Source organism: Bombyx mori, chromosome 27, assembly GCF_030269925.1.
Source record: "Bombyx mori chromosome 27, ASM3026992v2".
Taxonomy (NCBI): Eukaryota; Metazoa; Arthropoda; class Insecta; order Lepidoptera; family Bombycidae; genus Bombyx; species Bombyx mori.
The window spans coordinates 856,289-1,144,646 of record NC_085133.1 but is presented as its reverse complement, the minus strand read 5'-3'; the positions used below and the strand labels follow the sequence as shown (position 1 = coordinate 1,144,646).

General features: G+C 40.2%; 5 protein-coding genes and 3 long non-coding RNA genes across 9 annotated transcripts; 3 read left to right on the top strand and 5 right to left on the bottom strand.

The window, feature by feature from the left end:
• Positions 1-69,802: 69,802 nt before the first annotated feature.
• Positions 69,803-79,539, bottom strand: LOC119630666 (trypsin 3A1-like). The gene is made up of 6 exons (XM_038020760.2): positions 79,506-79,539; positions 76,778-76,914; positions 74,435-74,562; positions 73,839-74,097; positions 71,358-71,507; positions 69,803-70,009 (listed from the first exon to the last, which is right to left on the bottom strand). Exons 1-6 carry the CDS (start codon positions 79,537-79,539, stop codon positions 69,857-69,859), a joined length of 861 nt encoding a protein of 286 aa, XP_037876688.1. The 3' UTR covers positions 69,803-69,856.
• Positions 79,540-79,839: 300 nt separating this feature from the next.
• LOC101737614 (trypsin 3A1) lies at positions 79,840-88,542 on the bottom strand. The gene is made up of 6 exons (XM_038021374.2): positions 88,473-88,542; positions 86,878-87,014; positions 84,540-84,667; positions 83,944-84,202; positions 81,483-81,632; positions 79,840-80,012 (listed from the first exon to the last, which is right to left on the bottom strand). Exons 1-6 carry the CDS (start codon positions 88,540-88,542, stop codon positions 79,860-79,862), a joined length of 897 nt encoding a protein of 298 aa, XP_037877302.2. The 3' UTR covers positions 79,840-79,859.
• Positions 88,543-99,326: 10,784 nt separating this feature from the next.
• LOC101739629 (dual serine/threonine and tyrosine protein kinase) lies at positions 99,327-141,028 on the bottom strand. Its single transcript, XM_038021351.2, has 21 exons — positions 140,769-141,028; positions 127,921-128,076; positions 126,759-126,919; positions 121,407-121,523; positions 120,348-120,767; positions 119,080-119,288; positions 118,517-118,620; positions 117,263-117,459; positions 116,455-116,571; positions 116,051-116,165; positions 115,307-115,515; positions 112,483-112,663; positions 109,995-110,082; positions 109,050-109,217; positions 107,556-107,685; positions 107,089-107,299; positions 106,627-106,759; positions 105,565-105,740; positions 105,236-105,461; positions 103,858-103,943; positions 99,327-103,527 (listed from the first exon to the last, which is right to left on the bottom strand). The coding sequence occupies exons 2-21, from the start codon at positions 128,033-128,035 to the stop codon at positions 103,328-103,330; spliced, it is 3,363 nt and encodes a 1,120-aa protein (XP_037877279.1). The 5' UTR covers positions 128,036-128,076; positions 140,769-141,028; the 3' UTR covers positions 99,327-103,327.
• A 2,431-nt stretch (positions 141,029-143,459) lies between these two features.
• Positions 143,460-144,337, bottom strand: LOC134201519 (uncharacterized). The gene is made up of 2 exons (XR_009976861.1): positions 143,741-144,337; positions 143,460-143,666 (listed from the first exon to the last, which is right to left on the bottom strand). It is a non-coding gene; the product is annotated as an uncharacterized LOC134201519 (long non-coding RNA).
• On the top strand, positions 143,635-186,031 carry Boule (boule protein). Of its 2 annotated transcripts, XM_038021350.2 has the most exons (4): positions 143,635-145,420; positions 172,896-172,958; positions 174,104-174,257; positions 175,539-186,031. In XM_038021350.2, the coding sequence occupies exons 1-4, from the start codon at positions 145,049-145,051 to the stop codon at positions 175,682-175,684; spliced, it is 735 nt and encodes a 244-aa protein (XP_037877278.1). In that variant the 5' UTR covers positions 143,635-145,048; the 3' UTR covers positions 175,685-186,031.
• A 6,223-nt stretch (positions 186,032-192,254) lies between these two features.
• On the top strand, positions 192,255-249,360 carry LOC105841688 (uncharacterized). The gene is made up of 6 exons (XR_009976859.1): positions 192,255-192,441; positions 232,424-232,611; positions 233,247-233,391; positions 237,421-237,459; positions 237,534-237,605; positions 249,100-249,360. It is a non-coding gene; the product is annotated as an uncharacterized LOC105841688 (long non-coding RNA).
• LOC134201518 (uncharacterized) lies at positions 235,744-246,619 on the bottom strand. Its single transcript, XR_009976860.1, has 2 exons — positions 246,384-246,619; positions 235,744-237,587 (listed from the first exon to the last, which is right to left on the bottom strand). It is a non-coding gene; the product is annotated as an uncharacterized LOC134201518 (long non-coding RNA).
• A 10,194-nt stretch (positions 249,361-259,554) lies between the features above and the next one.
• On the top strand, positions 259,555-267,971 carry LOC119630665 (uncharacterized). Its single transcript, XM_038020758.2, has 5 exons — positions 259,555-259,570; positions 260,514-260,618; positions 261,169-263,143; positions 263,467-265,174; positions 267,885-267,971. The coding sequence occupies exons 1-5, from the start codon at positions 259,555-259,557 to the stop codon at positions 267,969-267,971; spliced, it is 3,891 nt and encodes a 1,296-aa protein (XP_037876686.2).
• Positions 267,972-288,358: the final 20,387 nt, after the last annotated feature.

The following is a 288,358-nucleotide window of genomic DNA, read 5'->3' as shown; positions in this document are numbered from 1 at the left end:
TTTAAGTTTTTTTATTTATCGATTGAGATACTACGAAGTCTCCTTGTTCAGCTAGTTATAAATTCAGTAACAGCAAATGTTTGCTCTTACGCCCGTCTCACACTGCGAATTTCATCGAACGAAAATATATTGAAATGAATATATTACGTGAATTTCTTACCAACTTTTCATTGGAAACTTCGTATTGACAGTTCAATTAAAGTGAGACTGGATCTTGAAGGGTTCTAGGATGTGTGATGCGTAATATATGGTTATATAACAAGAATAACCACCTAGCCTCTCCACTCCAATCTCCACTCCCACCTACTCGCGGTGAACCCTGTTACGTCGAGTAACCTATCGTTGAGATTGCGGTATCCAATCCCTTTGGAAACGTAGGTCGACAAGCAGACGGGAGGAGAGGGGGACTCCGGTCATTTATAGATACTTTACACCGGAGGTCAGTCGTTGGCAGCAGGGCGTACTGACTACCACAACCAACATCACTGCGGCGCAGAAGGCAAGGGGAAACCACTGCGCTAGTTTTCCCAAGTAATCCTATGAAAGTGGACCAAGTACAGAATGAGATTGTATGCGATCCGGCTACCACCCGGCGCCGTGTCGAGTCCAGGTCACACGGTGTGAAATATGTTACTGGCCACCCTGCTGCGGCTCACCAGGCACAGTGCGGACAGAATGTTACTGGTGACAGAACAGCGGATCAACGAGCACAACTTCGCAAGAAGATGAAAATTGGAACCTGGAATGTCCGAGGCATGCTCCAACCCGGAAAACGAGAGATCTTAGACAAAGAGCAAGCACACTACAACTTGAAAATATTGGGTATTACGGAAACACATATGAGAGGATCGGGCTTTTATACTACCCCAAAAGGCCATACTGTGTACTTCTCAGGCCCAGAAAATGAAAGTAAGCATGGTGTAGCGTTGTCTGTAGTGGCCGATATCAACAAATCGGTGCTAGGATATAACCCAGTAAGTGATCGCATACTGACAGTGAGGATCAATACAAAACCGTGTCGTCTTAATGTGGTTGTAGTGTATGCGCCCACCTCAACGTCATCCGATGCCGACATTGATGAGTTTTATAACCAACTGGACGACACTTTAAGAAATCTGGCTAGAAGAGACATCACTTTGGTAATGGGTGATCTTAATGCTAAGGTTGGTGATACGTCCAGAGAACATCACCTTAAAGATATAGTCGGCACATACGGGCTTGGCATCAGGAACAACAGAGGTGAAAGATGGCTGCATTTCTGTGCTGAAAACTCCCTAACAATAATGAACACATGTTTCAAAAACCACCCGAGGCGACTTTATACGTGGATAATGCCAGGCGATCGAGCGCGCAATCAAATCGATTATATTGCTATCGATAAGAGATGGAGATCGTGCATTAGCAGTGCCAAGACCTATCCTGGCGCTGACTGTGGAAGTGACCACAAACTTCTGGTAGCAGACATTAGTCTCAAACTAAAGAGGTGTAAACGAACATCTCTTTCGACGCAGAGGAGGCTCGACCGCGGTGAACTGGCAATTTTCAGGGAACGTTTCGACATCAAATCGGCCAACACTATTATGGACCATAATGACATTGACGAAAACTGGAACAGATTAAAGGCCCTAATCCTATCGTCGCGTAATGATTCCCAGAAGAAATCGGCAGATGCTCCGAGGAAAGAGTGGATAACAGAGGAGACGTGGAAGGCTATCAGAGAGCGAAAGGAACTACTCATAGGCAATGTCGAATCTGCTATTACAGATTACCGCGAAGCCTCGGCAAGAGTTCAACTGCTCTGCCGTAGGGACTATAATGATTACCTTAACTCAATCTGTCAGGATATTGAAGATCATGCGCAGAAGTTTCAAACCCGAGACATATTTTTGAAAATCAAAAACATCACGAGAGAGTTTAAGGCAAAAACATGGGCTATAGAGACTGAGGAGGGCAAGCTATTGAGTGAGATAGATGAGGTAACGGAGAGGTGGCGATCGTATTGCGAAAAATTGTATGCCGTTCCTGCAGGACAGGATGGAGAATCCCGAGTGCTAGAAATAAACTACCGGGAACCGGAGATTATAGAATCCGAAATCAGAGGTGCCCTGCATAAACTTAAAACGAATAAGGCAGCTGGTAGAGACGATATTTTCGCTGAGGAATTAAAACATTTAGGAGATCGAGGAATTAAGCTGCTGCTTGATCTGTGTAACCAAGTATGGAGGACAGGCAAATGGGTCAAAGACTGGAAAGAATCTCTGCTTATTCCACTACACAAGAAAGGATCAACGCGAACATGTAGTAATTACCGAACAGTGGCATTAATATCACACGCTAGTAAAGTAATGCTTTATGTAATTAACGGAAGACTACAATCCTATATTCAGTGGCAGATCCCTAGTGAACAGGCGGGTTTTGTGAAGGGTCGAGGAACACGAGAACAAATTGTAAATGTAAGGCAAATAATTGAAAAAAGTCGGGAGTTTAACATGCCAATACTCTTGTGTTTCATAGATTACACAAAAGCTTTTGATTGTGTTCGGTGGGACTGTTTGTGGAGAATTCTGCGGGAAATGGGCGTACCTCAACATCTAGTATCATTGATCGCTAGCCTTTACCGGGATGGTGTGTCTATGGTTAGAGTGAATGACGTCATCTCGGGACCTTTTAAGCCAGAAAAAGGTGTGCGACAGGGGTGCATACTTTCTCCTATTCTTTTCAATGTGTATGGAGAATATGTAATGAGGAAAGCCTTAGAGGAGTGGGAGGGGGGCATCTCAGTCGGTGGCATAAAAATTAGCAATCTGAGATATGCGGACGATACCACGCTTTTCGCGTCATCTGAGAAGGAACTTGCTGACCTATTCCGTAGAGTGGAGTATGAGAGTAGTTTAGTGGGGCTCTCCGTTAATAAGTCCAAAACAAAGGTCATGATAGTGGACAGAACCAGTCAACTCTCTAGAACTGGAGAGCTATCAGATCTAGAATTTGTCAGCGAGTTCATATACCTCGGGTCCTTACTGACCGACCGCGGAGGCAGTGAGGGAGAGATAAGGAGGAGGACGCAGATGGCCAAAACAGCGATGACCAAGCTCAAACGAATATGGCAAAATCGCAAAGTCTCCAACGTCACGAAAATGAGACTCGTCCGAACCTTAGTTTTCTCCATCTTTCTCTACGGGGCAGAGTCCTGGACAATTAAGGCATCCGAGCGCAAGAAAATAAACGCATTTGAAATGTGGTGCTGGAGACGAATGCTCCGAATTCCGTGGACGGCCAAGAGGACAAATAAATCTATCCTGGATCAGCTTCGCATCCGAGTCAGGCTCTCAACAATCTGTTACCAGAGGATCCTCAGCTACTTCGGTCATATTGCCCGCCGACAGTCAGATAACTTGGACAAAGTGATTGTGACGGGCAAAGTAGAAGGAAAGAGACCCCGCGGCCGATTACCTAGCCGTTGGTGTGATCAAGTAACCGCTCTAACTGGGTTGCCAGTCGCAACCGCCATTCGAGCAGCTGAGGACCGGACGAGATGGAAACAGCTCACGAGACAGGCAACGGTCGAGTTTCAGGGACACGACCTTCAGTAATGAAGAAAGCGACGAAGAAGAAGAAGGATCTTGAAGAACTTAAATTTGTCTTTCTAAGTTATATTCAGTAAATTAAAGGCGAATAGTGCTGATGTGTTTGCACTTATGTCACTGCTCTTTCAAGATGAGTGGGTCAAGAATAAATTTAATTCTCTCGCTTGAGACTTAGCATAAGGAGATAGAGACTTTAAATACACCATATTATTATAATAAATGTCTTCAATAAAGATTTTGTACTACATTCGGAAATAAATTTCTCACTACTTTTTACCTATTACTGCCGCAAAGAAATGCTACTCTGCAGTTTGAAGGGTGGGGCAGCTTCTATTCATCTGAGTTCTCACGTCTTTTTTTATTACCCTTGTAAGCAGACGAGTATACCGCCCACCTGATTGTGAGTGATTACCGTCGCCCATGGACGTCAGCAATGACAGGGGCAGAGACAAACCGCTGCCTACCGTTAAGTACTCTCGTCTCAGGGTGAATGTACACATTCGCGTTGTGTCTATGGGATCCGATAGTCGCTTATTATCATGAGCCTTTTCAACTATCATCTTCTTCTTCTTCTTAGCGTATTCCCGGTCTAGGACCACAGTCCGCTTTCCTACTTAAACTGCTCCAATTTTACCGGCCTTCGGCATCTTTTTCGGCAGCGCTATCACCTACCTACGCAATAAAACTTCCAAAAAAAAATACAAAAATGCAAACACATTAAAAGTTCTAAGGACAAGTCTACACTCGCCTACTATACACTAGGAGTTATCGTAATATAATACCCAAGAACGCGTCCCACTTCCATCTCCTAGATCCACGAGGATTAGAAAGACGATATTTGCGAGCTGAAGGATTTCAGTACACCGAGATAGATTTGTTTGACGTGGCTCTGAAAATTCATTTCTTTGGAAACCAGACTGAAATAGAGTTGCGTTTTATTGGATTCTTATGTCCTCTTCCGTTGCAAAGTTGGGTAGATGGCATAAAGGATATGCAGGCTCTATGTGGAAGAGAAAATGCCACGACCAGGACTTTAGAGGCAGGATTTAGGGGAGGCCTATACGAAAGCAAAACAATCTTTGCCGATGTCAAATGTTTAAAAAAATTACATTAATAGTATGTACCTAAATATGAATTAAGGTTGTTATTAAAGGCTTCTTTATCTTTATCTTATGTCTTCTTCTTTTTTTTGTTTGTCTTGTATTTTTTTATTTTTTATTTCTTTGATGGGTGGATTAGATCACAGCCCACCTGGTGTTAAGTGGTTACTGGAGCCCATAGACATCTACAACGTAAATGCGCCACCCGCCTTGAGATATAAGTTATAAGGTCTCAGTATAGTTACAACGGCTGCCCCACCCTTCAAACTGAAACGCATTACTGCTTCACGGCAGAAAATTGGCAGGGTGGGGTACCTACTACTACTCACAAAAGATCCTACCACCAGTAAATTCTTCTTGTGCTCTGATTTAAAGAGACAGGATGGTTGGAATTTCCCTTTTATTATCGCCCCACTTTTAAGATTGGAAACATTCATGTTGTGATATCCCCGAGCTAACACCAGATGTAAAGCTGCTGTAACAATGCACATTACTATAAACGCGTCACTTCCAATATTAACACGAAGTATTGGCGGAAAAAAAAAACTGGGTTTATAAAAACCGCCTTAATACATTTGGTTTTAATTCCAGCGGCTTTTTATGGCATCGATATTTGAACGATATCGTAATTGGTCGTAAGCAGGTACTGTGGTCCATAGAAAGTACAACGGTAATGCCGCTGTAAGCCCTGAGACACGAAATCGATTGTAATTTAAAACTGTACCGACCTTATAAGCGTCTTTTGCGGTAGAGACAGACTGGACAACTACTTAATCGGGTGGACCAAACAAATGCTTAGTTGCCCCATACAACAAGGAACTAAGGCAAACATATTTTTTGTTGTTAATTTTTTCTATTTATTCCATTCGTTCCATTCCGTTAAAACCTGTTTTTCATTTGTTTTTGCTATATAAAATAATCAACAACGCTCTATATTTTCGGCATTCGCACACAAATTCCAAGAAGCCAAATTTTCCCTCCAAAAAAAAATAAGCTAAAGCTGTCTTCCAACTAGAGTAAGTACGTAATCCGCTTGAGAATCACTTAATACCCTCACCATAGTTCCCAATATGCTGCAGCAGTAAATGAAAAAACTTTTACCCAAGTTCTCTGAATATATGTATATTATCTGTGTAGATATATGATGCAGAGGCTGGTTCCATGGTGTTTTTAAAATTATGACATCAGCGTTCGGCTGCCCGAATCGGTATGTTTTTGCGACAATGGTCACTCGTATTTATAGTAAAAAGTGAGGGTAGTTTAGTCATGAATTCTCTTGAATACCGTCTTAAGCAGTTGTTGACATGCGTGACATTAAGGAAACAGTTAACTTTAACTATTTTAAGTTAACTTTTTTTTATTGCCTAGATGTGTGGACGAACTCACAGCCCACCTGGTAATAAGTGGTTACTGGAACCCATAGACATCTACAACGTAAATGCGCCACCCACCTTGAGACACAAGTTCTAAGGTCTCAGTATAGTTACAACGGCTGCCCCATCCTTCAAACCGAAACGCATTACTGCTTCACGGCAGAAATAGGTAGGGCGGTGGTACCTACCCGTGCGGACTCACAACAAGTCCTACCACCAGTAATTACGCAAATTATAATTTTGCGGTTTTGATTTTTTTTATTACCCGATGTTATTCCTTCACCGTGGAAATCAATCGTGAACAGTTGCTAAGTACGTATTTCATTAGAAAAATTGGTACCCGCCTGCGGGATTCGAACACCGTTGCATCGCTATGTACGAATGCACCGGACGTCTTATCCTTTAGGCCACGACGACTTAGATACGTTGACTAAATAGTTACGTTGCGTCGCCATATGTACATATTATACCTATATTAGAAAATATCTTAAATTAAAATGTAATTTTCCTTAGAAAACCCAGAAAAGGCGAGGCAGTAAAATGTAATTTTCCTTAGAAAACCCAGAAAAGGCGAGGCAGTTGGTATTTGTCAGCCCTGTATAATTTCATTATAAAAAAATCAAATTCAAAATTAAATATCTTGAAATGAAATGGATGGAAAGTGGATTTCATATTATACCTCGTATGTATTGTAGATATATATTTTTTGTTGTCTATAGACCACAAAAATATTGTTAATAATGGTTGATCGGATTATACCTGCTGTATATTTTCAGTATTTCTTTAGATAAAGAGGGTTTTCAGAAAGAGAGCGCTTTTAGATAAAGCCAGCTATTGTACAATTATAGCTGTTTGTTGACTGTTTATCAATGTTAATTGTATTTTGACATGCAATAAAGTATATTCACTCTCTCTCCGTCTCACGTGGGTAGGTACCACGACCCTTCCTATACTAGTCGCGGAACAATGAGCAACCCAATTGAGTGTTCAATTTTGACCCCATTTTTATGGGCCCCTGTTAGCATATTTGGCTGTGCCCCTGGGGAATTGCTGACGTCCACGAGCGGCGGTAACCATTCACCATCGGATGAGCCGTATTCTTTTATTTTATTCCATAGATGCGTGGGCGAGCTCACAGCCCACCTGGTGTTAAGTGGTTACCGGAGCCCATAGACATCTACAACGTAAATGCCTCCATCCACCTTGAGATATAAGTTCTAAGGACTCAGTTTTTACAGTACAACGGCTGCCCCACCCTTCAAGCTGAAACGCATTACTGCTTCACAGCAAAAATAGACACGGTGGTAGTACCTACCCGTGCTGACTCACAAGAGGTCCTACCACCAGTAATTACGCAAATTATAATTTGTGTTAAATATGTTATACCTCCACCGTGGAAGTCAATCGTGAACAGATGAGATACTCGTCTGTCTACAAGTTCAATTTAAATAAATATATATATTAGTTTATTTGTGCCATAAGCAATCAACGGTCCGGGGACACTCGTTATCTAAATATATTTTTATTAACATTTCTAATCTTATAGACATTATAACGTCAATGGCTCTATGATGTCTATATGAGATAGATTTTCAGTCATCATCACGTAAGTACGTCTAATCCAGTGATTCTCAACCTTTTTTTTTTGTTGCGGTACATATTTAACGATTTCAAAATTTGGCGGCACCCAAAAAAAAATTGATAAAAATTATTTACTTAGGTACTACAACACACTGCATAAATAGCTTATCAAAAAATTTTAATATACGAAATAAACTAAAATATACTATAAATTTGTTTAAGTGGATTTAAATATATATTCATGTTTAAAATATTTTTCTTTTAAAATGATATAATTTAATAATATTAACATTATTATATATTCGCAAAATTTGGCGGCACACTTTTGAAATTTGGCGGCACACAAAAGTGCCGTGGAACAGTGGTTGAGAACCACTGGTCTAATCTATTGAACTGCATATGACGGGATTATGTTTCCTAATATAGCGAATCTAACTTCAAACAATTCCAGGAACAGAATCTAAAATTCACTTATAACGAAGCGTAGTCTGAAACTAGTACAGCAAAATACATAATAATATAACATTATTTACGTAGTATGGGCTAATGTAGTTATTCGTAGACGCTCCTACGTCGTAGCGCCGTAGCGCCGTAGTGTTCTACGTGTTCTCTACGAAAGCAAGGAATTAACTTGGGCTCCTGCGCCTTATATGTATGTAGCATATTTGAACAGTAGCTAGAGCTATAGCTTGACAGATGAATTTTGTTAAAACTGGATGAAATTGACAAAAGCTTATTAATCAGACCTTCATACAGAGCTTCCTGGAAGAGTTTTAAGTGATAAGGTCTCCTGTTGTAACACTTTTAATTACTAGTTCAAGTGTTACTGCTGATTTGAATTAAGAGTTATCTATCAATCACTGCTAATCTTAACTGTGGGTAGTATGAGAAAAGTGTATTAATCTGTTGTGAGGCTAAGTGAAATCATGCAGTGCGGGGGAGTTGGGTTGTAGTAGGTACATCAGATTTACGCAGATGAGATCACGAATCTGGTGTTGAGACATAACATAAGGTGGAATTTTTATTTTAATATATATTGTGCCAACTTTCAAATCACAATGCACAGCTGCTTTAAGGCAGAACTAGAATTTTTTTTCCTACCTAAGCTGATGGTCTTAAGAGACCATATCAGCGAAACCGGGCGAGTAGGTGAGCTCACGGGGCTCAAACCTAACGTTGTTGCTAACACGAACCCTAGCAAGAACCGTGCTTCACAGAATCTACCACTGGATCGGAAACGCGACCCACTGAGAAGTCCCGGCGAGAAACTCAGTGGGCTGTGTCTGTGGGTTAATTTACTCGCCGAGCCCTTCGTCGCAAGCGACGGGTTCGACGAGAACGATGACCGGTGCTTAAGGTACCTAAAAGCACCGCTAGTGTATCAGGAGGATCCGAGATGACGTGTTTTGGGCGACGTCGACTGTTTACCATTCGGTTCGCAGGATAGAGACAGAACTAGACAGGATGGTGATACCCATGCGGGCTTAGAATATCTTGTATCACCAGATTATGTCTGATATCCAGAGATCACTGCTACTTCTCTGGTGTAACCCTTGGCGTCCTTTTGGGTGTTCCTTTGAGAGTAATAGGGTGGAGCTATACTACGTCGACTTAGATCGAACCAACCTTTTCAATAAATTATCCCTATTTAATCTAGTAGTCCGCTTCAGTGATTTGCGTGTACTATTGCCTGTGTGCCTCTATCAAGTCTCACTCTCAGCTTCCTATTTAAAAAAAAACAACATTTGTGTAATCCACACGTGGTTGAAGTGAAACCATCAAAACTTTGGCTTCAACTTAATGAGACGAACGTAAAACTTCGGGAAGAGGATAATTGTAGGTTTTAGTAATGATCATAGCGATACAAAGTTTGATAATTATTTTATATTTTCTTCGTATATATTACATAGATTAGAATGTATTAAGTACGAATATTAAGTAGGAAGTAGAGCACAAAGAGAACCACGAATATAAGGAACACTATATAATGCTTCCTATCTCATTTCCACTCACGTTAAATCTTATTAATTTATGTTGCTGTCTCTTTTCACTGTCGAGTTTTCGTTTCATTGACTTTCGAATCACAACTATGTTAAAAAAGTTTTCACTTCAAATATTTATTTATTTATTCAACTTCATGCACAAAATTACAATGGCGGACTTAATGCCTGAGGCATTCTCTACTAGTCAACCAAGGACGGTGTAGAGTCCTGTGTTAGGTGCATTACTTATTGCGAAAATAACAAAATTATTAAAATACCTGAGACTTTTGAAGATAGCGGCAAGTGGTGACCACATAATTAACTTTTAAATCAAATACCACTGGTTGTAGGACCTCTTGTGAGTCCGCACGGGTAGGTACCACCACCCCGTCTATTTCTGCCGTGAAGCAGTTATGCGTTTGGGTTTGAAGAGTGGGGTAGCCGTTGTAACTATACTGAGACATTAGAACTTATATCTCAAGGTGGGTGGCGCATTTACGTTGTAGATGTCTATGGGCTCCAGTAACCACTTAACATCAGGTGGGCTGTGAGCTCGTCCACCCATGTAAGCAATAAAAAAAAAACTATTTTAAAGGTTCATAGCACCGCTCCGCTTATTCTAACAAAAATATTTTAACTTCAGTTATATAAAACTGGTTGAAATTGAATTAATAGTGGATTTTTCTCTCATATTTAGGTCAACATGGATCGTCAATAATTATCGGTCCATAAAATATTAATTGGTTTGTCTAGACGCTGTGAATTGCAACTGATGTTCTCGTGACACACTGCGCCTAACTACAGCCAGCATTACTTGCGGGTACGAAGTTTTGTAATAAAATATGTACTTAGCACATGTTTACGACATGAACGAATAAATAACATTGTGAATTTTTTTTTATTGCTCAGATGGGTGGACGAGCTCACAGCTAACCTGGTGTTAAGTGGTTACTGGAGCCCATGGACATCTACAACGTAAATGCGCCACCCACCTTGAGATATAAGTTCTAAGATCTCAGTATAGTTACAACGGCTGCCCCACCCTTCAAACCGAAACGCATTACTGCTTCACGGCAGAAATAGGCAGGGCGGTAGTACCTACCCATGTGGACTGACAAGAGGTCCTACTAAAACTCTTTTAAAAAAATATATGCGTACCTAATCAAATTGAAACACAGATTTCAGTTCTCAAGTGGGCTGTGGAATGAGTCTACGGACTCCGGTAACCACTTAATATCGGGCGAACCGTAAGCTCGTTCACCCGCCTATGTAATAAATGAACGGCTTTTAGGTTTGCTTTACGAAGTATTAGGAGATAGGAAGTAAGGGGATGGCGATATTTATTGATAGATAGATTTTTATTACGTCTCGATTGCTGGTGGTAGGTGGCAAATCAAAAGCCTGCAGTGAGTACATATCGCAAATAAATAAATAAATATAAATAAATATTTTACTAACAATCACGCCACGTTAACTGGTCCCGTGATAAGTTCGTAAAGAACTTGTGTTACAGGTACCAAATATCGGAAATAAGTGTAAGATTTTTATTATACACATACATATATTTAATATACATCCATAACCCTGGAAAAGACATTTATATTTATCATACAAATATCTTCCCTTGGCGGGGCTCGAACCCGCGACCCCCTAGTGTAGTGACCATGTCACTTACCACTACACCAGACGGACGTTCAAATGTCCTTTGTTCAAACGCAACTCTAATAACTCAACCACAATAGCTTGAAATCCCAACCCAAATTACAAATACATGTCGGATAAGCCACAATTATTAACACCATCCTCAGACATTGAAGGGACGAATAGGGTGATCGAGCTAAGAGGAACATTGAGTACACCAATCACGTTTGTGGTCTTAGAACAATTTAGAAATACTAGAGGTCCCGCAGTAGTCGAAATTCGACTATAATTAATTGGAATTGTAGGTTTGTACACTATTCTGATTGTATTTTATACTTCTATAATCACAAATTTCGCCAAGACTATACTATAAAAAATATTAACAAAGACAAACAATATTTAATCTCAATTTGACAACAGACGTCAAGAACAAAAGTTTGACAATAAATAGTATGCATGCGTGTGTGCGTCAAATACATGGTATGTAGTGTGTGTGTGTAATGTTTTCTTTATTGATTTAATGTATCTTTAATGCATTATTTTAAAAAAATATTGGCATTGTGCACTTCTTTTCTATACTCTCTATAATGCGGAGTTTACATTACGAAATTAGTGTCATGCATGTTGAGCTCAGTTTCACGAAAGTAGTTTCGATATATGCGAAAGTAATTTCGTTAAAAAAATAGTGCCGCGAAATCCACAGTATCGCAGTAACCATGGCGCCTTAAGCATCAAAGCTATAATTTGCTATATTCAATGTAGCTAAAGAAATATAATTAAAAAAAGACTATCAAGAAAAAAAAGACATTGGTAGATTCGAGGATGGTCAACAAGAAGGAATTTAGGTGCAATGAAGTTAGTCTCTGAATTAGCAGATGAAGATCCTGAGAGTTATAAAAACTTCGAATGTGTGAAGATAATTTTGATTTTTTTTAATGTAGGTGTTTCGGGTCCCAGAGACGCCCTTGTCGCTGATATTCATTAATAAGATCTATTTTATTTTTCTGTACTCCATCGTTGGTTTGCCATTTTCAACGCTTGAAGCGCGTCCGAACTAACAATAAACACGTCCGCACAACGCAGGCCCTTTCGCGACATTAGTTTCACGTCGCGTCTACACTATGAAATTAGTTGCATGACACTAATTTCACCAAAAAATCGCGCAGGGCACGAAACTAATTTGCATGCATGAAATTAATGCATGCATTACGAAAGTATTAAATTACACGTGAAACTGTTGGTAAAACTAATGTCACGAAATTAATTTCATGCCACTAATTTCGTAATGTAAATTCGCCTTAAGTGTGGAAAATTTTCATACTCCTCCGTCCGCGCAATTTTCGTAAAAAGGGATACAAAGTTTTTGCTTCACGTATTAATATATAGATTCTCTTGACGTTAGCAAACGAAAACGAATGACAGTTCTTAGGACGGAAGCACCGCTCTTCAAGAAGGCTGGTTGGTAAATGTGAGGGCGTCTATGCGCCTCCATCGGCTAGGCTCTGTCGTAGCACGAAGTTAGCCGAGTTGCGACGATACCGCAATCGTGCTGCCATCTCTCGGGAATCGTGCTCCGTTTCGTTTAGCAACCAAACTAATGACCGCGTCCGACATATGTTTTTAATTTAAATGCTCCACACTCACACAGGCCGTGTGTATCAAACTAAAAACTCCTTTCATGAAGTGAGCGTTCTCAATGGCCAGTGAACGTCCAACGTGGTTATTAAGACCAGTAAACAGCGTAAGCTACTCAGTGCTAGATAGAGCGGCGAGCTATTATGATACAGCTGGGGCTTAGTGAATTCTAGACAAGAACTATATGGGCACTACGGTACATATGTCTCTACATAAATTTCCTTAGTGTAGCGAAATAGTGTTCATTTGGAAAAGCCAATATCCTTCCAGATAATAATTCTTCAAGAGGAAATACAGGTTGAGTATAATGGTAGTATATTTTGAGCCTGAATGGCCTTCTGCTAATTTTTATTGTTAGGTTGGTCATGAACTCGTACCTGAAGGTGGGTGACGTCACGTTTTGACATCTGACATCGTCACTACTTTAAGTATGTAAATATTTAATGTGTATTCTGCTATGGACACTTTTAATTGAATAGTCTTAAGAGCCTATCGGTAGGTAGCTACTTGGCTGTGCCCCTGTCATTGCTGATGTCCATGAGCTACAGTAACCACTCACCATCAGATACGCCGTACGTAAAGCCAAAAAAGCCTATCAGCCAAAGATCCTTTACGCCCTTTACACCCCCGATTAAGACCACGAAGATATATCCAAGGAAATACAGTTGAATTACAAAAATAATCTGTGTATGTACAAGAGCATTCCAGACAACGCGGTACATATTTTGATGTCTCCGTATGATTTTCTCGGTCTTATGTACGAAGACGTGACTTCATTAACTGTAATAACCGAGTGTGATATATCCACAGTGGACCTAGGGACAGTGATACAACCTGCAGTTTCGTTGAAGCATCTCATTAAGGCGCCGGGTGAATCTAAGTTTCTATATGCATCAGATGTGATAGCGTAGCATTACGTGTCCGGTGCATTCGTGTTGAGCGATGCACCGCTGTTCGAATCTCAGGCGGGTACCAATTTTTCTAATGAAATACGTACTCAACAAATGTTTTTTTTTTTTTTTTTTTTTTTTTTTATTGCCTTTGTAGGCAGACGGGCATACGGCCCACCTGATGGTGAGTGGTTACCGTCGCCCATGGACTTCAGCAATGCCAGGGGCAGAGCCAAGCCGCTGCCTACCGCTTAATACTCTCCACAAGCCTCGTTTGAAGAAGGACATGTCATAGCGCTCGGGAAACACCGAGGAGGGGAGCTCATTCCATAGCCGGATGGTACGTGGCAAAAAAAATCTCTGGAAACGCACTGTGGATGACCGCAGTGGCTCCAGGTAGTATGGATGAACTCTACTCCGGTGGCGGGCGGTGCGATGGTAAAAACGAGATGTTGGTATCATCTCGAACAATTCCTCAGAGCACTCCCCATGGAACATACGGTATAAAATACAAAGGGAACCGAAGTCCCTCCGCAAACCCAGAGGCTCCAAACGATCCGAGAGAATGGGATTATCGACAATCCGAACGGCCCTCCTCTGTATGGAGTCAAATGGAAGAAGCTGGTATTTGGGAGCCCCGGCCCAGAGATGGGAGCAGTACTCCATGCGAGGCCGGACTTGTGCTTTATAAAGCAAAAGTCTTTGTCCAGGCGTGAAGTACCGCTTCGCTCTGTTGAGGACTCCCAGCATTTTGGACGCCAACTTGGCTTTGCCTTCCAAATGACTCCGAAACTGGACATCGCTCGAAACGTCGACCCCAAGTATCCCGATACTCTCGGAAGGTTGCAGGGATACTCCTTGGAATTGCGGCGCCATGACAAAGGGGTCCTTCTTCGCAGTGAACGCGCAAACTTGTGTCTTTATCGGGTTGAATTGAACCAAGTTCAATTCACCCCATTCGGAGACTCGCCCCAGAGAGTTCTCCACTTCAGACACAAGTTTTGATCGTCTCTCTTGCACCACGCTCCGAGAGAGACTCTGATGGCCGATATATCGCGCATCCCCCGTGCTATCATCTGCATAGCAATGCATGCCATCAATAGACAGCATGTCATTGATATACAGGATGAAAAGCGTGGGGGAGAGTACCGAACCTTGTGGAACGCCAGCGTTAATGGTCATGGTATCAGAACAGTCACCGTCTACAACGACCGTGATGCTCCGCCCATCCAAAAAGCTAGCGATCCACTTGCAGAGACCCTCGGGGATTCCGTAAGATGGTAACTTCGATAGAAGTGCCCTATGCCAGACCCTGTCAAAGGCCTTCGCGATATCAAGGCTCACAGCAAGAGCCTCGCCCTTGCTCTCCAAGGCTTCAGCCCACCTGTGAGTAAGGTATACAAGAAGATCGCCAGCTGAGCGACCGTGACGGAAACCGTACTGTCGGTCACTGATCAGCTGGCGATCCTCAAGATACTTCAGGAGTTGTGTGTTTATAATTCGCTCCATCACCTTGGAAAGCACGGAAGTTATCGCGATAGGCCTGTAGCTCGATGGGTCCGACCGGTCACCCTTCTTGGGGATAGGGTGGACGTGGGCGGTCTTCCATGAAGACGGAACCCTGTTAGTGCAATAAGAGAGGCGATACAAACGCGTTAGCGCAGGTGTCAGCTCAGGGGCGCACGTTTTCAAAACCACTGCGGGGATGCCATCTGGCCCACTCGACTTATGGACGTCCAGGAGTCGGAGCTCCCGCCTGACTGCACACTGTGTGAAGCAGATATCCGGCAAGGAGCTATCACACCGGGGGATGTTCGGTGGTGTGGCACCCCCGTCGTCCACAGTCGAGTTCGAGGCGAAGAGTTTGACCAGAAGGTCAGCCTTCTCTTTCGCGCTGTGGGCCAGACTGTCATCGGACTTGCGCAGTGGTGGGAGACTAGACCTGCAAAAGTTTCCTTCTGCAGCTTTGGCGAGCGACCAAAAAGCACGGCTCCCGGAGGGATAGCTCTTCAATCGCTCGCCAACTCTAGCAACGTGCTCCGACTTCGCCTTGGCAATTACCTTCTTGTAGGACCTGGAAGCGGCGTTATATTTCCGCCTTTCCCCTGAGATGTTAGGATCCCGACGTCTCCTGGCATTATTCCATGCCACGTATGCGGACCGCTTGAGGCGTGCAGCATCCCTGCTGGCATTGTTATACCAGGGTCTGCTGCGACCCCCAACGGGCACTTCAGAGGAGGGAATAAACAATTCCATCCCCTGGAGCACCACGTCTTTAAGACGGTCCGCACAGACGTCAGGATCAGCAGAGGAAAAGCAGAACCGCCCCCATGGGTAGGATGCGTAAAATTCACGCAATCCATCCCAATCTGCTGACATATACCGCCAAACTCTTCGATACCCGGTCGTCGTTCGACGATCAGGACGAGAGAGTGGTACGGCAGCACGAATAAGGCAGTGATCAGACGATCCAAGCGGAGCGTCGACCACCACACTGTATCCGGCCGGATCTGTGGTCAGCAGAAGGTCCAACAAAGAAGGCTCATGTCCCTCGATATCTGGGACACGGGTGGGCTGTGTCACCAGCTGGGAGAAGCCGTAGGCCAAGGCGAAATCGTAGGCAGTCCGACCCGGGAGGTCAGTGGTTCTGGACCCCAACCACTCTTGGTGGTGAGCGTTAAAGTCTCCAAGAACCACCACCTCCGCAGATGGGTACTGCTCAAGCACGCGGTTAGTCCCCTCTTGCACATGCTCAAACAGAGCTGAACCTGCATCACTGCTGTGGGACCTGTACAGGCACGCGTAGATTCGGCTACGGCCCCCGTGATCTACGCGGGGGCCGTTCACGATTGACTTCCACGGTGAAGGAATAACATCGTGTAATAAAAATCAAACCCGCAAAATTATAATTTGCGTAATTACTGGTGGTAGGATGTCTTGTGAGTCCGCACTGGTAGGTACCACCACCCTGCCTATTTCTGTCGTGAAGATGCCGGTTTGAAGGTTGGGGCAGCCGTTGTAACTATACTTGATACCTTAGAACTTATATCTCAAGGTAGGTGGCACATTTACGTTGTAGATGTCTATGGGCTTTAGTAACCACTTAACATAAAAAACATTAGGTGGGCCGTGAGCTCATCAACCCATCTAAGCAATCAAAAATAATAATAACGTATTTCGTATAAGTCACCAATTTCAGTCACACCGCATTAATTAACATGCAACAAGCAACATTCTCTGATTCGTTGTGGTCGGGTAAACACAGCAACTGCGACGACTGTTTCGATCTGCACTGTGCGTGTTTGTCGTCACTTACAATTAGGTGAGCTCGCTCTCGCAAATGAGCGCGACAGTCTCGGTAACAACGCCAGAAACAGCGCGTTACGAAGCTCGCGGATATTTTAAATGCAAAGTCGGTGGGTTAATACTGAAATTATACGGTATTATTTTTTGTTTAATCAAATAACAAACAAGCTACTGGTGGTGGGACCTCTTGTGAGTCCGCGCGGGTAGGTACCACCGCCCTGCCTATTTCTGCCGTGAAGCAGTAATGCGTTTCGGTTTGAACGGTGGGGCAGCCGTTGTAACTATACTGAGGTCTTAGAACTTATATCTCAAGGTGGGTGGCGCATTTACGTTGTAGATGTCCATGGGCTCCAGTAACCACTTAACACCAGGTGGGCTGTGAGCTCGTCCACCCATCTAAGCAATAAAAAAGAGAAGAAGCTTACTATGTTAAAATAGAGACAGTAACCTAGTTACGTCGAACACGTTTTTCTTTTGTAGCTTAGGTTAGACGTAAGCAGGGTGGTGGTACGTACCCGTGCGGACTTACAAGAGGTCCTACCATCAGTGATTACGCAAATTAAAATTTTGCGGGTTTCATTTTTACTAAACAATGTTATTCTTTCACCGTGGAAGTCGATCGTGAACATTTGTTAAGTACGTATTTCATTAGAAAAATTGATACCCGCCTGCGGGATTCGAATACCGGTACACACGAATGCACCGAACGTCTTATTCTTTAAGCCACGACAACCGCTGCTGACGTAAGTATGCAAAGGTAGATCTTCGGCGAACTCAACTCCTGATTTGTGGGAATCGCAGACGACGGCATCCGCTGGACCGTTGGTCCGACGCCGTTTCCGTCACGGCCCAAACCAGGTGGTAAATGCTTACCGGAGCCCATAGACATCTACAACGTAAATGCCACCACCTACCTTGAGATATGAGTTCTAAGGTCCCCGTTTTTTACAGTACAACTGCTAACCTACCCTTCAAACCGAAACGCATTACTGCTTCACGGCAGAAATAAGCAGGGTGGTGGTGCCTACCCCTGTAGACTCAAAAGACGTCCTACCACCAATTGGCCGTTGTCTACAAGCTCTCGTCTTACGTTAAGCTTAGTGCAAGCATCAGCCCATCTTAGTTATTTAAGGAGCACACAACTCACTCGACAAACATAGAGCTTCGTACGTGACCGTTAGCGTCCTAAGAGACTTACATGATGAGTTCCGGCCATATTTAGATCTCTATAACTTTATTTGTGCGTTCCTGTCTGAGCTGTAAAGTTTCATATCGTTACGCGCTGGGGTTCAGGATAAATAAAATTCTACCGAAGTACAAATTTAAAATTTCTCAATTCACTTCTTCCGCTTCGCTTCGCTTCAGGTGCGTGGCATCTCTACAACGCTTTTATAGTCGATACGACATCCCTAGCATCGTCGAAAACATTCCTCAGAAGTCGAGTACCTTCGATATGTATTTCCGCTATCTGACAATAGATGGCGTTGTCCTTCTTGAGCGTTCTAGATGTTACTAGATCCTTCGATATTCATTCGGATATTCGGCGATATATGGCGTTACTCTTGTCGGCGTAACAATATTGTTTATTTGTTTAATTTTATGCATCAAAGTACAACACCAGACTTAACGGCTAAGGCATTTTCTATCCAAAGGTGGTGTAGAGTCCCGTGATAGGTGCTTTCGTTCAAAAAAGTTGTCGAACCTTTATTTTTAAGCTAAGCAATCTTGTCATTAAGATTACTGTATTACTGAGGTTGGTCGAATTCGTTAGTGATGACTGTTGAGTTCGCTAACTTATTACTGAGCATCAGAGAAACCGCGAACTAGTTAGTCTGTTTAGTATTTAGTTTTCGTCCAATCATCGAACTCTTATTTATAATATTCCCTGGTTTTTTTGTCGATTTGATTCATTCATTTGGATCGGGTAGCCATCTTAGAATACAAGTTAGTTGACAGACGCCTGTATCTCGGAAACAAGTTCCGATAAAAACATACAGATCGTCAGTCTACCGAGAAATTTCATTAGTTCGATGGAAGATCTTCTCCGATATTCAACGCGTGTTACTTTTTTCCTAAAATTTGGTTCTTAGCCTTTTAGTCCGATGAAAGTGACAAAAAAGCTTATGAGAATATATTGTATGTGGGATTGTAGAGCGAAATCAAATGGATTATACTTTAACACTAAAATCTTTGTTAAAAAAAACCCTCCTAACATCGTAATCCCAACCAATGATTGACATTGAAATTGATCTTCTTTTAGAAAAATCTAGTGTAGTAACTAAAAAATACCGATCTTCCCACAGGTACCTTCATTTATATATATTTTTTTTTATTCCTTAGATGTCTGGGCGAGATCACAGCCCACCTGGTGTTAAGTGGTTACTGGAGCCCATAGACATCTACAACGTAAATGCGCCACACACCTTGAGATATAGTTCTAAGGTCTCAGTGTAGTCACAACGGCTGCCCCACCCTTCAAACCGAAACGCATTACTGCTTCACGGCAGAAATAGGCGGGGCGGTGGTACCTACCCGTGCGGACTCACAAGAGGTCCTACCACCTAGAGGTAATTACGCAAATCATAATTTTGCAGGTTTGATTTTTATTGCACGATGTTATTCCTTCACCGTGGAAGTCAATCGTGAACATTTGTTGAGTACGTATTTCATTACAAAAATTGGTACCCGCCAGCGAGATTCGAACACCAGTGCATCGCTCGATACGAATGCACCGGACGTATTATCCTTTAGGCCACGACGACTTCAACTTATATGTGTAAATTGTGTGTTATTAATATAGTATATGGTGTGTGTGTTTATACATACAAACATATTATATTTGATTGTTATTATTTTTCTTTTTCTCACAGAAAAGGAATGCTCCTACCACAGGACTCCATATTCTTATTTGACTGGTTGAAATGCCTTAGATATTAAGTCCGCCATCCTACTTTTGTGCATAAAATTAAATAAAAAAACTAATTCCATAAACAAAATAATAACAAAATTTTAATTGATTATTTTGTAGTTTTGAAAAAAAAATACATATACCTATATAATTATCGATAGCAGCAAAGCTCGTCAATAGGTACTAAATTAATAAATAAAAAGTCAGTTGACAAACACAGGAGAAAATGGTACTCAAAGTTTTTGTCTTTGTCGTATTTTAATTTTAATAAGATAACTTCCGCCCACAGCTTCGCCCACCCGTACATTACCCTTATTATCGCGTGGGCGGAGGGAGACTTGTACTCGGCAGCGAGATGAACAGAAGCCGGATCTTTCGCAGGGCTTCAAACTTTTTCTACGTTCACCAATTTTTTCGAAATCAATTTAATGATGTGCTTTTGTAATAGGTATGAAGGCTAATTCCACAATTATTCATTAGACAGTTTTTTTGGCAAAATCAGATTTTTAATGAACCAGCCCCTATATTTTGCTCCAAATTTATTTCTCAATATGCAACACTAAATGTTGAACTCTAAATAAGAACACGAACAAACAAACACACTTATGCTAATTTTGATTTAAATTATATTCTGTTCTTCTTTTATAGTCGCTCACATTTTTTTTTTTTTATTGCTTAGATCAGTAGCCGAGCTCACAGCCCACCAGGTGTTCAGTGGTTACTGGAATCCATACACATCTGTCGGCCCCAACGCCATTTACCCAACTTGTCGATCTAGAAAATAGCATTGGCCCCAACGTTGGAGCGATCGTTGGTGGTTGGCCATCAAGTGTCGGTTTTATCAAAGGAATCTCTGCCAACGTTCGCGATCCGTCCACATGTTGGCCTGTTGCAACACGCAACGAGTGTGCACATCGCGATGTCTTCATCAACAAACTGTTTTATGATGCGTCGTCATCCACCATCTCCTTTGACGTGGCTTTTTCTTTTTTTCCTATAACAAATGTATTTTTTTTTATTAATTAGATGGGTGGACGAGCTCACAGCTCACCTGGTGTTCAGTGGTTACTGGAGCCCATAGACATCTACAACGTAAATGCGCCACCCACCTTGAGGTTCTCAGGTCTCAGTATAGTTACAACGGCTGCCCCACCCTTCAACCGAAACGCATTAGTGCTTCACGGCAGAAATAGGCAGGGTGGTGGTACCTACCCGTGCGGACTCACAAGAGGTCCTGCCACCAGTAAGACGTACTCAGTACTGTTAAAGCGCTTAGAACAATTTCAATTTCGTATCGCACATCTTCAGGTTAGCTCTGACGGAAAGGAACTAGTATAGCAGCTAACGTGTGGACACTTCACCAATTTAACCGCTCAACGTTGGTAGCAACGTTGGGGCCAACGTATGGAGCCGGTGTAAAGAGTTTTAAATAATAATAAAGGTATAAAGGTTTTTCTTTACATCTATCTTTATATAAAAAAATGAATTGCTGTTCGTTAGTCTCGCTAAAACTCGAGAACGGCTGGACCGACTTGGCTAATTTTGGTCTTGAATTATTTGTGGAAGTCCAGAGAAGGTTTAAAAGGAAATTATGTAAATATAAAAATGCTCGGAATTAAATAAAAATAACAATTTTATTTTTCCTTTAATGCCTCTCCCGTCGGACGGATTCCTTTTGTTTGTTTTGAGTTTATTTTATACAAAATTTTAGGTCTTTTATTTATCGACTGAGGCACTACGAAGTCTACTGGGTCAGCTAGTTATCTATAAATATTATCATTAAATAAAAATGCGTTTGCATTTCGTTCAGCGCAAAACCCAAATATTAATCGATTTAATATTTTAAAATCGTTATTTTACGGACGATTTCCGAGCGAATTTCAATAGTGGCGATGTCAAATTTGCCAAATTAATGCAACGTAGTTGATGTCTAGTATCTTGTACCCAGCAATTATTAGTTCTAGACTGTGTAGGCAATTTGTAGTAGAGTCTAGACGTTAATTAGAAATCTCTACAAACTCTAATTATAGAGTCAACAAATATTGTAGCGTACACTCTAGAATGAATAGTGATAGGAGAGATTATACGAAAAGCATTATAATATTAATGAACTGGTTTGTAATAATATTTAGGTACTAGTTATTTATTTAATTAGTCAAAATGTAGAATCTCTTTACAAATTTGTAGAGTCAAGTTTTTATTTTTATTATTGCCGAGATGGGAGGACGAGCTCACGGTCCACCTGGTACTAAGTCGTTACCGAAGCCCATAGACTTCTACAATGTAAATGCCAGCACCCACTTTGAGATGTGAGTTTTAATGTCTCCGTTTTTAAAGTAAAACGGTCGCCCCATCCTTCGCACCGAAACGCATTACTGCTTCACGGCAGAATTAGGTAGGATGGCGGTACCTACCCTTGCGCACTCACAATACGTCCCGCCATGTAACAAATGAACCATTTTGCGAATTACCCGATCGGTATATACTATGCTACATCGTATCTTAGTTTGGAACGACTTAACACCGCTACCGAAATCTAAACGGATCCTTCCAGATATTAATTAGTTAATGTTAAGCCTAACGCTCTGAACTACTCCACGGTAAGAGTCATCGTATAAATGTTGAACATTTATCGCGCAAGTTCCGCTATTAAAAGCTAAACGAGCTCATCAAAAAGCTCGAGTACATTACTGGCCGCAGCTGCGCTTCGGACGACAGCTATCAGCTATTTGGTAGGCAGCGGCTTGGCTCTGCCCCTGGCATTGCTGAAGTCCATGGGCGACGGTAACCACTCACCATCAGGTGGGCCGTATGCTCGTCTGTCTACAAGGGCAATAAAAAAAAAAAAAAAAAAAAAAAAAATATCATTAATAACTGTCGATGTATGGCGAGTTTTGTTGTGTAAAGTCTGTGTACTGGCAAATGGAATGTTTTCTGTTTAAAAATCTTGTTTTGTATTTATTTATTACACTTACATGGATGCATGTGTAGAGGAAGAAGTAGACCTAAGAATAAATGGATGGATTGCGTGAAAGACGATATGTGTAAGAGGAGAGTGAGTGATATGGTATATGATAGAAGAGTATGAAGGAGAAAACGTGTTGCGCCGATCCCAGGTGACTGGAAGAAGGGCAGGAGAATGATGATGATGAATTCATGTGCACAGTCCCCGGCAATAATTACTGCACATCGAGCCTTGAAAAGAGACAATCGCCTCAACATAGTAGAGGGTTATGTCTTTCTCACATTCTACTACAAAATGGACTTCCCTCTACGGTGTTTCCAGAGCGCTATGAAACATCAAATTTAGAGTTCGGCCTCAATTTTCGGATTGGGTAGTGAATTTCAAGTTGGAATTACTAGAGGCTTCGGTGCTCTACATGAGTGCTTCCAAACAACTCTACGAATTAATCTTTGAACACTTTTACGTTTTGCTCTACATAAACGAGATTCCAGAACTGTATTAAAAGTAGTATATTATAAAATATATTGAAGATCAGCGCAGCATTTGAATAGCTTCTGGATCGGTTGCAGCAGAAATTTAATCTAGAATCGCTACCGACCTAGTAGAAAAATCGTGTTACAGACCTAACAACAATTAGAGGTGTTTTTCGTGGAATATCCACCTTATTAGTTTCACGTATCACGGGATCACTGACTTCAAGATATATAGATTGTATTGAATAGTGGCACACGTCGTGCAGACTGTATTGGAACGCTATTTCATGACCTCAATGCGACACAATGACCCATTATAATATAGTCGTGACTGACTACTAACTTGACCCACCACATAATAGTTAACAATCGTCACACATTCAAGTGACTCTTAGCCCATAGAATCTGCCCGTTGAGTTTCTCATAGATCTCAACGGGTCGCGAATCCCATCCGCTTGCGAAACAACTGTTTCAGCCAATAAGTATCCTTTGAAGACACACGGGCGGTTATTATTAAATCTACTCGCTTCGAGCCAAATTTCAAAACTTCAAAAATATATTATCTTTTATACGTTTTTTAGACTGGCTTCGCCCCGCGGCGTCGCTCGCGGTACGACAATAACCGCGGGTAATGTCGCGAGACTCAGCTACCTATTAATAATAAAATTTAATGTTTCCGAAGCGAAGCGAGGGCGATTCGCTAGTTTCAATATATAATTGGTATGTATGCAAGAATTTATTATAAAAAAAATCATAAAAATAACAAGCTACTAAACTCTTCCTAGAATTATAATAAAACTTTAGTGATTCACGTTCTAACCCATACGTCGGGTTGCTCGGAATATATTCCAAACATCAAAGGACGTAGTTCTGAAATCATCCCACCCAGACAGAGCCAAAAGCAACTAACTAAGCAACTAAGAGAGCTTGTGGCAAAATGTATTGAGAGTCAATACATTGTGTACATAGTCACGGGAAGTTACGAATTCACTGACTTGAACACGGAACATTGGATTCCGAGTAACTGAACATACAAGAATAATATATGTGCGTATATATCGGTATTAGAAACTTATCTTCAATTGTTTTTATCATTGCATGTGGGTGGACGAGCTCACAGCCCACCTGGTGTTAAGTGGTTACGGAGCCCATCTTGAGATATGAGTTCTAAGATCTCAGTATAGTTACAACGGTTGCCCCACCCTTCACACCGACACGCATTACTGCTTCGTAACAGAAAGAGGCAGGTTGGTGGTACCTACCCGTGCGGAGTCACAAGAGATCCTACCACCAGTAAGAAGTCTGTGAGTTGTTCCCAGTTATAATTATAATAAAATCAAAAGTGTATGGCGTCTATGTCCATAGCCTTCTAGAGCGTTTTTTTCTTCTTCTTTTTTATTGCTTAGATGGGTGGACGAGCTCACAGCCCACCTGGTGTTAAGTGGTTACCGGAGCCCATAGACATCCACAATGTAAATGCGCCACCCACCTTGAGATATAAGTTCTAAGGTCTCAAGTATAGTTACAACGGCTGCCCCACCCTTCACACCGAAACGCATTACTGCTTCGCGACAGAAACAGGCGGGGTGGTGGTACCTACCAGCGCGAACTCACAAGAGGTCCTACCACCAGTAAGAAATCTGTGAGTTGTTCCCAGTTATTATTATAAAATCAAAAGTGTATGGCGTCTCTATCCATAGCCTTCTAGAGCGTATCATAACTTAATATCTTTAAGATAATTTTACCTGCATCTCACCCTTGAGACTACAACAGAGTATTGCGACTAAAATAGGCATGATGATATCAGTATTTACTTACGCTCACAATAGACGATACTTTCAATAATTAGTAAGTGTAATTACTCATCACTCTACTCTTGTATTTAATGAGAAAGATTACATGTAACGTCCGTCTGGTGTAGTGGTAAGTGACATGGTCACTACACTAGGGGGTCGCGGGTTCGAATCCCGCCAAGGGAAGATATTTGTATGATAAATATAAATGTCTTTTCCAGGGTTATGGATGTATAATAAATATATGTATGTGTATAATAAAAATTTTACATTTATTTCCGATATCTGGTACCTGTAACACAAGTTCTTTACGAACTTATCACAGGACCAGTTAACGTGGCGTGATTGTTAGTAAAATATTTATATATTTATTCATTCAATTTACGTAAAGGTTACATAAAAAAAAACTTGTTTGTTAATTCCGTTAACATATTTTTTAATTAATGCTCGTACTACTTTTAGGGGTTAGTTTCACTTTAAAACAATACCAGATTTAACTGTAAAAGAAGTTTTAATTATTTCCACGACTCGCGGAATCAGTAATTACTATTCTCGGTTATTATGGAAGGTAAAATAATTACTGAATTACTGAGTAATTAAACATGCAAACTAAATATTGATTACAAATGTCCATGGACGATAGTGCCCTTTGTATTTCGTTGTATTGACTGAATGGTAGGCAATAAATTATAATAGGTATCATATATCTTTTTTCGATATAGATCTATACTTATACTTATAATATTATAAAGAGGAAAGATTTGTTTGTTTGTATTGAATAGGCTCCGAAACTACTGAACCGATTTCAAAAATTCTTTCACTGTTTGGAAGCTACACTATTCCCGAGTGACATAGGCTATAATCTTTTTTTTTTTTAAATTAGGGGTCTTTATTAAAACCCCAATAATGTAACCCAAGGTGTAAAAAAATTACCTAAAATTTTCATTACATCGCGTGCCCTGCGAAAACTATTGATGATAGAATAAAATAATGTACTACGACTTTGTAGAACACATTATTATTAATTACAAAAAGTGTCGAGACAGCATATGTCTAACTATTGTAGTTTTTTTTTTTTTATTGCCTATATGTGTGGACGAGCTCACAGCCCACCTGGTGTTAAGTGGTTACTGGAACCCATAGACATCTACAACGTAAATGCGCCACACACCTTGAGATATAAGTTCTAAGATCTCAGTATAGTCACAACGGCTGCCCCACCCTTCAAACCGAAACGCATTACTGATTCACGGCAGAAATAGATGGGGCGGTGGTACCTACCCGTGCGGACTCACAAGAGGTCCTACCACCAGTATTGTAGTTATGCCGCAATAAGTGTTCTTTTATTTAAAAAAATAAAACAACGTCAAATATCCTTGAAATTTTTGTTAAAGATCCGAGCGGAGCCAGAGGGGACCGCTAGTATTATATAACCATACTAACTTACGTCAACCGCACAATGTTTTAGTGAATAGTTCACCCCGTAGATATCAGTGTGCTTAGTGCGAGTTTTTTAACGCTCTCGATAGCGTAAAAGTTAACTCATATTTGTATGCAGTTGGAACAGCGCCCCTAGCGGCCAACGTAGTCAAACGTTCCACCTCCATACAAATTTGAGTTAACTTTTACGCGATCGAGAACGTTAAAGAACTCGCACTAAGCAAATTGAACGTAATTACTGTTGGCCATCTTGAAATCCATTAATACTATTATTACCTTTTTTATTGCTAGATGAGTAGACCGGCTCACAGCCCACCTGGTGTTAAGTGGTTACTGGAGCCCATAGACATCTACGACGTAAATGCGCCACCCACCTTGAGATATAAGTTCTAAGGTCTCAAGTATAGTTACAACGGCTGCCCCGCCCTTCAAAACGAAACTGCTTCACGGCAGAAATAGGCAGAGTGGTGGTACCCGCGTGGACTCACAAGAGGTCCTACCACCAGTAAAAACCTATTTAAATATATTGAGAGAAACATATATCCAGCAGTGGTCAACTGTGGGCTGATGATGATGACTTGGGTAGATGAACACGCAATGAACCAGTACGTTTTTTTTTTTTTTTTTTTTTTTTTTATTGCCTTTGTAGGCAGACGGGCATACGGCCCACCTGATGGTGAGTGGTTACCGTCGCCCATGGACTTCAGCAATGCCAGGGGCAGAGCCAAGCCGCTGCCTACCGCTTAATACTCTCCATAAGCCTCGTTTGAAGAAGGACATGTCATAGCGCTCGGGAAACACCGTGGAGGGGAGCTCATTCCATAGCCGGATGGTACGTGGCAAAAAAGATCTCTGGAAACGCACTGTGGATGACCGCAGTGGCTCCAGGTAGTATGGATGAACTCTACTCCGGTGGCGGGCGGTGCGATGATAAAAACGAGATGCTGGTATCATCTCGAACAATTCCTCAGAGCACTCCCCATGGAACATACGGTACAAAATACAGAGGGAACCGAAGTCCCTCCGCAGACCCAGAGGCTCCAAACGATCCGAGAGAATGGGATTATCGACAATCCGTACGGCCCTCCTCTGTATGGAGTCAAATGGAAGAAGCTGGTATTTGGGAGCCCCGGCCCAGAGATGGGAGCAGTACTCCATGCGAGGCCGGACTTGTGCTTTATAAAGCAAAAGTCTTTGTCCAGGCGTGAAGTACCGCTTCGCTCTGTTGAGGACTCCCAGCATTTTGGACGCCAACTTGGCTTTGCCTTCCAAATGACTCCGAAACTGGACATCGCTCGAAATGTCGACCCCAAGTATCCCGATACTCTCGGAAGGTTGCAGGGATACTCCTTGGAATTGCGGCGCCATGACAAAGGGGTCCTTCTTCGCAGTGAACGCGCAAACCTGTGTCTTCAACGGGTTGAATTGAACTAAGTTCGATTCCCCCCATTTGGAGACTCGCCCCAGAGAGTTCTCCACTTCAGACACAAGTTTTGATCGTCTCTCTTGCACCACGCTCCGAGAGAGACTCTGATGGCCGATATATCGCGCATCCCCCGTGCTATCATCTGCATAGCAATGCATGCCATCAATAGACAGCATGTCATTGATATACAGGATGAAAAGCGTGGGGGAGAGCACCGAACCTTGTGGAACGCCAGCGTTAATGGTCATGGTATCAGAACAGTCACCGTCTACAACGACCGTGATGCTCCGCCCATCCAAAAAGCTAGCGATCCACTTGCAGAGACCCTCGGGGATTCCGTAAGATGGTAACTTCGATAGAAGTGCCCTATGCCAGACCCTGTCGAAGGCCTTCGCGATATCAAGGCTCACAGCAAGAGCCTCGCCCTTGCTTTCCAAGGCTTCAGCCCACCTGTGAGTAAGGTATACAAGAAGATCGCCAGCTGAGCGACCGTGACGGAAACCGTACTGTCGGTCACTGATCAGCTGGCGATCTTCAAGATACTTCAGGAGTTGTGTATTTATAATTCGCTCCATCACCTTGGAAAGCAAGGAAGTTATCGCGATAGGCCTGTAGCTCGATGGGTCCGACCGGTCACCCTTCTTGGGGATAGGGTGGACGTGGGCGGTCTTCCATGAAGACGGAACCCTGTTAGTGCAATAAGAGAGGCGATACAAACGCGTTAGCGCAGGTGTCAGCTCAGGGGCGCACGTTTTCAAAACCACTGCGGGGATGCCGTCTGGCCCACTCGACTTATGGACGTCCAGGAGTCTGAGCTCCCGCCTGACTGCACACTGTGTGAAGCAGATTTCCGGCAGGGAGCTATCACACCGGGGGATGTTCGGTGGTGTGGCACCCCCGTCGTCCACAGTCGAGTTCGAGGCGAAGAGTTTGACCAGAAGGTCAGCCTTCTCTTTCGCGCTGTGGGCCAGATTGTCATCGGACTTGCGCAGTGGTGGGAGACTAGACCTGCAGAAGTTTCCTTCTGCAGCTTTGGCGAGCGACCAAAAAGCACGGCTCCCGGAGGGATAGCTCTTCAATCGCTCGCCAACTCTAGCGACGTGCTCCGACTTCGCCTTGGCAATTACCTTCTTGTAGGACCTGGAAGCGGCGTTATATTTCCGCCTTTCCCCTGAGATGTTAGGATCCCGACGTCTCCTGGCATTATCCCATGCCACGTATGCGGACCGCTTGAGGTGTGCAGCATCCCTGCTGGCATTGTTATACCAGGGTCTGCTGCGACCCCCAACGGGCACTTCAGAGGAGGGAATAAACAATTCCATCCCCTGGAGCACCACGTCTTTAAGACGGTCCGCACAGACGTCAGGATCAGCAGAGGAAAAGCAGAACCGCCCCCATGGGTAGGATGCGTAAAATTCACGCAATCCATCCCAGTCTGCTGACATATACCGCCAAACTCTTCGATACCTGGTCGTCGTTCGACGATCAGGACGAGAGAGTGGTACGGCAGCACGAATAAGGCAGTGATCAGACGATCCAAGCGGAGCGTCGACCACCACACTGTATCCGGCCGGATCTGTGGTCAGCAGAAGGTCCAACAAAGAAGGCTCGTGCCCCTCGATATCTGGGACACGGGTGGGCTGTGTCACCAGCTGGGAGAAGCCGTAGGCCAAGGCGAAATCGTAGGCAGTCCGACCCGGGAGGTCGGTGGTTCTGGATCCCAACCACTCTTGGTGGTGAGCGTTAAAGTCTCCAAGAACCACCACCTCCGCAGATGGGTACTGCTCAAGCACGCGGTTAGTCCCCTCTTGCACATGCTCAAACAGAGCTGAACCTGCATCACTGCTGTGGGACCTGTACAGGCACGCGTAGATTCGGCTACGGCCCCCGTGATCTACGCGCAGCCACAAGAGGGACAGGTCCCGTTGTTCGAGGCCCCGAAGACGGCGACAACAGACATCAGCCCGGACGAATACGCACACCCCGGCTTTACGCAGGAAGTTGTGCTCCAATACGTAGCCGGGGTATTCAAGGTATGAGGTATCATCCGGAGCAGATATCTGCGTCTCCGTTAAAAAAAGCAGGGCAGGCTGCGCCGTCTCAAGGTGGTGGTGTACGGCGTCAAGGTTGCTATGTAGGCCCCTGACATTGCTGAAATCCACATTAAATGTGGAATGGGGGACCGCCTGTGAAACCCTTTTCTTTTTTTTTTTTGTCGTCTTCATGATGTTTAAGTTTTCGGAGAGTAGGATTAGGAGAGGTAGGATGTTGGAGGTGAGATCGAGGCAACACCTGAATGAAGCGCGGAACATAGTACGTGCTCGACCACGGGTTGCGTGAGAGACCGACGCAGGGCATGGAAGGGCCCCCAGTCCACTCTGCGTGCGATCGCCGGGATCCACTCCGGTCTCCGACTCCGGCACGACGACCGCACGGCAGGATTTTACACCGGTTGGCGGGACAGCTTCCCGGGGCGGAGTTTAGTAGAGACACCCGGGTTCAGGTCCCCTACTGACCGGCGGGCGGCAGCGGGTACCGTTTCACTGGGTCTCCCTATACCCCCGTCAAACAATCACGCCCCGTGAGTTCGCACGCACGTCTGCTCCGCAAGTTCCAGGCGTCACCAAGACTCAACCCCAACAAGGAAGGGGAAAGGGAAGGGATAGAACTGGCTCTCCAACCCACACGCCGGAACACAGCTAGGCTATTTGGCGGCGGACTCTAGTTGGAGGGTGGTCGCCAGCCAGTCGGACTAGGTCCTACCACCGATTATGTTTTCGGCTCCCGTTTAGCACCACCCAGGGGTCACTTGTAGGGAATCGCGGGTTAAACCTACGGAAGCGGGAAGCACCAACCCCCAACAAGTTCAGATCACAATAATTGATGTGACTTTCGGAAATCTAAAAACGCATTAAAATCTTTTTAGTTTAAGAGCTATCTACCACATCTTAGGCACACGTGTTGGTGACTTTTTTATTGCTTACATGGGTGAACGAGTTAACAGCCCACCTGGTGTTAAGTGGTTACTGGAGCCCATGGACATCTGCAACGTAAATGCGCCACCCACCTTGAGATATAAGTTCTATGGTCTCATTATACCTATAGTTACAACGGCTACCCCACCCTTCAAACCAAAACGCATTATTGCTTCACGGCAGAAACAGTCAGGGTGGTGGTGCTTACCCATGCGGACTCACAAGAGGTCCTACTACCAGTTATTTTTTTAAAACACGTGATCACTTCTGTCCAGTTTTACACTCTACGCGCTTATCGACAATGTATCGTGTTCGACATTTGCATAAGTATGCGTCGTTGAATCGCCGAGATGCTAAATGCACATAATACACCCCTCGGGAGGCGTGTCGCTAAAATTTTGTATCATTTCCTTCGAATGGAAAATTCTTCGGCTTACATTATCGGTCATGTTTGACGTCACTGTCTTGGACAGATTTGAGGGGAAAATATCGGAATGCGGTGACACGAAACTCTAAAAATACGATGTGGAGAAGTAGCTGTTTATGCAATGGAGACTTTTATAGTTTTCGCGTGCCGTAGAAATCATTGAAACATCATTGGAGGCTTGGTGTGGCGTTTTTTATTTGTTAAGAACTTTCACTTTTGAAGTGAAAACTTCTTTAGAATCGTTGTGATTTCAAACCGGATGCAACGGAAAAAACGACAGGTAAGAGACACAAATACAAAAATGTGTAGGATGAAGCCAGCAAAGAATGAGACAGAAATATACATACTATTTAATACAGCACCATCTGTGAGATTTTTTAATACTAACGTGTGTATGAAAGCTCTTGTAGTGAATTTTAATTTAGGATTATACGTGAAATTAAAATATCAATCCACAGAGGGCGCTACCTTACAATTATTTACTAATGACAAAATTTTACATATACTTAAGACGTTTAGGATAATTGTATTTTAATTTTGGAAGGTTTCACTTCTACCACGTGTGAATTGCACACATCTTTTTTTTTTTATTGCCCTTTAAGGCAGACGAGCTTACGGCCCACCTGATGGTGAGTGGTTACCGTTGCCCACGGACTTCAGCAATGCCAGGGGTAGAGCCAAGCCGCTGCCTACCGCTCAATATTCTCCACAAGCCTCGTTTGAAGAAGGACATGTCATAGCGCTCGGGAAACACCTTTTATAACTTACAGTGAAATTCTACGCGATAAGAATGTCACTGGTCTATACTAATATTATAAAGAGGAAAGATTTGTTTGTTTCTTTGTTTCGAATAGGCTCCGAAACTACTGGACCGATTTGAAAAATTATTTTTCCATTAGAAGCCGACATTTTCCCTGATGAACATAGGCTACTTTTTTTTTATCTTTTTTTTATTTAATTTTTTTTGGTTTCATGTGTGTTTTAATGTTTCCGAAGCGAAGCGAGGGCAGGTCGCTAGTGTAATATAAGCGTCAAGCGTATTTGCTAGTGAATTCAGATTTTTTTTTCAATGGCCCCTCGTGTTGTGGAATTAGTTTAATCTTTTCTTTTTTCACCGAATTTTCATGCTTTGTTAAATCATATGAATCATTAGAAAACCAGTATAAAGATGAACACAAATATATCGACGCTTGAAAGGCAAACGTGACTAAGCGACAATACGTGAACTTTACAGTAGACTAATTTAATGTTGAAATACCTGAATTTTTATTTTATTTTAACGAATCTAGCTGTAGTAGAATCTAGCTAGTAGCTGTAGGATTGAAATGACTTTAATATACCTAGAAATATATATTTTTTGCGCATCGAATATGGTTATTGCCTATCATTTATGTACAAAGCAGTTATTGTCGCTTAGTCACGTTTGCCTTTCAAGCGTTGATATGTTATGTAAACTAACTTCATATGTATACATATAAATACATATTCTAAACGAAAATGTATAAGAAATGAATTTTTTTTTTTTTTTTTTTTTTTTTATTGCCTTTGTAGGCAGACGGGCATACGGCCCACCTGATGGTGAGTGGTTACCGTCGCCCATGGACTTCAGCAATGCCAGGGGCAGAGCCAAGCCGCTGCCTACCGCTTAATACTCTCCATAAGCCTCGTTTGAAGAAGGACATGTCATAGCGCTCGGGAAACACCGTGGAGGGGAGCTCATTCCATAGCCGGATGGTACGTGGCAAAAAAGATCTCTGGAAACGCACTGTGGATGACCGCAGTGGCTCCAGGTAGTATGGATGAACTCTACTCCGGTGGCGGGCGGTGCGATGGTAAAAACGAGATGTTGGTATCATCTCGAACAATTCCTCAGAGCACTCCCCATGGAACATACGGTACAAAATACAGAGGGAACCGAAGTCCCTCCGCAGACCCAGAGGCTCCAAACGATCCGAGAGAATGGGATTATCGACAATCCGAACGGCCCTCCTCTGTATGGAGTCAAATGGAAGAAGCTGGTATTTGGGAGCCCCGGCCCAGAGATGGGAGCAGTACTCCACGCGAGGCCGGACTTGTGCTTTATAAAGTAAAAGTCTTTGTCCAGGCGTGAAGCACCGCTTCGCTCTGTTGAGGACTCCCAGCATTTTGGACGCCAACTTGGCTTTGCCTTCCAAATGACTCCGAAACTGGACATCGCTCGAAATGTCGACCCCAAGTATCCCGATACTCTCGGAAGGTTGCAGGGATACTCCTTGGAATTGCGGCGCCATGACAAAGGGGTCCTTCTTCGCAGTGAACGCGCAAACTTGTGTCTTTATCGGGTTGAATTGAACCAAGTTCAATTCACCCCATTCGGAGACTCGCCCCAGAGAGTTCTCCACTTCAGACACAAGTTTTGATCGTCTCTCTTGCACCACGCTCCGAGAGAGACTCTGATGGCCGATATATCGCGCATCCCCCGTGCTATCATCTGCATAGCAATGCATGCCATCAATAGACAGCATGTCATTGATATACAGGATGAAAAGCGTGGGGGAGAGCACCGAACCTTGTGGAACGCCAGCGTTAATGGTCATGGTATCAGAGCAGTCACCGTCTACAACGACTGTGATGCTCCGCCCATCCAAAAAGCTAGCGATCCACTTGCAGAGACCCTCGGGGATTCCGTAAGATGGTAACTTCGATAGAAGTGCCCTATGCCAGACCCTGTCGAAGGCCTTCGCGATATCAAGGCTCACAGCAAGAGCCTCGCCCTTGCTCTCCAAGGCTTCAGCCCACCTGTGAGTAAGGTATACAAGAAGATCGCCAGCTGAGCGACCGTGACGGAAACCGTACTGTCGGTCACTGATCAGCTGGCGATCTTCAAGATACTTCAGGAGTTGTGTATTTATAATTCGCTCCATCACCTTGGAAAGCAAGGAAGTTATCGCGATAGGCCTGTAGCTCGATGGGTCCGACCGGTCACCCTTCTTGGGGATAGGGTGGACGTGGGCGGTCTTCCATGAAGACGGAACCCTGTTAGTGCAATAAGAGAGGCGATACAAACGCGTTAGCGCAGGTGTCAGCTCAGGGGCGCACGTTTTCAAAACCACTGCGGGGATGCCGTCTGGCCCACTCGACTTATGGACGTCCAGGAGTCGGAGCTCCCGCCTGACTGCACACTGTGTGAAGCAGATATCCGGCAGGGAGCTATCACACCGGGGGATGTTCGGTGGTGTGGCACCCCCGTCGTCCACAGTCGAGTTCGAGGCGAAGAGTTTGACCAGAAGGTCAGCCTTCTCTTTCGCGCTGTGGGCCAGATTGTCATCGGACTTGCGCAGTGGTGGGAGACTAGACCTGCAGAAGTTTCCTTCTGCAGCTTTGGCGAGCGACCAAAAAGCACGGCTCCCGGAGGGATAGCTCTTCAATCGCTCGCCAATTCTAGCGACGTGCTCCGACTTCGCCTTGGCAATTACCTTCTTGTAGGACCTGGAAGCGGCGTTATATTTCCGCCTTTCCCCTGAGATGTTAGGGTCCCGACGTCTCCTGGCATTATCCCATGCCACGTATGCGGACCGCTTGAGGTGTGCAGCATCCCTGCTGGCATTGTTATACCAGGGTCTGCTGCGACCCCCAACGGGCACTTCAGAGGAGAGAATAAACAATTCCATCCCCTGGAGCACCACGTCTTTAAGACGGTCCGCACAGACGTCAGGATCAGCAGAGGAAAAGCAGAACCGCCCCCATGGGTAGGATGCGTAAAATTCACGCAATCCATCCCAATCTGCTGACATATACCGCCAAACTCTTCGATACCTGGTCGTCGTTCGACGATCAGGACGAGAGAGTGGTACGGCAGCACGAATAAGGCAGTGATCAGACGATCCAAGCGGAGCGTCGACCACCACACTGTATCCGGCCGGATCTGTGGTCAGCAGAAGGTCCAACAAAGAAGGCTCGTGCCCCTCGATATCTGGGACACGGGTGGACTGTGTCACCAGCTGGGAGAAGCCGTAGGCCAAGGCGAAATCGTAGGCAGTCCGACCCGGGAGGTCAGTGGTTCTGGATCCCAACCACTCTTGGTGGTGAGCGTTAAAGTCTCCAAGAACCACCACCTCCGCAGATGGGTACTGCTCAAGCACGCGGTTAGTCCCCTCTTGCACATGCTCAAACAGAGCTGAACCTGCATCACTGCTGTGGGACCTGTACAGGCACGCGTAGATTCGGCTACGGCCCCCGTGATCTACGCGCAGCCACAAGAGGGACAGGTCCCGTTGTTCGAGGCCCCGAAGACGGCGACAACAGACATCAGCCCGGACGAATACGCACACCCCGGCTTTACGTAGGAAGTTGTGCTCCAATACGTAGCCGGGGTATTCAAGGTAAGAGGTATCATCCGGAGCAGATATCTGCGTCTCCGTTACTGTCGTCGTCTTGTAAGCCCGTATAGGTATCAACGCGTTATCTGTTGCCACTGCGAATCAGTAATCCATTCCGATTTGAAGGATGGGATTAATTCCGAGGACTATTGGGTCGACTATTGACTACAAGTACTACTAAGACTTCAGGCTTTGGTCTCAGCACCAGCTGGGCCATATTATTATTTTCGATTACCCTCGAAGAGTACAAAAATAGTTACAAAAACATCGTGTAATAAAACTCAAACCCGTAAAATTATAATTTGCGTAATCACTGGTGGTAGGACCTCGTGTGAGTCCGCACGGCTTGAAGGGTAGGGCAGCCGTTGTAAATACAGTTGAGACCTTAGAACTTATATCTCAAGGTGGGTGGCGCATTTACGTTCTAGATATCTATGGGCCCCAGTAACCACTCAACACCAGGTGGGTTGTGAGCTCGTCCACCAATCTAAGCAATAAAAAAAAAATTAACGCAATTCACCAGCATCCATACTTTTTAAATTAAAACATGATTTTTCAATTCACTAATTGCCATGAAAAGACCATTCGCATTTATATAATCTGCATTCATCAGTCATTGCTCGTAGCCCGGACGTTTCATTCACTCCAACTCTTTGACGCAGCGGTGCTGGCGTCAATGGCATTTTTATTACGCTAAGTGGCTTCATAATAAATGCCGGAGTTTTAATGCCGCGGAATGTTTGTACAAATTACTCGGCTGCTAAAAACGTTACTCATCAGAAAGCGTTCGTGGAAGATGTATTTTTTTATTGGAACGAAGTTCCTTACGGCAGGCTTGGAGGGGATAGGGATTTTGCTGCGCGACCGAACTGAAAAAAATGTGATAGTAAAACCGTAAGAAAAAATCCGTGGAAAAAAGTGCGTGGAATAAAACCGTTAAATGAGACGTGCGCAGGCGCGACAGTCGCATACACAAGCGAGTAGTGTATAATACCTTTCTCTTTCTCCCTCTTTCTTTTCGTTCTCTCATCCATTCTCTTTCTATTATTATTTCTATTTTTCTATTTCTATGTAATTTTATGTTGTCAAACAAAAATAAAGAGACATATTTTGTTATTTTAGTTGATAATTTGAATTACGATGTTTTTTTATTTTAAGTAATTTATTATTTCCTAAAATACTGAATTTCCTAAATACTTTCTTGTACTTAAATAAAAACTAATCAGCAAAATTTAAGAGAAAAATCAAGAAAACCAACATAAAATTGAGTACGATTTTTTTTGCAATTTGTGTCGATTCTACATTAGCCGAAGGAACTTCGTTCCTACCTGGTGTCCCACGATACCACATATTTTTTTTATTGCTTAGATGTGTGGACGAGCTCACAGGCTACCTGGTGTGAAGTGGTTACTGGAGCCCATATACATCAACAACGTAAATTCCGCCACCAACCTTGAGATATAAGTTCTAAGATCTCAGTATAGTTACAACGGCTGTCTCACCCTTCAAACTGAAACGCATTACTGCTTCACGACAGAAATAGGCAGGGTGGTGGTACCCAACCGCGCGGACTCACAAGAGGTCCTACCACCAGTAAAATCTGCCGACAAAGGCAATAAAAAAAGCCAGACTAGGATAGGTTTTTATCTCGTTGGCCCCCCGGTTCTCCATTGAACGTAAATCCTTTAAAATAAACACATCAAAACCGCATCAGTACTTTCTTGTGTGCTTAACAAATCGCACGTCTGACACGTCGGCCGACTAACGACCACAAAAACGGGCGACGCACAGACAGACATTAACAAACTACCCGCAATTATGTAAACGCCTCCGAAATGTTCTAGTGTAGTTTTTGTACGACCTGTGTTTTGCTATTGTTTATTTCGATAAACTATTTAGTTTGTACTAAAAATAATCTATAAATTAATACGCGAAGGAAAAACTTTGTATGCCTTTTTACGAAAATTGCGTGGACGGAGAAGTATGAAATTTTCCACACTTATAGAGAATGTAGAGAAGGAGTGCAGAATGTTAATATTTTTAAAATTATGCCTAAAAAATACATTAAATCAATAAAAAAAACATTACACACACTACCATGTATTTGACGCACACACGCATGCATACTATTTATTTATTGTCAAACTTTTATTCTTGACGTCTGTGGTCAAATTGAGATTATATTATTAAATACTAGCGAACCCGGCGAACTTTGTTCCGCCTTAGAGGCAAGGACAATTTTTTTTTTTGGATAATGAATGTAAATTAAAAAAGCAAGTATTATAATGATTCTTTATTGGCCATGTATTTTAGTTATTATTATTATATTTCCTTGTTCTTCTTCAGTCTTTTCACTCGCAAAGTTTCAAATCCTAGTTGCATTACGGTTTCGTCGGGAAAGATTTGATCGTGTTGGTCGCGGCATGGCTTTCTTAATGATTACCTATCTCGGCACATTAAGCTAATCGAAACTCGAAATAAACACATCAACCGGTCAACTTCAAAATTCTACTATAATTAACCATAAACTACATTACGTTTAGCTGTCAGTTGCGTTTTGTTATTCCATATCTGTTGCGTTTTGTTATACCACATTTTATGTCACATCCCACAGAAACGTGATAAAAGTATCCTATGTCCTTTTCCTGATCCTAAGCTACCTCCCCACCAATTTTCAGCCAAATCGGTTCAGCCGTTCTTGAGTTATAAATAGTGTAACTAACACGACTTTCTTTTATATATATATATATATATATATATATAGATTGTTTTTCTTTAATAATATTTTTTTATAGTGTAGTCTTGGCGAAATTTGTGGTTATAGAAATATAATAGTCTTTGAAAATAGAATCATAATAGTGTACAAACTTAAACTTTAGATGAATTATTGTCGAATTTCGACTATTGCGGGACCACTAATAAAATAATAAGGTAGACTGCGTTACGTGATTGTAATGCCTGGTTTTTCTTGCATTAGACCGCCAAGCAATAACTCGGTCTACCTTTTTTTTTATTGCCCTTGTAGGCAGACGAACATACGGCCCACCTGGTGGTGAGTGGTTACCGTCGCCCATGGACTTCAGCAATGCCAGGGGCAGAGCCAAGCCGCTGCCTACCTTATTTTAAGTGGTCACCGGACATAGGCAACACAACGTGGACACTGTCATCGTGAGGCACAAAACTTATCTGCGCTGTGTTATAACGTTTGACCCACCCTTAAAATAGAAACGCGCACAGAAATAGGCCGGTTCATATAATATCAGGCGGAAGCATGTCCCCCAGTAAAGAATACTCCAACGATCGTTCTTAACACGATATATTCAGTCGAGTTCTGTAACAAGTCATTTGAAAGCCGTAAAGTCGACGTGTTGCTTATTATGTAAGCAGCGATTGTTGTCTTGATATATTGAGTTTTTATAATTACGCCTACGGTACTGGCATTATTTTGATGTTAGAGGACCACAGTTTGTGATTACAAGGAGCATGGGTGATTGGGAAACAAAGTTGAAAAAATATTATTGTGGAAATCAACTGGATGCAAGCAACGCAGGACCGGTCGTTGTGGTAAGGCTTGGAGGAGACCTACGTCCGACAGTGGAGGTCTGCGGGTTGAAAGATTGGGGTATAATCTTCTTGGCTACTTTTTCCGCGAAGCCATTTTCCAATTTGATGAGTGGGACAGCCGTATGCAACTGAGACTTCGAAGTCATGTCTCATGTCTCAAGCTAGGTGGCAGCGTTCACTGTCCATGGGCTCTTGTACTTTACACTAGGTGGGCCGTAAGCCTTTACAGCTCTTAGGGCGACCAATTGTGGCAATGTACTTATTAAACCAATTAAAAGATGGTTATGAATGCAACAATAAAATCTATTATGTCTGTTATCTTACAACTTTCTCGAGCTGAAACCTGGTATATTATATATCAATGTTGCATCTATTACTTAGAGGTATCTTGAGATAGCCAAGAAAATGAATAATTGCGTTTAACTTCTTCAAATACTCATTATATTATTTTTAATTATTTTACAAAATAGGTTTTTTTTTTATTGCTTAGATGGATGGACGAACTCACAGCCCACCTGATGTTAAGTGGTTACTGGAGCCCATAGACATCTACAACGTAAACGCGCCACCCAACTTGAGATATAAGTTACAACGGCTACCCCACCCTTCGAACCGAAACGCATTACTGCTTCACGGCGCAAATAGGCGGAGTGGTGGTACCTACCCGTGCGGACTCTCAAGAGGTCCAGTAATTACGCAAATTATAATTTTGCGGGTTTGATTTTTATTACACGATGTTATTCCTTCACCGTGGAAGTCAATCGTGAACATTTGTTGAGTACGTATTTCATTAGAAAAATTTGTACCCGCCTGCGGGATTCGAACACCGGTGCATCGTTACATACGAATGCACCGGACGTTTTATCCTTTAGGCCACGACGACTTTAGATGCGACTTGACATGCGCGTCCATCTTTTTTCTTCGTGCAATTTTAAAAAAAATTGACAATTGGTGCCACTATTGCGTTTCCTGATTTGTGATTGGTTCGTGCGATATGACGTCATCGTTGGCCAATCACAGCCGTCAATATATGACGCGACGTTGATTCTTTAACAATCATGTACCTAGCTGTTGGGGTAATAATACTATAATAAGGTATATTTAATTGAGTTAGACTTCATTGATGACGTTCGCATTTTAATTTGCTCAAGTCGATTTTCTTTTTTATTAAATTTATTTATTGCTAACCTAATCAAGAGATACAAATAATCTAAATGGATACTTCAAGATACGAACTCTTCAAATGTGTTCAAATACTCTAGTAGGTAACATATTTAAAGGAAATACGTATCCAATAAGTGGGATTGAGTTCCACTGTGACGAGATTTTATCGTCTAAATAATATTTTGTGTAATTATTAGGCGTATTGTGTGCATGCTCTAATATGACTTGAAGCCTAGGATTATCTTCAAACACTTGGAGTGAGACATTGGGTCATATATCGTCCATATGATCATCACTTTGCAATCAAAAAGCAACAGATCCCTCACACGGTCACGACACACGAACAACGAACAACCAATCTCTCTACGCTTAATAGCCGACCCGCAATCACGGTTTCAGTATGAAACATTAATACCGTATTCGCCGGCCGACTACCTAATAATTGATGTGAGGCACTACAGAACAAAGAATCGCCCTTGAATCTTTGATAGGCCGTTTTGTGGAGCCTTTAAAACTTGGCGTCCGTCAAGGCTTATGTGGGGCCGCCGCGTTTTAGTTGGATTTAGGGGCGTTTGAGGATTTGCAAGCGCTGATTCTTTTTTGTTTCTAAATCTCGAAGATAACGTTTCTTTGTCTTATCAAGAATGAGCGTAAGTTTGTTTATTTTGATTTAGCGAAATCCAGTTCTTTGTCGGAATAGTTTAGTTTATCTGTGTACTTATAATGTCAATGTCAGGTTGTTGTCAAAAGTGAGAGATTAGGCGTTCCGTAATAAAGACGAGAAGTAGTTAAAATTATTTGTGAAACCCTCGGCAGGAAATATTGTTTAATTCTAGTACGCCATCCCACATATATGAGGACCAATGGATTTCTATTTGTCAGGTTTAGCTCCCTGCGATCATCATTTTATTTGTCCTCGTATCAATCATTTTGTAAGTTAAGCTCGAAATAAGCTCGCAATTAAATAATTGTGATTTTGGAGATGCGAGCGAACGCAATGGTGCCTCAAAAAAAAATGACTTCTCTCTGCAATGACAGTCTAGACATCTCCCTGTCGTAACTTGTCAAATATCACACGTCATCCACAAATTAACTGACACTTGCCATACGTTAGTGTCTAATGAATAACAAGTCTACCAATATAATTATTGTTACGCGCTGGGGCACGGGATAAATAAAACTTTCATCTAAGTACAAATTAAAGCTCTATTAAACACTTAAAACACTTAAGGAACACTTTAGAACTCTGAAATTACTTCTTCCGCTTCGCTTCAGGTGCTCCGTTTGCGGTTTCGCTTCGAGTAAATCCGATTACTAACTGCATTCATGTCATCTCTACAGCGCTTGTATAGTCGATACAACATCTCTTTAATTATCGAGAACATTCCCGGCAAGACCAGTCGTTTCAATGTGTTTTCGCTATTTGATAATAGATGGCGTTGCGCTTCTTAAGCGTTTTCGATTTTACTAGTTCTTTTTATATTCGTTTCTGCTATTTGACGACAGATGGCGTGACTATTACAGACGTTACATTATCAATTGCCATCGCAGCTCCATCTCTGATTTGACCCAAGGTAATTAGCCTGACGTTTCCAATCTAATAAATCAACGTTATTTCCACTGATATAAATTGCTTCGTTGTCATAGCCGCGACTTTGATCTAGGTACTGTATAGAACAAGATTTTTTGGCGAGATATAACTTTGTCACGACCTTAATTATTTTTACAAAACAAAAGCTCCTAATTAAAGCTTATAACGAATCATTAAAACTATCTCAGTTTAAGGTGTATAGTTTTTAATGATATCGATGTAAGGTATAGTTCGGTGGTGCTATATCGACTGTAGGACTGACTCCTTTTTCGAAGCTTCGTGGTCGGCCGGCGGCGTCTCTGCCTCTCCGCCCGCATGCACGCCCCTCCAAGACCCACGAAGAGAACAAATAGGGGTGTACGCGGTATAAGCTACTTTTACGATTTAATCTCGCCTTTACTATTTCTATTTTACTACAAGTACGCGTCCTCGAAAACGTCACAAGTAATAAAGTAATCTAGAATGCGAAATTAAATCGTAAAAGTTGTTAGAATGATGCCCACGGCTCCCGGAAACCAAAGAAAATGCTGAAAGTAAACTAATTTAATGCTCAACATAATAGCTATCGGTATAGACAGACAATGAGTTCACAATACGTCCTATCATCACTAAATTATTACAGACTAGCGGCCCGCTCCGGCTCCACTCGGGTCTTTAACAAAAATTTCAACGATATTAAAATTTGACGTTGTTATATTTTTTTAAATCAAAAAACGATTATTGCGGCATAACTATAATAGTTAAACAAATGCTGTTGCGGCACCTTTTGTAAATAATAATGTGTTCTACAAAGTCGTAGTACATTATTTTATTCTACCATCAATAGATTTCGCAGGGCATGCTATGTAAAGAAAATTTTAGGTAATCTTTTTACGCTTTGGGTTACATGATTGGAGTTTTAGTAAGGAACCCTAACTTTTTCAAAGAAGATTATAGCCTATGTCACTCAGAAATAATGTAGCTTCCAAGCAGTGAAAGAATTTTTAAAATCGGTTCAGTAGTTTCGGAGCCTATTCAATACAAACAAACAAACAAATCTTTCCTCTTTATAATATTACTAGCGACCCGCCCTCGCTTCGCTTCGGAAACATTAAAACACACATGAAACCAAAAAAATTAAATAAAAAAGTAGGCTATGTTCATCAGGGACAATGTCGGCTTCTAATGGAAAAAGAATTTTTCAAATCGGTCCAGTAGTTTCGGAGCCTATTCGAAACAAACAAACAAACAAATCTTTCCTCTTTATAATATTAGTATAGATATTAAGAATACTTATAGATTAGTATAGAATATAGATAATGATAAACGTTACGTCATTATTAAGTCACTGGATTGTCAGTGTCTAAGTTTACCGAGATAATCAGGGGGTTTTACCATAGGGTTTTACTGATAGAAGAGTATTTCATACGGTTATTTCGGTTCTAAATATGGAAGAGCTATCTATGGGCTCCGAGAACCAGTTAACACCAGGTGAGCTGAAAAACTCTTCATCCGTCTATGCAATACTCTATATTTAACAAAAATAGTAGCGTAGTATGTTTTATTACTGAGCTTAGGTTTCTGATGGTCTTTGCTCAGTAATGTGGACCTGTTCTAGCCATGCTTATTACATTTTTCTTCTTGCTTCGGTTTCCTCATTACTGAGGGTCGTGACCACCTCCTCGCAACAAGAGCTTATTCCGGATCATTCCACGCTATTTGCTTCTATCTGTGGAGTGTAGAGCATCGTGAACTGTGGTGTCGAGGGTAGTGCGGATCTGGTCAGTCCAACGTGTCGGGCCTCTACCTCGTGGTTTTCTTCCAACCACCTTGCCAGTCACCATTAGGTTCTCCATGCTGCCATTATCCTTTCTTGCAATGTGGCCATTCCAGAACTCTACGTAGGCACATGGTAGAATAATTTAAGTACATAGAATAGATAAAATAATTTAAGTAGTGATTTTTGTGTGTAGTGATGTATATTTCTATACTGGAGAAGTTCTCCTCAGTAATGAAACTGCATATCGAATCGGTATTACAGTTTTCATGAATTGAAAATTTTAATACTTATAAAGCCATACTTGAGTAGAGAAGATTTTCATTGTGTTTTTTCTTTTATATATATTTTTTATTTATGTAATTTACCAAAACCTTGGTGCGGCGCAATAGTAGAATTACAATCTAGCTCAATAAGACTAATAAGTAATTTTAATTTAACATAAACTATTATATTAATTTACCTAATGTCTCTAAGAATAAAGTCCGCTGACCTTAATTAGTGTCTATTAAGGCTAAGCACTTTAATGTTGATTTTAAGGACAATTTACACTCTGGCTCTCTAAGTTTACATTATGCCTGATTACCACGATGCATCTAAGTTCAAAATATTAAAACTTACTTTGTTTCTTTAAAACAAACTAGTTTTCACTGGAATAGTCTCTTGTGGCGGCGACACGACTTTTTTTTATTGTTTTTTTATTTATTTATTGCTTAGATGGATGGACGAGCTCACAGCCCACCTGGTGTTAAGCGGTTACTGAAGCCCATAGACATCTACGACGTAAATGCGCCATCCATCTTGAGATATATATTCTAAGGTCTCAAGTATATAACGGCTGCCCCACCCTTCAAACCGAAACGCATTACTGCTTCACGGTAAAAATAGGCAGGCTGGTGGTACTTACCCACCTATCCGCGCGGACTCACAAGAGGCTCTACCACCCACTACTACTTACAACTTTGATCTTAATACCTTTAAGAATGTGTGATAGGCCCTTAAAATGAATTTTGAATTCAATATAAGAACTATATAGGTTCCAGAACTTAGCAAAGTGATTGCTAGACTAAATCGAGTCGCACAAACTGCTGGCAGCTATGGCAACTGTAAAAATATACCGCCATGCATTATGCAATATTCAGAGCGGTTCGCCACAGCTAAACGCGTCTGCCACTCACACCGTCCCGTAATTTACCCGGGACTGCTCTGAAATGGGTCGTATAAGGGGTTTTTTTATTGCTTAGATGAGTGGACGAGTTCACAGCCCACCTGGTGTTAAGTGGTTACTGGAGCCCATAGACATCTACAACGTAAATGCGCCACCCACCTTGAGATATAAGTTCTAAGTTCTCAGTATAGTTACAATGGCTGGCCCACCATTCAAACTGAAACGCATTACTGCTTCACGGCAGAAGTAAGCAGGGTGGTGGTACCTACCCGTGCGAACTCCCAAGAGGTCGTACCACCAAAAGATGCCTTTGATTCGAGAAGTCCATATCTCTTGTGGACTATTTTCTCTAATTAGGTCGATGAGCGTCCGTGTAGTGAGCTGCTAGTTTGGCTGCAAGAGTGACCGCGGTCTAAGGGGTACTCTACCAGATTCTGTCGCATGCAGAGGATGGACACTTGGACGTAAGCGCAGAGAGGTCCTTTAGTGGATCGCATTGAATATCTTTCCAGTTCCATATTAACAGCTGACTCCTCGGCGCGGACACCCAATAAAAAAGTGATCTCACGGCCAAACTGGTGTGGGATATGTGGATATACCAGTCATCCGGTTCCAAGAGTAGGATGGCCGTTATTGAATACAGTTAAGAGGTGGATAGCGGTAATCACGTTATAATATTTATGATTTTGGTGGTAGAACCTCTTGTGAGTCCGCACGGGTAGGTACCACTGCCCCGCTTATTTCTGCCGTGATGCGTTTCGGTTTGAAGGGTGGGGCAGCCGTTATGCCTACTGAGACCTTAGAACTTATATTCTCAAGATGTGTGGCGCATTTACGTAGTAGATGTCTATGGGCACCTGGATGTCGTGAAGCACCAGATAGGAACGAAGTTCCTTATTAAAAAAATATTAATTTTAAGTTCTATTCGTGGTATAAAGAAAATAATTATTCGGGTATACATTTTTTATTATGATTTTTTTATTGATAAAAAAAACTACTTTACAAAGTTATAAACTTTATTTTATTCACACTGATTTATAAAAAAAATATAATAAGAATATACAAAGAAACAGCTATTTATATGAATAATAATAATAACCGTCATTATGTAGACTATACATTAGACACTGTATAAGTCGGCGCGTGTTTTTATAAACCATTAGTTCATGACTAATAAAGCATATACATATAGCCATCATACTAAAACTATACATAAATAATAAAAATCTTAGGTTACGGACGTTTTTACGTTTTTTTTTTTACTCATCGTCTCATAAGGAACTTCGTCCCAAAAAATATCACATCTATATAATAACAAAAAAAACAGTAGTTATGAATGCTTCATAGCAGTAATAGGCAGATATGGACTCACAATACGCCCTAAAATAAATTTTATAATTAACGAGATTTGAAATTGTACGGAAGATTCCTCGAGGGATAACTCCGCCCCTAAAGAGCTGAAAAAGGGTAATAAAGTATTTACGGCAAAATGTATTTACAAAGTTATCCTGTTATCTATTTAACAGTTGAAACATTGAAAAATCATGTGTATGTATGCTTTTTTTGCAGTCGGTATTTAGATTATGTATCTTTCCTAGAAATAAATTATATGGCAAAACAACGTTTGCCTGGTCACTTAGTTTTAAAATAGAATTGATTTTAGAAAAATACTTTAATTTTGATGATTTCGGTACCACCTGATTGTATGTACGTCAATATCTCTCATAAACATCAGCACATCAAGCGTATAGCTAAGTTACTGCCTACTGCCGAGGACTCTTCTTAAGCCTCGTTTGAAGCTAACAAACCTCGTTTGAAGTATGTATGGGTTTACGACAAAAGGAAAGATCTTCCACCGAGCGGATGATATTGCTCGGTGGACCGACGCTCCGAATGTTTTTTTCCCCTACCTATGCTGATAGCCTTGAGAGGCTATTTCAGCTTCACCCTAACGTTTGTAGGTGAGCTCATGGGGCTCAAACCGGAGAGTTGCTAACACTGACCCTAGCAAGAGCAGTGCTTCGCAGAATCTACCACCGGATCGGAAACGCGACCCACTGAGAAGATCCGGCGAGAAACTCAGTGGGCTGTCTATGGGTTAATTTGCTCGTCGAGCCCTTTGTCGCAAGCGACGGGTTCGACGAGGACGGTGACCGGTGCTTGTAGTGCCTAAAAGCACCGTTAATGGATCAGGAGGATCCGTAATGACGTGCTTTAGGCGACGTCGACGGTTTACCATTCGGTCTACAGGGTCGAGTATGTAGTTTCCAGCGGCTACGACAAGAGGGTTCTCATGTCGTGCTGCCTTCTCAAAGTGGCGCAGCGATGCCGACTGTAGATACTTACTAACGGAGTCGAGCTCCAGGTCATCGTGGAGACTCCAAATGCTGTTGTTCGGAATTTGTATAATATATGCAAGCTTATCTTGAAAATGTTGTAAGCGAGATTCAGGCATCTGTCAAATATCTTGCGTTGTATGATGGCTTCCCGCCACAGAAGCTAGCTTAAAGACCAGATGAATTAGCGTTGATTTAATTTTGATTGAATTTAATATTGAATTATACGAACCACAGTTATATTTGCGCGCTTTTTATGGGTTAGATGTAAAATAGAATAGGTGCGGTATGGAGAAATAAATCTTCAGAGAGAAAAAATGGTTGTTTGCTGCGAACACTGCATTTATCCTACGAATGAAATTCTCTCTGCAAAAATAGACTATGACCGTGTGAAAGCTTGCCATACATTTTTTATTGCATAGGTTGGCGAACGAGCTCACAGCCCACCTGGTGTTAAGTGGTTACCGGAGCCCATAGACATCTACAACGTAAATGCAGCTACCCACCTTAAGATATGAGTTCTAAGGTCTCAGTATATTTACAACGGCTGCCCCACCCTTCAAACCGAAACGTATTACTGCTTCACAGTAGAAATAGGCAGGACAGTGGTGCGGACTCAGAAGAGGTCCTACCACCAGTAATTACGCAAATTACAATTTTGCGGGTTTGATTTTTAATACACGATGTTATTCCTTCACTGTGCAAGTCAATCGTGAACATTTCTTGGGAACGTATTTCATTAGAAAAATTGGTACCCGCCTGCGGGATTCGAACACCGGTGCATCGCTCAACACGAATGCACCGGACGTCTTATCCTTAACCTCGAGTTTTTCAATTTTTCAGTCATATTTTTTAGGCATATATTATTGCATAGGTTAGTGGACGAGTTCACGGCCCACCTGGTGCTATATGGTTACCGGAGCCCACAGACATCTGCGACGTAATACCTTAATTTGGAGACATGAGTTCTAAAGTCACACTTTTTAATCATACAATATTACGTGACAATGTGACGGTTTCCCATAACGGGAGTTTCTCTAATGAAATTGTCCATAAATCAGGAATATTGGACTGCGACATGCCTAACAGGAGCGTTTCCGCCCCTCGTTATGGAACTAAGCCCTTCCCTTTGTTTACATCCAGTAACATCCACCATATGAGGAAAAATAAATGCGATGTCAATGCGATAAGATATTTTTTATTTATTCAATACACTCTATGTATTGTTTTTTGTTGTTTTTTTCATTGCTTATAGGTATGAGTGGACGAGCTCACGGCCCACCTGGTGTTAACTGCAGACTTCAGCAATGCCAAGCCGCTGCCTACTGTTAAGTGCTCTCCACAAGCCACGTTTGAAGAAGGACATGTCATAGCGGAAAGCACCGTGGAGGGGAGCTCATTCCAAAGCCGGATGGTACGTGGCAAAAAAGATCTTTGGAAGCGCACTGTAGATGAACGCAGTGGCTCCAGGTAGTATGAACTCTACTCTGCTGGCGGGCAGTGCGATGGTAAAAACGAGATGATGGTATCATCTCAAACAATTCCTCAGAGCACTCCCCATAGAACATATGGTACAAAATACAGAGGGAACCGAAGTCCCTCCACAGACCCAGATATTTCAAACGATCCGGGAGAATGAGGACATATATACGTTGGCGGGCCCAATACCTGATGTTTTCTTTACCACACAACCAAGTTAATGCCGAGACAGTAATGGTAGGTGCACTGATAAAGAAATTAAGGCAGCCGTTATACTGTTAAAATTGAGACCTTAGAACTCTTGTTTTATGGTGGGTTTATTGGCTTCGGTAACCACATAGCACCAGGTGGGCTGAGAGCGCGTTCAACCAACTAAGCAATTAAAAAAACTTTATTTAAGATTAAGATAATTTAAGAATTTTCTGCGAATTCCTATAAATGCTAACAGTATTCGTCTAATCTTCAGCTTGAAGTCGAACCCATCAGTAATGGTTCTGATCTCGAAGAGAGCACAATCCATAGAGGAACAGATTGCATGAAAAAATTACTACAATCAAGCAAAAGATATCCAAGCGAGATTAAGAATGGATACGCTATGGAGGCTACGTAGGGCTGTATGGAGCAATTAAGTACATGTCGGAAAAACCACTATTATTAACACCATCGTCAGACATAATAGGGGCGAATAGGGTGATCGAGCTAAGGGAAATATTAAGTACACCAATCACATTTGTTATCTTAGAACAATTTAGAAATCTTCTCTTGACAAACGAAAAAGTATGACAGATCTTACGACGGAGGCACCGCTCTTCAAGATCAGTTCTAAGGTCTCAAGTCTAAACAACGGTTGCGCCGCCCTTCAAACCGAAACGCATTACTGCTTCACGACAGAAATAGGAAGGATGGTGGTACCCGCCCACGCAGACTCACAAGAGGTCCTACCACCAGTAATGATGCAAATTCCAACAAAGAATCCTATTTTTTTATTTAGAAGACACGCCTAGCTTCCTAAAACTAACTAACGTTTATAAGATTTTTTTAAAGATATATTGTTTCCAAAGCTTACACGTTTTCTTCCTAATGTGCAGCCGTATCGATGCCGTTGCAACGGTTTGAAAACTGCGCTTCGCTGCAACATTAAAGCTCGAGAAAAGCTCTTTAGGAGAGCTAAATCGATAAAGTTTAGCCGAATAGAAATGGGTTTTTATTTTAATAGGACACTAAGTATACATACTTGTAACCATATACGATATACAGATATGTATTTGTCTGTTCGTAGTTTAAGTTACTTTACGTTAAAATATAAATGCCTTTTGTAATTTTTTTTTATTGCTTTGATGCATGGATGAGCTCACGGCCCACCTGGTGTTAAAGGGCTACCGGAACCGATAGACATCTACAACGTTAATACCGCCACCCAGCTTGAGATATGACTTCTAAGGTATCCGTTTTTACAATACAACGGCTGCCCCACTCTTCGAACCGAAACGCATTACCTACCCGTGCGGACTCACAAGAGGTCCTACCACTAGTAATTACGCAAATTATAATTTTGCGGGTTTGATTTTTATTACACGATGCTATTCCTTCACCGTGGAAAAATTGGTACTCGCCTGCGGGATTCGAACACCATTGCATCGCTAGATACAAATGCACCAGATATCCTTTAGACCACGACGACTTCCAGTTAAATTTGATTAATTAATTTCGTTGTATGATCCAAGATAAATTTGCTTAGGTAAGCTGAATATCATCGCTTAGAGTTTTTACGCGAGATCAGCGCTGTGAGTCCTGGCGTGCCCGATGATATAACTGAGCGGAGTATTCTTCTCAATCGTTTCACTCTTGATAGATTGGTTGTAACCGTCATGTGGTGTTGGAGGGGGCAGACTTGATGCGATTAACGAACTCATACAAAGCACCTTCCACTGTAGTCCTTTTTTTATGATTGAGAGCTTACTGGTGGCCCTGAGGCCTTTCCAGTTTCACAAGGACAGGTGGGCGAGCAAGGGCTCAGCCAGGAGGAGCGGGATTTGCTAACAACTACCCGAGTGCCTCCAAGGGAGACCTAACAACTCAAGAGTAACACCTTCCACTATAGTCCACTTTGGTAGGTCCACTACTTTAGCAATTACTCGCGTGGTCTTGTGCCGTCCACTTTCTTTGCGCAATGAGGCGTTCTATGGACCGATTGTCTCGTCATGGGGTAGCGTATAGATGTTAATTTCTTTGTACAGGTAAGGAATCGAACTTGGAGTTCATGGTGCACAGAAATATACTGTTGTCGTAAATCAACAGGTGTGCTATCCTTGTGCCAGTGAAACATAATCAAAACGTCTACTTACCGAATTGCACCTCAAGAACGTACCGCATTCAATCAGACAGTGCAATGAACCGCACTACCTGGTTCCAACACTACACAAACTTATAGAATTTCATACCTAACTGTTGCAAATGACTTAGATTATCGAAGAGCTGGATGTGGTATTATAAAAGAAAAATTAAAATAATTACGTGTGTTTACCAAACGATAAAAAACCAGAGCCAGATCAAAAACATTTTTTATGCAAATAAGCATTTGCGATTTGTCATAACTTTACCATCGATTCGTAATGAAGTTGTACCATGTACAAAATTTACAATAATTCTCAATATCAATAAGTATGATCAGGGCTATTAGGTCTATTACTATAGGTCCTATTAGTAAGAGTTGACCAAAGATTTGTCCAATAGCGTTGCTATGTGGAGCACAATTTGAAACCCGATAATATCCTATTGCGATATTGATTTATCATTAAATCCCAATTAAAGCAACAAACTTATATCTTGAGTCAGTGGATATAGGTTCAAAATACATAACGTTTAATATGCTCATCTACATTTTATTAACAAAATAGGATACATTTTTAATAATTAAATGATTTCAGGGCCCAACCCCTGCTTGATCGACACCAGAGCTTATGGACACACACTAACTATTTAAGCGTGAGGTCTGTAGCTCTACAAGTCACCAGTTCATATGTCAAGTACGTGGGAGAAGATCTTCAACTGAGCGACTGACAGTGCTGCTCAGTGGACCAAAAGACAACTATGGTTATCCAATACCACAACGAATGGTATCCATATAGCTTCAATGGGTTATTCCAAAAATTTAGCGATGGTCACAAAAAAACCTATCTACCATAAAACTGACCATCGCTAGAGCAAACCTTGACTTAGGACTGCGTATCGCCAAATGAGGAGAGCGGCAAGAAATTGATGGAGAGAATCGAAGACCGGGCCTATTTCTAAGAATGGATGACTGTGGGCTAATAATGATGATGATGACAAGGACCGTGGCGAATTTTGACTGCTTCAATATAAAATCGTTGCAAAAACTATGCATATGCCACATCCACTCGTCGTCACTCGAAGGAGCCCAACAAGCTGTCAATGTGTCCAGCACGTATGCCCCCTCTTCCCACCTCCGATTCAAGCTCACACACCCCCTTTGTTAATACCTTAAGTAACTGTCCAATACAGGGGAACTAAGAGACGTAGATTCTCCTGAAGTTTCAATTTTCCTGACAAAACTCTGTCGGAGAAAAATTGAAAATTCTCTCTTGTTAATCGTAAAAGTTTGATAATGTTGATTGAAAATATTATTTAGGTAGGGGCGAGCTGTTTTTTTACCCAGAGACTGTCATACCTGTAATTCGTGGCAGAATTTATAAATTGATTTAGAACGATTGTATTAAGTAAGTTCGTACGTACATTCGCCCTCCTGCTAGATGGAGCGACGACCTGCATAAGGCAGCTAGCAGTAACTGGATGCGTAGAACCGAAGATCGGGTTCAGTGGCGAGCTTTAGGAGAGGCCTATGTCCAGCAGTGGACGGTCGCAGGCTGATGATGATTTACGATGATGATGATTTGATAGTCGTCGTGGCCTAACGGATAAGACGTCCGGTGCTTTCGTGTTGAAGCGATGCACCGGTGTTCGAATCCCGCAGGCGGGTACCAATTTTTCTAATGAAATACGTACTCAACAAATGTTCACGATTGACTTCCACGGTGAAGGAATAACATCGTGTAATAAAAATGAAACCCGCAAAATTATAATTTGCGTAATTACTGGTGGTAGGACCTCTTGTGAGTCCGCACGGGTAGGTACCACCACCCCGCCTATTTCTGCCGTGAAGCAGTAATGCGTTTCGGTTTGAAGGGTGGGGCAGCCGTTGTAACTATACTGAGACTTTAGATCTTATACCTCAAGGTGGGTGGCCCATTTACGTTGTAGATGTCTATGGGCTCCAGTAACCACTTAACATCAGGTGGGCTGTGAGCTCGTCCACAGATCCAAGCAATAAAAAAAAAAAAAAACGTACATTCAAAAATACCCGAAAAACAAAAAAAATGTGGTTTCAACGCTATTTGGATTTTTTTTGTGGTAAAGTTATGATTTCTATGTGAAGTCTACTATTATGAAGTCTTTACAACTAAAGAAAAGGAAAGTGTGAACTTGACGCTAATCAGATATACCTAAGAAGCCTTGCAACATGAATGCATACCCATGTCCACCTTACGATGTGGCCAAGTCTCAATTATTATGAAAATACGTCTAATTTGAAGTCGTCGTGGCCTAAAGGCTAAGACTGGTGCATTCGTATGAAGCGATGCAACGGTATTCGAATCCCGCAGGCAGATACCAACAGCTCCAATGAAATACGTACTTAAGGAATGTTCACGATTGACATACACCGTGAAGGAATAACATCGAATCCCACATGTGGTACCAACTGCTCCAATGAAATACGTACTTAAGGAATGTTCACGATTGACATACACCGTGAAGGAATAACATCGAATCCCACATGTGGTACCAACTATTCCAATGAAATACGTACTTAAGGAATGTTCACGATTGACATACACCGTGAAGGAATAACATCGAATCCCACATGTGGTACCAACTGTTCCAATGAAATACGTACTTAAGGAATGTTCACGATTGACATACACCGTGAAGGAATAACATCGAATCCCACATGTGGTACCAACTGCTCCAATGAAATACGTACTTAAGGAATGTTCACGATTGACATACACCGTGAAGGAATAACATCGAATCCCACATGTCGTACCAACTGTTCCAATGAAATACGTACTTAAGGAATGTTCACGATTGACATACACCGTGAAGGAATAACATCGAATCCCACATGTGGTACCAACTGTTCCAATGAAATACGTACTTAAGGAATGTTCACGATTGACATACACCGTGAAGGAATAACATCGAATCCCACATGTGGTACCAACTGTTCCAATGAAATACGTACTTAAGGAATGTTCACGATTGACATACACCGTGAAGGAATAACATCGAATCCCACATGTGGGCAAAATCATAATTTACATAATTACCGGTAGCAGGGGTAGGGGTAGTTGGGTCTTGTGAGTCCGCACGGGTAGGTAACAACACCCTGCCTATTTCTGCCGTGAAGCAGTAATGCTTTTCAGTTTGTTGCGTGGGGGAGCCGTATTACTGATAAAACTGAGACCTTAGAACTCTTGTCTCAAGATGAGTGGTGATATTTACGTTGTAGATGTCTATGGGCTCCAGTGACTACTTAACACCAGGTGGGCCATGAGCTCATTCCACATGGAAGCAGTAAAAAAAAAACCTTCACCATGTTTTTCGTCTACAGCTAGGCAGGCAAGCGGTATTTACTCGTGGTATTTACGTGGTCATTTAACTAAATATAAGACAAATAAGTGCAGCTATTTACTTAGTAAAATCAAAAAGTTTTTTGAAGTTAAACTTCTTTAGACGCGTTGAGAGTAAAATTTAATTTGCAACAGATTCGTTACGGCTAGAGAGAAAAGATACAACTTAGGAAGAGTGAGAGTGAGAAAATAGACAGAGCGTCTCGCGAACCACTTGACCGTGGAGAAAGAGAAAAGACAAAGCAAATTATATCGTTTCTCTTATACACAGCATTGCCTATTATAAGAGAAATTTGATTTAGGGATTAAAAATAAGAAAACCACAATACTACACACCGCAAAAGAAGTTTTACTTCTTTTACCATTTTTTTTCCAATTATTCTGTTACAGATACATTCGGAACACAATTTCACCACTAAGAGGGATCATTAAGGAACACACATTTTGCTTTTCTGTAATAGGCACCTTCTAACACAAAAAAAGTTACAATACAAAATAGTTTCAAATCTGTAGAATTACAATGGCTAGAACTCGGACAAAACAGATCTCTAGCTTAGCACCGAAAATCCATTTGGTAGGTCTGCTTAAAGACACTGATAATAACAGAGGCCAACGAATCCCTTGGCCGCTGTGATTTACTTTCAATACACCTCGTCTCATGTGTATAAAGCATCGTGGAAGTTAAAATAATAAGCACTGTACTACTGTGTTACTAGGGCTTTCACAAAATTTACTAAACATCACCAAATTAATACCGATAATTGAACACAGCTTTATTGTATGGCTTTCATCAAAAATACTAGTTCATCCATACTACCTGGAGCCACTGCGGTCATCCACAGTACGTTTCCAGAGGTCTTTTTTGCCACGTACCATCCGGCTATGGAATGAGCTCCCCTCCACGGTGTTTCCCGAGCGCTATGACATGTCCTTCTTCAAACGAGGCTTGTGGAGAGTATTAAGCAGTAGGTAGCGGCTTCGCTCTGCCTTGGCTTGCTGAAGTCCATGGGCGACGGTAGCCACTCACTATCATGTGGGTCGTATGCTCGTCTGCCTACAAAGGAACAAAAAAAATACTTCTTTAAAGATATTATCGAAAACACATAATAATATAATTATTTCTGAACTTAATTTCAGTTTTCCTTGTTCATTATAACTCGAGAAATACAGTTAATGGTGGTTTTCTTTATGGTTGTAATCGCACGTTTTTTTTGTTTTTGCTTAGTTGGGCCCATAGATATCTACAGTGTAAATGCGCCACCCATCTTGAGATATAAGTTCTAAGGTCTCAGTATAGTTACAACGGCTGCCCCACCTATCAAACCGAAACGCGTTACTGCTTCACGGCAGAAATAGTCGGAGTGGTGGTACCTACCTGTACGGCCTTACAAGAGATCCTACCACCAGTAATTACGCAATTTTTTTTTTTGCGGGTTTCATTTTTATTACACGTTGTTATATTCCGTCACAGTGGAAGCCAATCGTGAACATTTTTCATTAGAATAATTGGTACCTGCTTGCGGGATTCGAATACCTTTTCATCGCTAGAGATACGAATGCACCGGACGTCTCATCCTTTAAGCCACGACGACTTCAATTCTTATTTTTCAGATTACAAAATTGAAAAACTTCATTATCAATGTCTTGCCAGCCCTACAGCCTCTAATCAGAACGACTCATGAATTATTAACAAATAAAAGGGGCCCTCCGCACAGCCCTATGGGACTACAATGTTTTCGTCGTAACAGATATTATATCTTGTTGATAAGCCTTCGTTTTCAAAGGGACGTCCAATTAGAAGTTATTGGACGTGGAAAAGTTCTCAACTGATATAAAGGCTTGCGTCAAATTACATATTATTGTTTTGTAATTATCAACGGTTGAAAATGTTTTGTTATAATATATTTTTGTCCTATGGTTTATGAATGAAGCTGTCTTAATATCGTATAATCGATCCGTGAATTCATCTATCAATATCGATACATACAATAAAGTGTACACAGTGAAAAGTTTTTGTAAATAATAAAGATGTGTGGTGTCGTGGGACACCGGATAGGAACGAAGTTCCTTATTATAAAAATATTAATTTTAAGTTCTATTCGAAGTATACCTAAAGAAAATAAAACTGGAGGTTTCGCAACAACCCACGGTCATTCGGTAACGTGCGGATTATTGTGGTACACTTCATTCACGATTGTTTGCATAAGAGTTAGTGTATTGCGCAAACGAACGCTCTGATATCGTGGTCAATGAATGATAAAAAATATGTTATTTTTTGTATGTTATTACAAAGCTACTACTACTGATACTCCAAAAATTACATTTAGAAATAAACGAAGGTCATCTAATAGCAACGATTGTGTCATCGAAAAAATCTTAGATGTGAAAAAACAGATGGCAGAAATGATGTCTCTTATGGCGTCAAGTAGTGTTGCCCAAACTGAGAATATAAACAGATTGTACCAAGATGTCAGTGCTATGAAAGGGCAAGTTGATAAAATATGTAACAATATTGAATCCATCATCATCGAACAGGAAAAATTGAAGGTGGATGTGTCAAACGTGATGACGTCTACCAGTATATTGGGAAATAAAATTGAACTTCTTGAAAAAGAAGTGGAAGGACTTAAGTTTAAATCATTGCATACACAAGAATCTGCGTCCATGAATCGCGTGAATTATAACAAGATGATTGCCGAATGTCAAGAACGTAGTCAGCGAGCAAAAAATATAATCGTATGCGGTGTCATAGAAGCCACCTCTGAAAATGTTATAGAAAGATTGGAATATGACAGAAAAGAAATAATAAAACTTACTAAAATGGCCTCAAGTAACTGTCCTGAACCTGAAAACATACACCGTCTAGGAAAATATCAACATGACAAAATCCGCCCCATTAAAGCTATTTTTAAATCAGAGGACACTGTTAAAGTTATACTTAGAAACCGAAATAACATGGCAGCTGCTAACGTCAAGATATACAGTGATCAAACTCCACATCAGAGAGAAACCTTAAAAATCCTGAAACAAGAACTTGAAAATCGAATTTCCAATGGCGAAACTAATATTTCTATTAAATATGTAAAAGGAGAACCAGCAATAGTAGAATCCTTACCAAAAAACTCTGCGCCGGCAACGAACAATCTAGTACCAGAATAGGAATCTTACAAATTGAGAACATTTCATACCAGATTACAAACGACTACTCACAAATTGAAACGTTCTACCCATCTCTCAACTTTCTCTACGCCAATGTACGCAGCATTGTTAAGCCGGGAAAGTTTGATGAGCTCAAGTGCGTCCTGAAGTCTATCGATAAGTAGTTAAAAAATGAAACGAAAAAACAACGAAACTAACAACCTGCAAACATTTTACCAATGCCACATCCATGCGAACTAGCTCCTTGTGGCGCCAATATCTACCCGCCACCGAGCGGCCGGCGGCTGGTCGAGGCGATCTGCTGTGGTAATCTACCCTGTTTATACATTTTAAGAAAATAATAATCTTTATAGTTTTTGTTAAATACATATATTGTGATAGCACCGCATGTTGTTACTATAAATTATTGTCATGTACTGCACGAACTGAATTAATTATAACTATTTTAATGTTCTCATTTAAGTGAATTTATGTAATTCTTTTGAGAATAAAGAATATCTTTAACCCGAAAGCTAAGTCGTACACTGTGTGCATTACTAATAAAAATCTTACGTTACGGACGTTTTTTCCCGGTTAGGGTACCCCTCCGCATCGTCCCATAAGGAACTCCGTTTCAAAAATAATCGATTATACATTGCCTTAGCGTTCTTCCGAAAAAACTATTTTTTTATTTATTTAAAAAAAAACAATTTAAAACCGAATGAATCTCAGAACGAACTGAACACGAAAAAACCATTAAAATTCGTCCAAAAAACGTAAATAACCTTCGAAATTTTCCGCCGAAAAAACAAGGAATGTTCGGGTATCTGCTTACCGCTAAAGCTTGGCGAGGCGCCAGAGAAAAACAGGCTAGAACTATTAAATATTTACTACACCACTAAACAAAGGAATGTGTGCTCTTATGTGCTCTTACCAATCAAAAGAAAAGCTTTTGGGCGCCTATTTGATACCATAAAGATAAATATAGCATTGAATATAAATATAACTATATATAAATGTAACTATACTGAAACCTTGGTACTTATATCTCAAGGTGATGGCGCATTTTCGTTGTAGATGTCTATGGGCTCCAGTAACCACTTAACACCAGGTGGGCAGTGAGCTCGTTCACGCACCTAAGCAATAAAAAAAAACCAAAAAAAAACCATTGTGCTTCACATCACCGGCGCATGGCCGCACCCCTAGTCCCGTCATCACCCAGGAAAAATCGGGCACTAAGCTGACGTCTCACCCCTGTGATGGAGGAATAAAATGGGTCAATATCTAACCTGTATCTTAGGGCTGTTGCAATTTCAATTTGCTTCATAACAATGTATTAGTTAAAGCCAACATTGAACTATACATAATCGTTAAGGGAACCTAGATAAGCATTCTATTGAATGTTACTAACGCCAAGAGTATTCTACAAATTCGTTGAATTCAAATTTTAGATGAAGTTTCTTTAATAAAAGTTTATTCGACTATTATAACTACTCAACACTCTTTGACTTGTACAAAAATTTCATTCTTATGTCTCAAGATACATGTTGAGATCTTTACAGATTTTCCAGTAATCGCTTCAATCCAGATAAGCCTTAATTTAGTCTGCAAACTACATTAAACAACCAAAATATGCACATTCCAAAATAAAGTTCATAAACTTCGATAAGATTATGAAGCAATTATGTTTAATCCCTCAAATTAATTTTCCAATATCGGAAAAGTTCTCAAAGAAAATTGACACCCCTAATAAATTAAATGCAATGTCCAAAATGAGCAATCTGCAATCCGCGGACAACTTCGCACTTAAGTACTGTTTTATATAAACTGTGTCGCTGTCACAGTCTTAGGCTATGAACAGTAGGTTTATTGAAATTTTAATTATTCTTTTACTGAAATAGCTTGGGGCCGCAAGGGGAAAGTACCTGCCTATTCTGCCTGTTCAAAAGATGGAGTAGCCGTTGCAATATAGAACTGAGATTTAGAATTCAAGATGGGTGGCGGCATTAACTTTATTTGATGTCCGGTAAGCACCTAACATCAAGCTTTTTTAACCGTCTAAACATCAAAAAAATATTATAAAAAGTCATCCCTAAATGTACCACGATTTTTTTCTTCTTTTTTTTGCTTCAGTGGGTATAAGAAAGAGCTTATGGCCTGGTTCTAAGTGATTACCGGATCCCATAGACATCTACAACGTAAAGGTCGCCACCCATATTGAGACATGAGTTCTGAATCTCAATTTTTATAGTACAACAGCTGCCTCACCCTTCAAATCCAAAAGCACATTAGTCTTCACAGTAGAAACGGGCAGGGTGATGGTACTTACCCATGCGGACTCGTAAGACGTCCTACCACCAGTTTTTACTGCTACTTTACAAAATTAAGCTTTTAAAAATCCCATTACTTTTTTTGTTTAATTTTTAATGAAAAATTAATTTTCATGACACGGTATTCTTCCATTACGAGTAATGCCTATCCATATATTATGCAAGTGTTTCACGTCATTTCGGGTCCTCCCGATCCACTAACGGTGCTTTTAGGTACCTCAAGCACCGGTCATCGTTCTCGTCGAACCCGTCACTTGCGACGAAGGGCTCGACGAGTAAATTAACCCTCAGACACAGCCCACTGAGTTTTTCGCCGGATCTTCTCAGTGGGTCGCTTTTCCGATCCGGTGGTAGATTCTGCGGCGGCTCTTGCTACGGTTCGTGTTAGCAACGTTGTCAGATTTGAGCCCCGTGAGCTCACCTACTAGTTAAGGTTAGGCTAATATAGCCTCTCAAGGCTCTCAGCTTAAGTAGGAGAAGAAAAAGAAAAAAAAGCAAACGTTTTCCATACGCTTTTAACGATGGATAATGGTAGATCCATAAAAATTCAACCTCAGCGTGCTTTCCTCACTCTTTACATTCGAGGTCTCATCCATTAGTCAATATAGCTAATGTATCTTAGACATATCTTTTTTTATTTAATGTTCTGCAAACTGGAAATCGATTATTATTGTAAACTGTTTAAGCTGTCGATTGTTTAATAGCATGTTGAATGAAATTCTTGTCGTGCTCGGCGTTTTGGAAGACAACTCAAACTGAACCTACTGTCGCGGATATAAACTGCGCTAAAATCTTCCTAAAAGTAGCAGGTATTAAAAACAAATTAATCAACGTTCGAGACAAAGCAATTAATTAAAGTGAGGTGTTTTAATTATAATTGTTTACAAGTCGGCGGCGCGGGCTCGACGCTTACGTCACAATATTAATTCCCTTCAAGGAAACTCCTTGATGTCACAACATGAAACTTCTGAAACTTTCAAACGTTTGGTGAGCTTAATGGATTCTAAGATAATAATTACTGGTTTTTTTTTCCGTTTTTGAGGCATGAGGTGAAAGATTCTGGCCATCGTAATAACCTCAATACCTGATATAGACAACATAGTGGTAAACATTATACCAGGCATCGCGAACCCTGTATCTCGTTATTGAGAACTTGACTTCGGCTTAGCCATGAGTGAATCATTATTTTCGTTTCATTCAACAAAGTAATGCCGCAAAAAAAAATATAAAAAAATTTGTACGTTTTTTTTTAATACAACCAAGCGTTAAGGACCACTTGCGCATGACAAAGGAAGCAGACAGTCCTTTAAAAAATAAACATGTCGCATCTGACATTTATACAATTAATAACTTTGTACACGGGGCCACGAGAAACGCGATACCATTTCCCATAAAAGGATGTTAAACAGGATGCTGTTTTCATTTTAGAATCACATTTAATCACTGTCGAATAAATAAATAGCACTGAACGATATACCTTACGAGAAAAGAAGAATAAATTGACTAAAATAATCATAGAATCGCATCTAAAAGACGTTAAAAGAAATAAGCACTGACTAGAAGCTGGGATAATGGGTTAAACCAGTAGCCGTTTCAATTTGAAGCTGAGAATACCACCAATCTACTTCAGCTTTCTGGTGAGTGACGGCATTAACTTAGCGGTCTAGGGTTCTGGTAAGTCAACAGCAGGAGGGTCATGAGTTCAGATTTCCATTTAATGCGATGCGAAATAAAGATGCTTATAAAAAAATGAGACACGCAGGAAGGCTGATATTAATTTGTAAAGGTATAGACGCATAAAAGGATAGTTTACGACAGGAAATTCATGAGGCATAAGGAAAAATATAAAAATTAATATTAAGGAACAGTCGCTCGTGCATGGCGACGCGTCGCCCAACCGTACACACTGCTACATATAGACTGTATAAATATACTATTATATAAGTATATATAATAATAAAAGTGCTTTGAATATGACAAAGTAACGAAGTGAAACATACTAAAGACGTATGCATCTTCACTTTTCACAATTTCCATCCAACTATTAAAGCAAACAAAATACAATACATGACAATTAGCGCAGGCTCGGCGAAAATATATTTCTACCCGCAAAACAATTTCCATAAAATTAATGAGGAAAAAAGGTAAGTTCTTTTTTAGTGGCCACACCGGAAGGTCCCGGGTCATTAGTTCACGTTAACGCGCGGCGAGTGTGTGTGACAAGTCATCTGACACTCGTCATTTAGTGCCAACATGGGTGGTCCGTTTCAACAATTACTAAATTTTGAGGGTATTTAAAAATGAAGATCGCACCCGCGTTAGTGCGTTCGTAATGAAGGTCAGAAATGTATTTGGCTAAATTAGTAGTTATTTATTACTTATTATTATTTATCTTATTTACCTCAACTGCTCAGTTCAGAAAAGCAAATTGATATCATCCAGAGAAGAATTAGTAGAATCGTGAACAATCCTGTACTACTCACAAAACTTAGGGCTTTTTTTTTTTTAATTGCCTAGATGTGTGGACGAGCTTTGGGCTGTGAGCTCGTCCACCCATCTAAGAAATAAAAAAAAAAGGTTTCCAAACCAACCAAATCAGAGTTTTAATTATACAATTTTATTTAACGTGGAAAAGCAATTTCCTAAGCGCGTCTTTGAGGATACAAATGGAGTAACATTCTTCTCATAACACGCCTGGATGAGCGCTTCAAGCAGAGCCACCTTTTTTCGAGCTATTTGCCTGATTCATCGTAAATGTGGCGTGTTTTAAAAGTAAACCGCATGATTTAATATCGCTAGGGGTTCCGCTTTTACTATTTTTAATTTATTTAATATGAAGTCGTCGTGGCCTAAAGGATAAGACGTCCGGTGCGTTCGTGTTGAAGCGATGCACCGGTGTTCGAATCCCGCTGGCAGGTAGCAATTTTTCTTATGAAATACGTACTAAACAAATGTTCACGATTGACTTCCACAGTGAAGGAATAGCATCGTGTAATAAAAATTAAGCCCGCAATATTATAGTTTTCCTAATTACTGGTGATAGGACCTCTTGTGAGTCCGCGCGGGTGGGTACCATCACCCTATCTATTTCTACCGTGAAGCAGTAATGCGTTTCGGTTTGAAGGGTGGGGTAGCCGTTATAACTATACTTGAGACCTTAGAACTTATATCTCAAGGTGGGTGGCGCATTTACGCTGTGGATGTCTATGGGCTCCAGTAACCATTTAACACCAGCTCGTCCACCCACCTAAGCAATAAAAAAATACTTAACAGAATGGCGTCAGCGGCGCTAACGTCATCATTTTAAAAACACCATGGAACCAGCCCACTCCATCATACCTTATCCGAATAATAACATTTGATTTAGAAAATCTACAAGAAAAAAGGAAAAACCGTGATATTTTATTTATTAAATTTTACACGTGAAACAACCCTAAGAGTAAAGTCGTTAACAGAAGTTGAAGCTTCTGTAATGGCCGTGTGTATCGGGTATTACCCCGTTATATATGAAATCATTTTTCTAAACTCTCCCCCGAAAGATCCTGTTTAATAAATAGCTTGAAAAGAAATCCGACGTCGACTAACTGATCTTCGCAGAAACTTCTGAATAATCTGTTAAATTTCAAAGTGAGGCCATTTGAATATTTTTGTAATTGCCGTTTATTTATCTATTCAAAATATCTCATCTTTATACTGGTGGTAGGACCTTTTGTGAGTCCGCACAAATAGGTACCACCACCGTGTCTATTTCTGCCGTGAAGCAGTAATGCGTTTCGGTTTGAAGGGCGGGACAGCCGTTGCAACTATACTGAGACCTTAGAACTTGTATCTCAAGGTGGCAGGCATCATTTACGTTGTAAATGTCTATGGGCTCCGGTAACTTAACACCAGGTGGGCTGTGAGCTCGTTCACCTATCTACGCATAAAAAAAAATTTATTAAAAGGTTCCGTTAATCACTTACCACCGGATCAGTGGGTTCATCGTTCCATTTTAAACAATGAAAAAGTAATTTAGATAAAAAAATAAGAATGCATAAAGCGGAATCCATCTAAATTAAAAATCTCCTTCCGAATCGCGCTACATTAAACCTTGCACCAGGCTCCCGCGAATTTCCCCAAGGACTTGGGCTTTCTTGCTTAAATTAAAAAGCTTCCCCTTAATAATAACGGCAGACGAAGAAAGGTATTCCCCGTTATCGCTGACTCGTTGCATTTTTTTAATTAGTCATCGCGTTTTTTTTAATATGTGAAGGACTAGGAACTCGCCCTGACTTCGGTTGGGTATTAAACCATTATTTCCGCTAAAAAACTCAACTCATAATTGACTTGTAAAATACAAATGTTTAACAGCAGTTAAATAGCAAACCGAAGTAACAGTTAAATATTTAAATATTTCTTTTCTTCTGTCGATATTGTATCTTTTCGTTACTTAACACAGCCCACTTAGTTTCTCGCCGGATCTTCTCAGTGGGTCGGGTGTCCGATCCGGTGGTAGATTCTACGAAGCACGGCTCTTGGTAGGGTTCGTGTTAGCAACGTCGTCAGGTTTGTGCCCCGTGAGCTCACCTACTAGTTAAGGTTTCGCTGAAATAGCCTCTCAAGACTCAGCTTAGGAAGGAAAAAAAAATCGTTACTATGCGTTGATTATAAAAGATGGGTACTGAAATTTAATAAATCATAATCCAAGTTACTTTGATTGTTTAAGCTCACCTTTTTTATTGTCATAAGTAGTTTTAATAATGTCCACGATTTGTGCAAAGTTGTATAAAATTTAATAGATAATTTTAAGAATAATAAATCCGTAGTGCATTGTTTTCATAAAATTCGAACGCTAGCAAAATTCTCAAAAGGTATGAGCTCTCCGATAACTGCAATTATCATAGTCTCATAGATCACTCAGTGCATTCGTGAAAACTGTATGAAAATTTCTAAGTATATCATGTTTAGACAGACAGACAATATAATATCTAGTGGTACCGACGACAATAGTGCTATAGCCCCTATATTTAAATCCGTGTCAATAATTATGACAATGATTGTGACGGTTTTTCTGGGCCTAAAGTACAAAGTTTCCCAAATTAAAAAAAGGTTTTTTTGTTCTTGTAGGCAGACGAGTATACGGCCCACCTGATGGTGAGTGGTTACCGTCGCCCATTGACTTCAGTAATGCCATGGGCAAAGCCAAGCCGCTGCCTATCGAAAAAATCTATGGACTGCAAATTGAAAAACTAACACCAGAAGAACAAAGGAAAAAGAAAAAAAATTGAATTCACATTCACGTAATCAATATATTATGTAACACGTGGCGCGTACATCGCGACAATCTGTAGTTGATTTTACGTATTACAAAAATCACCGATTCACATATTCAGACTTCGACGCCTTTGTGGCTCGTCCAATAGGGTTTGGATAATACGGGAAACAATATCAGTCGGGAACGCTTGTGTAGTTTAATATTTTTAATTTGACTAGGAATGTAGTCAACACTTAAACCATGCATCAGTCCGCTGAGTTTCTCGCCGGATCGTCTCAGCGAGTCGCGATTTACTGGTGGTAGGACCTCTTGTGAGTCCGCACGGGTAGGTACCACTGCCCTGCCTATTTCTGCCGTGAAGCAGTAATGCGTTTCGGTTTGAAGGGTAGGGCAGCCGTTGTAACTATACTTGAGACCTTAGAACTTATATCTCAAGGTGGGTGGCGCATTTACGTTGTAGATGTCTATTGGCTCCAGTAACCACTTAACACCGGGTGGGCTGTGAGCTCGTTCATCCATCTAAGCATTTAAAAAAAGATTCCGATCCGGTAGTAGATTCGCGATACAGCTGCTCTTGAGTTGTTAGGTCTCCTTTGGAGGCGCTCGGGCAGCTGTTAGCAAATCCCAACCTAGCTGAGCCTTTGCCCTATCCTGCAGAAATTAGATAGGCCTCCGAGCCACCAGTAATCCCTCAGTAATTTCTAGTGTCAGTGATAAGTTTTCATATTTTCTAAGTGCTGGTGATAATAATTCTTTCTGGTTTAAAGGCGAAACAGCTGTAACACAGTATGATGGTTCGACCTCCAATCTCAAGGGGGTAGTGGCATGTGACATGTCTATGGACTTAAGTAACAGTTTAACAACTACTTATCAACACAAAAACTGTATATTTTGTATTGACAAAACCGTTTCATGGGAGAATGTTTCTTGGGATATTTTACCTCATGTGCGTTTGAATAGAACTGGCAATCAAATAGAGTGAGAAAAGTCGTCGTCGTCGTGGCCTAAAGGATAAGACGTCCGGTGCATTCGTGTTGAGCGATGCACCGGTGTTCGAATCCCGCAGGCCGGTACCAAAATTTTCTCTCTTTTTTTTTGCATTTACGTTGTAGTGTCTATGGACTCCAGTAACCACTTAACAACAGGTGGGCTGTGAGCTCGTCCACACATCTAAGCAAAAAAAGGAAAAAAGAGATTTTGACGTTTGCCTACCTCCCTTGCTTCACAGCTGCAGCACAGAAATAATGAAAATCCAAGTTAAGCAGCTCCGTCGAGATTTTTCCGTAACGCAACGTTTCCGCCCACAATAACCTCACGTATACGACTCGCGTCTCAGCAAATCTAAATTCAAGGCGGGTCCAGTCGAGTGTTTTTCGAGCGCTTTCGCCCCCTCAAAACGAATGCCAACTATTTTGTATGCGCGGGAACATGACCATGATTTATTTACGTAAGGGGGAGGGAAGGGGAAAACGTGATGTCTCTCTTTTTATTTATGAAAGGAGCGCGTTGTCAAATGACAACGAGGCTCTGAAATATGGGCCAGAGGTTTGTCGTTCTTGTGTTCAAGTGGTTTTAACTGTAGTTTGTATACGACATCTTTATTTTATTGCTTCAGTACACGTCTGTTAAGTGCGTATCAGAACTTGATTGATGTCGTCCACTTTTTTGGTGTCTAATCGTTGGCAGCCTAAGGGGCTATTCCACGCAGACTGGTAGGTTGCTAACAGAAGCCTTAGCACGAGCATTGCTTCGCTGAATCTCCCACCGGATCGGAATCGTGACCCACTGAGAAGATGCGGCGAGAAACTCAGTAGGCTGTGTCTATGAGGTCGTCCAGATTGGTAATTTGATGCCTACATCTTTTATAAATGTAATAAATATTCTATAGGTACGCAAGACTGGTTCCTAAACTTTCCGTATAGATTATGTATGTTTCATGTTTATTACATCGTTCCTTGGACGTGGAAGTCATACGTATGTATTTACTACGAAATTTTTGACAAAGCCAAAGCTTAATCACCATCGCCATATAACGAATAGAATCCCATCAATCAATGCTATCAAAGCACGTTAAAGATTTCACAGCGAAGCGCGAAGTTCGTCATATATAAATATAAATATATAAATATATAAATATTTACTAACAATCACGCCACGTTAACTGGTCTCGTGATAAGTTCGTAAAGAACTTGTGTTACAGGTACCAGATAACGGAAATAAATGTGAGATTTTTATTATACACATACATAATAATATATTTAAGATACATCCATGACCCTGGAAAAGACATTTTATATTTATCATACAAATATCTTCCCTTGGCGGGATTCGAACCCGCGATCCCCTTGTGTAGTGACCATGTCACTTACCACTACGCCAGATGGCCGTTATCATGTGATAACATCCATTTCGGCATAACCGAATAATAATTTACTCGGGCACTGGTAGCTTATCCATTTCTTCCACGAAACAGTCGTGCAAATTTCGGGACATTCTTCTTTACGACTTCCGCCTCACGCGTCAAGCTCGGCGGGATTCCAGAGATATCAGCGGGCTTTGTACTCTGCGAAAGATAGGCGGCGAGCTCTTTTCCGTCTTCAGCTAAAAAAAGTGTAATGACAAAACTATCCAAGGAATAAAAATCATGTATCCATATTAAGCATTCCATAGGATTAGGTATTTACTTACCCAATATTATGTGGAATATAAAAACTGCGTGATATTCTTGACTTGTTTTTTTCCTAACTTGTGGTAGGATGCTTTGTGAGTCCACTCGGGTAGGTACTACCACCCTGCCTATTTCTGCTGTGAAGCAGTAATGCGTTTCGGTTTGTCGGGTGGGGCATCCGCTGCCTACCATTAAGGTGGCAACAGTTATAATACGCTGTTGATGTATATGGGCTCCAGTAAACACTTAACACCAGATGGCCCGTGAACTATAAGAACAACACACAGTCCGTTTGAAACTTTACAATCTAATCCATGCCATCTATATTTAAAATGCGAAAGTCTGTTTGTTCACTACGCTTTCACGTCTTATGACGCTCAATCAACCATAATGAAATTTTGTGTACATTTATTCCAGATATAGCTAGAGAACCTATCATCATCATTCATCATCATTCTTTCTTATTACCCTCTGCTGGGGTGTAGGGTTCGAATCAAATTTTTCCATTTATATCGGTCTTGGGCAGTCTGTTCTAGCTCCTCCCATGTCATGCCCAAGACCCCTAGCTCCTGCTCCACCGAGCGACGCCAAGTTGTTCTGGGGCAGCCTCTCTTCCAGCAAGGGCGGATCCAGCTTTGTCGCCAGGAGGGGGTCACATAGTCAAATTTAGATGCGTTCGTTCCCAAACGTTTGCCATTATACAAAGTTATTATATTATATTAAATTAATTAAATATTGAAGGTAAGTTACATCAAATCTGTATGGTGACAAAATATATAAATAACATCATTATATTCAATTAGTGGTCCACCTAAGTCCTGGACCCAGCTCAGGGGGTGGTCATGACCCCCGTGACCCTCCCCCTGGATCCACCATTGTCTTCCAGACACTTTCCAGGTCAGTGCTCTCTTTGATAGGTGGGTATCGGGCTTTCTCAAAGTGTGACCAATCCAATGCCACTTCCGCGTAAGGATCTCCTTCTCCATTGGTGTCTGCTTAGTGATCCTCCACAGCTCTTTGTTAGTGATCTTTTCAGGCCAAAAGATTTTCAAAATCTGACGCAGGCACTTATTCACAAACACTTGAAGCTTTATGATCAAGTCCTTGCGAACAAACCAAGTTTCACTACCTATCATACCTATCATAGCCATAATATTTCAACGAGAAAGATAACCACGCACCAAGACATACTTTTTTCTGCTTTAACACGAGTGAAGTCACAGTTAAAAGCTAGTGCACATATAAAGAGAACATAATATTATAATGGGATACGGATTTCAAAGATTTTTTGCACCAGTGCACAATATGGCCTGACGTTAATTAGATACCGCTCATGCACATCACGTGAATACCATCTATCTTGCGACGTGAGAGAATGAGACATCTGTAAGTGGTGTGCACTTAAAGGAGCGTCTCTTCCCGTGGATGCCATCAAAGGTGACCACGGGAATGAGTAGCAGCTTTCTACAAGTATTACACCAACGTAGTACGATCATCAATTAGAATCCATTGGTTGTAGGGCATATTGTAAGCCAGCACAGGTAGGTAAGACCTATTTTACCGCAAAGCAATAATACCTTCTGATTAATGGTAGGGTTCTGGGTGTAACGGTAGGCAGAGGTTTGGCTCTGCCCCAGGCATTGCTGAAGTCCGTGGGCGACGGTAAGCCCTCACCATCAGGTGGGCCGTATGCTGGTCTGCCTATAAGGGCATTACAAAAAAATAAGATCCAGACAACCGCTATTTAGTACATTTGAAAAATCGACATCAAGCATAAAAAAATAGATTAAGTATTCAGTGTATTTAAAACTCAAGGCATCCTCCGATATTTTTATTGATTTCAAAGCGGTAGACCCGTCACTGATCGTATCCAGGCTCTGGCGATAGGCACGTCGGTATAAACCCCTGGCTGGTTCTTCACTGCACAGCCGACGCCGAAGGACACTATGCCAACCAGCTTTCCTTTGATAATAGCAGGACTACCGGAGTCACCCTGGATAAAACACAGTCTACAATGCTTCTAGACAGGATCAGTAGAGAGTTTACTGTACAATAATAAGTCTATTACGTCCGTCTGGTGTAGTGGTAAGTGACATGGTCACTACACAAGGGGGTCGCGGGTTCGAATCCCGCCAAGGGAAGATATTTGTATGATAAATATAAATGTCTTTTCCAGGGTTATGGATGTATATTCAATATATGTATGTGTATAAGAAAAATCTTATATTTTACGAACTTATAACGGGACCAGTTAACTTGGCGTGATTGTTAGTAAATATTTATTTATTTAGGATTCAAAGACAACTTTTAAGCCCACACGCGCCTGTTTCGCCATTGTGTCTCTGTCTGGTGTGAGCTAATTAATCCTTCCGAAACAAACAGTCTTACTCACATAATATTGAGTCTAGGTAGCGACATCTTAGGAAATACTGTGGAGCTTTAATGGTGCGTGGTATAACAAAAACAGTAGTCCCGTGTAGTACAGATGAATTCTGCTCTCTGTGTTAGTACTGTGATTTTCAAATGAAAACGAGGGGATTATCTCAAGGAATCACTGGTGGTAGGATTTCTTATGAGTCCACACGGGTTGGTACCACCACCCCGCCTATTTCTGCCGTGAAGCAGTAATGCGTTTCGGTTTGAAGGGTGGGGTAGCCGTTGTAACTATACTGAGATCTTAGAACTTATATCTCAAGGTGGGTGGCGCATTTACATTGTAGATGTCTATGGGCTCCAGTAACCACTTAGCACCAGGTGGGCTGTGAGCTCGTCCACCCATCTAAGCAAAAAAAAAAGGAATACCGGCTTGGTATTCCCTGTGAAGCATATCGTCTTTTCGTATTAAAAGTGTACAATTTCCAAAAATATTCGTAATTGAGTTAATATGCGGAATGATTTAGTATCACCAGTATTTTTTTCATAAATACTGTCAAAAGAGCGTAGTTCAGTTTTAGTTCTTTTTTTTTTTTAGTTTACCTATATTTTGACTACTATTAACAAAATTAATACATATTTTTATCTTACTTTAAAAGACAGAATCAGATAATGTAACTGGTAAAAACTAAAAAGTAAATGTTGCAAAGATGATGGTAATTAAAAATATCATAATAATATGTTAAACCTTTAAAACACTCTCCTGTAAAATTTAGTGAGTTTTGAGATTATACAGTTTTAATGCGAGAAGACGATATGTTACCAAACTTAAAGGACAAAAGACCCTCACTAGACATAGCTGTTCCAAGCAAGTAGGGTCTATAAGCTCCATTAAAATTAGGCACCAGGTTATCCGTGAGATATGCAAGTTCTCTTATCTAACCGAAAAAGTAATTCAATTTATTTACTTGACAAGAATCCTTAGTTCCATTCTTGTAGCCGGCGCAGAACATTCTAGTCGTAATATTCCTGTAGTTTGGCAGCGGTAAAGATTTGCACTCGTAATAACTGATGACAGGAATATACGCCCGACGAACCACGTCTTGCATCAGCCTGCTCTGTACACACGAAATTTTATTATTAAAAATAAGTTTAAGAATATAGCAATTTGGAACGTCCTGTGGTGACCGGTAAAATAGAGGGAAAAAGGACTAGGGGTAGGGGCCCCAAACGATTGTCGGACCAAATAGTGGAGGAACTGGGGGTACCTGTCAGCGACGCACTCCACCAAGCTATAAAACGGGATCGGTGGAGACAGCTGGTTGACGGAATTGGACGGAGTCACGATCCTCAGCAGTGAGAGACCGATCGGAGAGAGAGAGAGAATTTAAAAAAACTAACAATACACGTTTTTATAGAAAATCCAACTGAAAAATAGAAAATAAATTTTAATAAATTTGTATTATAAATATAGTGTAAGAAAAAATTATTTTATTGTAAAAAAGCGTGGGGTACTCTTCAGGATATTATCAAAAATAACCCTTCTACTCATATGTGTTCATAAAATATATATAACTACTGATACCATGCACCCCACGCTTTTTTTAAACTATTATTTATTTTTAATTTTTTTGTTGCATTTCAACTTTTTTTTTAAATATTGAATTGTCATCGGTCCTTAATAAGTATACCAAATTTCGAGTTAATCCGACGTTTTGAAGGGGGTCAAAATCATGTTCAAAGATTCCGTTACATACTAACATACATACGTCTGATGCTAATAAAAGCGTATTAATTACAACCATTCCCTCGAAGATCCCCTTTTACGCAGTCTATGCAAGTCTTTTTAGGACCGTTTCCTCACATTAAGATTTAAGCCCATCGATATATCGATGTTTAAACCATTTTAAACCACCATTATCATAAGCATATCCTCGCTATGACTGCCGACAGACTAGACTGGACTATATAAGACACTGTTGTAATAAGCATCTATCTGTCGTTAATCCAATACAGTGACTTGATGGCGGTTACTCAGTTAACATTATTTCATTATTTATTAAATTAGTTCCTTTTAATTTTTATAATTTTGATTCAGTTTCATTTGATTTCTATTCATTTTTGTTTACTTTTATTTTTAATCACTCTGATAAATTTTCATTTTAATTTTATTGTATTTTGATTTAAATATTATGTAATTGTATGTGAAATTTGATGGGCTTAAGTTGCCTGAAATAAACGCATTTCATTTCATTTCATTATGAATATACTCTAATATCTATCCAGTAGTTTGTTACATATTAGTTGAATATTAACATAGTGATGTGATCTCTAATTTGTAACAATACGTGTTTAATTTACACCCTAATTGAAAGTCCACGGTGTGTATTTAAAATAATAATGTTACTAATGGGTAAGTACCGTTAACTGTGTTCTACCACGAAGCATTAACGCATTCCGGTTCGAATAATGGGACTGACTATACACAATACAATTGAAATTTCGGCTTAATGTTTTTTTGCCCTACCTACTTGCTAACCTAGGATGCTATTTCAACTATGCTCCGTTTGGTAGGTGAGCTTACGAGGGTCAACTTGGGAGGACTTGCTAACACTAGCACCAGCAAGAGAAGTGCTTCGCTGAGTCACGACCCACTGAGAAGATTAGGTGAGAAACTCAGTGGGTTATGTTTATGGGCTAGTTTGCACAATGAGAACGGTTAACACGTCATTTCGGATCCTCGCGATCTACTAACGTTAACTTTAGATACTTCAAACACTGGTCACCATTCTCGTCAGACCTGTCACTTGCGACGAAATGCTCGGCGAGTAAATTAATCCACAGACACAGCCCACTGAGTTTCTCGCCAGATCTTGTCAGTGGGTCGCGTTTCCGATCTGGTGATAGATTACTGGTAGTAGGACCTCTTGTGAGTCCGCGCGGGTGGGTACTACCACCCTGCCCATTTCTACCGTGAAGCAGTAAAGCGTTTCGGTTTGAAGGGTGGGGCAGTCGTTGTAACTATACTTGAGACCTTAGAACTTGTCTCGGGGTGGGTGGCGCATTTACGTTGTGGATGTCTATGGGCTCCAGTAACCACTTAACACCAGGTGGGCTGTGAGCTCGTCCACCCATCGAAACAATAAAAAAAAAAAAAGATTCTGCGAAGCACTGCTCTTGCTAGGGATAGTATTAGCCACGTCACCAGGTTAGAGCCCCGTGCGGCTCACCTATTCGTTCAGCGAATCTAGTATAACCCCTCAAGGTTACTAGAATGGGTAGGAAAAAAAAAGAGAACGGTGACGGGTGCTTGGAGAGCTTCAAAGCACGGGTCTGATGTCGTAACGCTGGCAGCATTGAAAGATGGCTCATACATCAGGTGGGCTATGATGGGACTAGTTTATCATCAATGCAATTCTTGTCTATCTACAAAAGTCAATTAAATTTACCTTATACTCGATGTGGCCCCAACCGCTGACCGAGATCAAAGCCCCTGGCTGGATGTCGTTAGCATGGCCTATAGCAACAGGTCTACTTTCCATGGTCACTGGCACTGCCACTTCCAATAAGAGCAGTTGATAGTCATAGTCATGGCTGTGGAGTTTTGAAGACGAGTTCCACAACGGATGAAAGAAGTGAGCGCAAACGGGATATCGGGTTGCCCTACTCCTGTATGTCGAACCGGCTAGGATGAAGTCGCTTTTGTCTCTAAAAGAGAAAGTCTTATGGTTAATTAACTCCTTTAACGAGCCAACAAGCTTACAGTGCTCAAACTTTAGTGGATCTTTACCACTTACCAACAGAACAAAACCGACCTAACACCAGTATTAAAGCAAATTTCGCACGTTTGCTTTAGAAAACCCGGTACCCGTCTACGGGATTTTAACACGGGCATCATCACATCGCTTGATATCCTATCCTAAACACGTGCCAGACACGTGCTATTCGTCACGACTTCAAAATAATGTTGGACCCATCTGGTGTTAAGGTATGGTCGTTTTCAAGAATCCGAATCAAGAAGAAGAAAAAATAATTGAGTGCTTACTTGCAGTGAGCAGCCGTCAGAACCCAGTCTGGTGCTATCAGAACTCCACCGCAATACATACCATAGAGTACTTGATAGGGAATTTGTTTGATGCTAACTTGGTCCCCGCCAACGATTCGCCATTTAATCTTGAACCCAAATATAAATATAATTAGGTTTGGAGCTCTATACATTAGTTTTCCAAGTGTTTTTTTTTTTATTATCGGTTCAAAAATATAGTATACAGGGTGTAATAAATGCGTTTCAAAGCGAAAAGGGAGATTTAATACTATCTTAAAGCAAAAATAAAGTATCTCATATCTGGCATCTCTATTTAGTATTTTCTTCAACTCTGCCCAATCGTTAATATAATTCAAATTTTTTTTTATTGCTTAGATGGGTGGACGATCTCACAGCCCGCCTGGTGTTAAGTGATTACTGGAGCCCATAGACATCTACAGCGTAAATGCCGCCACTCATCTGGAGATATAAGTTCTAAGGTCTCAGTATAGTTACAACGGCTGCCCCACCCTTCAAATCGCATTACTGCTTCACGGCAGAAATAGGCAGGGTGGTGGTACCAACCCCGTGCGGACTCCCAACAGATCCTACCACCAGTAGTTTTTGCGGCTTAATCTCGTGTCCGACGTTTCCAATATTTGACAGGTTTTGTTAGAATGAACAAATATAAGGTATTATCGACATTCGAATATTGTGCGACTACCGTCTAATTTTCTATGATACATATAATTCTCGACAATTACATTTCTTTTTTCAGTTGTGGTTGGCATTCCAGAGAAAATGTCTGTCACAGTACCAGGAAAGTATTATATAGGACCTTAATACAAATTAGCCAGTTATAGTAAAGCGTGGCTGACCCTCACAAGCTCATTTTGTTTTTGATCTTATATATACAACTGTGAATATTATATACTTACTAGCTGACCCGGCAAACGTTGTTTTGCCATATATAAGATTTATAGGGAATTTCTAGTGTAGAAAAAAATACTAACTTATTGTAAGTGTGTAAGGATGTGGTAAATGAGTGAAAGAGGTATGTAGCGCTGTAAACGATGAGGGAATATATAATAAAAATAACAAAACCTCATTCAACCACATAATACCTTACTATAACAAAAAAAAAATGTCAAAATAAAAAAAATATGTTAGGGGTGGACAACCCTAATCACTTAGGGGTATGAAAAATAGATAGTAGCCGATTCTCAGGTTTACTGAATATGCATAAAAAATTTCGTGAGAATCGGTCAAGCGGTTTTGGAGGAGTATGGGAACGAACATTGTGACACGAGAATTTTATATATTAGATATTATGTCAGCGCAACGTCACTATTTAGTTAACTAAAAATAGTTAAAGTTAACTGTTTCCATAATATTACGCTTGTCAATAACTGTTTAAGACGGTGTTCAGGAGAATTCATGATTAAGATACCCCCGCTTTCTACTATAAATACTAATGACTATTGTGGCTAAAAACAAAGTCATTTCGGATCCTCCCTATCCACTAACGGTGCTTTTAGGTACCTCAAGCACCGGTCATCGTTTCCGTCGAAGCCGTCGCTTGCGACGAAGGGCTCAACGAGTAAATTAGCCCACAGACACAGCCCACTGAGTTTCTCGCCGGATCTTCTCAGTGGGTCGCGTTTCCGATCCGGTGGTAGATTCTGCGAAGCACTGCTCTTGCTAGGGTTCGTGTTAGCAACGTCGTCAGGTTTGAGCCCCGTGAGCTCACCTACTAGTTAAGGTTACGCTGAAATAGCCTCTCAGGCTATCAGCTTAGGTAGGAAAAAGAAAGCTCAAAACATTCCAGCCTGAGCTGTCGAACGGAGCGGAACTCTCTGTTGATATCGATGTAGGCTTGAGATGTAATAAACGGAATTCATTGGAAAAATGAGTCTTAATTACTATCACTATGCAAACCAACTTTTTTTTTCCTACCGGTGCTGATAGCCTTCAGAGGCTATTTCAGCTTCACCCTAACGTTTGTAGGTGAGCTCACGGGGCTCGAACCGGAGAGTTGCTAACACTGACCCCAGCAAGAGCAGTGCTTTGCAGAATCTACCACCGGATCGGAAACGCGACCCACTGAGAAGATCCGGCGAGAAGCTCAGTGGGTTTAATGCAATGGTAATGATGAAGAGAATGGCGTCGCATTTTAAAAACACCATGAAACCAGCCTGCTCCTTCATATACAATGGATCTAATGACTAGCTTTATAACATAGAATTCGCCCTTATACTGGTTTTGTTAGTGGAATAAAGATATTTAATTATAATTTAAAGAAAATTATGTGCCTATAGCTAAAGCTACAAATTGTGCTTGCAAGTTTCAAGCTTTAAAGCATACTTCATCATCAGCATCACTGGATTGGTCGGACATAGCCTCGTGGAAGTACTGGTAGTTTCTTGGCGCACTCCTCTTGGTGACGTAGATGCGGTGGTATTTCTTCACGCATTCAGGTGACAATTTCCCTTTGTATGTAACTGAAAGGAGAGCTTATTTTTGAATTCATCCGTAGTCACTTTTTGGCGGGAACGCGAGGAGTGAAGTGTTGTGATTTGTTTTATTTTGTCTATTAAGTGTTCTTCAGGTTTAAATGTGTAATAACGGTGTTTTATTAACTGTTTAATATCTGTGAAAGTGCACAAATGTGGGAAATTAAACACAAAGCCGCTGGACATAGCTTCTCGGGATCCTTCAAAAAGTTCATTGTTTGTAGGTTTGTCGTTCTTGTGTTCAAGTGGTTTTAACTGTAGTTTGTATACGACATCTTTATTTTATTGCTTCAGTACACGTCTGCTAAGTGCGTATCAGAACTTGATTGATGTCATCCACTTTTTTGGTGTCTAATCGTTGGTAGTCTAACGGGCTATTCCACGCAGACTGGTAGGCTGCTAACACCAGCCCTAGCAAGAGCAGTGCTTCGCTGAATATCCCACCGGATCGGAATCGTGACCCACTGAAAAGATCCGGCGAGAAAATCAGTAGGCTGTGTCTATGAGGTCGTCCAGATTGGTAATTTGATGCCTACATTTTTATTAAGTAATAGATGTCTATAGGTACGCAATACTGGTTCCTAAACTTTCCGTATAAATAACATACATATGTTTCATGTTTATTACATCGTTCCTTGAACGTGGAAGTCATACGTATGTATTTACTACGAAATTTTTGACAAAGCCAAAGCTTAATCACCATCGCCATATAACGAATAGAACCCCATCGATAAATAATATCGAAGCACTTTAAAGATTTCACAGCGAAGCGCGAAGTTCGTCATATATAAATATAAATATATAAATATTTACTAACAATCACGCCACGTTAACTGGTCCCGTGATAAGTTCGTAAAGAACTTGTGTTACAGGTACCAGACATCGGACATAAATGTAAGATTTTTATTATACACATACATATATTTAAGATACATCCTTGACCCTGGAAAAGACATTTTATATTTATCATACAAATATCTTCCCTTGGCGGGATTCGAACCCGCGATCCCCTTGTGTAGTGACCATGTCACTTACCACTACGCCAGATGGCCGTTATCATGTGATAACATCCATTTCGGCATAACCGAATAATAATCTACTCGGGCACTGGTAGCTTATCCATTTTTTCCACGAAACAGTCGTGCAAATTTCGGGACATTCTTCTTTACGACTTCCGCCTCACGCGTCAAGCTCGGCGGGATTCCAGAGATATCAGCGGGCTTTGTACTGTGCGAAAGATAGGCGGCGAGCTCTTTTCCGTCTTCAGCTAAAAAAAGTGTAATGACAAAACTATCCAGGGAATAAAAATCATGTATCCATATTATGCATTCCATAGGATTAGGTATTTACTTACCCAATATTATGTGGAATATAAAAATTGCGTGATATTCTTGACTTGTTTTTTTCCTAACTTGTGGTAGGATGCTTTGTGAGTCCACTCGGGTAGGTACCACCACCCTGCCTATTTCTGCCGTGAAGCAGTAATGCGTTTCTGCTTGTCAGTTGTCAGTTGGGGCATCCGCTGCCTACCATTAAGGTGGCAACAGTTATGATACGCTGTTGATGTCTATGGGCTCCAGTAAACACTTAACACCAGATGGCCCGTGAACTACAAGAACAACACACAGTCCGTTTGAAACTTTACAATCTAATCCATGCCATCTATATTTAAAATGCGAAAGTCTGTTTGTTCACTACGCTTTCACGTCTTATGACGCTCAATCAACCATAATGAAATTTTGTGTACATTTATTTCCAGATATACCTAGAGAACCTATTATATCATCATTCATCATCATTCTTTCCTATTACCCTCTGCTGGGGTGTAGGGCTCGAATCAAATTTTTCCATTTATATCGGTCTTGGGCAGTCTGTTCTAGGTCCTCCCACCTCATGCCCAAGACCCCTAGCTCCTGCTCCACCGAGCGACGCCAAGTTGTTCTGGGGCGGCCTCTCTTCCTTTTACCAGACACTTTCCAGGTCAGTGCTCTCTTTGATAGGTGGGTATCGGGCTTTCTCAAAGTCTGACCAATCCAATGCCACTTCCGCGTAAGGATCTCCTTCTCCATTGGTGTCTGCTTAGTGATCCTCCACAGCTCTTTGTTAGTGATCTTCTCAGGCCAAAAGATTTTCAAAATCTGACGCAGGCACTTATTCACAAACACTTGAAGTTTTTTGATCAAGTCCTTGCGAACAAACCAAGTTTCGCTACCTATCATACCTATCATAGCCATAATATTTCAACGAGAAAGATAACCACGCACCAAGACATACTTTTTTCTGCTTTAACACGAGTGGAGTCGTTTTTAACAGTTAAAAGCTAGTGCACATATAAAGAGAACATATTATATTGGGATACGTATTTCAAAGATTTTTTGCACCAGTGCACAATATGGCCTGACGTTAATTAGATACCGCTCATGCACATCACGTGAATACCATCCATCTTGCGCCATGAGACAATAAGACATCGGTAAGTATAGTGTCCATTGAGTACACAGTCTCTTCCTGCAGATGCCATCAAAGGTGACCACGGGAATGAGTAACAGCTTTCTACAAGTATTACACCAACGTATTACGATCATCAACTAGAACCCATTGGTTGTAGGGCATATTGTAAGCCAACCCAGGTAGGTAAGACCTATTTTGCCGCAAAGCAATGATACCTTCTGATTAACGGTAGGGTTCTGGGTGTAACGGTAGGCAGAGGCTTGGCTCTACCCCAGGCATTGCTGAAGTCCGTGGGCGACGGTAAGCCCTCACCATCAGGTTGGCCGATGCTCGTCTGCCTATAAGGGCACATTACAAAAAAATAAGATCCAGACAACCGCTATTTAGTACATTTGAAAAATCGACATCAAGCCTAAAAAAAAAACAGATTAAATGTTCAGTGTATTTAAAACTCAAGGCGTCCTCCGATATTTTTATTGATTTCAAAGCGGTAGACCCGTAACGGATCGTATCCAGGCTCTGGCGATAGGCACGTCGGTATAAACCCCTGGCTGGTTCTTCACTGCACAGCCGACGCCGAAGGACACTATGCCAACCAGCTTTCCTTTGATAATAGCAGGACTACCGGAGTCACCCTGGATAAAACACAGTCTACAATGCTTCTAGATAGTATCAGTAGAGAGTTTACTGTACAATAATAAGTTTATTTAGGATTTAAAGACAACTTTTAAGCCCACACGCGCCTGTTTCGCCATTGTGTCTCTGTCTGGTGTGAGCTAATGAATTCTTCCGAAATAAACAGTCACACAATATTGAGTCTAGGTAGCGACATCTTAGGGAATACTGTGGAGCTTTAATGGTGCGTGGTATAACAAACACAGTAGTCCCGTGTAGTACAGATGAATTCTGCTCTCTGTGTTAGTACTGTGATTTTAAAATGAAAACGAGGGGATTATCTCAAGGAATCACTGGTGGTACGACTTCTTGTGAGTCCGCACGGGTAGGTACCACCACCCCGCCTATTTCTGCCGTGAAGCAGTAATGCGTTTCGGTCTGAAGGGTGGGGTAGCCATTGTAACTATACTGAGACCTTAGAACTTATAGCTCAAGGTGGGTGACGCATTTACATTGTAGATGTCTATGGGCTCCAGTAGCCACTTAACACCAGGTGGGCTGTGAGCTCGTCCACCCATCTAAGCAAAAAAAAAGGAATACCGGCTTGGTATTCTCTGTGAAACATATCGTCTTTTCGTATTAAAAGTGTACAATTTCCAAAAATATTCGTAATTGAGTTAATATGCGGAATTTATTTGGTATCACCAGTATTTTTCTCATAAATACTGTCAAAAGAATGTATTTTAGTATTTTTTTTTTTTAAGTTATACTTCTTTAGGAGCGTTATGAAAAATTGATGAGAGTGAAATTTTACGATGCGCGCGCACCGTGACACAAAATTAACAGAATGAAGTTGCCCACTAAATCGCTCATTACAATACGACCGACGTAACTTGGCGAGTCTGAATATAGCCGGAGGTGAACTTTCCGAATTGTACCGAGAATTACCGAATTTATACGATGTCAAGAAAAGGGATGTCCAATATGCGTCTTTGAGGATGTTGTTTAACCGATTTTTTTTTCAAATTGGTTAAAATTTAAATAAGAAAAAAGAAATAAATTTAATAAAAATAAAGTATAACTTCTTACGCGCGTACATAAGTACACGCACCCTTTTTTTTTTAGTTTACCTATATTTTGACTACTATTAACAAAATTAATGCATAATTTTACCTTACTTTAAAAGACAGATAATGTAACAGGTAAAAACTAAAAAGCAAATGTTGCAAAGATGATTAATATTAAAAATATCATAATAATATGTTAAACCTTTAAAACACTCTGCTGTAAAATTTAGTGAGTTTTGAGATTATACAGTTTTAATGCGAGAAGACGATAATGCTACCAAACATAAAGGACAAAAGACCCTCACTAGACATAGATGTTCCAAACGAGTAGGGTCTATAAACTCCATTAAAATTAGGCACCAGGTTATCCGTGAGATATGCAAGTTCTCTTATCTAACCGAAAAAGTAATTCAATTTATTTACTTGACAAGAATCCTTAGTTCCATTCTTGTAGCCGGCGCAGAACATTCTAGTCGTAATATTCCTGTAGTTTGGCAGCGGTAAAGATTTGCACTCGTAATAACTGATGACAGGAATATACGCCCGACGAACCACGTCTTGCATCAGCCTGCTCTGTACACACGAAGATTTTATTATTAAAAATAATAGTTTAAAAATATAGCAATTTGGAACGCCTTGTGATGACCGGTAAAATAGAAAAAAGGCCTAGGGGTAGGGGCTCCAAACGGTGGTCGGACCAAATAGCGGAGGAACTGGGGGTACCTGTCAGTGACGCACTCCACCAAGCTACAAAAAAGGATCGATGGAGACAGCTGGTTGACGGAATCGGACGGAGTCACGATCCTCAGCAGTGAGAGACCGATCGAAGAGAAAGAGAGAGAGAGAGAGAAAATTTAAAAAAACTAACAAAATACGCTTTTATAGAAAATCCAACTAAAAAATACAAAATAAATTTAAATAAATTTGTATTAAAAATATAGTGTAAGAAAAAATTATTTTATTGTAAAAAAGCGTAGGGTACTCTTCAGGATATTATCAAAAATAACCCTTCTACTCATATGTGTTCATAAAATATATATAACTACTGATACCATGCACCCCACGCTTTTTTTAAACTATTATTTATTTTTAATTTTTTTGTTGCATTTCAATTTATTTTTTTAAATATTGAATTGTCATCGATCCTTAATAAGTATACCAAATTTCGAGTTAGTCCGACGTTTTGAAGGCGGTCAAAATCATGTTCAAAGATTCCGTTACATACTAACATACATACGTCTGAAGCTAATAAAAGCGTATTAATTACAACCATTCCCTCGAAGATCCTCTTTTACGTAGTCTATACAAGTCTTTTTAGGACCGTTTCCTCACAATATTAAGATTTAAACCATTTTAAAATATCATTATCATAAGCATATCCTGGCTATGATTGCCGACAGACTGGACTGCCTCTATATAAGACACTGTTAGTTGTAATAAGCATCTATCTCCAATCTTATTCCAATCATAATCCAATACAGTGACTGGTATGGTGGCGGTTACTCACTTAACATTATTTCATTATTTATTATATCAGTTCCTTTAAATTTTTATAATTTTCATTCACTTTCATTTGATTTGTTTTCATTTTTATTTTTAATCACTCTTATAAATTTTAATTTTATTGTATTTTGATTTAAATATTATGTAATCGTATGTGACATTAATTTATGGGCTTAAGTTGCCTGAAATAAACGCATTTCGTTTCATTATGAATATACTCTAATATCTATCCAGTAGTTTGTTACATATTAGTTGAATATTAACATAGTGATGTGATCTCTAATTTGTAACACTACGTGTTTAATTTACACCCTAATTGAAAGTCCACAGTGTGTATTTAAAATAATAATGTTACTAATGGGTAAGTACCACTAACTGCGTTCTACCACGAAGCATTAATGTTTTCCGGTTCAAATAATTGCACTGACTATACACAATACAATTGAAATTTCGGCTTAATGTTTTTTTGCCCTACCTACTTGCTAACCTAGGATGCTATTTCAACTATGCTCCGTTTGGTAGGTGAGCTCACGAGGGTCAACTTGGGAGGACTTGCTAACACTAGCACCAGCAAGAGAAGTGCTTCGCTGAGTCACGACCCACTGAGAAGATTAGGTGAGAAACTCAGTGGGTTATGTTTATGGGCTAGTTTGCACAATGAGAACGGTTAACACGTCGGATGACACGTCATTTCGGATCCTCGCGATCTACTAATGTTAATTTTAGATAACTCAAACACTGGTCACCATTCTCGTCGAACCTGTCCCTTGCGACGAAGTGCTCGGCGAGTAAACCAGCAGATGATGAGTGGTTACCGTGGCTCATAGACGTCAGCAATGCCAGGAGCAAAACTAAGTGGCTGCCTACCGCTAAGTACTCTCCACAAGCCTCGTTTGAAGAAGGACATGTTATAGCTTTATTAACAAGAGTCACTTATACTTCAGCACCATGAGAACCGTTTTTTTATTAAGTCCCTTGACCCACCTTGAGACATTTGGTTGAACCTTCGTATTCTTTATCTAACCCAGAGACATAACCCATTGAGTTTCTCGCCGGATCTTGTCAGTGGGTCGCGTTTCCGATCTGGTGGTAGATTCTGCGAAGCACTGCTCTTGCTAGGGCTAGTATTAGCCACGTCACCAGGTTAGAGCCCCGTGCGCTCAACTACTCGTTCAGCGAATCTAGTATAACCCCTCGAGGTTACTAGAATGGGTAGGAAAAAAAGAGAACGGTGACAGGTGCTTGGAGAGCTTAAAAGCACGGGTCTGATGTCGTAACGCTGGCAGCATTGAAAGATGGCTCATACATCAGGTGGGCTATAATGAGACTAGTTTATCATCAATGCAATTCTTGTCTATCTACAAAAGTCAATTAAATTTACCTTATACTCGATGTGGCCCCAACCGCTGACCGAGATCAAAGCCCCTGGCTGGATGTCGTTAGCATGGCCTATAGCAACAGGTCTACTTTCCATGGTCACTGGCACTGCCACTTCCAACAAGAGCAGTTGATAGTCATAGTCATGGCTGTGGAGTTTTGAAGACGAGTTCCACAACGGATGAAAGAAGTGAGCGCAAACGGGATATCGAGTTGCCCTACTCCTGTATGTCGAACCGGCTAGGATGAAGTCGCTTTTGTCTCTAAAAGAGAAAGTCTTATGGTTAATTAACTCCTTTAACGAGCCAACAAGCTTACAGTGCTCAAACTTAAGTGGATCTTTACCACTTACCAACAGCACAAAACCGACCTAACACCAGTATTTAAGCAAATTTCGCACGTTTGCTTTAGAAAAATCGGTACCCGTCTACGGGATTTTAACACGGGCATCATCACATCGCTTGATGTCCTATCCTAAACACGTGCCAGACGCATGCTATTCGTCACGACTTCAAAATAATGTTGGACCCATCTGGTGTTAAGGTATGGTCGTTTTCAAGAATCCGAATCAAGAAGAAGAAAAAATAATTGAGTGCTTACTTGCAGTGAGCAGCCGTCAGAACCCAGTCTGGTGCTATCAGAACTCCACCGCAATACATACCATAGAGTACTTGATAGGGAATTTGTTTGATGCTAACTTGGTCCCCGCCAACGATTCGCCATTTAATCTTGAACCCAAATATAAATATTATTAGTTTTGGAGCTCTATACATTAGTTTTCCAAGTGTTTTTTTTTTATTATCGGCTCAAAAATATAGTATACAGGGTGTAATAAATGCGTTTCAAAGCGAAAAGGGAGATTTAATACTATCTTAAAGCAAAAATAAAGTATCTCATATCTAGCTATCTCTATTTAGTATTTTCTTCAACTCTGCCCAGTCGTTAATATATTTTTTTTTATTGCTTATATGGGTGGACGAGCTCACAGCCCGCCTGGTGTTAAGTGATTACTGGAGCCCATAGACATCTACAACGTAAATGCCGCCACCCACCTGGAGATATAAGTTCTAAGGTCTCAGTATAGTTACAACGGCTGCCCCGCCCTTCAAATCGCATTACTGCTTCACGGCAGAAATAGGCAGGGTGGTGGTACCAACCCCGTGCGGACTCCCAACAGACCCTACCACCAGTAATTTTTGCGGCTTAATCTCGTGTCCGACGTTTCCAATAATTGACAGGTTTTGTTAGAATGAACAAATATAAGGTATTATCGACATTCGAATATTGTGCTACTACCGTCTAATTTTCTATAATAAATAATTCTCGATAATTACATTTCTTTTTTCAGTTGTGGTTGGCATTCCAGAGAAAATGTCTGTCACAGTACCAGGCAAGTATTATATAGGACCTTAATACAAATTAGCCAGTTATAGTAAAGCGTGGCTGACCCTCACAAGCTCATTTTGTTTTTGATCTTATATATACAACTGTGAATATTATATACTTACTAGCTGACCCGGCAAACGTTGTTTTGCCATATATAAGATTTATGGGGAATTTCTAGTGTAGAAAAAAATACTAACTTATTGTAAGTGTGTAAGGATGTGGTAAATGAGTGAAAGAGGTATGTAGCGCTGTAAACGATGAGGGAATATATAATAAAAATAACAAAACCTCATTCAACCACATAATACCTTACTATAACAAAAAAAATATGTCAAAATAAAAAAAATATGTTAGGGGTGGACAACCCTAATCACTTAGGGGTATGAAAAATAGATAGTAGCCGATTCTCAGGTTTACTGAATATGCATAAAAAATTTCGTGAGAATCGGTCAAGCGGTTTTGGAGGAGTATGGGAACGAACATTGTGACACGAGAATTTTATATATTAGATATTATGTCAGCGCAACGTCACTATTTAGTTAACTAAAAATAGTTAAAGTTAACTGTTTCCATAATATTACGCTTGTCAATAACTGTTTAAGACGGTGTTCAGGAGAATTCATGATTAAGATACCCCCGCTTTCTACTATAAATACTAATGACTATTGTGGCTAAAAACAAAGTCATTTCGGATCCTCCCTATCCACTAACGGTGCTTTTAGGTACCTCAAGCACCGGTCATCGTTTCCGTCGAAGCCGTCGCTTGCGACGAAGGGCTCGACGAGTAAATTAGCCCACAGACACAGCCCACTGAGTTTCTCGCCGGATCTTCTCAGTGGGTCGCGTTTCCGATCCGGTGGTAGATTCTGCGAAGCACTGCTCTTGCTAGGGTTCGTGTTAGCAACGTCGTCAGGTTTGAGCCCCGTGAGCTCACCTACTAGTTAAGGTTACGCTGAAATAGCATCTCAGACTATCAGCTTAGGTAGGAAAGAAAAAAAAACGCTCAAAACATTCCAGCCTGAGCTGTCGAACGGAGCGGAAGTCTCTGTTGATATCAATGTAGGCTTGGAATGTAATAAACGGAATTCATTGGAAAAATGAGTCTTAATTACTATCACTATGCAAAGCAATTTTTTTTTCCTACCTGCGCTGATAGCCTTGAGAGGCTATTTCAGCTTCACCCTAACGTTTGTAGGTGAGCTCACGGGGCTCAAACCGGAGAGTTGCTAACACTGACCCCAGCAAGAGCAGTGCTTTGCAGAATCTACCACCGGATCGGAAACGCGACCCACTGAGAAGATCCGGCGAGAAGCTCAGTGGGTTTAATGCAATGGTAATGATGAAGAGAATGGCGTCGCATTTTAAAAACACCATGGAACCAGCCTGCTCCTTCATATATAATGGATCTAATGACTAGCTTTATAACATAGAGTTCGCCCTTATACTGGTTTTGTTAGTGGAATAAAGATATTTGATTATAATTTAAAGAAAATTATGTGCCTATAGCTAAAGCTACAAATTGTGCTTGCAAGTTTCAAGCTTTAAAGCATACTTCATCATCAGCATCACTGGATTGGTCGGACATAGCCTCGTGGAAGTACTGGTAGTTTCTTGGCGCACTCCTCTTGGTGACGTAGATGCGGTGGTATTTCTTCACGCATTCAGGTGACAATTTCCCTTTGTATGTAACTGAAAGGAGAGTTTATTTTTTAAATCATCCGTAATGACTTTTTGGCGGGAACGCGAGGAGTGAAGTGTTGTGATTTGTTTTATTTTGTCTATTTAGTGTTTCTTCAGGTTTAAATGTGTAATAGCAGTGTTTTATTTACTGTTTAATATCTGTGAAAGTGCACAAATATGGGAAAACGAAACAAAGCCGCTGGACATAACTTCTCAGTATCCTCCAAAAAGTCCACTGAAAATTTTTCAGTAAATGACCACCATTTTACTGAGATTATATTTCATATCATTTCATTTCATTTCACTCCATATTATAATTTTTCATAAAAATAAGAATATAAATTAAAATAAGACATGACCTAAATGTCTTTGTTACCAGGTCAAAAAATCCCTTTAAAAAAATATGAACAGGTAGTAATTAAATATTTTGCTTGATTTCTAGTCTCCCAGAGTCACTAATCTATATATTAATACGTGAAGCAAAAACTTTGTATCCCTTTTTACGAAAATTGCGCAGACGGAGGAGTATGAAATTTTCCACACCTATAGAGAATATAGAGAAGAAGTGCACAATGCTAATATTTTTTTTAAATAATGCATAAAAGATACCTTAAATCAATAAATAAAACATTACACACACTACATACCATGTATTTGACGCACACACGCATGCATACTATTTATTGTCAAACTTTTGCTCTTGACGTCTGTTGTCAAATTAAGATTAAATATTGTTTGTCTTTATTAATATTTTGTATAGTCTAGTCTTGGCGAAATTTGTGATTATAGAAGTATAAAATATAATCATAACAGTGTACAAACTTACAATTCCAATTAATTATAGTCGAATTTCGACTACTGCGGGACCTCTAGTTATCGTAAATGTACTAAAATAATTTTTGTATCTACGGACTAAATGTTATTAGCTAAATAAAATGTACATTAATGTGTTTCACAATATATTCTTAGGAACGATGCGTCCTATCACATATTATTTTTTATTGTTTAGATTGGTGGACGAGCTCACAGTCCACCTGACGTTAAATGGTCACTGGTGCTCATAGACATCTACAGCGTAAATGCGCCACCTACCTTGAGATATAAGTTCTAAGGTCTCAGTATAGTTACAACGGCTGTCCCGCCCATCAAACCGAAACGCATTACTGCTTCTCGACAGAAATAGGCAGGGTGGTGGTACCTACCCGTGCGGACTCACAAGAGGTCCAACCACCAGTAATTACGCAAATTATAATTTTACGGGTTTGATTTTTATTCCACAATGCTATTCCTTCACCGTGGAAGTCAATCGTGAACATTTGTTAAGTACATATTTCATTAGAAAAATTGGTACCCGCCTGCGAGATTCGAACACCGGTGCATCGCTAGATACGATTGCACCGGACATCTTATCCTTTAAGCCAAGAAGTTTTGAAAATTTGGATACTATTTTTCTACGAATTCACATACCATTGTTGAAATCGGCCGCGATGAATTGTAATGAAAACAAGACGACAAACGGTAAGTGACACCAAGTCATGGTCGGATGTTAAATTGTAAATGTTCCGAAGCAAAACGTACAAGGAACGGTAGCAGTCTTTAATAATTATGTTACATGACGTACGTAACAATCGGGTAACATTGTAAATGACTGCATTATGGTTGGTTCGAAGTTGAATGAAATATTTGAAATGTATTCAACTGAGAGGTCCCGCAGTAGTCGAAATTCGACTATAATTAATTGGATTGTATTTTATACTTCTATAATCACAAATTTCGCCAAGACTACACTATAAAAATATTAACAAAGGCAAACAATATTTATTCTATTCTCAATTTGACAACAGACGCCAAGAACAAAAGTTTGACAATAAATAGTATGCATGCGTGTGTGAGTCAAATACATGGTATGTAGTGTGTGTAATGTTTTCTTTATTGATTTAATGTATCTTTCATGCATTATTTTTAAAAAATATTAGCATTGTGCACTTCTTCTCTATAAGTGTGGAAAATTTCGTACTCCTCCGCTCGCGCAATTTTCGTAAAAAGGGATACAAAGTTTTTGATTCACGTATTAATATATAGATATCTTTTTTGATTGGTTTTGTTAATTTTAAGTATGTTTCAATGATACTATGTACACATATGGATTTGTTGTTGTGGTCTGAAATAAAATAAATAATTCATTCAATCATTCATTCATTATTTTAGTCATGACTAGGTATAGGCTTTAATAGTATGTGAACGCAATTCACGGTTTATTTAAATGTGTACTCGGTCGTTGAGGTCGATACTAACATAAAAAAATGAACCACCGCGTGAAGGCTGGAGATGTGAAACATTGATATTATTTTTTACAGGTTCATGTGGCATAATTAATAATAAAATATTAATATTAAGAAACGGAAATGACCGTTTCTTAATACGCAGCGCTACTACATATAAATTGTACATAATAATATGAAAACTATCATACTATCATATAGCACGGCGAAGAGTCGCCACAGCATGCGTCGCCACGCCAGCAATCGGTTTTACATGCGCCTTTATATGTTTCACATCAAAAACATCTTGAGTTTGATTAATTTCTTAGAGGAATTGGAATAATAGGAGAGAAACTTCCCACACCACATCATAGAAACGTCTCAACATCAAGCTGTGGAGATCAGACCCATATCAAGGATCAAAACAGATAGATATACTCACGGACTAGCGTTAAGTGAGTATCAGCGTATATAACAATGCAGATTCCACCGTTCTTACGACATGAGGTCGAACTTGACAGACTGTGTGAGAATGCAGTTCATTTCAGACTTGGGTGTAGTGAATTAAGGCTAATTTAAAACTTTTGCAGGTATTTATTTATATTAAAACATTTGCGTATAACATTGCCTAACATTACGTAAGATATAACTTTAACATTTGCGGGTATTTATTTACCTATATTATAACATTGCCTAACGGAAGGCTTTAGAGGAAGAGGTAGACCTATGAAGAAATGGATGGATTGCGTGAAACATTGTCATATGTAAGAGGGGAGTGAGCGAAGAAATGGTATATGATAGAGGAGTATGGAAAGAGGAAACATGTTGCGCCGACCCCAAGTGACTGCGAGAAGGGCAGAAGAATAATGATTATAACATTGCCTAAAATTGCGTAACATGTAACAATAATTAACCTACCACTATTTACTCTGCACTACCTTTGGTTGACTGGTAGAGAATGCCTTAGGCATTAAGTCCGCCAATGTAAATTTTTATATGAAGTGTAATAAATAAAAAAAATAAAAAAATATTTGCGGGTATTTTAAACATACTTTCACTCCATCCATGTCATTCATATCTTCATTGAAAGTTCTTTGCAACTGGAATATAAATAAAATAACCGATTTCTTTCTTGGACTGCAACAATTAGGGAATTCGAAACTGTGACTAATATTTCGTTCACGCGATTAAATACAGCCATTAAAATGTATTACAGTAATGAGAAATATCAATACGAAGAACATAAATTAAATACGTGAATAATGAAGTCGCGACGGCCTAAAAGATAAGAGGCCCGGTGCACTCGTATCGACGGGGCCGGTGTTCGAATCCCGCAGGCAGGTACATTTTTTTATCTATATAATAATACGTGAAGCAAAAACTTTGTACCCCTTTTTACGAAAATGGCGCGGACGGAAGATGAAATTTTCCACACTTATAGAAAATATAGAGAAGCAGTGCACAATGCTAATATTTTTTTAAATAATGCATAAAAGATACATTAAATCAATAAAGAAAACGTTACACACACTACCATTTATTTGATACACACACATGCATACTATTTATTTATTGTCAAACTTTTGCTCTTGACGTCTTTTTTTAAGGGATTTTATGACCTGGTAACTGAGACCTTTAAGTCAAGTCTTATTTTAATTTATATTCATATTTTTATGAAAAATTATATTATGGAGTGAAATGAAATGAAGATGACTAATTTGAGACATTAATCAACTGGGATGAAATAAAATGAAATGAAATGATATAGGATGAAATATAATCTCAGTAAAATGGTGGTCATTTACTAATATTTTTTCAGTGGACTTTTTGGAGGATCCCGAGAAGTTACGTCCAGTGGCTTTGTTTCATTTTCCATTTTTGCACATTTGTGCACTTTCACAGATATTAAACGTTACGAAATTATTACGTTGTGTATGTGATTATATATATATATATATATATATATATATATATATATATATATATATACCGTGTATGTGTTTGTATATTGTATAATGTAGTTTGGTTGTTTCACATTAAGTTATGCACCTACCACAGGATTCTCTACACCACCCTTGGTTGACTGGTAGAGAATGCCTCAGGCATTAAGTCCACCATTGTACTTATGTGCATTAAGTTGAATGAATAAATAAATAAATAAATAAACAGTTAATAAACCACCATTATTACACATTTAAACCCGAAGAAACACTAAACAGACAAAATAAAACAAATCACATAACTTCACTCCTCGCGTTCCCGCCAAAAAGTCTCTTCTTGACGTCTGTGGTCAAATTGAGAACAGGTTAAATATTATTTGTCTTTATTAATATTTTTCTATAGTGTAGTGTTGGCGAAATTTGTGATTATAGAAGTATAATAGTCTTTGAAATTATAATCATAATAGTGTAGAAACTTACAATTTCAATTAATTATAGTCGGATTTCGACTACTGCGGGAACACTAGTTTTTCTAAACACACAAGTACTTTACATGTGCTCACGGATTATTTCCACGATGAAGAGATAACATTGTGTAATAAAAAACAAAGACCAAGAATATTTACAGTTTGAGTAAGTATATATGCTAAGACATACTGTAAGCCCGTACGGATAAGTTCTGTGGTCCTTTGCCACCGCAAAGCAGTCACGCGTTTCTTGTACACCTCGAGATGTGACTTTTTTCCCTACCTATGCTGATAGCCTTGAGAGGCTATATCAGAGTTACCCTGGCGTGTAGGTGAGCTCTCGGGTCTCAAACCGGAGGTGTTGCTAACACTGGCCCTAGCAAGAGCAGCTTCGCAGAATCTACCACCGGATCGGCAACGCGACCCACTGAAAAGATTCAGCGAGAAACTCAGTGGGTTATGTCTGTGGGTCTGCCAGAATTGATTCTGTAATTTGTTTCCTGAGCGATATGAGATGTCCGTCTTCAAACCAGGAGCTGTAGACATTGTCTCTGATACCTACGAGCATCGGTAGCTGTTACAGCATTAAACATTCGGGTACTGGCTTCACCACTCCCTGTACATATTTATTTTGTAAGCCGCTGACTAAACCCAAAACTTTTCATATTGCTTGTAAAATGATAACCCAAAATTCATGGTATTTAATGTATGTTCAGAACTATTGTCTGTTGTTATCAGAAGAAATGATAGGACTGTTTTTTGACATAACGCCTTATAATTTTTTTTATTGCTCGTGTAGGCAGACGAGCATACGGCCCACCTGATGGTGAGTGGTTATCGTCGCCCACGGACTTCAGCAATGCCTGGGGCAGAGCCAAGTCGCTGCCTACCGTTAAGTGCTCTTCACAAGCCTCAAAAAGCCAAAAAGATCTCTGGAAGCGCTTCCAGCGATCTTTTTTGCCACGTACCATCCGGCTTTGGAATGAGCTTCCCTCCACGATGTTTCTCGAGCGCTATGACATATCTTTCCTCAAACGAGGCTTGTGAAGAGTATTAAGCAGTAGGCAGCGGCTTGGCTCTGCCCCTGGCATTGCTGAAGTCCATGGGCGACGGTAACCACTCACCACCAGGTGGGCCGTATGCTCGTCTGCCTACAAGGGCAATAAAAAAAAAGCGCACTGTGGATGAACGCAGTGGCTGCAGGTAGTATGGATGAACTCTACTCCGGTGGCGGGCGGTGCGATAGTAAAATCGAGACAGTGGTATCATCTCAAACAATTCCTCAGAACACTCCTCATGAACATACGATATAAAGAGAGAGGTGAAGTTCCTCCGTAAGCCCAAAGATACCAAATGATCCGTGAGAACAGGATTATCGACCATACGCACGGCCTTCTTCTATATGTCAAATTGAAGTAGCTAGTGTTTGGAAAGAAATGGGAGCAGTCTTCCACGCGAGGCTAGACTTGTGCTTTGTAAAGTAAGTCTTTGTCCTCGCGTGACGCACTGCTTCTCTCTGTTAAGGACTTTCAGAATTTTAGACGCCTAAATTTGGTTTTGTCCTCCAAATTACTCTTATATTGGACATCGATGGACACGTCGACCCCAAGTATCCCAATACTCGTGGAAAATTGGTTGCTCCCTGATCCTACAGCGTAACTTCAATACGCCTCTGCAGGTCATTGTTATCGACGGTCGGATTTCGGTAATGTTTGCCACCGGCTGAAGGGATAAAAATTGCCTTAGCGCGATTCAGGTTTTTGCTGTATTTCTTTTATTCTGTGATAGAAAGTGCTACCTACCATTGTATGATCACACTTTATTTTCCACTACAGGCTGTCTTGAGAATACAGCTATTAACGTTATATCGGTCTTACATTATATAGGGTGTTGTTTTTGTATATATTTTTTTGCTTTAGTAAACCTTTTAATTCAAGGTCCTAATTCGTTTGATGTATGAAACCGTTATTAATGTCACACGTTGTACGTCTTATACGAGCGTGTGTATTATTCAATACCTAGGCGTGAGCACGTGTCGCGAACAACCAATCACGAGCCGGCGACGTAGATCAAAGGAATTAATACCGCGTTAAATGGTTCCTTGATATACTGTTGGATTATTGTCCTAGCTTTGAAGTTTGATGTTTTTATCGAGAACCTATTACTGTGAAGCTTGTGTGCTTAGCACTTTTTTTTCGTTATGGGAAGATAATCTTACGGCCTAACCTGATGGTGACTGGTTACCATCTCTCATGACCATGAATGATAGAGGCACAGCCAAGTAATTGTCTACCGCTGATGGGTTTACTTAAACCTCTTTGAAGATCATGACATATCAGTGAGGAATACCGTGGAGGAAGATTAATCCCAAAGCCAGATGGTCTCTGGATGGTCTCTGGATACGCATTGTAGATGAGCGCAATGGTTCTAAGTAGTAAGCACGAGCGAGTTGTTGGACGGTGCGACGGTAAAAATGAGACGGCGGCCTTATCTCAAGCTATTCCTTGGAGTACTCCAATATACAGAGCACATGATACATAATACCAGGCGAACTATAGTTTCTCAGAAGACCGGAGAGGTTTTTTTATTGCATATATGGGTGGACGAGCTCACAGCCCACCTGGTGTTAAGTGGTTACCGGAGCTCATAGACATCTATAAAGTCGATAGCGGCACCCATCTTGAGATACGAGTTTTAAGGTCGCAGTATAGTTAGCCCCACCCTTCAAACCGAAACGCATCACTACTTCACTGCAGAAACAGGCAGGGTGGTGGTACCTACCCGTGCGGACTTACAAGAGATCCTACTACCATTAGTAAGTAAGAGGTATAACAATTGCTGGGAATGGGACCGTCAACAATCCGAACAGCCGTGGAACTTCACAAGAAATACTTGTAAAACCTATTCACGGTTCACGACAGAAGAACCTAAAGAACTAAAGAACTGAAACATCACGCACGGTCATCCAGCGCCAATTTAGGATTCCCTGTGTTAAGTATACCAAAGGTTGGTATACTTGTATAGTACGTTTAAATATTTACATAATATTTAGATATTAAGCCCCCAGACAAAATGCAAAAAAAAATGTTCGTCACACAATGTTTGCTCTATGTGGGAATCGAACCCACGATCCTCGGCGCAACATTTCTTTTTTTTTTTTATTGCTTAGATTGGTGGACAAGCTCACAGCCCACCTGGTGTTAAGTGGTTACAGGAGCCCATAGACATCTACAACGTAAATGCGCCACCCATCTTGAGATATAAGTTCTAAGGGTCTCAGTATAGTTACAACGGATGTCCCACCCTTCAAACCGAAACGCATTACTGCTTCACGGCAGAAATAGGCAGGGCGGTGGTACCTACCCGCGCGGACTCACAAGAGGTCCTACCACCAGTAATTACGCAAATTATAATTTTGCGGGTTTAATTTTTATTACACGATGAAATTGGATTATTCCTTCACCGTGGAAGTCAATCGTGAAAATTTGTTGAGTACGTATTTCATTAGAAAAATTGGTACCCGCCTGAGATTCGAACACCGGTGCATCGCTCAACACGAATGCATCGGACGTCTTATCGCTTAGGCCCCGACGACTTCTATAGGGCTGTTAGCTGCTGTACCATCGAGTTACTCAATACAAAAGATCCGACCATTAGGCCGCCCGATACGAAAACCGATAAAAAGCCTTAAAAAAACAACCCGCAAAAAATCAAGACATTTGAAACGTTTAAAACAGCTGTCACGAAATCATAACTTCTAGCGAAAATAAAGGGAAATTAGGCTGGAGACGTTGAATCGCAACACGCGATACTAGTCTTTGTCGCTTACAACATAAAACACAAATCGGTCGGCTCGTAATTATGGACGTGCGACCTATCGATGCTGCATTGGGAAGTACGGCAGGAAAAAAGCCGAAAGAAACGTGTTATTTCACGAAAATCAAGAAAATCTTGTTCAAATAACCCTTTTTATTCGTGACCCTCGTTATAGAGCCAGATGGACTGCCATAGATCAGTTAAGTGCAGACATATTACTAATACATTATTTCTGCCGTGAAGCAATAATGCGTTTCGGTTTGAAGGGTGGGGCAGCCGTTGTAACTTACTTGAGACCTTAGAACTTATATCTCAAGGTGGGTGGCCCATTTACGTTGTGGATGTCTATGGGCTCCAGTAACCACTTAAAACCAGGTGGGCTGTGAGCTCGTCCACCCATCTAAGCAATAAAAAAAAAAAAAACATTGCGTGAAAGACAATATGTGTAAAAGGGGATTGAGCGAAGAAATGGTATTAGAGGAGTATGAAAAGAGAAAACATCTTGCGGCAAGCAAGCAAGCTAGATCGTTTGTCTTACACACAGCATACCCTATTACAAGAGAAATTTGATTTCAGACTTAAGGACGAAAAATGAAGAAAACCACAATACTACACACCTCAAAAGAAGTTTCACTTCTTTCACGTGCACCAAATTGCACGCCATTTTTTTTTGCTTTAACTAAATAATTATCAATGCTGTACAGTATTAAAAACCGTAAAGTATGTTTTAATAATTTCTAAGTCTCACGAGAAATGAAGTACATACTTTACTATTGAAACTAAAATAAAAGTGTTGAAAATGAGCTGCCCTTCTATAGTCTCAATTTTATTCTTTGACGGGCACCTACAGAACAATGAGTGAAATCATTACGCCAACATTTATCGTGTAAATGTTTTGAAAATAATTCATCGATCTTCCTTCATCTGTGCTTAGAAAGAGATATCACAATATTGAAGTAAGTTTGAAGAAGGGATTTTAGAGCCATAAGAAGAGCTTTACACAATACAAGTGACTTATTTTTTATTGCCCCTATAGGACGAGCATACGGCTCACCTGATCTAAAAATCCTTCGACCCACAACAATAAAATTAGTTAAATTTCAAAAGATTTCAAAGGAAGCGACCTTCGGCTCGTCTCGTCGGTCCCTTTTTAACAACTCGCCCGATATCCAGCTCCCATATTTAATTCAATTCGTCCCTCGACGACGTATATGCAAATTTTTGCCCACATTAACAGCTCGCTGTACGATACCATTAATTGTGGGTCGTTTATAATCGGACGAGGGTATTCAAGAAGCATCCAATATTTAAAAATTGGTTAGTTTCTATTTCCGAAAACACCTGATAGTTTAGAGCAGTGCTTCCCAACCTTTTTTGTCCCATGCCTCACGGTAACATTTCTAAAATTTTTATGCCCCCCATACATCATTTTAACATTAAAAAAAATGGTTTGTCCACTTAAGAGACATAAATGATAGGTTTTAGGAAGAAATCACTACGAAATTGTTATCAGAACACAGTAAGTCATATTTCAAAACGTATAGTAAAAAAATTTAATTGATATTCAAGATAAGTTTAATACATAATAGTGCAATTGGTCTCAGTATAGTTACAGTTAGTTCTGCGAAGCTCTTGTTAGGGCTAGCGTTAGTAAATCTTCTCAGGTAGAGTCCCTGAGCTCACCTACGCCTCCGCGTAGCTGGAATAGCCCCTTCGGCTACGGACGAATGGATAGAAAAAAAACAAAAACTGCTTTTCGGGTGATAATTCGGATATTTTAATTCTCGTGGTCACCAAAAAGTATCATTTAATTATACAAATATTTAAGTTTATCAAACTGGTCCCTCATTGCATAACAGCATCCAATTAACGAAATCCCCAGCGCGTCAGAACGTGTATGTACATCAAATGAAATTAAAAACGATTTTTGTCCTTTTTAAAACTTTGAGGTCGAAGTTGCGTGAGATTTGTATAAATGTAATTCGTTAATGCTGTATTTCTATATATTCTATATACGCCACATACACCAAAATAATTATTTACAATTTTTGTCTGCCTGTCTGTTTGTTCCGGCTAATCTCTGGAACAGCTGGACCGATTTTGACGGGACTTTCACTGATATGTAGCTGATGATATAAGGAGTAACTTAGGCTACTTTTTTTAGACTAGCTTCGTCCCGCGGCCGACAATAACCGCGGGTAACATCACGGGACTCAGCTAGGCAATAATAAAATTTAATGTTTCCGAAGCGAAGCGAGGGCGGGTCGCTAGTATAATATGAAGGTACTAATATTATTTTGCAATGTTTGGATTTTATTACTCACGCACGAGGATATGGCTGCACGGCTTGGGTTCAATTTCACGCACAGACAAGACTATGACCTGAATGAACAAATAGGAGACGATTTTTCGCGCCAAATGACATGACCCGAACAGCGCCGGATATCTTTTTGCTATATTAAGTACCTGGTAATCGTTCTCGTCGAACACGTCGCTTACTTAGGTACCACCACCCTGCCTATATCTACCGTGAAGCAGTAATGCGTTTCGGTTTGAAGGGTGGGGCAGCCGTTGTAACTATACTGAGATCTAATATCTCAAGATGGGTGGCGCATTTGCGTTGTAGATGTCTATGGGCTCCAGTAGCCACTTAACACCAGGCGGGCTGTGAGCTCGTCCGCCAATCTAAGCAATAAAAAAAATTTAAAAAAACCAGACGGCACAGCTCACCCCAAGGACGCCCGTCCGACGGAGTCTTCCGAGGCGAATCGAAGGTTTTGAAACGTCGGCCGTCTCGGTACGGCCATAGACAACGTAAATGCGCCACCCACTTAACGATGTAAGTTCTAAGGTCTCAGTATAGTTACTGCGGCCGCCCCACCCTTCAAACCGAAACGCATCACTGCTTCACGGCAGAAATAGGCAGGGTGGTGGTACCTACCAGTGCGTACTCACAAGAGGTCCTACCACCAGTAATTACGCAAATTATAATTTTGCAGGTTTGATTTTTATTACTCGATGTTATTCCTTCACCGTGGAAGTCAATCGTGAACATTTGTTGAGTACGTATTTCATTAGAAAAATTGGTATCCGCCTGCGGGATTCGAACACCGGTGCATCACTACATACGAATGCACCCGACGTCTTATCCTTTAGGCCACGATGACCCAAAAGTAGTGTTGACCGCGGTAGCGCCTTATCTCATCCGGGCTCTGATCTCGGAGGGGATCGGACGCTCGGGCGAAGAGTGCAGAAGTCATTTAGTGGGTAGGGCCCTGAAAACATCCTTGGGCAAGCGGTCTCACAGTCGCGGACCAGTCCCACATACCCCGCGCGCACCCTAGGCGCGGGGACCTCGTAGGAGGTTCGGCCAACGACCCGGAAAAAAAAAGGTCCACATTAGGTCGGACAGTTTTGCCGTAGGTAGTCCAGTACCAGTTTGACTGGTCTACTGTTCACTTCACTTCACGTGCCTTTTCCAATTCTTCAAGGCTTATAGTTTATTAAGTTGGTAGGTCGGTAGGCGGTTCCCTGTATGATGCTCAGTCATGGGTGGCATAGACCACGTGGTATGGACTGCCACCAACCACCTTGACTAGATCTGACCATCTGGTTGGTTTGGGCAGCGGATTGGCTCCGCCTGGCATTTCTGGAGTCCATGGGCGACGGTAACCACTCACCATCAGATAGGCCGTGTGCTCGTCTGCTTATAAGGGCAATAAAAAAATCCCACCATTTTACTAAGAGGTTAATTTTATTGAACTATTAATCTTCGTACAAGACTTGGCTGAATGGGCTGCGTTTCGTTTGCCTAAATTAACAAAATAAAACTCTCAATATTTCAGTAATTTTAATTTCACCGAAATCTATGGAAACAGTCATCCAAGTTTTATATATTTATAATATATATAATATATCTGTTTATGTGTGTTAATTATTGTTTCCACAAAACCATTACATTCTTCGTCACCTTTGGTTGACGGTAGAGAATGGCATTAGTAACGGCAACGTATCAAAATACATAAAGTGTAATAATAAACAAATACATTTCTATTATATAGGTATTATTTGATTCGTGTACTCACAAAAATATATTTTAATATTATATTTTACTATTTTCTTTATTATTATTAAATTATAATTTTTAAAGTATTGGTATTAATTTTTTATACGTTCACACAACAAATCATCTTTCAATAATAGGAATACAAAAAAAAAGTCAACGGCAGACAATAATGCATTTTTAAAATACAACTTCACTGATTAAATCCGAACGTTTTTAATTCAGTGCATTTACTGGATATGAATTAAAAAAAAAACGGTTTTTGAGTTAATTTCGATCACAGATAACATATTATTTCTTCTTCTTCTTAAAAACTATTTAATATAAACTATTAATAGCGTCAGTTTCGCTTGCGCTCTGCCAATGGACATGTGAGACGAATTGTTCCTTGCAATAGATAGTGTACGATATATGAGTCGTCTATTATCAAAGGTGGCAATCTGTGCATTTGGACAAAAAAATGTTATTGAAATGTCAATACAGACTGATTTGAATATAATCGTCTCCTTCAAAGAATACGGTTCAAAACCAGCATTAAATAAAAGTTAATACTTAACCTGTTATTTATCTAAGATGTCGTTCAGAAGAGTTTTGTGACTGCCAATGGAATACAAAGTCAATAATTCGTTTTTCTGATTTACTAATAATTGTCCAAAAGTCACATTGCCGGCTTTGATAATAGTCGACTCATATGTACAGTAAGGAATACCCTACTAAAAGGGTACAAAACCGGCGCGCAGTTCCGTCACGCGCGCATTTGTCGGTTGACATTCGTCGAGAGAACATCGTTCAAAGACTTTAAGTGTTAGTATTTAAGCGGGTAGATTTGAGACAATGGCGCGGTACCGTAAGTAGTTTAATCTCATTTCTGTTTAAAATTATATTTGGGTGATTATTGTGTTCCTAAGTGATTTCTACGTTTGATTGTAATACAAATAACATAAATTGTTGTTATTTAATCTAATTACATTATTGTTTTTTATTTATTTATTGATCTTTATCCGATTATCTAAATGTAGTATTAAAAAAGAATTTGAACAGTTTGAGAACCGCACACACATCGCACTAACATCATTCACGAATCACATAAATTTTATCACAATAATTACATACCAATTTTTTTTATTTTATTTTTTATTTGTTCAATTTATAATCGCACCTTTTTATACATCCAAGATATTAATAAAATCAATATTCGACGATTTTTTTTTATCACAGCTAACATTTTTCATTTGTTACACAAAAATACATCCAAATTCAATAATTTTATGTTTATCAACTCAGTTCGATATAGCAACAAGGTCGAAATTCGTCTAAGCATGAGTGATGCTAGCCTGAATTGACTTTTAATTCGAATTAGCTTATACCGAACCGAGATATCGATTATCGATATTATTTAACATTTAAAATTTTATATCGATTATTCTTTTTTTTCGAATCGATTTTAACTTTGATCACATCGTTCCATTTCAACATCACATCCCTTAATATATCTAATCTAGTTTTTTGTTTTTTTTTTTTCATTTATAATGCACTAGATAAATATGCACGATACTAAGAATCTATTTCAATATCCTGTAAACATGAACATAGCTATAGACGCCCGTGAAAGATCGCAAAAACAATATATCCATCCCATCTTAAACTTCATTTAAGGTAAAATATTCCAAAATTTCAACGTACTAATATTATCTTTGATTTTTGCGTCTCGGAGACAGCCTTCAGTGTGACATTATCTTATTAATGCACAGAGGACATTGATCAAGTGGAGAGTGTTAATTTACAAACACTTAACTAAATACTAGAGAACCCACATATGACGTCATTAGAGGCCAAAGCAAGATCTGATCGAACAATATCAGTCATAAGTTACATCATACATTATGATCGATATATAAAAACAGTAATAATAGAATTATTAAATTTTCATACATCATTAATTATTATTAATCCACAAAAATTGCGTACGAAATGTATGTGTAAAAAATTCATTTTATTAAAGGTCTTCAAAGATAATCTTTTACAACAACTTTTATTGACAATCATGTTATCGATATTCTAATTTATTGAAGTGAAACTTCTAATGCGACTTCCAACATGGAATAGAAAGAGACAGAGCGAGAGTGAAGAGTGAATGCGTGGCACTCGAGCGCATGCGCGTAGTATACCTGTTACAGGCCAGCGCGAGCGTCGGCAACGAGTAGCCTCCAATTACGGCCGTCTGGTGTAGTGGTAAGTGACATGGTCACTACACAAGGGGGTCGCGGGTTCGAATCCCGCCAAAGGAAGATATTTGTATGATAAATATAAATGTCTTTCCAGGGTTATGGGTGTATATTAAATATATGTATGTGTATAATAAAAATATTATATTTATTTCCGTTATCTGGTACTAGTAACACAAGTTCTTTACGAACTTAGCACGGGATCAGTTAACGTGGCGTGATTGTTAATGAAGTATTTAAAAAAAATATTATTATGCAAACGTGGATGATGTTGCATCTCTTATATACAGCATTCCCTATTATAAGATCAATCTGATTCAAGTATGCAAAAATGAAGAAAACCACAATACTACAAATCGAAACAGAAGTTTCACTTCATTCACGTGCACCAAATTGTATGCGCACCGTTTTTCATATACATATATTATATTATCATTGTTTGTGATCTGCACGTTATACATCGCTCATCTTTCTTTTTTTATTGCTTAGATGGGTGGACGAGCTCACAGCCCACCTGGTGTCAAGTGGTTACTGGAGCCCATAGACATCTGCAACGTAAATGCGCCACCCACCTTGCGATATAAGTTCTAAGGTCTCAAGTTTAGTTACAACGGCTACCCACCCTTCAAACCAAAACGCATTACTGCTTCACGGCGGGGTGGTGGTACCTACCCGCGCGGACTCACAAGAGGTCCTACCACCAGTAAAGAGAGAGTTACTCGCCTGGTGTCCGTTTGGTTGCGCGACCAATTTGGTGGGGCGACCAGCTCTGACGGTAGCCCAGAATGATACTGGTTGCGCCACCACTAATTACTATAGCGCTGTATGGTGTCTCACTCACTAAGCCATTAGTCCGACCGTCAGTGACAGTCCATTATTGATACTGTTGCAGTATGGTGTGGCGACCCTGGTGTCTGTATAGTGTCTAATATGGTAGCTTACGGATACCAGTGGGGCGACTGATTTGCGTCACCATGGTGTCGAAATATAGCCCTAACTGAGTATATTGTATACTAGCGACCCGCCCTCGCTTCGCTTCGGAAACATTAAATTTTATTATTGACTAGCTGAGTCCCGCGATGTTACCCGCGGTTATTGTCGTATCGCGGGTGAAGCCGCGGGGCGAAGCTAGTCTAAAAAAAGTAGCCCAAGTTACTCCTTATATCATCAGCTACCTATCAGTGAAAGTCTCGTCGAAATCGGTCCAGCCGTTCCAGAGGTTAGCCGGAAGAAACAGACAGGCAGACAGACAGACAAGAATTGTAAAAAAATGTGATTTTGATGTATGCACCTACTGTATATATATATTCATATGCATGTAGTAAAAAACGGTTATTTCAATATTACAAGCAGACACTCCAATTTTATTTATATGTATAGATTTCCATCAAAATGCGTAGAGTAGTTTGGCGTTAACAAACATCAGTCCCCTAAACTTCAGGCGTGTAAGATCTTTGAAACCGGTTCAGCTGTTTTGACTGGTGCTCCAAATAGACAAAGATGTGTATGTCTGGCAACTCCTGCCTCATCACACTGAGGATATGGTTCCACTAGTCGTCGTTAAGGTCTGGCTCGTCCGGGGCGAGGTAGCCAGGAGACTTTTCGTCCTTTAGAGCCTGCTCCAAGATCCTCTCCAGCTTGTTCTGCACGTCCCCGAGGAGCGCCCGCTGGGAGGGCTCGGAGGCCCAGCACGACTCCATGATCTCCCAGCACTCGTCCGAGAACTGAGGTAGACGTTCAGGTCTCAGACCTACCGATACACAGAGAGACTATTACAAACAGACACATCTAAGATTATAAATGTTTTTTTTTATTCCTTATATGAGTGGACGAGCTCACAGCCCACCTGGTTAAATGGTTACTGGAGCCCATAGACATCTACAACGTAAATGCGCCACCAACCTTGAGATATAAGCTTTAAGGTCTCAATGTAGTTACAATGATTGATTGTAGATAATGAATTATAAATTGAGCACCTCTAGCTCATTGAGGTGCGACCTCATGTCTCACGGGATCATTCTCGACAACCCCGCTGTTATATAAAGCAAAACGCGAAGGAAAAAAAAGCGATTGTATTTACCTCTTTTAACCTTACTCCAAAGCTGTTCCTTGTTTTGGAAAGTTTCGAAAGCTGACGGTAGCTTTATGTCACCAGCGCACACGTACCTGTGGGACAATTATTTTATTAGGGATTTTAACACCTGGCAACAAAGACCTTTAAGTCATGTCTTATTTTAATTTATATTCTTATTTTTATGAAAAATGATAATATGGAATGAAATGAAGATTGAATTAATTTGAGACATTCATCAATTGGGATGAAATGAAATGAAATGAGATGATATCGGATGAAATATAATCTCAGTAAAACGGTGGTCATTTACTGAGAAATTTTCAGTGGACTTTTTGAAGGATCCCGAAAAGTTACGTCTAGCGGCTTTGTTTCATTTTCCCACATTTGTGCACTTTCACAGATATACTATACAGTCAATATTACACAGTTAAACCTGAAGAAACACTAAATAGACAAAATAAAACAAATCACACAACTTTACTCCTCGCGTTCCCGCCAAAAAATTCCTGTGGGACAACGACCGGGCGTTAGTTTTTTTTTTATTTTTTTTTATTGCCCTTGTAGACAGACGAGCATACGACCCACCTGATGGTGAGTGGTCACCGTCGCCCATGGACTTCAGCAATGCCAGGGGCAGAGCCAAGCCGCTGCCTATCTTAATAATGAGACACAGAGTACGAGTTATTTTTTTTTCCTTAAATGGGTGGACGAGCTCACAGCCCACCTGGTGTTGAGTGGTTACTGGAGCCCATAGACATCTATAACGTAAGTGCGCTACCCACCTTGAGATATGAGTTCTAAGATCTCAGTATAGTTACAACGGCTGCCCCACCCTTCAGACTGAAACGCATTACTGCTTCACGGCATAAATAGGTAAGGTGGTACCCACCCGCGCGTACTCACAAGAGATCCTACCACCAGTGAAGCGTGTCTTCAGCTCCCCTAGAAAACCCCCTCTGACTGAGTGGCTGTACGCGTTATGCGCGAATAATTTTATTTTTAGCATAATATTATAATAGTATTTAATAATTTCAATAATGTTTTTATGTTAACGAGTCAGGCGTTTTGGTAAAACCTGTAAGCCTGACTTTGTATTGTATTACTAGCTGACCCGGCAGACTTCGTAGTGCCTCAATCGATAAATAAAAGACACATCAAGGGGACACATCTGAAGAAAAACAAAATTGTTTGTTTTTATATAATTCCAAGTAATTTTTTTTCACCTATTAAACCTTTTCTGGACTTCCACAAATAATTCAAGACCAAAATTAGCCAAATCGGTCCAGCCGTTATCGAGTTTTAGTGAGACTAACGAACAGCAATTCATTTATATATATAAATAGATAATATAAATAAATAAACAGCAGACCAGACTACGACTCACCAGAACAAGATCCCGAAAGCGTACACGTCGACGGAGGCGTGGTAGTCCCCGGCCAGCAGCTCGGGCGCCATGTGCACCGGCGTGCCCACCACGGAGCCCGACATGAGCGCGCCGGCCGTGCAGAAGCCGAGGTCCGACAGCGCCGCGCGGTCCGCCCCGTCCAGGAGGACGTTCTTCGTCTTGATGTCGCGGTGCACCAGACCCAGCGAGTGCAGGTAGCGGATGCCTAGAGGACAGTACAAGGATCAGCCCTGGTTAGGTACCACAGGTGTCTCCACTTCTAGACTTATTACTGGTGGTAGGACCTCTTGGCCTTGAGGTCCACTCACCGTCGACGATATCGCAGCTGATCCTCATCCGAGTGGAGAAGGGGAGTTTCGCCCTGACGGCCGCGTGCAGATCCCGACATTTCCTCTCGGACACCAGCAGCACGCTGGGCCCAGAACTCTGGCGCTGTACTATCGACCCGTACAGGCGGACTATGCGGGGGTGCGCCGGTATACTCCTGGGAACAGGATAGCGGAAGAGAACTTATTACTGGTGGTAGGACCTCTTGTGAGTCCGCGCGGGTAGGTAACATCACCCTTTTTTTTTGATTGCCCTTGCCTATTATTCAGCCGTGAAGCAGTAATGCGTTTCGGTTTGAAGGGCGGGACAGCCGTTGTAACTGTAATTGAGACCTTAGAACTTATATCTCAAGGTGGATGGCGCATTTACGTTGTAGATGTCTATGGGCTCCAGTAACCACTTAACACCAAGTGGGCTGTGAGCTCGTCCATTCATCTAAGCAATAAAAATAAAATAAAAAAAGCGAAGTAAAAAAATATGGCATTTTTTAAGTGTTATTCTGACCTGGTAACAAAGAACTTTTAGATCAAGTCTTTTATCTTTTAATGAAAACTTTTTTATATGAAAAAATGATATAAAGTTGATTAATATCAAAAACATGGCATTAATATGAGACATTTTGGGGGAATCCCGAGAAGTTAAGTTCATCGGCTTTGTTTCATTTTCCCACATTTGTGCACTTTCACAAATATACTATACAGTCAATAAATCACCGTTATTACACATTTGGTTTAAATCTATTTAGACTAAATAAAACTAATCACACAACTTCACTACTCGCGTTCCCGCCAAAGTCTTATTGCAATCATAAATTGAGATAAAGAAGATCATGTACATATTTCTGCCTTAAAACAGTTTGAACTCTGGGAAAGAGCATAGGTTATTTTTCATCCCACTGCTAGGCATAGGACTTCACCCACGTGGACAAAACTGCGGGCAGACCACAGTGCTCCCACAGCTCTCTATACAGCACCCTCGACTGGTAGAGAATCCGTCAGCAATTCGTAACGCCGCTGTAAGTAAATCATGAAAATGACCAGCACCTAGTATAAAAGAATTCCATGGCCAGCTCGTGGTAATGGCGCTCGTCCGTGGGCAGCACCGACTTGACCGCGACCGGCGAGTGGCCCCCCCAGCTGCCGCGGACGGCGTAAACCACGCCGTACTGCCCGCGACCTGGTGGACAATGGTGGTTAATATGTGAAGGGATGAGACCATATCTGGGCTCAAAAAAAAAAGGAATAACAGTTTAGGGACCACAAATGTCCCCCCCATAGCAACTATTAATATGTATGCAAGCCCCTTTGAAGAATGTGATGTCATAGCGCTCGGAAAGCACTGTGAAGGGAGGACCATTCCAGAGTCAGATAATACGTGGCAGAAAATACCTCTGGAAAGGCACTAGGTAGTATTAACGAACTCTGTGCTGGGTGGTGCGATGGTATGGCCCATATCGGTCTACCGCAGCCAGGTCAGTAGACCGGGCCAGTCCTGTGAACACTTACCGATCTCCCTGCCCAGCTCCGGAACGCCGTGCATCAGCATGTCGCACAGGGACGTGCTCTCGAGGCAGAGTCTGGCGAAGGACGGGGCGTGTTTCTTCCTGATGGCCAGCTTCACGTCCTCGGTGTGGTGGAGGCGCCCCGTCAGGGCCGCCTCGAGGGACGCCAGCGCCGATTGATAGCGTTCGTGAGCCGTGCTTAGCTTCTCTAGGATCTGTGAGCATAATCATTATATACTGACACACTTTTTATAACGCATATTCATGAGATTTTCGTGAATCCTAGACATATGACTAGTTTTACTGGGCATCTTGTGAGCCTGCACGGATAAGTTCCACAACCTTGCCTATTTCTGCCGTGAAGCAGTAATGCCTTTTAAATTCAAATGAATTTTATTTAAAAGCATGGAGCTATATTTTCGAATTCAACTTAACTATGCCCTGTGTTCCCCCCTCGTGCCCCCCACTGACCTGCGTGGATATGAGCCTGGCGAGGCGGTGCGGGTTGAGCGAGTGCGCGGCGTGCATCGCCACGTGGCGCCTCCACACCGGACTCAGCACGCAACACGCGTCATCATCTTCACCGCTCACTATCTTCAATCTACACGATTTAAACACTTTATAAGGTACTAGCGACCCGCCCTCGCTTCGCTTCGGAAACTGTAATTTATTATTGATTTCTCCACTATTTAATGGATGTTATTATACATATACGGCCGTCTGGTGTAGTGGTGACATGGTCACTACACAAGGGGGTCGCGGGTTCGAATCCCGCCAAGGGAAGGTATTTGTATGATAAATATAAATGTCTTTTCCAGGATTATGGATGTATATTAAATATATATACGATAACTGAAATAAATGTAAGATTTTTATCTGGTACCGTAACACAAGTTCTTTACGAACTTAGCACGAGCCCAGTTAACGTGGCGTGATTATTATTAAATATTTATTTATTTATTTATATAAAACTTCCTCTTCAATCACTATATCTCTTAAAAAAAAGCGCATCAAAATCCGTTGCGTAGTTTTAAAGATTTAGGCATACATAGTAGGGATATAGGGACAGAGAAAGCGACTTGGTTTTATACTATGTAGTGATATCTGTTTACGTATAAGCGCAGAGGTAATGACACCTCACGTCATGCCACGGTTTCCGACGCCCATGTTCCCCAAGAAGGCAATGCCGCCCCCAATCGCGACACTAGTAGTTTAAACATAAAGTCGAATTCTCTAAATTCGCAGCTTTATTGTATGACGTCATTTGAGGTTACAACAGGCGTAAAGACATAACCACAAACTTACACTCAACTATGACCCACATTTTTACTGGTGGTAGGACCTTTTGTGAGTCCGCACGGGTAGGTACCACCCCCCTGCATATTTCTGCCGTGAAGCAGTAATGCGTTTCGGTTTGAAGGGTGGGGCAGCCGTTGTAACTATACTGAGACCTTAGAACTTATATCTCAAGGTGGGTGGCGCATTTACGCTGTAGATGTCTATAGGCTCCAGTAACCACTCAACACCAGGTGGGCTGTGAGCTCGTCCACCCATCTAAGCAATAAAAAACAAAAACAAAAATATATATATTACTAGCTTTTGCCCGCGACTCTGTCCGCGTAGAGCGGTAACTTTGGCATAACGCAAAATTTTACCCCCCACTTCATTTACGTAGAAAGTGAAAATATTTAGAAACATTATTGGTGCTTCACTTGTATTGGTCTTACTGTAATGTTATATAGCATATAGCCTTTCTCGATAAATGGGCTATCTAACACTGAAATAATTTTTCAAATCGGACCAGGAGTTCCTGAGATTAGCGCGTTCAAACAAACAAACTCTTCAGCTTTATCATATTAGTATAGATTACATTGTACATTACTATTGGTGTTTATCTTGACACATTATTAAATTATAATAAATAAGTTCAATATCTCAAGGCTTAAAGCAATTAAAGTCGCTCACTTATGCAAAAGACGTCTCAGTGATTCGATTAGAGTCCTCAGTACAGAGAAGGAGGCACAGGGCTGGAGATCCACCTGCCAGGCAACCGAGAGCAGCTGCCTCATTGCTTCACTGGCCGGTAGACCGCCCAACTCCTGTCTGCAAGATGATTCTAGGGATTCTAGACATCTGAAATAAAAATGTAATAATCTACATACATAATCTATGCGGGCACGAGTATTTATACTAATTATTTTCCCTGTCTATTCACTGGTAGCCTAAGAGGCTATTCCAGCTACGCCCGGACGGGAAGGTGAGCTCATGGGCTGGTCAGCATGGGAGAATTTGGTAACACTAGCCCTAGCGAGAGCAGAGCGTCGCTGAATCTACCATCCGGCGAAGATCCGTATGAAGATCCGGCGAGAAGCTCAGTGAGCTGTGTCTAAGGGTTAGTTCGCTCGTCGAACCGGTGCTTGGGGGTCCTAAAAGCACGGAGAGTGAATCCGGGGGATCCGACAAGACACATCTCGGGCGACGGCGGGTTTACGTTGCCCCGTAACGGTCTGAGCGCGAACCGTCGATAGATCGACTATTTATTAATACTTATAAATAGTAGTGCGTCGGAATACCGACATTAAATTTTATAAATAAACATTTAAAATTATTTTGCTGTGAATTTAGCACTGATTATTTATTGTATTTTTTTAAGTTAAAGTTATTGTAAGGTACTTTTTTTTAAAAAAATCCTTTAAAAATCCCTCCCTTAAAAATGCAAACAGTTGCTTTTTTTTAAATATCAAAGCTTAAAGTCGACTTTCAATAATTCAAAGAACAGTATTACAGTCTACTAAAACAATGCGTCGTTAAAAAACGCGCACTTTATTGATTTTGCGTGTAGGTGGGGCTGCGATCAGCCGTCGTCGGGACAGGCGGACAGGCCCGCCGATAGTAAACCGACTCACTCACCTTTGCAGCGTACCGAAGTACGTGTTCTTGAGGCAATCCACGAACTTCACCAGTTTCAAACTAATTTTTCGGCTCAGCTTCGATAGCACTATAAATATAAAAAATCTATGATGCAAAAACTTTGTATCCCTTTTTACGAAAATTGCGCGGACGGAGGAGTATGAAATTTCCCACACTTATAGAGAATATAGAGAAGAAGTGCACAATGCTAATATTTTTTTTAAATAATGCATAAAAGATACATTAAATCAATAAAGAAAACATTACACACACTACATACCATGTATTTGACGCACACACGCATGCATACTATTTATTGTCAAACTTTGGTTCTTGACGTCTGTTGTCAGATTGAGAATAGATTAAATATTGTTTGTCTTTGTTAATATTTTTTATAGAGTAGTCTTGGCGAAATTTGTGATTATAGAAGTATAAAATACAATCATAATAGTGTACAAACTTACAATTCCAATTAATTATAGTCGAATTTCGACTACTGCGGGACCTCTAGTATATATTAATGAAACTATACATATCTTTTTTACTAAATTAACCATAAATACTTTTATCGTATCGATAAGTTAATTAACGTTTCATGATTACGTAATATTTGTAAGTGATAAGCGTTGAGTCATTGACCCCGTCCGTCAGCTGATCAGTGTGTATTCGTTGAATGAAGTCGGGAAATAAAAAATTTCGATATTTACCGAAACTTTATCGATGTTGCCATTTGATGTTAAGTGGTTACCGAAATGTGATAAGTTGTGGAGGCCACCACTCAAGACACACCAGTGTGCTTAGTGCGAGTTTTTAACATTCTGGATAGCGTAAAGGTTAACCTTATTTTGTATGCAGCTGGAACAGCGCCCCTAGCGGCAAACGATTTTATTTTTATTGCTTATATGAGTGGACGAGCTAATAGCCCACCTGGTGTTAAGTGGTCACTGGAGCCCATAGACGTACGACGTAAATGCGCCACCCACCTTGAGATATGAGTTCTAAGGTCTCAAGTATAGTTACGACGTCTGCCCCACCTTTCAAACCGAAACGCATTACTGCTTCACGGCAGAAATGGGCCGGGTGGTGGTACCTACCAGCGCGGACTCACAAGGGGTCGACCTTACCACCAGTAATTACGCAAATTATAATTTTGCGGGTTTGATTTTTATTACACGATGTTATTCCTTCACCGTGAAAGTCAATCGTGAACATTTGTTGAGTACGTATTTCATTAGAAAAATTGGTGCCCGCCTGCGGGATTCGAACACCAGTGCATCGCTAGATACGAATGCACCGGACGTCTTATCCTTTAGGCCACGACAACTTCAGCAGCACGACGTAGGCAAACGATCCCATTCCATACGAATTTGAGTTAACTTTTACGCTATCGAGAACGTTAAAAAACTCGCACTAAGGACACAGACCTATAGTCGGATTTTTAATTAGACGAAGCCAGCTGACAGTAGCTAATGTCACTTTGTGAAATAATGTTGCTATATTTAAAGTAATAGTGATGCGTTCAGTTCTCGTTCAATCACATGAATGAACAATGAGTGTGAAGAGTTAATCATTAATCTCAAACTATAAAAGAATATTATTAATATTTTACAATAAAATTGTATTAAAGTGCTCCAATATATGTTACTAGTAGTATGTAACTACAATCAGTGTTTTTATTTTCATTACCTACCTATAATTGTTATATTTTATACATCTATAATTTCAACTATATGATGTATTGGAAATAGAACAGTTTTACAAGCTTCCACGCAATGTTTTTCTTAATGTTTAAAACACTCGGCATTCAGTACAGGTAGATACTATAGGAACATCATATTTCGTCGAAAACTCGTTGGTATGTACAAAGCACGCCTAAAATTCGAACCCCGTACCCGATACCGGCAATTCAGCACACCAACTATTCACTAGACAATCGAGGCAATTTCATTAATTCAGGAGTTTTTTCAATCGTTCACTTTGTCACAACACAATTTTTATTTCATCAAAAACTGACAACACAGTAAACGTCAGTTGACTTCGTCTAATAAAAAATCCGACTATAAGTCGAAGGCTTTGTGGTAGCCGTCTTTATGGCTGTGAGAGGTGGTACCCCAGATCTACCGGTGCGGGAACACGCCCCACCACAAATTAATGCAAACACACTACTACAAATATTGTTAGCGATTTCTAATATATTATACATCCTTGACTAAAATAACTGTTCATGAAAACATGCTAAGAACGGTATGAAGTCGTCGTGGCCGGGGGCCGAACCCCCTACTATACTGAGACCTTAAAACTTATATCTCAAGGTGGGTGGCGGCATTTACGTTGTAGATGTCTATGGGCTCCGGTAACTTAACACCAGGTGGGCCGTGAATTCGTCCACTTATCTAAGCAATAAAAAAGCATTAACGTTATGTCATCTGTGGGCCCTGGCCGTCAGATGGCGCTCACCACGGCTGTGCGTTCACGTCGAGGAGCTTACCGGTCTGCTGCACGTCCAGCGACGCCTGCTTGATGGAGACGTTGGTGTTGTTGGTGCAGGTGGTGACGTCACTGCCGGTCGCCACCGCCCAGCCGCTGCGCGCCGACGACACGGAGCACGACTCGTATTCATTCTCGATCTTGATGTTGTTGAACTTGGACGCGTCCTCCTCGGGTCGGACCTGCGGGTGTGACGCGGGCGTGTCGGTCGAGGGGGACGGTTTCAAATCAAATAAAAAAAACAATTCAATACTAGCTGACCCGGCAGACTTCATAGTGCCTCAATCGATAAATAAAAGACCTAAACTTTTGTATAAAATAGACTTTAAAAAAACCAAAAGAAATCCGTCCGACGGGGGACACATCAAAGGAAAAGATTTTTTTTATTTTTATTTAATTTCGAGCATTTTCATATTTATCTACCTTTTAAGCCTTCTCTGGACTTCCACAAATTATTCAAGACCAAAATTAGCCAAATCGGTCCAGCCGTTCTCGAGCTTTAGCGAGACTAACGAACAGCAATTCATTTTTATATATCTAGATTATGCGGAACGTGGGGTTACGTTCTAAAAAGTGTCAAAAGGGACTTCGTAATTGGAATAGAGTATAGTCGTCCGCGACCACGAAAGCTTTAAAGTATTCGAAATGTCAGAAACAATATAATGAGAATAATCTACGAGACAGACTTCTACCACAAAATCTTTAATTTCATCTCCTACCGTCGCCGAATCATTACTGCAAAATCATGTTGATAAATGCAGTGTTAACTTTAAGTTCACAAATATTGATATAAAGGACATAATTGATAATTTCAAGCTCATTAATATTAAGAAAACTGGTGATTTATGGGGAATTTCAATTAATGTTATAAAATCCATTATTGATATAATTGCACCTTACCTTGCTACAATATTTAATGACTGTATTGATGGTGGTGTGTTTCCTGATCTAATGAAATATAGTAAAATAATACCTTTATTTAAATCTGGTAGTACTGTTGACCCCTCTAACTTTAGGCCCATTTCAGTACTACCTACATTGAGTAAAATTTTTGAAAAAATTATTCTGGAACAACTTTTGAACCACTTCAATTCCAATAACCTGCTTCATAACAAACAATATGGATTCACTAGAGGTCGGTCAACTATTGATGCAGGTGTAAATCTCATTAAAAATATTTTTCAGGCTTGGGAAGAGTCGCATAATGCCCTTGGGGCATCATTATTGTTTAAAATTAAACGACATTTGGAAGATTATGACGATGTGAATGATGCTATCTCGCGCGTGGTACATTGGTTTAATGTTAATAATCTATTATTAAATAACAAAAAAACAAAATGTATAAAATTTACCACACCTAATGTTAGACAAGTTGACACTAATATTACTGTAAGTGGAGAGACACTGGAGCTTGTGGATTCGACAGTTTTTCTTGGTATAACAGTTGATTCCAAGCTGCAGTGGGGTCCTCACATATGCAAGTTAGCGAGTAGGCTTAGTTCTGCAGCGTTTGCGGTAAAAAAAATACGAATGTATATTAATGAAGATACGACACGCCTGGTTTATTTTAGTTATTTTCATAGTGTTATGTCCTATGGCATTTTGCTATGGGGCAATGCTGCCGATGTCGAAACGATTTTCATCCTGCAGAAGAGGGCTATTCGTGCTATTTATAATATGCACCCGAGGGAATCCTTGAGGGACAAGTTTAAGGAAATCAAAATTCTAACTTTAGCGTCCCAATACATTTTTGAAAACTTATTGTACGTGCGTAAAAACATTGAAGAATTCCCCAGAGTCTGCGATTTGCACAATGTGAACACTAGGAACAAACATAGGCTTGCGTTGCCGGCGGCTCGAATTAAGAAAATAAGCAACTCTTTTAGGGGGCTGGGTGTACAGCTTTTCAACAAGATCCCACTAAACGTTCAACTACTACCTGTTCATAGATTTAAGAAAACTGTTAAGGAACGTTTGTGCAACAAGGCATATTATAAAGTTAAGGATTATCTACTAGATGGCACTACGTGGGAATGTGGTGTTCGCTCCTGGCCTTTTCATTTTTCATTATTATTAATATTATTTTAATTGTATTTTTTGACTTGTTTTTTCCTTTATTGTGAATATTTCTATTTATTTAAAAAAAAGAAAATATTTGAGAAAAAACAAAAAAAAAAAACCCGCTGAGTTTGTTTCGCCGGTTCTTCTCAGGACTGTGGCTTTTTTTGGAACCGGTGGTAGAGTTAACATTGTTATTTGTATTTTGACATTCAACAAGTGTGTCATACTGACATCTAAGTTGAAATAAATGATTTTGAATTTTGAATTTTGAATTTGAGACATGACAAACTGTGAGTTTAATTTTGTTTATGACTCTCGAAAACCGAATAAATTGCATTGAGACAGCGACCTCATGTGTCAAGGCGGTGACGGCCCCCCACCGCACCATGTCCGGGCTATAACTGCTTAACATTAGGCGCAACGTTAGCTGGATGCCCGAATTTAGGCAATAAAGAAAAATAATTACTTCAATTCAATTCGGCTTCAACACACCCTGTATATTTCTAACTACCCAGAAAGTTGCTAAATAAAAACAATTTTTATTTATTTATTTTTTAATGCTTAGATGTGTGGACGAGCTCAGGGCCCACCTTGATATATAAGTTCTAAGTTCTCAGTATAGTTACAACGGCTACCCCACCCTTCAAACCGGAACGCATTACTGCTTTGCGGCAGAAATAGGCAGAGTGGTGATACCTACCCGCGCGGACTCACAAGAGTTCCTACCATCAGTAATGTATACATTTTCGAATTACAAAACTGACCCTCATCGGAAGTGAGTCCCCGAAGGTATCCAGGCCCTGCTGGATGATCTCGTAGTCGTCGAAGTTGTAGGTGTCGTAGGAGACGGCCTCCTCGCCGTCCGACGGGTCAGGGCTCCGCGACCAGTCGCGCGGGTGCTCCGGACTCGGCCGCGCCGAGTAGAACGTAGAGCTGGACACGGTGAAGCGGTGGTCCTGGTGGCACGGCAGGTCTGCGGACGACAGTTCAACGTCAGAGCTTAAAGTCGTAAGGTAGCATAAGTAAAGTAATGTATGTATGTCCTTCTTCAAACGAGGCTTGCGGAGAGTTATTGCCTTTGTAGGCAGACGAATGAGTGGTTACCGTCGCCCATGGACTTCAACAATGCCGGGGGCAGAGCCAAGCCGCTGCCTACCGCTTAATACTCTCCACAAGCCTCGTTTGAAGAAGGACTTGCCATAGCGCTCGGGAAACACCGTGGAAGGGAGCTCATTCCATAGCCGGATGGTACGTGGCAAAAAAGACCTCTGGAAACGCACTGTGGATGACCGCAGTGGCTCCAGGTAGTATGGATGAACTCTACTCCGGTGGCGGGCGGTGCGATGGTAAAAACGAGACGTTGGTATCATCTCGAACAATTCCTCAGAGCACTCCCCATGGAACATGCGGTACAAAATACAGAGGGAGCCGAAGTCCCTCCGCAGACCCAAAGGTCCCAAAATTAATTAGTTTTGAGGTCCAGTACTGCCGGCGCGGCGGTCACTTACCGTCGACGCTCCAGTCCATGTTGTTGATCTCGTGCTTCATCTCTTGCAGCACGTCCTGCATTATCCGCAGCAGCTCGTGCTTCTTGTCACCCTCGGTGAACTTCTCGTGTATAGTCTGTGGAGTGTTGCCATACTACATGTTTTTATTTATTATATATATATATGAGGCCGTCAGCGCAAAAGTGGCCTAAGCTTACTATAGTTATTATGGAGCAATGGAGGTTTAAATTTTCATAAATTTCAATTTGAGTAGACAAAAAAACAATACACGCAAACATAATGTTTACAAAGCCATATGTAAGTTCTAAGGTCTCAGTTACAACGGCTGCCCCACCCTTCAAACCGAAACGCATTACTGCTTCACGGCAGAAATAGGCAGGTAACGTCTAGTATAGGGCCCTCACCTCATACAGCTGCTGCTCCTGCCGTGCCACGTACTGGATCTTCTTGGGCACCACCTGCAGCTCTCGGGCCATGTCGTACGAGGCCAGGATGAACTGCTGGAGCAGCTTCACGTGGATCTGCAATACGATACGTCTGTGAGTCGACCCAGCGTGGCGCGTGGCCGGGATTGTGTGGTTACTGTGAAATACATATATATTGATATGGAGCATTTCAAAATAAAAGACTTCATTGTGTTCTATGTGTATATAATATTAATACGTGAGGCAAAAACTTTGTATCCCTTTTTACGAAAATTGCGCAGACGGAGGAGTAAGAAATTTCCCGCACTTATAGCTATTATATTTCATCCCAGTTGATTAATGTCTCAAATTAATAATCTTCATTTCATTTCACTCCATAATATCATTTTGCATAAAAATATGAATATAAATTTAAATAAGACATGACTTAAAGGTCTCAGTTACCAGGTCATAAATCCCTTAAAAAAAAAGATTAATATTGAACTTTTTTGGCGGGAACGCGAGGAGTGAAGTTGTGTGATTTGTTTTATTTTGTCTCTTTAGTGTTTCTTCAGGTTTAAATGTGTAATAACGGTGGTTTATTAACGGTTTCATATCTGTGAAAGTGCACAAATGTGAGAAAACGAAACAAAGTCGCTGAACGTAACTTCTCGGGGTCCTCCAAAAAGTCCACTGAAAAAGTCTCAGTTCATCTCATTTCACTTCATATTTTATTGCACGAGAAGTAAGCAAAATCTTGGTTGTTTCGTGTAAAGAACCTTCTAGGTTACTAGTGGTGGGGACCGACCTCGCCGAGCCTGGTGGCGCGCTGCAGCAGGTCGGCCAGCGCGGTGTCAGTGGCGAAGCGCACGACGGCCCCCAGCAGCGCCGTGCGCGACCCCGCCCCCCGCGCGCCGCCCGCCCCGCCCTCGCCCCCGCGGTGCACCGCCAGCTCGTTCAGGATCATCCACTGGCTCTTGACTTGGTGCTTTTGCGGCCGGGACGCTGTGGGAATTAGTAACGTTTATTTGAAGTCGTCGTGGCCCAAAGGATAAGACGTCCGGTGGATTCGTGTTGAAGAGATGCACCGATGTTCGAATCCCAGGCGGGTACTAATTTTTCTAATGAAATACGTACTTAACAAATATGTTCACGATTGATTTCCAAGTTGAAGGAATAACATCGCGTAATAAAAATTAAACCCGCAAAATTATAATTTGCGTAATTACTGGTGGTAGAACCTTTTGTGATGCCGCGCGGGTGGGTACCACCGCTCTACCTATTTCTACCGTGAAGCAGTAATGCGTTTCGGTTTGAAGGGTGGGGCAGCCGTTGTAACTATACTTGAGACCTTATAACTTATATCTAAAGGCGTGTGGCGCACTACGTTGTGGAAATCTATGGGCTCCAGTAACCACTTAACACCAGGTGGGCTATGAGCTCGTCCACCCATCTAAGCAATAAAAAAAAAACTTAGTAAAAGTTTCAGTCCGCACCGGTAGGTACCACCACCCCGCCTATTTCTCGATCCGAAATACAAATTAAAACTGAACTGAGTTATTACGACACTTAAGGTAATCTTCGAATTACCATAGTTCGCTTTTATTTAAAAAAAAAACTTCAGAGGTGTCAAGGGACACCCGGATGGAACGAAGTTCCTTTCGATTAATTAGTGAAGGAATTCAATTTTTTTTTTAAGTTATAATAATAAATTACGGCATTATGAAGAAGAAAAAAACAATACTATGAACTAAATTACTATTGTTGAAACGCTATCTCGAGAAACTGTACTCATTACGCGGACCAATCGGATACGAGTAATGTCACGCGATAAGCGCCTACACGTTGATTGGTCAGAATGACGGATCTAAAAAGTGTCGTGACAACTTTTCGTAACAATTTTTTCCGTCTAGCCCCCTTTCAGAACGCGCGATAAGGAATTTCGTTCTAATAAAGTAATCGAAAAATTATTTGCAAAAAAATATTTTTTATTTACGAATTACAATAATTAAGCGAAAATATCATTACATTCTAAATGGATTTAGCTTTCGTACATACTTACACATAAGCTCCCACTGGTCGAGAAGCTCGTTCAAAAAAGCTATTTGTGCTTCGTGCAGTCGTCTGTCGTCCTGAGCTTTCGATGTCGGAGACCCGTTATTATTCCTTAAAAGCACAGATAAAAATACTTTTAAGAAAAGGCTAAGCCACTACTACAATTAAACATACTGAAGGTAACGCAAATAAAAATCTGTCTGTCTCTTTTCCTCAACGAAGCATCTTTAAATGATGACGTCACTGTACAAAATAGTACACTCTCAATTTGGAGCTCAAATCACTCAAAGCGAGACAGAATGTTATGTTCTTTTTTTTATTGTTCAGATGGGTGGACGAGCTCACAGACCATCTGGTGTTAAGTGGTTACTGGAACCCATAGACATCTACAACGTAAATGCGCCACCCACCTTGAGATAAAAGTTCTAAGGTCTCAAGTATAGTTACAATAGCTGCCCCACCCTAGCTTCACGGCAGAAATAGGCAGGGCGCGGTACCCACCCGTGCGGACTCACAAGAGGTCCTACCAGCAGTAATGTCTATGAACAGAGGGATGAGGCGGGAGGTCACCGTATCTGGACCAGGCCCTGGTCGCTCTCCGGCAGCTCGTCGCAGCACACGGAGCCCTCGGTGGACTCCGTCGCCTCCACGTCGAGCAGCAGCCGCGCGGCGCCGCCCCCCCGCCCCGCGCCGCACGTCTCCGCGCTGTCCGAGAACAATACGAACATCACTTGAGCGTTCGGATTTATCTCCTTGATTTGGTGCAGGTCCAGGCAGTTCTGGAAGAGAAAAGAAAAGGTTTTGTGGTCTTAGAGGTCAGAGGACGTGGGAATTTCGTGTTGATTGCCAACGATTTTGTGGCCATTCTAATTAGGATGCGTTTCCAGAGGTATTTTTTGCCACGTACCATCCGGCTATGGAATGAGCTCTCCTCCACCGTGTTTCCCGAGCGCTATTACATGTTCTTCTTCAAACGAGGCTTGTGGAGAGTATTAAGCGGTAGGCAGCGGCTTGGCTCTACCCCTGGCATTGCTGAAGTCCATGGGCGACGGTAACCACTCACCATCAGGTGGGCCGTATGCTCGTCTGCCTACAAGGTCAACAAAAATAAATAAATAGGAGGGACCACAGCCGTCTGTGGCATCGACAATGGCAAGAGTGCAATCTCTAAGACAGCTCATGTTAAGGTTCGATGAAGAAACTATCTCTGGAAATGCAATGTATGATAGACAAATTTTGAATTTTGTTATACATTGCGTAGATGTGGGTACCTGATTACGATCGACCAGGATCACCCACCAGAGACACAGGGTCGGACTCAAGAACGAAGTCTCTACTGTATAGCGGCTATACCACCCTTGAAACCTAACCTGACGAAGAACCTGACTGTGCAAAGGACCGACTACGTCGCGGCAGAATTCGACAGGACAGTGGTAGATACCAATGGACATTTACAATATACCCTACTACCAGTAAGAGTAAATATTTGCTGGAAATTCTGACGTTGAATCCGTTTTCACAAAAAAAGGACGGTTTAATCCCAAAACGAACTAACAATTTAAATTACATATTTTCCTTATTTAAAAAGGTTAGATTTCTTGTTGGTCGAAAACTTAGACCAAAGTAATAAAATTATTTGTTTTATCTTTCAGCCCATTGATATGTGAGCAAATTTTCAATTTAATAGCAAGTCTTGAAGTTCATTACTAAAATTTAGAAGAAAGTTTCCGTTTAAGAAACAGGGAGACATATGCCAAGCTAACAAAACAAACTTACAAATTAATTACAAGTATTGAATCCAACCAGCGAGTCAACAATAAAGTATGAGATCAACTCACCTCCCCACTGAAAACACAAGGCTCCCTCGTTGAATTCCACTCTCTGTCCTCTCTATCTATAACGATCTCAGTCTTCTCTCTCTCCCTCTCACTCTTGCTCATGCAGTACAGATTGAAACTGTCCCAAAAGTCTTCTTCGCTCTTCGACACCACAAGCGAATTCATTATATTATCGCTGAAGATGTTCTTTCCCATTCTGTCGATACCGTACAGGTATACCGGGTTGATGCTCCTCAAGATGCTTTCTCTTTTCGTGTACAGTTCATGGTGGAGCTTCTTCAGGGTCAGGTGGTCTGCTAGGCCTGGCTCGACGCTGATGTCGGGAGGTATGATGATCTTGAGGCCGTCTCTTAGGAATTGATTGTTGATTTCCACTTCTAGTATCGTTGAGGCGTCGGCGTTGTCTCGTCGTAGGAGATCCTGGAAATTTTGAAGAATCAACGTTTCACATTTCAGCTTTAGCTAGGATAGGCAGCAAGCGAACTGAGCTCTGAATACCAATAACTTTTTTGCATTTCCGGTCACACGAGAAAACGAACATTTGTATTGTTTATCATTCTCCTGCCCTTCTCCCAGTCACCTGGGGTCGGCGCAGGGTGGTGGTACCTATCCGCGCGGACTCACAAGAGGTTCTACCACCAATATTGATATTATTTGCAATTACTGGTGGCAGGACGTATTGTGAGTCCGCACGGGTAGGTACCACCACCCTGACTATTTCGGTAATGCGTTTCGGTTTGAAGGGTGGGACAGCCGTTGTACTGTAAAAACTGAGACCTTAGAACTCTTGTCTCAAGGTGAGTGGCGGCATTTACTTTGTAGATGTTTATCGGCTCCGGTAACCACTTAACATCAGTTGGGCTGTGAGCTTGTCCACACACCTAAGCAATAAAAAAATAAGCTTAAACTGCGATTCTTTGTGTCGCCAATCCGTCTGTGTCCCAACAGTTAGGTTTTCAAGGTCAACTTTTCTGTTTCCACTGCGCAATGTTCGTTAAAGCGGCAGTGTATAACACACAGAGCGCTGCACTGTGCGCATGCGTAGTTACCTCGACTTACCTCAACGGGCAGCGTCTCCCAGGGACGCTTGTTGCACTCCAACTCTTCGACGAGCTCGAACTCTGAGTTGCCGAGGGTCAGGTGGACCTGGGTTGTGCTCCCGTACTGGATACGAAGCTGCCCGAAACGATAAATAATAATAAAAATAATAATAATAATAATAAGCTCCCTAAAATCCTACCTTACGTCCGAGGCGAACATCTGTCCACGTGGGGAGCGGAAACGCGTACTATCGAAACTTACGCGGCTAACAAGGTAAAGGTAACCCATTAATATGGAGACAAGACTAAAAAGAAAATTGAGAGGGCCGCTTCCCGGGGGCGATCGCCGGGGCACACCTGGAGCTGGCGCTGGGTGTTCCAGCATAGGATCCGTCAGCGGCGGAGAGTTGAGCAGGCGGGCTCCCGCCGGGGATTTACAACCCGAAAATGCTACAGCCGCCAACAGAAATCCCGATGTAGAAAGTAGGAGCAATAGCCCATGTGAACCTTACAGCCCGAGTACCGGTTCATACAACCCCTCGGTACAATCATCACCATCATCCTCGGGTCATAGAGGCTCACCAACGTCGACTATGGATGTTGCGCAGGGGGCGAATGCCTTTTTACCTGCGTCCACCAAAGCTGGCAAAACAAGGGTGCGCATGAAATGGAGCAGAGAAGTAAACCTATTTATCATGCGCACCTACTACTACGTCACTAAATTAGAAACTGATCTGACTATTTACAGAAAAAAGCTGCATGAACATTTTTCACTAAAATACCCTAATGTAAATATTTCACAGCAAAGAATATCTGATCAAAAAAGGGCAATAGAAAGAAATAAACTACTATCTCAAGAAACCCTAGACCGACTAAAAGAGGAAGTGAGAAAACAGCTCGAAGACGAACAAACCAATAATGTTGAAAATGAAAAATTAAATTCAGAAACATATTCACACGAATATACGACACTTACTCCACAAACTATTTTAACGAAGAAAACACAGCAACATACAAATATTATCTCTAGCACACAGACCTCTCATTCATCCACTCAAACCGAATCAATAACTCTGCTGTTAGAAAATGAAGTCGATATTTTAAATACTAACCCCACTGAAGGGGCAACACAGACACAAGAAGTTAAAGATAAATTTGAAACGAATTTAACAATGTACTCAGGCATGGACCCTAAAGCAAGGCCGCCATTGCCTAAACTTAAATATAGCTCTAAGCTAAATGAACTGATACGTTTATTTAATAATGACATACTTGTAGATTACATCTCACCAGACACACAACTATCAGATGTACATACATTAACATATTGCACCGCCGTAACTATTTCGGAACAACTAAAATATAAAATTATAGCAAAAGAAGGAAACGCGAGATGTAAAAAAAACTTCAAACCACCGTGGCAACAAAGATTGGAGAAGGATATAGCAAAATTGAGAGCAGATATTGGTAAACTGACCCAATACATAAATAATAATAGATCTAAAAAAGTAGTCCAAAGCGTTGAACAAATATTTAAAAACACTAAAATACACACATCACACGAAAATGGCAATAAAAAATCTCAAGAATTTTTAGACACACTGAAACAAAAATTAGCTCTAAAAGCCCACAGACTAAAAAGATATAACAAATCACAGAAACGAAAGAATGAGAACACTATATTTCTAACAAATGAAAAACTATTCTACAGAAACTTAATGAAGCCGAAAACTGATCGAGACAATAGTAATATAGATATACCAACAGCAGAACAATTGGAAATGTATTGGGCTAGGTTATGGGAAAATAGTGCAAAACATAATGACAAAGCAAATTGGATTATTGAAGAAAAAGAAAGATGGGATACAATGGAAGAAATGCAATTTGATGACGTGACAGAGGAAGAAATAACTACTATAACAGCTAGACTACATAACTGGAAATCCCCAGGTATAGATAAAATCCATAATTTTTGGTTTAAAAAACTAATTTGCTTACACAAAACAATAGCCAAAAATCTAACAGATATTATCTCTGGAAATCAAAGTATTCCCGAATTCATAGCGACAGGAATCACTTATATGATACCAAAAGGTGACTACTCTATAGAAGCATCCCAATATCGACCAATCACATGCCTTCCGACTATTTACAAAATTTTAACAACAGTTATTACAAAGAAAATAAATTCACATATAGAACACAATAATATCTTAGATGAAGAACAGAAAGGGTGTAGGCGAGGCCACATGGGCTGTAAGGAACAGCTAATTATAGACTCAACCATCATGAAACACGCCACCACAAAAAATAGAAATTTACACTGTACATATATTGACTACAAAAAAGCTTTTGATAGCATCCCACATTCATGGCTGATCCAAGTCCTAGAAATCTACAAAATTAACCCTATAATAATAAGCTTCCTACGCAATATCATGACACATTGGCAAACCACACTTAAATTAAAAAACCCTCATAATTTTGTAACAACACGACAAATAGCCATAAAAAAGGGTATTTACCAAGGTGATTCTCTCAGCCCTTTGTGGTTTTGCCTCGCCTTGAACCCACTATCCCATCAATTGCATAATGACCGGGCGGGATACCGCATTAAACAACAAGATAACACCGAAACAATAATATCACACCTGATTTATATGGACGACATTAAATTATACGCAAAAAATGACAAAGAAATGAAAAAGTTAATAGATACTACCACGATATTCAGCAACGACATCAGTATGCAATTTGGACTTGATAAATGTAAAACCGTACATATAATAAAAGGAAAAGTCCAACCCGGTGATTATACAATAGATGACACAAACACAATAACGGCGATGGAATCAAGTGACCTTTATAAATATCTGGGCTTTCAGCAGCTCAAAGGACTCGATCATATAACAATAAAGCAATCATTAACTTCAGAGTACAAAAAACGTATCAATGCCATTTGCAAAACGAAATTATCTGGAAAACATCTTATAAAAGCACTGAACACCTATGCAATACCCATTCTAACCTACTCATTTGGAATAATAAAATGGAGCAAAACTGACATAGAACAAATAGAACGCATAACAAGGACTACATTAACAAAACACAATAATCTTCATCCAAAATCTGCAATAGAAAGATTGACAATTAAAAGACAAGACGGGGGTAGAGGCTTGATAGATATCTGGCATCTATGGCGTAAACAAATACACAGCTTAAAAACATTTTTCTACATAAAATCAGATTTAAGTGAAATTCACAGAGCCATAGCACAAAATGATAACAACTACACACCGCTAAATCTCAAACAAAAAGAACTAATAGATAATACAGAAAACCTAAGAAATAGAAACCCGCAAAAAGACATGGAAGAAAACTGGAAGAAAAAAGCGCTACATGGACGACACCCTCATGACCTAAGCCAATCTCACATAGACAGCAAGGCATCAAACATGTGGCTCAAAACAGGAAGTCTGTTCCCCGAAACGGAAGGATTTTTAATTGCCATACAGGACCAAGTAATAAACACAAAAAATTACAGAAAATATATTATTAAAGATCCCACTATTAGAGACGATAAATGCCGCAAATGCAACACCCAGCCAGAAACCATACAGCACATAACTGGAGCATGTTCAACCCTTACACAGACAGATTACACTCACAGACACAACCAACTTGCTAATATTATCCATCAACAACTGGCTCTCAAACATAAATTGATAGAAAATACAAACACACCGTATTACAATTATAAACCACAAACTGTTCTGGAGAATGACTCCTGCAAACTTTACTATGATCGCGCTATTCTCACCGATAGGACGATTCACTACAATAGACCGGATATCACTTTACAAGATAAAAACAATAAAGTCACCTACATTATTGACATTGCAGTCCCGAATACCCACAACATTCAAAAAACTTTTACAGAAAAAATGACAAAATACACAGAGCTTAAAGAAGAAATAGTTAGAATATGGAAACAGAAAAAAGTTTACATAGCCCCAATAATAATCTCAACCACTGGAGTTGTCCCAAACCACATCCACAACAGCTTAAAGCTTCTAGATTTAAAAGATAACATATTTATTTCACTACAAAAAGCAGCTATACTAAATACATGCAGAATAGTGAGAAAGTTCCTGCAGCTTGAAGAATAATACACGTAATAAAAACTAGCCTAATAACTCTACTGTATGTTACTTGGCCAAAAGCCCGTATATACAGTTCTGCCGGCTCTGTCGATAGACTGGGCTGAGAAAGGGGAAAAATAATAATAATAATAAATAATAATAATAAACATTTATTCCAAACATAAATTTCCAAAAAATTAAACAAAAATTAAAAGAAAAATAACGAGGCTTGGAATTGGGTTACCGGCTCAGCAATGCCTAACAGTACTGCGGCGCTGAAGTGAACGTGCCGATCAAAATTTTATAAAAAAAAACAAACACATCTTTACTTTTGTATAATACATAGATGGAAGCTTCTTTTAGTTTGCCTTCCAGAAGCGATATAAAAAATATGAATGAAAATGTAATAATATTTTTTACTGAGGGCGCCACTAAGGGTAAGCGGGGCAGCCGTTATTATTCAAATTCAAAATTCAAAATCAGTTATTTCAACTTAGATGTCAGTATAACACACTTGTTGAATGTCAAAATATAAATAACAACGTTAACTCTACCACCGGTTCCAAAAAAAACCACAGTCCTGAGAAGAACCGGCGAAACAAACTCAGCGGGTTACAATTATGATATAGACCTTGTTTCAAGGTATGGTATTATCAATGTATAATATAGTAATAACATAAAATCAGGTGAATCGTGCGCAAGTTTGCCCGTTTAAGCAATAAATTTAGTTTTAGGCCAATTTTTCAGTGAATTTTGTTATGACATCACAACCTACACTAGTGTTTAGAAGCTGTCGTGGCCTAACGGATAAGACGTCCGATGCATTCGTGTTGACCGATGCACCGGTGATCGAATCTCAGGCGGGTACCAATTTTTCTAATGAAATACGTACTCAACAAATGTTCACGATTGACTTCCACGGTGAAAGAATAACATCGCGTAATAAAAATGAAACCCGCAAAATTATAATTTGCGTAATTACTGGTGGTAAGACCTCTTGTGAGTCCGCGCGGGTAGGTACCACTACCTATTTCGGTCGTGAAGCAGTAATGCGTTTCGGTTTGAAGGGTGGGCCAGCCGTTGTAAATATACTGAGACCTTAGAACTTGTATCTCAAGGTGGGTGGCGCATTTACGTTGTAGATGTCTATGGGCTCCAGTAACCACTTAACACCAGGTGAGCTGTGAGCTCGTCTACCCATCCAATAAAAAAAAGAATCCTGTACTTACCCATCTGCATCCTCTCGGCGGAGAATCCGGCAGCAGCTGTCGTCCCAACAAGCAGTGCAAAAGTCTAGCCTTGGCCGACGGCGTGCTCCCTAGTACTACGATAGCTGTGCTTCTCGCTAACTGGTTGCCTATATCTTGAACTGTTACCAGGATATCCGGATCTGAACGAAAATCGAATTTAACCAATCAACTCTGGTCTGGGCAACTTATAGTGACAATATTAGGAAACTAAATATCGACTAGTTCACAGCATATCGGAACATTCATTTTGCCGTAAAAACAGCCCCATTTATTTGGTAGAATTATATTACTGTTGCTACTATAGACGAAACATGGCAAACGGGCCGCAGTTCTTAAGAGGCTGTACCCCTAGAATTGCTAATGTCCATGGGCGATGATTCAGGTATCTTAACAGACAGATATATGTCACTAATAGAAGCATAGTGATACAAACAGATATTTTTTATTGCCTTTGTAGGCAGACGAGCATGCGACGCACTGATGGTAAGTGGTTACCGTCACTCATGGACGTCAGTGGAATGCCAGGGGCACAGACAAGTCGCTGCTTACCATTGAGTACTCTCCGCAAACCTCGTTTGCAGAAGAACATGTCATAGCGCTCTGGAAACACCGTGGAGGAGAGTTCGTTCCAAAGCCGGATGGTACGTGTCAGAAAAATTCTTAAAAAACGCACTGTCGACGAACACACCAGTCCCAGATAATATGAATGAACTGTGAGAGGTGTGATGGTAAAAAGGATATGAGGGAATTATCTCGAATAACTTTTTTTTATTGCTTAGATGGGTGGACGAGCTCACAGCCCACCTGGTGTTAAGTGGTTACGTGGTAATGTGGAGCTCATAGACATCTACAAAGTAAATGCCGCTACCCACCTTGAGATATGAGTTCTAAAGTCTCAGTATAGAGTTACAACGGCTGTCCCACCCTTCAAACTAAAACGCATTACTGTTTCACGGCAGAAATAGGCGGGGTGGTGGTACTTACCCGTGCGTACTCACAAGAGGTCTTACCCTCAGTAACTAGTGGTGGTAGGACCACCAGTGGTGGCCGAGATATCGCGCATCCCGTAACGTAACATCTTCAACATACACTTCCCTAAATATTATACACATTCTTATCAATTGTGTTACAAAACGCTTACCATAATTCAATATATCGCAGACGTCGTTCAGAGCCCGCTGTGTGTCCCGAACTAATCCTCTAAGAGTCCTCGTTCGGGCGCCCACACGTCGCGACCACGCACACCCACCGGCCATCGCCAATCAGCAGCCTCCTAGGTGCTTTGAACATGCGGCTTCTGTATTTACCACAAACAGTACAATCAGTCGAAGAATATCAGCATTACGGGTAAAGTAGAAAGAAAGGAACGCAGAAGACATCGTCTGTGGACCGTGGAAGAAAATAATCCTTAACCCTTTGACTGCCGTGTAAGTCACCGATGCCCTACGTTGCGCAATCAAGTAACTACATCGATTTCTGTTACTAAAGCGCCGGAATATCTAGTAGACTCTGGGAAAGATGAATCCGAAGATACTGTACAGGAATCTATTTTATGAGACACTAGCATTAATTACACATTAAGCGATAAGTATTATATTATTATTATATTATCATTAGCCCCACCACAACGATTCTCATCATTAACGCCCCTGCAACTGGTGTAGGGAGTCCAACACTCATATAAATTTTAGCCTATCCATTAATTACATGTATTTTCTCCATGGATACCAAGTTTCAAGTCAATCGGATGCATGGTTCAGTAGTTATAACGGATCATCCGTAAAAACCACTGTAGATTTATATATTAGTATAGATTAAAGACGCCACGTAGGTCACCGGTGACCTGCATAAGTCAACGCGTTAATAAGATTATTCATGGAGGTCATGACCCATCGAGAACGAAGACCAAAATTAATACCCGATAATGCAATAAAAGGACTTATGGTTTTAATAGTGTTGGTGAGAAATTCATCGGTTGTAAAGAGGCAGACGAGCATACGGCCCACCTGATGGTGAGTGGTTACCGTTGCCCATGGACTTCAGCAATGCCAGGGGCAGAGCCAAGCCGCTGCCTACCGCTTAATACTCTCCACAAGCCTCGTTTGAAGAAGGACATGTTATAGCGCTCGGGAAACACCGTGGAGGGGAGCTCATTCCATAGCCGGATGGTACGTGGCAAAAAAGATCTCTGGAAACGCACTGTGGATGACCGCAGTGGCTCCAGGTAGTACGGATGAACTCTACTCCGGTGGCGGGCGGTGCGATGGTAAAAACGAGATGCCGGTATCATCTCGAACATTTCCTCCGGGTCAGCTAGTAGTTTCTAAACTATATAACATCTTTACCCTGTAAAGGTTTAATACTGTTCATCTTAAAACTATAACCTGTATCACTAGCTAGCAGTATTTAGCTCCTAAATTGATGGCTCCGTGGACGTGAATTTCATTCCCACGTCGGGTATATTTGTATAACGAACAGGTTTGATTCCTCTTTGTCGGGTATTTAATATCTATAAACTACTAGCTGACCCGGCAAACGTTGTTTAGCCATATATAAAGTTTCTAGGAAATTTCTAGTGTAGAAAAAAAAACTAACTTATTGTAATAAATAAGTAAAAGAGGCATGTGGCGCTGTGAACGATGAGAGAATATAAAAATAACAAAACCTCATTCAACCTCAGTGTCCAAAAAATTATATATTATATATAATTATCACTTAAGGGTATGAAAAATAGATTCTCAGACCTACTGAACATGCATATAAAATTTCATAAAAATCGGTCAAACCCTTTCAGATGAGTATGGTGACTAACATTGTGACACGAGAATTTTATATATAAACTATAATAGTGCGTGCCAATCTCTGGTTTCCATATTACAAGAAATATTCTGAGGCCAAGCGATTTGCTCATTATCTATTAATTTAAAGGATTGATTAATTATAATCAAGGATAACAACTAGAGTTCTACCAAGGCAATAGGGACTTAGACCACACAGCTAACGGCTTAAAAACGTGGGTCGACAGCTCGTCCAAGACTGGTGCGCGGCATAAATGACCACGAGAGACAGCGTCAGTGCGGGTATCACGTATTTGTTGCTAACGAATATATTTTTCTTTTAATATTCTTTTTTTTTTGTATTCTTTCTTTTTATACCTGTTGTTTTATAGTTTTTGTTGCATGTTTGTGTTTCTTTGTCTGTTTTGTTTAATCAACGGTGTCAGTAAGTTGTAAATATATATTTTTTAAATAATATTTAGTAAGTAAGTCTACTGTACAGAATTGTTTTTAATACAAATTGAAAACAAATTTTTATTTCTATGAGTTACACATAGAGATAAATATTTGTCATGGATTCTGTACCTAATGAACCGCCTGACCCAGGCATAGATATTAGTTTAGAAAACGGTTCTGTTAATTCACCATCATATTCAACGTTAAGTGCCCAGTCTGATATTGACAACCTACCCTCACCATCTAATTATAATGAAACCATGTCAGTTGACCTAGTTACAAGTACCCCCCGAAAACGTAAACCATATGATAACAATGCAGATGAGCTGGCTTCCAAAAAACTCTCCAAAATTGATACTTTTAAAAATGCATCCACTAAAGGTGGATTGAATTCGTACTATAGACCATATGCCGACACAGATCAGGGACCTTATATAGTTCATGTTTCTAGAGTAACCGAAGATCCGGCATCACCGGTTTCCCTCCACCCAGTTAAATTCGGACAATTTTTATATAAGAATAAAGTACAATCTCTGAAAAACGGTGGTATTAAGCGGATTGGTAGAAACCGTGTATCGATAGAATTTTCTACAGCCCAGGGAGCAAATGATTTTCATAACTACTCCCTGTTAAAAGAGAAAGGCTATAAAGCATTTATACCCACTTTCAATATTACTCGTATTGGAATTGTTAGAGGAATATGTACGGAACTTTCAAATGAAGAAATAACGGAGTTTATTGAAACACCGCATGGTTACGGAAAAGTAATCAAGGCAAGACGTCTGAATTACAAAGTTCGCTCAGAAGGTACCACGGAGTGGAGACCCAGCGAAACTGTTGTCTTAACTTTTGATGGTCAAAAATTACCTCATAACACCTTTCTGTTCCATAATAGCCTTGTTGTCGAATCTTATAAATATCCGGTAGTCCAATGCTACAAATGCTGTAGGTATGGACATGTACAAGTTCAATGTAGGTCGAAAATTCGGTGCCACAAGTGTTCAGAGGACCATCCTGCAGAGACATGCAATGTCGCTCCCGATGCTATGTGTTGCGCCTTTTGCCATGCTAATCACTCAGCCCTTGACAAAACGTGCCCGGAATACATGCGACAATATCAAATTAAATCACTTATGTCCGCCGAAAACATATCATTCCAAGAAGCCTCAAAACGCTTAGCACCCATCAGACGACCTTATGCTGACGTAGTAAAACAACCCCCTTCTCGTCACCATCTAAACCTGTTAGACCAAGCTACACAAGATACCACCCACCCCATTTCTTACAAAAAGACCGTCTTTCTGAAACCCAGACCTAAAACTCAACTACAGTCAGGTTACGACCAAAAAACCCATTCTGAACTCATTCACAGTTTTACAATTCCAACACCCCAAAATGGCTGTGCGCTAGTTCAAAAAAAAGCCCATAATTCCACTCCTCCTGATATAGCTATTTCAAAAGTCATAGAGCTTTTGGACTCTTTACTGTTTAATCTTACTAATATTACATCAAAAACTTTGTCTTTACCGTCCAACGTTGCCGAAAAAATGAATCTGTTAAATCAACTTTTACTACACATTAATGGACCAGATACTTCAATGGAATACGAGGAGTGTAACGCGGAATAAAAGCGATCTTTTATACCTTATTAATAAATATAATCCCATAGCTATAGCTCTTTCTGAGACATGGCTTAAGCCCTCCACAAGATTCACTGTCCCAAGATATGCTTGTTTGAGACACGACAGGCACGAGGGATGGGATGGAGCAGCGCTGCTCATTAAAACTAGCATCAAGTATGTCAGACTCTCCAGTCCACCTGTAGAAAATGGATACATCGTTGCCGCAAAGATCTATATAAATTCATCATGGATTACTATTATAAGCATCTACCTACCACACCCTTTGGTTTCCACTATAAACAATCTGAAGATAGCATTAGACACTCTTCCTTCGCCTAAAATAATCTTAGGTGATTTCAACTGTCATCACCGTATCTGGGGTTCCATATCTTCTGATGCACCGGGGAAGAAACTAATAGAAATGACAGACGATTGCGATCTCGTCATCCTAAATGACGGTAGGCCTACCCGTAGGACCTCACCGATTCAGAACCCTTCCGCTATTGATCTCTCATTCTGCTCTAGTTCACTCGGTTCCTTACTTTCATGGAATATAGAATGTTGCACCTATGGCAGTGATCACGCCCCTATAATTGTATCTTTTCCTGGTAGAATTAGTGGCAGCCCATATACTGTACCTTCAACACATGTCAGATATAACCTTGCTAATGCTGACTGGGATTTTTTTAGCCATTGCTTAAACTTAGGAATCGAACAGTTACCAGTTGTAAATTTCAGCAATGTCGAAACATGTTATAATCAATTTATTGCAACACTCCATGAGGCAGGAATTAAATCAATACCCATAAAAAGGGCATCAAATAAATTACCCTCACCTCCTTGGTGGGACCATGAATGTTCAGATTTAGTTAAACTTCGACGTTCTCTGGAAGCCACATTTGTAAATTCAATGACCTTAGATAATTTTATTAACCTGCGAAGAACACAAGCACGCTGTAAGCGTGAATTTTCTAAGAAAAAGGCCCTGAGTTGGAGGGACTTTTGTAAGAACGTCTCCCCGCGTACCCCTTCCTCGACAGTTTGGAAGTCTGTGAAGCGATATAGATCGGCTAAAAATACAACGCAATCGCCAAATTCTAATGTCGATGAATGGAAATACGATTTCCTCAATAAACTCGCACCTCCTTATGCACCCCCTTCTCTTGGAAACTCATCCTTCCAAATTACCAGACCTCAAGATGACGTGCTCTCCGAGCCGTTTTCTTTCCAGGAGTTATTATTTATCCTCCAAAAGTTACCGGATACGGCTCCTGGACTTGATGGCATCCCTTATTCCTTTTTGAAACGCTCCCCAACGAAACCACTTAAATATTTTCTCTCTCTCATCAACCACATGTACTGCTTAGGCTCTGTTCCTAGTTCTTGGAAAGACCAAATTATTATCCCTGTTTTGAAACAACACAAAGACCCTAATGAACATACTTCATATAGACCCATAGCTCTCTCTTCTACTATAAGTAAAACAGCAGAACATTTAATTAAAAATAGACTAGACTGGTATATGGAAAACCAAAAAATATTACCACCTGTACAATTTGGATTCCGTAAAGGTAAAAGTGTTACAGACTGCCACTCTATTTTGACCACTGATATTCGTAGTGCCTTCTCTTCGAATGCTTCTGTTGTAGCTGCTTTTATCGATATTTCCGCTGCATATGATAACGTCCCAATTTCAGTACTCAGAAGCAAGCTGCTACATCTGAGTTTACCTTGCAAGTTGGTACAATTTATATGCAATATGTTAAATGATCGTAAGATTCATCTACTCCTCAACGGATCACTTACAGATAGAAGGAACGTTTGGAAAGGCCTACCCCAAGGGTCAGTATTGAGCCCGATACTATTTAATATCTTCACTCATGATATTCACAGAAAACTAACAGGTAATTGCCAAATGATCCAATACGCTGATGACATGTGCATCTACACATCTCATAAAAGCATTCCTGTGGCAGCATCTGTTTTAACCAAATGCCTGATATCTATCGGAACCTGGATAGAAGAACATGGTTTGGAAATCTCAGCCCACAAAAGCTCTGTAGCTATATTCTCAAGGAAAAAAAATATCCCACCTGTCACAGTAAAATACAGAGATGAGTTTATTCCTATATGTAATACTGTTAGGTTCCTCGGTTTAACTCTAGACTCGCATCTTAAATGGACAGCTCATGTCGATACGGTAGTTGACAAATGTGAAAAGAATATAAACTTATTGAGGACTCTCTCGGGAACTTGGTGGGGGGCCCACCCATACTCTCAGAAACTACTATATAACGCTTTAATACGCAGTATATTAGACTTTGGCTCAATTATGTTAGAACCATGCGATAAAAAAACTTTATCACGTTTGGATAAAATACAAGTAAAAGCCCTGCGGGTTGTTTTGGGGGCCATGAAATCGTCTCCCAATCGTGCATTGCAGGTCGAAAGTGTTGATCCACCTTTACATTTAAGACGTCAATACCTAGCAGATCGCTCCTTATTCAAAGTATCCCACATAAAGTCTAACCTCGTACTTACTAAACTCATTTCACTCAAAACCTACATGCACTCAAAATATTGGAGAAATAAAAATTGGCCCTGCCTTCTGAGAAGCTTAGAAAAAATAACATGCCTCTCAGCACCAGCTGTACAATCTGATGTGCTACCAATTTATGAGACAGCGTTCAATGCTCTCTGCCACGTCCCTAAAATTGTACAAGATATTGGCTTAGATGAAAACTTTGATATTAACTCTAATTTCTTAAATACTGTTAATGAGAAATGGCCTGGCTGGTATACATTTTACACTGATGCATCAAAATTGAATTCGAATAGCAATGTGGGCGCTGCTTTTCTTAATGCAACCACTAAAGTTTGGAGTTTACATAAATTACCTGTCGAGGCAAGTGTTTTTAGTGGAGAATGTATAGCTATTCTAAGCTGCATTACTCATATTCTGGAAAAATCAATCAACCCTTCAGTAATATTCACAGACTCTCTAAGTGCCTTACAGGCCATTTCCGGTCACCCTTTTAAAACTTGCATCCATAACCATATTATTTGTAAAATAAAGGAATGCCTTCTTAGATGCCATAACAGTAATATCATTGTTGAACTAGCATGGGTTCCTGCTCATGTCGGCATTAAAGGAAATGAGTATGCAGATGATTTGGCAAAAAAGGCTACATTGCATGGTGATAACATTTTTTTTTATAATACAATGACTGATATATTAAGTATTGCTAAGAAAACTTTATTCCGTGACTGGAGCATAGAATGGGAATCTTTTAAGTATAAGTATTCTATAATCCAACCATCAATACCCCATTCCCCATGGTTTTTTAAGTACAGAAATCTTAACAAAAGTACCACTAGCATTCTTATCAGAATGCGACTGGGTCACGTTTGCTCTCCTGTCCAGCTGTACAAATTCAAAGTAAGAAATACAGCAATATGCGACTGTGGATCCGTGGAAGGTACGGTGGATCATATATTCTTCAACTGCATTCTTAACAATAATTGTGATTCCCTATATACTTTATTAAAAAACATAATCCCTTTCCCCATCAACATGAACTTCCTATTAACATTCCCCAGTAAAAAGGTAGTCTACTCGCTTGCTTCTTTCATAGACACTAATAATATAAAATTGTAGTTCCTACTAACTGTTAAATACAAAAATTGTAAAACTAAATAGGTAACTCTATTTTCAGTTCATGCCTGTAAATGTTATGTAAATGTCCTAGCATAATTACGTTGATACCTCCACTACCCGACGTTGGCAAAATTGTACTTTAATCTAAGTAACAAAAGCCAGAAAGAAAGGAAAAAAAAAAAAAAAAAAAAAAATGACCACGACTATTATCCACCACAGCAAGTCCTCAATCATACGCCACCAAGCCAACTATTTTACACAAAAATATTTCGAAGGCATTCGACACATTGTTCATTCGTGGCAACGATATGCTTTATACAATTACATTCACAACATTACACTCATATCTTTGATAACTTAACATCGGGTGAGTCGTGAGTTCGGCTGTCTTTATACCAGAATCAATTGTCCATATAATGCATTAGAATTCGACGAAAAATATTCACGTATTAATCAATACTAGAGGTCCCGCAGTAGCCGAAATTCGATTATAATTAATTGGAATTGTAAGTTTGTACACTATTATGATTGTATTTTATGCTTCGATAATCACAAATTTCGCCAAGGCTACACTATAAAAAATATTAACAAAGACAAACAATATTTAATCTATTCTCAATTTGACAACGGACGTCAAGAACAAAAGTTTGACAATAAATAGTATGCATGCGTGTGTGCGTCAAATACATGGTATGTAGTGTGTGTAATATTTTCTTTATTGATTTAATGTATCTTTTATGCATTATTTTTAAAAAATATTAGCATTGTGCACTTCTTCTTTATATTCTCTATAAGCGTGGAAAATTTCATACTCCTCCGTCCGCGCAATTTTCGTAAAAAGGGATACAAAGTTTTTGCTTCACGTATTAATATATAGATTGAGTGTGTGCGCGTGTTACGAACAATACCCTAACAAATTGTGCGTTATCGTAAGCTAAGAACATTATAATATAACTAGCGACCCGCCCTCACTTCGCTTCGGAAACATTAAATTTTATTATTGATAGGTGAGTCCCGCCATGTTGCGCGCGGTACGACAATAACTGCGGGTGACGCCGCGGGGCGAAGCTAGTCTAAAAAAAGTAGCCTAAGTTACTCCTTATATCCTCAGCTAGCTATTAGTATTGAATATTTTAGGTAATTTTTTTACACCTTGGGTTACATTATTGGAGTTTTATTGGAATTTTTCAATCAAATCAATTGGAATTGAAAATCATTTGGAATCAAAATCGGTCCAGCCGTTCCAGAGATTAGCCGGAACAAACAGACAGACAGACAGACAAAAACTGTAAAAAATGTTATTTTGGTGTATGTACCGTATTCATATACATGTAGTAAAAAGCGGTTATTTCAATATTACAAACAGACACTACAATTTTATTTATATGTATAAATGTATAAATATAATAAAGACAACGTGGAAAGGAACCAAGGCTGCTTTACAAAATGATAACCCCAAGACTCGATTGTTGCCGGAGCAAATAGTGAAGTAAACAATATATCGGAGAAAGTATTGTTTGACCCGTAAATGATACTCGGCTTTGCACGGTTTTACGTAATTATGAATGTGAGAAATATATACAATGGATATGGGGGCATCGAAATGGTTCCGAAACTGTTCTGAGAAGCTAGAGTCAAGCCAAGGTCATCGGGTCCCCAAACTAGGATTCCCTGTAGAACCAGAGACTGATTATGCGTTTTAAATATTTATATAGATACTAGCTGACCCGGCAGACTTCGTAGTGCCTCAATCGATAAATAAAAGACCCAAGCTTTTGCATAAAATAAACTTAAAACAAAAGAAATCCGTCCGACGGGGGACACATCAAAGGTAAAGCACAATTGTTATTTTTATTTAATTTTAATTCCGAGTATTTTCATATTTATCTACTTTTTAAACCTTCTCTGGACTTCCACGAATAATTCAAGACCAAAATTATCCAAATCGGTCCAGCCGTTCTCGAGTTTTAGCGAGACTAACAAACAGCAATTCATTTTTATATATATATAGATAGATAGATTAAACAGCCAGACAAAATAGATATGCCTGTTCGTCGCTCGAATGTTAGTCTGTTGTAGGAATCGAAAAGACGACCCTCGGCCCAGCAGTCATAAGCGATATTTAATGCACCACCGCCACCACCACCATTACAGACAGACTGTTGACGTTTAGGTGAATAACACTTTAAAGAAATGTAGATGAAAAACGAAGACCTTGTTATTTTTCTATACTAATAGTATACTATTACTATCATATTATAAATTACTATATATTACTATAACTATATAATATTAGAGGAAAGATTTGTTTGTTTGTATTGAATAGGCTCCGAAACTACTTAACCGATTTGAAAAATTCTTTCGCTGTTTGGAAGCTACACTATTCCCGAGTGACATAGGCTATAATCTTTTTTGAAAAAAAATTTGGGATCCTTACTAAAACTCCAATAATGTAACCCAAGGTGTAAAAAAATTACCTAAAATATATTTTACATCGCGTGCCCTGCGAAAACTATTGATGATAGAATAAAATAATGTACTACGACTTTGTGTTCATAGTTATGCCGCAATAAGTGTTCTTTTATTTTTTTAAATAAAACAACGTCAATTATCGTAAAAAAATTTGTTACAGGCCCGAGCGGAGCCGGAGCGGACCGCTTGTAAGTAATAAATATAAGAAGCGATCTTGGCCTAAAAGATAAGACACCCGATGTATTCATATTAAACGATGTGACTAGACCTGTATTCAAATCCCGCAGACCATCTACGATGAGGAAACAACTTGAAAAAAAAAAAAATATTAAAACGTCACACGGGTTCATAATTCGCCCTACCAGGATGCTTATCACCATCCTGCCTATTATTTCCGGGAAGCAGTCACGCTTTCCATTTTTAAGGGTAGTACGATCTAATTGAGATTTACCAGCACTTAAAGCCAGATGGACCGTAAGCACGTTAGCCCAACTAATACTATTATATAATACCATACCAAAGAAACAATAAAAATATCTCTAATCTCAATTGGGAAGCCCCAATTACGAAAATATAGATTGTATAAAATGGTTTATATGTCATGCCTATTTTAATTCAATGAATCATCGGAATGGTGGCCAGTACCAATATGGACTTACCATGGAATAAAATATAAAATAATGAACATCGCATTTTTAAGGTCAGAAACTTAAATAAAATTTAAAAGTAGAAAAACGCCACCAATAACAGTGTCAACGAATTAACAATTTCAAGAAAAACATCCTGGTGGTTAGAACAGAAGTAGGTTTTCAATCAGTCACTCACAAGGCCTATGATGAATGCCCTACACTCAACAGCAGACAGTCTCCCGTTGCCATTATAATGATATCACCTTGTGCAATCATTAAAATGAATCATCAATTAAATGTATTATGATAGGCACAGCCAGGATTTTTAATTTTGACAAATGTATGTATCTGCTGCCAATAATAAAACTTCAAATAAATAATTTTGTATCATAAATTTCCAATAATTAAAAATTACATTAGTTCTTTATAAACTCTAAGCAAATACGAGTACAGTAAGTAGATTGGGGGGATTCGGGATGCTTTCCAATTCCAACACAAATTTTCAGCAGTTTCTTACCAATAAAATTGAGATTAAAATTATTTCCCAGGTTAACATTTTCATATACGATGCATTATTATACATAGTTCATTGAAAAATATACACAAAAAATCGGTTGTCTGTAGTCGGTTCATTGACGATAGTTGAACATGACAACGTCATAAGAAAATACGCCTCAGAGCGAGGTAACGCCGCATGAGTCATGCTTTTTCATGCGTGTAGCCGGCTCTATCGAATTATAAGATGTTGTCACGTCAAAAAGTTAAAAAATTAGCTTAACCTGATTCAACTTGGCTTTTGGGGTGAACAGGGAACACGTATTAGGAAAATAGAGTCTTTCAATAGGGCTGGCCCTGTTTAGTTGTTAGGTAGGTACTTACCTTTAGGTAATTAACTTTTCAATATCTTTCATCGGTTACAAGACTCTGATGACTAAATTAAATTATTTAATATTCATAAACACTAAATAAAATTATTTTCCAATTCAACAAATTTAAATCTCACAGAAGCAGTGTAACAAGTCAGATTTGTACGTATTCTACCCCTAGTCCCTATTCCCCCCTATTTTCTGTATATAGAAAATTTCGTTATATACATATAAATATGTTTAATTAATGGGCAACTTGATAGGGTATGAAAAATATGAGATAGTTTCCATATTACTACAGTAGAGTACTATATTGTTAGTACAGTAAAAGTGTATGAACGTTTTTTTTTTAATTCTTAATATCATTATACCTTGTGGCTATTTTAGGAAACACTTTCTGAGACTAAAATGGTCCGCCTAGTCAAAAATGGTTAATCTCAATGGTAAGCACAAACTATGTCAGAGGTACAGTAAGGTTATCTTTTAAACTTATTTTTAAGAAGATTATATCTTAGTGATGGAAAATAACGAAGTCAAGTTCTTTCATGATTAAAAGTCATAAAAAAACTGGTTTCTTGATATATATTGTGATTGAAAGCAGCAGCTCCTAGCAGAGATAGAGAACGCCTCAGGACCGGCAGTTACGTGAGAAAATCGGAATATCAGACAATTTTTTAATGTCGAATAATAATAGTACACTAGCACAAGTCTAAAACTATATATATATATATGACAAAATGATTTAAAAGAAACAAAACTTTAAATGAAATTAAGTTTAGCATTCTCTTTTTATTTATTCAACTTTATTAAAGGGCCAAATACACAGCCAAAGGTAACATACTGCCTTTATAGACACACTTCTTTATGACAATATTATGATTAAAATATTTTTATACATAAGAGTATAAATGCATTTACATAACATAATTTAAGGTACATAATAAAATTTAATATTATGATAACATGCAATTTCCACTTATTTGTGTATTGATTCAATATAATTAACTACATGCACATTTATGTCATACTAGTGGTAATGAACCCCCTTTTAAGTAAATTCACACAGAATGAATAGCTAATTTATGTTTTACTTCATGAAACCAAGCAACTCAAGGGACTTTTTGCGAAAACAAAGGAGTTTAAGGCTGAAAGTGCCGTATGCTTGATTGATTTCATAGCAATACTAGAAGGAATAAGGTTTAAAATACATTCACATTGTTGAGTGACTGTGTTGTGGTTGTACCTCGAGAAACCTGTTTTATCATTTCTATTTTTAAACATTCATTTATAGAATAAGTATTAAATCGGTTGTTTTTATTAGTGTTTAATACTTAGATTAGGACTTTAAATTGGGAAGGGAAAGTGACAAACTTTGCGTTAGGAAGGTAGAATCAGAAATTTAAACAAATCATTTGGGAGGTAAGTTGGAACAGGTATTAAACTTTTTAGGGCATTTAAATTCGAATACAAATAGATTGTACATAAGAAAATAAACTAAATTCGACTTACTGCCTATGTTTCTTCTCTTAAAGTTTACACTAATTTTTTACACAAAATACTCTTGGTGTACTCATAAATTTTAATTCAATAAAAACATTGTTAATTTTCACTGTTGCACGTTAACTTTAAATTAACTTTCAGAAGAAATTAGCACAAGGGAAGGGAAATCAAACAAAAATACGATAATAAATATTTACACAACTCTGATCTACGTAATTTGAAGTTTGTTTACATAGAGTACTTCTTTGCACTTTGACAGACTGCAAACTAAAATTATAGATACCGTAAAGTGGGGCGATTAGGGACAAATTCCAACTTTATGAGCAATTTTAAGGTAGTTGTTGATGTTTATAATGCTATATAAGGATCAAAATGATTGAGTCTTAGGGGCATCTTTGTTGTCTAATTTAAAATTATGCAACTAGCATTCCAGTTTAAGCAAAAAATGCAAAAATAGGTGTAATCCCTATTTACCCGAAAATTGCGGTTAATTGGGACGAAATGAGAAATTTGCTAGGGTTGGTACTACTTTTATTTTTATATATAGTTTTAATTAATTTATTTATTTAGTTGCACCAACAAAGTGATCATCAATAAAAAAAATTGAAAAACTGACAAAAGTACATGGCAGACATCACCTCAATTATAGGTGCAATCGACAGTGCTGATATTTCTATCTGGGTTAAGAGATTAGGTGTGTCGGTTATTCCATGGATTAATCAGATGAATACCCCTACTCTGAAAAAATATTAAATATTTTATTATGTATTACTTAGACATTTTTGTCCACCTTGAGATTTCATTGATCTTGTTACATGTCTCTGCAAAATCGACTTGCTTATATTAAATTGCTTATCTATTTCAACTAAAGACTTATTCCCAATTTCACTTCGATAAACCAGATTTTTACCAACAAATTTAAAAAATATTGTTATAACTACATAGACAACCCTACAAACCTGTACCTATTTATACTTAGGTCGTTTCCATTTCACGTATTCTCATCCCAATTGACCCCTTTTTCGTTGTTATTTATACCTAAGACGTCCCCAATATCCCCAAAAACAACAGATTTTTACATGTATTTTTATTTAATCAAATACATTAAAACCAATAACAACTGAGACTTACCTTTAATATATATGCTGGTTCAAACACTAAATAACGTTTATAAATCATAGTCGTCTTCTATTATTATCAAATAAATAAAAGAGAGCAAAGTTTCTAGCACTAAAATAATTACCACCACAGGAAGTTAATTTGAAACGCGATTTTTTATAAGTTAGCAGCTATTATCATGCATATTCAGAGTTGTTTTGTGAACTTTCAACATTCTACTATTAAACTACAAAAAATGGAAGATTTTGCAACGAATATAAAACTTATATTGAGCGTCGAAAGATTTTCCCGGTTTTTTCCCGATTCGCCTCTCAATCCCTAATCGCCCCATTTTACCGGTACTGTATAATCAGTGACATTTGGCGTTTTGTGACAGAAGATATACTTTTTTGTGGCCTGGATTAAAGCTTTTTAGCCAAATCTTCATTTTCGATTTAATACTATAGGTACTTTAAAAAGAGAATTTAAGCGAAAGCTCATTGATGTTAAATTTATAAAGGGGTAAAGTGCGTGAAATTAAACAAGATGACAATTGCTGAAACTTTACGAGGTATTACATAAACTTGGTAAGGTAAAAATATTTACATTATTCACTAACGTTTGGGTGACAACAAACGGTTTACTTTTTTTGTATCGTTCTAAATTGGAATATCAAAAATATTTAAATGTATAGCAATGCTACATTTTATTTACAACGCTGCACTATAATGAGCTCACATAAACAACGATAACCATGAGAAATCTATGCATCGCCAGCATACTACGACGTCAACCATCATTATATAAGCGGATGCCCCGCAGTCCACTCGTTTGTCCAAGCTTGATCTGAGCGGTAGGCCCCCCAGCCCTCAGAAAGAGCATCAGCTGGGAGGTTAAGGAGCGGTAGCCCCGCAGCTCGTTCCAAGAATCACCCTAACCCATTTAACGGCCGTCTGGTGTAGTGGTAAGTGACATGGTCACTACACAAGGGGGTCGCGGGTTCGAATCCCGCCAAGGGAAGATATTTGTATGATAAATATAAATGTCTTTTCCAGGGTTATGGATTTATAGTAAATATATGTATGTGTATAATAAAAATCTTACATTTATTTCCGTTATCTGATACCTGTAACACAAGTTCTTTACGAACTTATCACGGGACCAGTTAACGTGGCGTGATTGTTAGTAAATATTATTTATTTATTTATTTATTAAAAAAAAAAAATTCTTCAAAATCACAGCTATCGTTCAATGCAAACAGTTACAAAAAAAAAAAAATACCCTTAGGAATTTGTATGTTTACCTAAATATCTACGTATTCGTATGTTTTTGTTTAATTTGTTAAATGAATGAACAAAGTTCCTGCTTAATCAGACATCAGCCATTTTAATTTCTCTGGCAACATCATAAGTATAATATTCAGTAATTACTGTACCTTGCAGAAACGTACGGTGAGGCCGGAGACAGAGAGAGAGAGGGTTCTTCTGTCTCTTTTTTAATCCACAACTGTGAAGTGGGAACAGGAGCAGAGAATTAATGTACTTTAATCACAACTTACAGACTGACTTCAGAACTATAGAGCTTTTCTTCAATAATACCAGCTTTTAAAACTATTTTTCTTTATTGCTTATTTGTTCACGTAAATTATTTTAACAATGTAAAAATGAAAGACTGTCTTGAAATTGTCCACAATGTGATTTATTGATTTGTTGGGAGTTGTCTCGGTGGTGGAAATTTTTATTGGGTACGGAGGAAATTGCCGTATTTCCAATTACACGACGGAACTGATCCGGCTAAAACGTGACCGTGCTGCAACATAAATCATTCGATACACGCTTGAGGCAAAGTGATGAGTTTCATACGGAGTCAGAGCTCATACCTACCCCGATTGGAGACTTAACCGGCGGTCGTCAGCGCCAGCTAAAGCCTGCCTAGACAACTCGGTCTCTCTCGTCTGTCTCCAAACCGACATACAGAAGGAATCTTAGGCCAGGATATCGGCGAGTGCGATTGGTTGATACAGAAAGAAAAGTGTCTCACTCACGCCTAACCACAGCACTCATGCAGCATAAACAACTCTTTTTGGCCTAAAGGTCTAGATACCAGGCCATAAACTAAAAAAATAATAATCTTGCAGCATAATTTGAACTTTGCATTAGCGCATTGAAAATTAATTCAATTCACGAAAAGATTGAGCCTTAAAACGTAGGTAATTACTATTTCTGGGTCGTATATTATTATTTACTTTTTGTATTTAGCGATTTTTTTGCTTTTTAAACGACCACGACCTCATATTTCCCTTGGCTACGTCACGCCTTAAATCATTCGAGACATCAGCGAGTTCACAGTTACTTAAATCTGAATTTAAAAGACATATTATCCACCTTCTAATTTACATGCACTTACAAACAATGTAGGTATATATAATTCACTGGATTTTGTTTACACAAATGTTTTAGTTACGACGCCTGTTGTCATCTAATTATTTAATATTCGTAGCGTTTTGAAGATAACAAAAAGCGTCTTGCTGCGTTGATATTAAAAAAAAGCATCCATCATAAAATGATTAAATGCACACCATTGAAATACAAACCATCGTGCTCTGACAATACTGACTATAACGTCTTGTCGTTTACTATACGCCGCAAGTTTATTCAATTTACCACCAATAACTGTACGACAATCAAAACTGACACTTAAGCAATTTAAAATAAAACTCGAAATTCCATTTTTCATATCGAACACTCGCTTCAGGGGTGCGATAAGATGTCAACCGAAAGATACTGCATGTCAGAAAAATGATAAATGATCGAAACACGTCACGAACTTAATCTCTCCGATAATACAAACCACAGCGCCACCTGTGCGCCGCGAAACGAAAAAACCGAACGGCAAAGTCGCCTGTAGATGTCCACAACTGACCCAGTTACCTCGCTGGGCGAAAATAGCCAGTCACAATAGCTCACCAACTATTTTTAGTGTTCTTAAACATTTAAAAATAAAATAAATTAAATCGTTTTAAAATCAGTTGTGTGGTGTACTGTGGGGCGAAGCGGCGGCCCGTCTGGACTTGCGCGTTTCAGGCAGTCGTGATCGATACCTCGACGAGGGCACATCCGGACCCACGCCGCTTAGTAAACGCTAGATAATAGTTTAGTAAACAAGGGAACATGCACTAGTTTGGTTATAAAATGGAGAACGTAAAACGTTATATACGAAGCGAATCGGCTAGTTGCGCGCATATGGTCGAGGAAGGCTCCGCCAGCAACAGAAAGAGCGCCGACCCTCATGAAAAGCTGAAGGCTCTATTGAATTCCCCCGAAGACGACACAGAAGACACCTTGCCACCCACCGATGCCCCTAAATTCGGGACCGTAATCCACAATCGGATATTTGTGGGGGGCTTCTCCCTGACGACCACTGATGAAGACCTGTGGAAGTTCTTCTCGACTTTCGCGACAGTGACGGCTGCGAGGGTCATCTACGATCGGGCAGGCGTTTCCAAGTGTTACGGGTTCGTGACATTCGCCAGTCCAAGAGTTGCGAAGCTCATCGTAAAGCAGGTTAGTACCGACTTAATGTTGTAGAATTTCAAGTAAAAGTATCAAGGTTTTCCTTCGCAATAGATCAATGTACCTATTTAATTCCTTTGCCTTGACGAATTGTACCCAAGATTAAAATACGGCTTAATATACCGCTTATGTACCAATGTCGCTCACCTGATACAACGGAGCACTGAAGTCTTCAAACGTGGGATTAAAACGTAAATAATATAGACACGAAATTAAAACTCATAATTATCTTTTAATCAGACCTAAGATTGGGCCATAAAAGAAAATCACACTTAATTTGGGCAAACATTTTGCTCCGATCACGTGGTCTTTACAACAAAGAGTTTCCCCAGTTGTTTGGGCGTATTCACTGATCAATATGGATGACTTTTTGACTCAATATTATCATTTTAATAATTTGACTCAATATTATCATTTTAATAAATTGTTTTCGAGAGTCATAACGAATCGTCTTGCTCAGAGACTTGACGACTTCCAGCCTCCGGAACAGGCAGGATTCCGAAGAGGATTTGGTACCGTGGACCACATTCACACAGTTCGGCAGATTATACAGAAGACTGAAGAGTATAATCTGCCACTATGTCTGGCGTTTGTGGACTACGAGAAAGCCTTTGACTCGATCGAGACCTGGGCTGTTCTGGAATCTTTGCAGCGGTGTCAAGCTGACTGGCGATACATCGATGCACTAAGATGCCTGTACGATGCCGCTACAATGACCGTCCAAGTACAGAAAGACCAGACGAGACCAATCCAGTTGCGCAGAGGTGTAAGACAGGGGGATATTATATCCCCGAAACTGTTTACAAACGCACTGGAGGACGTTTTCAAGACTCTGGACTGGAACGGACGCGGCATTAACATAAACGGCGAGTACATCTCACATCTTCGCTTTGCCGATGATATCGTCATCATGGCGGAATCGCTGCAGGACTTACAAGAAATGGTGCACAGCCTTAATGCTGCATCCCAACGGGTTGGCCTCGGAATGAACTTGGATAAAACCAAGGTAATGTTTAACGGAAACGTCATTCCGAGACCAATCGATGTTGGCGGTACACCTCTCGAAGTTGTTCAAGAGTATGTCTACCTGGGACAGACCCTACAACTAGGTAGAAACAACTTTGAGAAGGAAGTGACCAGAAGGATTCAGTTGGGCTGGGCAGCGTTCGGGAAGCTTCGTCAGGTCTTTTCGTCGCCCATACCACAATGTCTGAAGACAAAGGTCTATAATCAGTGCGTCCTACCCGTGCTTACCTACGGAGCCGAAACGTGGACACTGACTGTGCGACTAGTCCACCAATTAAAAGTTACTCAGCGAGCTATGGAGCGAGCTATGCTCGGTTTGTCATTGCGAGACCGAATACGCAATGAGGTCATTCGGGCAAAAACCAAAGTGATCGATATAGCTCGCAGAGTTAGTAAGCTGAAGTGGCAGTGGGCTGGTCACATATGTCGCAGAACCGATAACCGTTGGGGTAGACGTGTTCTGGAGTGGAGACCGCGAACCGGCAAACGTAGTGTGGGACGCCCTCCTGCTAGATGGAGCGACGACCTGCGCAAGGCAGCTGGCAGTAACTGGATGCGTAGAACCGAAGATCGGGTTCAGTGGCGAGCTTTGGGGGAGGCCTATGTCCAGCAGTGGACTGCCGCAGGCTGATGATGATGATGAATAATTTGAATTATATAGTAGTGATGTTACAAATACTAATAGCTATATTTATGGATTACAAATATAAGAATCATAGCACATACTAATTAGTAGCATCTCATCCGGTAGGACTATTGGTAAATTTTAAGTGATTTTTTCTAGATTTAAACTGTTGTGCTCAACATAAAGCTATCAATCAAAGCGTAGCTCAAAAAAGAAGTCCTGTCAATTTCAAACATTTTAATGTATAACGATTTAAAAGACAAAGAAACTAAACGCCGCTCTAAGCTCGTGGGTGTTGTAAAGAACGTGCTTTTAAGCTCGAGGCTTTTACGTTGGGCTCGTCTTTAATCGTCGGCCGTTAGCCTACTGAAAGTAAGTTCGGACAGCTTATCCTAGATAATAGAACTTTCTTATGTTTTCACTACCGGTCGATGGTATCAAAGTTAAAAAGTAAGATCAAGCTTAAACTATAGATCATTGTCTAGATTACGAAGTTCATAATCCAAATATTGCTATAAACATCCAAAAGAAAAACATTTTTAATAGAATACTACTGAAAAATAAGGTAGTCATTTTAAATAGAATCAGACAGCTAACCAAACAACGCACCGCGACGGGCAAAAATATAGGCATAGGCAAAATCGTACACCTAAACATACAAGCTTACACGCCCGTCGATACTTGCAATATTCCTATTTCCAGAGGTATTTTATTGCTTAGATGGGTGGACGAGCTCACAGTCCACCTGGTGTTAAGTGGTTACAGGAGCCGATAGACATCTACAACGTAAGTGCATCACCCACCTTGAGATATAAGTTCTAAGATCTCAGTATAATCACAACGGCGCTGTCGCACCCTTCAGACCGAAACGCATTACTGCTTCCCGGCAGAAATAGGCGGGGTGGTGGTACCTACCCGCGCGGACTTACGAGAGGTCCTACCACCAGAAATTACGCAAATTATAATTTTGAAGGTTTTTTGGGTTTTTTGAGGGTTTTTATTACACGATGTTATTCTTTCACCGTGGAAGTCAATCATGAACATTAGTTAAGTACGTATTTCATTAGAAAAAATGGTACCCGCCTGCGAGATCGGAACGACGGTGCATCGCTAGATACGAATTTATAAATACACTAGCTGTACCCTTCCGCTTCGCCGGGCATTTAAAATTAACATCATTATTTCTCACCCCCACAAAGATTCTCATCATTAACGCCCCCGCAATTGGTGTAGGCAGTCCAACACTCATATAAATATTAGCCTATCCATTGAGTACATGTGTTTTCTACATGGATACCAAGTTTCGAGTCAATCGGATGCATGGTTCAGTAGCTATAACGGAACATCCGTAAAAACCACTGTAGATTTATATATTACTAGCGACCCGCCCTCGCTTCGCTTCGGAAACATTAAAACACACATGAAACCAAAAAAAAAAAATAAAAAATAAAAAAAATAGCGCCTATGTTCATCAGGGACATGTCGGCTTCTAATGGAAAAAGAATTTTTCAAATCGGTCCAGTAGTTTCGGAGCCTATTCGAAACAAACAAACAAACAAATCTTTCCTCTTTATAATATTAGTATAGATTAGTACGCAACAATTATAATTGCAAGGACAAGTTTAGTTAAACGAGAGCAGTAATTAGTTTTGTTTCGGTGCTGTAATGGCATTGAACTTCATTAAAGCTAAAACGTTATCACACTGTTATCTCTTATCAATGATAAGAGCGCTGGCAGCGCACCGCTCTAATACAGATAAGTAGGTCAAAACATTTTTTCGAAGAATAGTTTCAGATGCTTTTATATAAACGTGATTCGTGTTTGAAAATTCACGACCCGTTCTCGGCGGTTCTCAAGATAAGCATACTGTCTAACTTTTTTTATTTTTTTATTGCTTTGATGGGTTGAAGAGCTCACTGCCCACGTGGTGTTAAGTGGTTACTGGAGTCCATAGACATCTACAACGTAAATGCGCCACTCACCTTGAGATATAAGTTCTAAGGTCTCAGTATAGTTACAACGGTTGCCCCTCCCTTCAAACCGAAACGCATTACTGCTTCACGGCCAGGGTGGTGGTACCCACCCGCGCGGATTCACAAGAGGTCCTGCCACCAGTAACTGATGGTAAATCGTCACCCTTGCTTATGGACATCAACAATGACAAGTCTCCTTACATCTCGTCTAAAGAAGCAGATGTGGTAGCCCTCAGGAAACAACGTGGAAGGCAGTATTTATTTCACAGGTTATGATTAGTTTTTGTTTTGGTATGTTTGGTATGAAAAAAAAAAAATCTAAAATTGGGCGCGCGTGTTAATCAAAAAATTTGCTAAAATACGAATTAATATTTATATTGAATCTGCTAATATATATATTCGTTTTTATTGCCCTTGTAGTCAGACGAGCACACGGCTCACCTGATGGTGAGTGGTTACCGTCGCCCATGGAGTTCAGCAATGCCAGAGGCAGAGCCAAGCCGCTGCCTACCGATGATAATATTATTATTATAAGGTGGTCTAATTATTTTGTTTCTTGCTATCGGGTTTTTCTGTCTATACTGGTATACTGTTTTGAAAAAAAAACATTTTTTTTCCCTACCTAAGCTGGTAGCCTAGAAAGGCTATTCCAGCGGAACCTTAACTAGTAGGTGAGCTCACGGGGCTCAAACCTGACGACGATGCTAACACGAACCCTAGCAAGAGTCGTGCTTCGCAGAATCTACCACCGGATCGGAAACGCGACCCACTGAGAAGATCCGGCGAGAAACTCAGTGGGCTGTGTCTGAGAGTTAATTTACTCGCCGAGCCCTTCGTCGCAAGCGACGGGTTCGACGAGAACGGTGACCGGTGCTTGAAGTACCTAGAAGCACCGTTAGTGGATCGGGAAAAAAACATTAGTTTTACTGTGGCTCTATTAAAGTTAATGAAAATAAGATGAACGATTTTTTGTTTGCAAATATATGCCTCTTTCTGTACTTCTCATAAAGATACCTAGTGTTGAGTGATTATTGGAGCCTAGACTCACCTAGAGACATGAAGTCGGTTTCGCGATAACAATTGATTAACTTAATCAATAACCAATCAGCTCAGGACTGGGCAACTTATAGTGACACTATTACGATCATAAATATCCACTAGTTCACAGCTTACCCGAAGATTTATTTTGCCGTAAAAACAGCATCATTTATTTGGTAGAATTAGATAAGGATATTATTGCTACTATAGACGGAACGTGGATAAGGGGCGGCAGTTCACAAGGGCCAGGGTGGCCTTAAATTTCATAGGCAGAGGCTTGGCCGTGTACCTAGCATTGCTGACGTCCATGAGCGGTGGTAGCCACTCACCAAGAGGTGGGCCGTATGCTCGTCTGTCTACAAGGGCAATAAACAAAAACCTTGAAGAGTAGGCACACTTTTCAGGATTCCACCAGTATTTTTTTCTACAAGCATGTTTCCAATAGTAACGTTACCTACATGGACTACACTTCAAATAGCGTGGTCGGAGACAAATGCTCAACATTGGAATGAAAAGTAACCTGAATTATTTTTCAACGTACAATCTATTTCAATACCCAATATCGTCAAAATCGATTCAGTGGTGTGAGCTTAAAACAAAGTTAGAGGAAGTCTCAAAGTGGCACCTGTGACAGAGAAGTTGAGAAGTGCGCGTTTGGGATGGTATGGACATGTGATGAGACGAAATGAAAATGAGTTTCGTAAGAGAGTGTTAACTATTAATGTGGTAGGATATAGAGGAAGAGGTAGACCTAAGAAGAAATGGATGGATTGCGTGAAAGACGATATGTGTAAGAGGGGAATGAGCGAAGAAATTTTATATGATAGAGGAACGTGGAAGGAGAAAACATGTTGCGCTGACCCCAGGTGACTAGGAGAATGCCAGGAGAATGACGATGTATGATGGTGAGAGCGTAAAAACATGACACAGTTTGTTCTCGTATTAATAATTTCACTTTTATGTATCTGTGATATTGCTCACTATTTTGGATGACTTAACGACAAAGGGAAGATTTTCCACCGAGCGGGCGATATTACTCGGTAGACCAACGGCCCAAATGTTGTTGTTTGGAACTTGTATTTATGCAAGCTTATGTTGTCATTTCAAGCGTTTGAAATGTATTGCTGGAGAAAGCTGCTACGCATTCCTTGGACAGCTATGAGAACCAATGTCTCCATCCTCGAAGTGTTGAAGGTCACCAAGCGCCTGCTGACTATGTGCCAGGAAAGGATCCGGAGTTTCTTTGGGCACATAATGCGATCCTCATTGCACAGCCTGGAGAAACTCACAATTCTCGGACAGATGGAGGGGAAGCGCGCTAGAGGAAGAGCGCCAGCTAGATGGGTTGACCAACTCAAGGAGGTGACTGGAGGCCAGATATGGGGAGCGGTACATATGGCGCAGAACCGGACCAAGTGGAGAAGATTGACATACAGTCACGATCCTCAGCATTGAGGGAACGACCAGAAAGAAGAAGAAGATGTTGTCATTAGTGGCAGGTGTCGTTCAGGCATCTGTCAAATATCTTGTGTCCAATGATGGCTACCGCCAAACTATGTATCATATAGAAGGAATAACATCGTGTAATAAAAATCAAACCCGCAAAATTATAATTTGCGTAATTACTGGTGGTTGGATCTTTTATGAGTCCGCGCGGGTAGGTACCACCACCATGCCTGTTTCTGCCGTGAAGCAGTAATGCGTTTCGGTTCTTTAGACCATAGAACTGATATCTCAAGGTGGGTGGCGTATTTACGTCGTAGATGTATATGGGCTCCAATAACCACTTAACACCAGGTGGGCTGTGAGCTCGTCCACCCAAATAAGCATTAAAAAAACATATAATAATTGAAAAAAAAATTAAGAAAAATGCCAGCGTTAAAGGTAAGACATTCAAAAGCATGCCGCCTAAGCGAAATGCCAATCCGCTTGAGTGTACTGAAGTGGGTGCTTCCAGAAACCGCTTTGAACCACCAGTGAGGGCGGCTCTCGGCGTCCCGAGTGGCATTCAAGCGATCTCTTCAACGGAGGCTTCGCATGGCATACTTACGGAATAACTTGTCGAAATAAAACAAGACGTGCATATTTTTGATCAGTAGACATGAAATTTTTTGACCACGGAAATTTTCGGTAGACAGCGGCTTGGCTCTGCCCCTGGTATTGCTGAAGTCCATGGGCGACGGTAACCACTCACCATCAAGTGGGCCGTATGTTCATCTGCCTACAAGGGCAATAAAAAAGACGGAAACAGTAAAGTATTTACAGTACAGCAAAAAAATTTTTTTTATTAAAGCACCACGAAATTAAGCTATAAAAAGTGGTTTTAGTAATCACGAAAGCCAAAGGAAATACCATACTTTCATCTCATGTTCGAAGGTGTGCGATGCCACTGCCTTTCTTACGTATTTTTCGTGTTATCTATATATTAATACGTGAAGCAAAAACTTTGTATCCCTTTTTACGAAAATTGCGCGGACGGAGGAGTATGAAATTTTCCACACTTATAGAGAATATAGAGAAGAAGTGCACAATGCTAATACTTTTTTAAATAATGCATAAAAGATACATTAAATCGATATAGAAAACATTACACACACTACGTACCATGTACCATGTATTTGACGCACACACGCATGCATACTATTTATTGTCAAGCTTTTGTTCTTGACCTCTGTTGTCAAATTGAGAATAGATTAAATATTATTTGTCTTTGTTAATATTTTCTATAGTGTAGTCTTGGCGAAATTTGTGATTATAGAAGTATAAAATACAATCATAATAGTGTACAAACTTACAATTCCAATTAATTATAGTCGAATTTCGACTACTACGAGACCTCTAGTATTAATAAATACAAGCGCGAGATCAAACAATACAGTTTAAAATTACTATGTAGTACACATATGGATTTGTTGTTGTTTTCTAAAATAAAATAAATCATTCATTAATTTATTCAAAATATGAAGGTTGGGGGCAGCCGTTGTAACTATACTTGAGACCTTAGAACTTATATCTCAAGATGGGTGGCGCATTTACGTTTTAGATGTCTATGGGCTCCAGTAACCATTTAACACCGGGTGGGCTGTGAGCTCGTCCATCCATCTAAGCAAAAAAAACTAATTAAAAAATGGCCATACATATCTCGATTTTTCTGTTTTTGGTAAAACCACGTTTTTCCTTGTTTCCGAGATTTATATTGTTTTGTTGTATACATCTGAACAGTAATCTTGATAAATTTGATTAATAACTAAGGCGTTCGTGACGCAGCGGAGTAATGCGCCTATGACCTCGCCAAAGATCGCAGCTTAGATACGACGGGCACAATCGTTTCAGTTTTATATTTTGATTTTTTTTTTGTTTACGCTCGATCCGCATTAAGGACCATACCCACAGACACAGCCCACTGAATTTCTCGCCGGATCTTCACAGTGGGTCGCGTTTCCGATCCGGTGGTAGATTCTGCGAAGCGCTGCTCTTGCTAGAGCCAGTGTTAGCACCGCTCCGGTTTGAGCCCCGTGAGCTCACCTACACGATAGGGCGAAGCTGATATAGCATCTCAAGGCTATCAGCATAGGTAGGAAAAAAAAGGACCATAGCCCACCTGATATTCGGCCATTACGTAGACAACAGGCATATAGATAAAGATAAAGATAAAGATAAAGAAGCCTTTATTAACAACCTTAATTCATATTTAGGTACATTTTTCTTTTCATTTGACATCGGCTAAGATTGTTTTGCTTTCGCATAGGCCTCCCCCAAATCCTGCCATAAGTTCCGGTCGTGGCATTTCCTCTTCCACGTAGAGCCTGCAACAGCTTTTATATCGTCTACCCACCTTTGGAACGGTCGTCCTTTTAATCTTTTCCCCTCTCGAGGATACCATTCAGTTACTAATTTAGCCCATTTTTCTGTTTTGCTTCTTATTAAATGACCTATCCATTTCCACTTTAATTTTTTGTGTATGATACATCCGTTACTTTTGTTTTCATACGGCACATAGACACAACAACATAAATATCATTATCCACGTTGAGAGCTTAAATCTTTATTGTATCAAGTAGCTGCAGTAACGTATCTTAAACCCGAATTATAATTTGGATATTTAACTTATACCCGGGAAAAAAAAGATGAAAAAAAAAAACAAGATTTTCCGATACTCTGCGTCGAAGAATTCTTGAGTTTTTTGGTCACGATGTTCATAAAGATCTGTAGATAAAAGAAGACCAAGAGGTCGCAGGCCGAACAAATAGACCGACCAAAGTCGGCAGTCAACACCGAGCTCCATTGTGCTCTCAGAGACATCAGTTGAAGTTTCTTCATCAAAGAGGAGTTAATCTCTCATCGAGGAATTTACGAACCTTAGTAATGAGTGTCTCTCTCGTTTCAGAAGCGAGGATTAATGCGAGGCAAGCGCATAGAATAAATCATATTTAGTTAAAGACTTACCCGACAGAGATATAAAAGAATAGAAATTTTTGAAATTGTGCTGCACAGAAAAATGTGCAATTTTTTTATGTTGCATAGCTGGGTGGACGCAGCCCACCTGGTACTAAGTGGTTACAGGAGCCTATAGACATCTACAACGTAAATGCCGCCACCCACCTTGAGATATGAGTTCTAAGGTGTCAGTATAGTTACAACTACTGCCCAGCCCTTCAAACCGAAACGCATTACTGTTTCACGGCAGAAATAGGCAGGGTGGTGGCATCTACCCGTGTGGATGGCCAGTCCCGTCGCATTTTGAACGTTTCGTAGCCTTTCAGTTCTGTAACGCGCATGTGTTTGGAAAAGACCAGATTCTGATTTCATAGTTTGTTGTTAGTTTATCTCTGCAGTAAAACTGCAATGCAAATCAGTAGTATTGGTAGTTTATATTACCTTTAGTGGCAAATGAGCGTATCTGCTGGTAAGTAGTCACCGTCGATCATGGATTTCAATGCCACAGCCAAGCTACAGTAGCTTGACTGTGTTTTGCTGCCTACCACTCAGGAACGCTCGGGACACACCAAGGAGGTAGTTCTTTCGGGACCCGGATGGTATGTGGGAGAAAGATGTCTGGAGATGCACTGCTAGTGAACGCAGCGGTCCCTAATAGTATGTGTGCACTCTGCTTCGTTGGCGGAAGGTTGATGGTAAAAAAATAGTACTAGCCGATAGCACATATTAGATTAAAAAGTTTTAGTTCAATTCAAATAATGCTTTTAGAGAAAAAAACACACTTCGATAGCATTACAAAATCTAGTATGCCTCGACCCAAGAAGTGGAAACTAAAATACGTGGAGCGAGGTCAACGACACGACGCCGTCATGGCGGACCGGCCAACAAAAGTTATGTGTAGTCACTGTGATGGAATATTGGAAAAATAATTACATGCGGTACGAAATACAATGGTGAGCACGTTACTAGAGCAGAATCAGTTTTCATGTTTTCGGAAATTGAAAATATTGTTACGAAATAAAACAACATTTTAGCTTTTTGTTTTTTCAAATCATCTTTATTACTACCACTACAGTAGGAATGCTTTCTGGTTATAAGTAATTATGATTACTAAAAGCCATCAGTAATCACGGGGACGATCTATACTAATATTATAAAGCTGAAGGGTTTGTTTGTTTGAACGCGCTAATCTCAGGAATTTGCCGATTTGAATTCTTTCAGTGTTAGATAGCCCATTTATCGAGGAAAGCTATAGGCTATATAACATCACGCTAAGACCAATGCAAGCGGAGCACCAATAAATAATGTTTCAAAATCGTGGTTTTTTTCTCTTTTGAGGGCTTCCACTGCGTGCGCTGCGGAAACGGTTAAAGTTTCACTAAAGTAATGTATGAAAGAATTGTTTCCCTTTAAAAGATCTAAAAAAAAGTCCGGGACAGCATATGTCTATATTGGTTGGTGAGGTTGGCTCACTGTAACGTTTTTTATGCTAACCAAATTTGTTCTAATATAAAGCATTATTTGTGAACAATTTCTCAAGCATTTTTTGTCATTATTTATCAATTATTTTTTTCAAAACTCGAACAAGGTTGTCGATGAAAATTCTAGGAATACCCCGGAAGGCAATTCATTCCAGTCAGTGAGGAAGAGCTTTGTTCCAATGCCAAGGCACGCGATAGCAAGACGGAATCATCTTCGACAATTTCCTCAAAATGTGTTTGTTCAAGGCAAATATTTCCTGTAAAGTATGAAACGTATTACCATGGTATTGTACTGGAGTTACTTGGCAACGTGCGGGCAATTATTTACATTGTTAATGGTAGGGAGACGGTTTCGCTAAGTCTGCTCGTCTGGTAAGGATATAAATATAAAGTAGTGGATATCAAGATGTTGTGTACGAAAAATACGCCACTACGATGAAGGAATAACATGGTGTAATAAAAAACAGAAGCGGCGTCCTTGTTGCTACTAGTTTTTAGCGATAGTAAAAACTTATGTATATAATAGATTAGGCTGGTCCCTGGGTATTTTTAAATTGATAACGTCAGCGTTGCTGACGCCATTCTCTTCAATCATTGCCTTCCATAGTGACAGTTATTAAGACTCACTTTTCCAATGAATTCCATTTATTACATTTCAAGTGTACAGCGATAACTGCCGAGAGCTCCGCTCCGTCCGGCTGCTCGAGCCGGAATGTTTTGTGCGACAATAGTCACTCATATTTATAGTAGAAAGTGGTGGTAGCTTAGTGATTAATTCTCTTGAATGCCGTCATAAGCAGTCGTTGACATGCGTAACATTAAGGAAACAGTTAACTTTAACTATTTTTAGTCAACTAACATATATATTTTATATAGAAAGTGACAAAAAGAGGATAGATGCTCTTGAAATGTGGTGCTGGAGAAGAACACTGCAAATATCCTGGACGGAGTTCACAACGAATCATTAAATTCTAACAGGAACTCGGCATCAAGCAGCGTCTGTCCTCCACCGTTCAGGGTAGCATTCTCACTTTCTTAAAACTTATTTGTTTTTTTTTATGATTGAATGTTTACTGGTGGCCCGAAGGCCTTTTCAGTTTCACCAGGACAGGTGGGCGAGCAAAGGCTCAGTCAAGAGGGGTGGGATTTGCTAACAACTGCCCGAGCGCCTCCGAAGGAGACCTAACAACTCAAGAGCAATTGTTTCGCGAATGAATCTACTACCGGATCGGAATCGCAACCCGCTGAGAAGATCCGGCGAGAAACTCAGCGGGCTGATGCATGGGTTAGGTTGCACGTCGACCTCTTTGTCGAGTTCGACGAGTACGGTTACCGGGGTCCCTAAGCCTGCCCCTAGTATTAGAGCTGAAGGCATCTAATGCAAAGGTTATTGGATCTGATGGATCCGTAAGGACGTGTCTAGGGCGTCGACAGTGACTGGCTCCTGCATGATCAGGATTCGGGGAGTAGTCAGCGGCGGCAACGATAAGGCGATTATCATGACGCATAGCCTTATCGAAGTATCGTTCCGAGGCTGACTTCATGTATTTCCGAATTGATTCGAGGCCCAGGTCGTCGTGTGGGTCAACGTTCCTCACGAACCACGGAGCCCCGACAGCTAACCTGCAAAAGCGGGATTGTAGGGATTGGAGGGTGTCTATGTGTGTGCGGGCCACGTGAGCGAACACCACACTCGCGTAAGTCATGACGGGCCTTATGCAAGTTTTGTAAAGTGTCACCTTGTTCCGAAGGGACATTTTACTCCGCTTACAGATCATGGGGTAGAGTCTACCGAGAATAAACGCGGCACGGTCACGGACTGATTTTATATGCGGGCGGAATGTCATCGATGCATCCAGGGTAACGCCCAGGTACTTGACCTTCCTGGCCCAGGGTATGGGTTGTCTAAAGAGAGTAACCGGGGGTGTCTTAAAACATGTGTCGCGATGGGGTAACTACTCAGTTGAGCACCTTGTGGTGCAGGGCATGATAGAGGGTACAAGACTGCGTGGCAGATCACCGTTACGATGGACCGACCAAATAAAGGCAGCTCTAAACGGACCCGTGAACAAGTGCTCAAGAAAGGCCGCGGTACACGAGGGATGGCGACGTCTGGTAAAGCGCACCACCACCCGAACTGATGACCACGACCACTCTGCTAAGAGTAGAAACGACCAAGAAAAAAATGTATTTACTGGTAGTAGGACGTCTTGTGAGTCCGCACGAGTAGGTACCACCACCCTACCATGAAGCAGAAAGGCGTTTTGGTTTGAAGGGTGAAGCAGGAGTTGTACTGAAAAAACTGAGACCTCAGAACTCATGTCTCGGGGCGGGTGGCGACATTTACGTTGTAAATTCTATGGACACCGGTAACCACTTAACAACGTACACCCTTCCAAGCAATAAATAATATGTATATAGTTGAAAAACCAAATAATAATGCTTAGGTCGCACTGGATTAACAATTACTTTCATTTTTGGAACGAAGTTCCTTATCACGCGTTGTGAAAGGGGGCTAGACGGAAAAAATTCTTACGAAAAGTTGTCACGACACTTTTTGCTATAAATTCTTACGAAAAGTTGTCACGACACTTTTTGCTATAAATTCTTACAAAAAGTCGTCACGACACTTTTTAGATCCGTCATTCTGACCAATCAACGTGTAGGCGCTTATCGCGTGACATTGCTCGTATCCGATTGGTCCGCGCAATGAGTACAGTTTCTCGAGATAGCGTTTCAACAATAGTAATTTAGTTCATAGTATTGTCTTTTTCTTCTTCATAATACCGTAATTTATTATTATATCTTAAAAAAAAATTACAATTCCTTCACTAATTAATCGAAAGGAACTTCGTTCCATCCGGGTGTCCCTTGACACCTCTGAAGTTTTTTTATATTATGCAGTTAATACTGATCAGGATATTAGAGCGAAGTTAGGAAATAACAGTATCATCAGTGTATGATTAAGACGCACTTTACACGTGTTCACGAAAGACCTAAACTATGAAGGAGTAGCATCGTCTAATAAAAACCAAGAGCATCGCATTCCCTAACTGGCGTACTTTCCAGTATCACCATAATATTATGCCAACTATTGTTAAAGACACCAACAGGCCATTACGTATCCTAAAGCACTTCTGTAAGTCTGAGAAGGGACATAAAAGCATAGTGGCAATTTAATCTATAGAACAGGAAAAAATATTCTCTACAAACATAATGTAGGATTCTAAAACTTCCCACATTTATATTTATACACACTAGCGACCCGCCCTCGCTTCGCTTCGAAAACTGTAATTTATTATTGATTTCTCCACTATTCAATGGATGTTATTATACATATAAACCTTCCTCTTCAATCACTCTATCTATTAAAAAAACCGTATCAAAATCCGTTGCGTAGTTTTAAAGATTTAAGCATACAAAGGGACAGACAGATATAGGGACAGAGAAAGCGACTTTCTTTTATACTATGTGGCACATACTCCTTCTTGCTGTCCCGGACTATAAATACTCGTCCAGGTCGAAATCTGGGCGGTTTTGATAATACAACGCTCACGGTTTGTTATCGACCCGTCGTGCTGCTTAGGTGAAATCTGTAAGGTCGCTCCGTTGTTGGTCAATACGTACATGCTTCGTTTGGACTGGAAAATCACTACTGGAATACAGCCGATGATTCCGTATAATAGCCGTAGTTTGAGGGTTATTTTTCTTAATACTTTTTGCTAAATACGTTGCTAACTTTTATAATTATCTGAACTGGGCTCCAGTATTTGTAAAGTCTTTTTAGGCTATATTTTGGTATTAATGTGTATAACTTTTAAATTTATATTATAAATCCCTCAACCCTCAGCTTTTTCTACATGACTTTTTATGTTCACGAATCACACATAGCTCCCTCTACTATTGCTTCTAGTGACGTGGGATAGCACCACTACCAAAGTTCCCCATAATCTTGCTATAAGGTATGGTAAATTAAAGCTATGTTACACCTTAGGCGTAACATCTCTAGCGTCCTTGTTGGGGATATTACGGACCTTTGACACCGCTGAATATCATATAAGCTTGTATACGTAACGGCACGAGGAAAAAATGTGATATATCCTAGCATGTAACTTAACAAGACTTACTGATAATGATTTAATGACACCACAATTATTGATTGGAAGCCACAAGGAAGGAATAGGATTGAGTTTTAATAAGAACATATCAGAGTTCAGTTTTCACTGGCAACAAGGTCGGATATACGCGATATAATAATATGTTATAACAAATTATAATTTGAGTGTTCAATTTGAAAAATTTAAATCCTGGATTTCCGATATTAGTCCCCTGAACTTAACTACATTGTGGTAAACAAACAGTATCGTGCAAAACCCTACATAGTTTGCCCATTTTGCAAGTGTCGTCAGATTCAAACAGATTTGGTCTGAGTATTTCTTCTTTTTTTTTTTTTTTTTTTTTTTTTTTTTTTTTTTTTTTTTTTATTGCCCTTGTAGGCAGACGAGCATACGGCCCACCTGATGGTGAGTGGTTACCGTCGCCCATGGACTTCAGCAATGCCAGGGGCAGAGCCAAGCCGCTGCCTACCGCTTAATACTCTCCACAAGCCTCGTTTGAAGAAGGACATGTCATAGCGCTCGGGAAACACCGTGGAGGGGAGCTCATTCCATAGCCGGATGGTACGTGGCAAAAAAGATCTCTGGAAACGCACTGTGGATGACCGCAGTGGCTCCAGGTAGTATGGATGAACTCTACTCCGGTGGCGGGCGGTGCGATGGTAAAAACGAGATGCCGGTATCATCTCGAACAATTCCTCAGAGCACTCCCCATGGAACATACGGTACAAAATGCAGAGGGAACCGAAGTCCCTCCGCAGACCCAGAGGCTCCAAACGATCCGTGAGAATGGGATTATCGACAATCCGAACGGCCCTCCTCTGTATGGAGTCAAATGGAAGAAGCTAATTCAGTAGTCAGTTTGAATGTGTTTTTTAAAGATATTAAGTATAGGCTTACATACGTATTTAAGATAAGTATGTGCTTGAAATCACTATACAATAAAGGTAATTTTGAAATTTAAGCGTAACAACATGTGGTCCCTTTTGCCCAATATATGATTCGTAAGAGCTTACTGAAAATTTTAGCAAGTCTGAAATCCCGACAAGAAAAAGCTACGATAACTCCAAAAACCTCGTATATTTCATATTAACAACTCGAACAAAGCTTTTGCCCATTTCCCTCCGCTCGGTATCAAGTCCGCTCCGATTCCCTCGGGTTTTTAATTTCTTCGGTCGACCTTTTCCCCGTTTAAAGGTTTTTTTCATAAAATTTCAATAACGTGCTTGGTAACTTGCCTTTTTATTACAACGAAGCTTCGGAGAGAGTTTTCATCCGATTTTATTTGCTGACCAATTTTCGGAGAAGATTCCATGTTAAGTGGGAATGAGTTCGAAAAAAGTTATCGAACTGCACGAATTCGAGGTGACAGAAATACTTAAATTTGACGGGTTTCGCTACGATTTTTAAACTTTTTGATGTCGAGATATTTAAGCTTTGTTCTAAGAACTACAATTACAAAGACGTTCAGTATCTCGGTGTTATCAATGGAAATAAATAGCAAAAATTAACTCGCAAATTCACTTTTTCCTAATCCAAAGGCCAAATCATTGGAAAATCATATTAATAAAAAAATTATTATGAGGATTTGTATGTAGATCTAAGACTAACCACGGTGATATTTAATATAATTGTTCGTAATATGAGTATCGAAAAAAAAAATTAACATAAAGAATTTGCTAGCGTTTGCATAAGTTCGAGAACATTAACTTTAATAATATTTAGCTAAAGCGCATTTATTTATAGCTAGATTTTACATGAAATCCAAGTTGGAAATTATTTTGAATCTTAATTACCGATATCCGAAAGAAAATTATGTGAATTTTTTTGAAAAATAATTAAACAGAACTAGTTACACAAAATCTGTCATTTGGTCTATGTATCAAAAATTTCTGTTTTAACTAAGGTTGTCAGGGTTGGAATTATTCTTTTCGTACTGTCTTCCAGAAGGCTTAAAGGAAAGAAAATACTAAAAGGCTATCCTTTAAGTTTCTAGACTTTTCCTTTTAAGAACTACGCAAGAAACCAAATAAATATAAATCAACATTAATCCTTAATCTAGCTGTATTGCTGAGCTATTCCACATTTAGATAAATCGTTAGTCTGGTCACGTTTCGAACAAGACGCGTGACGATTCTCGGAGCGTCTACCCTCAAGATTTCTCTCAGCAAAGTCTAACAGAAACCCGTTGATATTATGTTTTCCTGTTATGACTGAAACACGGTTTGCTTGAGCCGGTATCAGCCGTTAAAATGTTTTGTATTTCCTGTGTACATAGACCCTTGAAGGCTCTGGATTTTAACGAATTAACTTCCTTACTAGACTCGTTATGTTAGGCTTGTTTCAACGGCGTCTTTGTCATCAGTAAAATCGCAGATTCAAGCACGTAATGATATTGTTTCAGTTCCTATAGAAAGGTAATGCAGTGTTCTTTCTATAATTATTATGTAAAAATTCTGACTTCCTTGAAATTCTACGAAATTTATATTTTCTTCCTTGCAATTTTTGGCCAACTGCAGATCAAGATAAGACTGTCCACACTCTGCCTTCGCCGCGCACTCCAGTGCTTCGGTCATATTGCTCGGAAAGCACCGGATTGCTTAGAGAGACTATTCGTGACAGGGAAGATCGCGCAGTCCGACAAGGTGGTACGACCAAATCAGCACCACACTAGAGATCCCATTCCACGAAGTCTTTCGTGTGGCCAATGATCGGAAGCGTTGGAGGGACATTACAAGGAGTAAAATCCTGTCGAAATATGATGGTCACGACCCTCAGCATTGAGGAAACGACGCGAGGAGGAGGAAAATTGTTAGCATAAATATACTTACAGCATGACTATAGTGACGTAAACTATTTTCCATGTTTTATGAACGGTTTTCTTAAATGTTTGTACGGGTGAAAGTTCACTAGCAAAATTTTTAAGCGGCTTGCTGATTACCAAAAAACTTGAAATTTATAATAATCTTCTTCCTCCAATACCGCATAACGATCACGACCACTCTGTCAAGAGTGAGACGGATTAGAAGAAGAGGCAATTAAAATTAACTTAATGTCTAGTCATAGTTCTTAGTTCTTAAACATTTTTATTTTACTGTTTCATAGCAATTAGAGAGCTCACGTTCCACTGGGTGCTTAGTAGTTGTCAGGCGCTTGGACGTCACAAAGTTAAATCCACGGCCCATCTTAGAGACAGGGTGGTCTCAAGTATGGGGGGCTCAAGCTCAATCATTGCCCTCTCCCGCTCTCTACACTGGAGCGCTTTGATGCTTGTTGTATAAACAAGGTTTGTTGAAATTAATTTCATAATCATCATCATCAGCCCACAGTCGTCCACTGCTGGACATAGGCCTCTCCTAATCCACACCACTGAGCCCGGTCTACGGCTCTCCTCATTCACTTCTTGCCAGCCACCCTTCGGAGGTCATCGCACCACCTAGCCAGGGGGCGTCCCACGTTACGTCTTCCAGAAAACTAAGCCGACTAAAGGAAGGGGAAGGTACCTACTCACAAAATGCGTGTTATTTTGATATTGTGGTCTTCTGTCTCCGGCGCACTGTTCTGGATTGATGTAGTCGATCTTAAAGACACACGGACACAACGCACAAATGAATGAATGAATGAATAGCAAAGTTCTTGCGAAAACAGTGTTTTTGAATTATATCGATATTTTTTTGTTGCGCGCGCGGTGCGTAGCATCGACTTAGTTCATCTTCTTCGCCCGCTAGGAGGCGCTTTATAAATCTTCACAAAGCCGATAGATGGCGTGAATCAGGCAAAGGGATTTTTAGTCGGTTCCCTAACATTGTTTGATGCGAGAAAATATTTATTAATAAGGCCGTATAAGTTTACATTTCCATAATTCACCAGCCGCTTCGCAACTTTAAGTGGCAAACGAAAATTAAACACCGAAGTTGGCACGGAATCGGGGTGCGCGAATTTAAATTGCAATGTCTCGGAGAATCTTGCTGACTGAACTGAGAGTTTTTGAGTTTAACAATAGCCTTTTCGGTACGTGCTGCGAGCAACTGTTATTTCTGAAGTTTGACCGGGAGAATTTTAATTTTAATGTTTTTGCGCACAGCTTATATCGCTGTGCCGAACTGATAAGTTCATAGCTCAGTTAAAAAAAATTGTAACAGTCTGAAATTCAGTGAGTTAAAAAAAATTGTAACAGTCTGAAATTCAGTGAAATTAATGAGATCATTTTGGCTGTATTGACTGTAATTCCTCTCTCTGTATTAAGAGGTTATTACTTCCACACATATAATATTTACTATCGGTAGGGCGTTTTGGAGGAGGTGCTTGTTTGAGTGGGTACCCCTTATTTTCAACATTGAGGCTTCCAGCGAGACCCTCGCTCTTTTTATGCAAACTGCTCCGAAAAATGGCGAATGAGATACACAGGGTCACTAGCTGAACGTCCATGAAAAAAACTGTGTTAGGTCACTGGTCACCTAGTTTCTGGGTACTCTAGGAGATGAGTATTAGTCACCTACTCCATTACCTTGAACATCAAGTGAGCTATTACGATAGGCCTCATTGGGTCCAACCGGTCAATCTTCTTGGGGATAGAGTCTTCCTTTTTTACCCTATTTTCACTTCTTGCTTATAATGTATGAGTAGATATATCTAATTTCTCCTATTTATGACATTGTCAATTTTTTTTATGTCCTGCCTGACGTCAGCCCTCCTTGGGAATGTTTTTTTTGACTTTGGGTCTGGGTTGTATTGGCTTTGGTCAGGCTTTGGCTCTTAGTCGCCTTCTACGATACCCATGAGCTAAGTTTGGCTTGAGGGTATTTTTAGGTGCCCACCAAACGCACTAGAAGAGGTGGACCTAAGAAAAAGTGGATGAATTTCATGAAAGAAGATGTGCATAAGAGGGGAATGAGCGAAGAAATGTATATGATAGAGGAGTATGGAAGGAGAAAACATGTTGCGCTGACTCCAGGCAACTGGGAGAAGGACAAGAGAATGATGATGATGATATCTAATATTTCCTAGTATGACGATTTTCCAGTCCGGCCTGGTAATACGAAATGAACGTAAACCTTAAGACATAAGGTGGAAACTTCAGTAGATGTAATAATATTGTCTTAATGTTCAGACTGCTATGCATATCCCAAGCAGCAGGCATAATAGAAGGCTTAAAAGTCACTGCTGAAAATGACGGCACACTATTATCTCTGTACCCACAAAACGTCGTCACAATATCATTCCGAAGAAACCTTCCTTTGCAATATAGAAGTTCAATTGTCAGATTGGAAATCTCAATGATTTATTGTCCGGCTCGGACTTGTGAGCGTTTATTGTTCATCCAAGAGTTTTTAGCTCACTTGTGTTCGCTTCGAGAAAGATCGACATTCTGTATGCGGGGTCAAATTGGATTCTCGTACAGTTTTTCATGTCATGTCCCTGATAAAGTATATTGCAAGAATAATGTGTCGTTTATGTATATTGACTCGGTGGTGTAATAGTTAGCGCCCTGATTGTTGCGCCGAGGGTCGTGGGTTCGATTCACATTTTTTTCCTACCTATGCTGATAGCCTTGAGAGGCTATATCAGCTTCACCCTAACATGTAGGTGAGCTCACGGGGCTCAAACTGGAGTGTTGCTAACATTGGCCCTAGCAAGAGCAGTGGTTCACAGAATCTACCACCGGATCGGAAACGCGACCCACTGAGAAGATCCAGCGAGAAACTCAGTGGGCTGTGTCTGTGGGTTAAATAACATATTCCCATATCGAGCAAACTTTTTGTTATGAATAAAATTGTGTTCTCTTTGTCTGGGTGCTAATTATTTGTATACGTTTTTTTTATTGCTTCGCTGGGTGGACGATCTCACAGCCCACCTCGTGTTAAGAAGTTATTGGAGCCCATAGACATCTACAATGTAAATGCCGCCACCCACCTTGAGATATGAGTTCTAAGGTTTCAGTATAGTTACAACGGCTGAACCGCCTTTCAAACCGAAATGCATTACTGCTTCACGGCAGAAATAGGGAGGGTGGTGGTACCTAACTGTGCGGACTCACAACACGCCCTACCACCAGTAATTGCGCAAATTATAATTTTGCGGGTTTAATTTTTATTACACGATGTTATTCCTTCGCCGTGGAAGTCACTAATGAAGATTTCCTAAATACGTATTTCATTACAAAAATTGGTACTGTGGGATTCAAACACCGGTGCATCACTAGATACGAATGCACCGGCAGTGTTATGCTTTAGGCCACGACGACTTCGAAACATATATAAGTATGAATATATAACACAGAGAATCCTAATTTCGGCCCGAACAACCGTGCGTGTTTTGTTTCCAGTTATTATCTACCTATATACATTAATACCTGAAGCAAAACTTTGTATCCCTTTTTACGAAAATTGCGCGGACTGAGGAGTATGAAATTATCCACACTTATAGAGAATATAGAGAAGAAGTGCACAATACTAATATTTTTTTAAAATAATGCATAAAATATACATTAAATCAATAAAGAAAACATTACACACACTACATACCATGTATTTGACGCACACATGCATGCATAATATTTATTGTCGAACTTTCGTCTGTGGTCAAATTGAGAATAGTTTAAATATTGTTTGTCTTTATTCATATTTTTTTATATTGTAGTCTTGGCGAAATTTGTGATTATAGAAGTATAAAATACAATCATAATAGTGTACAAACTTACAATTCCAATTAATTATAGTCGAATTTCGACTACTGCGGGACCTCTACTTATTATTATATTGACCGTTTTGTTTGATTGTCGATCGGTCTTAATATATTAAATATACTAGCTATTGGAAAACTGTGATTACCAATTCCTGTACATCTAAGAAAAGTCTACTGTAATACTATACATAAGGAAGGATAATGAAAAGATATTCCGCCGAACTCGAGATTATTGCTCCGTATATAATGACGGACCAAATACTTATATTTCAATATTATGTAAGCTTATTTTGCGAATATTGAGGATTTAGTCAAAAAGACTTATCTATATTCTTCTCTATCTCTACATCTGCAATTTATACACTTCGATAAAGCGGCACGACACGAGAACCCTCTCATCGTGGCCGCTGGTAACTACTTTCCCGATCCTGCGGAAAGAATGGAAAGCAGTCGACGTCGCCCCAAGCACGTCATTTCGGATCCTCCCGATCCACTAACGGTGCTTTTACCTCAAGCACCGGTCACCGTTCTCGTCGAACCCGTCGCTTGCGACGAAGGGCTCGACGAGTAAATTAACCGTCAGACACAGCCCACTGAGTTTCTCGCCGGATCTTCTCAGTGGGTCGCGTTTCCGATCCGGTGGTAGATTCCGCGAAGCACGGCTCTTGCTAGGGTACGTGTTAGCAACGTCGTCAGGTTTGAGCCCCGTGAGCTCACCTACTAGTTAAGGTTCCGCTGAAATAGCCTCTCAAGGCTATCAGATTAGGTAAGAAAAAAAAAGAAGCAATTTATTAAAATCTTTTTATTTAGGTTTTAAACGAAAACAAGATATTATTGTCTTCCCTCGTGTGTGTTTTTGGTATCTATTCACAGTACAGAAAACACAATCGTAGCTTGTCGAACGTTTGTATGTTTTTCCAAACCTAAAATTATTGATGTGAAACCGATTTCGGGCGTGGCGACGCATGCCATGGCGACGCGTCGCCATGCGCAGTCGACTGTGCGATTCTCTCCCACTCGATCCGGCGTTAAGCCATCTCTCTCGCTACACTGAGCTCGGATACCTATAGTGTATACTCCGTAGTGTATATAGTGCTGTTTACTACAGTACACATAACCTGTGATTTACTTGAAAACAAATTACCAAAAAAAAAAAAAACAAATTACCAAAAACTGGTGGTAGGACCTCTTGTGAGTCCGCGCGGGTGGGTACCACCACCCTGCCTATTTCTGTCGTGAAGCAGTAATACTGGTGGTAGGACCTCTTGTGAGTCCGCGCGGGTGGGTACCACCACCCTGCCTATTTCTGCCGTGAAGCAGTAATGCGTTTCGGTTTGAAGGGTGGGGCAGCCGTTGTAACTATACTTGAGACCCTTAGAACTTGTATCTCAAGGTGGGTGGCGCATTGACGTTGTGGATGTCTATGGGCTCCAGTAACCACTTAACACCAGGTGGGCTGTGAGGTCGTCCACCCATCTAAGAAATAAAAAAATAAATTTTTTTTTTTTTTCGTAATATTTTATTTTATCATTATGACATTATTTAGTTCCTATCACAATCTGTTCTTTTCTGCATATTAATTTTACAAAATAATGTCGATGTTTCACATCTGCCAGGCGTCCCGTGACGGCTCACATTTTTTTGTTACACAAAATCTGTAATTAATTTTGTACCTATCCTAATAATTGTTCAAATTCAAGTTTGCTTTTTTTTAAATATATTATTAGTGAAAGCGTGATATACCAAAAACCAAATCCAATTTCTCATTTATAGTATTAGTTTTTTGACGAATGAATTATGGAAAACCCGTTATTACTGTATTGCTCAGTTTGAAGTTTAGAACAGTGTGAAATAATTTCTAAATAAATCTAACAGCAAAACGGAACATTGAAATGTCTACCAGAATTATGTTAGGAGCCAAATTCCGTGGGTAAGTATTGATCAGAAATGGGTCTGTACGATGCCTTCCTATCGATACCCTTCCGGCGGAGACGGGGCCGTATTTGGGAACACTTGAATCTACCTACAGATATTCATGACACAATAATGTTATTTTCAGTGATTCTAACGAAAGAATTTGAGTTGAATTGAAATATTGTTATAACTTAATATCAGGTTTTTATTTATTTATCACATTTTACGAGTATATTCTACCGTTATAGCGTTCTTTTTTTTTTAATTATGAGCCAACTACGGACCGAGACACTTTTTTTTTTTTTATTGCTTAGATGGGTGAACGAGCTCACAGCCCACCTGGTGTTAAGTGGTTACTGGAGCCCATAGACATCTACAACGTAAATGCGCCACCCACCTTGAGACATAAGTTCTAAGGTCTCAGGTATAGTTACAACGGCTGCCCCACCCTTCAAACCGAAACGCATTACTGCTTCACGACAGAAATAAGCAGGGTGGTGGTACCTACCCGCGCGTACTCTAAAGAGGTCCTACCGCCAGTAAACGAAATACTAAATACAAAATATTAAATTATGAAGTCCGTCCCTGTACGTCTGATATTTGGCGACGAGAAAACTAATCTCTTACTACAGGAATCGCTGTGGTATTTTTGCGATATTACAACGTTATAGAAAAGTTCCAAATTTTTTTATTACATTTTTTACCTTAGTTTTCTATTTTTCTGTCGGAAAAAGAATACAACCCTGGAGTACCTTCTAATGAGGCTGCTTTTAACTTATGTAATAACTAAATTGGCGAATAAATGATTTATTTCTTTCTTTAAAAGTGGTCATGGTTTCTTGCGGACGCAGGTATCAGAAAAATCACTACGAAGCTTTTGCTAGAGACTTTTTTTACTAAAGTAACTACTGAAGGCGACTTCGGAGCCCGTTAAATTCCACCACCCTGCCTATTTCTGGCTTTGAAACAATAAGGCGATTCTGTTTGAAGGGTGTGACAGCGGTTATAATTAGTCAACTGAAACTTAGACCTTGTGTTCCAAGCTATTAAACAAGCTCGCCCAGAGCTTTTTTATTGGCTAGATGGGTGCATGAGCTAACGGCCCACCTGGTTTTAAGTGGTCCCTGGAGCACATAAACATTAACGACATAAATTTCGACTTGGGATATGAGATCTAAGTGTCAGTACCATGGCTACCCCATCCTTCAAACCAAAAACGCATTATGTACTGCTTCACAACAGTAATAAGTAGTACCTACCAGTGATTACACAAATTGTTATTTTTTGCCGATTCGATTCTTTATCACGATGATAATATTCCTTCATCGTGGAAGTCATTTGTGAACATTTCTTAACAGGTTACCTAAGGATCGTGATATTTTAGCGATTTTTGCTAAAAGTAATTAAATGCATGTGGATAAAGAATTACTCAAATAAGCTATTCCTTCTTTTAGTTTTTTGATTATACAATTATATTATCGAATAGTCCCCCTTCAATATGTTATAGCTACTAGCCCAGATGAGCCATTGCGGTTCGCGTTTCTAACATATTCAATAGAAAACTTGCGGTCAGGGGTATTCTAGGAAGATGAGTAGCGGCGGACCCAAGGTACCGCTAATTTTGTTTTGGCAAAGTAATGGTATCCACCCACAGGGAAACTCTCAGACACAGCCCACTGAGTTTCTCGCCGGATCTTCTCAGTGGGTCGCGTTTCCGATCCGGTGGTAGATTCTGCGAAAGACGGCTCTTGCTAGGGTTCGTGTTAGCAACGTCGTCAGGTTTGAGCCCCGTGAGCTCACCTACTAGTTAAGGCGACGCTGAAATAGCCTCTCAAGGCTCTCAGCTAGGTAGGAAAAAAAAAACACAGGGACCGCTCCGGTCCTTAACTTGTTAAGTACTTATTTCATTACAAAAATTAGTACTCGTCTGCGGGATTCGAATATCGGCACAGTCGCATCGCTCAATACAAATGCACTAGGCGTCTTATCCTTTACAACATGACGACTTAATCTGCCCATTGAATAAATAAACTTGTATGTGCTATTTACTGGTCTTTTTTGGAGAGAAGGATTACTGGTGGCCCGGAGACGTTTCCAGTTTTACTATAAAATGTAGGTAAGCATGGGCTCAGACATGAGGAGGATTTACTAATAGCTGCTCGATTGCCTCCGAATGAGACCAAACGGCTCAAGGGCAGATGCTTCACGAATGAATGGACATTCGATGAGAAAGCGAAGAGTATGAGTTAGGTTTCATGTGGAACTCTCTGACGAGTTCAACGAGTACGCTTACAAGGGTTCCTATGCTGACTTCTAGTGCTATAATTACAATGTTACTGGGTGTATCCGCAAGGACGTACCTAGGTTTCGACGGTTATGGCTCCTTAGTGAGCCAGAGTCGAGGATTAGTCAGCGGCGGCAACGTTGAAGCGATTTTTATGATGCATCGCCTTTTCAAAGTACCATTCCAACGCTAATTTCAAGTGTTTTCTGATGAATTCGTGACCTAGATCGTTGTGAAAATAGACGTACATAATGAATAACGATACTCCAACGGCCCTACTTGAAATTATGCAAGTTTAAAGTGTCGCCTTATTACGAATTGACATTTTACTTCGCTTGCAGATAATGGGGTAAAATCTGCCGAGGATAAACGTTACGTGATCGCGGACCGATTTTTTTTTGTAGGCGAAATGTCACGCGTCCTACTATTCCCAGCTACTTGAAGAAGACGATCGGGGGTGTAAGATTCCTACGTCTAATGTGGGAGGAGATTCGCATTGGGTTTTCTCTTTGAAAGAGCACGGCTTAATATCGATGCGCCATTTTCGGAACCACTGTCTGATTTGTGATTAGAAATTTGTTTCTACTCAGTCCTCGTCACAGAGGGCTAGCAAAACAGTTATGCGTTATCGCAAAAAGGGTGGTATAACCATTAATCAATATAAATTTGAAATTGACCTCTTGTTTCAACGTATGCCACTCACGTTCTTATGTCGGTGACCATATAAATTGCATCCTATTTCGACACAAAAAATAATGTACCGAATACCTACCTGTGTTTCGGACACTGTTGTAAATCTCGTACAGCAGAAAGCACTTGGGGCCTTTGTCAAAGCGAAACCGAGGTCACGTACGAACCTCGGAAGTAGGCCTCGCCTTGAATACCTTAGAGGCCTTTTTTGTGGGGCGCATTGATAACTTTATACCTCTCAATTTTATGAGAAAATAAGTAACTCCGGATTCGAGAACGACAGCTTACAATACATTGGTCAAATTCCAGACTTCGTTTAAGTGAGAATTCGCAGTATACAATTTTCTTTTTTTTTTACCGACTTCAAAAAGGAGGAGTTCCTCAATTCAACTATTTTCTTTTAAATTTTTTTTATTGCTCAGATGTGTGGACTAGCTCACAGCGCACCTGGTGTTAAGTGGTTACTGGAGTCCATAGACATCTACAACGTAAATGCGCCACACACCTTGAGATATAAGGTCTAAGGTCTCAGTATAGTTACAACAGCTGCCAAACCCTTCGAACCGAAACGCATTACTGCTTCACTGTAGAAATACGTGGGTCGGTGGTACCTACCCGTGCGGACTCACAAGAGGTCCTACCACCAGTAGTAAATGTATGTATGTTTGTTACCTCATGACTTTTGACTGGATGAATCGATTTTGATGATTCTTTTTTCATTAGAAAGCTGACGCTTCCCGTGTGGTCTCATTTCGATTTAGTCCAGTTCTGATAATGGTATCCATGAGAAAACCATATAAGTCTTAAATTTGTATTAAGTACGTGCGTGACAAATAGATGAATAACTCAATATTGAGCCAACCGATTTCGATGATTATTGTTTTTAGTGTATATTAATTTGTTTTGGAATATCATAACTATACTGAGACCTTAGAACTTATATCTCAAGGTGGGTGGCGCATTTACGTTGTAGATGTCTATGGGCTCCAGTAACCACTTAACACCAGGTGGGCTATGAGCTCGTCCACCCGTCCAAGCAATAAAATAAAAAAAATCTTTTTTTTTTCTCATTGAAATTAGTTCTTGTTAAAGCCTATTTTAATTCGTGTCTTAGTTTTCTCACTCAACTTCAAAAGCCCTGTAGCAAACGTATTTTCCATCAACATGTTTCTCAATTTACATTCCCTCATTGTTTCAGAGTGGCGGAGTAATGTTTTCTCCGCTTGGGCGTTTGAGGGTCGCGCAGGCTGTCAGGAAACAGGTATGCACGACCTATTTAATACACCGAGGGAGTTTTATAGCCTTGCCGAGTTTAAAGTTGTTTGATTTATCTCTTAAGTCTAAAGATTTGCTTGTTATAAAGTTGCCGGGTAAAAGTAATTTCGAAAACTGTTGTTCTCGAAATGCAAGATTTAAGAATGTTGTGTTTCGTGTGAAGAACACCTAAAATCAATACACAATACACAACCTACCATCCTCTACCAATACTCTATCTACCATCCTGCCAACAGTAAACAGCACATATTTAGTTTATATTACGACCATTAGCGGCATCAGCGTAGAAAAACAAAGCAACATGTGTTTGAAGAAAACTTATTTAATACGCTTTTGTTAGCTTAGCCTGCCCACCCTTCTGTGCAACGGAACGTATCAAGTAAATTTTTAGCTTCATCTTCATCTTCAGTCCTTTGATACCGATGACCTCCATAGGCCTCCCCATTTTATGTGCCATAATATTTGCCCATAATATATTCCCTTATAATATAATCTTTAATATATTTATGCCATAATATTACTGGCCATTTTCATTCACGTCTGCTTCGAGTCCCGACTATGTCATCGTTCCGTAGTGCTATAGGTCTTCCGGCGCCTCCACGACCTAATCTTGACCACCATTTGGTGACTGTCCTATTTCATCTGCTATAATTTCGCCTTGCTAAATATCCAGTCCAACTTCATTTCAGATCTGCTACTCACTTACTAACATCTGTAATTTTTTGGTCGCCATCTAATCTGGGTAATTTTTAGCTACTTCAAGATATCCCATTAATTTGAATTTAGCAATTAAGACTTGATGATCAAACGATTTTGTTAGTACTTAATTTCTAACCTGGTCAGCAAGGATAAAAAAGATCTTTTAAGTTCCATTTGATATTCAAACATGTTATACTTTAGGTGTTTTCTAGGAAAGAATATTACCTTAATTAAAATTAGGTAGGCTAAAAGCTCCACTAACAACCGGTTGGGGCATGACATCATTTGCTCCTACTACCTAAGTATTGATAGAATACAAAGCAAATTCCCAATTACACGAAATTAATACAACCCAGATACACCAACCAGCATAGAAAAGCAATCTGGAGTTTATTGGGAATTGTGTGCACCAAGCTACTATGAATTTTTCAGATAAGTCAACTCCCAGTCCTGGGAACTGAAGCTGCCCCACTACAAGCTCCGTTGTGCTACCAGCTGCTTTGTGCTCCACCTCTAGCTCCGCTCCCAACGTGTGGTCCATGCGAACTGCCACCACCGTATGCTGTGTATCCTCTGCCATTTGAGAGTGAGTAGACTTTAATCATTAATCAAATATATTTTGGAGTTAGTGATCACTTTCTAAATATCTGAAGTTGGTTTTAAAATATGATGTTACAGTTTTAAGTTAATAAAAATAATTTAAAATATATCCTATAACACATAAGATCAGGCTTTCAAACTACATGATTTTGATGTCACTTATATTAAGTACACATTTTATACTAAATTAGACTATTAAGGAAATGTATTAAAATGCTCTGTTAAAAAAACACGTATAAACAACACAAAAACGTACAAACAGAACAAAAGCTTCTAGTGTATTTAACGACACTTAAGTTTTGGCAGCGTGCAAGTTTTGTAGTCGTCGTGGCCTAACGGATAAGACGTCCGGTGCGTTCGTGTTGAAGCGATGCACCGGTGTTCGAATCCCGCAGGCGGGTACCAATTTTTCTAATGAAATACGTACTCAACAAATGTTCACGATTGACTTCCACGGTGAAGGAATAACATCGTGTAATAAAAATGAAACCCGCAAAATTATAATTTGCGTAATTACTGGTGGTAGGACCTCTTGTGAGTCCGCGCGGGTGGGTAACACCACCCTGCCTATTTCTGCCGTGAAGCAGTAATGCGTTTCGGTTTGAAGGGTGGGGCAGCCGTTGTAACTATACTTGAGACCTTAGAACTTGTATCTCAGGGTGGGTGGCGCATTTACGTTGTGGATGTCTATGGGCTCCAGTAGCCGCTTAACACCAGGTGGGCTGTGAGCTCGTCCACCCATCTAACCAATAAAAAAAAAAGTAAAAAATTAAACAGTAAGGAACTACAGGCTTACACGTATTTTATTACTATATCCTCAAGTTAAAACATAGGTACACTTATTAGTTAAATTTGGCGCAATGTGTTAAACAATTACAAATATCTTTATTCTACGTTTCATTTATTAGTTTAAATATTCAATACAATACGAAAAAAGCCAGTCATCGTTCTCGTCGAACCCGTCGCTTGCGATGAAGGGCTCGCCGAGTAAATTAACCCACAGACACAGCCCACTGAGTTTCTCGCCGGATCTTCTCAGTGGGTCGCGTTTCCGATCTGATGATAGATTCTGCGAAGCACGACTCTTGCTAGGGTTTGTATAAGCAACAATTTCAGGTTTGAGCCCCGTGACCTACTCGCCCGGTGACGCTGATATGGTTTCTCAAGACCATCAGCATAGGTAGGAAAAAAAATGACTAATTTTTTTAGGACAAAAACGCGTGTAATTTTTAGTTAATCTCCACGCTGTGCCTATTTTTTTCAACAGCTCCGGCCATATATGGTCCACCAGCCCAGTACACCTTGGTACCAGCTCCGTATAGCGCCCCGTGCTGTGAGCCCACCTGCTGCACTCCACTCGATAAGCAGCCCAGGATTGCTCCGGCACCACTACATCCGGCGTTCATTTACTGAACCTTCAGTTCGTTACGTCATTTTCATTTCGTGCGAGTCAATGATCGTTGACGTCATCCAAGCAACTTCGGAAATTGTGTTTGGCGCATCCATCAATGACGAAATATCTACTTCGAAAGCCTAAAGTTAACTGTCAAAGATGAATCTTGATTTGAAATGACAATTTGACAAATTCACACTAAAAATCTTAATCGGTAATACAATCAAGTTAACGGTCAATCATCAATACGACAGCTTAAAGCTACAAAGTTCTTAAAAAAACAAATGATCATTGTCTCGCAAAACTTCTGGTACGTTTATAAAATAATTTGTATATTTCGCTTTGAACTTTGCTTCTTAATGTGAACGTTCGCAAGAAGCTTTTTGTAAAATTCCATATTTATTGCTCAAGTCTTCCAATCGATTCATGCTCAATACTATCTCACTCATAGATTGTTTCTTGAATACACGAGAACAAAATACGTTTTCTGGAGTGGTAAGCGGTAATAAATGTGTTCAATCTATTCTGGGAATTATCGATGAATTTTGGCCATTGTGCTGTTATTTTTTAAATTCTATCAGTTACTTTCGTAGTTCATTCAAGCGTTATAACATTCTCAAAGTGGTTTTAGATTCATCGAAAGAACTTATTGAACTGTTTTTCCAATATGCCTCCAGTAAAAGTTCATAAAAGTAAATTAAGTTTTTAAAGTGGAAGCTCTTTATCTGATTTTAATCAATTGACTCACTTTAACAACACCGAATTAATGTGTTTCAATACAGCAATGATAGTAGGTTTAATAAACATGACTTTAAATCGGAACACAAAAATGCAAAAGAGTTTGATGGAATCCTTGATTAAGTGAATGAAAAAGATCCAAACTATGTGAAAAACGAAGTTGACAAACTTGTGCAAGAACCGGCACAAAATGATTAGTTGCTAGTTGTGTAGATAAAAATATTACCTCTCGTAAAAGACAAATATATTGCTTGTTATCCTTTTGAAGGATTTTGTTTCAATTTAGTGGTTAAGATTGATTTTTTAGGGTTCCCTCATAATCTAGAAGCAGAGGAGAAATAAATATTTTTTGTAACATATTCAGTTTTGGAAATGTTGCTGTTGTTTATATCTGGGTCCAAAGTGTGAATGGGAACCGACTTAGGGTTGCAAAGTAATACAAAACTGGTTTGAAAATAAATAATAGATAATTATTGGTGTGATATTCATTGTGGGGATGGAACGTAAGCAATAACTTCCTAGCTAATAAAATAACACGTTGATGGGTTTGTTGTTTGTTTGTGTGAATTTAAAAAACAAAAATATAGAGCTAAAAACGCGCTACACAAATATCGACAGCTTAGCAGCTGCACAACTTCAAGCTAATGAATAATTCAGGCTATTTAAATTGAAAAAAAAAAACGAGAATTTCGTTAATCCAATAATTTAGGACCAAAATTCTTGTTTCGAGTCGAAATATCGCGTCGTCATTTCAAAAAAATCTTTAATACGTAATATCGTTGTAATAATCATTTTTGATATAAACTATCTCTGTGTGCTACTTTTAGTGCTGTATGTGATCCATTTCCAGCTTCAAGAATTATTTTAATCTTAACACGCTCGTTATCTGTGTGTTGACCTTCAATGGATCAATCAAATATCATAGCTGGATCATGCGTACTAAGGCCTTTTGCCTGTAGTTTAAGGCTTTTGTCTCAATTATTACATTGTACATCATATACGACTAATTACTTGAAATTACGGTCAATTTAATGTCTTGAATTTCGATTACTATTTATTAGATAAGTCTGTAGCGTAAAAGTGATGCTTTGATGCCCAAAACATTAAATCATTTCACAATAGGCTTCTATTGCGTTTCCTCTTCAATAATTCATAATATGGAATCTGAAATTTATGAAAGCAATAAATAATAAAGGGAAACATGTATTTTTGTGTTTTTAAGATATCGTTAGTAATTAGCTTATTATGAATCGTCTGATGTTTATCACTATTTACTAAAATTTCTAATTGTATAAATCACTTTTTTAGATTCTATTCTCGAGTACAATATTGATGTGTTGTAGTTTATAAGCTGTTTAATCTTATCACTGCTTTTACAATAACTTATATGAATATATAAAAAAATGCACTGGATTGTAATGTGAGCTTTCGGGTTTAAGCCTGATCGTAGTGTGAGCACGCTACTTAATGGTGCGTGTGTTGGATGATAATGGGAAATGATAGCGTTGACAGCTTCAATCTATGTTCTAATTCAAAGGAGTTTGGATATATGTTCCAGTAGCACTATTTTTAATGCATAGGCAAAAGTACGGGAATATATTTAATGTTATCTGATTCGCGAAGTATTAAATGATTCTTTTCTTAAATTCAAGTCTATACATAAGCATAGACTTCTCTCCAAAGACAGTTAATTCGAAAGTTTACTGATGGTAGGACCTCTTGTGAGTCCGCGCGGGTAGGTACCACTACCCTGCCTATTTCTGCCGTGAAGCAGCAATGCGCTTCGTTTTGAAGGGTGGGGCAGTCGTTGTAACTATAATTGAGACCTTAGAACTTATATCTCAAGGTGGGTGGCGCATTTACGTTGTAGGTGTCTATGGGCTCCACTAACCACTTAACATCAGGTGGGCTGTAAAATCGTCCATCCACCTAAGCAATAAAAAAATAAGTTGCTTATTTCTTACATTTCAAATCTAATTCAGTAATTTATTTATTTTCTGCCACGTGGTCCTACTCTTCAATCAGATTGGCTCTGAACCGTAGATCGTATTACCCAAGAGGCGAAGCGTACATAAAATTTCCAATTTTCTATATATTCATATATTTAATTGTTCAACTGATATTATGTGGCCTAGTATCTATACTGCCTGACATATCGAGAAAATCAAAACGCTATATTAACTTATATTTTCTATGAAATCCTGCTCGGGATTTTCCTTTAGTATTGTGAGGAATGTAAATTAGACAATATTAAATAAAATATATAATATATAAAGATTTCACGAGTATTTACGTCACACGCGAATGGCTTACATATTTTATAGATGATAATGATTGTTGTACTTGTGTTAAGGTTGATGTACGTAGTTTTTCAATGTATTATAAGTGTTAAATGTTGTATTTTAATAGATATTTGTGATGTCAGCTTCTGTGTGCAGATCTTCAACGATTAGTATCTCAGTGTTATACCATTGCTGTTTCTTGGAGCGTCTAATGGACTTATTCCTTCTGATTTTGGTAATTAATTTCAAAACAAATTGTTCGAACGTGTAATTTTAACTGATTCCCAATTAAACTTTTGTCTTCACACTATGAGTATTCACTTTACAATGCCTTTAATAGGCAGCCGCTGAATTTTGGTGGAACCATGTGATCACTTATCTTAACTAGCACAATATCAATCACTCCTGCCCCTAAAAACACGTATACTCTTACAAAAGCACAAGATAATTGAGGCTGTCAGTGCAAAAGTGGCACATAGGTCATACTATGGAGATAATGAGGCTCGAATTTACTTTTACACTGTTTCGCAGGCAAAAACAATACGCGCAAAAACAATGTTTACAAAGCCATCTGTTATCTATGGCCGAAACTAGGCATAGGGCGGTTTTGCATAAAAATGTATTATGTTTTAAATAAATTATAATATATATACGCACGAATATTAAGTATTGTGGGTCAGTCCACTTTTGCGCTGACGGCCTCAATTCATGTTCGAATCCGAAGGTATAAGTCTTTTGAGATTGTGACATACAGATGCATCCGTCTCCTCACTCTTTACATTATCATACAGGGACGAAGACAATATAGTCAAATTTTAAGATATTCGGTAGATGTCCTCCAAGGATTAACGTGGGTCGAATAGTGACGTCCATTTAAATTCATTAATAACTAATTCAAGTCTTGTTCTAACATTGAAGATATTTAATACAAAATGTCAAACCTCTAAAAAACTGACTACGACAATTATTGGTAGCAATGAAGTAAATTTAAAAAAGTAATTACACACTTAACCTCTTTTACTATCTTAGAAAACCAAAGTTCGTTTAAATTCTGAATTATAACAAAGAAAACATTGACTATGTTATAAATAATGACATGAATAATGGTTATTGAAAGTAATGCTTCTGTATCTAAAATATATAAGTAGAACAAGATTCTGAAAAAAAATATTATTCAATTTAAAGTTATGATTTAATTTATTACAATAACCGGCATCATTTAATAACGCTTATCTAAAACGGCGCAGCAGTCGCAGTGTTGAAAATTCGACGTTACACTATGTTACTACTTCTAATAATAAATGATTTATTTTTCATAATATCCTTTTAGATGCTGATATTTTTGGTGTTCGTTTTTCTTTTACAGTGACCATTAAATTGATGAGTTTTGGACACAAAGTGACTTGTAAGATGGTGGTTGACTATTACCAAAGTCTATAGCTCAGCTCAGCTATAAACGGCGATATGATATTAAAAAATGTTTAAAAAAAATTATCGGTTTTCATAGTAAATTTCCCACTTTGGAAAAAAATATGATTGTTAAGGGTATTGCGCTACTAAGAGACAACTACTCTTGACTTATTTCAATGAAATACAAATGTGGCACGTGAAAGTAACTTCGTCTTCTTCGTACTTTTTTCTTGTTCTAATTTCTGAGTCTAAAGAATGATATTTCGAAGTAATTCCAAAAGGAAAAATAAACTTAATCCCACAGGATATAACGTATCTTATCATTTGAATAGAACTTTCAATGCCGATTGTTCATAGAAAAATCTCAATTGCAATAAAAACCTGAAGGCTCTTTGAAAAATAGAACAAAATAATAAACTAATAACCCCATTGAAATGGTCACTCTAAAAAAAGAACCAGCAATCCTTTTGATATAATATTTACAACAGTCCAAGGAACTTAATTTAATAATAGTTGAGAATTTGAAAATTAAAATCATATATAACGTTGTTGAATTATTCGTCTTGTTACATTTTACATTTTTTATTGTTAACTACTTTTAAGAGATAAATTAGAACGCTGTACATCAAATTTATTACGACTCATTTAGTAGGGCGCGTCGAGCCCGTGTGGGCTGATAACAAAGTCCTGATTATTTCAATTTGAAAGTCATAGGATATCTGAAGGAGGAATGGCCAGTGATTAGTATAATGATACCGATATAATTGAGATTTCTAGCATGTGTCATGGAGTCAGCCATTTTGTTTAAAGGCCCCGGCAACTCCTTAGTACTGAAGGGTGAGCTCATCTTCCCATCTTCGCCAGTAAAACAATATAACCGCATCCATAATGCCTAAAGCTAAAATTAAACCTTTTCAGATATATCTTATTAGACTAATGCTATCTTCTCTAACTTACTATTTATAATAATTATTATCACAATGGTGTCTGTGAATTTGCTATTCTGTACGTACTTTATTAAACTGTGTGTTTAGTGATGTGATTCATAATATGTATGATAATCTTTATTAAATAAAAAAACATTTAATAATAAATTATAGTCGGGCTGTCGCTATCGTTATTCATGTATTCACGCACATTATTGTAATGATTAAATTATATTTTAAATATTAAAAATAATCACACAAAAGTCGTATCATCGAAATAATAAAGTAAATAAGTATATTATTGTTGTAGTATTGTATTACGTAATAACAGGTATTGGCGCGAAAATCAAATTTTTGCCAGAGTTCTCTAAAATTTACTTAATTGCGATTACAAATGGGTGCACAAAAATTTCGAACAGTTTTTAATTTTTGACAATCATAGCCAATTTTTGATTATTATTCAGTTCTAATCATTAAATCACCAAATGTCAAATACACTGTCGCTTCAATTATTTTGTTTTTATTGGTAATAAGACGTATTGTGAACTTGTACGGGTAAATGTTATCACCCAACTTGTTTCTGAGATGAAGTTATCAGACACTCTAGTTTGAAGGATCGGACATTTGTTATTACAATACTATTGTAATAACAAATCTCCTGTCGCCTGCGTGTATACGATAATCATTAAACACCAAGATGATGGAAACAGGGAATTCGTATTGGGTGTCGTCTTTAGAAATCTATGAAGCCATAATTTTATTAAATCCCTTCCGTATTTTCGTCGTCTATTATCAAAGGTGGCAATCTGTGCATTTGGACAAAAAAATGTTATTGATATGTCAATACAGATTGATTTGAATATAATCGTCTCCTTCAAAGAATACGGTTCAAAACCTGCATTAAATAAAGGTTAATAGTTAACCTGTTATTTATCTAAGATGTCGTTCCGAAGAGTTTTGTGACTGCCAATGGAATACAAAGTCAATAATTCGTTTTTCTGATTTACCAATAATTGTCCAAAAGTCAGATTGCCGGCTTTGATAATAGTCGACTCATTTAATGATATTCATTTGCAATCTCACTATAATATAAAAATAACAATGCTTCCGTTAACGCGACATGTCCTTTTGTTATGCGATACAATAATAACAACAAAACGAAAATTTATTATTGTTGATTATTATTATTATAATAAATGTCTAGTTAAAATATTAATGTATGTGATATTGTTATTGGAATGATAGATTTAAATGAAAATGCTATACATAATTCGATTATTAATGAACTATAAATTCTTCTTGTTGACGTGTGTATTAGGTGTAATGATATAAGAAGACATTAGTTTATAAGATAAATGTTTTAAATGATAAATGATACAGTATGTTATTGGTATTGAGTATTTATTATGTAATGCTGATTGAATTTAATGGCGGCATATATTATCGTGTCTTCAACAAATAGATCCTCAAGAATCGTGTTGTTTTAAGAGTTTGCAACCGAATTTTTGTGGTACTTGTAATTTCATTTTAAAAACTATTTTTTGCATCTACCTTTAAAAATATTTAGATATTTTTATGAAATCGTGAACCGTACAGACGAAACAGTATTTTTCATTTGCGAAGACTTTAATAATTCGTGTTCTAACAACATGTTCTGTTTGTATGTCATTGATGGAAGAGTTAAAAGTTAAAGTATCGAAAAACTGTCCTGCGTATTGCCAAATAATACACAGACACTCATATCATTTTTTTTTCTATAGAAGTACCTACCTAACGCCTGCCCAGGGATGACTGCCATCATTAAGTAATGAAAAAACATTTTTGACCTTGCCTAGCAGCCGGTGGTATTATGGGCTCGCCCATGTAGGTGAGACGGTACCTTTAGGTTTAGATCTACCTCAAAGCAGTCTTTTCGGTTTGAATAATGCGACAACTGTTATTATTATAATGCAATTGAGACTCCGACCACATGATTAATGGTGGGTGGTGGCATTCACGTTGTGATATCTATGCGCTCAGTGCGAGTTTTTTAACGCTCTCGATAGCGTAAAAGTTAACTCAAATATGTATGGAATTGGAACGTTTGCCTACGTTTGCCGCTAGGGGCGTTGTTCCAGCTCCATAAGTTAACTTTTACGCTATCGAAAACGTTAAAAAACTCGCACTAAACACACTGTACACTCCAATCGACAGCCACTGGACACCAGTTTCAAAATTTATGTTTGTTTTTAATATGTTAATCACAAACACAACTTCAAGTTATTTCGTATATTAAGAATGAAGTTCCGTCACTTATCTAATCACTACATAGTATAAAACAAAGTCGCTTTCTCTGTCCCTATATCTGTCCCTATGTATGCTTAAATCATTAAAACTACGCAACGGATTTTGATGCGTTTTTTTTTAATAGATAGAGTGATTGAAGAGGAAGGTTTATATATATAATAACATGCATTAAATAGTGGAGGAATCAATAATAAATTACAGTTTCCGAAGCGAAGCGAGGGCGGGTCGCTAGTTTATTATGTGTCATAGAAGTAATGTAGCTACCCAAAATGTGTCCCTGTTGAATTCATTCAGCATGACGGGCTGCGAAGAGTCCATTAAAATTGCTTAACTGACATTGTTATTGATGTGTTAATATGTCTCTCGGCTTTGCAGACATCATTTCAATAACCTCAACCTACAAAACTAACATCGGTTCAAAGGTATTGTTTCTATTCATATTCTTATTACAAGACAGTCAAGTGGAATTTTCTTTTTTTGTTTCTTTTGAGTTTTTATCTTTTCTTATAGCTATTGAGGGGTTTGATTGTAATCAATAAATTATTTTTGGAAACAAAGAGTTTGCTTCAAATTGTTAATAACGAAATAGGAAAAGAAATTTATTGTATGCAATGATACGAAATGTTATGGTGCAATGATTTTGTTCTAAAATGATAATCGAATGCCCAAGACAAGGCCAGTGCAATTTAAGCAAGATTTTTATTTCCAAAGTACTCATCCGACCTTACAGTTCTAATGTTGAGACCTATGGAATGTCTTAAAACAAAACCTTTCCAATCGATATTAATTTCGTAAGTAGCATGTACTGCAATAGCGTGATATTTATTTACGTTATCTACTTCGCAAGATCCATTTTCGATTACATTAGAAATAAAGACTATAAGAAATAGAGATTTGTTCTTAGACAAACGTTATGTCATTATTCAAACGAGGCTTGTGGGGAGAGTATTAAGCGGTAGGCAGCGGCTTGGCTCTGCCCCTGGCATTGCCGAAGTCTATGGGCGACGGTAACCGCTTACCATCAGGTGGGCTGTATGCTCGTCTGGCTACACGGGCAATAAAAATAAAAAACTTTAGGGCGTGGGTCGAGCGACGAGTATGGTTTGATTTCTTAATCACTGAAACATCATTGATTCAGTAATCGAAACTATACTCCCTAGAATGGCAGTTAAGGTATAAAATACAATGACAGTCCTACATCAGCTCGTCATCCCATTTTCTTATCGCATATAAGTAGAGGATACCACCGCGTCTACGGGTAATCGACTGTCGAAACAGAATGGCATCGACCTATAGGTCAAGGTTTCATAGCATTATCCCACATCTGTCCGAAGCATCAATAGTTCACGACGAAATGAAACAGAAAAATCTTGAGAGGTGTCAAGGGACACCCGGTTGGAACGAAGTTCCTTTCGATTTATTAGTGGAGGAATTGTAAATTTTTTTTTAAATTATAATAATTTTTTTATGTACAATAAACCTGTATACACTCAACAAAAATAATCGTCGCGACATCACATTGTTCAATGCGAAATAGAAACACGAAACGAAAATAGGAAGAGACAGGCAGAGAGAGAGAGAGAGAGAGAGAGAGAGAGAGAGAGAGAGAGAGAGAGAGAGAGAGAGAGAGAGAGAGAGAGAGAGAGAGACAGACAGAGAAACACGCGCACGCCGCACGGCTTACAACTATAGCAAAAAGTGTCGTTACAACTTTTGGTCTTAATTTTTTTCCGTCTAGCCCCCTTTCGAAACGCGCTATAAGGAACTTCGTTCCAAAACGCAAGCCCACAAAACACTTACAAGTCAGTGAGAAGTATAAATACACGCTATTGCATTACAATCATTACAATACCGTTTCTGTTTCTTTTATCAGCTTAATGCAAACACTCCGGTTGTACTAATTGAACTGAATAATGACTGACCTGGTGGTGCGGTAGTTAGCGCACTGACTATTGCGCTCAGGGTCGGGAGTTCGATTCCCACATCGGACAAACATTCGTGTCGTGAACAGTTTCCTTTGCTCTTCGTCTGGATATTTATTATCTATATATGTATATATTTAAACGTATATAAGTATGTATGTCAATCTCTGGTGGTCATAACACAAGGAATCCTAATTTGGGGCCGAATAACCGTGCGTAATTTGTTCCCAATTATTTAGTATTTATTTTAATAATATAATTAAAGCAATAGGCTGATTTGTTCTCAAGATGTATTTATCAGAATTATTAGCGTTGTTCCTCAAAGAAAGCGATCGTGAAGCATAATGTATAATAATTATAAGTTATATAAAATTTTAAATAATACTACAAATAATTATTTTAATTGTAGGTATGTATGTAATTCTTTTTTTTAATCGAAAAACGTAAGTAGAATTTATTGTAATTAACATTTCGAAAGTAAACTCAAAAAACGGACGATTTCATGTTTTTAAATAATGTTAACTGTTAAATAACGTTATTATTTATAACGTTAAATAACGTTATTATTTATAACGTTATTTAATAATTAACATTTTATTAATGTTTAAATAACAATTCTATTCGTTTTAATGATTATTAAAAGAGACAACGACTTATTTATTGTATTATTGTAAAATTATATTTATTTAATAATTCGTAGAAATAAGTACAATAATGCACTTATTATTAATAAAAGCAATAAACGTGTCATAATATTATATTAAATTTTAAGTCACCTATAAAATAAAAATAATTAATGTATCCTTCGGGTGTTTTATTTCGAAATTTTTATTATTTCATTTAATTTAATTTAATAATATTATAAAGAGGAAAGATTTGTTTGTTTGTTTGTATTGAATAGGCTCCGAAACAACTGAACCGATTTGAAAAATTCTTTCACCGTTTGGAAGCTACACTATTCCCGAGTGATATAGGCTATATTTTTTTTTGAAAAAATTAGGTATCTTTACTAGAACTCCAATAATGTAACCCAAGGTGTAAAAAAATACCTAAAATATTCTTTAAATCGCGTGCCCTGCGAAAACTATTAATGATAGAATAAAATAATGTACTACGACTTTGTAGAACCCATTATTATTCACAAAAAGTGTCGCGACAGCATATGTTTAACTATTATAGTTATACCGCAATAAGTGTTCTTTTATTTAAAAAAAAACAAAAGAACGTTGAAATTTTTGTTAAAGACCCGAGCGGAGCCGGGGCGGGGCGCTAGTATTTAATAATATAATTAGTGGTGCTTTTCAATTGACTGCATAAAATATTTTATATTTAACTTATAGTTACATAAATAAATACGAGTAAGTACACTCGTTTTTTTTTTTCTTTTAATATATTATTAAATAGTTTCAGGGTTGACACTAATAAAGTTTTGATTAATTAATTGTTTTCAATAAACTTATAGTTACATAAATAAATACGAGTCAGTACACTCGTTTTTTTTTTCTTCTTTTAAAATATTATTAAATAGTTTCAGGGTTGACACTAATAAAGTTTTGATTAATTAATTGTTTTCAATAAAGATATCGACGCTTGAGAGGCAAACGGGGCTAAGCGACAATAACTGTGCTGTGACAATAACAACTGCTTTGTACATAAATGATAGGCAATAACCATATTCGATGCGCAAAAAAGATATATTTCTAGGTATATTAAAATCATTTCAATCCTACAACTAGATTCGTTAAAATAGATTTTTTTTTTGGGTATTTCAACTTTAAATTAGTCTACTGTAAAGTTCACGCGTTGTCGTTTAGTCACGTTTGCCGTTTGCCTTTCAAGCGTCTATATATTCTATTCATAGACACAGTCCATGACCAAATTGAAATGTTTTTTCTGTGAGCATGGCTCAATCGGATATTAGGTGATCACCAGTACTCACGAACACTAAAATGTCGCCACCCTTTGAGAAGTAAGGCCGACTTTATTTTGTACTAATATATATATATATATATATATATATTAGCAAAAAAAAGTGTGTGTGTCCGCTCCGACGCACGACTGGAGTTTACTGGATATAAAAAAATTAAACGAAACAATACGAGAAATAGTTCTATATTACGACAACACGATACACTACAGATTATTAACAAATTAACGAGACACAAAACAAACGACTAACAAATATATGAAAATACAATAATGAGAGAAACGCGCGATCAGTACGAGGTTTTGTGGCGGACTGCCGGCGCAGCAGCCCGGCGTCACCTGCAATAACGCGGCCGCGCGTTGGCTCCTGATTGGCGCGCGCACGCATCACGCAATCAGGAGCCAATCAGGCGCATAACGCATTTCGTGTGACATGCTAGTACGATTTTGATTGGCGCGCGCACGCATCACGCAATCAGGAGCCAATCAGGCGCATAACGCATTTCGTGTGACATGCTAGTACGATTTTGGTCCCCATAATTTTCATACCCCGGGCCTATATATGTAAATCGATTCTAAAGGAGTAAACTCCAAAAAGTGTGTGTGTCCGCTCCGACGCACGACTGGAGTTTACTGGATATAAAAAAATTAAACGAAACAATACGAGAAATAGTTCTATATTACGACAACACGATACACTACAGATTATTAACAAATTAACGAGACACAAAACAAACGACTAACAAATATATGAAAATACAATAATGAGAGAAACGCGCGATCAGTACGAGGCTTTGTGGCGGACTGCCGGCGCAGCAGCCCGGCGTCACCTGCAATAACGCGGCCGCGCGTTGGCTCCTGATTGGCGCGCGCACGCATCACGCAATCAGGAGCCAATCAGGCGCATAACGCATTTCGTGTGACATGCTAGTACGATTTTGATTGGCGCGCGCACGCATCACGCAATCAGGAGCCAATCAGGCGCATAACGCATTTCGTGTGACATGCTAGTACGATTTTGGTCCCCATAATTTTCATACCCCGGGCCTATATATGTAAATCGATTCTAAAGGAGTAAACTCCAAAAAAAAATAATTAAGCAACAATGTTAGACTATTATGTTTTAGCATATTGTATTATTATTATTATCTCTGGTAAGCAGAGTGAGGGCCAGCTCCAACAGTATCCAGAGCATGATCGCAAGCAGGCTGGACTGTGTATACATGGGTCGCTGTGGTGCCATCTCCCATGGGATGTTACGACAGTAATTCATTGTGATGTAAATATAACTACTAACATAGGTCTAAGTCTTATTGACAATTTATATGAGTCATGGTTACTTGCAATAAAAACATTATTATTATTATTATTATTACTAGCTTTTGCCCGCGACTCCGTCCGCGTGGAATAGTTACTTTGGCATAACATTAAATTTTACCTCCACTTCATTTACGTAGAAAGTGAAAATATTTTTGAATTATAGAATATTAAGGAGTTATTTAAACCACTATTTTGAAACATTTTTTATTGGTGCTCCACTTGTATTGGCCTTGCCGTGATGTTATAGCCTAGAGCCTTCCTCAATAAATAGGCTATCTAACACCGAAATAATTTTTCAAATTGTACCAGTAGCTCCTGAGATTAACGCGTTAAAACAAACAAACTCTTCAGCTTTATAATGTTAGTATAGATACTGAAGCTGATAAGTCTAAAAAGCACTATCTGTGAAATGCGATTTTAAAATTTAATTTTTAAATTATTTTTGTGGATTTTAGATGAAGCGCTCCATATAAAGAATTATCTATTACGGCTTAAAAAGTGTATCGTATGCTATTATTTTCTCCTAGCTATTCGTTGGTAGCCCAAGGGGCTATTTCAGTTACGCCCGGGTGGCTAGGCGAACTCACGGGCTCAAACTGAGAGAATTTGCTTAGCAAGAGTGCTTCGCAGAATCTACTACCGGATCGGAATCGCGACCCGCTGAGAGGGGCGAGAAACTCAGTGGGCTGTGTCTGTGATTAGACGATCATTATACAAAACTAGCGACCCGCCCTTGCTCCGCTTCGGAAACATTAAAACACACATGAAACCAAAAAAATAAAATAAAAAAATAAATAAAAAAAATAGCCTATGTTCATCAGGGACAATGTCGGCTTCTAATGGAAAAATATTTTTTCAAATCGGTCCAGTAGTTTCGGAGCCTATTCGAAACAAACAAACAAACAAATCTTTTCTCTTTATAATATTATATATATATATATATATATATATGTCGGCGCAAATATGACTATTTACCTACTGATCATCAACTCATTACTCTGTGATAAGAAATTGATGTTAAACAGTCCCTTTTATTGTAATTTCAATACTTTAAAGTCTTGTAAACACGCCCGCGTCATTCCGATAGAGGCACCCGTCACGTGCGGACGTGCTCATCGACCACTCGTTCGCCCGGTCTTTGTTCGCCCGGCTTTTGTTAGCCCGGCCATTGTTCGCGCGGCCTGTGATCGTGATACATCTGCCGACCAAGTGTTTTTCCTGGAAGCTTTTATTTGTTTCGTTTTAGTTATTTTTGTGTTCGTGGTACATTTGCCGACAAAGTGGTTTCCTGCAAGTATTTATTTGTTTTGTTTCTTTTTGTTATTTCTGATTTGTTTTGCTTTTTCTTTGTCCTGTAGTAATCGCGCCGCATTGCCACCTGTGTTCAATAGAACCGCTCAGGTCCGAGAAGTTGGGGCCTCGCCGCAAGGCGAGTGTTTTCAAAACCCGGGGCCGCCCCACCTGGGTACTCAGCGATCATGGACGCTGTATTCGCGGAATTCCTCCGACTTCACCACCCACAGCTCGCCTCAGAGTTTCTGGCCTTCAAGGCCAATCACACTGCGAGCCCTCTCGAGGACTCCGCCGCGCTCGCTGCTCCTGCGTCGCCTGTACCTGCGTGCAAAGCTTCTGCATCGAGCAACGCAGCCTCCGTCGTGCCTGCCGCTCCCGTGTCGCCTATACTGGCGAGTAAAGCTGCTGCGTCGTCCGCTGTGACCATCGTTTCAGCTGAGCGATCATCCGCGGCCTCCGTCGCGCCCTCTAAAACACCTACACTTGCTCGTAGGTCGCCTGCACCCGCCTCCTCGTGCTCCGACTCTGACTCGGACATGGAGGTTGACCTCGCCCCCGCCTCATCGACGGATGGATTCACCCTGGTACAGAAGGGTAAGAAGCGTGCCGCGGAGTCCCGAGCTCCCGCGGCCGCTAAAATTAGCAAAGCCGCGAACGCGTCGCGCCCCCGCCCTCAGACTCCCGTTGCGCCCCCAGCCCGTGCCACTCCGTCGCCGCGTCCGGTGGCACAAAATAAAACCCAGACCCCTCCCCCGGTTATCCTTCAGGAGAAGGCAGCTTGGGATCGAGTTTGCCTGGCCCTTAAGGCCAAAAATATAAATTTCACGAATGCCCGTAACCTCGCGAACGGCATTCAAATTAAGGTTCAAACACCCGACGACCATAGGGCCCTCTCTTCTTACCTCCGTAAGGAACGTATAAGTTTCCATACTTATACGCTCCAGGAGGAGCGCGAACTCCGCGTTGTAATACGCGGAATCCCTAAAGAGTTAGATGTAGAGCTCGTCAAGGCCGATCTGTTAGAACAGGGCTTTCCAGTGAATTCTGTGCACCGTATGCACACCGGTCGCGGTAGGGAGCCATATAATATGGTTCTAGTCACCCTCCAGCCTACCCCCGAGGGTAAGAAAATCTTCAACACACAGGCCGTCTGTAGGCTCTCCGGTATCGCCGTCGAAGCCCCCCATAAAAAAGGCATTCCTAGCCAGTGCCATAACTGTCAACTGTACGGGCACTCTTCCCGTAACTGTCACGCGCGCCCCCGATGTGTTAAGTGTTTGGGCGATCACGTCACGGCCCTCTGCGCTCGCGACCAAAAAACCGCGACGGAACCGCCTAGCTGCGTCCTGTGTCAAACACAGGGTCACCCCGCAAATTACCGCGGATGCCCCCGAGCCCCGAAAATAAATCGCCGCGTCGCCCGCCAAAACCGCCTCCGAGCTTCCGGCCTAGACATCAAAGCCTCGGCACCCTCTGTGGCGCAGGCTAAGCCAGCGTTCGTTCCGGCGCCGGTGCCCAGTGTCTCGGCCTGGGCGAAACCGCTGCCGTATATGAACACGGCTACAATTCCCTCCTCCGCGATTCGTCCCGCCCCCGCGACTCGTCCCGCCCCCGCGACTCGTCCCTCTCCCGCGACTTGCCCTCCGACCGCGTCCGACAATCTCGCTTTAGCGATCGACTTCTTTCAGTCGATCAACTTTGAGCGCGTTAACGCTTTGGGCGACGCCATTCGCGCTGCCTCCACTGCACAACACTTTATCGCCGTTGTGCAAGAATACGCTGACGTATACGCGTCATTACGATGTGCTACGAATAATCAGAGGAGTTTTTTTTTCATACGAGACGTCGTAAGTGATTTTCATATTAAAACGTCTGAGGAGTTTTGTACAAGACAATTTATGACCGGCAATTATAGAAATCAGACTAAAATAGTCTCAGTATCAAGATGACGAACCTATTTATTTTACTTCGAGCGTAAGTTTTGTCACGCATAATTTTATTTTGGAAGACAACGGCTCCGATAAAATCTCTGATTTAATTTATTAGACGCGTGACGTTGGCTCGTAATGGGAAAACTTGATTTTTTCATCTCGTCTCCACCGCTCATAATTTAACGAGAATACATGGCCATCTAGCTATTGAAACATCTGTATTCATGAACTTCTTCTAAAATTTCTGTGTTTCCGTCACGGAAACAACGACACGGAAAAACAGAAAAAACAGACCTTAAACAGCCTGCAACAGAAACATGTGGATTGATTGCATCCAATGCTCATTGATATGGCCTCATATTCATAGGCGGAGGCGAAGAAGCGGCCAATGAAGGCTGATGCAATTATAGCCTGACTCGTGGCCAAAAAATAGGACTATGCGGCGTTCCGATTGCAGCGCGTAGTATTTTCTCCCGATTATCAGGGAGCGTTTGAAGGATGCAGCGGGGGACGGGGCGGGCGGCGGGGCGAGGCAGTCCGGCGCCTCAGTAGAGTCCCAACCGCCGCCACGGACGCGAGTGCCATGACTGTATAGAGATTACCAAATGAGTGCTTCGCGGACGCACCGCACGCGATCATCGGTGCCTTACAGAAGAACCTGTTCTATTTGACTGTGTTTTTTTTTTAATTTCCAAACCGAACTAGGATAAGACTTTTCTTGGATCGTACCGTTTGTGGCTAATGTGAGTTGATTTTTTTTGCGGCAGCGTGTCTGTATATCACGTGCCCTAGATTTGGAGTATCGACGCTGGACCGCTCGATTTAGTTTTGTTTTTTTGCATTTACTTTTAAGCAACTAACTAATATTTCTGTTGTCTTAGTTATAAATCCTTCTTAAGTCATAATTTTGATATTTTTTTCGATCTCATGCCTTGAAATTTATGCCACATGTCTTAAACGCATGCGATTTGGCTGCCATAGATGATTTTTATGTTTGTTTAAACTTTGGGATGTTGCGAGTCAGATCAGCTTTCGTTTTATCGTTTTGCGTTGTATTTTCGCTAAATTTAATCCATATATCCCATATTTACATCATCCGACGATCTTCAAAGTAGCATAGCTTTAAAGCGGTAGCGTTAGAGTACAAATTTGAACGTATCTTTCACAATTGAGACATTATACCCGAATCTCGACAAATTCGTAATCTTTGCCTCTCCTTTTTTTAATTTCATCAATGCTAATGTAGTGACTTAATATATTTATGGAGTTTGTATATCACCAAGACGACGGCAAACATTCAATTTCAGCATGTAGAGTTCAAAAAGTTATATAAGTCGCTACATATTATTATGATAACGAAAGTCAAACACGTGGTTCACCTGATTGTAAATAATTGCTTCCACGTGGCTTTTAGCTCAATTAACTCGCCCCCTGTTGGGGTCGAAACGAACGCTTTCACTAATAGAAAAGCTTAACATAGCTTCGTGAAAGTTATAATTCCATGTAATTGGTATCGTTTTCCTAATTATACATTTTAGGGTGTATTAAAGTGTATCAATTATTTTGTAATCATAAAAAGGAATTGATATTAGGACTGGATATTATCCAATTCCATTAAAAATTAAACATGCCAAAAGATCCAAATGAAACGTTGGCTATTTTGAAAACACGTGTCGAATAAGTTAAGAATACACGGTGATAGAAATCTAATTGCTAATAACACATCCGAAACAACAATTACATTCCAATTACGATGACTATCCATTTCCGAGGGCATACATAGATGACTTATTATTCTACTCGGATCATTTGGCAACGCACATTAGATGGTCCCGCTGTGTGTGCGTGTCTGTGCGTCTACGCGCGCGGGTGTTTGTGTCTAGATGGGGGGCGCTATGGGGTGGGGGTGGGGTGTGTTGCGGGCTGGCTTCGGGCACATGGGCGATCGATGCGGCGCGCGTCGCGTATCATTTGCGTTTGGCGTCAGCCCCCCTCCCCCCTAGTTCTATAGGATGACCTGCCTCCAGCGACTAGCCTATAAAACCAGACTATCTGGACGTCTCGCATCACCGCCGTCGTGTAGAAATCGGCACGTGATTTTCACATGGTCCCATTTCTTATTTAGGGCGCCACCGAGACAAAATATGTTAGTTGATATTTTTTAACGGCATCGACATTCGCTTATTGGACAGACGATGTTAGCCATTTTAGCTTTGATTAGTCTGGTACATTAATTTTAATGATCAGTTATAGCCGAAACTGAGTTAGGTTAAAGATTATATTTAATACTTTAGTAGTTTATAATTAATATGTCTGAAATAACTTTATATTAGAAGTGTCTATGACAAATTCCAAATGTAGCAGCTAATAAATTTAAGACTTTTCTGGCTAGGGCGTATTGCAAACAGACATTAGGAGATTCCGCTATTATACCTATTTTGGCCATGAAGTAGCATGGGTTCTGGTCTGAAGGATACTTATTGGTCGTTTGCAGAGCGGAGACGGTGAAAGCATGACTCCTATGTAAGGCATATTATTATAAGTTGTACTATATCTATGAGCCTTCGTAGTCACTTTAAATATGTACAGTATTTTATTTATAATTCCTCCTAGTCGACACTGAGTAAGAATATATTTAACTTTTTTTAATATCTATTTTTAATTTGGTACTATAGGAAAGCTATGGTGGTAGATCGGAATTCACCGTAATATTTTTTTACCGATTTCCATTAACTGTTCCAAGTTACAAAGATAGTTACAAAAATAAGTTCGAGTCGATCGAAACTATTATGAATCTTCTATGACAAACACTACTCAGTAAATGTCCAAAAGTCACAAAAAGAAGCAAACTTGTAGGATATTTTTGAAATGTCAAACCTTTTAATTAATTTGAGAAAAGAAAAGAGTTATCGATCATATTAGACTAGCCGTACTCGCCCGCTTCGCTGGGAATTTAAAATTAACATTATTATTTATTGTCATTATTATTATTAGGGAGTCCAATACTCATATAAATATTATAGCCTATCCATTAAGTACATATATTTTCTACATGGATACCAAGTTTCAAGTCAATCGGATGCACGGTTCAGTAGTTATAACGGAACATCCGTAAAAACCACTGTAGATTTGTATATTAGTATAGATTAATAATAATTCAGAACTGCCTATTAAACTGAGCAATGAACAAATTTACTATATTTATGACAATTTCTAAAAAGCCGATTGAAGATTTTTTTCCGTCGATCGGTGAACATGCTCGAGGTTCACCTACTGTTAAGTCGTCACTGGAAGTCTACAGGCGTGACGAATGTACCGAGACGTATGATTAAAATCTTAATTGTACAGATTGGCTATTTGAATCCGGAACACATATGCTTCGTGGTGGCAATGAGTGGGATTGCGGTACTTACCTATCATCGGCGAATAAATTTTAGTTTTGTAGGTTTAACGAGGGAAAGGAAGATCTTCCACGGAGCGGGTGATATTGCTCGGTAGACCGACGGTCCAAATGTTGTTGTTCGGAACTTGTATATATGCAAGCTTATCTTGAAAATGTCGTAAGCGAGATTCAGGCGTCTGTCAAATATCTTGCGTACTGTGATGGTTACCCGCCACAGTTTCATTTTTATTATACGACTAGCTGTACCCGTCCGATTCGCTGAGCATTTAAAATTAACATCATTATTTCTCACCCCCACAAAGATTCTCATCATTAAGGCCACCGTAACTGGTGTAGAGAGTCCAACACTCATATAAATATTAGCCTATCAATTTAGTACATGTATTTTCTACATGGATGCCAAGTTCCAAGTCAATCGGATGCATGGTTCAGTAGTTATAACGGAACATTCGTAAAAACCACTGTAGATTTTTTTATTAGCATAGATATTATTCTATCATCATGAAAAGTCGTTCTTGAACAATGTTTTTTCAATTCGCTCTTCTTTCTGGAATTCTATACAAGTATAATGATACTTTGTAGCACCTGGCCTGATAAGACTACACCAGATGTCTTACTCTGTTTGACGTTTATGAATTTTCCATCACAGTGCCATTCCAGTATTAGTTGCTAATGGTCAAATCTATGTCAATCTTTCCCTATTATCTGCCGTGAGGTAATAATGCGTTTCGGCTTAAAGGGTTGGGCAGCCGTTGTACTGTATCTTAGAACTGATATCTCAATGTGGGTGACGGCATTTACGTTGTAGATGTCTATGGACTCCGGTAGCCACTTAACACCAGGCGGGCTGTAAGCTCGCCCATCCATGAATACAATAAAAAAAACACGCAAGCAGCTTTATTTGTCAGTATATGATAATATGAATCTCATAATATAGTCCCGCGAATGCTTGGATTTCAAATAATAATATTAAACTAGATGGCGTTAGTAGTATGTTATATACAAGTAGTAATAATTAATCTAATCTACTAATCTTTTTTTTTTTTAACCTAACCTGACCGTTTTATTTTTAATAATGATATTTTATTATTTGTTTTTTAACCGATCTTTCTATCTTTTACAGAGATCTTAAATAATTTAAATAAAATATTACGAAAATTAATTAATATTACAGTATTGATAACAGATGTCATCAATTATTGCTTCAGTAGATTTTTTTACTTTTTTTTTTGCTTAGATGGGTGCACGAGCTCACAGGCCACCTGGTGCTAAGTAGTTACTGGAGCCCATAGACATCCACAACGTAAATGCGCCACTCAGCTTGAGATATAAATTCTAAGGTCACAGTATGTTACAACGGCTGCCCTACCCTTCAAACCGAAACGCATTACTGCTTCACGGCAGAAATAGGCGGGGTCGTGGTACCTACCCGTGCGGACTCACGAGAGGCCCCCTACCATCAGTAAAACCTTTACTGTCCATGTACTTTTGAAACCTGCTACCTATGATCATATATATTATTTAAAATGTTTGTTATAAAAAATTTAGAGTAATCTATAAATATGAATAAGGACTGATGGTATGGTGTATTTTGAGTTGCCCAAGTAGGAGCTAAAGATTTTCCTCTTTCAACCGCCAAGCAGTCAAGCGAAATCATGAAATAGCCACTATACCAGACAGTTGAGAGTTCCGCCCCATATCTCTACGAGGGTGGCAATGTTGGTGTTGCCTATGGTCTCAAAAAAATAATGTATTTAACATTATCATAATTTACATTAGAAGTCTAGACGGAAAAGATATTGAGGTCAGACTTCCGAGCACTTATCTAGAAATCTGGGATTAGTGTCTAGTTACCAAGTTCGGAGTTGTGTCATTTAGACTGTTTATTGTCTCTTGTTAATGTCACGTAATAACAATTAATGTAGATTGCTGTATGTGGTGCTGTTTAGGTATGTTAGCTTTTTTTTTATTGCTTAGATGGGTTCACAGCCCACCTGGTGTTAAGTAGTTACTGGAGCCCATAGATATCTAAGACGTAATGCGCCACCCACCTTAAGATATAAGTTCTAAGGTCTCAAGTATAGTTACAGCGGCTGCCCCACCCTTCAAACCGAAACGCATTACTGCTTCACGGCAGAAATAGGCAAGGTGGTTGTACCTATCCGTGCGGACTCACAAGAGGTCCTCTCTCTCTCTCTCTCTCTCTCTCTCTCTCTCTCTCTCTCTCTCTTCGATCGGTTCCTCACTGCTGAGGATCGTGACTCCGTCCGATTTCGTCAACCAACTGTCTCCATCGAACCCGTCCTGCAGCCCGGTGGAGTGTATCGCTGATAGGTATTCCCAGTTCCTCCGCTATTTGGTCCGACCATCGTTTGGGACCTCTACCCCTAGGCCTTTTTCCCTCCATTTTACCGGTCACCACAAGGCGTTCCAAATTGCTGGTATCCCTACGTGCAACATGACCAAAATACCGCAATATTCTTTGTACAAGAGGTCCTACCACCAGTAAATGACGATTTCCCCTATATCTAAACTACATGATTAGAATAAATGCATTAATATGTATTGTTAGCACGCTTTCCGTGGAAAAGTGTGGTGATTATTAGTACAGTGTTATTGTTAATTAGATAAAATGTTCATGTTACAAAAAACGGTTAAAGCAATGCTTTTGTTGCAATGCATTTTTTATTTATTTATTGCTTCGATTGTTTGTCGAACTTATGGCTCGCCTATTGTTAAGGGCTCATAGATACCAAGAACTTAAATGTATCTATTTATATGTGTATATATATCTAAAATACCTGTCAATGACGCACTCTACCAAGCTACAGAACGGGATCGATGGAGACAACTAGTTGTCGCAATCGGACGGAGTCACGATCCTCAGCAATGAGGGACCGATTGATAATATAAGAGAGAGAGACATATCTATCTGTCATCTTTGAGGACAAGGTATCTGAGTATTAGCAACTGCCCTTTAACTTTTCTGTATTGAGAGCACTTTACAGTAGGTTGGCTCTGCCCCTCGCATTGCTGACGTCCATGGGCGATGGTAACCAGTGGTTACTAAACACTCACCGTCAGGTGGATTATACGCGCGACTGCCTACAAGGGCCATTAAAAAAAATGAAGATATTTTCGGATTGTTAATAATCAGGATGTCGTTTAATTACATCTAAGTAATCAAGTTTGTATATGCATATGCGTGCCATATGTTACTATGTATGCCGGCAAACTCACTCAAGACATTTAGTTAATTCTCGGTATTATTCATGGGCTTAGCATCAAAAGGGGTGATTAAAAACACCCTAACTTCGATAGAGACGGAACGCTATATAGCAGAGTTTTGATTTAAGCCCTTGTTCATTAACAATACGTCCTATCATCACTTGCATTTCCGGCGTCCCGAGGGGGAGGGTGATGGGAGAGATGTGCTCCACACTAAACGCTTCCCTTTCCCCCCTTTGCCTTTTCATGACTTCTGTCGCATGAGAGGCTCAGGCGTGGGTTGTTGAGCGACAGGAGGTTTCAGTCAGTTCGACTCTGACATATCCCGTCTTCCATCCATATCAGTGGAGGGCGGAAGTCCGGAGATTTCCTCCTGAACAAAAAAAAAAAAACATCACTTTCATTAATAAACAATTTTAACGTTATCTTCAAAACACGTGATTATGTATCAATAAGGTATATCAGATTTTAGTCTTAATATTTTTATTTAAAAAATACAGTGATACAATTATTTCCATTAGTGTTTTGGGGGCAATTACAACAGAAACACGCATTTTAAAGAATTTGGTACAACACAATATTTTGAAGGTGATCATGACCTAATTTAAAGTCCCCTTAAAGAACAACTTTTTCAACTCCACTCTGCAGTTTATAATTGAATCAACATTAAAGAGGAACCGCTTTTAAATAATGTAACAAGAAAAGCCTAGACATAACAATGGCCGTCTGGTGTGGTGGTAAGTGACATGGTCACTACACAAGGGGGTCGCGGGTTCGAATCCCGCCAAGGGAAGATATTTTTATGAAAAATATAAAAAGTTTTTTTCCAGGGTTATGGATGTAGTTATATTAAATATATGTGTGTGTATAATAAAAATCTTACATTTATTTCTGTTATCTGGTACCTGTAACACAAGTTCTTTACGAACTTACCGCGGGATCTGATAACGTGGCGTGATTGTTTAAAAAAAAAAAAAAAACAATTAATACAAAATCATTTGTGATGCAAATTTGATTACAATTTGGATAGTCATGTGGCTCTTGCTAGACAACTAATAATCGTGAGCACCTGTTATGTTACTTTTGATATTTATCTTAATTACGCTTTGGTTCCCGAAAAATAACAACAAAATTATCATTTTTACTTGTATATAATAACTAGCTTTTGCCCGCGACTCCGTCCGCATGCAATAGTTACTTTGGCGTAACGCTAAATTTTATTCCCCACTTCATTTACTTAGAAAGTGAAAATATTTTTGAATTGTAGAATCTTAAAGAGCTATTTAAACCCTTATTTTTAAACATTCTTTATTAGTTCTCTACTTGTATTGGTTTTACCGTGATGTTATATAGCCTTCCTCAATAAATGGCCTATCTAACATTGAAAGAATTTTTAAAATCGGACCAGTAGGTTCTGAGATTAGCGCGTTCAAACAAACAAACTTTATAATATTTATTAGTATAGATAACTGTGATATCCGATATTAATTTTCATTAAATACAGCAATGAAGTTAAAGATCGAGTTAATAAGTGGTTCACAATATAAAAATGTGTTCAATTCATTTTATGTTTTGTTAAATTATATATATATTTTAGAACGATCAAAGGCGCTTAAAACAGATAGAATAATAACAAATATGTAGTCTAGTAACACATTTATACTTCGATACTAATATTATAAAGAGGAAAGATTAGTTTGTTTGTATTGAATAGGCTCCGTAACTACTGAACCGATTTGAAAAAATCTTTCACTGTTTGCAAGCTACACTCTTCCCGAGCGACATAGGCTAATTTTTTAAAAAATTAGGGATCCTTACTAAAACACCAATAATGTAACGCAAGGTGTAAAAAAAATTACCTAAAATATTCTTTACATCGCGTGCCCTGCGAAAACTATTGATGATAAAATAATGTACTACGACTTTGTTAAACACATTATTGTTTACAAAAAGTGTCGCGACAGCATATGTCTAACTATTATAGTTATGCCGCAATAAGTGTTCTTTTATTAAAAAAAATAAAACAACGTCAAATATCGTTAAAAAAATTTTTAAAACCCGATCGGAGCCGGAGCGTGCCGCTAGTCCATAATATAATATATGTTCCATATTATCATCATATCATACTTATACATGAAAAAAAAACATGTTTCGTGAACATTTTCTGGGTACGAACGTTCTCTAAGCTATAAGTTTCACAGTATGTACGTATCATATATCATGGTTTTGTCTCACGAAATCGATCGTGACTCGGAATGCGTCTGAGAGACGCGACCTTTGAGGTCACCTTGTTTGACTGACGCTATCTGAACACTTCTTAGAGTTTATGTAAGTCTGGTACATAGATCTTTTTGTTAACCATACTAGGGTAGAATTTTCTGGAATATCATTTTATAGAACAACATCTTTTAGCTTTCTTGTGCGCCTGGTACTTTTTAATATTACAAATGTTTTTCATTTGCTAAGGTAAACAATGATATTATTATAGGCTGACGACCCACTAAATGTTTAAGCGATTACAGATCACACCATAATGGCTGCTTTATTCTTCATGTCGGAAAATTTTGTATTGCCTATCTTTGGCGTGAGGCTGGAATTTTTATTGCTTTATGTTGGCGGGTGAATTCACTAAATGAATATTTGTAGTCAGAACCAATATATACCTCAAGGCGTGTGCCACCAGCCGGAAAAACTAACCGTAACGTATACTAGCGACAGGAGATTGAACTAACCTGTCCACCCCTATCAAAAATTTAAGTAGCGTGATATTTTACTACGAAAAAACATTTCTTACCATTTGATTATAGTTCGTATTTCGACAGTATTTCAGTTGACAATGCCGACGGCTATTACGAGACGACTAATCGCTTGTCTGACTACTGTAGTAGACAAACTGTTGGGCTATAAGAAACGCGAGCTTGGTAGCGGAGCGGGTAGCGTTTTATTGCATGCTCTGTGATTAAAGGCTAGACTTAGCTTCTTTTTAACTTTGGAATATTGTTATATTGTAAATATTTTTTAAGTGGCAGTCTCACATTTTGAGCGGTTTTAATAAATAGTTATAAATTATTGCCTGGTTAAATTCAGTATTCATAAAATTTGTTTTAGAAATTCTGAGAATATTAGTGCTTTAAGCATTCTGCTTGATAACATCAATATTAAGAAAATATTTCTAATTTTTCACCCATCCTAAGATACAGCATAATAATTATTGGGTTAACTAAGATTTTAAAAATACAATAAATTAGGTAACATTTTTTTTACTCATTTATTTAATAAATAATAGTTTAAAAAAACAAAAAAACACGCTTTATACAAAATTCAACTAAAAAATGAAAAACGTATTTTTAAAACCATTAAGTACTTTAACATTAATTCCTGACTTATCGACTATAGATAAAAATTATATAAATTGGCAAAAATCTTATTTCGCAAATTGAATAATGGAATGATCTTATCAAATTAGTGTATTGTCATCGGTCCTCGATAAATCTACGAAGTTTGAATGAAATCTGGCCGTTTAAAGTGGGTCAAAATCGCGTCTAAAGGAGTCAGTTACAAACATACAAACATACAAGTGAAGCTAATATAAAGCGTGTAAAAAGATGGATGATTCATTATATCGAAGGTTTTTTTTTTTATTGCTTAGATGGGTGGACGAGCTCACAGCCCACCTGATGTTAAGTGGTTACCGGAGCCCATAGACATCTACAACGTAAATGCACCACCCACCTTGAGATATAAGTTCTAAGGTCTCAAGTTTGTTACGGCACTCGACAAAAAAATTAAATATGCGTGTAATGTCAATTTCAGACTTAACTGTGCTTATGAGTATAAGAAATTCAACATAAATAAGAATAAAAAACTATAGAATACGGCTCAGTAAGAAAGCGAAATTTTCTAGTGTACATAAAAGTAATATTTTAATTAGTATTCGTTGATAATAATCCCTACTAATATATAAATGTGAATGTAAGTTGGTTTGTTACGTTTTCACGCGAAAACTAATCAACCGAACATCATGAAACTTTGTACACATATTCTTGGATGTATTAGAAGTAACATATGGTACTTTTTATTAAGAAATATATATATATATTTTCACGAAAAATTAAAAAATTGTTTGTCAAAAAATCTCAAAATCTAGCTTCTTCAACGCCATCTACCGGTTCAGTGATGAAGTTCCAATCCTGAGTGCTGTAAATGAAGTCGCGGGTAAAATTTAGCGTTATGCCAAAGTAACTATTCCACGCGGACGAAGTCGCGGGCAAAAGCTAGTAAAAAATAATTTATTAATTAATATTCAGATTATTTCATTGTCGGAGGGTCAAAATACGTTCCCAAAAAACACATTAGCAAAAATCTCGAATTTAAACACATAAGTATAGTTGGATCAAAATCTTTTCAATGAACATAGGCGTTGTAAGCCCGCCAGTTTCCAGGCCCAACCCTATTAGTGTTGTGCAGTGACAAGCAAAATGCACATTTGTCTGTGAGGCCATTAAATAAGCAATAATGCTATGCAATTGGATGCAGTAATGCTCCCGGATAGGGTTGGCAGTGCCCGAATCCTGACATATAATATAGTCGGTGACAACTTTTATTAGTTCCGGTTTTATTGTTATTTTTGTTTAATAGCGCCATGTTTTGTGACATGAGGAGTTTTTTTAGTCGCGGTAATGAAAAATTCGAATTTTATTTGAATTTCTGATTATAATTTTGGCTTGAGTTTTGGATTTTGCTTTATTTTATTGCACGGCCATTTAGCGTTAAATGATTAAGAAACCCAATATCAGAGCATAAAAGCGGTCACCCACTTTGAAGTGAACCTTATACTTGTACTTTAGTATATACTTAATATAACCTAGAGATTATCATAAAACATATACCCGTTTTTGTTATAAATTGTTTTTTTTTAAGAGAATGTTTTTGTTTTTGTTTTTGGCGAGTCGTAATCATAATTAAACCTGCTTTTACAGTTTAACTTCAAGTTTTTTACTGTCATTATTTTACGTTTTGATTACTCAATAGTTTTCGTGGTCACGGATGACTAAAGTGATGTTAGTCGGCTTTTGTAAATATTGTGCTAATAACTGTTTATTTGTAATCTATATATATATAAATGAATTGCTGTTCGTTAGTCTCGCTAAAACTCGAGAGCGGCTGGACCGATTTGGCTAATTTTGGTCTTAAATTATTTGTGGAAGTCCAGAGAAGGTTTAAAAGGTAGATAAATATGAAAATGCTCGGAATTAAATAAAAATAACAATTTTGTTTTTCCTTTGATGTGTCCCCCGTCGGACGGATTCCCTTTGTTTGTTTTAAGTTTATTTTATACAAAAGCTTAGGTCTTTTTCGATTTAGGCACTACGAAGTCTGCCGGGTCAGCTAGTATAATATATATTTCTTCTGTGTGTGTGTCACTGAACTCCTCCTAAACGGCTGGACCGATTTTAATGAAATTTGTACCTTCAGATAGATTCGAGAATGGTTTAGATTTACAAATCAGCCCGACAGATGGCGCTGCAGTCGGTATCTAGGCTATTTATCTTTCCTAGAAATAACTTATAAGGCAAAACAACGCCTGCCGGGCCAGCTAGTTTTTTTTATCATAATATATGTCTAGTATTTAACGTTTCAGCTCATACAGAATAAGTTAATAGCATTTTGAGGTCTAGCAGTTAGTTTGACTTGGGTTTTCGTTTTCGCAACACTTAAATCCTTCAGTTACTACAATAACTGGTGGTAGGACCTCTTGTGAGTTCGCACGGGTAGGTACCACCACCCCGCCTATTTCTGCCGTGTAGCAGTAATGCGTTTCGGTTTGAAGGGTGGGATAGCCGTTGTAACTGTACTGAGACCTTAGAACTTATATCTCAATTTGGGTGGCGCATTTACGTTGTAGATGTCTATGGGCTCCAGTAACCGCTTAACATCAGATGGGCTGTGAGCTGGTCCACACAAAAAATTTATGTCGCAATACGACTTTCCAAGCCTTCATCTCAAAAATCATTCGTCACTGTTAGATTTAAGATCGCTTAGATATGGCACCTGCTGTGTACAGATTGTGGCATTCGCATCGTCATCCGCGCCCGTTCCAAAAGGTATGACCAGTAAAACATAAGTCGGCATAAAACTCAGATAAATTCGGAACTTACAAACATTACCCGAACTTCACCCTTACATCAGAGCCGGTATAGGGGTGTTAGGCACCCTCCCCACTTGGCACACCACCACGCAACTTCAAGGCTTTTTATTTTACAAAGCAGTTCTGACCGATTTGGCCGGTGCTCTCTCTTAAATATTGATCTATGTGGTTTTCATGCGTTAGCCTCAAGTAAGTTTGTGGATATTTAAAAACGTTCATTCGTATCCGTCAAAGTCATTAGTAACCCGGATAACCCGGATATCGTTGTGGCCTAAAAGTAGCCCGTATCAACGCGACTATGTTCACTGGTGGTAAGAACTCTTGTGAGTCTGCGCGGGTAGATACCACCACCCTGCCTATTTCTGATGTGAAGCAGTAATGCGTTTCGGTTTGAAGGGTGGGGCAGCCGTTATAACTATACCTGAGACTTTGGAACTTATATCCCAAGGTGGGTAGCGCATTTACGTCGATGCCTATGGGCTCCAGTAACCACTTAGCATCAGATGGGCTGTAAGCTCGTCCACCCAACTATGTAATAAAAAAAAGGAAAAAATATATGCTAGGATGAAAATCGCGATTTATTTATGATTTATTACTAAAATGAAGGAGAACTTCCACAATGAAGGACCAAGATCTACAATCGTGTACCAAGAATCGAATCCGGAAAATATACCCGTCTTAGTGATTACTGATGACATGGCCTGTAGGAGTATATCACTTGGAGCTGTCATCTATTCTGAATTTGAAAGATAAGGCATATGTTAATTCAATTACTTCGTTTTCTTCTCTCAGCTGTAAGATAGCTCTGTAACTTTGTCGTAACCTTTTTATATCAAAGACTACGTGACGAAGTCACTGCTAACTTGGATGTTAAGTGGGTACTGGAACCCATAAGCATCTCAACGTGATCCTGCCACCCGTCATGAGACATTCAGCTATGACAGCTATGATATGTCGGCGTTACGCCAGGGTTTTCACATATAAGATCTATTATAATGAAAATGCAATATAATTCTATAAAACATTATCATTACTGGACAAATATTACTAACATTACTTACAAAAAGCCACGTCTTAGTCAGGGCTCTAAAACTGCGATACTTTAAGACAAATATTTTTTTGTATGGAAACTAGCGACATCTTGTAGCGGATGCCCCTAAACTACTATGTTGTTAAAGATATGGCATTCAATGATTGTATAACTCAACACAGCAAAAAGAAATTAAATGATACAATGATATAGACAAGTTGATTAAATTTTATTAATTTGTGGTTTCAGAAAATTTACAAAATCCCTCATTAAAAATAAATCAAAGGATAGGTAACATGTTACTGCCATCTACAGGAGCAATGAGAAACTAACCGAAGCGAGGCCATCTAATGACCCGACGCCTTTAAAAATCTTTCTTGAGTACTTGAGTTGCTTATCTATATATCTAATTTATGTGTATTATGGTCTTAGTTTTTACACAATTAGCCATTTGGTGTTGGTTATAGCAACTTAAATTACTTTTATACAAACAAATGACTGTGAAACAATTCACAAAATATGTTTTAATATTCACTATACATATTTTAGTGATTTTACAGGACTCTGAAATTAATTTATTTTACATAAATTACTTTTAACTAATATAAACTAAAATTATTATTATCCAGCCTAATAATAAATTGCGCCAACAACATGATTTGCATAACAATTACAATACTTAATCGAATTATTAATGATAACTAATTTACTATTAATTTTTATGTTTTATTAATATGTGATTATTTATACAGTCAGTTGTGTTTTTAAACAATAATATAAACATTAAACATATTCTGAACATTTTCACATCAAAACAGTGTCTACTAAATATTAAACATGGTAGGTAGTTTCATCGTGCTAATAATAAATAAATAATAACATAGAATAAACTAAGCTATATAATATCATGTTAATTACTGCCAATAGTGGCGTTTGCGCCCATATATACAGCTAGGGCTGTTGCACTCTTCATGCCGGAATGCATTACTGCCTAGCATTAGAATTGGGCAGGATGGTAATCCTTTATTTTATTTTATTGCCCTTGTAGGCAGACGAGCATACGGCCCACCTGATGGTAAGTGGTTACCGTCGCCCATGGACTTCAGCAATGCCAGGGGCAGAGCCAAGCCGCTGCCTACCGTTAACTACTTATACGCCGTCCGATTTTTATCCAGGCTAGCTACCATTTTGAAGTGGAAGACTCATGATCACGTCTCCTACTATAATAACCAAAAATCCTACTCATTCTTGACTTAGAATATAATAAAATATACAATTTTGTGTATTTATACATTGTATGCAATTTTGGTGCTGATGGATAAATGAAGCTCTAACTGATTCCTGCAAAATAAGCGTTGGTATAAAATTCTCAAAACGTTGTGTACAGTGACGTCATTGTTCAAGCATGTTTTAATGTTTCTTCTTTAAGCAAACGTGTTTTAATATATTTCATCCCGACTTCCCGATTCAGAAAATTTCCGTTGAAATGTTCTAGAAGTCTCTTTGTTCAGAACACAGCTAGAGCATAACTCACATACTACATATGTCGCGCTAAGTGCACACGCAATGAAAATAAATTTCGTCCAAAGCAGTCAGAGCTAAATTTCAGTACAGAGATAAAATTCTATGTACGTACGCAGCTTTTTGTCGTAGCTGCGTAGAGTCGTAGCTTCGTAGCAGTGGCTACGAGAAATTATTGCATTCAATTTGACGGTTTTTTTTTATTATTTTAATTGAGGCCGTCAGCGCAAAAGTAGACTAAGTTTATAATAGTTAGGATGGAAATAATGAGGTTTGAATTTACTTTTACACTGTTTCGTTGGCAAAAACAATACGCGCAAAAATAAGTTTTTACAAAGCCATCTGTTATCTGTAGGTCAAACTAGGGATAGGCCGATTTTGCATCAAAACTGATTATATTTTAAATAAATTTCATTATCTAAGCACGAATATGAAAATTTTTGGGCTAGGTCACTTTGGTGCTGACGGCCTCAATTGTTAGCTAGAACGGTAGGTGCCGATATCCTGATAGCTTCTTCGGTGTAACTTCTCTAGTGAAATTTTAAGTCTCTTGTCTCATTCACTCTATGGATTTCGGTGACAACTCGACAGACGAGCTTGCAACCCGCGTGATGATGAATGATTATTGTCGCACATGGACATCAGGGTATAACCAAAAGGCTGCCTATCACCGTGTACTCTAAGTAACCATCGTATAAAGAAAGATCATCACCAAGTTAGTTTCCCAATATCTGGCGATAACAATACTGGGTACGGTCATGATGCAGAAACATCATGCACATAGTTTTTTTTTATTTTTTGCTTAGATGGGTGGACGAGCTCACAGCCCACCTGGTGTTAAGTGGTTACTGGAGCCCATAGACATCTACAACGTAAATGCGCCACCCACCTTGAGAACCATGATTGAAGAAAAAATTGGGGTGCATGGTATCAGTAGCCATAAATCTTTTATGAACAGATATGAGTAGAAGGGTTATTTTGATAATATCCTGAAAAGCACCCACGCTTTTTTTACAATAAAATCATTTTGTCTTAAACTATTTTTAATTCAAATTTATTAAAATCTATTTTAATTTTTTTATTTGGATTTTCTATAAAAGCTTATTTTGTTAGGTTTTTTTAAACTATTATTTATTTTTAATTGAAAAGCGCGGCGCCACAAACACATAAAATCCAAAGCTGTGCTGCAGAAACGAAAGCGCGCATCCAATTACTATCATATCTGGGACGAGTTCTCATAAAATACGAAAGCATACAGTATAGTTAAGGAATTTTCCAATTTGAGTAACACCAAAAAAATATATTCGTTTTTCTCATTTCATATTGTTACGCGCTGGGGTTCGGGATAAATAAAATTTCACCAAACTACAACCTAAAAACTGTATTCCTCAATTCGCTTCTTCCGCTTCGCTTCAGGTGATCCGTTCGCTGTTTCGCTTCGAGTAGTTCCGATTACTGACTGACTGCACGCTATCCCTACAACGCTTTTATAGCTGATACCTCATCCCTAGAATCATCGAGAATATTCCACACACCTCTAGTCGTAGTTCCCGCTATCTGACAATAGATGGCGTTTAAATTCTCGAGCGTTCTGGATCTTTCGATATTCGTTCGGCTATTCGGCGATAGATGGCGTTACTCTTACCGGCGTAACAATATCTTAACTAAATGCATCGCGCAATTTCATCTCACTAAGTTTGGAATCTCATAATGCAATGCGTTCTGATGTCTCTCACTCTAAGCTTTGACAGGCGAACGAACATAAAACATTATTATTATTAGAATTATACCTTAGGCGTGCACGAGAAGTAATTACTATGTAAGTAATTTCGAAGTATCGGAAATTGTAAGAGCAGAATCCAATTCGATTATTTCCAAAAAATGCACAATTTAAAGACCCGATTATAGGGGATCGCTCGTAGAGACCCCGATAACTTAGAGAAGCTGATGGTAGTTGGTCAGGTTGACGGGAGAAGATCACCCGCTGTTCTGATCTGGTAAAGACGCTCACCGGCCAATAACCGAGGCTATAAAAACTGCCAAGAGTAGGAAGATGTGAGGTAACGGTAGGCAGCGGCTTGGCTCTGCCCCTGGCAATGCTGAAGTCCATGGGCGACGGTAACCACTCACCATCAGGCTGGCCGTAAGCTCGTCTGTCTACAAATGTAAAAAAAAAAACCCGTGTGGTACTCGAGAACTGCCGCGGTAAAGCTATTGCATAGCATTTTTTATAAACTTATGCAATTATAATTAGACAATAATAGTTTAATATTAAAACAATAAAAAAAAGACCACGCTGTATTTATAAATATTAACAAAAGCAAAACATTTACTATCCCCTTCACACTCATAAGCTAGACCGCACGAGAGAGAGATGGGCAGACTTTTCATGATGCGAATGCAGTGCGACGTCACGCCGCGCGCTTATTCACAAACACTACACAAGCGCAACCTGTGAATGTGTTGAACGCGAGCTACATGGTAGGTGGAGTGGGGTTGTTAGGTGTTATTTTCGTTACGGAATTTCTTGATTCGGTCACCGCGCTCAAAGCCCGCGATAAATAGCTTAAAAAATCATAGTGCCTCGAGTTATCAACATTTCAAACTAGACACGACCTTCAGCAATGAAGAGATCGACTCAGAGAACAGGAATATCCCAACCATCTCTGTACAGTTGTAGTTAATTCACCGGGTCACCCCACCACCTATCAAAACCCAATAATATTATTTAAATTTCATGTCTGTTAATAATAAAAATAATGGCAGAGAAATCATTCTCTTCGACTATTCGAACAGGAGCGTAATCAGTTTTTCTGGGGGATCGGGATCTCGACTCAAGAGGTCACAGGGGGTCATAGCTGAGAATAGTTAATCAGTTTTTAAAGTGCAAAGTGATTATTCGTGCCTATGTTTTAACACTAGATGCAAGTCTCACCGCGTTTACGAAAACTTAACGAGTATTCGTAAAAATATTAAAAAAAAATCACAAGAGTTATAATGTCTATACTACGAACAAACATGGAATTGATTTGCTAGAGCGGTGTGATTCAATCAACTTTGTTTGTAAAGTTTTTTTTATGTAATTTTTCAACAAGATCCCACAAATTAATCGTTGTTCACGCAAAAGTGCAGATGTTCCTCGCCCCAAGGAGTTTTAAAAAGGTAATTATTATATAATATAGCGGCCCGCTCCGACTCCGCTCGGGTCTTTAACAAAAATATCAACGAATAATTGACGTTGTTTTATTTTTTAAATAAAAGAACACTTATTGCGCATAACTATAATAGTTACACATATGCTGTTGCGACACTTTTTGTAAATAGTAATGTGTTCTACAAAATCTTAGTACATTATTTTATTCTATCATCAATAGTTTTCGCAGGGCACGCGATGTAAAGAATATAGGTAATTTTTTTACATCTTGGGTTACATTATTGAAATTTTAGTAAGGATCCCTAATTTTTTCAAAAAAGATTATAGCCTATGTCATTCGTGAAAAGTGTAGCTTCCTAACAGTGTATGAATTTTTCAAATCGGTTCAGTAGTTTCGGAGCCTGTTCAATACAAACAAACAAACAAATCTTTCCTCTTTATAATATCAGTATGGACTAAATGCTCTTGAGTGGTCACCACGTATCGGAAGGTGGATAGATCTCCCACAAGATACATGTACGATCTATTAAGGTTCACGGGGATCCACTGGATGCCAGCAGTGCAGGACCGATCTTTGTGGCGAGGCTTGGAGGAGGTCTAAGTACAGCAGTGTGGTCTGTGGGCTGACAGAATAGAAGAATACTAAATGAGACAGCGTGGAGATGTCGGTTCGTAAGTTTTATTCATCAACATACCTTTGAGGGAGTCCGAATAGAGTCCCCTCTTTATTACGCGTGAAAATCGTGTTTTGGGTCGCTCGAAATTCACCGAAGCTATTCACCTAGTCTTTGTGGATTGGGTGAATTGCGATAGAGGACGCCTCACTTTCCGGCTCACGCAGGTGCTCACCGGGCATGGTTGCTTCGGTGAGTTCCTGCACCTGATCACAGCCGAGCCGACGGCAGAGTGCCACCATTGTGGTTGCGACTTGAACACGGCAGAGCATACGCTCGTCGCCTGCCCCGCATGGGAGGGGTGGCGCCGTGTCCTCGTCGCAAAAATAGGAAACGATTTGTCGTTGCCGAGTGTTGTGGCATCGACGCTCGGCGACGACGAGTCGTGGAAGGCGATGCTCGACTTCTGCGAGTGCACCATCTCGCAGAAGGAGGCGGCGGGGCGCGTGGGAGACGCACAGGCCCTCCGCCGACGAGCGGGGGCCAGGGAGGTGGATGTCGCCCAAGCCCTGGCCCTCTAAGTGTTTCGGGTCCCCCTCACAAGTCTGGGGACCGGCGAGGAGGCCTAAGAAGACGACCTGCAAGCTGCTCTGCACGCGTTTTACGCAAAAGCATCCGGGTGATGGAAGGCCGGCTGTTCTCGACCCACGCTAGTTCTGACCCAGCGGAGTATTCCCTAGGATAAGTCACTCTAACCAGTGCTATCTAGCCCAAGTCCGGCGATTTCCTCCGGACCAAAAAAAAAACCTTACATATTATTTATTTATTTCTTTTCGGCGGTCAAAAATATCTCGTGTCACAGACTAAATCATTTTTTCTTTTTGTTTTACAATTATAACGTACAGATATCACGACTATCCATTACATTATTGGCATTAATCTTGACAGTTAGGCCAGCAGTCTCATCACGTGGTCCAGACTCTGATTATGATCAAGCGAGCGGCTAAACCTGGGGTATTTCATTACATCCACCCTCTATCTCATTTTTCCGTAAATTTATTGCTACATTAAAAAAAAAGAGTCCCACGTATTGCTCCTAAATACGTCCCACGTTAAATCGATAACGCGAACCGATGAAAGCATGTTGATACCCGTCATTATGTCTTACTAAGCCAACCGACAATAAAATATAAAGAAATCGTAAACCGAACCCCAATAAAATGCTCAGCATCGTAAATCCCCTTTCGCATCGAGAAAAAACTATACCATGTATGTATGCGGCGACGTAACAAGAAAAAGTTTGACGAGATCTGTGTTTTACAACTCTTGTTGGTTATTTATCGGAAGCGACGGCTATTCGAAACGCGGGGTCAATAATTTCATTAAATCCTGTATGTCCACACTCGGAACAAAATATAGATCGGTTTTGTCGGATTTAGTCTGACATTAATCACTACATAGTATTTAACAAAGTCGCTTTCTCTGTCCCTATATCTGTCTGTCCCTATGTATGCTTAAATCTTTCTAATTACGCAACGGATTTTGATGCGGCTTTTTTTAATAGATAAAGTGATTGAAGAAGAAGGGTTATATGTATAATAATTTTGAAGTCGTCGTGGCCTAAAAGATAAGACGTCCGGTGCATTCGTGTTGAAGCGATGCACCGGTGTTCGAATCCCGCAGGCGGGTACCAATTTTTCTAATGAAATACGTACTCAACAAATGTTCACGAATGACTTCCACGGTGAAGGAATAACATCGTGTAATAAAAGTGAAACCCGCAAAATTATAATTTGCGTAATTATTGGTGGTAGGACCTGTTGTGAGTCCGCGCGGGTAGGTACCACCGCCCTGCCTATTTCTGCCGTGAAGCAGTAATGCGTTTCGGTTCGAAGGGTGGGGTAGCCGTTGTAACTATACTGAGACCTTACAACTTATATCTCAAGGTGGGTGGCGCATTTACGTTGTAGATGTCTATGGGCACCAGTAACCACTTAACATCAGGTGGGCTGTGAGCTCGTCCACCCATCTAAGCAATAAATAAAAAAAATGTATAATAACATCCATTAAATAGTGAAGAAATCTATAATAAATTACAGTTTCCGAAGCGAGGGCGGGTCGCTAGTAATCTATATAATTAAGACTTGAAGCAAAAACTTTGTACCCCTTTTTACGAAAATAGCGGCGACGGAGGAGTATGAAATTTCCCACACTTATAGAGAATATAGTGGAGTGCAGAATGCTAATATCTTTTAAAACTTATCCATAAAATATACATTAAATCAATAAAAAATCCCTTAAAAACACTACCAAGTATTTGACACACTCACGCATATTATACCTATATACTCTTTTGTTTATTGTTATAGTCTGTGGTCAAATTGAGAATAAATTAATATTGTTCGTCTTTAATATTATTTGTCTATAGTGTAGCCTTGGCGGAATCTGTGACTATACAACTATGATTATTATAGAAATGTTACAACAGAACCATAATAATGTTCAAACTTATAATTTAAATTAATTATGGTCGAATTTCGACCAACGGACGACCACTAGCTAGAAAAAATATTTAAAAGTTTTAAAAAAGGCGCCAAATCGTGAGTGAAAAATGCGTAGATAACATAAAAAATGAGGATATACGTTTCGTTTCACGCTGTGAATATCTTGTGAGTACATTGATTGCGTGGCCCTTGTAATGTCAGTATTTTTAGGTGCCCCTACTATTCTAATTAGTCTAATGCTGGATCGACGTTATTCTCCTGCATGTTATTTTAAGTCGTCATAGCCTAAAGGATAAGACGTCTGGTGCATTCGTATCTAGTGATGCAATGGTGTTCGAATCCGGCATGCGGGTACCAATATTTTTTAATGAAACACGTACTTAAAAAAAGTCCAAGATTGACTTCCACGGTTAAGGAATAACATCGTCTAATAAAAATCAAACCCGAAAAATTTATAATAAATAATTTGCGTAATTACTGGTGGTAGGACGTTTTGTGAGTCCGCACAGGTAGATACCACCGCCCTGCCTATTTCTAAAGCAGTAAAGCGTTTTGGTTTGAAGGGTGAGCTAATTGATAAGTTGTACGGTGCATTCTTATCGAGTGATGCGAATAACCAGGTTCAATTGTCCACACGCTGTGTCACTAGTATTAGTATTAACATACATTACTAGTAAATAGATAATGATAACTGCTCCAATATATCAGTCGGTCGTCAATATCGGTATCAGTATATCAGTTCTTACGTATACTGCCTCTTCTTATTCTCCTTCTTCTTGCCTTTACGCCCACTTTACGTAGAATAAGCGCAGCATGTCCCCGTGTCATGCTTTAATAGGATTTGGAATGGATTTTGCGACCGGTCACTTCCTAAGGTCAACCTTCTTGGGATATATCACCATTTATATTTCAACATGACGATACTTTTTCTGCTTCTTCTTTTGTGGCTTCTCTTACTTCATCCGTTTTTGGCACTATGATTTACATTTCAATATTAATAGCCTTTAAACTAAAATTTAGATATACAAATGCTTAAAACGTTAATACGAGTATGTAATATTTGCAATTCTTTAATATCTTTCGATAGATCCAAAAAAAATCGAAGCAAAATTTAAACCGAGTGATCCATCTAAGAACACGCGGTCACCTATTACAAAAAAATATGTATTAATACTAAATCATACAGATCCACACCCAAACACAGTGCTGGATAGTCTACGGAGCGAAGCCGTCTGGCCTACCGCCCTATGACAGTCTGGGCGGCGCCGCCCAAGGATGTCTGAGCCCCAAAGGTTAAGGCCTGCCGATAGATTGATTAGATCTATCGAATGATTTTTATGCCTAAGCGTTTACGGAAATATTAGTCTTAATCTATTTAGCCTATTTTGAATTAATTTAATGTAATTTTTTTCTTCTTACGAATTTATTTAGTAGCTTTTACTCAATTCAATACATACATTTGTTCAATGAATGTATGTTGTGAAGTATATCTTTTTTTTTTATTGCTTAGATGGGTGGACGAGCTCACAGCCCACCTGGTGTTAAGTGGTTACTGGAGCCCATAGACATCTACAACGTAAATGCGCCACCCACCTTGAGATATAAGTTCGAAGGTCTAAAATATAGTTACAACGGCTGCCCCACCCTTCAAACCGAAACGCATTACTGCTTATCTTTGATTAAGTATCTTATTGCTGCATATGGGAAGACAGACCGTGTGGTATTAAGTAATCACCACTATCATCCATCTTGCTTCATGAGGTCGTCCCTTCATCGATATTTATAACGGCTCTCCAAACCTTCAAACAGGCGTCTTCTAGGTAGTAATAGTCAAAATAGTCGTACTTACTTGTGGGGATTATATCATATAATATTCCTCGGCGATAAATGAGTGGATAAATGTACTACAGCATAATATGATGGTAATCTATACTAATATTATAAAGCTGAAGAGTTTGTTTGTTTGAACGCGCTAATCTCAGGAACTACTGGTCCGATTTGAAAAATTCTTTCAGTGTTAGATAGCCCATTTATTGAAGAAGGCTATACAAAATATCACGCTAAGACTAATACAAACGGAGCACCAATAAAGAATGTTTCAAAATCGGGGTTTTTTTTTCTTTCTACGTATATGAAGTCGCAGATAAGCGTTATGCCAAAGTAATTATTCTATGCGCACGAAGTCGCGGGCAAAAGCTAGTTAAATATATAAAATCACAACAAATTACAGCATTAGAGATTCTGAAGAAACTACAATAGTAACCCTTATAATTAACTGACACACTTACCTGCTACATTATAGATTAGTGAATGTTGAATCGATACTGCTGAGATATATTTAGAAGCCTTGTTTCCAATGAAGGAACCTTCAAATGTGTGACGTCATTGCAGCAACATAAAAGACTCCGAAACTTTTCTATGTTCGCTGATACTGCTTAAGGCGTGCCATGACCCAGAATGGCTTGGTACAAAGGTACTGCCTATTCGCCGTCTATAAATACCGCTTGTCTATCTTGGGCGAATGTAGGGCTACACTTAACTAGAAGAATCATTTTTCAATCGACCCATCCAAAGCGGGGTACGATCGATGTTTTTTTTTATTGCTTAAATGGGCGGACGAGCTCACAACCCACCTGATGTTAAGTGGTTACTGGAGCCCATAGACATCTACGAAGTAAATGCGCCACCCACCTTGATATTATAAGTTCTAAAGTCTCAAGTATAGTTACAACGGCTGCCTCGGTTTGAAGACAAACCGAAACGCATTACTGCTTCACGGCAGAAATAGATAGGGTGGTGGTACTTACCCGTGCGGACTCACAGGAGGTCTTACCACCAGTACCTACTTCTATGACCCGAGCAATACACACATCGACGAACGTAAGCCTATTTGGTTTTAGCGACATTTTTGCAACTTTACAGGAGACCCATTTATTCTCTATATATAAAAATGAATTGCTGTTCGTTAGTCTCGCTAAAACTCGAGAACGGCTGGACCGATTTGGCTAATTTTGGTCTTGAATTATTTGTGGAAGTCCAGAGAAAGTTTAAAAGGTAGATAAATATGAAAATGCTCGGAATTAAATAAACAATTTTGTTTTTCCTTTCATGTCCCCCCCCCCCCTGTCGGACGAATTCTTTTTGTTTGTTTTAAGTTTATTTTATACAAAAGTTTATTTTATACAAAAGTTAAAAGTCTTTTATTTCTCGATTGTGGCACTACGAAGTCTGCCGGGTCAGCTAGTGTAAAATAAAAATTAAAATTATCATAACAGAAAAAAAATCTTCTTCTATTTGAATAGAGTAAACGTGATGGTGGTCACGACCCTCAGACATGAGGGACACGATTCGAGGAGGAGGAAACGTAATTGAAGTTCAATTAACCCTTTGAGTGCCATGTAGGTCACCGGGGCCCTACGTGGCGTACTGAACTAATTATGTTGATTTCTGTTACCTTACCTTCTTTGATTTCAATGTATGTAATTGTATGCATTTTTGTAATGTAATTTAAGTCTTTTATGTCTCTTAGAAATAAATTAATTCTCAGTATCTTCGGATTCGTCTTTTCTAGAGTCTACTGGATATTTCGGCGCCTTAGTAAGAAATTTAAAGAGAGATATCGACAGTAGTATCGAAGTAATTACTTCAGTGCGCCGCGTAGGGCACCGGTGTCCTACACGGCAGTCAACGTGTTAAAAAAATCGATTTGTTGATGCCAATCTATACTAATATTATAAAGAGGAAAGATTTGTTTGTTTGTTTGTATTGAATACGCTCTAAAACTACTCAACCGATTTGAAAAATTCTTTCACTATTTGGAAGCCACACTAGTGACATAGACTATAAACTTTTTTTTAAAAAAAATAGGGATCATTACTAAACCTCCAATAATATAACACAAGGTGTAAAAAATTACCTAAAACACTTTATATCGCGTGCCCTGCGAAAATTATTCATGATAGAATAAAATACTGTACTACGACTTTGTAGAACACATTATTATTTACCTAAAAAGTGTCACGACAGCATAATATGTCTAAGTATTATAGTTATGCCGCAATAAGTATTCTTTTATTTTAAAAAATAAAACACCGTCAAATATCGTTGAAATTTTTGTTAAAGACCCGAGCGGAGCCGGAGCGGGCCGCTTGTACTAAATAAAACGAATCTTTAATTACAAAGATGAATGTCGCTAAAACCAAATGGCCTTTAAACCTTCGACAGTAATATGTAGATCTGATTCAGACAAATTCATAAAAAAAGTATACTATTATAAACAATTTCTCAAAATCCTATAACCTAAAATATTGATTTCATTATGGCATTGTATATCAGCTCGTGATCATACGTATCAAAATTTATTTGAAAGAGCTCACGGTACTCTGGAAGTTAAGTGGTAACCCTAAATTGATACGTAATTTCGAATTACTAGTGCATTATTTAACAGCCTCAAGTCGTCGTGGCCTAAAATTCAAATTCAATTCAAATTCAAATTCAAAATTATTTATTTCAACTTGGATATCAGCATAACACGCTTGTTGAATGTCAAAATATAAATAACAATGTTAACTCTACCTCCGGTTCCAAAAAAAGCCACAGTCCTGAGAAGAATCGGCGCGGCGCGGCGAAACAAACTCAGCGGGTTTTTTTTCTTTTTTTTCTCAAAATTTTCTTTTTTTTTTAAATAAGTAAAAATATTTACAGTATACGAAAAAACAAGTCAAAAGATACAATTCAAATGAATAATAATAGTAATGAAAAATGAAAAGGCCAGGAGCGAACGCCTCATTCCCACGTAGTGCCATCTAGTAAAAAATCCTTAACTTTATAATATGCCTTGTTGCACAAACGTTCCTTGACAGTTTTCTTAAATCTATGAACAGGTAGTAGTTGAACGTTTAGTGGGATCTTGTTGAAAAGTTGTACACCCAGCCCCCTAAAAGAGTTGCTTATTTTCTTAACTCCAGCCGCCGGCAACGCAAGTCTATGATTGTTCCTAGTGTTCACATAGTGCAAATCGCAGACTCTGGGGAATTCTACAATGATAAGACGACAAGGATAAGACGTCCGGTGCATTCGTATCTAGCGATGCAACGGACCTCTATCTAATAGGCTAATTTGATAGGCAGCGGCTTGGCTCTGCCCCTGGCATTGCTGACGTCCATGAGCGACGGTGACCACTTACCATCAGGTGGGCCGTATGCTCGTCTGCCTACAAAGGCAATAATAATAATAATAATAACCTGGCGCACGAGGTGACCGACATGTGGAGGGTGGTATCTACAGAAATAATCCCGGTAGTTGTATCGGTGAATGGTTTGGTCCCTAAAAGCCTCTCAAAACATCTCGAGAGGCTTGGTCTCAACAAAAAGTCGGTGGTGGCCCAAATGCAAAAAGCAGTCTTGCTCGACAATGCCCGTATAGTTCGCCGGTTTCTCTCCCAATAGTCCCTAACGCTCCGGCCGATTGTTGCTCACCTCGCCGGAGAGTGTCCTGCCGTCTTCCCAGGCGTGGCGGTGCTTAATACACATAATAATAATATCACAATATTAACTAAACGAGAATTGACTGTTTGTCTACAAAGGATGCAAAAATTCAATAACAAAGCCGTTATGTTGATAAGGATCGCACATCGTCAGCGATCGATAAGGAAAATCGTGTAAAGCATTTTTCCAAATGTAATTTTCCCTATTATTTGTCTCCTAAACCTAACTTGTCATATATGTTATGCGAGGTAGTTTTTTTTTTTGTTTCTTTTTTTTTGTGTTTTTTTTTTTATTATTTATTTATTAACCTTGAAAACATTTACACATAACAGTCTGCTAAAAACTCTCCACATTAGGCACTGCCTGTCTCATGGAGAGTTTTTTACAGGAGTATCTTAAAACTAGTAATAACGGTGCTGAATATACGAGTAAATCAAAATAGTTAATGTGAATATTGAAGTGTGTATTGTGAATAAGTGAATATATTTAGAGTTTTTTTTTAATTGTTACTGATTCGGATACACGGTTTTTTTCTTAAATGAAAAATATTATTGATTTTGTCGTACTATTTCACTTGCCGGTCGAAAACTATGACTGTTTATTTTTATTCCGTGTTGGATGCTTGAGTTTCTTGAATGCAACTTCCAAATCGATCTTGAGCTTGTATTTTCTATGTACAGGTTTTTCTTAATTTTTATGTTGCGAACAAGTTAGCTTGACACAGCGATTAATTAAAGTGTAATGGTTTAGGTAAACATAAATAAAAATTTCAACATTTAGAATTTACATTAGAATTTAGTAGGCGTTAAGACTCCGTAAATATGAGATCTAACAACAAAAGACATGCGTAATCCAAACTGTAAAACAGAGATAGATCGCGAACTTTAACTTTACAGAAGCCAAAAACGATTATTACTGATTTACCAAGTGAATATCATTTTTATCTTTTCAAATCATTTTCGCCGCGGTAATATGCTAAATCTACGAAGAACTATTATTACTGCGAAGAAGAATCACCAATTTTGTGGATTTTATTCTACCGGTTTCACTGCAGAAATAGGTATTCCAAATCGTGGTGCTTACCCGCGTTAGTACAATGGCTTCGTACAGTTCATAGTCAAGACTAGGAAGAACCACAAATTTGGGTTTTATTTATTAATAAGATTATATCTCGTCATGGAAGTCGATCAAGAACAACCACTAATATGATAGGTTGGGGAAAAAGTCTTTTAGCATTATAGCATGTATGAACTTGTAATAAAATCTCTTTGGTTATACTTTTTGTATCTGGCTGGTTTTGGCATCATTAAAAGTTTAAATTTTAAAGAAGACAATTCCAAATTCAAATTAGGAAAATGTGTGATTTTTATTTATTTTTCGTACTGTCAAGATGAGTGAATCTTATGAAGAAAGTACGATACATTTTAAAATTTTACTACAAAACAGGTGAAAATGAAACGAAAGTCGCGAAAGAAATTGGCGATGTTTATGGACTTGGTGCAGTGTCTGTGAGAGTAGCACAAATTTGGTTTAAATTTTCAATCCAGAAATTTTGATGTCAAAGATGCGCGTCGCTCTGGTCGCCCTATTACGGATAAAATGGATGCCATTTTTGAAAAAGAGGAGCAAGATCGGCATATCAGTAGTTACGACATAGCTGAAGAACTGGGAATTGACCACAAAACAGTTTTGGCGCAATTAAAAAACTGGGTACACAAAAAAGATCGATATTTGAGTACCTCACGAGCTCACTGAAAGAAACTTAATGAACCGTGTACTCATTTGTGATTCTTTATTACGATGTAATGAAACCGAACTATTTTTGAAGAAACTGATAACTAGTGATGAAAAGTAGATCACGTACGACAAGAACGTGCGAAAAAGGTCGTGGTCAAAGGCCGGTCAGGCTTCACAGACTGTGGCGAAACTCGGGCTTACTCGCAACAAGGTGATGCTGTGTGTGTGGTGGGATTGGAAGGGCGGTATTCATTATTAGCTGTTACCACCAGGCAGGACCATCGATTCTGAACTCTACTGCGAATAACTGATGAGATTAAAGCAAGAAGTTGAGAGAAAGCGGCCGGAGTTAATCAACAGAAGGGGTGTGGTTTTACATCATGATAACACTAGACCTCGTACATCTTTAGCCACTCAGCAAAAATTAAGAGCGCTTGACTGGGAGGTGTTAATGCATCCGCCGTATAGTCCTGACCTGACACCTTCAGATTTCCACCTGTTTCGGTCTCTTCAGAATTCTTTAGGCAGTGTAAGGTTAACATCACGAAAGGACTGCCAAAACCAATTGTCGCGGCATTTTGATCAGAAGCCCCAAAATTTCTATAGCAATGGGATCATGTCCCTACCTACAAGATGGAAAAAAGTTATCGAACAAAATGGTACCTACATACCTTAGTTAAATTTAAATAAACTACATTAAAAAATGTTGTGAATTTTCATAAAAAATGCGAAGAATCTTTTTCCCCAGCCTATTATATCCTTAGAAAACTTTGGTAAGTACACACAGGAACTAAAGGAGTATCTTAACGTTTAGACCGTAGCCTTTCTTCAAGGACTTCATCTCGTAATCGGATCTTATATAACTAAACTAAAAAGCGTATCCATCAATGTTTAGCGTTTTGATTGACTGTAAAAGTTCCGTCGCGATTACGAAGTTAGTTTCGGAGCTTTTTTTGCTATCCTTCATCCGAAAGTTTCCAGCCGGGTCGTCTTACTTATCCGTCTCAAGTTATGAGACTTCGGTGACATAATTAATACAGTTTTGTGCTTTTGTTTGACGGATATTTAATGGATGTGTGTAAATGGTATTAAGCAATTGTAAAGGCGGCCTAAAAGTTTCACCGGGGTATACAAAACAGCATTCCATCATAGGGCGTATGTAAACATTTAAAACAATATAATAATTTAACGGCCGTCTGGTGTAGTGGTAAGTGACATGGTCACTACACAAGGGGGTCGCGGTTTCGAATCCCGCTAAGGGAAGATATTTGTATGATAAATATAAATGTATTTTCCAGGGTTATGGATGTATATTAAATATATGTATGTGTATAATAAAAATCTTACATTTATATCCGTTATCTGGTACCTGTAACACAAGTTCTTTACGAACTTATCACGGGACCAGTTAACGTGGCGTGATTGTTAGTAAATATTTATTTATTTATTTATTATTTATTAATTATAGTCAAATTTCGACTACCGATGGACTACTAGTATTACTTAATAACGTTATAAATATTTGGAAATTTGTTCCACAATGCGTCTCCTAAACTTCGTGGCCCAGTTAAGCTACTGTGTTGCACTATGAGTTATGTCCGTAAGTCGGAAACTTTTGTACGCGTAACCAATCATTCGATCTGTTATGTTTTAACGTCATAAATCTATTGTAGCTGCACTGCGGTGCTTTTAAATGCATTCAGAAGAATCGGAAGATGCTCTACGAATTAGATATTCTTATTAGACCTTCTTCTTTTGGATTCCTCTTTGTAGGTCTAGACAAAGTGGTTGCGGTCATCGCTTCAGGTTTTTTTTGACGTGACAACGTCTTATAATTCGATGGAGCCGTCTGCACGGACGGAAAAACATGACTCATGCGGCGTTACCTCGCTCTGAGGCGTTCCATTTAAGGCTTGAAGTGCAAGCGAGAGCGCGCAACGAGCGACAAAGAGGCACAATCGGCCTCTGTGTTCGGCAGCGTTCGACATCTGTCTCTCTCCTACTTGCGCCACCCACCTTGAGATATAAGTTCTAAGATCTCAGTATAGTTACAACGGCTGGCCTACCCTTCAGACCGAAACGCATTACTGCTTCACGGCAGAAATAGGCAGGGCAGTGGTATCGACCCGCGCGGACTCACAAGAGGTCCTACCACCAGTAATTACGCAATCTAAAATTTGCGGGTTTGATTTTTATTACACGATGTTATTCCTTCACCGTGGAAGTCAATCGTGAACATTTGTTGAGTACGTATTTCATTAGAAAAATTGGTACCCGCCTGCGGGATTCGAACACCAGTGCATCGCTCAACACGAATGCACCGGACGTCTTATCCTTTAGGCTATGACGTTCTTCCTTCTTGTCGGTATAGCTCTAGAGAGAGTGGTAATGGTCATCGCTTCAGGAGTTTATGGCAAGCTTCAGAGTACGCTGCCACACTTCTCTGATGCCCACCTTCCACGTGCAGTCATGTAGTGATGATGAACTATTGACTACCGCTTTTATGTGGTCGTCCACAGTCAGTCATCAACAGGAAGCCAATAAAATTTTAGATTTAGATTTACTCCGGAGAGTAAACATCGATCTGACTATTATATCAGCATAGGGTAGTGCAGCGGGGTAGGTTTGGAACCCGTTCGAGCTCGTACCATTGTCTCACCCATTTCTTTTAGTTTAAAGATTGAACCATAATTTTAACTACTTTTTTCAAGGTGGACGTTATAATTCACTTTACGATCTTCATGGACTCTGATAATTTAGCATAATTATGTACACCTTAAGCTTTTAAATAGTAAGATTTATCTATAGGGTTTTCCACTTACCTGTAGCTTGAAATAACCTCTATATGTTTTACTTAATCAAGGAATTCACGTTAGAATCGTCGAACCCGAAAAGCTCTTTAGGTAAAAGTTATAATAAGCTTCGTTTCCCTAAGGGCGCGTAGGTGTACTTTAATTTCCTTCCGAGATGTGATCTTAACGCCTTCACGGGAGTAATACTTAGGCACATGGTTGTGCCTATTTAAATTCTGCTAGGGAATAAAAATATTGTGCTTTGCAACAAAAAAATTCACAAAGACTTCTTCATCATCGCTCGTTGGTATACTTAGGCGCCTTTCAGTTTTTTATTGCCTGGATAGTTGAAAGAGCTTACGATCCATCTGATGCTAAGTCTTCTGCGGAGCCTATAGGCATTACTTTGCCACCCACTTTGGCGCATTAAGTCGATGATGTATTGTTTAACATCTGACCCATCCTTTAACTGGAAAGCATGACTGTTACACGGCACAAATAGGCAGGATAAAGCAGGCAGAAACAGCAGGTGGCGTGTGAATTTACAATACGTCCAATGCTGGTATAATAACTAAAATTGCTGCTGCCCATTCTCCGATGAATTTCTTGGTCGTTTTTTCTAAGCCCCATGAAAAAATAAGGGGTGATGCTATTTATTATTCTAGGTTGACACTGCCCTGTCTTAATACAGTTCAGTGGATTTGAACTGAATTCTCGGCTTGAGTCGGTTGTTGAAGATCAGAACCAAAAAGATAACCAGTTGAAAAGATAATTTGAGACATTGCAGATTAGATTCAAGAGTCTAACTTGAAGAATATCTTGTAACTATGTAACAACCGGTAAACTGGGCAAAGTTTTAAGAAGTCATTTCTCCATCGTACTTTTAAGTTCGGGGCTGAGCTTTTCGTCGTGAGGATGACGTGTCTCTTTAAAAAACACATAGGTTACATTGTAGAATACTAATTCATATCTCAAGGTAGAACTTCAACGAACAGAAATCCTAAGCACACAGACGCGGTCATATGAGTACGAAGTGTTAAGCAAATATACTCTTAAAGTTGTATAAGATATATGTGCTATCGATACATGGAATCTAAGATCTGTAATAAGGAACACCCACGTAGATGATATTTTATACATACGCTTAGAGAAACTAGATGTGCCCGGTCTACGAATTTTAAATCTGTCCTTAAATTGGGCTCATAATAATATGTTGTCATTTAAGGCTATTGGAGTCCGTAGACACACAGCCTGATTGCTACTACCCACTTTGAGACACGTGTCTCAAGTATACTGCATAGCTATAGGCGCCTTTAGAACCGAGCTGATACGTAAAAAATCAGTAATTATAGGAACACATAGATATCAAAACTCAGAAGCCATTTACTGATGCATAAAGTCAGAGTATTTCAGTCAGTTTTTTTTAACATACCACTTCGAAGTGTAAATAAATTATTGGTTAATTACAGCTCTAATTAGTTCTATCATTTCGATTAAATAACATAAATGTAATGTACTACTGCGTGCTTATATTAATTTTCTATGTTTAAAATATCTACTATACAAGCTATATGAGTTTTAGATATTAAAAATTAAATAATACTAGTGGTCGCACAATGGTCGAAATTCGACCATAATTAATTTTCGCAGATTCCGCCAAGACAAATAAATTGAAGACAAACAAATTAATCTATTGTCAATTTGACCACAGACTTTAAACAATAACAAAAGAGTATATATTTTGTGCGTGTGTGTGTCAAATACGTGGTAGTGTGTGTGATGTTTTTCTTATAGATTTAATGTACTTTTATACATAATTTAAAAAAAATAGCATACCGCACGCCCTCTCTATATAAACTCTAAGCGTTGGAAATTTCATACTCCTCCGTCCGCGCAATTTTCGTAACGATATCATTGGTTAGACTGTTGTCTCGCATTTCAAAATTGTTACAATTTCTCGGTAAATACAATCAATGATGATGGCTTTTATTTATTAACTAGCGACCCGCCCTCGCTTCGCTTCGGAAACATTAAAACACACATGAAACCAAAAAAAAAAAAAAAAAATAATTAAAAAAGTAGCCTATGTTCATCAGGGACAATGTCGGCTTCTAATGGAAAAAGAATTTTTCAAATCGGTCCAGTAGTTTCGGAGCCTATTCGAAACAAACAAACAAACAAATCTTTCCTCTTTATAATATTAGTATAGATATAGATTGTATTTTTCGTACACATCAACGTTTATAGCGTTTCTCGTCCCGATCCACTAACGGTGCTTCTAGGTACTTCAAGCACCGGTCATCGTTCTCACCGAACCCGTCGCTTGCGACGAAGGGCTCGACGAGCAAATTAACCCTCAGACACAGCCCACTGAGTTTCTCGCCGGATCTTCTCAGGGGGTCGCGTTTCCGATCCGGTGGTAGATTCTGCGAAGCACGGCTCTTGCTAGGGTTCGTGTTAGCAACGTCGTCAGGTTTGAGCCCCATGAGCTCACCTACTAGTTAAGGTTACGCTGCAATAGCCTCTCAAGGGTACCAGATTAGGTAGGAAAAAAAAAAAGGCGTTTCTAGAAATCCCTCTATATCCGTAATTCCGATACAATTTCGTTTATAGGCTCTGGAATTGCGTAGACATCGCCCTGGTATATAAAAGTCGGATTAGCTAGAAATCGTTCAGTTGCAACCTGGCAGTGCTCAAGATAACATATCATCATTATCATCACTACTTTAAAGGTTTAACAGTTTATAAGGAATTGTTATTACGAAGAATTTTTATTTTGTAAACGGTAAGTTTGTGTTTCCTCAATTGAAATTAGACTAGTGTACAGTTTGATTGTGCAGATTTTTTTATTGCTTATATGGGTTGACGAGCTCACAGGCCACCTGGTGGTTACCGGAGCCCATAGACATCTACGACGTAAATGCACCACCCACCTTGAGATATAAGTTCTAAAGTCTCAAGTATAGTTACAACGGCTGCCCCACCCTTCAAGCCGAAACGCCTTACTGCTTCACGGCAGAAATAGGCAGGATGTCGGTACCTACCCGCGTGGACTCATAGAGGCCCTACCACCAGTAAAGTTTCTATTTGATATTCATATTCTATTTGAGGTCAAGCTATTTTTAGTCTAATGAGTGGACGGGTTTTATCTCCGCCTCCAGCCGGCTCCTCTTTGGAGCGATTTAAATTCACCCTTAGGTTTGCTTTCGCGTCATGATGTGCTGAAAATTGTTCTGTATTAGAATGAGTTTGGTCTCTCTTATCTGACCTGCTCATTTTGCAAGCCAATAATTCAGGTTTGAAGACTACTAACCGATATCTTTTTTTTTTATTGCCCTTGTAGACAAACGAGCATACGGCCCACCTGATGGTGAGTGGTTACCGTCGCCCATGGACTTCAGCAATGCCAGGGGCAGAGCCAAGCCGCTGCCTACCGATATCCTAGTTGTGCTGTGAATTCGGAAATAATTCCATGGCCTAAGAACATCAGATGTTACTATTACATTTGAGCCCTTTTGTCTGTGTATATTTAAAATGGTTCCACAAAATAACCAACTTAATTGAGTGCCATGATTTATTGCTCCGTAAAAGCTAATAAAATTAAGCCCGCCACCTGTTCCCCGAGCTTTTTCACACTCAAACACTTTCCGTTCGAAAGTTTCGACAACAGCCGTCTTCCGGACTTCGAAAGTTTTGTTAAGGTATCTCGATCTACGTGCTTTTGTTGTTCACTTTCCTTTATGTTAGAACTTTAAAGTTCAATTTGGGTTTTACTGCAAAGCACTGTCTAGCTTATCTCACCTGTTTTGAGTGGCTTTCGTCACCAATAGGAATCGCAATTTGTTTCATCGTCATCATTTTCAGCCCTTCGATATCAACGGCTGGGCATAGGCCTTCCCATTTTTATGCCATAATGTTCCATCGCCCACCATTCTCATCCACATCCGCCCCGCCATCCTGACTATATCATCAGTATATCATACCACAGCTCTTCCATTATCTTTACGACCTAATTTTGACCACCATTCCACCTACTGTCCTACTCCATCTCGTATCATATTGCTTTTTTTGTTTTGTTTAGATGGGTGGACGAGCTCACAGCCCACCTGGTGTTAAGTGGTTACTGGAGCCCAGAGATACCTATGACGTAAATGTGCCCCCCACCTTGAAATATAAGTTCTAAGTTCTCAAGCATAGTTACAACGGCTGCCCCACCCTTCAAAACGAAACGCATTACTTACTGCTTCACGGCAGAAATAGGCAGGGTGATGGTACCTACCCGCGCTGTACTATATTTTGAAGTCGTCATGGCCTAAAGGATAAGAGTCCAGTGCATTCGCGTTGAGCGATGCACCGGTGCTCAAATCCCATCGATTGACTTCCACGTATGAAGGAATAACATCGTGTAATAAAAATCAAACCCTAAAAATTATAATTTGCGTAATTATTGGTGGTAGGACCTCTTGTGAGTCCGCATGGGTAGATACCACCACCCCGCCTATTTCTGCCGTAAAGCAGTAATGCGTTTCGGTTTGAAGAGTGGGGCAGCCGTTGTAACTATACTTGAGGCCTTAGAACCTATATATCAAAGTGGGTAGCGCATTTACGTTACAGATGTCTATGGGCTCCAGTAACCACTTAACACCAGGCTGTAAGCTCGTCCACCCATCTAAGCAATAAAAAAAAAATAATAATAAAAAGACAACAAAATGGAATACGCGGGGTTTGTTAAAAATCTAAGCGCAGTGTTTAAGTATGTAGTATAACGCATTCGCGACTAATTAAAAAGTAATTAGGTCCATTCCTACAACTAAGCACATACTTACAATATAGGTACAACCCTCCTACAACCCTCGATGCTGACATAACAAAATGTACCAATAAAACCAGTCGCGAAAATTGTGTTAACTAAAGCAATTGCTTTTGTATACAACGTATTCTTTATTTTAATGTGTGACTGATGTTCCATCTTTAGAATTGGAACCCAAGAGTGCAATGCGGCAGAAACGCCGCGTTATCTATACATACATATAATGTATTATTTTATTTACATCAAAATACAGTTTAGCCTAGTAAAACTATAGCACAAATTGAGTTGCTCTATAAAGAGAAACAGCATTTAAAGCTATTGCTTCACCACTCTTTTTATATCTCTTTATATTTTAATATTTCAATAATGCTTTTTTACATGTCTAATGTTCTTTCTAATGTTTTTATGTTTCAATAATCGAAATTCGATTTATGCCATCTAAAGAAGAATGTTATAAATAACATATTAACCTCTTTTAGGATTAATCGTATAGAGGTTACATATATATAATAATATATAAATGAATTGCTGTTCGTTAGTCTCGCTAAAACTCGAGAACGGCTGGACCGATTTGGCTAATTTTGTTCTTGAATTATTTGTGGAAATCCAGAGAAGGTTTAAAAGGTAAATAAATATGAAAATGCTCGGAATTAAATAAAAATAACAATTTTGTTTTTCCTTTGATGTGTCCCCCGTCGGATGGATTCCTTTTAAGTTTATTTTATACAAAAGCTTAGGTCTTTTATTTATCGATTAAGGCACTACGAACTCTGCCCGGTCAGCTAGTACTAAATATAATTATGTTATAAGCTCTTAAAATAAACTTTTAAACTGTAGGCAGCGGCTTGGCTCTGCCTACATTGCTGACGTCCATGAGCGACGGTAACCACTCACCATCAGGTGGGCCGTATGCTCGTCTGCCTATAGGGCAATAAAAAAAAAAAGAATACCAATATGCCCTAATAGAAAAAGAATATACATATGTACATAAAAATCGAACATGGAACGCGTCTCGTAACATCGATATAATCAAACCAGCGTAAAGACATAAAAAAATCATATGAATTTTGAACGAAACCGTTCTCTTGGCTAAATAAATACGAAGATTTTATTACTCTCCCGAACTCAGTCGAAGAACAGGAAGTCCAAAACTAAAATCGTAAAAGAGACTGAAGATAAAAACTTATTTTTTTCAAAGTTGGTTGGTAAGCTCGAGTGCAACGCAATAGGGTTACCGCAGAAAAAATAATCTAATATATAAAATTCAAAACAATGCTAGTTACCATACTCCTCTGAAATGGTTTGACCGATTTTGTGAAAATATTTTTGAATAATAGAATGTTAATCAGCTATTTAAACCCCTATTTTGAGACATTCTTTATTGGTGCTTTTACTTGTATTGTCCTTACCGTGATGTTATATATAGGCCTTCCTCAATAAATGGGTTATCTAACACTGAAAGTATTTTTCAAATCGGACCAGTAGTTCCGCGATTGTAAGATTAGCGCGTTCAAACAAACAAACTCTTCAGCCTTATAATATTACTATAGACTAGAAGCCAGTACAAAAGAAGAGTAATGTTACGCGCTGGGGTTCGGGATAAATAAAAATTCTATTGAAGTACAAATTAAAACTCTATTTAACACTTAGAACACTCACAGAACAGTTTACATTTCGTAATTCACTTCTTCCGCTTCGCTTCTGGTGACCCGTTTGCTGTTTCGCTTCAAGTAAATCCGATTACTAACTGCCTTCATGTCATCTCTGCAACGCTTTTATAGTCGATACGACATCCCTAGAATTATAGAGAAAATTCTCGATAATGCGAGATATGTTGTTCTGCTATTTGATAATAGATGGCGTTGTACTTCTCGAGTGTTCTCGGTTTTACTAGTCCTTTTTCGCTTCGCTTCTTATTCGCTTCTGCTATTCGAAGATAGATGGCGTTGCTCTTACCGGCGTAACAGTATTTTTTCTGAACGAAACATCTCAACTATGCCTGTATGTATTATACATAAAAAATAAGCAGTAAAATTTTGGTTATTTTGATATATTGTCTGTTCATAGTTCGTAATGTAATTTTTTATTTAACCCAAAACCCTTTATCGTGTTGTAGAAGTACCGTGTTTTATGAAGGTTTTAGGGATTTTTTCTTTTAGCCTTAGACTGAATTTGTGTTGTAAAATACCATAACATGGAAGGGTTATCTGTTTATAACAAATAAATGAGACACATTCAAAGAGCTCAAATTAGGATCTAAAGTATTTTAAATGCCAACTGACGCAATAAGACAAAGCTAGTCCAAGCTTTATACTAATTATTATTATCATTCACATAGACCCTAAGTTCGATCTAGGATTGACGCAGTAGACAAAGAAGCAGGCAATCAATAAGATGCCCTTAAATGGCTTAATATAGCTAACATCCAAGCTTGCAGCATGATTCCCTTCAGGCTCTCCCACTGTGGTCTTTCAACGCCAATTTATAGAAAAACTTTGTGATTTTTCTTTATCAAACCGTTCAACCCTACAGAACCGGATAATATTTTACTTCTACAACGACATTATGATAAACTCCGGATATCCGGCAAATGTAGTTAAAACTGAACTAGAAGGTGACGTGACGCGTGTCATAAAACTGACGGGTCTTGCTTGGTGCAACTCACAAACGTCAGCGTTTTATGTTGGAATACTATAATAATACATACAATGTGATTATTTAAAACGTGAATAAAACTAACCAATTTTCTTTTCTTCTATTTCTCTCAAGTTATTAAATAACATTAGCTGGGTTTTATAGTTCGAACTATTTTATAGATTTTCCTCTGGTATTTTAATATCAAAATATTGGACGATTTGTCTGAACTTATGTACAAAGTTCAGGAGTTATGCTTCACAAAGCACATGTTGAAGGTTGCATCGAGACTGCTCCCATCTCTGGGGCCCGATTTCCAAATTTCAGCTGTATCCATTGAAATCACACAGAAAAAGGCTGTTTCGGTTGTCAATAGTTCCGTCCTCATGGATCGTATGCAATCACTGGATATTTGAAGGAACTCCGGCTCTCTCTATCTTATGTACCGTATGCTATATGGGGTATTCTCGGATGAGTTGTTTGCAATGGTCCCGTCAACTCTTATTTACCGCTAGACTCCACACCACTGGAGCAAAGCATTTCTGCCTCGTACCAACCGGATTTGGAATGAGCTTACTTCATGATATTTCTTGATCACTGTGACATATCCTTTTACAAAGTACCTAATTTTGCGGAGAACGCAGTAGGCACTTGGCTGTGGCCTCTAGCATTGCTGACGTTAATGAGAAACAACAGTCACTCGCTATCAGGAGGGTATTATGCTCGTCTGCCTACTAAGGCAATTAAAAAATTAAGACATTTAAGAATAGACAAAAGCACAAGCTGAGCACCTCTGAATGGTTTAAATCCATGACAAATACACAAAAAAACCCATTCGCTCATAACTCGAGTCTGATCGTAGAAAATGATAGGCACATGTACCGTGTCTCGCAGTGAATTAAACAAGAAAACGATTAGTAGCTGTTGTTAGTAATAGCTTTCATCATCATCTTTGACGCGAAGCCGCGAAGCTCGGTTGTGCCAATTTCTTTGACTTTCATTGCTTCTCAAAGATCATTTGAGAAATTTCAACCTAGCAGTAGATTACGGGCTTAGGGTAACAATATTTTCTGTGGGGTCGCATAGCTCGTGGTTGCTGCGACCGGTCCATTGACCGTTCTCGTGTACCGCACCAAAAATTCATCAGATACTCCTCCTCTTGAAGATCAGCAGATCGATCTCATCTCTTATATAAACCCATAAAGTTTTAATGAAATGTCAATTATTTAGCGGGGCTTAAAGTTGGGATGTTATTTGTATGGATAGGCAGCAAGTTGATAACAACGGTCATATGAATAGTCACATGGGCAACATGTTATAAGTCGTTAGGTAATTGAACCAGCTGTGACTTTACTAAAATTTAAAAAATCTGTAGGTAGTTAATTTACTAAGTTTGAGCTTTTCTTTCTTTCTTTCTTCCACTATTGAGGTGAACGAGCTTTCAGCTCATCTTATTGTTATACGAAACGCGATATAAGAAACACAGTATAATGCTTGCTATCTCATTTTCTCCCACGTTAAATCTTATTAATTTATGTTGTTGTCTCTTTTTACTGTCGTGTTTTCGCTTCGTCGACTTTCGAGACACAACGATGTTAAAGAAGCTTTTGCTTGAATGTTATCGGAGAAACTGGAAGCGATAAATGTGTGTTGGATTGCGTTAGGTATGGCGATGTCGCGTCGTCGCAGGCTCGATGGAGGCGGGTGAGCGGGACCGTCGGCGCCGATGCGCGCCTGGTTCGTCGTGTGTGCGGCGCTCGTCGCGGTAAGCCGGGCGACCGCGGCGACGTCCGCGCACCCCCACGCCCCTACCGCGCGACTAGAGCGGATCAAGTCACAGATACTCGCCAAGGTAACGTTAGTTATATATACACTAGATGATGATCGGTTTTTTTTTTGATAACGCCATCTTGTTGTCTCTTTAAAGCGGTTAGTTGTCCTCAATTAAGAAAAATAGTATTATTATTCGCCAATAGATGTCGGGAATAGTTGATTATTGAAAACACGAATAAAACAACATTTTCTGAAAATAAATCGTAGCTAGATCGATTTATCGCCCCCGAAATCCCCTGTATACTACTAGTATACAAGTTTCAAGTCAATCGGATGTATGGTTCAGTAGTTATAACGGAACATCCGTAAAAGCCACTGTAGATATATATATATAATATAACATATGATGGGTGACGAGCTCACAGCCCACCTGGTGTTAAGTGGTCACTGGAGCCCATAGACATCTACAACGTAAATGCGCCACCCACCTTGAGATATAAGCTCTAAGGTCTCAAGTATAGTCACAACTGCTGAACCACCCTTCAAACCGAAAGGCGTTACTGCTTCACGGCAGAAATAGGCAGGGCGGTGGTACCTACCCGTGCGGACTCACAAGATGTCCTACTACCAGTAAAAGTAGTAGTTTAGTAACCCCCTACTTCTTCCTGCATCTATTTGAAGATTACGCATTAACCTTGTACCTTCCATCATCAGCTGGGTCTGACCTCAAGACCGACACCACAAGGCGCGCCGCCCCGCGACGTTGTTCGCGCGATCTTGGCGCGCGCAGCCGACTCCGAACCACAACCACCACAGCAAGAGGAGCACATGAGAGAAGTCATTGCGATAGCGCATAAAGGTCAATATACCAGTTTTAATGTATCCAAAAATAGCAACGTTCGTTCCAATAGCTAGTGGCGGATTTACCCTAATCCCCGGCCTAGGGATGCCAGATTTAGGTTCGGCCCCAATCGTGTCAAAAATCTTATTATAACGTATGGCGGGCGGACTGTACTGCACGATGCAATCTATACCGCATAAAACTAATTTTTTTTCCTAAATTTCTAAATCTATCTAAATAAAAGTTGGCAATAAAGTAATTTCATTATGTAGTCTATATGGTGGATGCTGAGAAAGGGGCGGCTGATGGCTTGGGGCCTAGGGCGGCTGAGACTGCAAATCCGTCACTGCCAATAGCAGTGGACCCCTACACAACACGCAATAGTCATCTAGCTACCGCTGGATATGAGCGTGTCGTCACAATAAACAACTATAGCACTGAACAGTTGATTTATTTGAGTGATTTTAAAATAGCACGGTCACCTTTCTTCTTTCTAAGAGATTTTGGCTATTATCTCGGAATAGCGTCTAACCTACCTCCTATATAGAATGCATTACCTATTTGTTAATTGATAGGTTTTACAGGAATATACAGCCAGTCAGACAGACAAGATACAAAATCAATCACATTTCATCATCATACAACATTCAATCACTCATAAGCTGTTATTCAGTACTATTTACATTTAGAACTGATAGCACGCTTATTTTGCTTAAAATAATTAGCTATTACTAGCTGACCGAGCAGACTTCGTAGTGCCTCAATCGATAAATAAAAGACCTAAACTTTTGTATAAAACAAACTTAAAACAAATAAAATGAACTCGTCCGACGGGGGACACATCAAAGGAAAAACAAAATTGCTATTTTTATTTAATTCCGAGCATTTTCATATTTATCTACCTTTTAAACCTTCTCTGGACTTCCACAAATAATTTAAGACCAAAATTAGCCAAATCGGTCCAGCCGTTCTCGAGTTTTAGCGAGACTAACGAACAGCAATTCATTTTTATATATAAAGATAGATAGATAGATATGCACCGCCACTTGAACTAGAGTGGAAACATATTTAAATTTTAATCGCGCGAAAACTGTCAAAGCAAACTTAAAAGCATTTTCTGTCGCGAAATAATAGTACCTTTCGTATTATCGTAGGACAATAGTGTCGTTATTTTGATACATATTATGTTGTGATTTAATGACCCAACGTAGAAGTCATCTTCAGAGGTCGTTGGGCTTTATTGACTACTCAAAAACAGACAGACTAGTGTTGTTTTGTTGACACTAATTTAAGTAATAAATTATCTTTGATGTCACTTAACTTTGACGTCAAATGAAAATGTAAGTGTAGAGCAAAAAACATTTACAATGTAGAGTAAGAAAATTCAGGAATCAATCGACAGACCAAATTATACACAAAATTACGAGTTTTTAGGTAATAGCAAAATTAAATAACTTTGTAACCTAACATATAATAATACTAGCGATCCGCCCTCGCTTCGCTTCGGAAACTGTAATTTATTATTGATTTCTCCACTATTTAATGTTATTATACATATAAAGCTTCCTCTTCAATCACTCTATCTATTAAAAAAAACCGCATCAAAATCCGTTGCTTAGTTTTAAAAATTTAAGCATAAATAGGGATATAGGGACAGAGAAAGCGACTTTGTTTTATACTATGTAGTGATATAATTATTTTATAATAGTATAGGTATCGCCAACTAGAAATTGTTTCACATGAAATACTTCAGAATGAAACAAATATATTTGTCCATGTTTTTTCCTGGAACTCAATCTGAACTTATTGAGTTATTAACCTGATTCGTGAACACTTCACTTACTGACGCTGTCTGAAATAATTATAATATGTTTTTGTCACTGAATTTGTTTTTAGGCATTAATTGCTTTATTATTTGGTCTATCACTGTATTTATTATGTTTAATATTTAGTTATTATTATCACGAATTATTAATGGGAATCGAATGTGTTGCCAGCGTAACCTATATTCAGTAAATTACTTCGATACGTAATGTATATTAGATATTGTATGTTATTTATGGGATGCATAAATGAAACTTGATTGTGGGATACGAATAGCGTGGTCGCGACACATAAATCACAGGAAATATCCGACGACACAGATGTCAGAAGTTGCCCGTCGCCAGATAGGACAGAATCCAGACAAGGACCTTCCCAATTAGGCCAAAACACAAGCTTCAAGTTAAATTATCTTTTCTTTCCTTCTAATTGAATTCTGGGTAATTGTGGTGTTTTTGTTCTATTTGCCTTTAATATAAGCGTTGGTAGCCTGCTGGTAATTAGCAACGTATTAATAAAAACAGCTTCACGGCGAAATTATAACACTAATTGAACATGCATTGGTTTATTAACAACATTTAATGCGAATATAAAATTAATAATTACGATACAAAGTTCATGCGACATCTCGTGTTATATGAAATAACTTTGTTGTTCATTATACTATTGATAGATGGCGCTGTTTTAAATTTTTTGCACAAGCAGTTGTCCATTGTGATTGCACATAAAATTATTATTATTTTAGTAGAATTAACACAACTTTATTTGATATTGTTTGTAATTCATTTTATTTACTATATTAATTCACATTCGACAACTTTATTTATATTTTACTTTATGAAATACTCTTGAATTATTGGCTGATAATTCATTGGGTATTTTTTTCATTACATAATATTTCGTTTGAATTTTTAATTTTAATATTAAGTACAACTCGGTGACAAAAAACATTGTAATCTTCAATAGATTAAGCCGCTGTCAAAAAGCTGTGTGAAACATGGTGCATTATTTTCTAATTGACAAAAAGGCTTATTAGCTTAACAAGCCGTCCAAAACTTCACTCGTGTAGTTTAAAATTACATCATTTGAAGATATATAGGCTCTCCCGGATCACCACAACCGAATATGTGGTGCGTGGAGTCTAGAGTCTGACTATTCTAATATCCGTAAAAAATCGTAATTTTTTTTTTCATTTACTTCAGTTTTTGCATCCATATTACATTCAATAACATTTCATACAGTATACCAGAATTAAATAAAAACAATAACTACAATCTCGGAATAAACAAAAGCAATAATAAAATTGGAGTGTCTGTTTGTAATATTGAAATTACCGCTTTTTACTACATGCATATGAATATTGTACGGTACATAAACCAAAATAACATTTTTTACAATTTTTGTCTGTCTGTCTGTCTGTCTGTTTGTTCCGGCTAATCTCACTTCACTGATATGTAGGTAGCTGATGATATAAAGAGTAACTTAGGCTACTTTTTTTAGACTAGCTTCGCCCCGCGGCGTCACCCGCGGTACGACAAAACCGCGGGAAACATCGCGGGACTCAGCTATCAATAATAAAATTTAATGTTTCCGAAGCGAAGCGGGGGTGGATCGTTAGCATAAATAATAAAACAAAAAATCAAAATTAACGTCAAAACTACGATAACCTAAAGGCTGGTTTGGATCCAGAGTGCTCAATATGCACACGTGTCAATGTTGTGTCAATGTCGTTTATAAATTGCTACTAGAGGATGTTTTTTTTTTGATTAATTGTGTTTCTTAGAAATCGTATTAAAAATACGAATTACATATTGATATTATATTATTTGTTGTTTTCTTTCAATTAAAAAAAAAAAGATTATGTTTTTTAATTTGATTATCGATAAAGTTGATTATTGAAAACACGAATAAAAGAACATTTTCTGAAAGTAAATCGTAGCTAGATCGATTTATCGCCCCAGAAATTCCCTGTATACTAAATTTTATGAAAATCGTTGGAGCCGTTTGACAGATTCAGATTATATATATATTTATATACAAGAATTGCTCGTTTAAAGGTATAAGATTAAGATTATAAGAAATGACCCATCGTTTTTTTTCTTTTTTTTTTTTTCTTTTTCAACAGTTGTAACTATTTTTCATCACCGTCACTGAACAGTAGGGAAGGTCAGGGAACGTAAAACAAAGCTATTACCTCTATTAATATTTCTCGAGTTTCTATTTCAGATTTTAGAAATTTAACATTCGAAGATCGTAATTAAAAATGTAAGTATCGTTTTAATTGGTACTTTCATTTTCGATTTCAGTAATCGATTAAAATATCCGCTTCTATATTTCAGGATGCTCCAAGATTTGATCTGAGATGTCTGAAGCTTGCTGCGCACTGGACTTCTCTAAGGAAACAAGAGATGGTGAGTTACATTTTAATTCAATTTGCGGCTGCGTGTGTTGTTACATTGGTAAGCAATACGCTTAAGAGGGTCATTTCAAATTGTGCGGCCAAAAAAGTTACGATTTCATAAATTTAAATTTTCTCTAATTTTCCATTTTTATAAGTATTTAAGAATGTTCAGAATAAAGAAATGCTTTATCACAATCAAGTCATTTATTGATTATCTATATACATCAAAATGAATTGCTGTTCGTTAGTCTCGCTAAAACTCGAGAACGGCTGGACCGATTTGGCTAATCTTGGTCTTGAATTATTTGTGGAAGTCCAGAGAAGGTTTAAAAGGTAAATAAATAGGAAATAAATAAAAATAACAATTTTGTTTTGCCTTTGTTACGTCCTCCGTCGGACAGATTTCTTTTGTTTGTTTTAAGTTTATTTTATACAAAAGTTTAGGTATTTTATTTATCGATTAAGGCACTACGAAGTCTGCCGGGTCAGCTAGTATTACATAATATTCATTTATATTTTTCATTTTACGCATTTGATAACGCCAACACGGATGAAAATTTTAATAGGAACTTTTTGAAAAGCTTATAATTCATACTTCTTTTGTTTTTAATAATGTTCTAATATCCAGTTAGTTTTCCTTTATTAAATATTATATTACATACTGATCAAATAAAATTGCCGAATTTCAACACGCATTACTGAAAAAATAGCAAACAAGTTAGAATTTGAATTTCGAGCCAGTGATACGAATGATATTTGGGGTAGTTCTTAATATATAACTCCTAATTTAACAGTGTTTCCGAATATTTAATTATAAGACCACGTGCCTGTTTTCAAGACAACAAATTTGATGTAATAATTACGGTAACATTGAGGTTATGAGAATTAAATCAAATGACTCGTTTTTGGCCCCAAATTTGAAAACGACCTAAGACTACTATTTTATTTATCGAGGAGAGCAGCAGTAGGCGTATTTTCGGTAGTCAGCAATTCTAACTTGTTCATGTTAATTTTTATTTTTTATTTATTTATTTATTGATGTACACACAAAAAAGAAGACATAGTAGAGAGTAATAGGAAAATTATGTACGAAGGCACTGCTTATTTCTTTAAGAAATCTCTTCCAGCAGACCTGCGAGAGGATTATGAGAATAATAATTAAAAGTGATGAGTGTTCATCACATTGGTAACAGTTTAACACTGTCAGTAACTATGGCAGGCAAATAAAGCATGCCGCATTTACAATCAATGACACACACTTTTACAGTCAAGGAGTTACGTAAGTCCGGCGTTTGGAATCGCGCCAGTCGGGTGGGGCGCCAGTTTCAGCGAAATAGTTACCCTTATTTTATTTTATTTTTCTAAAATTGTTTTCGTTGCATTCGTATCGCTTAAGAAATCGTTTCGCGTTATTCTAGCTTTGAATTGGAATGCAATAGAAAAAAAATGGAGCAATACAGTTCTGAAATACGGAGTGCTCGGTCTTAACTAAGCGATTTTTTTTATTAATCTACTGAACTACTTCAATATGTCGTCTTCTGTTAGAAGTTTTATATTTTATATAAGAGCTATTTGTACTTAGTCACACGAATCTGTTGACTCCGCAAATTGATTTTAATAGTACAATGGGCTATAATAGTGCATGGATTGTGCAGTAAAAAAAACACGTGTGGCACTCGGGAACTGCCGCGGTAAAACTATTGCATAATATTTGTTATCAACTTAGGCAATTATAATTAGACAATAATAATTTAATATTAAAACAATAATAAAATAAGACCACGCTGTTTTTGTAAACATTAACAAAAGCAAAACATTAACTGTCCCCTTCACACTCATAAGCTAGACCGCGCGAGAGAGAGATGGGCAGACTTTTCATGATGCACATGCAGTGCGATGTCACGCCGCGCGATTATTCACAAACACTACACAAGCGCAACGTATGAATGTGTTCAACACGAGCTACATGGTAGGCGGAGTGGGGGTGTTAGGTTTCATTTTTGTTACGGAATTTCTTGATTCGGTCGCCGCAATCAAAGCCGCGATAAAAGCTATGCAATAGCTTAAAAATAAAAAATAAACTAGCGCCATCTAGGTAAAAAACTATACAACACCAACGCTTAAAATAAAACGGTACTTAGCGTAAAGCAAAAATAACTTATGATGAGAATTTATAATTACTAAGCTTTTAATTAAAATAATTAAAATAGCCAACGCCATCTAGTGTATTTTTATTAACTTCGATATATGCGCTCACAGGATTGTAGAACTTAAGATTTTCGTGCAACTGGCATTGCGTGTCGAAAGCAAAAACTTACTTTTTTCCATTGTGTATATTTTGGAGTTTACTCCTTAAGAATCGATTTACATATATAGGCCCGGGGTATGAAAATTATGGGGACCAAAATCGTACTAGAGAGTATAGCATGTCACACGAAATGCGTTATGCGCCTGATTGGCCAGGTGATGCGTGCGCGCGCCAATCAGGAGCCAACGCGCGGCCGCGTTATCGCAGGTGACGCCGGGCTGCTGCGCCGGCAGTCCGCCACAAAGCCTCGTACTGATCGCGCGTTTCTCTCATTATTGTATTTTCATATATTTGTTAGTCGTTTGTTTTGTGTCTCGTTAATTTGTTAATAATCTGTAGTGTATCGTGTTGTCGTAATATAGAACTATTTCTCGTATTGTTTCGTTTAATTTACCGACATCGTTTTGCTTGTGGCCGGACGCCGTTCGGGTTCGATTCCTGAACGTATCAACTGTTAGTGGGTTGATACCCGAATATAACCCGCTACAAATCATTTATTAATAAAGCTTATTAAATATAAACAATTCCTTCTATCAGTGAATGGACAACTTATATATTAATTGTAAAAGTGAATTATATAGACTTACTTAATTACCGCATCCACGTGTTCCGCAACTCCCGGATCATTCTCACTAGAATACGTAACTTCCATATTTTACTGTATTCAACTGACACAAATTTATATTTATATCCAGTAAACTCCAGTCGTGCGTCGGAGCGGACACACACACTTTTTTTTTTTTTTAAAGAAAGTATTACGTGTTATCGAGCAACACTTCCGGCCTCACATAATAAATTATTTACGAACTTAGGAAATATATAGAACTTATTATTCTTATAATATAATTAGTAATTTCATAATTCGATATTATTAAATAATAATTGTACGTAAATAATCAGCAGAATAATTAAGATGAACAATGTTTAATATTACCTACTCAGTTTGTATTAAAATAGGTCAAGATGATTGTATAAATACCGACGGTTAGCATATCTCTGTTGCATTCGTATTCTACCCACCGTAACGTGTACTAAAGAGAATATATTATTTCGTGTGGAAGTAAATTGTCTCAATTGTCGCCGCCACCCTGAGGATCCGTTTATACTTCAGAAGTGGGATTATGCCAGGCCCATGCATTGACGGATTTGAGACCGCTGAGAAACACAGGCGATATAAAATGCGACGTGTCACCCAAACCGATGCGGAGGTTATTCCAACGTTCCGGCCGGATGAAAAATCTAGCAACGTCAAGGGATGGCTGCACAAGATCGACCAGTTGGATCACGTATATGGATGGGACAACAAAGACTGCCAGTTCATCATGCAGATATGTCTTCGTGGGTCGGCTAGGGATTGTGCGATACACCACCGCAACTATACTACACATCCGCGAATGGCTACCACATGGAGAAGAGCAGGTGCTGTTGCTCCAGTTGCAAGAGGGACCGACTTTCAACCAAAGAAATGTTACGCCTGCCGAAGAGAAGGTCATGAAACAAAGAACTGCAAAGAGCCGCGCTGCGAGGTGTGCCATCGCCCGGGACGCACGTCGGTCAGCTGATGGTATGCGGCCAGCTCTTCACACCCAAAAGTGAGTAATATCTTATTTACAACATACAGCGTATGCATAGATTTGCAAAAAAAAAAATAGTGTTAATTAATGGCTCTAGTCTCATTGCATACATAGACATGGGCAGCAAATTAAATATTCTGTGTGGCATATGCTGATAAGTTAAAAAATTAAAGATTGTCTTCCATGGTTACAATGAGGTTTTGGAGGCTCATACTCGTCGACCTCTTTAGGAACATCCCCGTGAATGTTCATATAGACAACATTATTGTGGCTTTGTGGAAATAATGAATTACGACATCGCTGATATAGATTTAATAATCGGAGAATCAATGATTAATATCAATATCACAAAATTCTGTTAAATTCGTGGGTAGTAGTGAAACTTTTAATAGTACTCTTAGTGAAATAAAATTACAGACCGACTTGTCCGATGAATTTAGGACACAGCTGTATAATATCACAGTAAAGTGCTGATTTGGTACAAGTTTACCTCAATATTAACACTAATGAAACATTTCTTATGAATTCTGTATATTTTGAGCTGGGCTGTATGTCCTATGTACTTTTGGGTGGACTTGTAAGGTCGAAAGATTGCTTTTTAAAAATAATTAATATCTGAGACAAAATCATTGAATGGAAACATAATTGATTAATAAGCACGCGTGGAAATTATTACTAATAAAAATGAGTCTACAAAGTAGTATGAACGTTATGATACTTGACCAATCTACTGACTCAGAATTGCAAGTAACTGATAAAACAAAATCAAACTATTTCAGGATAGGGGCTGCATCAGTTAACAATAAAAGCTGTGTGATGTACAAAAAATAAAAGCTGTGTTATATACAAAAAATAAAAGCTGTGTGATGTACAAAAAAATAAAAGCTGTGTTATATACAACAAATAAAAGCTGTGTGATGTACAAAAAAATAAAAGCTGTGTTATATACAACAAATAAAAGCTGTGTGATGTACAACAAATAAAAGCTGTGTTATATACAACAAGTAAAAGCTGTGTTATATACAACAAGTAAAAGCTGTGTTATATACAACAAGTAAAAGCTGTGTTATATACAACAAGTAAAAGCTGTGTTATATACAACAAATAAAAGCTGTGTGATATACAACAAATAAAAGCTGTGTGATATACAACAAATAAAAGCTGTGTGATATACAACAAATAAAAGCTGTGTGATATACAACAAATAAAAGCTGTGTGATATACAACAAATAAAAGCTGTGTGATACACAACAAATAAAAGCTGTGTGATATACAACAAATAAAAGCTGTGTGATGTACAACAAATAAAAACTGTACAAATAAAATCTGTGTGATGTACAACAAATAAAAGGTGTGTGTGATGTACAACAAATAAAAGGTGTGTGTGATGTACAACAAATAAAAGGTGTGTGTGATCTATGATAAATAAAAGGTGTGTGTGATCTATGATAAATAAAAGGTGTGTGTGATCTATGATAAATAAAAGGTGTGTGTGATCTATGATAAATAAAAGGTGTGTGTGATCTATGATAAATAAAAGGTGTGTCGTATGAATTAGATAATACAAGATATAATTACTGCTTAAACATGTCAATTTCAGGTGCCATACACCAGCGACAAACCAGGCGCCAATAGCAGCGCTGATCGCCGTGGGACACGGCATATACAGGATGGCCGAATGTTATCGAGCAACACTTCCGGCCTCACATAATAAATTATTTACGAACTTAGGAAATATATAGAACTTATTATTCTTATAATATAATTAGTAATTTCATAATTCGATATTATTAAATAATAATTGTACGTAAATAATCAGCAGAATAATTAAGATGAACAATGTTTAATATTACCTACTCAGTTTGTATTAAAATAGGTCAAGATGATTGTATAAATACCGACGGTTAGCATATCTCTGTTGCATTCGTATTCTACCCACCGTAACGTGTACTAAAGAGAATATATTATTTCGTGTGGAAGTAAATTGTCTCAATTGTCGCCGCCACCCTGAGGATCCGTTTATATACGCTTAACTAACACTAAAGGTCTTAATTTTCAAAACAATTTTACCCACCTTGTAAAGATTTCAAAATGAGTTCAACTTTACTGGTGGTAGGACCTTTTGGGATTCCGCACGGTTAGGTACCACCGCCCTGTCTATTTCTGCCGTCTAACTATACTAACACGTTATATCTCAAGGTGAGTGGCGGCATTTACGTTGTAGATGTCTATTGGCTCCCGTAACCACTTAACACCAAGTGGGCTGTGAGCTCGTCTGCCCACTTATGCAATAAATAAAAAATTAAAAAGAACTGTTATGCGATGGATATTCTCTGTTCTTTTCCCGCAAAGCGAGATTCGATGTGAATAAGCGAACCTAAATCGCTATAGCGCTCTCTCTCTATCGGACACGATATAAAAACGCTTCTAACCTCATCTAATCTTGATCTAACTTAATTTTCTTTTCTTTGGTCAACCGTCATAAAAACTAGAATTATTTACCTATTTATTACCTTTCAATGCCCCCCACATTCTGAAGATGAGTCGTATAGTTTTGCTGAGTTATCATTATCAGTCAAAAATACAAGTAAGTGTACAGAGCTCGTAAACTTCAAAACATGCAAACAATATCACAGCCTACTTGACATTAAATGTGTAAACTATATAACGGGTCTGTGACTGAGGGTGCCCCTGGGTATGCCGATGTTACATGAAAGAGAGTTAGACAAAGTGAACTTGTCCTTTTATATTAATAAGGTGTCGTTTCTCGAAGATTCTGCATGCCAGGGATGTGAAAAGTTTGTCGTCGAATATTAGACAAATTTGCACAGTCACGACATGCAGTGTCGAGTTAAAGAACTTAGTGTGTATTGAATTCTCTACACTGCGCCACGAACAATCGCTAGATGGCATTAATTTAAAAAAAGTTTTAAATTAATTGAAAGGAAATTTTCTAGCGTTACAACTAGTGCCCATTGAAATCACAAGGCGAATGCTACCCACCTTGAAACATGAGGCTGAAGTCTCAATGGTATGATGACTATCCTTCAAAGCTGGGAGTATAAAGAAACAGGAAGAATGGTGGCATCTGTCCGTGCTAGTCCACAATATCTCTTACTAGCATGTAGCAAGCTTTGCGCGCTAAGCTCTTGAGCAAGATGCTATTGCATTTCAGTTTCGGGTCTGTGAATGATCTCATAGCTGTGGATAGGCACTATTTCTATACAATTAAAGCTCAGATCACAGGATATTGTTTAGTACTGAAATAGGGCGTGAAAATCAACGGCCATACTCCAAAAATACATGATAGTTACCCAGCAGAAATAGGCAGGATGCTTGTATAAGATAAATTAAAGAGCAGACGGTTAGCGTGACATACAAAACGATCATCAGATCTGTCGTGCTGTATGGATCTGAATGTTGGGTGACGAAAATAAAGCATGAAAGAGGAGTGCATGCGGCAGAGATGCGAATGTTGAGATGGATGTGTGGAGTGACAAGAATGGACCAGATAAAGAATGAGTATATCAGAGGAAGTGTGAAAGTAGCCCCGGTAATCAACAAATTAAAGAGCGAACGGTTAGCGTGGTTTGGACGTGTGATGGGTAGAGAGGAGACGCATGTAACTAGGAGATGTATGGAAATGGTAGTGCAAGGTAGATGGGGGAGAGATCGACCGAAGAAGTCATAAATGTAGTGTTTGAATGACGATATGAGAGAGAGAGAGAAGTGAGTGTTCAGAAGACGGCTGATAGAGGAGAATGGTATAGAAAACACGCTGTGCCGACCCCACCTAGTGAGATAAGATGGAGATAAAGAAGAAGATTGTATAAGCCCGTGTGGGCTTGCGCCCCACCAGCTTAGTCTTAATGACCCACAAGATTTTGGCACAGTCCAGACAGTTTCAACGTAATTACAGAGCGAATTTCTTATGGCGCCAATAAATTAATATAACATGCCGTTGCTGGGCAATAAAATTTTAAAGTCAAATGCTCTTTGCAGTTTTCGCGGCGTTGTTGGTGCGCTGACGGCTTTTAATGACCGGGTCCGTTATTTATGATGTCGTCGTTGTCAAACCAAAATCTGCTATGTGCACTTTATGAGATTTTTTCTTTTTGACCTTTTCGTATAGTTCACAGCCCTAAAAAAACTTATGTGTCTATTGCTTTAATATTTATCTGTAGCTTTCATTTGATATAGTTTTTAAAAATTCACCTTCATATAAAATTTTATACGAAAATATTTTTACTCGTTAATTCAAAATAGAGTTTTTGCACATAGCAGATTTTGATTTGACTGCGATAATATGACCTGTGGCATCAGTCTCTTCGAGTACGGCCTCTTTGTACAGATTTTTAAATAAAAAATGTACTAAAAGTCTTTGCGAATGAAATAATATAAATTCAGTATTGGAGATATTAAATAGCCACGATGAAAGAGAAGAAAATTATATTAGAGATAAAATTAACCACCGCTCTGATCTGAAGGGGAGTTGCTAGAGATAGACAGCAATGAAAGATGCTTGAGGAGGCTATGCCAAGAGGCACATCTAACTGAGAAATATTCTGAAATCATATAAAGCAATTGAACCAACAATCCTAAAAGTTTATGATTCATTGAGTGTGCTTATCATGTTTGATTAACTTAACGTAATCTCTTATGGATTTACAGTCCCAGTTTTCTGCCTATTCTCGCCTGTAATTATATAGTATAGGCAGCGACGTATTCTCAGCAATGGTATCCCATTCGTCCCAAAGGACAGAGATAGGTACTTTGCTGTATAGCTTTTAACATACAACAGTATTGATTACTTGTAGAAAATGTTTAAAAGTTAACGTTGTAGCAACATTCTATTTTCAACAACAAAGCTTATATTCTACTTCTTCGGACACGTTACATTACGTACCTGCAAAAACTACAGTAAGATCAATTCAGTAGTACCAGAGAAACGCGTGCTAGAGAAACAGAAGATTTTTCTTAAAATTTTTCTTTTTCTTTAATTTCCCTCTTTCCGTATTCCTTGTTACTTTTCTTTGAATGTACAGACATACCGGCTTACTGTTTTATATCTATATGTCGGGTTGAGCTCGTCCCGGTCATCACCTGTGTCCTCGTGGTTAGTCATTTGTAGGTTAGACTCGAAACAAGAATACAATTAACTTTCAAATGTCACACGTCATCCACAGATTCACTGACACTTGCCATAAGTCATTGAGCGAGTCAATAACTAATCTACCTATAAACAATTACGATCGCAGTGCCATCTCCGATTCCACTCAGGGGATTAACCTGACGTTTCCACTCTAATAATATATCACAACTATTTCCACTGATGCTCCGACATACATATATTTGACTTTGAACCTGGTCATGAATATGAAGATGTGTATGGGAGTGGTATTTATGTGGTGATGTCCACGGGTGTTCACTGACAGGATGTTTGTCGTTTTTCTGAAGCCAAGCACATAACCTCATAGACGAAAAAATTAGCTAGCCTTCCAGACAGGATCAAATTAACATTACCTCATCAAGATTAAGATAACAAAACGTCCATTACCTTGCTAATTAAACTACGATTCTTAATCTCATTAGATTAAAGAATATTCTTCTTTTTTTTTTTCTAAAGATAGCACTTGTACTAAAATGGAATACTTTAACCAAAGTCAATTGTTTGTTACAAAATTAAGCGCAAGTACTGAAGTTATATGAGTCATAGCGGTAAGCGTTTAACATTAGCGTAAGCGTTTCACGTAAAATCAATTAGTTATAGAAAGTTTTGTCTGGTGCGTGCTACACACAATATTTAACTCTGTAGATCGATTAAAAACTTGACTTTTTTGTCTTTTTGTAAATTGTAATTGTATGTATGTATTGTAAAAGACCCTATCTAGTAATAACTGATTACCATACTGCATCTATACGGTCTGGTAATAGATATCTGGTCTGGTATAATAGATATCTATCTATGCAAATATTGCCACCTATTTTGAAACATATTGACGTTTCAATTATATAAGATCAAGGAATTCCCACGCTTCAGATCAAAGAACATGAATGCTTCGCAGTAACAATAGGCAGGATGATCGCACTCACTTTTATCTTCAATGTGCGCCTTCCACGTAATAAATAAATTAATTACTGTTAACTGCTAAAGAATTTTCCTGAATTCATGAAAATCGGGACTTATCAAACCACAAATTACCATCCGATAAAGAATATCCGGTATTTCAAAACTCTAGATTCCAGAGAAAAAAAAGGGTCAATACCGCTACCGCTCAAGATTTGGACCACAAACGCATCGCATCCAATAACCGGCGTGTTGACACCGAATGTACTCGCTAACCGGCGGTTGACCCTTGATAGAGCAGTCTAAGTGTTCTGTGTTCGAGTGTACAAATTTTGGTGGCAATTTAGTCTCTCCCGTCAATCGATCTCTTTTTTATCCTATCTATGCCGATAACCTCGGGGTCTATGCCAGCTTAACCGAGCGAGTAGGTGAGCTCACAGGGGCTCTAATCTTACGACGATGCTAACACTAGCCCTAGCAAAAGCAGTGCTTCGCAGAATCTACTACCGGATCTAAAACGCGACCCTCTGAGAAGATCCGGCGAGAAACTCAGTGGACTGTGTTTGAGGATTATTTTGTCGCCGAACCCTTCGTCGCAAGCGACGGGTTTGCCGACAATGGTGATCGGTGCTTGGAGTGCTTAAAAGCACCAATCGTCGATCTAAAGTATCCGAAATGACGAGTTTAGGACAGATATCTTATGATTTCCTGCGGAGATGAGAAATTTCTTACTGCTCCTTGATTCCTTAGGAGTCTTCTCTACTAACTCTTTCATTTTCATTGTTCTAGAGAAGCAATTGTAACTTCAGAGCAGTTACCAGCTACCCTGCTTGAGATAGGAATTCGAATACAATGTTATGTTAACTATTTACAATAAATAAATACTTTGAAAATTAACGTTGTAGCGCGCATTGTAAATCAAATTAAAATCAACAAGCTACATTGCAGCCTAAGTATAAATTTATTAAAATAACAGTTTTCATAGTTGATTAGTGAATAAATAGAAAGAATATTGTTTTCTATCTAAGCCCTCAGACACAGCCCACTGAGTTTCTATGTGTTGCTATGTTTATAAAAATGATATCAAAATATCCCAATGAGTTTCTCGCCGAATCTTCTCAGTGGGTCGCGTTTCCGATCCGATGGTAGATTCTGCGAAGCTCTGCTCTTGCTAGGGTTAGTGTTAGCAACGTCGTCAGGTTAGAGCCCTGTAAACCCACGTAATTGCTTGGTGAATCTAGTATGACCCCTCGAGATCACTAGAATAGGTAGGAAAAATAATAACAAATTCAATCTAAGTTACGGTCCTGCCCAAAATCCATGAGGTAGTGTGTATGCTTGCTTATTAAATTTGCACAATAAAAACTATACGCATTCAGTTTGTTAATATCACATTGATTCCATAATATCATAGGCGTTTTATTTACAAGCGGTCTTTCAAACAGCCAGGGTCCTTTCATCCTAGCAAAAACCTACCAACTTGCTGAGCGATTTCAGATATAGGATGTATCAACATCTAGCAGAGTCAATTGATGTGCAACACTTGTAATTCCAGAACCAGGAAGCCGATCTTCAAGGTCACCGTCACCAGTCATCGGCTTGGAAGCGAATGACAAATGGAAATAGAGACAGAATGAGCTTCCGGTATCACGTAAGCACGAATAAAACCAACGAAAACGGGTGAGCTTTTTCCTAAGATTATTAGAATATGATTGACTGACAAAAAACTTTATTTCATAATGACGTAAAAGCTTCATAGTGTATGGCAGGAAAAACAATTGGGCTCCTGCGTTAATAGAAATAAACGGACTACCGGCTTTATGCCTCATGTGTAAGCTACAACTTTTGGAATATTAATATAAGATTTGGGATTTGGATATGAAGAGTGAGACTATGCACACCACAATGCATTACTGTTTTGCAGCAAAAATTGTCGGGATACCCATTCGCGCGGGAACTGAACAAGCCCAATTGGTACCTAAATTTTATAAACGTCACTAATTTTTGTTGTGAAACTTCTTAGATGAGATGGGAAATATTTGGGGGTAAATTTTAAGGTTGTATGACATTTAGGTACATTAAGCTATCAGAGAAAGAAGAAAGATATAACGTAGAGTGGCTGAAGGAAGCTTCTTTCTAACGCTATGCAGGCCGAGAAAAAGATAAAAAACAATATTTATCAATCTTCAGTAAATGGAAGATAATTGTAATTTGTATGTTTTTGCCATGGCTTAAATATTTTTTGTGTTACAACAGCTCAAGGACAGTGTCAACTCTCGCAAAACCATGGTTTAGTAAACTAAGAATACCACAGTTCCGTTTCTCGGGAATGTTCTACTAAATTTCGACCTCATGACACAAGGTGGCATTTACATTGAGGTTCGAGTGTCACTTACCATCTGAGGCCACGCTTTTCTGAGCCAAAAATCGCCAACATATAATCAAGTCTAAATATAATTAACTAAACTACAGGTCCTGCAGTAGTCGAAATTCGACTATAATTAATTAGAATTGTAAGTTTGTACACTATTATGATTGTATTGGAATTTAATAATTATATTATAGAAAAATATAAATAAAGACAAACAATATTTAATCTATTCTTAATTTGACCACAGACGGCAAGAACAAAAGTTTGACAATAAATAAATAGTATGCATGCGCGTGTTTGTCAAATACATGGTAGTGTGTGTAATGTTTTCTTTATTGATTTAATGTATCTTTTATGCATTATTTTAAAAAAATATTAGCATTGTCCACTTCTTCTCTATATTCTCTATAAGTGTGGAAAATTTCATAGTCCTCCGTCCGCGCAATTTTCGTAAAAAGGGATACAAAGTTTTTGCTTCACGTATTAATATATAGATATCTTATAACTAGTCAGGTCATAAGTATTGTCACACAGTAAAAACTTTTCTTTTAGAATGCTGGCCACAAAAAAGTTTATTGAATTCGAATTTCGAATTGTTCATGAAAATAAAAATGTAAACTTTTAGAATTTTACTCATTTTTAAATATGGAGTGGACGCTTAAAGAAGACCGTGTTGCAGTTATTGCGTTGCATCGTTGCGGTTACGCGCCAATTCAAATTTTAACATACTGAAAAATTTGAATATAACCAAAAGATTCGTTTATCGTACCATCAAACGATACAATGAAGACTCTAGTGTAGATGACAGGTCAAGAAGTGGTCGCCCTCGGTCTTTTAGGACTCCAGCAGTGATAAAAGCTGTGAAGGCGCGAATTCAAAGAAATCCCAAACGTAAGCAGAAACTGTTGGCCCTTCAGATGGGGTTAAGCAGAACCACGGTGAAAAGGGTGTTAAATGAAGACTTAGGGCTTCGGGCATATCGAAGAAAAACAGGACATCGTTTGAATGCTCGTCTAATGGACCTGAGACTGAAGAGATGCCGCGCTTTGTTGAAGCGGTACGCGGGAAAAAAATATCGGGAAATTGTTTTTTCGGATGAAAAATTTTTTACCGTACAAGAGAGCTACAACAAACAAAATGATAAGGTGTACGCACACAGTAGCGAAGAAGCGAGCAACCGTATTCCGCGTGTCCAACGAGGTCATTTTCCATCCTCGCTCATGGTATGGTTGGGAGTTTCTTATTGGGGCTTAACAGAGGTACATTTTTGTGAGAAAGGTGTAAAAACGAATGCAGTTGTGTATCAAAATACAGTCCTTACGAACCTTGTGGAACCTGTTTCTTATACCATGTTCAATAACAGGCACTGGGTATTCCAACAAGATTCGGCGCCAGCTCATAGAGCGAAGAGCACACAAGACTGGCTGGCGGCGCGTGAAATCGACTTCATCCGGCACGAAGACTGGCCCTCCTCCAGTCCAGATTTGAATCCGTTAGATTACAAGATATGGCAACACTTGGAGGAAAAGGCGTGCTCAAAGCCTCATCCCAATTTGGAGTCACTCAAGACATCCTTGATTAAGGCAGCCGCCGATATTGACATGGACCTCGTTCGTGCTGCGATAGACGACTGGCCGCGCAGATTGAAGGCCTGTGTATTCAAAATCACGGAGGTCATTTTGAATAAACTTTAGTGTCATAAGAATCTATGTTTTGTTAAGTTCATTTTGGTATATGAATGGTTACATAATGAATAAACTTGTTTCAATTATTTTACATTAAACATGTGACAGAATTTATGACCTGACTAGGTATAGTACCAGGCTGACATAAATATGAGCTCACTTTGAATTCGTTCCTTGATTCAGTACGACCAATCGCTACCAACGAAATATTCTAATGTTGATTTAAAATTGGAGTAGGACAGATATGTTTTATCTTCAGTGTATTACGTAGCTAAGCAGAGATCACGTATGGCGCTAAACGCTTGCTTCCAGCTCATAGATATAACAAAGTAAATGTCCACCTTGAGATATTAAACATTCTCAATATTACTCTAAGACGTATCTTTGAGGTCGGAAGCTACGTAAGCCAAGTACTGCTGGTAGATGGTCTTGTGATGACACACGGGTAGCTTGAAGTATTCAAGGACTAAAGGATAATACGCTCGGTACATTCGTGTCAAGCGATGCGATAGTACCTGGGTTCGAATCCCCCAGACAGGTACATTTTCTGATGAAATACGTACTCAATATAATATGTTCACAAATGACAACTTCCAAAGGACAATCAATCTGTGATAAAATAACAACTCTGAAAAAAAAAAGTAGTATTACTGTTGGGAGGGCTTTTGAACAAAGGGTAAGTAATCACCACCCTGCCTATTTCTGCCGTGTAGCCGTAATGTGTTTCGGTTTGACCTCTGTGGTGTAAGGTGGGTGGTTTTTCGTTATGAGCCTTGGTCACTACTTAACACCAGGTGAGGCATGTTTATGATTACCTATCTAAGCAATAATGTACTGTTGGTAGCACCCCTTGTGAGCCCGCTTGGGTAGGTACCACCACTCTGCATATTTTTACCGTGAAGCAGTAATGCGTTTTGGTTGGAAATGTGGGCTAGCCGTTGTAACTATACTTGAGACCTTAGAACTCATATCTCAAGGTGGGTGGCGGCATTTGCGTTGTAGATGTTTATGGGCTCCTGTAATCACTTAATACCAGGTGGGCTGTGAGCTTGTCCACCCATCTATGCAATAAAAAAAAGAATAAAAATGATATACCCTCATATTTATTTAAAGAAAAACTCTTCTATGTCTTGTATGCTGCTGCATGCATTTTTTTTAAATGTTTGTTACACCCTCTTACCCATTCATCATGGAAGCCATTCTTGAACCGTCAACTACATATCTCCATAGAACTTGAGAATTGGTACTATCGCACCGAAAAGCCATGCGTCTTTCACAAGCCGTTTCATCTATTATGCCTTTATTTACTTCTGTTTACTTCTAAGACTAACAAATAAACACAATGCTAACTTATTACTAGTCATTATCAGCCATTGTTTGCTCGTATCGCGCACGCAGCGTTCAAAGTTTAATTATTATTAATTAATTTAATTGCATTTCAATATAGCACTTTGTTTACACATGTAATCTGTTTTGTTTGTCGTGTTCGTATATTGTATCCGGGCTGGGTACTTGGGTACTGTATACCTGTTGGAAAAAGCGACACGTTTTCTAAGATTATTGAGGTTATTGTGGGATCGTTTTTCACAATCTTACATCCATCTCGTCCAATGTTTGAGAGAATGAGAATCAAAAGTAAAATGGGGCCGAGACATGGCATTTTACATAATAGCTGTAACTCTTAGAGCTTAAAATCGCCCAAGTCCGAAAAGTGAACCGATAGAGAACCAAATTATATAAGGGTGCGCTAAAAGGTAGAGCGGGGTGTCTCTTGGTAACCTTGAGCGTCAACTTACTGAAGGCGCACGTTAAGAATTGGATAATAAGAATCAAAGATGTGCATAATAGGAAAGGCAGCAGTGACCGATGTGAGCTATTTATGATGATGATACTGAAGAAAGATAAGACTAAAGATTATAGAAAGTAAGCTCACATACCACTTGGGCCTACTGTCTGATACCTCGCTGGGTAGGGTGCTACCGAGGTGGCTAAGCCGGTGAAGCAAGCTTAATCGAAGCCGTTCTTTCCTTGGGAAAGCTTTTGCCATTTTTCACGCTAGGACCTAAGGCGAAAGGCATTTGTCGGGATAGGGTGGCTGTATTTTGATACCAAACCAATCGCAAACAACTCTGGTATATTTTACTGGATAAATAGGTTACCTCAATAATTGCTCCTATGGGTTAACTAAACAAGATATCGTGAATTCTTACCGATTAAGCCACATATTTCATCGGTGAGCGATCTATCCAAAGCCTATGTAGGTGGAATAATATCAGTCAGAGACAATGGGGTCGGAAGGCGTGGTATTCATAGCACGGTTGCTCTTTCAAAAGTTACGTGTAGCTCATTGTCTACTTAAGCCACCCTTACCGACACACATACTAGCCCCCGGATGTGAGCCCATAGACACGAATAACATGAATGGGCACTTTTTGGTATATCAAGTCTTTGCAACGAAAACTGAGAGTATGTTTAATTGTTTACGATAAAAGAAAGCAGTAAGCTTCGATTCTTACTCGGAAAATGATTCCTGAAATGGTTACATGGTAGTTAGATCATTCTCTTGTTAGTCGGTCTCTTCATTGCTGAAGGTCGTGTCAAGTTGAAGCGCTGATCACCTGATGCACCAAGATTCTCCACGTCTTCCTGTCCTTGGTGGTCTTTATAGCCTCTGTTATTGGCCAGCCGGTGAGCGTCTTTACCAGATCAGACCAGCGGGTAGGTTAGGATCCACGCGATCTTCTTCCGTTAGATTATTCGATATATTATTATTAAATCACCGTGAAAGTGGTCGAATGTGGACTAAAAACATTGTAAAATCGAAGCGTCGGAAACAATTTTAATATCAATGGAAAATGCGAAATTAAGCCATAAAAGTTACATCCAGGACCTGCGCATACCGAATTAAATACGAAATAATCCCTTTCCTATTAATTAAAACTAGAGGTCCCGCAGTAGTCGAAATTCGACTATAATTAATTGGAATTGTAAGTTTGTACACTATTCTGATTGTATTTTATACTTCTATAATCACAAATTTGGCCAAGGCTACTCCATAAAAAGTATTAATAAAGACAAACAATAGGTATTTAATCTATTATCAATTTGACCACAGACGCCAAGAACAAAAGTTTGACAATAAATAGCATGCGTGTGTGCGTCAAATACATGTTATGTAGTGTGTGTAATGTTTTCTTTATTGATTTAATGTATATTTTATGCATTATTTAAAAAAATATTAGCACTGTGCACTTCTTCTCTATATTCTCTATAAGTGTGGAAAATTTCATACTCCTCCGTCCGCGCAATTTTCGTAAAAAGGGATACAAAGTTTTTGCTTCACGTATTAATATATAGATATATAATGGTAATTACGGTGTTTAAATAAGAAAAGACGAAATTGCGTTTCTTCTAAACAACAAGAAACAACATTTAATGCCCTTTCTTCAATAATTCTTTAACACACATTTCACAACGTCCATTCACCGAAAAATTATTTAAACAACTATCAATTGTCATATGACAGATTGACATTCAATCATTCATTACATCTCCCCCGCTGAAAAGACAATTGTAAGAGGCAGTGAATGGTTTTACAATTGTTTATCATATCAGATAGACACTGGAGACAACTTTGTTATATGGTAGAGGTTTGATTCTGCTTTTTTGTGTCCGGTGTCAACTTCATAGATCGATTCTGAAATCTTCTTTAGTATTTTGTATGGCCCTGTTCTCAATTCATCCATTTTTTTCCTGTTTAGTTTATTTCCATTCTCCACATAAACACTATCTCCTTCTTCCAATTTATACCCTTCTCTGTACTGGTCAAATATATTTTTATTATAATTGTGAGATTTTATTGTGTTTTCTAAGGCTAATTTTCGATCTCTTCTCAAATCTTCTGTTGTACAACTTGTTTTCAAATGTAGTGGTAGAATACTCACATTTTCACCCTCTAGAAGGTACCTGGGAGCAAACTTTGTAACTGTGTGTTCTGTTTCATTATATTTTTCTACGCATTCTTGTGCAATTGTTGTCCAAGATGTCTTCTTATCGCTTTCGTTTATTTTACATCTTATCTTATTTGTTAGTGTTTGATTTAATCTTTCGTTAAGCCCATTCGAAAAAGGCGCATCAACAGCTGTGAAAACTATTTTGATATTATTATTCTTTAGAAATTCTTTAAATTCTTTTGAATTTATGCCAGGGTATTGGTCTGATAATACCATATTAACGTCATAATTTTTTGTTACCTTTTGCATTAGCTTAATGAAATCATTGGAGCCTTGAGTTTTTGATGTACAAATATAGGCATACCGTGTGAAATGATCCACTAGAAGATGCAAATACCTTTTGGTTGATCGGGATCCTCCAAAGCCTCCAATAGTATCGATGGATACAATTTCAAACGGGTGTGTGGCTGGTCCCAAATGTGACATTAAACCATATTTCGACTTCCTCCTGGACTTGTTTTTAATGCAGGTTTCACACGCATCACACATTTTATTAATGTTTGCTGTAATATTTTTGGCTGAAAAGAATGGTGTTATTTTATTTGTCATTTGGGTTCTTCCAATGTGGCAGTATGTGTCATGGACTTTTTTTATTAGAGCTTTGCTAAGTTTTTCTGACAGTATAATCTTATTTCTTCTTTTATTTTTCTTGTAATAAACTTCATTCTCTAATATGTGCTTATTCTTTTCTTTTTGTAGGTCTGGATTTGTTAGCTGGTCATTCTTTATTTCTTGTAGGTCGATTAAATTTACGACCTTTAAAAAATCGTCGTTATTATCATTTGCTTCTAAGACTGGATTTCGGCTTAAGCAGTCCGCTTCTTGATTTGATTTTCCTGGGTTGTATTTAATTTCAAAATTATATTGTGATAGATAATATGTTAAATCACCTAGTTCCTCATCAGTTCGAGCTTTAATGTTCATATTTTCCAGGGGTTTATGATCTGTGTATACCATAAATTCTTTTCCCATAAGCCAATGTTGCCAGTATTTGACTGCTTCTTTTATCGCCAGACATTCTAAGTATATTGCCTTCTTCTTTTTCTGTGCTTCTGTTAATTTCTTCGAAAAATAAGCAACCGGTTTACTCACGCCGTTTTCATCGTCTTGTTTCAACACTGCTCCAACTCCTTTGATACTAGCATCTGTGTAAATTCTTATCGGTGAATCTGGGTCAAATATTTTTAGGATTGGTTCTGAGCAAAGCAATGCTCTAATTTTATCAAATGCTTCCTGGCATTCTGCCGTCCATACAAATTTCACATCTTTCCTTAATAAGTTATGTAATGGATCGAGGATAATTGCACTATGTGGTACAAACTTATGATGAAAATTTACTTTTCCCAAAAACTGCCGTATATTTTTCCTTGTTTCTGGAATTGGGAAGCTTTTGACAGCAGTTAAATAATCTTTCAGAGGTCTAACTGAATTGTCTTCTATTATATGACCCAAGTATTTAGCATGGTGACTTGCAAATGTACATTTTGAAAACTTCAGTCTAAACCCTTCCTTTTGTATTGCTTCCAGTAGTCTCGATATGTGTTGTATATGTTCCTCAAAAGTTTTAGAAAAAATTAAGATGTCGTCAATAAAGTTTACTGCAAAGTTAGATAGTCTGTGTTTTCTTATAATATTGCTCAATATTCTTTGGAAAATTGCTGGTGCAGTCTTTAACCCAAATGGGAGACAAGTCCATTGAAAATGTCCTTCTTGTGTCACAAAAGCAGTCTTATGTCTATCTTGAATTTTCAATGGGATCGACCAAAATGCTGAGTTTATGTCTAATGTAGAATAATACTTACAGTTTACTGTTTTGGTCATTAAGTCCTCTATAAGTGGGAAAGGTTGTGATTGTGGAACTACTATTTTGTTTAAATCTCTGAAATCTATGCATAATCTTGTTTTTTTATCATCTTCTTTCTTATATGCTAGAGTTACAGGAGCAGCAAACGGGCTGTAAGATTCCTCTATCAAATTTTTCTGTAGTAGCTTCGATATTTGACTTTCAATTTCTGTTCTGTCTTCAATTGTGCATCTGTACGGACGCTTATAGCAGTATTTATCTACCATCAAGTCTATATGGGCTTCATAATCCTGCACAGAGCCAACATCATATTTGTCCTTAGCAAAAACAGATTTGTATTTATCTACTAACTTCTCAATTTTTGATTGCTGATATAAATCTAGATGATTTACAGACATTTGAAATTCATCAATGTTTACATGTTCATTGAAATTAATTTCACACAATTTGTGGGTATTTATAGTAGTACCCTTTTTTACTATCTCAGAGTATAGTTCCATCTCTATCTTCTCTTTCTCTTCTATTCTCTCTTTAAATGTTTGTTCTTTATTTTTGTCACCTAGTACATCAGGAATTCCGACATTTGTTACATTATTCTCATTAAAACAATGTTCATTTGAGATTATGCTTTTCTTTTCGGGATATTGTATGATGTTAAGTTCTTCATTTTGTATTAATTTGAATTTTTTTATACAATCCAAACCAATTAAAAAGTCATAGTTAAAATTTTCATTATCCACCACAAAAATATCCATATTTCTTTCAATATTATAGATTTTTATTTTTAGCGTTACCATACCTTTCGTTTTTTTCTCACCATTAATAGTTTTTAAGTTTACAACTTGCATATCATTTGTCTTCTGTTTCTCTTGTATTTTCAATAATCTTGCATTAATTAAAGAAACATTAGATCCAGAGTCATAGATTCCAGAAACCTTCAAAGTGTCATTTATTTGTAAACTTATTTTTATTAATGGTGGTATTTCTAGTTTTTTGGATTTTTCTCATTCAGTTCTATTTCCAATTCTGAATTATTTACTGTTTTTACCACAGCTTTTTTCTTTTTTTCTTTGAACCAACAGCTGTCTTCTGGGTGGAACCGTTTCCCTTTTTTCTCATTTAAACAGATTGGGCATGGTTTCTTTTCGTCAATATTTTTCCCTTTATTATCTAAATTATATGAGCTGTTCCTTTTTTCATATTTATTTTTCATCACCAGATGTTCCAATTTTCTTATCTCATTGTAAAGGTCTTCCGTTCTTTGTAATGTTTCTTTGTCAATCTTGTCCGCCACATAATTGGGTAAACCAAATGCTATGAGATCAATAATTGTTCCGGTATCCACTGTCTTCCTGACTTCCAACAATAATTTCTCCTTCTTTAAAGCATACTCAAGTAAGGATCCCGATTGATATTTAAAGGCAAGAGCATATCTAGTGGAGGACCATCCTTTGTTCGCAAATGTCTCACAAAATTTTTTCTCCCATTTACTCCATTCTGATTGTACTGTAAGCTTCATCAGCATACAACTGTACCAATCTACACTAGCATTTTCTAAGAAGTTCTTCAAAATTTCAATTTTTTGTTTATCCTCGTTTATTTGAAAACGTTCACATTCTTTATTAAAATCTTTGATCCACTGTAATGCATTTGAATTACGGCCGTTGAATTTTTCTATAATAAAATCCTTTGCAATTTTCCCTAAATTTTGTTTTTCTGGTTTCTGCTGTTTTTGTTCTTGTAGTTTTTCTAACAGTTTTTCAAGCATGTGATTAGAATCACTAGATGTCGATTCATAACTAACAGGTTGTTCTGAAATCTCTTCCAAATAACAATCATTGAATTGCAAATTTTGTTCTTCATCCAAATATGTTTTTGAAATTTCCTCCGTCACAGTTATCCATATTTTCCTCGTTTGATGCGTTTTTACTAAAGAGTTTTTTACTCTAGTGTAGTTAGGAGTAGTTGTGATCACCTTATGAAGATTTACGGGTTGATATTCGACTGGAATTCCAAAAACTTGTCCACTTGGTGTAGCAATGGAAGTTATGCATATGACGTTTATTTTTCCATCCGCCATTGATTTCATTGTAAAATCAAATCTTAATTTCTCCATTTTCTCCAGATATTAGCAAAAATGTTGTTTTATAATGGTAATTACGGTGTTTAAATAAGAAAAGACGAAATTGCGTTTCTTCTAAACAACAAGAAACAACATTTAATGCCCTTTCTTCAATAATTCTTTAACACACATTTCACAACGTCCATTCACCGAAAAATTATTTAAACAACTATCAATTGTCATATGACAGATTGACATTCAATCATTCATTACAGATATATAAATCGTAGTCAACGGAACGGGATGCTCTTACCGCTATTTGTTATAAAATATGTGACCACGGAATAGATTAATGTCGTTGACCTTTACGTAATGATAATACGTGTAAACGATAAGTAACTTAGCGGCATTGAACCATTCGCGGACCTCAAATGTCATGAACACGAGTCTATCTCGAACCGATCACTGCCCAAAGTATCCTCTTTCTCTGTCTACGTTTTGATAAAGATTTTGCCAATCGTGAATACTGGATAAGAAGCCGGTGTATTCTTTCTAAGCGATGCGACCATGCGAGCTTAAGTCCCGCAGCCTATTTCTGCCGTGAAGCAGTAATGCGTTTCGGTTTGAAGGCTGGGGCAGCCGTTGTAATACTTGAAACCTTAGGAGACTTATATCTCAAGGTAGGTGGCGCATTTACGTTGTAGATGTCTATGGGCTCCAGTAATCACTTCACACCAGGTGGGCTGTGAGCTCGTCCACTCATCTTAGCAATATATAAAATAAAAAACTACGTACTCCTCAATCGAAGAATAGAATTGAACTGTTTACCGCCAGTTGGTTTTTGGTTCTCGTAGCTATTTTTGATGCGATGCACCTATGATGAGTATCACCGTCGCTGTGGAATACACTTCAGATACATTTTTAACGGCCGTCTGGTGTAGTGGTAAGTGACATGGTCACTACACAAGGGGGTCGCGGGCTCGAATCCCGCCAAGGGAAGATATTTGTATGATAAATGTAAATGTCTTTTCCAGGGTTATGGATGTACCCGGTCGTGGACGGGCTTGCGGTGCGCACTCTGCGTGCTGTGGGTCTCGTCTGCGGGGGAGTTGCTGGACTTCGACCGGGCGCGTCCGTAGGTGGCGGATCACGGGCCTCTGGGCAATAGTCACAGGGGCATCGCTCCTTCTCTCCCGTTGTGTTACGGCGGGAGAGATTGAGCGACGCGGACCAAAACCAGCACCGGGGGCTACACGCTCTCCTCCCCCTTCACCTGCTGAAGGGTGGTTCTTCTGGAGATGCGTGAGCCTCCACTTGTTTTTTTTTCCCTTTTCTTTTCTTTGTTACTTTATTGTTTTGCTTTTACTGTCCCTTGGTTATTTTTATTTATCTTAAGTTTTACCCTGTCTCTTTCTCTTCTTTTGTTTCCGTTCATTGTTTTATTTTACACGCCTTTCTATGCTTCTTCGCCTGTGGTTTTATTTTGTTTTATTTGGTTTTATTTTCATCTTCTTTCCCTCTCATACCCAATTCTAAGCTCTGACACCCGGCGAGAGAATGAATGGCTGGTGGGGGACCAGTCGTTAGGGTGTCCCAGGGAACCGTACCCCGGGTTAAAAAAATAAATAAAAATTTATGTAATGGCCAGTTTAAAAAAGTTATTACCCCAGGAGGGTACCTCCCGCTCAGCGGGAGGAGAATCCCTCCGTGTGGCCGACTCGTCGGACGCACGCTGCCCCGCGTACTCTGGGGGGGGCAAAAACTGCCTAGACGTCAGGTCCGGGAAGGACGGAGTTCAAAAGAAGAAAATTATGTCCGAGAAGGACCCTGAAGTAAGCTCCTTAAGAGCCGATGTCGTGTCGGACAACGATATGGCCACAGTTGGTTCGGCCCAGTCGTCGACCCATTCGTCGCCGACACGACGACGGCGGAAAAGGGTGCTCAATATAAGCTCGGACGGGCTGAGTAGCAGCTCCGGCTCGGAGGCTCAGGATCCGACACGTGTGAAGCCCAGAGCAGTCACGCCGTCAAAGCGTGGACGGGGACGCCCTGCGACCACAGGGCAGTACGTTGGCATGGCCGCTGCCAGGCAAGCGTACCTCAAGGCACAAAAAGAGGAGAAGGAGCTCACTGAGAGCGCGCGCACCACACGCCACAAGAGGAGAGCGGCTGAAGGGTCTGTCCCTAAGCCCGATGCCGAGCGTAGGCTCCATCAAAGTGCAGAGGTGGCCCTGATGGTCGCCGCCAAATCCAGCAGCCCGAAGGGCACGTACGTGCGTGCACTGAAGGAGTTGGCAGTCACTGTCAAGGAGGCCACGGAGGACCTTGTGGGCTACACCGCAGCCGAAGAGGCTAAGAGACTGCGAGCGGTCAACGTCAAGCAGGAGCAGGAGATCCTGCAACTGCGTAAGGAGCTCGATGAAGTTAGAAGGGAGTTGGCGAGGGTTTCGCAGGTGCTAGCGTTGCCCACATCGACTGCGACCCCGGCCCCGAACACCAAGGAGGAAGAGGAGGAGTTGCGCCTACAGCGCATTATGCGAGCTGTCGGCACTATGCTCGACGCTCGCTTTGAAGGGCTGGAGGCACGGCTTCTACCGGAGCCCCGAATGCGACCACCGCTAGCGGCGGACAAGCAGAGGAGCCGGGAAAAATCGTCTAATCCCCCTGTCGTCGTTGACGCTGCACCGGATGCGGCACCGTCATCAGTGCCACCGATGACATTGGCGAAAAAGAGGATGCGTGGCCCCAAGAGAAGTGTCACCGCGCAAGCGGCTTCATCCGAAACGCACACCTTCCTCCCGGCTCCAGCTTCCATGATCGAGAGCTGGTCAACGGTCACCCGTAGGGGTGCTCGACCGAGGGAGGAAGCAGTGAGGACGCTTCCAGCGGCAGCTATCGCTGAAGCGGAAAGGAAAGACCGGTCTTCTGTAAAGAGGAAAGAGAAGAAGCTGCGCCCTCCACGCACTCAGGCCGTTGTCCTCAAGCTGCAACCAGAGGCCGTGGAAAGAGGACTCACGTACCGCACTGTACTCGCCGAAGCGAGGGCCAAGGTAGATCCTGGGGCACTTGGAATACCCATCCAGCGCATCCGGTCTGCAGTGACTGGGTCTAAGGTGCTGGTAGTGGAAGGTGCAGACCAGAGCGCCAAGGCCGATCTCCTGGCCCAAAAGCTTCGTGAGGTTCTGCCCGCAGAAGGGGTCATAGTGACCAGGCCAGTAACGACCGCAGCCATCCGCATCAGCGGACTGGACGACTCCCTGATGCCGGAGGAACTTACCGCGGAGCTTGCCCGGATTGGCGAATGCGCTCCTGATGCGATGAAGATCGGAGACATCAAGTATGGCCCAGGCGGGATGGGTCAAGTATTGGTCCGGTTGCCCGTCGTTGCCACGATGAAGGTTCTCGCCGTTCCAAAACTGAGGGTTGGTTGGAGCGTGCTCCGCGCTTGTTTGTTAGAGGCTAAGAAGCTACAGTGCTTCCGATGCCATGAGCTAGGGCACGTGAGCGCCCGATGTCCTTCGTCGGTCGACCGCAGCCGGGATTGTTATCGGTGCGGCCAGACCGGCCACGTAGCGGCCGGCTGCTCTCTTGCACCACACTGCGCTGTATGTACCGCTGCCGGCAGACCGGCGGACCATGTCTCCGGGAGCAAGGCTTGTGCCAAGTCCCCGAGACCGAGACTTAGAAGAGGAACTTCCGCTGCACTTGAAAATGCACGGAGGCAGCCCGGTACGGCTATGGAGACATCGAATGGCGTCCTGCTATGACAGGTGTCCTTCGATTCCTGCAGGGGAATCTCAACCATTGCGCCAGAGCTCAGGACCTTTTGTTCCAGAGCATGGCGGAGGGGTTGACCCATCTTGCGGTGGTCGCCGAGCCGTATCGGGTCCCTTCGAGCCCCGATTGGGCAGCCGATTTGGAGGGCCGAGTGGCAATCATCCGGCGTTGTTGTGTGGGTGCTCCGCCTACGTTTGCCGTTGTTGAAAGAGGTCGCGGCTTCGTTGCCGTCCTCTGGGCCGAGATATTCGTGTTGGGAGTGTACTTTTCCCCAAACAGGACGCTCGCCGAGTTTGAGGTTTTCCTCAGCGAGCTCAGCCGCGTCGTTGGAAGGTCGCACTTCCGACGGATCCTCGTTCTGGGTGACCTAAATGCAAAGTCATTGTCTTGGGGTTCCTCTAGGACGTGCCCCAGAGGTAGAGCGGTGGAGGAGTGGCTGGTCGGAAGCGGTCTCCTCATCCTCAATCGCGGTACGGAACTCACATGCGTGCGACGTTTGGGCGGGTCCGTGGTGGACGTTACATTCGCCACGCCTGACGTCGCATATCGCGTACGCGGTTGGGCGGTGATGGTTGGCGAGGAGACCCTCTCCGACCACCGTTACATCCGATTCAGTGTCGCCGCGACCCCGGTGGGTTCTGTTCGGGGCTTTTCCTTGCCCATCAGTGGCAGCGCTAGGGGTCCTCGTTGGGCCCAGAAGCGCCTCAACATCGAGCGGTTGCGTGAGGCGGCCATAGTGCAGGCGTGGCGTCTTGACTCGCTTGGCGAGCCAGCAGACGTGTGCGAGGGGGTGGAGCGTCTGCGCGAGGCAATGTCACGGGTGTGTGACGCTGCTATGCCTCGCGTGAGAGCTCTCGCTCCTAAGCGCCAAGTTCATTGGTGGACCGAGGAGATCGCTAGCCAGCGCCGGCTATGCGATATTAGTCGTCGCACATACCAGCGATATCGACGACGAAGAACGCGCCGGGACCCCGACGAGGAGGACCGCCTGTACGAAGTGTACAGGACGGCGATAAGAACCCTGCGCTTGGCTATCGGGGAGGCGAAGGAGGCCGCCTGGAACGACCTACTGGCCTCGCTGGACCGTGACCCGTGGGGGCGGCCCTACAGGCTGGCGCGTAATGCGCTTCGCCGTTGGGCTCCTCCCGCAACCAGCACCCTGCCGCCGGAAACATTGCAGCGGGTAGTCGGGGGTCTGTTTCCCGATTTATCCGGGACGGCCTTCGTCCCCCCTGTGATGACAATGGCGCGGATTGCTGATAGCGAAGAGCTTGAGGACGTCTCCCAGGTGGAGTTCGATTTGGCTGTGCAGAGGATGCGGGCTAAGCGCACGGCACCCGGTCCCGATGGGATCTCGTCCCAAGCGTGGGCGCTCGCCTTGACAGGTGACGGCTTGGGGCCTGCCCTCCAAGGGCTATTCAGCAGGTGCCTCCGTGAGGGCAGGTTCCCAGAGCCATGGAAGACTGGTCGGCTTGTCCTTATTCCTAAGGAAGGCCGGCCACGTGATGAGCCAAGCGGGTACCGCCCAATCGTCGTGCTGGACGAGGCTGGTAAGCTCCTCGAGCGCATCGTCGCCAGTCGCCTCGTCCAGCACCTCGAAAGCGTTGGGCCTGACCTGGCTCCTAACCAATATGGTTTCCGGAGAGGTCGCTCCACCATGGACGCGGTCTTGCGCGTTCGCCGCCTCTCCGATCGTGCGTGCTCCGAGGGGGGCGTGTTGTTGGCTGTGTCGATTGATATCGCCAACGCCTTCAACGCGATCCCTTGGAGCACGATCGTGGAATCGCTCCGGTTTCACCGCGTCCCCTCTAGTCTCCGCACCCTGATAGAGGATTACCTCTCAGGGCGAAATGTGGTCTTCCCCGAGAGGAGAGGGTGGGGACGGAAAGCGGTGTCGTGCGGGGTCCCGCAGGGGTCGGTACTGGGACCACTCCTGTGGGACATTGGTTTCGACTGGGTCCTGCGCGGTGCTTGCCTGCGTGGCGTCGACGTAGTGTGCTATGCCGACGACACGCTGGTGACGGCCCGCGGAGCCGACTACAGAGCCGCAGCGATCCTTGCGACGGCGGCGGTCTCCACCGTCGTTAGTCGCATTCGGAGATTAGGTCTTGAGGTGGCCCTCCGCAAGTCCGAAGCGGTGTGCTTTCACCCAGTCCGGAGGGGACCTCCTCCGGGAGCGAACCTCATAGTCGGCGGAGTATCGATCGCTGTCCAGCCGAAGCTCAAATATTTGGGCCTTGTGCTGGACAGTCGATGGCGCTTCGACCACCACTTTGGTGAGTTAGTCCCGAAGCTGCTGGGGATGGCGGGCGCACTAGCCCGTCTTCTCCCCAACGTCGGTGGTTGCAGCGCCGGCGTCCGGCGTCTGTACCTGGGGGTCGTGCGCAGTATGGCTTTGTACGGCGCTCCCGTGTGGTCGCCCGCACTCTCTGCGCGCAATGCAGCTTTGCTGCTACGAGCGCAGCGGGTGCTCGCGGTGAGAGTCATCAGGGGGTACCGTACGATCTCCCGGGAGGTCGCCTGCGCCCTCGCCGGTTCTCTTCCTTGGGATCTCGAGGCTGAGGTAGCAGCTGCGGTATACCGGCGTAGAACACAGTCCCTGAGTCGGGGACGGACGCCCGGCCCGTCGGCTGTCGGTCGGTGGAGGCGTGCTGCGCGTCATCTGGCGTACGCCAAGTGGAGGGAGCGGTTGCTGGAGGAGCTTGGCCAAACTTCAGTCACTCGCCGACGCACCCTCGAGGCCCTGGTGCCCGTGCTGGAGGCATGGTCAGATAGACGACACGGCGTGCTCTCCTTCCACTTAACGCAGGTCCTCTCGGGGCATGGCTGCTTCGGGAGGTACCTGTGGAAGGTCTGCAGGAGAGAGCCACATCCGGGTTGCCACCAGTGCGGGCATCCGGACGATGACGCTCAGCACGCACTCGAAGCGTGCCCGCGTTGGGAGCGCTCGCGGCGAGACCTCATCGCGGTGCTGGGGAGAGACCTCTCCTTGCGGGCTGTCATCGCCCGCATGCTAGAGGACCAGAATTCTTGGGAGGCCATGACCAGGTTTTGCGACCTGGTCATGGCGTTCCGTGAGGCTGAGGAGCGCGAAAGGGAGTGGGATCCCTCTTCGGCTTCACAGCGAAGAAGGCGGAGTGGGCGGCACGGGCGCGAAGCTCCCGTTCATCTCCCGTAGGGGCTGTCGGGTGCCGGGTGCGGGGGTGCCCGGTACTCGGCTGTTGGTCCGGTGGTGAGGCGGCGCAAGGTGGCTCCTGTGCACCGCTCACGGTGTGTCTCCGAGACGACGTCCTGCGGGATTTTCCCGGGGATGGAGTGCCGTCCTATTAACAGGATGGGTACCGGCGACGGCGAGCCTTCGGCGCGCACTGTGCGGTACCGTGGGTTTCGTGGAGTCGGAGTGGTGGGGCTCGATGGGGTTTAGTCGGTAGTCGTTCTGCGGGGCAAGTGCTTCGCGCGCCTTTTTCAAGGCGTAGTCTCCTGTGAGAAATTGGGGGAGGTGAAGGACCTCGGCTCTTCTCTTCTCCCCTTCTTCCTCTCAGGAGGCGCCGGAGTCCGACATTACCCGGTCCGTTACCCCCCTCGACCGGGTATCCGTAAATGGATTCCCCAGCGTTAAAAAAAAAAAAAAAAAAAAAAAGGGTTATGGATGTATATTAAATATATGTATGTGTATAATAAAAATCTTACATTTATTTCCGTTATCTGGTACCTGTAACACAAGTTCTTTACGAACTTATCACGGGACCAGTTAACGTGGCGTGATTGTTAGTAAATATTTATTATTTATTTATTTATTATTTGAATTGTCGATTTAAAAAATACTGTTCTATAATCGAGACTTCGGTTTCGAGTTTCGGTTTGAAGGGTGGGGCAGCCGTTGTAACTATACTTGAGACCTTAGAATTTATATCTCAAGACGGGTGGCGCATTTACGTTGTAGATGTCTATGGGCTCCAGTAACCACTTAAGACCAGGTGAGATCATCCACCCGTCTAAGATCCATCATAATCATCTATCTGAAAAAGTATCCGCGAATCCGGACAGAAGCCGTCGTATTAAAGTCATCGTGGCCTTAATGATAAGGTGCCCGGTGTCTCAGTCATGCACTCTGATAAGCTCGGTTAAATAATCGGTAATAAGTTTTTTTTTTTATTATTGCCGCTGTAGGCAGACGGGCATACGGCCCACCTGTTGGTGTGTGGTTACCATCGCCCATGGACGTCAGCATACCAGGGGCAGACCCAAGCTGCTGCCTACCATTATCAAAATAAATAGCCACATTTATATTTATATACGTATTGTATTCTTTACAAAATAGTAAATAATAATAATAGTAATAATATTAGTAAATAGTAATATCGTAATTACTGGTGGTAGGACCTCTTGTGGGTCCGCGCGGGTCGGTACCACCACACTGCCTATTTCTGCCGTGAGGCTTAACCAGACTGCTGCCTAACGTAAAGTTCTCTCCACAAGCCATGTTTGAAGAAGGCCATGTCATAGTGCTCGGAAAACACCGTAGAGAGGAGCTCATTCCAAATAATTACCAATCATTATGAATTAAAATCGAAAAAAAATTGCGTGATTCAGTGTACTGTTGACTGACAGACTGATTTTATTGAAAGCATCTCAACAACCCGTCGTTCTGGCATCATAGAGATGGCACCGCGCTTCTTGTTGACCACGGACACCTCCCTCCTCCAAAGTTCTGACTGTGGGCGGAGATCGGATGTCACGTCATTGCAAGGTCGCTTAGTGAGCACCGCCCTAAAACACCTTGGGCTTGAAGTCTGCTCCCAACACCTGCAGACCTTCAATTCCCACACCCTAAGCGTCCCCCTAGACGCGGGAACCTCGTAGGAGGTACGCCCCGGCTCAAAAAAGGAGTCTACTGTGAGCCCTCACAGAAAGGTATAGTTAGCGAAACAGGCATAGTCCGGTAGCAACCTGGAGGATGGATGAAGGGTCTGCAATAAAACAAAATAATTTCAACCTTACATAATTTATTTTATAACATCAAGTATAAAAACTCCGCGAATGTATTTTGTTCTTGACAATTTCATGTGACCTCTTATCGTAACGATAACCCGATTATCATGAAACAATAATAAATATATATAAGTGCGAAAGTTTGTATGTTGGTTTGTGTTTTTTTTTCCTCAAGCGGCAACGGAAATTAACATGATTATTAGAGATTATTATCTCTACATTGGGCCATAAGAACGAATATCAACGTTTCTAATTCTAGTCGCTTGTGCTGTTTTGTACCGATCGAAATTCAACAAATACTGGTGGTAGGACCTCTTGTGAGTCCTACCACCCTGCCTTTTTCTGCCGTGAAGCAGTAATGCGTTTCGGTTTGAAGGGTGGGGCAGCCGTTGTAACTATACTTGAGACCTTAGAACTTGTATCTCAAGGTGGGTGGCGCATTTACATTGTAGATGTCTATGGGCTCCAGTAACCACTTAACACCAGGTGGGCTGTGAGCTCGTCCACCCATCTAAGCAATAAATAAATAAAATAGTGAATAAACAAACGAATTTATTTATACTAGTGGTCAACCGGTAGTCGAAATTCGACTATAATTAATTGAAATTATAAGTTTGTACACTATTATGATTATATTTTCAAAGACCATTATACTTCTATAATCACAAATTTCGCCAAGACTACACTATACAGAAAAATATTAATAAAGACAAACATTATTTTTAATCTATTAACTTGAACACAGACGTCAAGAATAAAGGTTTGATAATAAATAAATAGTACGCATGCGTGTGTGCGTCATATACATGGTAGTGTGTGTAATGTTTTCTTTATTGATTTAATGTATCTTTTATGCATTATTTAAAAAAAATATTAGCATTGTGCACTTCGTCTCTATATTCCCTATAAGTGCGGAAAATTTCATACTCCTCCGTCCGCGCAATTTTCGTAAAAAGGGATACAAAGTTTTTGCTTCACGTATTAATATATAGATGTCTTTCTTTATACGAAGCGAGCACTGCATTATCGCACATATCCTAAAGTTATGAGTCCAAAAACGGATGTATGTTTGATTATTTTTAAGGTTTTGCTAAAGTCTTTTTCTTTTGCCCAGGCTAGTGACGAGGTCCGCTTTTCTACTTAAACTCCTCCACTTTGCCCGGTCTTTGGCATCCTTCTAGATGAGGTTGTTCTCCTCTATATCCGCCTTTACTACATCACACATTTTGGTAAAGTAATTGAATTTAATACCAGAGGGCGGAACTGGTATACATAAAAAAAGAGATGTGTGGTGTCGTGGGATAGGACCGGATAGGAACAAAGTTCCTTATTATAAAAATATTAATTTTAAGTTCTATTCGAGGTATAAAGAAAATAAAACTGGAGGTTTCGCAACAAAACACGGTCATACGGTAACGTGCGAACTTATTGTGGTACACTTCATTCACGGTTGTTTGCATAAGAGTTAGTGTATTGCGCAAACGAACGCTCTGAGATCGTGGTCAATTAATGATAAAAAAATATGTTATTTTTTGTACGTTAATACAAAGTCGTACACTGTATACATTACTAATAAACATCTTACGTTACGGACGTTTTTCCCGATTAGGGTACCACTCCACATCGTCCCATAAGGAACTTCATCCCAAAATGAACTGGCAAAATTCTTCGTCATCGATTATCGGTGGTAGAGAATGTATCTTGCCCATCTGACGCAAACCAGTCACGTTTTTGAAGTCGTCGTGGCCTAAAGGATAAGACGACCGGTGCATTCGTATCGGCAACCGTGCTCTAGTTCGAATGCCGCAGACAGTCTGCTTAGTGAGAGTTTTTTAACTTTTTTTTTATTGCTTAGATAGTTGGACGAGCTCACAGCCCACCTGGTGTTAAGTGGTTACTGGAACCCATACACATCTACGACGTAAATGCGCCACCCACCTTGAGATATAAGTTGTAAGGTCTCAGTATAGTTACAACGGCTGTCCCCCCCTTCAAACCGAAACGCATTACTGCTTCACGGCAGAAATAGGCAGGGCGGTGGTACCTACCCGCGCGGACTCACAAGAGGTCCTACCACCAGTAATTACGCAAATTATAATTTTGCGGGTTTCATTGTTATTACACGATGTTATTCCTTCACCGTGGAAGTCAATCGTGAATATTTGTTGAGTACGTGTATTTCATTAGAAAAATTGGTACCCGCCTGCGGGATTCGAACACCGGTGCATCGCTCAACACGAATGCACCGGACGGTATCTTTGTGTATTGTAATGGTGTCTATTCCTAGTGGTATACGCAATTTCTTACCCAGTACAGAAAATACTACTAGTAAACTTACCTCAAACATACCACTATCGACATTTAGGTATTGACTGAGGTAAGTATTTCTAAACAGCATAGTTATTTATTAGGTCAGCCATTTAATTTTCGCTACATTGTATGATCAATAATTTATTGATAATTACATGAGAAATTATTAATTTTATCTCGAATGCTATCGCCTCCAGCGGACGTTTCTCTTATCATATGTAGTTAACAACTAATATATTATGATTACGATTTATTAGTTTGTATTCTATGCGGTGATTTGGAAGTTTTCGTTTGAGGTATATACGCTTATCTAAAATACTCTGTACTGGTGGTAGGACCTCTTGTGAGTCGGCGCGGGTAGGTACCACCACCCTGCTTATTTCTGTCGTGAAGTAGTAATACGTTTCGGTTTGAAGGGTGGGGCAGCCGTTGCATAGTTGAGACTTTAGAGCTTATATCTCAAGGCGGGTGGTGCATTTACGATTGTAGATGTCTATGAGCTCCAGTAATCACTTAACACCAGGTGGGCTGTAAGCTCGTACACCCCTTTTGGCAATAAAAAAAAATGTTGATTATGTTGAGTATGTATGTTATGTGTTAAATGAATATTGTTATGTGAAATCTTAAAACACACAAAAAAAACTGGACTAAGTAGTGAGCTGAACTAAAAAATATAAGGTTTTTTTTTCCGGTTAGATACCTTTTCGCATTTTAAAGTGAAGTTATAATATTGTTGCATTTTCATCTGTTTTTGAAGCGTGTGCAGATTTTCAAGTTAAACAGAAGCTTTGATTTTGAAAAAAATGACGTTCAAAGATTTTTTTATGATTGAAAGTTTACTGGTGGCCCGAAGGCCTTTCCAGTTTCACCAGGACAGGTGGGCGAGCAAAGGCTCAGCCAAGAGGGGTGGGATTTGCTAACAACTGCCCGAGCGCCTCCGAAGGAGACCTAACAACTCAAGAGCAATTGTTTCGCGAATGAATCTACTACCGGATCGGAATCGCGACCCGCTGAGAAGATCCGGCGAGAAACTCAGCGGGCTGATGCATGGGTTAGGTTGCACGTCGACCTCTTTGTCGAGTTCGACGAGTACGGTTACCGGGGTCCCTAAGCCTGCCCCTAGTATTAGAGCTGAAGGCATCTAATGCAAAGGTTATTGGATCTGATGGATCCGTAAGGACGTGTCTAGGGCGTCGACGGTGACTGGCTCCTGCATGATCAGGATTCGGGGAGTAGTCAGCGGCGGCAACGATAAGGCGATTATCATGACGCATAGCCTTATCGAAGTATCGTTCCGACGCTGACTTCATGTATTTCCGAATTGATTCGAGGCCCAGGTCGTCGTGTAGGTCAACGTTCCTCACGAACCACGGAGCCCCGACAGCTAACCTGCAAAAGCGGGATTGTAGGGATTGGAGGGTGTCTATGTGTGTGCGGGCCGCGTGAGCGAACACCACACTCGCGTAAGTCATGACGGGCCTTATGCAGGTTTTGTAAAGTGTCACCTTGTTCCGAAGGGACATTTTACTCCGCTTACAGATCATGGGGTAGAGTCTACCGAGAATAAACGCGGCACGGTCACGGACTGATTTTATATGCGGGCGAAATGTCATCGATGCATCCAGGGTAACGCCCAGGTACTTGACCTTCCTGGCCCAGGGTATGGGTTGTCTAAAGAGAGTAATCGGGGGTGTGAGATTCCTCCTCCTAATCCGGGAGGAAATCCGTGTGGAGCTTCCCCTCTGAAATAGCACCGCAGTACTTTTCGCTGGGTTGATGTCTATGCGCCATTTTCGGAACCACTGTCCTAGGGCTAGGGCTGCGCTCTGAAGCTTCTTCGCGATTAGGGACTTATTTCTACTAGAATAGTAAACAGTCGTGTCGTCGGCGAATAAAGCTAAATGGGTCGGCGGCGACCGGGGAATATCGTTGACGAATAAGCTAAATAGGAGGGGTGAGAGGACAGAGCCTTGCGGGACTCCAGCTGTGAGAGGTCGTGGGGAGGAGCGGGTTCCCTCGACTCGATATCGAAAAGAGCGGTTCGACAAGAAGTCCCGTATGATGAGCACGAGACTATCCGGCACGCCCATGTTGAATAGTTTGAAAATCAAACCATTGTGCCAGACTTTGTCGAACGCTTTTGCGACGTCGAAGAAGAGAGCTCCCGTGTATAACGGTTTTGGTCGATTAAGCCCCACAAGAATGTGCTCCGTGAGGCGGTGCACCTGTTGAACGCATGAGTGATTTGTACGGAATCCGAATTGTTCATCGATAAGAATGCCCTTGGATGAGACGAAGTCTCTGAGGCGTTTGTAGAGCAGACGCTCATACAGTTTGCCTAGAGACATGAGGAGGCTAATCGGGCGGTAGCTCGTCGGATGATTTTTTGGTTTACCGGGTTTATGTATGCCGATAACGTCCGCTTCTTTCCACACCGCGGGAAAGATACAGTTCGCCATAGCGGCATTGAAAATAGATGCCAACATCACGATGAGTTGGACGGGTAGAAGTTTAATAACGCGGTTGGATATACCGTCGGAACCGGGAGCCTTGCGAGGACGTAGGTCTTTGATCAAGTCTTTAACTTCCATCGGGGTGACGGGTGGTAACGCATCAGAGGGTGGCAAGGAGGCTCTGCGTTCTACCTCACTGTCTACTAATTCTACATGAACAGGGTCCACGGATTGAATGCTGGGCGTGCACTGGGTTTGCAATGTATCGGCCAGCAGCTCTGCTTTTTCGTCATCATCGAACGCCGCGAGTCGGCCTGAGGGGCCTACGAGGGGGGGCATAGTTACTACCGTATCCGATTTGAGAGTACGAGCTAAGCGGTAGTAAGACCTTTGGGAGGGCGCGAGTCCTTCTAAGAAATCAGACCATCTGGCATCTCGGACTTCGGCGATGCGAGACTTTACGTCGCGTTGTAGGGCACGCATTCGAATACGATTTTCCGCGGTAGGATACCTGTCGTAGGCGCGTATCGAGGCGTTCTTAGCTCTAAGGAGTTCCCTAATATCGTCGGACAATTTGAAGCGGTGAAGGAAGTCCTCCGCTACAACTTGTTTCGATGACCTATCTAATGTCGAGGTGATGTGTGACGTTAAGATGTCTATGGCTTCAGCGGTATCCTGAGGAGACGGGATAGAGTCCGGGTTAAACGGGAGCGATGGTGGATCAGATTCAGCCAGGCTGATGCCCAGCGTGTGCCAATCCACCACAGTCCTCGTGACGGGAACGGAATCGGGAGCGCGACCGAGCTTCATAACGACGGGACGGTGGTCTGAATCTAACTCTGAAACTACTTCGATCGAGTGTAAGCGCAGAGTTACGTTTTTTAATAACGCTATGTCGAGTATATCCGGGCGATGCGCGATATTTAGCGGGTAGTGAGTCGGGGTTAGCGGAGCGACGATATCGAAGGCGAGATCATCGACTAACGCGTCAAGCCGCCTGCCATTCGGGGTTGTGGTGTGTGAGTTCCACCTGATGTGTTTACAATTTAGGTCGCCCGCCAGAATGACAGAGCTCCCCATACCGAGCAGCGCCTCGATATCACTGCTTAGAACGATCTTATCCGGTGGAAGATAAACGGACGCGATAACGATCGGCGCGTGTCCCGTCAGTGAGATTCGGCACACTGATACTTCGATATTAGCGAGCGCGGGAGGATCGAGCGGGACGCAATGCAGGGCTCTTCTATAGTAAATGACGGTACCACCACCACGGGCAGAGAGCCTGTCGTTCCTGACCATGTTATAGTTCGCGATTTTAGGGTCACGGCGCGCGGGCTTAAGTAGGGTCTCCTGCACTAAAAAGATATCAATTTGGTGGTCACGCAAAAAGTCAGAAACCTGATCACGTTGATTTGCGAGACCGTAAGCGTTAAAAAATCCTATCGTTACGGATAGGGGCTTTATTCTACTTATATACGCCATTGATTACCGGCGGAGTGAGGGGAGGACGTACGTATTTAATGACGCGTATACGTCGGCGTATTCCTGCACAACGGCGATAAAGTGTTGTGCAGTGGAGGCAGCGCGAATGGCGTCGCCCAAAGCGTTAACGCGCTCAAAGTTGATCGACTGAAAGAAGTCGATCGCTAAAGCGAGATTGTCGGACGCGGTCGGAGGGCAAGTCGCGGGAGAGGGACGAGTCGCGGGGGCGGGACGAATCGCGGAGGAGGGAGTTGTAGCCGTGTTCGTGTACGGCAGCGGTTTTGCCCAGGCCGAGACACTGGGCACCGCCGCCGGAACGAACGCTGGCTTAGCCTGCGACGCAGAGGGTGCCGAGGCTTTGATGTCTGGGCCGGAAGCTCGGAGGCGGTTTTGGCGGGCGACGCGGCGATTTATTTTAGGGGCTCGGGGGCAACCACGGTAATTCGCGGGGTGACCCTGTGTTCGACACAGGACGCAGCTAGGCGGTTCCGTCGCGGTTTTTTGGTCGCGAGCGCAGAGGGCCGTGGCGTGATCGCCCAAACACTTAACACATCGGGGGCGCGCGTGACAGTTACGGGAAGAATGCCCGTACAATTGACAGTTATGGCACTGGCTAGGAGTGCCTTTTTTATGGGGGGCTTCGACAGCGATACCAGAGAGCCTACAGACGGTCTGTGTGTTAAAGATTTTCTTACCCTCGGGGGTAGACTGGAGAGCGACTAGAACCATATTATATGGCTCCCTACCGCGACCGGTGTGCATACGGTGCACAGAATTCACTGGTAGGCCTTGTTCTAACAGGTCGGCTTTTACGAGCTCTACATCTAACTCTTTAGGGATTCCGCGTATTACAACGCGGAGTTCGCGCTCCTCCTGGAGCGTATACGTATGGAAACTTATACGCTCCTTACGGAGGTAAGAAGAGAGGGCCCTATGGTCGTCGGGTGTTTGAACCTTAATTTGAATGCCGTTCGCGAGGTTACGGGCATTCGTGAAATTTATATTTTTGGCCTTAAGGGCCAGGCAAACTCGATCCCAAGCTGCCTTCTCCTGAAGGATAACCGGGGGAGGGGTCTGGGTTTTATTTTGTGCCACCGGACGCGGCGACGGAGTGGCACGGGCTGGGGGCGCAACGGGAGTCTGAGGGCGGGGGCGCGACGCGTTCACGGCTTTGCTAATTTTAGCGGCCGCGGGAGCTCGAGACTCCGCGGCACGCTTCTTACCCTTCTGTACCAGGGTGAATCCATCCGTCGATGAGGCGGGGGCGAGGTCGACCTCCATGTCCGAGTCAGAGTCGGAGCACGAGGAGGCGGGTGCAGGCGACCTACGAGCAAGTGTAGGTGTTTTAGAGGGCGCGACGGAGGCCGCGGATGATCGCTCAGCTGAAACGATGGTCACGGCGGACGACGCAGCAGCTTTTCTCGCCAGTATAGGCGACACGGGAGCGGCAGGCACGACAGAGGCTGCGGTGCTCAATGCAGAAGCTCTGCACGCAGGTACAGGCGACGCAGGAGCAGCGAGCGCGGCGGAGTCCTCGAGAGGGCTCGCAGTGTGATTGGCCTTGAAGGCCAAAAACTCCGAGGCGAGCTGTGGGTGGCGAAGTCGGAGGAATTCCGCGAATACAGCGTCCATGATCGCTGAGTACCCAGGTGGGGCGGCCCCGGGTCTTGAAAACACTCGCCTTGCGGCGAGGCCCCAACTTCTCGGACCTGAGCGGTTCTATTGAACACAGGTGGCAATGCGGCGCGATTACTACAGGACAAAGAAAAAGCACAACAAACAGAAATTACGAAAAGAAACAAAACAAATAAATACTTGCAGGAAACCACTTTGTCGGCAGATGTACCACGAACACAGAAACAACAAAAGGAAACAAAACAAATAAAAACTTCCAGAAAGAGCACTTAGTCGGCAGATGTACCACAAACACAGGCCGCGCGAACAATGGCCGGGCTAACAAAAGCCGGGCGAACAAAGACCGGGCGATCGAGTGGACGATGAGCACGTCCGCACGTGACGGGTGCCTCTATCGGAATCACGTTCAAAGATATAAAGCCTTTGTTGTACTTGAAAAACGGAGACCTTAGAACTCATATCTCAAGGTAAGTGGCGGCATTTACGTTGTGGATGTACGAGGCATGCCTTTTAAGTTTTGTCGTTTCCATATTTCCCGGCAATTTTGAATTGGAACTTGAAATTGGTCTTTTTTTTTATTTTATTACTTAGATGGGTGGACGAGCTCACAGCTCACCTGATGCTAAGTGGTTACTGAAGCCCATAGACATCTACAACGTAGACGCGCCACCCACCTTAAGATACAAGTTCTAAAGTCTCAGTATAGTTACAACGGCTGCCCCACCCTTCAAACCGAAACGCATTACTGCTTCACGGCAGAAATAAGCAGGGCGGTGGTACCTACCCGCGCGGACTCACAAGTGGTCCTACCACCAGTAATAACGCAAATTATAATTTTGCGGGTTTGATTTTTATTACACGATGTTATTCCTTCACCGTGGAAGTTAATCGTGAATATTTGTTGAGTACATATTTCATTAGAAACATTGGTACCCGCCTGCGGGATTCGAACACCGGTGCATCGCTTCAACACGAATGCACCGGACGTCTTATCCTTTAGGCCACGACGACTTCAGAATATCTATCAGGTCTATATCAGGTCTATATTCGAATGTGTTTAAATTTTGACTCTCAAAACAGTTGAAAGTATTAGGATTAAAGCTATTGCTTAGTCACAGCGTCGGTTAGAATCTGTCAGGTCACGTACGAAAATGAATCTTTCTAAGGTTTTTTTTTTTATTGCTTACATGGTTGGTCGAGCTCACAGCCCACCTGGTATTAAGTGGTTACTGGAGCCCATAGACATCTACAACGTAAATGTGCCACCCACCTTGTGATATAAGTTCTAAGGTCTCAGTATAGTTACAACGGCTACCCCACCCTTCAAACCGAAACGCATTACTGCTTCACGGCAGAAATAGGCAGGGCGGTGGTACCTACCCGTGCGGACTCGCAAGAGGTCCTACCACCAGTGAAAAATGTTCGTGCAATAACTTTAGGATTTTTTTTTTTTTATTGCTTAGATGAGTGGACGAGCTCACAGCCCACCTGGTGTTAAGTGGTCACTGGAGCCCATAGACATCTACAACGTAAATGCGCCACCCACCTTGAGATATAAGTTCTAAGGTCTCAATTATAGTTACAACGGCTGCCCCACCCTTCAAGCCGAAACGCATTACTGCTTCACGGCAGAAATAGGCAGGGCGGTGGTACCTACCCGTGCGGACTCACAAGAGGTCCTACCACCAGTAATTACGCAAATTATAATTTTGCGGGTTTCATTTTTATTACACGATGTTATTCCTTCACCGTGGAAATCAATCGTGAACATTTGTTGAGTACGTATTTCATTAGAAAAATTGGTACCCGCCTGCGGGATTCGAACACCGGTGCATCGCTCAACACGAATGCACCGGACGTCTTATCCGTTAGGCGACGACGACTTCAGAGACCTGACACGGCTTCAGTGTTTTGAAGAGCTAACATCCGTGTTCAGTGATGAAGCCCCATGTCTGCGGACTGTCGAACGCTGGTATTTAGAATTCCAGCGTGGACATACTAGTGTTAGTGACAAAACTTGCGAAGGACGCCCAAAATCCGCTGCAAATATCATTGCTGTGAGACAACTAATTCTCGTCTCCGGTAACTACTTACATAACATCAGGTGGGCCGTGAGCTCGTCCATCTAAGCAATAAAAAAAAAGATTCCATTACATACAACATTACGACTAAATAATGGCGAGTTAAAAACGCATAGATACACGCAGTACACAGAGAAGTATCAGAATATCTAGTATGCGTACGTACACAACATAATATTCACAACAAAAATACTAGGTGATATACTTCGAAATGATTTCCGTTAGTTAATGTTATCGCGTATCCATTTATTGTGTTTTATGACAATGCTGAGTGCAAAATAATAATTCAGTTGTATCGTAGAGAGCAATGTACGCTCTGGCAACGACTTGTTATCGACACGTCAATAATAAAGTAATTCATAAAAATATTGTGACCTTCTTGAAATAGAATGATAAATTTTACTTGGATACAGTTTATCGCGGCCTACCAGGTCGCTGTGCAAGCCACGAGTTATACAGATACCATAATGTTTAACTGATCCGTCCAAATCCATTAACGGTGCTTTTAGGTACCTCAAGCACCAGTCACCGTTCATGTCGAACCCGTCGCTAGTGACGAAGGGCTCGACAAGTGAATTAACCCACAGCCCACTGAGTTTCTCGCGGGATCTTCTCAGTGGGTCGCGTTTCCGATCCGGTGGTAGATTCTGCGAGATGCACTGCCCTTGCTAGGGTCAGTGTTAGCAACTCTCCGGTTGAGCCCCGTGAGCTCACCTACATGTTAGGGTGAAGCTGAAATAGCCTCTCAAGGCTATCAGCATAGGTAGGAAAAAAAGTTAATGGCAATGTATGACTGATTTCCTAAACAATTCCCCCATTCGAGATGGGAAATATAATAGAAAGTGACCACAGTATCTCGTCATTAAAAGGAGTATAGCGTCTGAAAAAAAACTTTTCAAAACAAACTGGAATGATTTTAATTTAATATATTTTTTATAATTTTGCATACGCCTATCAATAAGACAAATAAAAAAGGCCCTTTGACTTTTTACGATAAAGTTAATATTTTTAAGGTATGAACATTTAAAGGTTCGAAAAATCTCAAATTTGGGTACTTTCGACCCATGTAAAATAATCATTCCGATAGAGGCACCCGTCACGTGCGGACGTGCTCATCGTCCACTCGATCGCCCGGTCTTTGTTCGCCCGGCTTTTGTTAGCCCGGCCATTGTTCGCGCGGCCTGTGTTTGTGGTACATCTGCCGACTAAGTGCTCTTTCTGGAAGTTTTTATTTGTTTTGTTTCCTTTTGTTGTTTCTGTGTTCGTGGTACATCTGCCGACAAAGTGGTTTCCTGCAAGTATTTATTTGTTTTGTTTCTTTTCGTAATTTCTGTTTTGTTGTGCTTTTTCTTTGTCCTGTAGTAATCGCGCCGCATTGCCACCTGTGTTCAATAGAACCGCTCAGGTCCGAGAAGTTGGGGCCTCGCCGCAAGGCGAGTGTTTTCAAGACCCGGGGCCGCCCCACCTGGGTACTCAGCGATCATGGACGCTGTATTCGCGGAATTCCTCCGACTTCGCCACCCACAGCTCGCCTCGGAGTTTTTGGCCTTCAAGGCCAATCACACTGCGAGTCCTCTCGAGGACTCCGCCGCGCTCGCTGCTCCTGCGTCGCCTGTACCTGCGTGCAGAGCTTCTGCATTGAGCACCGCAGCCTCTGTCGTGCCTGCCGCTCCCGTGTCGCCTATACTGGCGAGAAAAGCTGCTGCGTCGTCCGCCGTGACCATCGTTTCAGCTGAGCGATCATCCGCGGCCTCCGTCGCGCCCTCTAAAACACCTACACTTGCTCGTAGGTCGCCTGCACCCGCCTCCTCGTGCTCCGACTCTGACTCGGACATGGAGGTCGACCTCGCCCCCGCCTCATCGACGGATGGATTCACCCTGGTACAGAAGGGTAAGAAGCGTGCCGCGGAGTCTCGAGCTCCCGCGGCCGCTAAAATTAGCAAAGCCGTGAACGCGTCGCGCCCCCGCCCTCAGACTCCCGTTGCGCCCCCAGCCCGTGCCACTCCGTCGCCGCGTCCGGTGGCACAAAATAAAACCCAGACCCCTCCCCCGGTTATCCTTCAGGAGAAGGCAGCTTGGGATCGAGTTTGCCTGGCCCTTAAGGCCAAAAATATAAATTTCACGAATGCCCGTAACCTCGCGAACGGCATTCAAATTAAGGTTCAAACACCCGACGACCATAGGGCCCTCTCTTCTTACCTCCGTAAGGAGCGTATAAGTTTCCATACGTATACGCTCCAGGAGGAGCGCGAACTCCGCGTTGTAATACGCGGAATCCCTAAAGAGTTAGATGTAGAGCTCGTAAAAGCCGACCTGTTAGAACAAGGCCTACCAGTGAATTCTGTGCACCGTATGCACACCGGTCGCGGTAGGGAGCCATATAATATGGTTCTAGTCGCTCTCCAGCCTACCCCCGAGGGTAAGAAAATCTTTAACACACAGACCGTCTGTAGGCTCTCTGGTATCGCTGTCGAAGCCCCCCATAAAAAAGGCACTCCTAGCCAGTGCCATAACTGTCAATTGTACGGGCACTCTTCCCGTAACTGTCACGCGCGCCCCCGATGTGTTAAGTGTTTGGGCGATCACGCCACGGCCCTCTGCGCTCGCGACCAAAAAACCGCGACGGAACCGCCTAGCTGCGTCCTGTGTCGAACACAGGGTCACCCCGCGAATTACCGTGGTTGCCCCCGAGCCCCTAAAATAAATCGCCGCGTCGCCCGCCAAAACCGCCTCCGAGCTTCCGGCCCAGACATCAAAGCCTCGGTACCCTCTGCGTCGCAGGCTAAGCCAGCGTTCGTTCCGGCGGCGGTGCCCAGTGTCTCGGCCTGGGCAAAACCGCTGCCGTACACGAACACGGCTACAACTCCCTCCTCCGCGATTCGTCCCGCCCCCGCGACTCGTCCCTCTCCCGCGACTTGCCCTCCGACCGCGTCCGACAATCTCGCTTTAGCGATCGACTTCTTTCAGTCGATCAACTTTGAGCGCGTTAACGCTTTGGGCGACGCCATTCGCGCTGCCTCCACTGCACAACACTTTATCGCCGTTGTGCAGGAATACGCCGACGTATACGCGTCATTAAATACGTACGTCCTCCCCTCACTCCGCCGGTAATCAATGGCGTATATAAGTAGAATAAAGCCCCTATCCGTAACGATAGGATTTTTTAACGCTTACGGTCTCGCAAATCAACGTGATCAGGTTTCTGACTTTTTGCGTGACCACCAAATTGATATCTTTTTAGTGCAGGAGACCCTACTTAAGCCCGCGCGCCGTGACCCTAAAATCGCGAACTATAACATGGTCAGGAACGACAGGCTCTCTGCCCGTGGTGGTGGTACCGTCACTTACTATAGAAGAGCCCTGCATTGCGTCCCGCTCGATCCTCCCGCGCTCGCTAATATCGAAGCATCAGTGTGCCGAATCTCACTGACGGGACACGCGCCGATCGTTATCGCGTCCGTTTATCTTCCACCGGATAAGATCGTTCTAAGCAGTGATATCGAGGCGCTGCTCAGTATGGGGAGCTCTGTCATTCTGGCGGGCGACCTAAATTGTAAACACATCAGGTGGAACTCACACACCACAACCCCGAATGGCAGGCGGCTTGACGCGTTAGTCGATGATCTCGCCTTTGATATCGTCGCTCCGCTAACCCCGACTCACTACCCGCTAAATATCGCGCATCGCCCGGATATACTCGACATAGCGTTATTAAAAAACGTAACTCTGCGCTTACACTCGATCGAAGTAGTTTCAGAGTTAGATTCAGACCACCGTCCCGTCGTTATGAAGCTCGGTCGCGCTCCCGATTCCGTTCCCGTCACGAGGACTGTGGTGGATTGGCACACGCTGGGCATCAGCCTGGCTGAATCTGATCCACCATCGCTTCCGTTTAGTCCGGACTCTATCCCGTCTCCTCAGGATACCGCTGAAGCCATAGACATCGTAACGTCACACATCACCTCGACATTAGATAGGTCATCGAAGCAAGTTGTAGCGGAGGACTTCCTTCACCGCTTCAAATTGCCCGACGATATTAGGGAACTCCTTAGAGCTAAGAACGCCTCGATCCGTGCGTACGATAGGTATCCTACCGCGGAAAATCGTATTCGAATGCGTGCCCTACAACGCGACGTAAAGTCTCGCATCACCGAAGTCCGAGATGCCAGATGGTCTGATTTCTTAGAAGGACTCGCGCCCTCTCAAAGGTCTTACTACCGCTTAGCTCGTACTCTCAAATCGGATACGGTAGTAACTATGCCCCCCCTCGTAGGCCCTTCAGGCCGACTCGCGGCGTTCGATGATGACGAAAAAGCAGAGCTGCTGGCCGATACATTGCAAACCCAGTGCACGCCCAGCACTCAATCCGTGGACCCTGTTCATGTAGAATTAGTAGACAGTGAGGTAGAACGCAGAGCCTCCTTGCCACCCTCTGATGCGTTACCACCCGTCACCCCGATGGAAGTTAAAGACTTGATCAAAGACCTACGTCCTCGCAAGGCTCCCGGTTCCGACGGTATATCCAACCGCGTTATTAAACTTCTACCCGTCCAACTCATCGTGATGTTGGCATCTATTTTCAATGCCGCTATGGCGAACTGTATCTTTCCCGCGGTGTGGAAAGAAGCGGACGTTATCGGCATACATAAACCCGGTAAACCAAAAAATCATCCGACGAGCTACCGCCCGATTAGCCTCCTCATGTCTCTAGGCAAACTGTATGAGCGTCTGCTCTACAAACGCCTCAGAGACTTCGTCTCATCCAAGGGCATTCTTATCGATGAACAATTCGGATTCCGTACAAATCACTCATGCGTTCAACAGGTGCACCGCCTCACGGAGCACATTCTTGTTGGGCTTAATCGACCAAAACCGTTATACACGGGAGCTCTCTTCTTCGACGTCGCAAAAGCGTTCGACAAAGTCTGGCACAATGGTTTGATTTTCAAACTATTCAACATGGGCGTGCCGGATAGTCTCGTGCTCATCATACGGGACTTCTTGTCGAACCGCTCTTTTCGATATCGAGTCGAGGGAACCCGCTCCTCCCCACGACCTCTCACAGCTGGAGTCCCGCAAGGCTCTGTCCTCTCACCCCTCCTATTTAGCTTATTCGTCAACGATATTCCCCGGTCGCCGCCGACCCATTTAGCTTTATTCGCCGACGACACGACTGTTTACTATTCTAGTAGAAATAGAAAATGGCGCATAGACATCAACCCAGCGAAAAGTACTGCGGTGCTATTTCAGAGGGGAAGCTCCACACGGATTTCCTCCCGGATTAGGAGGAGGAATCTCACACCCCCGATTACTCTCTTTAGACAACCCATACCCTGGGCCAGGAAGGTCAAGTACCTGGGCGTTACCCTGGATGCGTCGATGACATTCCGCCCGCATATAAAATCAGTCCGTGACCGTGCCGCGTTTATTCTCGGTAGACTCTACCCCATGATCTGTAAGCGGAGTAAAATGTCCCTTCGGAACAAGGTGACACTTTACAAAACTTGCATAAGGCCCGTCATGACTTACGCGAGTGTGGTGTTCGCTCACGCGGCCCGCACACACATAGACACCCTCCAATCCCTACAATCCCGCTTTTGCAGGTTAGCTGTCGGGGCTCCGTGGTTCGTGAGGAACGTTGACCTACACGACGACCTGGGCCTCGAATCAATTCGGAAATACATGAAGTCAGCGTCGGAACGATACTTCGATAAGACTATGCGTCATGATAATCGCCTTATCGTTGCCGCCGCTGACTACTCCCCGAATCCTGATCATGCAGGAGCCAGTCACCGTCGACGCCCTAGACACGTCCTTACGGATCCATCAGATCCAATAACCTTTGCATTAGATGCCTTCAGCTCTAATACTAGGGGCAGGCTTAGGGACCCCGGTAACCGTACTCGTCGAACTCGACAAAGAGGTCGACGTGCAACCTAACCCATGCATCAGCCCGCTGAGTTTCTCGCCGGATCTTCTCAGCGGGTCGCGATTCCGATCCGGTAGTAGATTCATTCGCGAAACAATTGCTCTTGAGTTGTTAGGTCTCCTTCGGAGGCGCTCGGGCAGTTGTTAGCAAATCCCACCTCTCTTGGCTGAGCCTTTGCTCGCCCACCTGTCCTGGTGAAACTGGAAAGGCCTTCGGGCCACCAGTAAACTTTCAATCATAAAAAAAAAAAAATGTAAAATAATAATACATACATATATTTAAAAAATATATATATAAATAATATTTTTTTCTTAATTCTTCATTCAATAGTTAATAATATTGTGAATAGAGATCTTAAAAAATTTCATTGTTTTTTTATTTTTAATTTCGCGCACACACAAGTATGCGTCGCTTATCTTTAAGTATCGCCGTCTCTCTCTGACTCATGCGCTGCATCGGCCTCTCTGTGTCTTGAATCATTATTTATCATTTCTCTTAAAAACTATCAACTTTATCAAGATTGTTAAGGACAGCAATGTTATTAATAATTAAATTTTCTACAATTTATTTCGTATAAATTATACGTATTAATTATAACTAGTGATCCCGCAGTAGTCGAAATTCGACTATAATTAATTGGAATTGTATGATTGTATTTTATACTTCTATAATAACAAATTTCGCCAAGACTACACTATAAAAAATATTAACAGAGATAAACAATATTTAATCTATTCTCAATTTGACAACAGACGCCAAGAACAAAAGTTTGACAATAAATAGTATGCATGCGTGTGTGCGTCAAATACATGGTATGTAGTGTGTGTAATGTTTTCTTTATTGATTTAATGTATCTTTTATGGATTATTTTCAAAAAATATTAGAATTGTGCACTTCTTCTCTATATTCTCTACAAGTGTGGAAAATTTCATACTCCTCCGTCCGCGCATATTTCGTAAAAAGGGATACAAAGTTTTTACTTCACGTATTAATATATAGATACTTGTGAGTGCACGAAATTAAAAATTAAAAAACAGGTATAAACAATGAATTTTTTAAGATCTCTTTTCACAATATTATTAACTATTGTATGAAGAATTAAGAAAAAATATTATTTATATATATATATATTTTTTAAATATATTTTACATGGGTCGAAAGTACTCAAATTTGAGATTTTTCGAACCTTTAAAAATTCATATCTTTAAAAATATTAACTTTATCGTAAAAAGTCAAAGGGCTTTTTTTATTTGTATTTCAATAAAGAATATAAAAAAAAATTGTCCGGTTGAAAAATAACAATTCCTAGCAATTGTTTAAACAATTTCGGTTTAAACAATATGGCCCAGGGTTGCCCCATTGCAACATGCATTTATATTATCAGTGGGTCAATTTGAAGAGGATCACATAAAAAAATTGAGGTGGAATAGTTTTCGGTACTCATGCGCCGATTCCTCTTGGACGAGTATTTGTCTACAGTGTAGTCTTGGTGAAATCTGTAACAATAGGACCATAATAATGTTGAAATTTATAATTTCAATTAATTATAGTCGAATTTCGATTACTGCGAGACCGCTAGTATTAATAGTAATACTATTCATCTATATATTAATACGTGAAGCAAAAACTTTGTATCCCTTTTTACGAAAATTGCGCGGACGGAGGAGTATGAAATTTTCCACACTTATAGAGAATATAGAGAAGAAGTGCACAATGCTATTTTTTTTTTAAATAATGCATAAAACATACATTAAATCAATAAAGAAAACATTACACACACTACATACCATGTATTTGACGCACACACGCATGCATACTATTTATTATAACTAGTCAGGTCATAAGTATTGTCACACAGTAAAAACTTTTCTTTTAGAATGCTGGCCACAAAAAAGTTTATTGAATTCGAATTTCGAATTGTTCATGAAAATAAAAATTGTATACTTTTAGAATTTTACTCATTTTTAAATATGGAGTGGACGCTTAAAGAAGACCGTGTTGCAGTTATTGCGTTGCATCGTTGCGGTTACGCGCCAATTCAAATTTTTAACATACTGAAAAATTTGAATATAACCGAAAGATTCATTTATCGTATCATCAAACGATACAATGAAGACTCTAATGTAGATGACAGGTCAAGAAGTGGTCGCCCTCGGTCTGATAGGACTCCAGCAGTGATAAAAGCTGTGAAGGCGCGAATTCAAAGAAATCCCAAACGTAAGCAGAAACTGTTGGCCCTTCAGATGGGGTTAAGCAGAACCACGGTGAAAAGGGTGTTAAATGAAGACTTAGGGCTTCGGGCATATCGAAGAAAAACAGGACATCGTTTGAATGCTCATCTAATGGACCTGAGACTGAAGAGATGCCGCGCTTTTTTGAAGCGGTACGCGGGAAAAAAAAATCGGGAAATTCTTTTTTCGGATGAAAAAATTTTTACCGTAGAAGAGAGCTACAACAAACAAAATGATAAGGTGTACGCACACAGTAGTGAAGAAGCGAACAACCGTATTCCGCGTGTCCAACGAGGTCATTTTCCATCCTCGCTCATGGTATGGTTGGGAGTTTCTTATTGGGGCTTAACAGAGGTACATTTTTGTGAGAAAGGTGTAAAAACGAATGCAGTTGTGTATCAAAATACAGTCCTGACGAACCTTGTGGAACCTGTTTCTCATACCATGTTCAATAACAGGCACTGGGTATTCCAACAAGATTCGGCGCCAGCTCATAGAGCGAAGAGCACACAAGACGGGCTGGCGGCGCGTGAAATCGACTTCATCCGGCACGAAGACTGGCCCTCCTCCAGTCCAGATTTGAATCCGTTAGATTACAAGATATGGCAACACTTGGAGGAAAAGGCGCGCTCAAAGCCTCATCCTAATTTGGAGTCACTCAAGACATCCTTGATTAAGGCAGCCGCCGATATTGACATGGACCTCGTTCGTGCTGCGTTAGACGACTGGCCGCGCAGATTGAAGGCCTGTATTCAAAATCACGGAGATCATTTTGAATAAACTTTAGTCTCATAAGAATCTATGTTTTGTTATGTTTATTTTGGTATATGAATGGTTACATAATGAATAAACTTGTTTCAATTATTTTACATTAAACATGTGACAGAATTTATGACCTGACTAGGTATTTATTGTCAAACTTTTGTTCTTGACGTCTGTTGTCAAATTAAGATTAAATATTGTTTGTCTTTGTTTTTTATAGTGTAGCCTTGGCTAAATTCGTGATTTTAGGAGTATAAAATACAATCATAATAGTGTACAAACTTACAATTCCAATTAATTATAGTCGAATTTCGACTACTGCGGGACCTCTAGTTTTAATAAAATTATAGACTCATGATGTCATTTGTTGAAAATTTATTTAAATGACAGTCACGAATCTAAGCCATAGGAATAGAACAATTCTCTAATTTTCGTTATTTATTCATAAATCCAGTTCCGAAGCAATGTTGACGTACCTAATACAATTTACACGTCATTTCGGATCCTCCCGATCCACTAACGGTGCTTCTAGGTACTTCAAGCACCGGTCACCGTTCTCGTCGAACCCTTTTTTTTTTTTTTTTTTATGATTGAAAGATTACTGTTGGCCCGGAGGCCTTTCCAGCTTCACCAGGACAGGTGGGCGAGCAAAGGCTCAGCCAGGAGGGGGGGGATTTGCTAACAACTGCCCGAGCGCCTCCGAAGGAGACCTAACAACTCAAGAACAATTGCTTCGCGAATGAATCTACTACCGGATCGGAATCGCAACCCACTGAGAAGATCCGGCGAGAAACTCAGCGGGCTGATGCATGGGTTAGGCTGCACGTCGACCTCTTTGTCGAGTTCGACGAGTACGGTTACCGGGGTTCCTCAGCCTGCTCCTAGTGTTAGAGCTGAAGGTATCTAATGCAAGAGTTATTGGATCTGATGGATCCGTAAGGACGTGTCTAGGGCGACGACGGTGACTTGCTCCTGCGTGATCAGGATTCGGGGAGTAATCAGCGGCGGCAACGATAAGGCGATTATCATGACGCATAGCCTTATCGAAGTAACGTTCCGACACTAACTTCATGTGTTTGCGGATCGATTCGAGGCCCAGGTCGTCGTGAAGGTCGATGTTCCTCACGAACCACGGAGCCCCGACGGCTAACCTGCAAAAGCGGGATTGTAGGGATTGGAGGGTGTCTATGTGTGTGCGGGCCGCGTGAGCGAACACCACACTCGCGT

What these genes read in the sequence shown, in the direction of transcription:
- LOC101737614 (XM_038021374.2), bottom strand. Translation starts at nt 88,542, where the DNA reads ATGACTTGGTGTCACTTACCGTTTGTCGTCTTGTTTTCATTACAATTC. An exon ending in CCAGTGATGCTGATGATGAA is followed by an intron (nt 84,668 to 86,877) that starts GTATGCTTTAAA and finishes TTTGGGTTCAAG; the next exon opens with ATTAAATGGCGAATCGTTGG. An exon ending in CTGACGGCTGCTCACTGCAA is followed by an intron (nt 84,203 to 84,539) that starts GTAAGCACTCAA and finishes TTTCTCTTTTAG; the next exon opens with AGACAAAAGCGACTTCATCC.
- Boule (XM_038021350.2), top strand. Translation starts at nt 145,049, where the DNA reads ATGGAGAACGTAAAACGTTATATACGAAGCGAATCGGCTAGTTGCGCG. An exon ending in CGAAGCTCATCGTAAAGCAG is followed by an intron (nt 145,421 to 172,895) that starts GTTAGTACCGAC and finishes TCATTGTTTCAG; the next exon opens with AGTGGCGGAGTAATGTTTTC. An exon ending in CGCAGGCTGTCAGGAAACAG is followed by an intron (nt 172,959 to 174,103) that starts GTATGCACGACC and finishes TGAATTTTTCAG; the next exon opens with ATAAGTCAACTCCCAGTCCT.
- LOC119630665 (XM_038020758.2), top strand. An exon ending in GGGAGCAAGGCTTGTGCCAA is followed by an intron (nt 263,144 to 263,466) that starts GTCCCCGAGACC and finishes CGTTGTTGAAAG; the next exon opens with AGGTCGCGGCTTCGTTGCCG. An exon ending in GCGGGGTCCCGCAGGGGTCG is followed by an intron (nt 265,175 to 267,884) that starts GTACTGGGACCA and finishes TTTTATTGAAAG; the next exon opens with CATCTCAACAACCCGTCGTT.
- LOC119630666 (XM_038020760.2), bottom strand. Translation starts at nt 79,539, where the DNA reads ATGCCCTACAACCAATGGGTTCTAGTTGATGATC. An exon ending in ATGGGTTCTAGTTGATGATC is followed by an intron (nt 76,915 to 79,505) that starts GTAATACGTTGG and finishes CTCTCCTTTCAG; the next exon opens with TTACATACAAAGGGAAATTG. An exon ending in GGGGCCACATCGAGTATAAG is followed by an intron (nt 71,508 to 73,838) that starts GTAAATTTAATT and finishes TCGTGTGTACAG; the next exon opens with AGCAGGCTGATGCAAGACGT.
- LOC101739629 (XM_038021351.2), bottom strand. Translation starts at nt 128,035, where the DNA reads ATGGCCGGTGGGTGTGCGTGGTCGCGACGTGTGGGCGCCCGAACGAGG. An exon ending in AGGAGCAGCAGCTGTATGAG is followed by an intron (nt 116,166 to 116,454) that starts GTGAGGGCCCTA and finishes AACACTCCACAG; the next exon opens with ACTATACACGAGAAGTTCAC. An exon ending in TACTTCGGTACGCTGCAAAG is followed by an intron (nt 109,218 to 109,994) that starts GTGAGTGAGTCG and finishes TTTTTATTTCAG; the next exon opens with ATGTCTAGAATCCCTAGAAT.